Source organism: Marmota monax, unplaced genomic scaffold, assembly GCF_021218885.2.
Source record: "Marmota monax isolate L192 unplaced genomic scaffold, Marmota_monax_Labrador192_F-V1.1 WCK01_AAM20220418_F8-fsc00013, whole genome shotgun sequence".
Taxonomy (NCBI): domain Eukaryota; kingdom Metazoa; phylum Chordata; class Mammalia; order Rodentia; family Sciuridae; genus Marmota; species Marmota monax.
In genome coordinates this window covers 4,476,228-4,764,585 of record NW_026692202.1, presented here as the reverse complement: position 1 = coordinate 4,764,585, position 288,358 = coordinate 4,476,228, and the positions used below count along the sequence as shown (strand labels likewise).

At 39.0% G+C, this 288,358-nt stretch overlaps 2 protein-coding genes and 1 long non-coding RNA gene across 3 annotated transcripts in view; 1 reads left to right on the top strand and 2 right to left on the bottom strand.

Moving 5' to 3' along the window:
- The window catches only part of Popdc3 (popeye domain containing 3), a 21,830-nt gene extending 19,691 nt beyond the window's left edge, over positions 1-2,139 (bottom strand). The window contains exon 1 of the mRNA XM_046432306.2: positions 1,962-2,139. The gene's annotated coding sequence lies outside the window, so the exon portion shown is untranslated. The remainder of the gene's footprint in view (positions 1-1,961) is intronic.
- Positions 2,140-86,068: 83,929 nt separating this feature from the next.
- On the bottom strand, positions 86,069-205,086 carry Prep (prolyl endopeptidase). Its single transcript, XM_046430652.2, has 15 exons — positions 204,861-205,086; positions 199,831-199,905; positions 178,407-178,540; positions 177,148-177,278; positions 174,708-174,917; positions 164,344-164,465; positions 147,951-148,056; positions 133,913-134,104; positions 129,077-129,274; positions 123,890-123,993; positions 96,028-96,164; positions 93,686-93,780; positions 91,425-91,556; positions 89,596-89,752; positions 86,069-86,797 (listed from the first exon to the last, which is right to left on the bottom strand). The coding sequence occupies exons 1-15, from the start codon at positions 204,903-204,905 to the stop codon at positions 86,503-86,505; spliced, it is 2,133 nt and encodes a 710-aa protein (XP_046286608.1). The 5' UTR covers positions 204,906-205,086; the 3' UTR covers positions 86,069-86,502.
- LOC131423756 (uncharacterized) lies at positions 104,268-122,787 on the top strand. The gene is made up of 3 exons (XR_009225764.1): positions 104,268-104,517; positions 114,804-114,956; positions 120,462-122,787. It is a non-coding gene; the product is annotated as an uncharacterized LOC131423756 (long non-coding RNA).
- Positions 205,087-288,358: the final 83,272 nt, after the last annotated feature.

The following is a 288,358-nucleotide window of genomic DNA, read 5'->3' as shown; positions in this document are numbered from 1 at the left end:
TTTACTTGTTTAGAAGCACAGGGTGTACAATGATTCAGCTATTTTTTTTTTTTTAGTTGTAGATGGACACAATATCTTTATTTATTTTTATGTGGTGCTGAGGATGGAACCCAGTGCCTCACAAGTATAAGGCAGGTGCTTTACCACTGAGCTACAGCCCCAGCCCCTGATTGAGCTATTTTAAGAGACTTATCTATATGACTAAAGAAACTCAACTATCAAATATCTCCCATTTAAAAGGTACATTTTGAAGACAGATGATCTTAGCCTACATTTCAATTAATATTTGTGGTCCCAACTCTTGAAGACACAAACACAAAATTTTTCATAGTTTATCTAGATCTCTTAATTTTGCAAATATAGTAGCTGAGATCCAATTTTTGTTTATGTAGTTTTTGTTTTTCTGATGCCATAAAGAACAATATCAAATTTCTATACTATCATAAGACAGTTTTTTTTTCCCATGCAACAGTCCCTATCCTTAACACTAAAAGAAAAACAGCCACTAAACTTAGTGTGAATAGGCAGCCATAATATTTTAAGGCTGCCATAAAACTCAATTGCGGTTTGCAGCCTTTCAAATTTGAAATGATGGAAGAATCAGAGTGAAAATTCAGGAAGGAAGCTTAGTAATTTAAATTACGTTCAAAAGTGGTCTTCTAAAGATTAACATTAAACAGGGATGAGAGGTGGGAGGGAAAGGGAGAGAGAAGGGAAATTGCATGGAAATGGAAGGAGACCCTCAGGGTTATACAAAAGTACATACAAGAGGAAGTGAGGGGAAAGGGAAAAATAATACAAGGGGGAGAAATGAATGACAGTAGAGGGGGTAGAGAGAGAAGAGGGGAGGGGAGGGGAGGGGAGGGGAGGGGAGGGGAGGGGGGATAGTAGAGGATAGGAAAGGCAGCAGAACACAACAGACACTAGTATGGCAATATGTAAATCAATGGATGTGTAACTGATGTAAATCTGCAATCTGTATATGGGGTAAAAATGGGAGTTCATAACCCACTTGAATCAAAGTGTGAAATATGATATATCAAGAAATTTGTAATGTTTTGAACAACCAACAATAAAAAATTTTAAAAAAGTGGTCTTCTAAATATACTTCCCAAAAGATTAAATAAAATTTTAAATAACTGAGAAACAGTATTTTTCACTTTTTGCATATGTCTCCTGGCTAAATTAATTCTTTACCCTGACCCTCTTACTGTATTTTTATTCTGTGGCTTCAATCTTTCTAAAATGTAGACCCTCAAAACTATGCCTCTGTAACAGACTTTGGTGAAGAGGAAATTTAGTGGTTTACAAATTTCGTGGTTTTTTTTTTTTTTTCTTTCTTTCTTTTTGGCAGGGGGATCCTCAAGTATAGAGAACAAGTCAGAGCTATCTTGATGAGCAGTTTCTTCGTGCCAACTCTATTTGGAAACACTTGATCCCAGTCAGGGCCTTGGTTTACAGACAGGGGAAAGGAAACTCGGGTGGTGGCAAGACTTCCCCAAGGTGAAACCCCAGACCTTCAGGCCCCTCCGGGCAGCTTTTCTCCCTTGCAAATCTGCCCTTTTTCTTTGAACCCAAAGTGCCTGGGGGTAAAAGAGGGACCTGTGGGAGATTTAGAAGGAGTATTCTCCTGGAAGCCCTCAGGGCAAATGATTCGCCTTTCGGGCCGGCGCTGGCGGAAACCGCAGCAGCTAACCCCAGCCCCTGAGCAGCAGCGAGCCGCGCCACGGGGACCCCGGAGCTCTCAGGAGGCGCGAGTGGGCGGGCAGCGCTGGAACGCAGGAAGGCAAAGCACCTGAGCACCCAGTGGTAGGGGGCCTGGCAGCCCCCACCCCCGGGGCGGGGCCCAAGCCAACCCAAGCCGAGCCTCACTCGCAAAGTTGCAGAAGCGGTTGCGAGGTGCTAGGGTGCGGACAGCTCCGGAAGGCGGAGGCCGCGGCACCCCTGGGCTCCCTCCTTACCTGTCCTTCTCCGGCCCTGCGCGGAGCTCCGGCCTTGCACCAGCAGAAGTTTCCCAGCTGAGTGCGCAGGGCCAGCTGGTCCGTGGAAGCCCTCAGCGCTCGCCCCGCGTGGTCTACCCCGCCGCCGGGCGCAGAGTGACCGCAGCCCGCTTCGGAGCGGAGCGGTGGCGCGGGCGGGGGCCCGGCACGGGCGCGCGCTCCGGGTCGCAGCCGGGCGGGCGGGCGGGCGGGGGTGGCGGCCGCGCCTCGGCCGGACATCCCCAACTCCTCTCCGGAGCTGGCGGTGAGGCCCCTGGGGTGCAAAACTGCTGGGGATCCTCGTGACCCCTGAAGACCACAAAGTTTCCAAAGACGTCCTTCCCGAAGTGTAAATGAATCCAGAATTCGCTATTATACTACGCAGAGAGCAGTGGAGCTAAGTAGCAGAACCAAAAGCCACTGTGTCTGTCCTCTCACCCCCTACTCCACGCACTCCATAAGCAAAATGAAGAGAGAAACGATCAGAGGGGGAATGAGAATATATGGGTGTATAAGAGAGAAAGGTTTACCTCTTCATCCAAATCAATGAGCATGGTTATTCATGTTTCATAGGTTAAGAAAAATGATTAAAGGGCATAAACCAATGTATAAAGAAAAAAATTGAAAACACGACGAAGAGTTCAAATAATAACTGAATGCATGCAATTTAAAGCAATAATCAAGTACTTTTTTTCTTTCTAGGAAATTAGCAAAGTTTTGTTTTGCTTTTGCTTGGGTAACCAAACCACGTGGTGGTTGGTGAGATGTCAGTAAAACACAGCTTATCCAAGGATTTTTCTCCACTACTTCTTGCTCGCTTTCATCTTATATAACCATGTTGCTATTAGTAATTCCAGGAACAAATATTTATTGAGTAATCGGTGTCTCTTCTGAGTCCCAGATTAACCACAGAAGTAATGAATGACAAAATGTCCCTTTTATTGATACTAGAACTAAGGGTCAAAAAATCATATTCCTACATCTCATAAATGGCCAGAAACTACTGGATTCTCAGGCCTTAGCTCTTTGTCTTCATTTTAGGGATTTGTTCAAATGTTGGAAATTCAGTTTGAACTGGATCTAATCCATTATATATATATATATATATATATATATATATATATATATATACACACACACACACACACACACATACACACACACATACATATATACATACACAAGTGTGTGTGTGTGTGTGTGTGAGAAATATGGCTAGGGAAGGGAGAAGGCTCTCAGTTTTGACATCATATGTACTCTGGGTTTAGATCTGACCTCTTATTTAATGTTCTATATTTAAAATTTTTAAGGATTATATTCAGGATTATTATAAACTTAAAAACTCAAAAGCAACAAAGACATGCTATGTGATGGATTCTGGGGTGGCCCCCATGATCCTCTGCACTGATCTTTCGTTTGGAGCCCCTCCCTTTGAATGAGTTGGGACCTGTGACCTGCTTCTAAAAAATAAATATAGTAAAGGCAAAGAATGTCACTCCTGTGACTACAGTTCATTGTAAGACTCCCTCTTGCTGGCAAGATCCTCTAGAGACTGTCCTGTCCAGTTGATGAAGCTGCCATGCTGGAGACCTAAGAGTGGTAAGAAAGTGTGAGTGGCTTCTAGGAGCTGAAAAGCAGCTTCCAGCCAACAGCCAGCCAGCTAGAAGTCAGGCTTCTCTTTCCTAGCAACGCACAGAAGTGAATTTTAGCAACAGTCTAAGTGACCTTGGAAGGAGATTTTTCCAAAGTCAAGCATCAAGGTGAGAAATAAAAATAGACTACACCTTATTTGCAGCTTTGAGAAACCCTCAGCAGAGGACCCAGATAATTCATGTTTGGGCTCCTGATTCATCCCCAAATTGTGAAAGTGTACATAAATTACAATCTGTTTATTGGTAAGTGTGTTAAATATTGCTGCCTTGTTATGTGTTAAGATTTTTCTCTTTCTTACCCCTTCACATGTATTTTCCTGCCCTGATCAGATGCAGAGTCTTCACAGGACAAAAACTCTGATGGAATGGTGCACCCCAAAAGGTCTAGGGTTCCCAGGGACTTCCAGTTGTGTTTTTGCTTCAAAGATTGTGTGTCCAAGATCAATAGTCTTCAGGTCCTTCAGGTTCTTCTCTTGACTCCAACTGCTGTGGCTGGACAGCTATCTGGCTTCTCCTGTCTAGAAGCTGCTTTCAGCTCCTAGAGGCCACCCACACTTTCTTAGCATGCCTAGGTCCCTAGCACTTCAAACAGGATCCATGAAGTAGGCCACCATGACAGTGAACTCTGCTTACATAAAAAGTTGTTCAGCAATGTGTGGAATGTTTATGGTAAAGAACTAGGAGCAGGGGAAGTACTTAAATCAAATCTCAATCCGCTCGGTAAAGCTTTAACCTGAGCCTTCCAAAGTCTCCCCTTTTCCTGCCCCTTGACATCAACTTGCTCCTCCTTCAGTCTCAACCCCTTGCTAATTGTCCCTGTTTCCAGATCCTATCTAGTCTGGCTTGCTCTCCCTTGCTTCCTTCCTTTGATGCTTCTTTGATTTTTTTCTTTAATCCTTTAATAATTTTCTCTAGTTCTTTTCTCTATATCCTTCATTTTCTTTTTTTATTATTATGTATTTTTACTATACAAATAACATGTGTATATAGTATCATATACTAATATATATTGTATGGCATCAAACTGTATTTGTTAATTATCTTTTTGAACAATAACATAGCTTGGTACTCATTTCTCTCTTAACATATAAAATCATTCATTTAAATGATTGCATGATATTATTCTTTTATTATTATTATTATTATATTTGTATGTCACAATATATCCTTTCCCTTAACTATTTAGGTTGTTTCTGGAATTTTGAAATAACAAACCAATGCTGTGTGCATGACTTCTTATATACATATGTGATTTCCCTAAGGCATGTATCCAGAAGTAGAGCTCTGAGTTATATCCATTTTCATTTTACTACTACCAACAAACTGTTCTCTAAAGTGGCTATGGCAGTTTACAGGACTGCCAGCTGCATAGTAGCATTGCATTCATAAAATAACTGCTAGAACTGAATGGAATAGTAGATCCACATAGAATACCATTGAAATAAGGTGTGGCTGATTCACAAACTCTTAACAGTTCTGAGATTGGACAGCTAGTTTCACCATTGTGCTTATGACTAAGTGGGATGGGCCATTGTTGAATTTTCAGATTACTAGAGCCTGGAGGCTGATCAGTTTTAATTTTCATTAGTTCTCTTTAGGTCTTAATATTAACCATACTTCTAAGACTATAATTACGATGATAAGAGGATTCAGATGTATAGTATCATTTCTTTTTTTCTTTTTAAGGAAAGGGTAAAGAAATTTATCTGGATCTTTAAAGGTGCCAGATTGAACTGGACCTGGAGGAAGTGTCAAGCATCTCCTCTCTGGGTTTGCTTTTATTCCATGAAATGAAGTGAAGTAAGCTCTTAGCAGTATTTGGCACATAAGCTATTTCACAACTAATTGTCATTAGTCGTACCCACATATATCTGAGTTTTGTAAGGGAAAATATGTATAGTAAATATATGATCTTTGATATTGAAAGTGATATTTATCTCATTTTTACACCTTTTTTCCTTTTTTATATGAATTATATTGTGTGTATAATTAGAAAAAAAATCAATTAAAAAGGCAAAGAACTCTTTAGCAAGAGCCAAAAGCACAAGAAAGGATTTTGAGCCAAGTGCTATGGTGCAAGTGTTTAATCCCAATGGCTTGGGAGGCTGAGGCTGGAGGATCACAAGTTCAAAGCTAGCCTCAGCTTCTTAGCAAGGCCCTAAGCAAATTAGCAACACCCTGTCTCAAAATAGAAAAAATAAATTAAAAGGGGTTGGGTTGTGGCTCAGTGGTTTAGCCCCGCTGGGTTCAATCCCTGTACACCATTCATCCCCAAAAAAGAATCTTGACTTTATTGTGGACCAGGTGATAATTATCCCCTTTTACAGACCTATTTAAGTATCGGAGGAGGGCTGCTCATAGGTCCACTGGAAGATGACACAGCCACAAGCAACACTGGACAACCTTTCCTCTAATCGTACCAACCCACCAATTGGGAGTGACTAAGTACCTCTGTGTACCTCCTCCAGGCCTAGACATTTTTCCCATAATTGTTATCATCCCCCCCTCCTCTCTTTCAGTGATGTCTTTGGAGTCTGAGAAACTGATATGAAAAGCATTTTCCTTTGGGGCTTCCTGGTCATCAGAAGTGTCCATTAAACAGACATTTTCCTGTGAATTGTATCTCTAGGTCTCATGTACTCATTAGTAAATATGAGGAAAAGAGTCCTGTCTGTTCTCGTTTAGAAAGGCATTCCAGGAGTCAGCTGATGGTGCCCAATCTCTCTCACTTTACTACAGTTATTAGCAATGCCTGGGGGTGGATTCCTAGAATCATAATATAGAAAGGCACATATCAGGAGGCCACTCACCCAGCCAACCCCATCTTCCAGAAGGGCTGTAACCAAGCAGCAATAAGCCAGGGCTGATTCTCCTTCATTTTCCTGCATGAGTTATTTATGGCCCTAAAACCCAGCAGAGTCAGTAATGCCCTTTCTGTCCCTCTCTAAATCTTTCCACTCTTCAACTGAATCCCTCTTGGGACTTCTTTCAAACTGGTTCCTTAATCTTCTCTGGATTGTCTCCAATGTCTTTGTATTCAATTGAAGTTGAGGAGCTCTAAACTCAGAGTTCTCTCTAATACTAAGCAGTCTTGAACAGAATATAAGACAATTTGTGTCCCTCAACGCCATCTAAGAGTGACTCCAGGGAAAGGGAACATGTAGTACAGGGAAACAAGGGGCTTTCATGTCCAAGAGAATTGAGATCGAAATTCTGCTTTGTAGTTCAGCCGCTGGTGACCACTGGCAAGTCATTAGCTTTGCCTGGTCTCGGTCCTTCACAGATGAAATGAACAATAACACTTCTTTAAGTCATTATAATGAGTAAATAAGATGGCATATATAAAGTCCTTGGTTTATGTTGTATATATTTTTCACATAAAAGTTCCTTATATACAAGGCAATTGCTTCATAAAGTATTCAGTAGAAGAAATATTAATTTTCAAAGCTGAGAAAAAAATGTCACCTCTGGATTTGCTAAAAAACAGAACTGTCCTGTAGTCTAGCAAATTTTCAAGAGTTTTTTTTAAAACTGTCTTTAATTTTTGCCTTAAATGCTCAGTTTAGAGCCTAACTCTATGATCAGAACCAAAATTCATAGATAAGACTTGACTATAGTTTTGCATCCCAGAAGTTTATAAAACATTCCTAAAACCCCTTTAAAAAAACTCAGTGCTCTTTGAACTATTGCCCAAAGATAAATGATTTAACATATATATTACTCAAAGAGAGATGACTTGATTTAGAAGTATCTCCTGCAGTTCCTGGAATGCCCTGCAATATAGAAAATACAAAGATAAAACAAAAACTCATACATGAGCAGTGTTTGAAGAAGTCAATACTAAGAGATAAAAGGTCCATACACAGATTTTAAAAACAAAATAGAAAGTGTTGCAAATAAACAAATTGCCTGAGATCTAATAACAAACAAATGAAGAAACACAAAATCTTAGGATGCCTATCAAAGTAAGTTACAGCTAACAACTGCTTATAGTGGGGTCAGGCACTCTTCTAAGCAAGCTCCATGTATTAAGGTGCTTAATCTTCCTATGTATTTATAAGCAGATATTGTTTCCATTCCCAATTTCTAGATAAGGAAGCTTCAGTGAGGAGAGATTATTTTCGCAATGTTTAACAACCTATGTGGCAGAGCTGGATTTCAACTCCAGGGGCTCCAACAGGCTTGCACCTTTTAAGGCTGTACCATATTGCTGCTCTAGCATGTTGCTGGTTGGGAAATTCTAGCAAATCGCTGTCTCTGGCCCTAACTTGGGAAGCAGTCTAACACAGTAATTGAATACACATATTTTGGTATCTAAATGACTCATTTTAATCCCAGCTTCACCACTTAATGAAGAATCAGGGAGGGGTGATGAGGTTATCTTGTCTGCATCTCAAACCCTGCCTGCTAAAGAAACTGAGATCTAAAGGATTCAGATGTTTAAAATAGAAATCATGTTCTGTACCCAAACACTGAGTTGTTTGCCACCTTCTGAGTCAGATTGCTGTCATCAAATCATCATGTATTCAGAAAGCATTCTGTACATCAGTTTTCTCCCATGTACAAAGTGTATATATATAAAATCTACTAAATACACATAAAAAAGTCAGTGTGAATTATGTAGAAAATTAGTGTATTAATACTTTGAGTTAGCACTAATATAAATAAGATAAATTCTCACTATTTTCTTCAATTCGGTGTGTCACCATTACCATCATCTAAAGCACATTCATTTAATATTTAAGAAGCTAGTAGGAAAAGCTACTATTTGTTGAGCACTTACTTTGTGTTAGGAGCTTTACTTAGACTATTCTCATTCAGTTTCTCTTTGAGGTTGTTGATGGGAAATTGAGGCACAGAACAGTTTCTGGCAACTATTTTCAGTTCCCACTGTGCCCTAAAGTGATGGAGACCATGTTCAAACTCTCTCACTCTAATTCCTAAGTATGCATATGTAGCCATATTCCTCTGCTGATTCCCAACGTATAAAGACCAGACTATGTTTATAGCTTCTGACCTGCCACATTGTAGCTTTGAAAGCCATTATCTATCTAATGTCCAGTTTATTACAAAATTTGCATAGTTGTCAATACCCCTGAGTCCTCTGCAACCCCAGATGAACCTCTTGTCTGGCAAATTCCATATTTTGATTCTCACTGAAAAATCTTCAAACTGAAAAAAAAAATCTTCAGACTGGAAAAACAAGAGTCTAATTTATGACTGTCTCAAAAAAAAAAAAAAACAACTATTATCCAGAAAGGAAGGAAAATCAAATGACACAGTTCTGCAAATGTGAACAAAAGATTAGCCCTGATTAACTCAACCTCTGGCTCTGAGTTATTTCACAGTAGCAAGGGCAAAATTGTTGGCTGTGTTAATCACATTTGGATGAAACATCAAGTTTTATAGAAATCATCTCCAGATTGTTGTTTTGTTTCTGGCACATTAATACAACTAATTCATCAGCAGAATGAGCAAGCCATCCTTACAATGGAGCCAGGCTTCCTTGGATCAAACAGTCACCACAAGCTGTTCTTCAGAATCTGGGAAAGGCTGTGTGAAGGCTGTGCTACGCAGGTTTTGCTTTTGAATTCACTTGGCCACTGACAAGTATGTGCATGTAAGAGACATTTAATACAACAGGAAACTGGGTTACATGACACTGATTCCTGGTATCTTTCAAATACAGTATGCTTTTTCTAAATTACCTAAACAACACACACACGCACACTCCGTTTGGGGCCATATGAATTCCTTTGTTGTGTTACCTACTTCTCTCTAACCAAAGTGATTGATAGAAAAAAACAAATGAACCAACCTGTATTGGAAATGGAACCAAAGCAACTGATCTTAGTTTGAGAGACTTTGACTTCCTTCCATCTCAGAGGCAAACACACAAGTGGACCAGATCTGGTTACTTTGTATAGACAACCAGCAGCAATTCTTCGTCAGCCCTGAGCTGCCAAAGGAGATTGGAGAGTAGAGAAGCTTAGAAAAGGATGGTAAGAGAAGGTATCCCTCCCTCCAATGTTTCAAGAAACTCCAGTTCCCTACTGAGTAAAGAAAACAGTTTGTCAATGTGTAGGTAACCACATTCCCTAGAAAATCTCTCTGACAGCTACGTAAATTGTATAAAGTATATCTGGTGCATGATTCTCCTCATGAATTGAGATTATTGACTCAAAGAGTAAATTGATCTTTGGGACTAAGTAGGTTGTGAGGTCCTTCCTGAATGCTATTATAATGTTTCTGAGCTACATGTATGTTATTGGCTCCTGTGGATTAGGATTGACTAATTTGTATGCTTGTGTTCTGCGAGGGTTGGAAGAACTTGTCCAGAGTCATAACAGGAGGATTTGAGAAGTGAAGCTGTCATAGTTGCAGAAAGAAAAGAAGTGGATGTAGGGATTTAAATATATCCAAATGTGAAACTGTCCCTTAGCCAGTCCTGAGTGTGTAACTCTTTAATGTATCCATCTTAAAAAAGTTTGTTTTAGTTGTAGTTGGACACAAAGCTTTATTTAATTAATTAATTTATTTTAATGTGGTGCTGAGGATTGCCTCACACATGCTAGGTGAGTGTTCTTCCACTGAGCCACAACCTTTAGAAAAACAAGTATTTGCTAGACGAAGAGAAATTATAAAAATTCCTCTAAACATCTAAAAAATAATATATGTAGGCCACCTCTTAATTGTGGCTTTTTAAAATCTGCTCATAATGGCCAGTTATTGAGTTCCATTGAGATTTATTCTAAAAACCTCTTTTGTTTTTTTTGATTTGTGCAGAAAAATCAATTTATATGATAAATTGGCATATTAAATACCAAGCTCAAATTTAACTGAAATAATTTCACACTCCCATGAAATATATTTAATTATATTTATTAGTATGATATAATTATTTTATTTATTTATTTTATTTTGTCTTGACTGTGGAAGAACAAAAAAGGCAGGAATAATAAGTGATCTCTCAAACTTCTCTTACCTTATCAAGAACAAAGACAGGTGAGAGGTTGAATTTTTAGTACTTCCATTTAATGTTTGAGCTATTTCAGAAAATAAATTGGGTAACAATACAGGAAGCAATTCTCACTCTTTTATGCCCTTTATTTATGATGTGCGCCCTCCATGTGTTCTCACCATGTTCCTCTTGAGCATTAACCAAAATGACTAAGTTAAGGTCAAAATATCCTCTGAGTGGCATGTCCCCGAAGAGATAACCATGGCATGAGTGGCAGCAAGCAATAGTTTTTCTTGTTCGCCCGTGACTCCAACCTCTTCATTCCATTCTGGGTAGTCACAGAAAGAAGAAATAGAAACAGCAGAAAGTGTCTCCATTTGCTTGTGATGGTGGACTGGGTGACAGAAGTGGCCTCCTCCTCCACTCAAAGAAGTTTCTTCAAATGATGACAATGCCCTGATTTCTCTCTGGGGGGAGGGGGATGGGGGGAGGATCAAACCTAATCACATATTCAATTTACAAGATTTTGACTTTCATCTCCTTTAAACTTCACCCTAAGCTGGTGAGGGAGGCGGGAACTGGCATAATGCAATATATAACCCTTCTGTTTATTGAGTATGAACCAGGGGCCAGGTTCTCTGCTGGATTATAAATACAAAGATAAATTCAGTGAAATTCCTGTTCTGAAGAGAGTGAAATGCATTCTAGTGGTTATGTAGCAGGGAGATTGAGACATGAAATTGCTGTTAGTGCTGGTATCTATTTTGGGAAGAAGCTAAGCTTGAAGAAATGGACTTAAAGATTCAGTCTTTGCAAGAAAATGAGAGATTTTGACATTCTTCATACCATTAAAATTCTTTGCTATATGTTTTAGCAATTAGTATAAATAATTTTCCTTCATATTCACTTTATTATAAAAAGTATTTGAAGTGTCTTCAAGGATGAAACTATCAAGTTTTATCAAACTAAGTCTTTCCCTTAAAACAGATAAGGAAGTATTCAAATGATTTAAGTTGTATCAGTTTATATTGGCAATGCTGAATTCACTTTTTAATGTTTGTTTGTTTTATACTAGGGATTGAACCTAGGCCACATCCCTAGCCCACTTTTTAATTTTTTAAGTTAACTATTAAGTAATAAATCAAAAGGACATTTATAAAATATAATCATCCCTGGTAACTTAAGAAATATTCTGATATGAAAAATTTCAAACAAACACAGAAAGGAAGAGAATGATACAATGAAGCTGTGTACCTGCACACAGCTCCATCAATTACAGTCAGTCCTGTAATTATGAATTATAATTTCCTATGAATTTATCTCTGACTTAACAAAACTGACTTAAAGGAAATAGAATACCTGATTTCCCCAGATAAATTGCATTAATGATTTGAAATCTTCTTACATTGCGTGTATATTACTAATTCTATTCCTGGACTTGTACACTAGGTAAAATTTTGCACCTGTGCTCTTGGAACATGTACAGGATATGTTAAGTACACAACACATGAGAAATATACACTAAAAAGAGAGAACTGCTATATTTTAAAGTTCCATTCAAAGTCCTCAAAAATACTGCCAAAAAATCTGAATTATTGCAAAAGATACCACATACTCACCAAAAGGGCACATGGAGTATCTGTAGCAATGTTGTTGTTGTTTTTCCTGCCAAAACTGAAAATAAGGACAAACATCTGTCACTGGTGAAATACTATGCACTAATGAAAACAAACTACCACCACGTGCAACTATATGGATTCTCATACATAAACAATTTTTTGTTTGTTGTCTTCGGTATGAGGGATTGAACACAGGGGTGCTCTTCCACTGAGCTACATCCCCAGCCCTATTTTATATTTTATTCTGAGACAGGGTCTCACGTGCACACTTTATATATACTTCAATAAAATTTTACAGTACAAAAAAATATTCCAGGGTTGTGGCTCAGTGGTAGAGCACTTGCCTATCATGTAAAAATAAATAAAATAAAGGCATTGTGTTCATCTACAACTAAAAATAATTTTAAAAAATACCAAATGAAATAAAGTCATAAAAATATTTAATAAAGAAAGATATGTACAAGAGACAGCTCTTGATTTTTAAATAAAGGACGGTGCTAACAAAAGCATTAACATATTAAATTATAGCTGTTTAATTAATTTTCCAGAAAGCTTGGGGGTCTTTCTTGAGAAATGAGAATAAATAGACTTATTCTTCTAAGTATAGGAAAACACTACTTTTCCCTAAAAGATACCACAGGCTTATGAAGTACCCTGTTCTCTTAGGGCATCAGAAGTCTGACCCATGTATTAATCTTATTCTCTGACAGTTATTCTCATAACTGTCCACTCTGAGTATGTTTCTTCATCTATAGAAAAGGAATCCAAATACTCCTTGATTTATGACAAGATCACATCCCAATAAACCCATCATAGCTGAAAAAACATTTAATATACCTGACCTATAGAAAATCATAGCTTAGCAACACAGTAAAGTAGAGAATATCAGTTGCTGACCCTCGTAGTCATGAGGCTGGTTGGAAGCTGCCTCTACCTGGCATCTTGAGAGAATATCACAAGGCACATTGTTAACCTAGGCAAAGATTAAGATTTAAAATTCCAAGTATGGTTTCTAATAAATGCTGACTGCTTTTGAATCATTGTATAGTTACATGATCATTAAGACAAACCACTGCAAGCAGAGAACCATTTGTATATATGAACCAACTTGTCTGGCACTTGATGAGTGATCTTTTATTTCTATTATTACTAATGTTATTAGAATATGTCAAAAAGCAAGTTTAGTTCTAGGTTGTTTTAATTTGTGCAATGACAGTTATCTGAGTACCGCTATTTTCTTGGGAACTCTGAATCATTCCTCTGTCTACCAGAAAAATGTAAGTGGCTTCCATTTCCTACCCTTTCTCTCTCTGTAACATGTTCTTTGTTCCTACTAAAACATCATCATCTTACTAAGAAATGCTGTGGTCTATTTCATTCTAGATCTATGGTTTGTCTTGTACTAGAGAAAATCCCAAGTTGTCTATAGAGGTATTCCAACTCTGCATACTCATGAAGACTTGTCAGAAGATTCTTGAACTCTTTATGAGAAGAATTTTGGTTCTTCCTTTATAAAAAAAAAGTATTTTTAGTCATCAATAGATCTTTTTTAAAAATATTTATTTTTTAGTTATAGTTGTATCTTTATTTTATTTATATGTGGTTGGTCGAACCCAGGGCCTCGCATGTGCTAGGCGAGCACTCTACCGCTGAGCCACAACCGCAGCCATATCAGTGTATCTTTTATTTATTTATATGCAGTGCTAAAGATTGAACCCAGGGCCTCACACATCCCAAGGCAAACGCTCTACCACTGAGCCGCAACCCTAGCTCCATGGTTCTTCCTTTTTAATTTATCCCCTTACTTTAAACATAGATTATCCATTCTTCTGCTGTTTGTCAGGATTCCTACATTTTTCATTTTAACCTCATTTTCTGCATCGTAGGTTTCCAGTCTGAGATGGAGATAAATCATGCTGTCCCAACATGTTTGTAGTGTATTAATCATCCAGTTCTCCTCAATGGGCTTTTCATATGGTTGCCTGTTTTACATCTGTTCATTCCTTTCTCCTACAAAATCCACAGCCCACTCCTATTTTCTATTTCTTTTAAAATTGGATGCAAAATAGTGTATTCCGCCCCCCCCATGACATTTCCATTGGTTGAAGACTTATTAGAAACTATTTGGATTAAGGAGATGCTGTCATTTCTATTTACATTATTTCTCTGTTTTTTCTGGGTATTCATGCTTTCACCATCCTCTTATGGAAAACAGTGCCTGCGATGATCTGAACTGATTCTTTCAAGCCTTCCTTCTCAGAGAGTAGGCTGACCTCAACTTTTTTCAGGGCAGTGATTACCTCTTTTCATTTATCACCTAATCCACAGATAAACTGAGTGATTCCTTTGTTAAGGTAGGATGTAGAGAGGAATTTATTTGCAAAGCAAATAGAAAACAGTGAACATAACTTTTATACTCTTAAGACAGGCTGGTGGGAGAAACTTATTCTTCAAAAATATTATCTTTCCTGATGACTCAGTTACTCCTGAGGTGATGTAGTTTTTACCTTAAAATTAGAGTCAAGATAGAAAATGTTATTAATGCTTCCTATAGAAAATCTGCCAGTGTAATGCCAGTTATTTCATGGCATCATTGCTATAACCTAATATTCCCTCTGTGTTTGGATTATGTTAATTGACAGTGACTTTACCTGTGTTTTTGAAAAGACAGAATAGAGATTCCTGATTCCCCCCGATTCAGACAAACATCAAAAGGTTCTTATTAGTTTATTTTAAGACCACAGTTTCTGCTGTCATGTAAGTAGATGGTTGAAATTAAATACATTTGCAAGTACTTCCAACTTGTGCATCTGCAATTCGGATGGTTGTGAGCCTTGGGCAGCTCAGTTGTGCTTCTCTTTCCCCTCTCTCATTTCCAGCTTTTCTCTTAAATATCAGTCATCTTCAAGATTCCATCCTTAGGCCTCACAGTCATAACCTGAATAGTTCCAAAGCAAGGCTGTATAAATATATACAAGATTTTAAAAATAAATGGAAAAATGAAGTGAAGGGGATGAAGACAGAAAAGTTTAATCCACAAAAGACAGAGGTTAAACAGCTACAGAATGGCCAGCAAATCTGTCCTGAACTTTCTAGTGGCAAAAAAAAGGGGAAATAGTTGTGATTTTTCTCCGTCTGGTCTTTCTACTTTGGTCTTAAAGTTTCTCTGTCAGGAGAGGCTGTAAGTCAAGATAGCTGTGAATTTGAGGGGAAGTTAGGTACTAGTTCTCTCATTACAAACTCTCCTTGTGCCCAGATCATCACTACCACCTATACCCCTTGACTCTTACATCTCCTTCTCTACCATGGGCTTCTCTTCTAAGTCTCCTTTTGTTTATAGCCAACTTGTGATTAGCTCTGGAAGATGTTTCCCCTTAGAACTCACTGCCTGAGGACAGGTGAGTCTCTGAAGCCACTGATTCCTTGCCCTGCCTCATCCCTGGCTCGGGAATCAAACCCCAGGCCTTGTGCCTGCCAGGCAAGGGCTCTTCCACTGAGCCACACCTCTAGCCCACACAGACATGCTTTTAATCTGAGACTCAATGAACCATGTGCTTAATTATGTTTCTATCACAAATTTAAGGTAGTTGCTGCCTTGACATGCATTTATAGGTCTGGCATTAAATTGTCACATTTGTCCTTGTTAAAACTTTCCTTCCATATGTGAGTGGTTGTTTATAATCAGAGCCCCTTGTTCCTCATCCCACAGACTCCAAAACCAATATACCACACAGCTGCTGACCATGATGAACCTACTGGTTAGCACCAGAGTCAAGCAAACAATCCCCCCGACCTGGCACGAGTTTTCCTTAAATCAGCCAATCCATGAGGCCTGTGGGCCTTACTAAAAGAATAGTCCCATGGTTCTCTCCAGCTCCTGATGCCTCCTGGATTTTCCTCTGCTACTTGTCAGCAACCCTAAGCTCTCTGACTCTGTAAGTAACACTTTTGTTTCATGCAATTTAGTTTTATCTCCTCACAGCATCTCATTTGATCAATACACTGGAACCTAACTTTCCCCTCAAGTTCACAGCTATCTTAATAAATGGCCATTCTTGACAGAATAAATGTTAAGTCCAAATAAGAAAGACCAGACCAAGAAAAATTACAACCATTTCCCTCTGTTTTACCACAGGGAAGTTCAGGACAGACTTGGTCGTCCTTCTGTAGCTGTTGTTGTGTAAGGTCTGTCTTCTGTGGATCAAACTATCCTGTCTTAATCTCCTTCACTTTATTTTTTTCATCTATTTATACAGCCTTCAGAACTATTCAGGGTATGAATATAAGTAACATGATGTGATGTATGTCTCTCACTCTCTTTCCCTCCCTCTCTCCTCTCTCCTCTCTCCCTCCTCTCTGTCCCCTCTCTCTCCTCTCTGTCCCCCCCCTCTTTCTTTCTCTCTCTCTCTTACACACAAACACACACACACACACACACACATGTATATACCTGCTGAATATTTCCTCCTTGATGGTCCACTTTGAATTCATGGTTGTTATAGTTTAGATATGAGTTATCCTTCAAAAAGCTCGTGTGTGAGACAAAACAAGAAAGTTTAAAGGTGAAATGATTGGGTTATGAGAGCCTTAACCTAATCAACGCATTAAGCCATTTGAATGAATTAACTGAGTGGTAAGGGTTGTAGGCAAATAGGGTGCTGCTGGAGGAGGTAAATCATGGAGGCATGTCTTTGGGGTATATATTTTGTCCCTGGTGAATGGAGCTCTCCCTGCTTCCTAGTGACCAAAACCTCAAACTATTTTCCTCTTCCACACCTTTACACTGGGTTGTTCTGCTTCATCTTGGGCCCAGAGCAACAGGGCCATCTGTGAATTGAGACTTCTGAAACCTTGAGCTGCAAATAAACTTTTCCTCCTCTAAAACTGTTATTGTCAGGTCTTCTGGTCCCTTAGTGGAAAAGCTGACTTAAACAATTATATACTTTGAACTCATCCTATTTGAAATTTACTTTCTTCCTAAATTCTCTGCCATGAACTAATCTGACCAGTCTCACAGATTAGCAGTGATTGTAAACTTCAACTCTTTCCCTTCTTCGACCTCACAACTAATTAGTCACTAAGTACTCCCAATTTGTAGTGGGCCTTCCCCTCCAGCTCCACCGTCACTGTTCCAGCTGGACTGCAATGATCGCTTGCCACTCCAGCTTATTCTGTGTTCTGTGTTCCAGAGCAACCTTCCTAAAATGCATACTTGACCTTGTTAAAGATGTTGCACTGTTTTCCCAAAATACTTTGAACAAGGCTTTTCATGATTAGAATGGTGAGATTTTTTTCTCTCAAGGGACGTTTGTCCCACTTTATAGGGGTCACCACTCGTGGGTCATGTTATGGTTTGTATGTGAGGTGTCCTCCAAAAGCTCACGTGTGAGACAATGCAAAAAAGTATGAAGGTAAATTTATTGGGTTATAGCCATAACTCAGTGATTTAATCCCCTGATAGGGATTAACTGATTGGTAACTGAAGTGGTAACTGAAGGGTGTGGCTGGAGGAGGTGGGAATTAGGGTGTGGCTTTGGGTATATATTTGTATCTGGCCAGGGGAGTCTACCTGCTTTCTGATCACCATGTGAGCTGCTTCTCTCTGCCACAGTGTTCTGCCTAAACTTGAGCACTAAGGAATGGAGCCTGTTGTCTATGGATTGAGACCTTGAAACCATGAGACCTCAAATAAACCTTTAATCTTCTACAACTGTGCTGGTTGGGTCTTTTAGTCACAGTGATGAAATAGCTGACTTAAACAGGTCACTACATGTCACAGGTTGAATCCTGAAGAAACGGGCTTTGAGATGGAATGGAGCAAGAGTTTCATCAGCATATGCTCTTGAGATTACCACCTGTAGAACAGAAGGGAAGAAAATAGAGGCTGAGGGAGAAGCTATGACTCAGTACACTGTAGTTGGCTTGCATGAAAATTGGTAAATGCTTTAAATCAGGGTTCCCTCCCCACCCACTCCCAGGGAGCCCCCTTGCCAACTTACCCTTGGCTGCAGTGCATCTCAGTCAAGACCTTAGCTGAACCCACAGAGAGTTCAGTCACTGGGGAAGCCTTTAGGAGTTGTCCTGAGATTGAAGTGAAGGATCAGGCAACCACACCCCTGTGTCCTCAGTCACTGGATGTAGACTTCCCATTGAAGAAGGTTTGACCTTGGACAGGACAACTGTCTTCAGCTGCAGGATTCCAAAGAGGCTGGACAGCTGAAGGGTTTGTGCAGGCACCACCCCAGCAGCTGGGGGTGATGGGTCTTAGAATGGACTTGCCTGAGTTCCACATGGCCTCCCCATTTGCAGCTCTTTGAGTAGCACTGACCCCATTAAGTTGGAAGCAGGGTTGTAATTTGAGACTGGCCTTTGTCTCTAATAGACTTGTAGATAAGAGATAAGGGAGACTTTTGGCAAAGTAAATGGAGTCCATGGTTTTCTCTATCCCTAAGACTAAGGACTGGAAAATGAAGGGTTATCATTATCTTTTACTAAGCTACACATTCCAAAGTCCTTCAGCTTCAAACCAGAGCCATTGTTGCTTGCTTGGCCAGGGGAAATGGCAATCTGGAGACATCAGTTGTCATTACAGTGTGTGGTGGTGTTATTGGCATCTAATGTATAGAGGCCAGGAATACTGCTAAACATCCTCCAATGCATGGGATGGCCCCATAACAAAGGATGGTCCAGCCCCAAATGTCAACATTGCTGAGATTGGTTAAACCTTGCTCTGTGGCAATAACCACTTAAGAGTACTTTATTCCATATGGCCGTGGGAAAACAATGAAATAAATTCACCTCTTTAGGTCCTCAGAAGGCTGGAGTCCCTCCCACTGCCCATCTTTCACTACTAACTGAATTCTTATTGCTTTTTACTTCAACCAGGTCAGGTAATCAATTGCAGATTTCTCCCTATTTCCTATAATCATTCTTGTATCAGGTTGCTTTTGTAAGAAAAATAAGCCAACCCACCTTGATTTAAACAGTAATTTATATAAAACATACTTGGTGCCTCACATAAATACCAGAAGATTGAATTCTGCTTTCCCCACCGAAATTAGGTAGCCCTGATTGGATCAGGGATATGCAAAATTACAGCAGAAAGTTGGTCAAGTGAGGACACTGCTGCTGGTACTGCACACAGGATTTTACAGTTTGGGTACTGGACAGCACACTCTATCATGGCACTGCCACTGCGGCTCCATAGCACTGGGTGCTGCCGATGGAACAATTCCTGCTACCCCTACTCCTCCCTATTCCTTGATTTAGTCTGTATCTATTTGATCAAGCCTAGATTGCTAACAGCAATTGATGCTGTGAGAATGAGTCTGGAAATCTTGGCTTGGGTGTTGAAAGGTGGACTTTACCTCTGACCACAACTCATAAAGTAGAGAATTCCTAAGACTCATGAAAATGTTTTGATGGCTGGGGAGCAAATTATGATAACTTTCAGGTGAAGATGTTAATTCCTTCTGTCATTTGCATATAGTTCATGCCATTTTATTGCGCACAGTTCTAAGAACAAAACTTCTATGTATATAGCACTCTATATTTCTAGTGTTTAGTGTTATCTCGGGTTAATTAATAGATTTCTGATGATCACAACTACTATTATACACACAAACACACACACACACAAGCCCTCCAAACTCAACCTTGAAACCCCTTCAGATAATCACTATATTTATTTCCTTAAGATAAAGATAGATGTATGTCTCCCAAAGAGCTTACCTTTCTTGTTCTAATTAATTTCCACATGTGTTAGTAGTGCTGAAACAAAGAATGCTAGAAGCATTCGTAATGAAATAAAGCTAGACAGCATGGCTTTTCATTTGTGTCCTTGATTAATTATGTTCTCGTCTCCTCTTTTATGGAAAATAAATATACATGAAAAGCTATATCAATGCAGAAAAACAATAGACCCTTTTTGAATGTTCTTAGGGCTATTGTGACATTTTTCTACTTATTGTCTCTTGATGAATTTTTTCCATTCACCTTTTCTGACACCATCAAAGATGAAAAGCTATGTGCCTCACAGATGAGCTGATACCCCGACAAGGCTTTGCAAGAATTTTGGGTAGCCTATCTCATGAAATATTATCTGGAAGCCTTGAATTGCCAGTGTGGGAGGGTAGTTATTTTTCTTTGGAAGTTAATGAGGTATCCTAAAGGAGGTAGCCAGAGGCAGGCCAGTTTTGACTTTCCTGTGAAGAATGGAGGCAGCCAACTTACCTATCATTGTTGGAGATATTTTTTGAGTTGTGTTGGTAAGAACCCAATTATTTAGTCCACTTTCTGTTGCTTTGACAGAAAAGTTTAGTTCATAGCCTTGGAGACTTAAGAACTCAGTATCAACATCTGCTTGGTTCTGTTGAAGGCCTCTGGCTATACCACAATATGGTGGATGGCACGTTGAGTGTGTGTTCAAGGGAGAGGTCACATGGTGATCACCAGACAGGTTCAGGGGCCAGAATTGCTGTTCTCATGACAATCCTGTATCACAGGAGCTAAATGGCTGTGAGACTGGCATTAATCTCTTTCAAGGGTGATTCCCAATTAACCTAATTGCATCCTACTAGGCCCTGCCTCTTAGAGTTTCCACCACTGCCCAATACTGGCATAAGGACGGTAGGAGACACATTCAACTCCTATCCAAACCATAGCACCAATCTTAGAAGTTCAGCTTTCCAAACATGTATTTTTAAAAAATCATTTCTAAGCTATCTTTGCATACTGCCATCTATCATCACTTTAATTTTATGGATGAAAAACTGAAATGCAGGAAAAGCAGACCACAAGACTCAGAATTAAAAATCAAATACTTAAATATGAATGATTAAATAAAACCCAGTGTTTCTTCATTTATAAAGACTGGTGCAGGCAGAAAGAGAATCTTTACCAGTCAGGCTAGAAATCACAACTAACTCTTCCTCCTTAAGAAGTAACCCTCCTGCTTTAGCCTCCCAAGTAGCTGGGACTTCAGACACATGGCACTGTGCCCAGCTACATCTAGTTTCTTGAATCATCAGAATGACAGACTTCTTTTGAAATTAACTTTACATTTTAAAATAGTTTTATATATATAGAAGATTCACAAAGGTTGTAAAGAGTTTCTACATACTCTATGCTTAACTTACTAAAACATTGGCAGTAGGAGAAATTATGTTTGTCATAATTAATGAGCCAATATTGATATTAACTGAAGTCCATATGTTTTACTCAGATTTCCTTAATTTTTAGTTCATGTTCTTTTTCTGCTCCAGAATCCTATTGGAATACCATATTACCTTTAAGTTACCATGTTATAGGCTTCTATTGCTTATGACCATTTCTTAAACTTGCCTTGACAGTTTTAAGGCATACTAGCTGGGTATTTTGTAGAATGTCCTCCTCCCATTGGAGTTTTAAAAATTTATTATATTAATAATATATGTGGGACTGGGGATGTGGCTCAAGCAGTAGCGCGCTCGCCTGGCATGTGTGCGGCCCAGGTTCGATCCTCAGCACCACATACAAACAAAGATGTTGTGTCCGCCGAAAACTAAAAAAAAATAAATAAATATTAAAAAAATATTCTCTCTCTTAAAAAATATGTAATATATGTAAAATTAATATACTAATGAGATTCTATGCCGTTTCCATACATATAAGTGTGCATTAATCTAACCTCCTTCTGTCCATGCTCCCTTCCCCTGACCAATCTCTAGTCACTATCCTACCTTCAGGTGGACTTCTTGAGCATCCACATATGAGAACATGTGGTACTTGTCTTTCTGTGTCTGACTTATTTAACACAATGATCTCCAGTTCCATCCATTTTGCTGCTAATAACAGGAATCAATTCTTTTTAAAAAAATTTTTATGTAGTTGTAGATGGCAAAATGCCTTTATTTTATTTGTTTATTATTATTTTTATGTGGTGCTGAGGATAAAATGCAGTGTCTCATGCATGCTAGGCAAGCACTCTACCACTGAGCTACAGCCCCAGCCCAGGAGTCAATTCTTTATGGCTGCATTAATATGCTATTGTGTCTATGTACCTCATTTTGTGGAGTGGGTACTGGTGATTGAATCAAGAGGATTTCTATTTCTATCACTGAGCATGTCCTCATCTCTTTTGACTTTTCAATTTTGAGGCAATCTTGCTAAGTTACACAGGCTGGCCTTGAACTTGTGATCCTCCTGACTGAGCCTCTCAAGTTGCTGAGATTATAGGTAGCCACCATTGCACCCTGCTTATATCACATTTTCTTTGTCTACTGAACTGTTGATGGGCACCAAGGCTGATTCCATATCTTAGCTATTGTAAATAGTGTGAAGAAACATGTAGGTATCTCTTTGATATGCTCATTGCATGTCCTTTGGATATATATCCAGAAGTGGGATAACTGGATCACATGGTAGATCTGCTTTTAGTTCTTTGAAGAACATCTCTACTCTTCTCCATAAAGACTGTAGTAATTACCTTCCCACCAAGAGTGTATAAATTCCTTTTTCTCCATGTCATTGCCAGCAGTTGTTTTTGTTTTTATAAAACCCATTCTAACTTGTATCTTGTTATGGGTTTTGTTTTGTTTTTTGGTACCAGGGATTGAACCCAGGAATGCTTAATCACTGAGCCACATCCCTAGCCCTTTTTAATTTTTTTTATTTTGAAATAGTGCCTCACTAAGTTGCCAAGGCTGCCCTTGAACTTGTGATTCTCTTGCCTCTGGGAATACAGGTGTGTGCCACCATGCCCAGCTCTCATTGTGGTTTTGATTTGTATTTCCCTGGTGATGAATATGATATTTTCATATATATTATTCAAATATATACTTCATATATTTGATTATTTGTATTTATTTTAACTGGATTAAAAAAACTCTTTAAAAGTTTTCTCTTTTTTATATATTCTAGATATTAGCCCCCTGTCAGATGAATAGTTGGCAAATATTTCCTGTAGGTTCTCTTTTCACTGATTGTTTCTTTTGCCGTGCAAAAATATTTTAGTTTGATGTCATCCCATTTACTTTTGCTTCCCATGTGTTGGGGTGCTTGCTGTCCAGAAAATCATTGCCTATACCAATGTCTTGAAGTGTTTCCCCTATGTTTTATTCTGGTAGTTTTAGATCTTGCACTTAAGTCTTTGATCCATCTTGATTTGCTTTGTACAGGGTGAGAAAGTGGTTGAGTTTCAGACTTCTGAACTGAAGACCAAAATATCCAGTTTCCCCAGCACCTTTTACTAACGAGGCTATTCTTTATCCAGTATATGTTTTTGGTGCCTCCGTAAAGAATCACTTGGCTGTTAGATATGTGGGCTTATTTTAGGATTTCTATTCTGTTCCATCAGTCTGTGTCTGTTTTGATGCCAATGCCATGTTGCTTGGGTTACTATGTCTTGAAATTAGGTGTTGTAATGCCCCCAGCTCTACTCTTTTTTTATCTTTTATAAAATTTCCGTATAAATTTTAGGATTTCCTTTTCTAGTCCTGTGGAGAATGTCCTTGGTATTTTGATGTGGATTGCATTGAATTTATAGATTGCTTTGGGTGGTATGGATGTTTTAACAACATGCTTCTGGTACAAGAATGTGAGAGGTCTTTACATCTTCATGTGTCTTTAGTTTCTTTCATCAATGTTTTGTCATTTTTATTGTAAAGGTCTTTCACTTCCTTGGTTAAGCTTGTTCCTGGGTATTTTATCTTTTTTGTAGTTGTTGGGAACCAGCTTGCTTTCATGATTTCTTAGTAAATTTGTTATTGGTGTATGGAAAAGCTATCATTTTTATCTTGATTTTTGTATTCTGTTTTACTGAATTCATTTATCAGTTTAATAGTCTTTTGGAGAACCCCATAGGTTTTTCTATAGAGAATCATATCAAAGGCAAATAAGGACAACTTGACTTATTCCTTCCTAATTATATATCTTTTTTTTCTTTCTCTTGCTTAATTGCTCTGGCAAATTTTATCAAATGCTTTTTCTGCATCTATTGAGATGTTCATATGAATTTTATCCTTCATTTTGTTGATTATAACATTTATCTTTGCATCCCTAGAATGAAACTGACCTGTTCAGTGAACGACCTTTTTGATGTGCTGTAGAATCTGATTTGCTAGTATTTTGTTGAGAATTTTTGCATCTAGTAAACATAGTTCTTTTTTTGTTGGTGTAGTCATGTTAGGTTTTAGTAACAGAAATGTTGGCCTCATAGAATGAGTTTGGAAGGGTTCCTTCCTTAATCTTTGGGACTGAGAAAAATTAGCATTAGTTCTTAAAAAAAAATGGGTAAAACTCAGTAAGGAAGACATCAGATCTGATTCAATCTCATTACTTGAAATTAGTCTATCTAGTTTAGTGTTTCTTTTATGTCCTCATGGGCTTTGGGTAGGTCATATGTATTCTGAAATTTTCCCATTTATTTTAGTTTTTCCAATTTGTTAGTATATAATTTTTAAAAACAATCCCTAATAATCCTTTGCATTCTCTGTTATTAGTTATATTTTTTTTTCCTTTTTCACCTGACTATATTTGAACATTACCTTTTCTTTTTGGTTAGTCTAGCTAAAGTTTTATCAATTGCATTGATCATTTCAAAAAACCAACCCTTTCATTGATCTTCTGTATCTTGTCTATTTCATTTCTGCTTTGGTCTTTGTTATTACTTCCCTCCTTTTAATTTCAGGGTAGGTTCTTTGTTTTTTAAATCCTTGTGATGTATAGTTAAGTTGTTTATTTGAAATCTGGGATTTTTGTTTTTATGTAGGCACTTACTGCCATAGACTTCCTTGTTAGTACTGCTTTTATTGTATCCCACAAGTTTTGGTATTTATTTCCATTTTCATTTGTTTCAAGGAATTTTTAAATCCACCCTCACCCCCTTTTGGGTGATCATTCAGTAGTGGATTGAATCTTCATGTATTTGTATAATTTCTAAAAATTTCTTTTGCTAACTTCTAGCTTTATTCCATTGTGATAAGAAAAGATACACAGTATGATTTTAATTTTTAAAAATTTGTTAAATTGTTTTGTAGTCCAATATATGGTCTATTCTAGGGAAAGTTCCTTGCACTGAAGTACATTCCTCAGCTTTGGGATGGAGTATTCTGTAAATATCTGTTGAGTCCATTTGATTTAGAATGCTAGCATTTCCTTTTTCTAATATTGATGATTTGTCCATCAATGAAAGTAGGGTGTTGAAATCTTCTACTATTATCGTATTAGAATCTACCTCTCTCCCTTTAGGTCTATTATTGTTTGTTTAATAAAATTGGGTGTTTCAACATTAGGGTTATACGGATTTACTATCATATCTTTTTGAATTGATCCCTTGTTACACAGTGACCTTCTTTTTTCCTTAGTTTTTTTCTTAAAGTCTGTTTTGCCAGGTAAGCATAGTTTTTGCTCACGTTAGATTTCCATTTGCTTGCAATATCATTTTTCATCCTTGTTAGTCTATTTGTGTATTTGTTGGTAAGTTTCTTGTACTCAGAATATTGTTACATTTTGTTTTTATATCCATTCAGCCAATCTGTGTCTTTAAAAAAAAAAAAAAGAGAGAATTTTTCAATGTTTATTTTTTAGTTTTCAGTGGATACATCTTTATTTTATTTTTATGTGGTGCTGAGGATTGAACCCAGAGCCCCATGCATGCCAGGTGAGCGAGTTACCGCTTGAGCCACATCCCCAGCCCAATCTGTGTCTTTTAATTGGAGAATTTAGTCCATTTGCACTTAAAGTTATTATTGATAGGTGAACATTTAGCACCTATCATTTTGATTTTCTTCAACTTTTAAATGTTCTTTGTCCTTCATTTATTTTGTGGTTTGATGGTTTACTGGATTGATAACGTTTGGTTCTTTTCTCTTTTGTGTGTCTACTATTATTGTTGGATTTATATTTTCACGAAGGTAGTTGGGTTTCTTTCACTTCTGGATATAGGACTCTTTGAAGCATCTGGTCTGGTGGTTATGACTTCCTTGTTTTTGCTTGTCTTGGAAGGACTTTATTACTCATTTCCAAAGGATATCCTTGCTGGTTATAGTATTCTTGGTTGGAAGTTTGAACTCAGAATATCATTGCACTTCCTCCTGGTTTGTAGGAGAGTTTCTGCTGAGAAATCTGCTGTGAGTCTTACAGGGATACCCTTAAATATGACTTGGTGCTTTTCTCTTGCAGATTTTAGAGTTTTCTCTGTCTTGTAGTTTTGCCAGTTTGACTATAATATGCTATAGTGAATATCTTTTCTAATCATGTGTATTTGGGGTCTTATAAACCTCCTGTACATTAAAATCTATATCTTTCCCAAGATTAGGAAGTTTTCTGATCTTATTGAGTAGGTTTTCTGGGCCCTTAAGTTTTTTTTTTTTTAACTTTTATTTATTTATTTCTATGTGGTGCTGAGGACTGAACCCAGTGCCTCACACATGCGAGGAAAGCACTCTACCACTGAGCCACAGTCCCAAAGTTTTTTCTCCTTACCTTCAGGTATCAAAAAATGTAGATATATGTATGGGCTGGGGTTATGGCTCAGTGGTAGAGCACTTGCCTTGAATGTGTGAGGCACTGGGTTCAATTCTCAATACTGCATATAAATAAAAAAATAAAGGTCTATCAACAATTTAAATAAATAAATAAGATTTTTTAAAAATGTAGATATTTGTTCAGTGCTGTCCTAAATGTCTTAAATAGTCTTTCTTTTTCATCTGACTGGTATATTGTAAGAGACCTGTTCTTCAGGTTCACATATTCATTCTTCTGCTGGATCAAGTCTGTTATTGATGAACGTTCTGATTCCCAGGAGGGGGAGAAGTGATTTCCCATCATGATTCCCCAGCAGGCGAGGGGAATGAAGGACTTCTTAGTATCAAGCAGAAAACTTCAAAAATGATGCCTAAGGAGTGATAACCAACTTTGAGAGTTCATGGTGCTTATAGCTATTCATGCTCAGTGGGAGTTAGGGTTCTTATTCTGGTGCATTCAATATTAAACACCTCATTATTGACTAAGATTTTTAATTTTTAGAACACATGAAGTTCTATTGGTTATGAAGATCTGATTTTCTCCTTATCTAAGACTCAGAGCAAAGAATTAATCTATTGCACTGTAATATTGAAGCAAGGACTTAACTGTGTCTTTCAAGTATTAAATAAGATATGTGGATTTTTGAGATCTATAAAATGAGGCCAATCCTCAGGAAACATGAAACACAAAGAAAATCCACAGAAATTTTCCTTTTAGAGGAAAATGAAAAAAATATTAGGACCTTATTCAACTACTAGCAATGTGAGTTCTAGTAATGCAAAAGTAAATGTTTAAAGATAAAAAAGGATATGTGGAGTCAACATAAAAAATATGTGCACTGTTTCCCTCTATACAGCAATAAACATTCTTTTAACATTCTTTTGCTGTATCACTACTTAAGAAGATATTTTCCCACATGCACATATAATAATTTTTGCAAGATTTCCTATATTACATTCAGAAATTTTTAGCACATACGAATTCAAGAATGCAGCCAATTTTTGAAGAAAAAAAGGCTTTTACCACAAAGTAAAAGAATTATTAACAGAATTATGAAAGTAGAGGATGTTGAAGAATTTGATTAGACAGTATTTGTAAGTATCCACTTTTTCTTTTTTGACAGTGTAGATTTTACCCTTAAGATTTTCATAATTAAGGCAAATAAGAAAAATTGAATAAGAACTTGAAGTGTTATAGTACTTAGACTGCAAAAATAAACCAACTCTCAGAGGTGTTTGTGGAAAATGATTTTCAAAGCACTGGGCAGAGGTCTTATTTAATTTCTGATCAGTATTCCCTTTACCTCTTATAACTCAAGGTTAAAAGGCATTGATGTCATTAACCTAATGGAATGTCTGACTATATTTCTGAATTCAATATTATATCTTGAAATAATTTAAGAAAAAATCTGCACTGGAAGTTTAAAATTATCTCAAACTGTTCATGGGCTGGTTTGATGGAGGGGAGAAAGCAGGATGAGAGTGGAAGGGAGAGTGGGCATGATCAATGTGTAATTCATGCATATGCATGTAGGAAAGTATCACAGTAAAACACACTTATTTGTACAATTAGAAGTGTTAATAAAAAGTATTGTTCACAAGGCTGGACCTGCAAAGTCCTGATGATTGATTTGTAGACCTATCTCAAAGAAGGGAAGGGAACTATTTTTATGTGCCAGTGACTGTTTGAGGAATTTTACATAAATAGTCTTGTCAAATTTTCTCCACCACGGACCCTAATCATTATTATTTGCATAGTGCAGAAATGGTTCAGAAAGGTAGTTTGGTCAAGGTTTCATGGCTGATTCATAGAAGACTTGGGAATGAAGCCTAGTTCCTGTCTCTTATTCTTTCAAGATCCTCCCTCCCCCCTTTGGCTTTCTGCAATGTCACTTTGAGTCCATGGGGGTATTTAAAACAAATCCTTCTTGGACTTTGTCAGGTTTCCTGAGTCTGTGGATTAAGATCTTTAATGTCTGGGAAACTCTGATTTTATTTCTTCCGGTATTACTCTGCTTCTTTCTTCTCTCTTTCTGTGACTCAAAATGAATGTAAACTTCTGTACTGTATCTTCTGCCTAATACCTTCACTTTTAAATTTTCTTCTCTTGTTTCTCTGACTTCACTGTAGACTATTTTAAAAAGCACTATTTTTTATTTTACTAATTCTCTTTAGCTATTTATCTGTTTTCTCAATTTCAATTGTTTTTTTAGCTCTGCATTTATCTAATTTCTCTGCAATCTTATTATCTCTTTAAGTTTTAATTTCTTAAGTTTCCAAGGTTGCCCTTTATCATTATGAACATGATTGTATTAGTTTTTATCTAATAATTCTAATGTTTGTGGCTCATGTTATCTTACTTCTTTATGTACCATATTTTGGGGAGGGGTGCTGGGCATTTTATTTGAAAAATAAATTACAGAAATAGTTTAAACTAGAATGATGTTTTTTCTTTCCTGAAGTATTTCCTTCTGCAAACACCCAAGGATGATAATAGTACACGGTCAATGTTTGATATTTGATTAGAGGTGAGTATCCTCTCTTTCATTGTGTCACCCTTCAGAGGCCCAGCCCTGGACCTTGGGAGGGAGTGTGCAGCTTCTAATCTCTGGTTGGTACTAGACTTTAATTTTAACATGCCTTCCTACCACCTCCCTGTTCCTACAAGATCACCTTGTAGCTACTCTTTCCAGATTGGCCAGAATCCCCAGGATAAAAGAGCTTCTCTCTTCAAAATTTTGGCCTGGTAAATCCTTCTTATCATTTATTTCTATAATGCTTTTAAGATTAAAAAAATTTAATACAGATTTTGTAGGGGATGTCAGTGAAAGAATTGGCCCAAGTGACCTCCTCTGCTCTTTTCAGCTGGAGGTGGCCTTCAGCTCTTCTCATGATGCCTCTTGCTACCTAGATTCCCACAGGCAAACTGTCCTTTACTGAAAAAGTTTAGATACAGAGAAAACTGAACCCTGATTACCACAATGAGAAGCAAGAGCTAACTAAATGCCTGGCAGGCTTCAGTTGTCCTGTGATGTTCATTTTGCTTTTGGTGGGCTCTCCAACTCTCATGCACACAACAGTTCAAAAAGCTTGTAGCCAATTCATTTTCCTGGTTGGCTTGGTGGTGGGATGCAGGAGGGGAGGAAGAGATAGATTGTGTGTAACTGAGTCTGGCTTATATTATTTTCATTTATTTGGAGAATCCATGATCAAGACCTGACCAGACCATATGCTAAGAATCACGTAGGCTATGTTGAGGGAATAAACCACCTTTGCTCTTCCCTCTGCTTGGTGTGTTCTCACCAGATCTTCACATGCTTTGTGCCTTACTGTGGCACAAAGGTCTCTCCTCTGGGCCCTTTCCTGACCAGCCTATCTGGTATGGCCTCTGTTCTGTCCTCTGACCCTGCATTATTTTCCCTCATTTACAACATTATGCATTTTTTTAAACTTTAATTTTCCCCCTCCTCTTGCACTAAAACAAGAACCTGATGGGAGCCAACAATCTCTCAGCTTCGCTTGCCACGTTCTGACTTCCTCCGTACTCAGTTAAGATGTTCTGCCTTGTTTTCTGTAAAATATAACACTTGATTTGGTAGCACAATCTACTTTTCAAATTTTATTTTTATAAAAAGAAATTCAAGATGACTATTTTAGTTCATGTTTTTATACTAATTTCTTGGCTGAGAATTCTTTGTGCCTAAGTGTGTTTTAAGCATTATGCTTATTTCACAAACTTACTGGTGGCATAAAAAGTGAATAAAAAATATCAGCAATTGTACTATTCTAACTATTTTTTTTTTATTTTTATCTGCCATGATCCAGTTCTTATCTATTTGGATAAATGTTTTTAAGTCAGTTACAGAGGTTTGCTGAATAAATTAACAAATATAGATATTAAATATAGTTTCTCAGAATAAGGATTTGGGTGCTTTTGTCTTCATTTTTTGTTTTATGTTTTAAATATTTAAACCTTTAAATTTTTAACTGATAGTGAAAAATGGAGTATTTTATCAAAAATTCAGTGTCTCTGAGGAAGTTGAAAATACTATTCCAACTTGCAAAGAGCAGAAGGGCAAGGAATAAAAAAACACAAGGGTGGTATCAAGATGATTTCTTATTCACCACATTCAATGAAGCATGACAAATTCATGAATATAAAAGAAAACTTATTTGGTAAGACAAATAAAGAATGACTTTTACAAAAAGCAATAAGCAATGTATCTCCCATTGCAGGTAATGTAATACTACAATGTTACAGTTAGTAACATGATACTGGTCCTTGTAATCATACCATGTTCAGTGTCTATTCAATTATTTAAGCTTTTAAATGTTATTTTAACCAAAATTACAGTCAATACAACCATTTGAATATTTTCATAGTGATGACACTGGATGCATCTAATCAAAATCTGGCAGCTGTTTAAAAGTAGGAAATTCTCAATTTACTACATTGTACTGCATGATAAAAACAACTGGTCCAGAGAATGTATTTGAAATATACGCCCAGTGGAAAACACTTAAAACAGAAAGAAGTTAATTACTTTTTCATGCAAAATTAGATGAATCTCAAACCATTAATCTGAACAAAAGAAGGCAGCCACATTCTGTGTGTTTGTATGATCCTCATATATAAAATTAGGATCTAGAACAGGCAAAAATAACCTAAAGTGGCAGAAAGCAGATTTTTGTTTGCCAGGGGAAAGGTGGACTACATGTAAAAATATATGAGGAATCTCTTTAGCATGACAGAAATGATTCATATTTATAAATGGTTATGGTGATGATCACATGGATATATGGTTATCAAACTCAAGCTTTATGCTTAAAATGGGTACATTTTACTGTATGTAAATTATACCTTAAAGTTGATTGGAAAAAGATAGGCAATATATCTTTCCCAAATTGTTATTACTGTTTTTCGCCAAAACTATTCCAAATCATATGAAACATGATTGTTACATTATCTGTTAAAATATAGTGCTGTATTAACATTCCCAATAGCAAGTTATTAGCCATATTTTCTTAAACTTTTTGGCATTTAATAAATATCTTTAGGATCTTCCTGATAGGATCCTCCATGCTTAAACATACATTCCCAGCAGACTTTGAACAAAATTGCTTATTGGTTTATTCTCTTTGATTGTTCATAGATATGATAGTTTTAATCATTTTAATATAAATATCTAGTTTAAAAAGTACATTGAAGGAGTAGGGCAGATTGAAGAATGCCAATTTCCTTATTACTTTTTAGGATAGTTATTGCAAATAATAATTTATTGAACATTTTTGTTATTATTGATTTTTTTTTAATGACAGCAGAATGCATTACAATTCTTATTACACATATACAGCACCGTTTTTCATATTTCTGGTTGTATATAAAGTATGTTGACACCAATTTGTGTCTTCATCCATGTACTTTGGTAATGATGTCTATCACATTTCACCATCCTTGCTAACCCCCTACCCCCTTTCCCTCCCACCCCTCTGCCCTATCTAAAGTTCATCTATTCCTCCCATGCTCTCCCTCCCTACCCCATTATGAGTCAACCGCCTTATATCAGAGAAAACATTAGCATTTGTTTTTTGGGGATTGGTTAACTTAGCATTATCTTCACCAACGCCATCCATTTACCTGCAAATACCATGATTTTATTCTCTTTTATTGCTGAGTAAAATTCCATTGTGTATATGCCACATTTTTTTACCCATTCATCTACTGAAGGGCATCTAGGTTGGCTCCATAGTTTAGCTATTGTGAATTGTGCTGCTATAACCATTGATGTGGCTGTGTCCCTGTAGTATGCTGATTTTAAGTCCTTTGGGTATAGACCAAGGAGAGGGATAGCTGGGTCAAATGGTGGTTCCATTCCCAGATTTCCAAGGAATCTCCATACTGCTTTCCATAATGGCTATACCAATTTGCAGTCCCACCAGCTATGTATGAGTGTGCCTTTTCCCCCACATCCTTGCCAACACTTGTTGTTTGTCTTCATAATAGCTGCTATTCTGATTGGAGTGAGATGATATCTTAGAGTAGTTTTGATTTGCATCTCTCTAATTGCTAGAGATGATGAACATTTTTTCATATATTTGTTGATTGATTGTATATCCTCTTCTGAGAAGTGTCTGTTCAGGTCCTTGGCCCATTTATTGATTGGGTTATTTTTTTTTCTTTTTGTTTTTTGGTGCTTAGCTTTTTGAGTTCTTTATATACCCTAGATATTAGTGCTCTATCTGATGTGTGAGGGGTAAAAATTTGCTCCCAGGATGTATTTATGTGTATTATTATTTTTAATTGTTATTTTTCTTATATTTAGGAATTAGTTTTATATTAGCAAAATAGAGAAAAAAAAAAGAGATAGAAAATCCCAGTGGGGCTGGAGGTGTGGCCTAAAGGAAGAGCATTTTCCTAGCATGTGTGAGGCCTGGATTTCAATTCCCAGCACAAAATAAAACCCCACTCGAAATTACTTACATTGTGAACCTCACAGTAAACAGTACAGAATAAAACAAAGAAGTCTTGGAATCAGTCTGTGCTAGCAGCTTCTGTGCAGCTTGTTACAAAGTCCTCACTTTTTGTGCACTCAGACTGAGAAAGTCACTAATTTTCTTCATTAATTCTGCTGATGCTGGTTCTCTTATAATAGCCATCCTGCAGCTCAGTTTGCTAGAATTGGTTTATAGACTCTGGGTCTCTATTGATAACCCTTACTGACTTTGTAAAATTCAGATCCTCATTATGGCAAAAGTCCAAAGAGCTTCAAGAAACAAAATATTTTGGTACAAATATGTGATTCTGTAAACAATGGATGGAGAAGGGGTTTCTCTGCAATGAGAGGCCATGCTGCCCAAATCAACAATGTTCTTGAGAAGCCCTTTTGTGTGTGTGTGTGTGTGTGTGTGTGTGCGCGCGCGTGCATTTTCCAATAGGCCACAGCTAGCTCCCTATTCTAGTACCTTTAGTACTCTCAGAAATTAAGGATAATGCCTGCACCAACGAGAAAACACTAAATCTCATACTGATCTGTGTTATTATGGGAATCTCTTATTGCAAAATTGAATTCCTGCATAAGAAATTGTTCCATGCAATAAGATGTAATCTTTTAAATCTTCTACCATTGGTTTCTTAAGTCCGGAGAATTTTTAGAATTGTGAATGTGTTAGTGAAAATAACTTTGTGAAACCCAGAGAGCCAGCTTTTTATTCACATTCATTAAAACTAAATCCTTATTTCCTAGAAAAGCCAAGCAAATGATGACATTCCCTACTGTAACTCATCAGTTCGTTAATAATTTTCATTGAGTGTCCACCCACAGTCTGCAGAAGCCTGTTTTGCATACTCTGGAGGATTAGGAGAGGAAATAACGGAGGAGGTTTATACCCCACCCCTGAGGCACATAAATTTTAATTAGGATTAAATGAGAAACAGAAGAATATGGTGTGTGTCTATCCGTTCACACATATATACACATATCTACTGCTGCCTATTTTAGTCAGACATAGATTAACAAGGGATGGTGGGTGTGTTTAGGGAACAGAGGAATACCTGGATTAGAAAATAAAACAGGAAAAGGAGAAAGACTCTTCTTCCCACCACAGAAACCAGTGCGCAGGCGTTCTCTCTCTACCTGCTTCAATTAGGAGGAGTATCTACTTATCTTGCTTGTGATATTATCAGTCACTGATAGATATAAAATAACAAGCTCATTTTATAAGAGGTAGCAAAATGATGATATTCTAGATCTATCAAATTTTTCTGCTTCAACCATTTGTTTAGCTATGAATTCCCTAAGTTCCCTAGAACCCGAAGCCTGAGGGAAAGTTGCACACAGGTTTTATAGGGAGACACAACCCAAGAGCAGCTGGAGTGAATCTGAAGGGAAGTGATGTGGGAAGGAGGAAAAGCAAAGGCAGGAGTGCATGTTACTGAGCTGGCATCCCCTTGCAAAAATACACAGCTGCCTTCTTGGTCACATAGGACATCTTCCTGGGTGCCAGGAGGAGATCCTACACTTTGGAAGTGTCCATAGGGGAGGAAGGAGGCAAATTTATCTTGATGATTTCCCATATATTGTCTTTCACTGGTGAAATTTCACCTTAGGAGCTGTTATCTCCTTTAAACTTCTGGAGTTACAGACTGCCCTGGGCAGCAGCTGGAGAAGCCAGATCCCTGCATTAATGGTTTAGCTCTTCATCTGGGCCCAGAAATAATGGGAGGAACCAGAGCTGTGGTGCCCACCTCCTCAGGTTGGAGCTGGGCATCAGATAACCATGTGCCAGACCCAGGCCCAGCCTGACCTCTGGGGAGGCAAGACAGGTGGCAATGTTAGGAGAGCAGGAACAGTGGCAGTGGAATATCCAGTAGCAATTGGCCAAGGAAGAGATGGGGTATGCAAACATGAGGACATCTTATATGCTTTGAAGTACACATCAAATAAGGAACATAAGATTAATGCTTGACTTTTTTTCTCTTCTAAATCCATGCCCCCCTTCCCAACCCCACAATAGTGAGTTGGTTCAGTAGATCTCCAAGGTTGATCAATTGGGATGTTTTATTTCATAGGGGGAGGGGTGGCCATAACATTACAAATCTGTGAATTTAAAAATATGTAATTGATTTTAATCCACTGACATATTTCACATCATGAAATACACTTTTTGTAAATGTCTAATTTTTCCTTTGTTGGCCAGTGGGAGCCATGGCAAGTTGTTTCCTGACTCCTGATGTGTCCCCCAAAGTCTTGGAGAACTTCCATGCTTCCGGGCATGTTTACTGCCCCACACCTGGAACCAATGCTTCTGCAGGGAGCCATGGTTCATTTTGGTGGGGAATGGTATCCAGAGCCATAGTCTGAAGTGTGAAGTAGCAGGATACAGAAGGTAAATCCAAGTGGGGAAAGAAAAATCTTGTTAAATGGAAAGTTTCAAAAAGAAAAAGAAAAAAATTAAGTTCTCAACAGGAAAACAATTGACAAGTGCATGAGGAAAAATCACATGCAAAACAAGGGGACAGAAAAGAGTTTCTTTGGAATGGCAACGTATTTTGTGTGGAAAAACAGAAAGGGCACATGGAAGAGTCCTGTGATGAGGGGTAGAGAAATTGAGTCTGGAGATGAACATAATTGTCAGTATGTGTTGTGTTGCAAGCTGTGCTAATATGTTTGTGTGGGTAATTAAGAATGCTTGAATTCAGGTGAGAAGCACCAATTGGGAATATAATTTGGTCACTTCCAAATGAGATGTTGACCTTGAAACAACTTTTGGGTTTAGCTTGGCAGAGCAAAGACTGCAATTCTCTGCATAGATGGTAGAAACTTAGGCAGTGGCAGTTAGGGCATGAGGGCACACCTGGAAGGTAGCTGCTGCAGATAGCCACGAGAATCCCTCGAGTCCCCAGAGCTGCCTCGGTAGTTTCATCTACAGCTCATCTCTTGATTTCTAGCCTTGATTCCCATAGTGACCACTCATTAGGAACTCTCTTCCTCTTTTCAAGTTTCTGACTTAGCTCCTTCTTCTTGGACAAGGATTCCCACTTAGTAGTGGGAGCTACCTTTTGGAAACTGAGGTCACACCTGGTGGATCCTCAGAGTGCAGACTTGTGGGCAGTGTTTTAGGACTGAATGACTTTAGAATAGGACCTCCCCAGGCAAGTTTAAAATGAGACCCTGTAAACAGTATCACATTACTGAAGGATAAATCTAAGCATCGGTAATGAAGACAGTCCAGATACCATGCCTTAAGTAAAAGTTTCTTCCGGTTATAAAGAGTAGCAGAGTGAGCATTTCAGGTCAATGGGACAGCTTTGATCACAGGAGGACGTGGGTCCATTCCAGGCCTCAGCTCTGCCATCCTCTGGCCAGCATGTGTATTGGATTCCTCTAGGAATCTTGTTAAAATGCAGATTGCTTTAGTATGTCTGGGGTGGGACCTGGGATTCTGATTTTTAAAGAGTTCCCAGGAGATGTGGTACTGCTGTTTCCTGATCACACTGGAGTAGTGAAACCCTAGGGTATTCTGTACACTGTCAAGGCTAAGACTGCCACAAGGGCTCTAACCTTCAGGAATGGGGAAAGCTGAGAGTCCCTTTGGTGTCTTAAATCTCAGGCTGGAGGTGGCACGTTATCACTTCTTACATTCTTTGGGTAAAAACTTCTATGGCTACACTAGTGTGATCTTGCTGGATAGCAGTGTATACAGCTATGGTTCTATCACTATCAAAGAGTGAAGAGCAGATGTTGGCAGACAAATGGCAGTCCCTGCCACAATGGTCTAAGACCCCCTCCCAGAGAGACCTCTGGTGGTCACCCAATCAGTTGAGGTACACTCAGAAGCGTCCAGGAGGTTTTCCAGAACAGGGCTCTACAGCATTCTTTCCTTCAGCACATACTTGAAAAATTCCGCTCCCAGAATTTCCTGAGTGCAGAGGTGGCCTATCTGGGAGAGAGAGTGTGAGCAGACTTTCTTTTCACTTCCATGACTTTGGAAGTGAACAAGATGACCAGATTATGTCTCTTCAAGATCTACTTGTTTAATGCTGCCTATTTCAGTGAGAATAAATTGATGCTTCAAACCCAGTTTTATGTTATTCTGACAATGACAGGCTGGATCTGCTATGCTGCAGCTTTTTCTCTCTGAAAAGTGAGATAGGATAATAATCGAGTCTAGGCAGTTGGCAAGATGCACAGGCAGCCTGAGAGTTGAATCATAATCATAGTACATTTACAATAAAGCCCCGGTTTATTTCACAGACAAATGGCAACATTAGATGGTGAAATAGCACAAGGATATTGAATGAACAGCTTATATTGTTCATAAGTGGTATTTGCTCTTCTATTTTTATTTACGTGATCGAAAGTGTCTGGTTTATTTACTGAAGGAAATTTTCATTTCCTGATATTCTTAATAATCAAGCAAATAGAATTAACTAAAAATGGAACAATATAATTTGCTTTAGTCAAAAGGCTAGAAGGGAAAGGAATAATCAAGTAAGCACTCATGGCTGCTTTAATATGTCCTTCATAAAAAAAAAAATGAAGGCAGAAATACTAGAATGTTCTCTGAAAAAAATTAAATATGTGTATTCTCCCCTCAAAATACAGGACTAGAGGACAATGAGCTGCTAGTTGGATTTTCTTCCTGGCATGGCATTTTTTTGTACTGCCTTTCATTGAAATGAAAAATTTCAGTGTAAGACAAAAAAACTGGAATATAACTTGAAATCAGATAAAATCTATGTCCTTCTATTAGCTCCCAACAGTTGTTTCCAATTATTGTGACCAGATTTTCTCATTTGTGCTTTTTAGAGAAATAACATTTGCATTTTAGGAAGACAGTTGAGAATCACTTTATATAAATGCTCCAGACGGTAGCAGCAGTGTGGAAAAGTAGGAAAAGTTCTCCTTGGATTCAGTCAAAAGATGTAGACTTAATCCTTGCTACTGTGTTTTTTAGTAATCATGGTAAAAATAGCCAGGGTGAAGATGGTAAGGACAATAGCCTGTGTTTACGGCAGATTTACTGATTTCCAGAGCTTTCCATGTATTAGCTCACTGAACCCTTATAAAAACTTTGCAGCAATATTTTATTTATTTATTTTTTAATAGAACCCAGGTCTCTGCATATGTTAGCCAAGCACTCTACCGTTGGGCTAACCTACCAGCCCACAGTCTTCATTTTATAGTTGAGGAACAATGATCTATAAAGATGCTAAATGATTCTGCCAAGGTCACCCAGCTAACGCAGCAGACATTGCTCACAGGGTGTTTCTTCTTGATGTATCACCAATGGGTATTTCCTAGCCCCCCTCAGATGAGGATGGCAGCTGGAAGGTGAGAGTGTGCCATTTCTAGATGAAAGTTTTAAGAAGTGCTTTCCTTGTTCTTTCAGTTTCTGCCGGCTGAGTACAGACTGTGACGATCCCTGGGAGATCTTGGGGCCACAGGTGCAAGGAACCTGGGTCTCTGAGTCTTCCTTGGAATATCACATAGATGAAAAATGACCTTTAACTCTGAACTGAGTCTTCCTTGGAATATCACATAGATGAAAAATGACCTTTAACTCTGAACCATTACACCTTTGAGGGGCTACTTATTGCTAAGGTGTAGTCCCACTGCAGAGGACTGAATCTGGATTTGAAACCAGACAGTTTGGCTGCATAGTTCATTTGGAGTAAATCACTTCTTCATCTGAAAAATGGAAAGGGCTGATGGTGTAGTCCCATGATAGAGCACAGGTTTGGTATGTACAAGACCCCGAGTTCAATCCCCAACCCTAGTAAAAACGAATGATCATTACAACTTCTGTGTCTCCAGGCTTCTAAACCCATGTTCCTGAGGTCTATAGGAAGCTAAATTCTGTGTAGTTCCTGATTCCATTTAGGACAGAGTAAGAAGTATCTTGTCAAGGTGTTAGCCTGTGGTTTTGGTAAATATTCTACCCAGGATCAAAGCTTGTCATGGCAAGTGCCAGAATACTCTCTTGGGGAGTCTTAGTCATCAGCTGGGGGGCTTTCCAGGCTCCTGAATGATTGCCATTCATGGTCCTGATGAGATGTCTTCTGGTCCAGGGTATGCCCAGCACATCCTGTCTCTGTGATGTGAGAGAGTCCTATCCCCTCAACTCCAGTTCCTTCCACCATGAGAGATTCTGCCAACCTACCTAACCATCTGCCCTGCCTGCATTAAAAGAGTTGTTGTAAGACAGGGTTTTGGTGTATGAAAGTGTGTTGCAAAAAATATGGTATAAAACTATATAGTAACATTTTTAAAATGTTTGCTCTCATATAGAAGGGGGATTTTATTTTGTTCAAATAAATATTGAAGAAATGATCCAGATGATTTTTAAATACCCTGTGAACAATGTCTGCTAGGTTAGCTGGGTGACCTTGGCAGAGTCATTTAGCATCTTTGTAGCTCCTTGTTCCTCAACTATAAAATGAAGACTATGGGCTGGTAGTTTAGCTCAGTGGTAGAGTGTTTACCTAACATACACAAAGACCTGGGTTCTATTAAAAATAAAGAAATGATCCAGTGAATACTTTTTAGAAATTAGATTTTGCAGATAAAATTCAAATATTCTATGTTCCAAGAGAACTTTAGAAGAAATTGGAGTGAAAAATGAAGGTGGTGTTGGAGTATGAAAGTAATTACCAAAGATCACAACTGAGAAGTGTTAATAGCTGTAAATAACACATTCACTAGCAATTTTTAATGGCACAGGCTGCTGGTTCCTTTGCGGATTCTTTTATGCTGAATTATGGCACTGAAATAAACTGTTAATTACAAAATGCTGAGAGGAAGCCTTCTCAATGGTGACCTATAACTCTTATTTGCTCCTCTTTGGCAGTTGTTGCCCCAAAGCATCATAAGTGCTGTCTCTAGGGTTGAAAATGTTTCTATAATACTAATTTTAATTCACGAGGAGAGGGCTCTTGTCCAGATCCACTTATCCTGGTCGATTTTAAGGAATCGGGTTTCAGCTTCCAGGCAAAGCAAATTCAGAATAAATTACGATAGAAACATCAGGATAAAGAGAAGACTCATTTGCTTGAAGTACTTTTATCTGCTTGAGTCGGCACCCATTGCAATGCGCACACACAGAGTCGCCCCCTTATCTGCAAGGGATGCATTCCAGGCCCCCAGTGGATGCCTGAAATCAGAGTCCAAGCCTCAAATGTACCATAGCTTTTCCTATACATACCTATGATAGTTTAATTTGAAATTAGACATAGTAAGAGAGTAAAGCAAAAAATAATAGAACAATTGTAACAATATACTACAATAAGTTATTCGAAAGTGGTCTTTCTTTCAAAAATTAATTGTACTGTACTGTACCCATCCTTGTGAAAATGTGAGATGACACATGTCTATGTGATGTGAGGTAATGGGAATGACAGAGACATGGTGACAGATTATTATTGACCTTTTCCATCGATCCTGGGAAGTAGTTCTAAATAGCATGATGAAATCTTCTATCCCAACCAGGAATTGAATCATCTCTTTGTTCAGTATATCCACACTGTATATGCAACCTGCCCGCTAGTCACTAGCCATCTCAGTTATTAGAACTACTGTCATGGTATTGTGGTTTGCATTCAAATAACCCTCAGAACATTGGGCAGTTGAAAACTTAAGAGTCATTTAATTCTACAATTTTTTATTTAATATTTTCAGACCACTGTTGATGGCCCCAAACTGAAACCACAGAACATGAAACCAGGGATTGAGATGAGTTTACTGTGTATGCTTATACCTTAAAGTTTTTTATTTTGGAATAATTTCATATTTATAGAAAATTGCAAATATAGTACAAAGTTTCTGTATCAACTCCCCTGAATGTTAGCATCTTATGCAACCACAAATATATATATATATATATATATATATATATATATATATATATATATATATATAATATAATATAAAATTTTGGTCAAAACTAAGAAATTACACTGGGATATATCAACTGCTGATTTCATTGAGATTACACTGGTGTTTCCTACTACTGTACTTCTGTGTTCCAAGGTCCTAGCCAGGATGCCACATTGTGTGGAATTGTGGTATCTCCACACTCTTCTTTGGTCTGACATTTCTCAGTCTGTGTTTGTTTGTTTGTTTTTTTTGGTACTCTTCTCATCACATCAGATTGAAGGGTATGTACAGTGACTCATCATGGTGATGTTAACCTTGATCACCTGGCCAAGGTACTGTTTGCTAGGTTGCTGCTACTTTGTCCCGGCTCCCCTTGCTGTTCATCCTTTGGAAGCAGGTTACTACATCAGATAGAAGGGTGGTTTAGACTACACCCACTTGGGGGTGAAGTATCTACATGTTATTGGGAGGTCTTTGTGAGGAGGATTTGTCTCTTCTCATAAATTTATTCAGTTGTTTCTCAGTGAGGACCCAGGAATATTCATGTTGTACTTTGGGTTATAATCCAGTGCTACGTTATTTATTTCATTACTCAGATCATTCCAGTTTTGTCCTGTGGAAGTTCTTTCAGGCTTGTTCCTGTGTTCCTTCCATATGCCCCATCTTTTAAACTTTCACTTAGTTTTTGAATACTTCTTTTCTGGCCTGAAAGGCTTTCCTTGTACTTTTGCTGCCTTACAGTCATTTATTATATAAGCTCTGGTTCCTTTTATCAAAGAATTGTGCTATATATTTAATAATATTCTAGAAGCTTTAATGGTGCTCTTTGTAGAGAATTTTGGCACAAGTGAATCTTCTTTGGGCCCAGACAGAGTATTAAATGACACTAGTATCAAATGGCCCTAAAAGGGGCTTCAGGGCATGGATCCAGAGGGTTTGATGGTGTGAGGTGTCAGGAAACCCCTCTCAGAATTTCAGCATTGATGCAGAGGAATGCAAATCTTTTTGCCCAGTCTCCCAACAGGAACTGGATACCTGAGTCCAATAAATCTAAGTCAAATAGCTTTTATTGTTATCTGTGATTGCTAGTTTTCCAGGATTAATTTTAATGCCTCTAGTGTCAACAGCTTCAGTTAGAATCTTTTCTCAGTTATAGATCACTGTTGGAAGTTGTGTGTGTGGATTTTATAGACAAAGAATAAGCTGGAGATGTCCTGTGGAGATTAGGTATCAGAGAAAGTTTGAGTCATAGTGAATAGCCTGTTAGCTGCAGAGAGATAAGGAAAGTTGCTCACTGATATTATGAAGTAGATGACTTTGGTCAGAATGTTCCTTAAATAACAAAGTTTACTGTATTTGTAGCAGGATAACATGTTAATTTATTATGTTTTATTCATACTGTTGCACAAGATTCAAATAATAAAGGATTAATTTGTAGCCATTCTTCCTTTATCTCCGTGCTTTGTTACACACACACACACACACACACGTGCCTTTTACCCCTATATATTGGGTATTATTTTTGCTCTTGAACACTGGATTCCTAGCCTATAGAGGTCATTAACAGTTACTGGGGACTAGGGACCAAATTTTGAGGAACTAGTATGTAAACTAATTCTCTGAAAAGGAAGGGGAGGCTGTATCCTTCAAGTAAGGAAGGGGCTGTGATGAAATTCCTAGAAATGACATCCTGGTTTGGGGGTTCTGTTTAGATAGGGTTGTCTGAACTTTGGTAGAAGGGTGGGATAGGAGGCATAAGGCATCCATATTTCAGGTTGTGGACACCATTGCAGACTGCCTGGGCCATAGGAAAAGAGGCCATATTGAAATAGCAGCCGTAGGCTGGAAACTTCTTGTGGGATGCTTTCATAATAATAGGGAGGAGAAAACCTTGAAAATAATGATAGTATGCATCAGACTTGAATGATGGATGTGGACCAAAATTGCTTTGAGTAGAAAAGCGGGGGAAAATGACAGCATCTGAACTATAGCAATGACTTTCATGACTCACAGGACTCAGTTATAATTATGGCAATGACTTATTACAATGAAAGGATACCAAGCACAATTGCAAAGAGAACAGCACATGAGGTAAAGTCCAAGGAGGCCAGGCACAGCTTCCACACGTTCTTTCAGTGGAGTCACAAGATGTGCTTAATTCCCCCAGGAATGAGTTATAACAACACATGAGTAATGTTGCAAACATTGGAGACTCGGTGTCCTGGTTTTTATTTGGGGTCAATCACAGAGGCACCCTCTGCCTGGCATATATCCAAAATTCCTGACTCCTGTAAGGAAGACATGTGTTCATCATAAAACATGTGGTGCAAGTAGTTTAGAAACAGTCATTCTTATCAGTTAATGTTGGTAAACCTCACAAAATCTGAGTCCCCTGATGCTAACCAAGGGATAGACTTCAAAATAGGCCCTCTGAAAGAGAACATCAGACTTACTGTGTAAACCCCTTTTGCACAGTATGGTTTTTGGGTTTAGATGGGGCAGTTAATAAAAGAACCTTGGCACTAGTCTCCCCATCAGAATGTAAGGAACACCACTGTGGTTTTGACTGGCCCTTTATTTCTATCATACCTGCAGCGTTTTTAATTTATGGAGGTGACTGAGTGACAACACAGGTTAATAACACTGAAAGAAGAATTAATTACTTACAGCTCCCAAGGGAAGGGGGACATGACATGTCAAAGAGCCACATGAAGAAGCACCAAGTTATGTCATGAGGCAGAAGAAGTAAAAGGAAAGTCCAGCCAGGGCCTTCATTGTGCTTTCCATAGGAAAAGCAAGATAGGGCATGGGAAACTGCCTAGGGTTAGCTAGTCCGAAATAATGTTGGCATATCTGGGCCATATGAGTGGCTTCTGTTATCTGGTGTGTTGTTTGGTCCTTGGTTGATTTAGGGCAAGGAAAATATTGGCTTTGTGTGTTTGAGTCTGATTAAGGAAGTGGTTGAGAATAGGAACTTGGGGCTGGAGGGTTCATATATGAAAGACATATCTGTAGATGTGTTGTTTATTATTCCTAGGAGTTAACCGGCTCTGGGAGGAGAAGTCACTTCCCAAACCAGTAAGGCCACAAAACGTCAAAACATAAAATAGAAGACACTTACCTATCCTTAATCCAAGTTCTTATTGCACAACCCTCATGTAGCCATTTACAGTTAGCCCCTGAATCTCCATTGATCAATTTCCACAAATAGACAAATCTACTCATGACCAAGAGCATTTTTTGTACAATTAATGACAACTTGGACTTGTCAGAAGCTCATAGAGAAAACAGTTTATGAATACTCAAAGAAATGCTTTTAGGAACATTTGAAAAGATGATTAGAAAGGGGGATATTAGGATATTAACTAGGTAGAAAGATCTGTTTTATAAGAATAAATAAGTGATATATGAATACTGGTTAGCTATTTGGTTTAACCAGAGTATAGAGTGAAAGAAATCCAGTTAAGACAAGGAGGAAGGGGTATTTGTCATTGATAATTCTTAAATGTGTGGATTGAGAAGCAACTGGAAGTTATCTTTTAGTTGAAAGATGAAGAATTCGTGGGAGGGAAAGGGAGAGAGAAGGGAAATTGCATGGTAATGGAAGGAGACCCTCAGGGTTATACAGTGGAGGGGGTAGAGAGAGAGGAGGGGAGGGGAGGGGAGAGGTGGGGAGGGGGGAGGGTGGAGGATGGGAAAGGCAGCGGAGCACAACAGACACTAGTATGGCAATATGTAAATCAATGGATGTGTAACTGATGTGATTCTGCAATCTGTGTATGGGGTGAAGGTGGGAGTTCATAACCCACTTGAATCAAAGTGTGGAATATGATATGTCAAGAAATTTGTAATGTTTTGAACAACCCACAATAAAAAATTAAAAAAAAAAAAGAAAGATGAAGAATTCAAGCAAGGGAACAAGAATGATTAAAGTAGCCAAGGTGTAGTTTGCAGGTTGAAAGATCAACAAAGAGCCTTGGAGGGAATTAAGCTAGGAGCGAATAGAGGCTAAACTTAAAGAACAAAAAAAAGGAAGACAAATTCTCTAGTCTTGGCAGTGTGAATATTAGACGGCAAAAAGGTGGAATTAGCTCAAGTGTCCATCAACAGATGGATAATCAAAATGCAGAATGTTCATAAAATAGAATATTGTTCAACCATAAAAAGTAAAATTCTTACATATAAAACATGGATAAACCTTGAGGACCACTATACAAATGAAATAACTCAGACATGAAAAGACAAATGTCTGATGCCACTTATTTGAAGTATCTAGAAAAATCAAATTCATAAAGACAAAAAAATAGTGATTATCAGGGACTGGTGGGGAGGAGTGAGTCGGAGTTATTTTTTATGAGTACAGAGTTTCCATGTGGGATAGTTAAAAAGTTCTGGAAATGGAGGGGATGGTTACACAACCTTGTGAAAGTACTTAATACCCCTAAATTATTCACTAAAAGTGGTTTAAATGTAAATTTGAGGAGATAGACACACATACATACTCAATTTTTAAAAATTATTGCTATACATATGTAAGAGAAGCATGAATGGCAGTGACTTTGAGGTAAGCATGGAGAACAAGATGGTGGTGGTAATATGATTTGTAAAGTTGTCAAGGTCATAGGCTCTATAGACCTTACCTTTCTCTAGTGTGTCACTGATGCTTCCATTATGCTAGTTGAGAACTGTGTGACTATATGGTTTGGATCCAGGGAATATAAGAGATATGACAAGAAATGCATCTTTGTTAATACTTTTAAAAAAAAAAAAAAGCACTATATGACAATTGGTTAGGAAACTGACCTGTGTGTGTGTGTGTGTATGCATATATGGGTGTAACATACATTATTTAAGATAGTAATGAAACCATGGTGGTATAATGCTAAGAATGTAAATCAAGGACCACAATTTTTATGCAAAAAGTGCACGATTAGGCATCCATATCTCTGGGTTCTAGTTTTATCTCTGTGTTAATTGTTTGACCTTGGATGAATCACTTTCCCTATCTCCATTTGTTTTCTTAATTTATCTCTACTTTAATCTAAAAGTTTAATCTAAAATAAAGTTTATTTCTATTTTTAGTAGTTATCTTTAAAATGCATGCTTATTAATGTTGTCTAAAATTAACCTGTGTCTCTTTCTACCTTTGGTGCTGGCATTGTTGACAGTCAGACCAGTGGCCAACCTTCATCCCTTGACATAGAGTTGGCTTCTCACCAAGGTGTTTGAAAATGCCAGATGCTCACATGGCCAGCTGTCTTCCTTCCAGACATACACATGTGACAATCCTCTCCCATAGGCTTAAGAAAGAAGTTCATTGGGCAGAAAACATTTTCCTGTCTAGAAAGATGAAATATGTGAGGGGGCCATGAAGCTCTTTTTTTTTTTTTCTTTTCCCTAATGGTTAGTTTTATGTATCAACTCATTATGGGGTGCCCAGATTAAACAATATTACTGGTATGTTTATGAGGGTGCTTCTGAATGATATCTGCCTTTGAATTGGTAAATGGCCTTCTCCAATGTGGGTGGGAATTGAATCCATTTACCATTGAATCAACTGAGGGCCTGATTAGGACAAAAACCAGAGGAAGGAAGACTTCCCCACTTTTTGGCTAATTGCTGGAGTTGGAATATCAATTTTCTCCTACCTGAGGTACTCCTGGCCCTCAGCTTTCAGATTTTGGATTGGATTATACATGATAAATTCTCCTGGTTCTCTTGATATAGAATCCAGTTCATTGTAACTTTGGACTTGGATCACACCATCTGCCTTCCTTGGGCTTCAGCTTGCAGAGCCTTTATGGGACTGCTCAGTCAACACAACTCACAAGCCAGTCTCTCTCTCTCTCTCTCTCTCTCTCTCTCTCTCTCTCTCTCTCTCTCTCTCTCACACACACACACACACACACACACACACACACACACACACACACACACACATATATATATATATATGTAAAATATCTCCATATTCTATTCATTCTTTCTAAGTAACCTTGAAGAGTACACTCATCTGTGCTATCCTTGTTCAGTCAGATACTACTAGTTCTGCTGAGCCATCTTACAACCAGCAAGGGACAAGTCGAAAAGACCAAGTTAATACCATGAAGATTTCAAATGTAAATTTGGAAAGAGCTTGATCTGTGGAATCATCCCTGAACTACTTGACAAAACCTGGAACTGTCTACCTTGGAACTTATTATATTAATCCCCATTATTATTTAAGCCATATTTGCTTGGATATTTTGCTTTTTGTAGCCAAAAGTATTTTAGATTTTATAATTCACTTCCCCCAAAAATACAGCTTTATAAAATAGAATTGAAAGACAATATACCCTATTAAATCTAGTAATCTGCTCCTGTGTGCTTACACGCTGCCCCTCTCCTGTTTCAGTTGGTGAATTGTCCATGCGTAGATTTGCATAGATTCTATCCTCTTCCCCTTAGGATAGCACTTTCTTTCCTCATTGCTAGTTTCCCCCTCTTTGGGATTATTCCCATCAATGTACAAATGCAGGGTAATATTTCCCATCCAAAATAGAACAAACAACAAAACCCCCTTGACTCCATCTTCCAGTTACAGTCATCACCCACTTTCTTGCATGCCATTATACCAAAGCTTTTCTGTACTCTTCTATATTTCACCTTCTCCACCAACCCTCCTCCTATCCTCTTGACCCCCATGTATTCAGAATTATCTGTTATTCTTCAGGTATATTAAAGACACTGATGACTTCCATGTTACCAATCTAGTAGCCAATTCTCATTCCACATAACCTATCAGGAGCCTTTGACCCAACTGTTTACTCGCACACTGAAACATTTTATTCACTTAAGATTCCCTTTACCCTTCTTTTATGGCTTCATGCATGCTGGGGCTCTTCCTCAGTCTCCTTTGCAGGTTCTTTTCAATTTCATAACCACTATATGTTGGAGTGCCACAGGGTTCAGGCTTCAGAACTCTTCGACTCTCTCCATTCCCTGTGTGGTTTTTTTAAAATCTATTTCTATGATGATGAATCTGAAATATCTCCACCCAAAGCAACAGTTTATCCAAGTGTCTAACAGACAGTTAGGTTTGGTTGTCTAGTGGGCATCTCAATTTTAACATTCTCTGAAAGTGTAGTTTTTATTTTCCTCTTAAAACTACTTGCATTCCTTTTTATTCTCAATAAATTGCAACTCCATTTTACATGCTCTGGCCAAAAATCTTGCAGTCATCCTTGATGCATTTTTAATCAACAATGCTTCTTCTACTTCTGCTATCCTCGTCCAAACCACTATCAACTCCCACATTATTTCAACAGATTTTAAACCAATTGAAGATTTAATTTGGCTTTGAAATTGTTCACAAAAGTATTCCTTTTTTGGGCAAGGATTATTCCGTTGGTAGAAGTTATTTGATGCCACAAATCAATAATCAACTGAATGTAAGATCTCTTTCCTAGCATCACAGTAAGGATTATTGATTACTTCTCTTCCTATCACCTTTGTAAATATTGGCAATAAAAGCTAGACCTACTCGTTTTTCCTGAAAGTTTGCTTCTAATTCTTAATAATGCTTCACCAGGACAGGACTGTGACTTCCCATTTTAATTTGCACTTATACAGGGCTACGAAGGGTGCTGTTGAAGGCCGTCTTGGTTCAACCTTGATACCTTCCAGCTTTAATAAACCGGAGGGAATTTGAAATTGCAGGAACAGCAGGCAGTCATAACTTGACCCTTGCTTGGCCTCTCACAGAGCCGAATACTGTGGCATGCATTAAATATTCAGCAACCTATTCCCAGTTTAAAACAAACGGAGGTGATCTTTTCAGGCTGTCTAGTGGGTCTGCACTGCAACTGAAGAATGACTTTCCTGCTTCATTAAACATTTAGGCTACTTCTTGGCTTGGTGCAGCTGCCCGTCATCGTGACAGCAAACAGTGAGCAGCATAGACTCCCTTTTTAGTGCAGGAAAACTTCTTTCTGATTTTTATTGATGATCTTTGGCAAAGGTGACAGGAGGGGGATGGAAGTGTCAGGAAGATAAACTATTAATTCACCTAAAATCAGCACATATTCTCAAGAAACAAATGTTAGAACATTCAAATATGTGGGATGCTGGACAAGAGCACTAGGACTTCTCATTTTGGAGTACATTCTTTCTTGCTCTGTACTCTTGATGAGAGCATGAGGGATTTCTAAGGGTTTAACTAAAACCATTCATATACAGTACTAATATTAATGATAAACTAAAGACACTAAAAATTTAAACTCTTTTTCTTCCTTTTCATTTGGAGTTATTTGGCCCTTCTAAATTTTCAACATCATTATTTAAACATTTTGTTATTTTGTCAGATAGTCTTAATTGGTCTATGTATGATATCGGTTGTCAACTTCATGTTTTTGTAACATGTGTTCAAATGTCTTCAAGACCAGAGTCCACTGGGGACTCAACCCATGCTCAACTGAGCTAGTTAAATGACACTGAAAATATGAACTGCTGGATGTTTGTGAAGTGCTTTGAAATTGAGCTCACATTTTTTTTCCAAACAGGAATTTTTGTCACTATTAAAAATACAAACAGATTTTTTGGACTCATGATTCCTAACAGATTTTTAAGAAACTACCACTTTTACCACAAAGCTTCATGAGTTTTCTAAGTTCAAACTTAATGCTTCTTCACCATTTTTGCTTTTCTAACAATGAAAAACTGGTCTGCCATTTTTTTGGCCATGGAACACATTTGGTCATGGGTAAGATTCATGCTATGGAAGTTAGGCAGTTTTTCCCTGAGCAGTCTCAATAATTAGTTTGAATTTTTTAAATGCAACTTTATCATTCTGCAGATGAGCAAGGATTACTTTAAACACACAGTTCTTGAGGCGATCAGTGCAAATTTGGTTTCTTGGGTCCTTATGACCAGTGTTGCTCGGATATTTCTTACATTGAACATTGTAGGTGCTTTCACATAATACCAGTCTTCAGTAAGGTGATTGTTCTTGCCAACTACCATGGTGCTGCTCAAAGAGCCAACAAGCAGTTTTTTGAAGATTTGTTTTCTTTTTAAAAATTTAACAGATACATCAAAACATAAAAATTGTACACATAGGGTCCCACGTGATATTTTGATACATGTATGCATTGTGTAATGCTTAAATCAAGTTAAACATACATAATTTCCTCAAATATTTATCACTTTTTCATGGTGAAAAGATTTAAAATACTTTCTTATAGCTTTTAGAGATGTATAGCACACAGTCACTCCTATAGCCACACTACTCTGTGATAGAAGAGCAGCTTACTGCCCACTGACCAACATTTTCCCATCCTCCCCTTCCCTACATTACCAGCCTCTGATAACCATCATTCTGCTCTCAACTTCTATGAAATCAAAATGTTTAGCTTTTGCCTATGAGTGAACTCATGTGGTGCTTCTCTTTCTATATGTGACTTATTTCACTTAGCATTTCCAATTTCATCCATGTTGTGCAAGTGTCAGGATTTCATTCTTTTTTATGATTGGGTAGTATTCCATTATGTATGTGCACCACATTTTTTTTATAATCCCTTTATCAGCTGAAGGACACTTAAGTTATTTCCATTTCTTGGTTAGTGTGAGTAGTGCTTCAATAAACATGGGAGTGCAGCTATCTCTTCAACATACTGATTCCAGTTCCTTTAGCTATAGGCCTAGGACTAGGTCACATGGTAGTTCTGTGTTTTACTTTGAGAAACGTCTATACTGTTTTCCCTAATGATTGTATAATTCACATTCCCACCAACAATGCACAAGGGTTCTTCTACAGCACTTGTTACTTTCAGTTTGTTTGATAATAGCCATTCTTACTGGAGAGGTGTACTATCTCACTGGGATTTCAATTTGCATTTCCCTGATTAGGGATGTTGAATATTTTTTCATTTTTACATATACTTTTTGCCATTAGTATGTCTCTTCAGAAATGTCTATTTAGGTCTATTGCTTGGTTTTTAAATTGGCTTTTTCTTTTTTTGGTTATTGAATTTTTGAAGTTCCTTATATATTCTAGATTTCAACCCCTTGTTAAATGAATAGTTTGCAGATATTTTCTCCTATTGTGTAGGATGTCTCTTCACTCTGATAATTGTTACCTGTATTGAAGCTTTTTAATTTCGTGCAATGCCATTTATCAAGTTTTGCTCATTTCTTGTGCTTTTCAGGTCCCGTTCAAAAAAACTCCTTGCCCATTCCAATATCCTGAAGCATTTCCTCTGTTTTCTTCTAGTAGTTTTCTTGTTTTGAGGCTGACATTTAACTATTTGATCCATTCCAAGTTGATTTTTGTAACTGGTAAGAGATAAGGGTGTAGTCTCTCTTGTCAATAGAGACCTAATTTTCCAGCAATATTTATTGAAAAGACTATTCTTTCCAGTGCATGTCATTGGTACCTTTGTTGGACATCAGTTTGCTATAAATGTGAGAGTTTACTTCAGAACTTTCTATTTGTACCATTGGGTTTATTTTTATTTTTTAATGCTTTAGTTGTACACAATACCTTTATTTTGTTTATTTTTATGTGGTGGTGAGGATCGAACCCAGGGCCTCACACATGCCAGGCAAACGCTCTATCGCTGAGCCACAACCCCAGACCTGTACGATTGGTTTATGTGTCTGTTTTATGCTAATACCATGCTGTTTTGATTGCTACAGCTTTGTAGCAAAAAGATGATCACTTTGCATCTTTTTGCTCAAGAAGGCTTTGATTATTTGAGTTTTCTGTCTAATACATACTTTAGGATTTTTTTTCTTTTAATTCTATGAGAAAATATCACTGGTATTTTGATAGAAATTGCATTTAATCTGGGCAGTATGGACATTTTAACAATACTGATGCTTACTATCAATGAACATGGGATGTGTTTCCATATTTTTGTCTTTTCCAATTGCTTTCATCAGTGTTTTATTGTTTTCACTGCAGATCTTTCACCTCTTTTTAAATTTATTCCTAGGTATTTCATCCTTTTGGAGCTATTGTAAATGAGACCATTTCCTTGATTTCTTCCTCAGAAAATTCACTATTGGTATACAGTAATGCAACTTATTTTGGCATGTTGATTTTTGTATCCTGCAATTTTCCAGAATTTGTTTATTCTAATATATATATTATATATAACATACATAATACATATATATTAGAATATACAACATATATAATACATATATATTAGAATATACACACACATAATTTTTTTGCAAAGTCTTTGGGTTCTTTTTGCAGATCATATTATCTACAAATAGTGACAATTTGACTATTTTCTCTTGCCTGATGGCTGGGGCTCTGATCTTATTTCTTCATCTTATTTCAGGTTTGGTTCTTATTTTTCTATCTTTGAGATGTAGTGGTAGGTGGTTCGTTTGAAATCTTTCTTTTTTTGTGGTGGTGGTGGTGGTGGTTGTTGGAATACTCTATTGAATGTCTTTTAAATAAATAGAGGGGTTCCGGGTGCACTCACTCACTCTCTTGCCTTCCAGCGTGGAAGAGGACCCTTGAGGTCACAGAGCAGTCCCACCCTCGACCTGAGAAACTCATGTCCATGTGTTGTGTGATTTGTTCGCTGTTTTCTTAGTTTAATGTTGCAGCCAGCTTTTTTGAACCCAGCTCATCTGGCTAGCACAGGCATTTGGCGAGATCTCAATGTAGTTTTGACTCTATCTCCCTATTTACTAAGATTGTTAAACATGTTTTCGTATGTCTGGTGGCCATTTGAATTTATTCTTTTGAGAAATGTCCCTTACGATCTTTTGCCCTTTTACTGAGTGGGTTTTTAAGTATGTTTTTAGTGTTATGAAATCTTTCTGTTTTTATGATGTGGACATTGCTTGCTCTAAACTTTCCCTTTAGTTCTGCTGTTGTTGTAACCTACATATTTTGATATGTTTTGTCTCCATTTTCATTTGTTTTGAGAAACTTTTAAATTTCCTTCTTGTTCTTCCTGATCCATTGATTGTTCAATTGTTAATTGCTTAATTTCTATGTATTTGTTTAGCTTTTCAATATTATTGATTTTTAGTTGTATTCCATTATGGTTAGAAAAGATACTCAATATGATTTTCAGATTTTAAAAATTGCTTGAGACTTGTTTTTATAGTCTGTCTTATGATCTGTCCTGGAGAATGTTCCACGTGTTGATGAGAAGAATGTGCATTCTGCAGCTGCTGGATGGAATGTTCTGTACATATCTTTTAGTTCTGTTTGGTCTAGAGGGTAGTTTGACTGTTTTTGTTGATTTTTCTCTCTGGATGATCTGTCCATTGCTGAAGGTAAGGATATTAAAGTCCACAATTGTCATTATGTCTATTAATACTTGCATTATATATTTGAGTGTGCCAATATTTGGTGCACATATATTTAGAAATATTTCATCTTTTTGAATTGACCTTTAATTATGTAATGACCTTCCTTGTCTCTCTTGCTGCTTTTGATTTGAAGTTTTTAAATCTGATCTTAGTATGACTATTCCTGCTTTCTTTTGGATACTGTTTGCATGGAATATCTTAGTTCATTGTTTCACTTTCAGTTTATGCATGTCCTTAGAGTTGCAATGAGTTTCTTGTGAGCAATGTATAGTTGGGTCTTATCTTTTTATTCAGTCATTCTGTGTTTCTTTTTTAAAAATTTTTTTTAATATTTATTTTTTTAGCTATAGTTGAAGACAATATAGCTAAAAAATAAATAGACACAATACCTTTATTTTTATGTGGTGCTGAGGATTGAACTCAGGGCCTTGCACATGGCTAGGCAAGCGCTCTACCACTGAGCTACCATGCCAGCCCCACTCTGTGTTTCTTAATTGGAGAATTTAATTTATTTAGATTTAGGTAGTAATAGGTAAGTAATGTCTTACTATAACTATTTTGTAACTTTTTTTCTAATTTTATAGTCCTTCATTTCTTACTCCCTTGCTTAGGATCTTCCTTGTGTCTATTAGTATTGATTTCTTGCTTGGTATTTTTGGTATTTCTAATTATAGATTTTTGCTTTGTAGTAAGTGTGAGGCTTCTAAAAAACATGTTTTGATTTTTAACTAAACTATTTTTGAAACATGATTTTGGATAACATGATTGTAAAAATAAGAAAAAAGAAACAAAAATACACTAATTAAACTCTAACTTGTATTCCATTCCTCCTCACATTCTGAATTTTTGGCCCCTTTTGACTCTATTTTTTGCCTATCAACATATTAATTATTTTAATTACTTCAGGTTTTAGTTCATGCTAAAGATATGAATGATTTATGTGCCATGTTGACAAGATTAGTACATTCTAAACTTGTCTAAAAACTTACAAGTAATTATGCAATCTTCTGATGTTTTCTTCTTACTATTTAATATTGTTGTAGGGACACATGAGGCAAGGCACCAAAGATAGAAGGAAAAAGTTTTATTTGGCTTCAGCCAGGTTCAGTGGGCACAGCTTTTGCTGAAATCAATCAATCCCCTGAACCCTTAGTTCAGGTAGTTTCAGAATTTTATGTCCACTGTGTAAGAAGAGAGGCTCAGAAGTTCCCAGTCTGCAGAAGTTCACATAAAGTAGCTTTTTACTTTCACTGTTCTGGGTAAGTTAACCCTTTAAGGACAACACCTGAGAAGGGGAGAGCTGCTTCTTCCCCTTTTTTCCTCCCCCTGCCAGCTGTTACCATGGAGCCCAATTGGCAATTTCTCTTATCTTAAAAATGTAGACATCTCTGTGAAGGCCCAGTTCAAGGCCAGAGACATTATTTACACATTTCTACAAACTACTATACTGGATACGTGTTTGTGAAAAACTAGTAAAGGGGTGTCCAGCACCTGGAGTGCTGATTTCTTCCTGGTCAGTGGCCAAGTAAAACAGGGCAACACGAGAAATAGAAGTTTATCTACATTGAACTCTTTTGTAAAGACTCTTTTGCTGACAGTCCTAAAATCAGTCATGGTGAAGATTTCTGGAGAAGCCCAGTTAAGACTTTTCTGTGGAGAAAGGGGTACCACTAAAATATCTCTTTCATTTTGAAGAACCCTGTAGGTACTTCTTACAGAACAAATTTAGTGGAGGCATATTCTCTCAGCTTTTATTTAGGCATGACTTTATCATTTTTATAGTTCAGCTTTTTTGAGTACACTATTATTGATTGGTCATTTTTTTCCTTCAGTATGGTGAAAATCTCATACCTCTTTCCTCTGGCCTGTAAGATTTCTGCTGTCAGGCATATTGGGGTAGTGTGTGTGTGTGTGTGTGTGTGTGTGTGTGTGTGTGTTTTGATACTTTCGGAATCTTTATTTCTCAGCTCTTGAGAGTTGAGTATAATGTCCCATGGTAAACTTGGTTGAGTTAAAACAACAACAAAAATGACTGACTTTGACCTTCCTATACCTGGCTATTTTTATTCTCTCTGTTAGAAAAGCTTTCTACTATTATCTTTTTAGATAAGATTTCTATTTCCATTTCCAAGTTCTTAATGAACCCCCAAATAACCTAAATATTTGCTATTTTAATGCTCTTCTAAAGTTCTCATGGTTTTTCTTCATTTCTCTTCATTCTTTTAACTTTTTCCTTCTCTTTTTCCAAATAGCCTAACTTGGAGCTCTTTTGTTTTTTCCACCTCAGTGCTGGAGATTGAACTCAGGGCCTCCTGTATGCTATAAATGCTCTTCCACTGAACTACATTCCCCAGCCCCTTAATTCTTTCTTCTGTTCGATTTATCCTGTTTTATTGCATTTTTAATTTTGCTTGGTGTATTTTTAGGCCCAGGGTTTCTGTTTGACTTTTTAAAAGTGCTTCTATCTGTTAAAATATTAAATTGTTTGTTTTCTTAAAGTGTGTCAACTTTCCTTAAATTAGCTATTTTGAGTTCTCCAAGACCTCACTCATACTAGTTACTGTCTGCTCCTTTTCTGGCACTTTATTTTTTATTGTATGCAAGATTTATCTTGGTAGTAACTATATATACATCAACAACAAAATATTTTGAAGTTGAGAGTTCTCCAAATGTTGTCTTTTTCAAGATTGTTTAGTTATTCTGTTCTTGCATATGCATAAAAATTTTAGGATCCACTTGTCAATTTCTGTAAAAAAACAGGAAAAACCAATATTTTGATAGAAATTTTTAAATCTGTAGATTAATTTGGCAAATATTGACATCTTAACAATATTAAGTTTTCCAATCTGTCTTCATATATACTTAGATTTTCCTTAATTTGCTGACAATTCATTTCCAGACTACATGTTTTGCACTTACATGTTAAGTTTATTCCTAAATATTTTTTGATACTAAGTAAAATTTGATCTTAATTTTATTTTTGGATTTTATATTCTAGTTTGTTTGAAAAAAAGATTTTTTTCTCTACTGACCATGTGTTCTGAAAACCCGCTGAACTTGATTATCAGTTCATAAAGTCATTTTATGGATTCTTTGGATTCTGTATATACAAGGTCATATCATCCATGAATAGAGATAGGTCTCCTTATTTCACTTCTATCTGGCTGATTTAATTTATTTTTCATGGTCAAGTGTCTTAAACAGGATTTTCTTTACCATATTAAGTAGAAGTGGTGAAGTTTTTCCTGATTTTAGTGATTGTGATTTTTTTTTTATTAGAGCCTCATTTTTATACATAGTATTTGGGCTCCTTTTGACATAATTATACATAAAGGAGTTTCATTTCAATCCTCATTTCTTCACCCCTTTTTTCCTCTCCTCCCTCCCCCTTTACTCCCTCCTCTACATCTATTCTACTGATCTTCCTGTCACTCATTTACTTTGATTGGTACTTTCTACATATACATAAAAAAGATACTGCCTTTAGTACATTTATATATGTGTATAACATAATTCTGTTAGATTCATTCCATATTTCTTTCCCTTTCTTCCTCCCTCCCTCTCATTCTACTTCTACTCCACATATCTTCCCTATATCTTTTCTTATTAATTAATTATTTTAATTAGGTATATATGGCAGCAGAATGCATTTTGATTCATTGTATTACAGCACAACTTTTCATTTCTCTGATTTTACACGATGTTGTATTGCACCATATGTGCAGTCATGCATGTACCTAGGGTAATACTGTCCTTCTAATTCCACCATCTTTCCTGCCCCCATATCCCCCCTCCCCTTTGCCCAAAGTTTCTCCATTCGGTCTTTGGTTTTTTTGGGATTGGCTTACTTCGCTTAGCATGATATTTTCCAACTCCGTCATCCATTTACCTGTAAATGCCATAATTTTAGTCTCTTTTAATGTTGAGTAATATTCGTGTGTGTGTGTGTGTATCACAGTTTCTTTATCCATTCATCTATTGAAGGGCATCTAGGTTGGTTCCACAGTTTAGCTGTTGTGAATTGAGCTGTTATAAACTTTGATGTGGCTGTGTTACTATAGTATGCAAATTTTAAGTCCTTAGAGTGTATAGACCAAGGAGTGGGATAGCTGGGTAAAATGGTGTTTCCGTTCCAAGTTTTCTAAGGAAATTCCATACTGCTTTCCAGAGGGTTGCATCAATGGGACCCACCAGCAATGTATGACTGTGCTCTCCCCGTCAACATTTTCACCAACACTTATTGTTGTTTGTGTTCTTGATAACTGTTATTCTTACTGGCATAAGATGAAATATTAGTTTTGATTTGCATTTCTCTAATTACTAGAGATGTTGAACATTTTTTCATATATTTATTGATTGATTGTATATCATCTTCTGAGAAGTGTCTGTTCAGCTCCTTAGTCCATTTATTGATTGGGTTGTTTGGCTTTTTTGGTGTTAAGTTTTTTGAATTCTTCATATATCCTGGAGATTAGTGCTGTATCTGATGTGCGTGTGGCAAAACTTTGCTCCCAAAATGGATGCTGTCTTCACCTCTTTGATTGTTTTTTTGTTTTTGTTTTTGTTTTGCTAAGAAGAAGCTTTTTAGTTTGAATCCATCCCATTTATTGATTCTAGATTTTATTTCTTGTACTTTAGGAGTCTTGTTAAGGAGGTCAGGGCCTAATCCAACATGAAGATTTGGGCCTACTTTTTCCTTTATTAGGTGCAGGGTTTCTGGTCTAATTCCTAAGTCCTTGATCCACTGAATTGAGTTTTGTGCATGGTGAGAGATAGGGGTTTATTTTCATTTTGTTGCATACGGATTCCCAGTTCTCCTAGCACTGTTTGTTGAAGAGGCTGTTTTTTTTCCAATGTATGTTTTTGGCACCTTTGTCTAGTATGAGATAACTGTATTTATGCGAGTTTGTCTTTGTGTCTTCTATTCTGTACCATTGATCTACATGTCTACTTTGGTGCCAATACCTTGTCATTTTTGTTATTAGAGCTTTGTAGTATAGTTTAAGGTCTGATATTGTGATGCCTCCTGCTTCACTCTTTTTGCTAAGGATTGCTTGGCTATTCTGGGTCTCTTATTTTTCCAAATGATTTAATGATTGCTTTTTCTATATCTATAAGGAATGACATTGGGATTTTAATTGGAATCACATTGAATCTGTATAGTGCTTTGGGTAGTATGGCCATTTTGACAATATTAATTTTGTCTATCCAAGAGCATGGGAGATCTTTCCATCTTCTAAGGTCTCTTCAGTTTCTTTCTTTAGTGTTCTGTAGTTTTCATTGAAGAAATATTTCACCTCTTTTGTTGATTCCCAATTATTTTATTTATTTAAATTTTTATATTTATTTCTTTGTAGTTGTACACAATAACTTTATTTTATTTATTTATTTATTTTTATGTGGTGCTGAGGATCGAACCCAAGGCCTTGCATGTGCGAGGCAAGTGCTCTACTGTTGAGCCATAACCCTAGCCCCTTATTTAAATTTTTTTTGGAGGCTATTGTAAATAGGGTAGTTTTATATGGTTTATTTGGTTCTTGTGGTTCAGAGGATTTGTCTTTCAGGGGACTCATCACTGATGTGTAGAAATGCATTTGATTTGTGGGTGTTGATTTTATATCCTGCTACTTTGCTGAATTCATTATTCTAGACATTTTTCTGGTGGAGTTTTTGGATCCTCTAAGTATTGAATCATGTTGTCAGCAAATAATGATATTTTGAGTTCTTCTTTTCCTATTCGTATCCCTTTGATTTCTTTTGTCTAATTGCTCTGGCTAGAGTTCCATGGACTATATTGAATAGAAGTGATGAAATAGGGCATCCATGCCTTGTCCCCATTTTTTGAGGGAATGCTTCCAATTTTTCTCCATTTACAATGATGTTGGCCTTTGGTTTAGCATAGATAGCGTTTATGATGTTGAGGTATGTTCCGACTATCCCTAATTTTAGTGTTTTGAACATGAAAGGGTCTGTATTTTGTTAAATGCTTTATTTGCATCAATTGATAGTCACGTGATTCTTAATCTCTAAGGCTATTGATGTGATGAATTATATTTATTGATTTCCGTATGTTGAACCAACCTTGCATCCCTGGAAAGAACCCAACTTGATCATGGTGCACTATTTTTTATATGTTTTTGTATGTGATTTGCCAGGATTTTTTTTTTTTTTTGAGAATTTTACATCAATGTTCATCAGGGATATTGGTCTAAATTTTTCTTTCTTTAATGTGTCTCTGCCTGGTTTTGGTATCAGAATGATACTAGCTTCTTAGAATGAGTATGGAAGAGTTCCCTCTTTTTCTATTTCGAGGAATAATTTGAGGAAAATTGGTATTAATTCTTCTTTGTAAGTCTTGTAGAACTCAGCTGTGAATCTATCTGGTTCTAGGCTTTTCTTCGTTGGTTGGCTTTTGATGGCGTCTTCTATTTCCTTGCTTGATATTGATCTGTTTAAATTGTATTTGTCCTCTTGACTCAGTTTGGGTTGATCATATGCCTCTAGAAATTTGTTGGTGTCTTCAAGGTTTTCTATTTTACTGGAGTATAAATTTTCAAAATAGTTTCTAAATGTCTTTTGTGGGCTGGGGATGTGGCTCAAGCGGTAGCGCGCTCGCCTGGCATGCGTGCGGCCCAGGTTCGATCCTCAGCACCACATACAAACAAAGATGTTGTGTCCGCCGAGAACTAAAAAATAAATATTTAAAAAAAAAAAAAATAAATGTCTTTTGTATTTCAATAGTGTCTGTCATGATATTTCCTTTTTCATCATGAATTTTAGTAATTTGAGTTTTCTCTCTCCTTTACATTAGGGTGGCAAAGGGTTTGTTTTATTTACTTTTTCAAGTAAATTTTGTCAATTTTTTGATTGTTTCTTTTGTTTCAATTTCATTGATTTCTTTCCTGATTTTAATTATTTCCTGTCTTCTACTACTTTTGGTGTTGGTTTGTTCTTTTTTTCCTAGGGCTTTGAGATATAGTGTCAGGTCATTTGTTTATTGACTTTTTCTTCTTTTAATGAATGAGCTTAATGAAGTGAACTTTCCTCTTAGCACTGCCTTCATAGAGTTCCATAGATATTGATAAATTGTATCAGAGTTCTCATTTACTCTAATAATTTTTTAAAATCCCCTCCCTGATGTCTTCTGTTACCCATGAATCATTCAATAGCAAATTGTTTAGTCTCTAGGTGTTGGAGTAACTTCTATTTTTAATTTTATCATTGATTTCTAATTTCATTCCATTATGGTCAGATAGAATGCAGGGTAGTATCTCTATTTTTTTGTATTTGCTAAAACTTGCTTTATGGCATAACATATGGTCTATTTTGGAGAAGGATCCATGTGCTGCTGAGAAGAAAGTGTATTTGCTCATTAATGGATGGAATATTCTATATATGCCTGTAAAGTCCAAATTATTGATTGTATTATAGAGTTCTTTGTTTAGTTTTTGTAGTGAGAGAGGTGTATTAAAGTCACATAGTATTATTGTGTTGTGGTTTATTTGGTTCTTGTGGTTGAAAGGGTTTGTGTGATATATATAGATGCCCCATTGTTATATGTTGTTGATGTATAAATCCCTTCAGCAGTATGAAATGTCCTTCTTTATCCTTTTTCACTAGCTTTTCTTTGAAGTCCACTTGATATGATATGAGAATAGAAATCCCTGCTTGTTTACATGGTCCATGTGGGTGGTACGTTGTTTTTTCCCCATGCTTTTACCTTTCTGTGGATGTCTTTTTCTGTGAGATGAGTCTCTTGAAGGTGGCATATTGTTGGGTCTTTTTATTTTTTAATCCAGTCTATTATTCTGTCTTTTAATTGAGTTTAGGCCATTCACATTCAGGGTTATTATTGAAATATGATTTGTATTCCCAGACATTTTGGTTTATTTTGGGTTTTTAACTTGGTTTCTCCTTTGATTGGCCTGTCCTTGGTGTAGTTCCTCCCTTTGCTTATTTTCATTTTTGTTTTTCATTTGCTCCTCCTGGAATATTGTACTGAGAATGCTCTGTAGTACAGGCTTTCTCACTGTAAATTCTTTTTATTTTTATTTATTTATTTTTTTGAGAGAGAGAGAATTTTTTTTAATATTTATTTTTTAGTTTTCAGTGGACACAACATCTTTGTTTGTATGTGGTGCTGAGGATCGAACCTGGACCGCACGCATGCCAGGCAAGAACGCTATCGCTTGAGACACATTCCCAGCCTAAATTCTTTTAATTTTTGTTTATCATGAAAGGTTTTTATTTTGTCATCAAATATGAGGCTTAATTTTGCTGGATATAAGATTCTTGGTTGGCATCCATTTTCTTTCAGAGCGTGGTGTATGTTGTTCCATGATCCCCTGGCTTTGAGAGTCTTGGTTGAAAAATCTTCTGAGATCCAAATTGGTCTCCCCTTATACATGATCTGATTCCTCTCTTTCAGCCTTTAGAATTCTACCTTATTCTGTATGCTAGGAATTTTCATTATAATGTGCCTTGGTGTAGATCTGTTATAGTTTTGTATAGTTGGTGTCCTGTAAGCCTCTTATATTTTATTTTCAAATTCATTCGTCATGTTTGGGAAATTTTCTGATATTATTTCTTTGAAGAGATTGTGCATTCCTTTGGCTTGAATCTCTGTCCCTTCCTCTATCCCAGTAAATCTTAGACTTGGTCTTTTGATGCTATCCCATTATTCTTGGATGTTCTGTTCATGGTTTTTTACCATCTTCACTGTGTTGTCAACATTATTTTCAAGATGTATATTTTGTCTTCAGTATCTGATGTTCTGTCTTTCAAGTGGTGTCTGATGGTGATGCTTTATTTCATTTATTGTTTCCTTCATTTCAAGGATTTCTGATGTTTTTTTTTTTTTTTTTAATTCCAGAATCTCTTTCTTGAAGTAATCTTTTGCTACCTGTGCTTGCTCCCTTATCTCTTTGTTGGTGTCATCAATGGTTGCCTGCATTTGTTCTCTTATCTCTTTGTTGAACTAATAAATTTTTGCCTGTATTTGCTCAGTTAGGTCATTCTTTAATTTGTAGATTATTTTAATTATGTACATTCTGAACTCCTTCTCTGACATTTCATCCACTGTGCTGTCCATGGAGTCTGTTATTGTAGTATTTTGGTTTGTTTGGGGCACTTTCTTCCCTTGTTTTTTCATGTTGTCTAGATGTCTTCCTTTTTTGCAATGTGGATCTGAGGTATTACAGTTTCTAGCCTATAATCTTGTAGTATCCATGCAGAATACCTGTACCTCACCTTGGTATTGGGCTTCCTGTCCCTGGCTGGGGTCTCAAGATGGATGCTATTGCAACTAAAGGTGGTGGTGGAAATAGCAGAGGTAACTCAAAATAGCACTGGGGGTATTCATAGAGGGATATAATCACTTTCATAGAAGGGACTGAACGGATGGGCTGCCCGTTTGGAGATGCAGCTGTCTCTAGGCCCTATCTGTTGTCCCAAGGTGGAGGCTACTGCATGGGGAGGGTTATGGCAATAGCTGCAGTGTCCCAAGTTGGAGGTAGGATCGGCCTGGGCTCCATTGTGGGTCTGCTGTTTGATGGGGTGGTCCTGTGCCTAACCTGGCCTAACCTCATACGTGGGTCGGCAGGGGTGGTCCTGATCCAGGGCCTGGGATCTGGCGTGGGTCTTCCCTATATCTTTGATATCTGATTCCCTCCCCCAATGCCTTCTTTCCCTTCTTTTGCTCTAATTTCCACATATGAGAGAAAACCTTTGGTCCTTGATATTTCTGAGTCTGGCTTATTTCACTTAGCATGATCTTCATTTTCATCCATTTACCAATAAATGCTATTATTTCATTCCTATTTATGACTGAATAAAACTCCATTTGTGTGTATATCACCTTTTTCTTGATCCATTTATCCATTGACAGACAGCTGGGTTCTATAATTTGGCTATTGTGGCACTTTAAACAAAGTTTTTTTTTTGTTTGTTTGTTTTGTTTTTTTTTTTTGAGAGAGAGAAAGAATTTTTTAATATTTATTTTTTAGTTTTTGGCGGACACAGCATCTTTATGTGGTGCTGAGGATCGAACCCAGCACCCCGTGCTTGGCAGGCAAGCGTGTTACCGCTTGAGCCACATCCCCAGCCCTATTGTGGCACTTTATTTAGATTACTAAATGAGTTCATGGTTTCCTGAAAGTTCTTGATATTTGGTGTGTGATTTCAATCTTCTTAATCTGACATTGTTTGTACTTGTCTTTCCAGAAAATCTAAGTAATCTGCTTATTTTCTCTGAGCCTGTAGACACTTCTACTATTTTCGCACTAGATGATACCCTTGGTCCTGGTTTGCCAGGAGTTCATTGTTGGTGTGTTGTCATTGTTTCTGCACTAGAGGGTGATCCAAGTCCAGCTTTGTCCCAAATCTGCAATATATGCAGCCTAAACCAGGAAAGTGCCTAAGAGTGTGGTCTATTTCCCCCAATTTGCTCTCTGTGGTTAGTGTAGGACTCAATGCCTTCTTTACAATCACCAGCCTGTGATCAGGCACTAAGAGGTTCTGCACAGTTCTGGGCAGGGTCACTGGGTAGGATCAATCTCAGACTTCTGTGCCACTTGTGTCTAACAATACCATAACACTGTGTCACATCCTGAGCCCCCAAACCACCTGACCCCAACACAGGGCAAGGACCAAGGCCCATATTGCTATGGACTGCCTACTGCTGAGGTGTGCTTGTGGCTCAAGACTGCTGCAATTAACCAGGGGACGCTGGCCAGAAGAAAAGTTCAATAGACCCAAGCCTTATGTCTTCACCTGTCACTGGGGTGATTCCAGAGACTTCATCTGTCTGGTATTAGGTTCTACCAGTCTGGCACCAAGTTCCAAGGCAAAGTCCTGTGCTACCTCAGTAAACCCTGTCTTACTTTCAGTAAATGGAGTCTTGCTTCATGCTATGGTGTCTGAGGTTGGGACAGTGTTGGTAAGGGCAGTCTCTTGGTCACTAGGCTGACACTAAGCTTGGTTGCACCTGAGTCTCACAGCTATAAGGACCTGCACATTCTACAAGGCAGGTTCCAGGGCCACTCCAGGATGGAAATGATATAGAGCAAAACTCCAGTCCATCCTACCAGTGTATAGGTCTCTGCCTGATTCCAGGGAAAGTCTAGAGGCTCTATGAGGTTTGGCCTGGGTACAGTGACCTTTGATATCTGCCTGGTGCTGAGCCTTACCATGGTGGGCTCAGCACTGAGCTCCAAGGCAAAGTCCAGTGCTAGTTTTCATGCTCCCCACTAGGTTGATACTTAACTCCCCGTTCTGCCATTCAAGTTTGGAGAAGGATAGTGGTGGCAGTTAACAACCTGGCCAACTGGAGTACCATGACTTCGTCCAAGGTATCAGCCTTGGGGTAATGGTCATGCTGCACTTACCAGCCTTGGGGTTTATTGTGGCAGGGCTGGTACTAGATTTCAAACTTAAGGCCTGGTCCTACTTCTTTATCCTTTTCACAAGTGGGAAGTGTTTCTTTCCACATTGTGGAAAGAAAATTGGAGAGGAGTGACACTGGCAGCTCTGTCCTTCCTGCCTTCTTTAGTGTATCTATTCTTTGTAAATCACTAAAACCAGGCTTTATGCTGGTTCTTCAGTATCATTTGGTAATGAAATTTTAAAGATGCATCTGATCTCAGAGATTGTCTAATACAGTTTCTATGTTTTGAAGATCTACTGAGGTCTAGACAGGTGGCATGAACTGCCTGAGTATTGTTTCACATCTTTCTCAATGTTCTCAATTAATTTTCTATCCCATGAGATAAGATTTTCCTATTTGTCCCCAGACTTTTGGCCTTTACGCTGTTCTACTTTGTTCCACTTAACATAATCTTTTCCAGGACATGTCTTTCTGAGTTTGTACACATCTTCCTCCCCTTCCTTGGTGTTTCTCCAGCATCAATATTTATGTGGGGCATGTTTTGACCTTTGACACTCAGATCTTGTCATATTCTTCCCTAAAAACATTTTTATTGAACTGAGAAATAATCATGTTTAAACAATGCCTTACTTCCTCTGATGACAGAGTCAAGAAATGTTTCTGGAGTACTTGTCCTCTTATCATCGGGCTTTTATCCATATGATCTTCATAACCTGTTGGGGTGAGCCTTGTAGAATTAGCACACAGAAAGTGAGCATCAAGAAGTTGCTTAGTTTAAGTTTTGTTCTGCTTCCTTCCACTAACATCCAATTCTGACATTTATATTTTATCTTTTCAACTTTTTGTTCTATAGATTTTTCAGAAGTATTTTTTCTATTCAAAGGGTATGGCAAGACTCATTACTTATCCTACCTCCCATGTGTCCATCTTCAATAAAAATCCCATTTTCCACCTTCCTTTATAGTTTGTTAACCCTTGCATCAGAGTTATCGGGCCTCACTGGCAAGTCAGAACATCAATTTATTCATTTGCATAGAGACATAAAATACACAGAATTGGCACCCCCTTTCCTGGACGGGCCTGGCTAAATCTTATATATCTAGCCCTTTTTTTCTAGACTTTTTCTAGACTCACTTTTTTTTCTAGACTTTAGACAGAATGACAGTTTCCTAAGCATGTTACTCCTTGCTGTCAGATTATGGTACAATGAAGTGAAGTATAGCATTCTTTGGCCACAGCCCAGGCCTAGAGTTGTACCCTGCTCTCTCTGATAGGGCTTTGCCAGCACCCAGCACATGATGTGAAATAAGAGACCCTTAAGTGTTTATTTAAATTGGTCTGTTTTAATTTCCAAGTTCCTAGTAACATTTATCCAATGAATGTTCGGGTTGCTTATTCTCAATTTTGTTTGATTTCTCTCACTACATTTGTTAGCTTCCATCCCAGGGGAACTTTCTAGCTCTGGATTCTTCCTCATCAACCTTCCATGACTTATTCCAAGTTTATCCAATATATAAACTTCTGGCTTCAATATTTAGTAATGTGAGTGATTTCCAGTTCTTAATAATCTCCCTATTTGCTTTTACATTTAACCATTACTAGCTCTCCTCATTTTTGCTTCTTTTCTTTCACTGTTCTCTATAGACCCCACTCTTCTAACTGGATGAAAATCCTGGGGGTAAAAAGTGTGGTCTCGAGTTTCAGGGTATAATAGCAGCTTTATCTCCCACTTATCTGGTTTCCAAAGCCAGAGTCCACTCATAATCAGCAACTTGGAACACCACATGGAACAGCAGCAGATTTCTATGCTGGCCATTGTATTCTATTCCTGGCTCCCATCTCCATCCAGCTTCTAATACCACTTGGCAGTGGTACCATTTAATTTGAGGGTCTTGTTGTACTTCAACCTCCTCCACTTGATCAGAAGCCAATGGACATGAGCGTGATGGTTTGTGTCAAGGAGTTTTCTTAGTAACCATTAGGAGAACTCAAGTCCCATGGATTATCCTTCTACTGGATGTTTAATAGTTGTTGGGGCTTTTTCCAGACATGACTCAGTGACCTTGATGTGACAAGCGCCTCCTTTGAATCCTGTTAGAGTTTCTGTAGCATTTTGTACTTGCCATATTTTCCATTGCTTACAGCTAATTATGTTGCTCACCTCCCTTCTCTGTCCCTCATTGGATTGTTCTTTCCTGGAATGCAGGACTTACTCATCTCTACATTGCTCACAAGGCATGAATAAAATGCCTGGATAAGGAATTTCACAAAGTCCTCAGTAGAACCATGGTTGAGAGTGAGGAGATTCTTTGAGGAGTGGCAAACAACCACTAGGGCAGCAAAAGGCCTTTCTGTAACTCAGAGGTTTGAAAATGTGTTCTGAAGTTCTGACAGCATGGTGTCCATTATTTTCTGAAATAGTATCAAAAGGAAAGGGGCTGGATCCAGTTGTCTTAGGGTATAGACGTGACATAAAGGCAGTAGTTGTGAAAAGTAAAGAGCCACTTGCTTATCCTCAACTACCTTTTTCTATCTCAATTTCCCTCAAGTTCTTAGCGGAAATTATTCCTCTTAGAGGAACTTTTCTAATGAGGAGAGGAATAGTGTGAGATGGACAGAAACTGTCATAGGGAGAAATGTGACATTCTGGAGAATATGCACATTTTTTGAAAAATGTTAAAATACAGATTTGCATTTTCTGACTAGAATTGTTTGGCTTGGGGGAGGACTAGGATTGCCACAGTAGGAATATAAACAGAAAGATCAATGTTCTGTCTTGGACTTCAAGAGTTGGACTTCTGTATCTTCAGAAAATCATGAGCTTTTAAAGCCAAGCTCCATGGATAGAGAATTTCTTTAGTACTTTCCAAGAGCTATTCTGGTGGATAAAATCTTAATAAACTTGATGGTTTGAGAGAAATCAGTGAATGACTTAGGGTGGGTAGAATGTCTGAAAGAGAAGAGAAAAAAGAGGCGAAGCAGGTGATGAGATATATATCCTGGCAACTCCTCTTTGGGATGATGGCCAGAGAGAGGAGTCAGGGTGCAGATGCTATCACCAGTGGGCAGATGGAGAGCCTGTTGAACCTCAGCTATCACCAGTACAGGGCACAGACCAGACTATGACTCTGCAGCACAGGGCTAGCCCATAGGAGGAGGATGTAGAATAAGATCAGCTAAAGAGGAAGGCCATCTCTGGTCAGGGACGTCGTTTACTCCCTTAACCCACATATTGTGTAATAACTTTTTAAGATAAATAGCATTTTTATTTCATAGTTGAAGAGGCTGGGGCTCCTGAAGTTTAGAATGATTTGTCCAAGTTCATCTAGGAGTTAAAATCGGTGCAAATTCAGTGTTCAACTTCAGATCAACCCTGTAACTGAACATCAGTTTCTGTGTTCCTTTAAGGTTTTATGTGTTTTTTTTCCCCCTGGTTTCTACTTTTTCATGTCTCATTTAATTTCAGAATATGCCTGTAATTCTTCCAAGGTACACACATGAAACAAATAAAATGTAGTGGTTTGACCCTATGATGTAATAACTCAATCTTTTTACTAAAGACATTGGGATAATCCCAAATGTAAAATTCCACACAGTATAAGCCCTGATAAGTTCTTTCAACTGATTTTATGAATAATTAATTTGGAGTTTGTTGGGTTTACATTTTAGCCTCCAAACTCACAAGATAATAAACAGAATATTTCAAATTCATCATACTTTGTTTGTTTTTAATTTCTTACTTGTGTGTGGTCAGAGTATAAGATAAAGATCTTCTCCCTAAACCTTTATCTTACTGGTTAATTAAGACTTTTTTTTTGTCGTTATCTATGAGAAAATTCATTTCTTTCCTTTTTGGGAAGTGGGGTGAGTACCAGGGATCTAATTTGGAGGTGCTTAACCACTGAGCCACATTCCCAGCACTTTTTATTTTAAAACACAGTCTCACTAAGTTGCTGAGGCTGTCTTTGAACTTGTGATCCTTCCACCTCAGCTCCCCCAAGTTGCTGGGATTGCAGGCATGTGCCACTGCACCTGACAAAACTTCATTACTTAATCAATATTTTTTGTCATATTTTAAGTCCCCTAATTTTTTTTCTTGAAAGTTAAAATATGATGCATTTGTAGATTTCCAGTTTTCCTTCCAAATGTAAGGAGTTTGGAAATCACCATTCTGTCCTAACAACGTTTAAAAGCTGAGCAGACTGAAAAATCAAGACTTCTTAGATATGTGAGAGAAGGGCAGACCCTGGGCAAACTGCTGACTCCAAGATGGGAGTGACAGACAGGTAAATACAGGGAGTCCTGGAACCAGTGCTGGGGCAGGAAAATCTGAACATTATGATAAGTTGCTGGAGGTTCAGTGCTGACAACTGACAGTTAAAAACATCTGGAGGACCTGGTCACAGGGTGTCCCTACAATATTGTGAGATTTATCTCCAGGAGCTTGTCCAGGTTCTCATGGTTAAGTCTCAGAGAAATCCCCTTGCACTTTGGCAGAGGTAGAGGACAAGGAACCATATGAAATTTTTTAGAGCTCTCTGTTCTTAACCCCTACTACTTTTTAAATTTGCGTGTGTATATTTTTTGTTAGGTGTATGGCATTTTTTACTTAATAAACTCATTATGAGTTGAAAAGATTTTGAGATACAACTGTACTGTATGTAAGTCAAGGGAGCATCTATATAATGGATATGCTAAGAAAGGAGAGGAAATGGAATCATAAAACTATAAAAGGCATAAAATGTTTGGAAGATAAAAATTGGAACAAGGCAACGAGTAACAAGAAAACTAAGATATGGTAGATACTAATCTAATGATATCAATAATCACTTTGAATAACAATGGTCTAAATATACCACCAATGTGAATCTGCAATATGTATATAGGGTAAAAATGGGAGGTCATAATCCGCTTGAATCAAGTGTATGAAATATGATATGTCAAGAACTTTAAAATGTTTTGAACAACTAATAATAAAAAAAAGAAAAAAAAAAGGAAAATAAAATGGACCAGAGTAGCTGAAAATGACTCTCCAACTTGCAAGAAAAAAAAAAAAAAAAAACAGCAGAAGATATGGAACCCAGTCAACAGACATTTAACGAACATTTATGAGGGTTGGTGCAAATGTGGGCCAAAATATCTTACATATAAATATTTAAAAATTATAAATAAAACTAACAAATTGTTGAATAAAAAATAAATAAATAAATATACCAATGAAAAGACATGTGGTCAGAGTGGATCAAAAAAGAAGAGCCAACTTGTTGTCTACAAGTAACCACTTTAAATGTGTATTAGAAGTAAATGGATGAATGATTGGGGGTGTAGCTCAGTGGTAGTGCTTTGCCTGGCATGTACAATGCCCTGGGATTAACCTCCAGCACCAAATAAGTATGTACCATGCTAAGAAAAAGAAAGCAAGGGTAGCTATGTTAACTTCAGATATAGCAGACTTTAAAGCAAGAGAAGTTATCAAGGATAAACAAAAGCATTACATAGTGATAAAGGAGTCAGTTCCCCAAGAACACATAATCCTTAATGTATATGCCCTCAACATATACAAACTATGTGAGGCAAACACTAATAGAACTATATGTAGAAATAGATGAGTCCACATTGTTGGAGATTTCACCCCTTTACTGGAAATGAACAGAGCCAGCTGGAAGAAAATCAGTAAGAACATCGTTGAACTTAACACCTTAAGTCAGCTGTGTATAATTGACTTCCCCAGAGTACTTCATGCAACCAGAGCAGAATGCACGTTCCTGTCAAGCTCACATGGAACAGATCACCTTCCAGGCCATGAAAGACACCTTCACAAAAGAACAGAAGTCATACAGTGTCTGCTTTCAGGCCACATCAAAATTGAACCAGAAATCAGTAACAGAAAAATAATGGTAAAATCCCCAAATACATGGAGATTAAATAACACAGGAGTCAAAGAATTCTCTAGAAAAAAATATTTTGAACTAAATGAAAATACAACACTTCAAACTATGGGATGTGTGAAATTAGTGCTTAGAGGGAAATTGTAATAGGAGTCCTTGTGGGTTATATGGTAGTCCTAGGCTTTTAGTTTTTGAGGAATATCCACAATACATGTAATAACTTATGTTCCCATCAAACAATATGTAAGAGTTTCCTTTCTCCACACCCTTGCCTGCATTTTAAAAAAAAACATATTTTTTTAATGATAGCCATTCTAACTAGAGTTAGGTGATATCTCATGTGGTTGATTTGCCTTTTCCCGATTAGTAAGAATGAGTATTATTTTCATATACTTTTTGGTCATTTGTATGTCTTCTTTTTAGAAGTATCTATTTAGATCTATAACCCATTTTTTATTGTTATTTGGTACTGGGGATTGAACTGAGGGGTACTTTCCCACTGAGCCACTTTCCCACCCAGCCCTTTTTATTTTTATTTTTTTATATTGAAACAGGATCTCACTAAGTTGCTTAGGTCCTCACTAAGTTTCTGAGGCTGCCTTCAAACTTGTGATCCTCCTGCCTAGCCTCCTGAGTTTCAGGGTTTTGTGTCCATGCCTGGCTTGGATTACTATTATATTGTGTGTATTCAGCTGTTTGAGTTCCTCATATATTCTGGATATGAATCCCATGTTGGATGAGTAGCTTGTAAATATTTTGTCCCATTCTGTAGGTTGTCTCTTAACTCTGTTGATGATCTCTTCCGTACAGTATTCATCGTACCTATGCAAGTGGGATAACTTTGATTTTTTTGGTGTGTCCTCATTATGGTTTGGATATGAGATATCTCCCCCAAACTTCTGTCAATGTAGGAACATTCAAAAGTGTGATGATTAGATTATGAGAGCTCTAACCTATCCATCCCAGTTTGAATGAACTGACTGGGTGGTAACTGCAGGCTGATGGAGCATGACTGTAGGAGGTGGGTGACTGGGGGTAGGATGCCCTGAAAAGGTAGCCCCTTTCTTGACCCTCCCCCCACTTCCTGACCCCCACCATGAGCTGAGCAGCTTTGCTCTGCTGGGCCCAGAGCAATGGAGTCTGCTGTCTATGGGCTGAAACCTCTGATACAGTGAGCCCCAAATAAACTTTTCCTCCTCCAAGTTGCTCTTATTGGGTATTTTGGTCACAGTGACATGAAAGCTGACTAGAATAGTCTGCTATAATTTCTTTAATCAGAGTTTTATAATTCTTTCATTTTAGACATCTTTCACTTTCTTGTTTAAGCTTATTCCTAAATATTTATTTTTAGTAGTTATTGTGAATGGGATTGCTTTCTTTTTTAGCAAGTTCATTATTGGTATATAAAATGCTACTTTTTGGTATGTCTATTTTTGTATCCAGCAACATGAATTTTATTATCAGCTCTAACAGCTTTTTGATGTAGTATTTAGGTTTTTCTATGTATAAAATCCTATCATCTGCAAACATGGGTAATTTAACTTCTTCCTTTCCAATTTGGCTGTCGAAAGTTTTTCTCTTGCCTAATTATTCTTACTAAGACTTCCACTACTATATTAAATGAGGGTGGTAAACGTGAACATCCTTGTCTTGCTCCAGATCTAAGAAGAAATGTCTTTAGTTTTTCCCCAATAAATGATATTTGCTGTGGGTTTTTCATATATTCCTTTAGTATTGTGAAAAAAAAGTCACTTCTATGCCTGATTTGAGAGTTTTTGTCACGGAGATGTTGACACTCATCAAAAGCCTTTTCTGCATCTATTGAGATGATCATATGGTTTTGGTCCTTTCTTCTGTTGATGTGTTTTATCATATGTATTGATTTGCATATGCTGAACCATCCTTGCACCTCTGGGGTGGATCCCACTTGATCTTGGTGTACGATCTTTCTGAAGTACTGCTGAAATTGGTTTGATGGTTCCCCCATGCTCCCCACCCCATGGTACTGGATATTGAACCCATGGCTTCAAGCTTGCTAGGAAAGAGCGCTACCCCTGAGCTACATCCTCAGCCCTTTATATTTTATTTTGAGATGGGTTCTCATTATGTTGCCCAGCTGCCCTCAAACTTGCAATTCTCTTGCCTTGGCCTCTGAAGTAGCTGGGATTATAGGTGTTTGTGGTATTTTACTGAGAATTTTTACATCTGTGTCAAAATGTTTGTAGTTGTCTTTTTGTTGTTGTTGTATCTTTGTTTGGTTTTTGATATCAGAGTAATGCTGGCCTGGCCTTATAAAAAGGAGTTTGGCAGAATTCCTTCCATTTGAATTTTTTAGAATAGTTTAAAAGAATTGGAATTCTTTCCTTAAATGTTTTGTAGAATTCAGCAGGAAAGCCTGGACTTTTTTTTTTTAAGATGGAAGTCTTTTAATTACTACTTCAATCTCATCACTCATCACTCGTTATTTGTCTGTTAGATAATCTAATCTATGTCTTCTTGATTCGATTTTGGTAGGTTGTATGTGTTCAGAGATTTATCCGTTTCTTCCAGGTTTCCCAGTTTTTTTTTTTTTAAGCATATAATTGTTCCTAGTATTTCCTTATGATTCTTCGTATTTCTATGGTATCAGTTGTAATGTCTCTTTTTTCATCTTTGCTTTTATTTGGATCTTCCCTTTTCTTAGTTTAGCTAAAGGTTTGGCAATTTTGTTTATCCTTTGAAACACTATCTCTTTTGTTTAGTTGGTCTTTTGTATTTTCTTCGGTTTCAATTGTATTTGTGCTGTGATCTTTATTGTGTCTTTTTAATTTGGGGTTTGGCTTAGTCGTCCTTTCCTCAGTTATTGGGGTACATTATTTAGGTGTTTAAGATCTTTCTATTTGATATATGGACATATTACTATAAACTGTCCTCTTTACTGCTTTTGCATAGATTTTGATATGTTGTCATTATAATTTGTCTAGAAATTTTTTTTTAAATTTCTCTTTAATTTTTTCAATTACCTATTATTTAGGAGCATGTTACTACATTTCTATGTATGTCTACTTTCCATTTGTCCTCTTGTTGGTGACTTCTAGTATTTTTGTTTGCTGTTTGTTTAAGTACTAGGGATTTAACCAAGGGGCACTCTACCACTGAGCTATATTCTCTGCCATTTTTTCTTTTATTCCTTTTTTTTTTTTTTTTTTTTTTTACTTTTGAGACAGGATGTTGCCCAGGCTGGCCTTAAACTTGTGATCCTCCTGCTTTAGCCTACCAAGTTATGGGATTGCAAGTGTGTGCCACCATGCCTGGTTGAATTGCAATTTTATTCTGCTATAGTCTGAGAAGATATATGATATGATTTCAATTTTTAAAAACTTACTGAGACTGGATTTGTGGCCTAATGTATGATCTATCCTAGAGAATGTTCCATCTGCTGATAAGAATATGCTTTCTATATCTTTTAGGTGAAATGCTTTGTAATGTTTCTTACATCCATTTTTTCTCTGCAACATGGTTCAATTCAGATGTTTATTTGTTTTGTCTGGATGATATGTTAATTGAGCAAAGTTGGGTGTTAGAGTCCCCAACTCTTATTGTATTGAATTCTACTCTCCATTTAGAACAAATAATATTTGTTGTATATATTTCAGTGGTTCCATGTTATGTTCATACATATTTAAAACTGTTGTATCACCTTGTGAAGTTGATCCTCATATCAATACAATGACTTTTTTGTCTATTTTTACAGTTTTTGATTAAAAGTCTGTTTTTCTATTTGGAGATATTCAGTTTTGGTTTCCATTTGTGTGATAAATCTTTTTCTAGCTCTTCACTTTGTCCATATATATTTTTCTTAATGATGTGAATATTTTGTAGGCAGCATATAGTTTGGTCATCTTTTTTAATCCATTAGTCCAGTCTCTTTTAATTGGTAAATTTAATCTATTTATACTCCAGGTTATTATTGGTGGGTAAGGAGTACCTCTTGTTATTTTGTTTTCTGCTTGTTTTGTATACTTTTCATTCCTTTACAGTGCTTATCTATTTATTATTTTTAAAATATTATTATTATTTTCAAAATAATAATGTTCATCATTGAAACATACAAAAATAAACAAATAACTAGACATACAAAAATAAACAAAAACATAACCTTCTTACACACAGATAATATAATTGCTGATAATGTATTTGGTACAGTTTGTTATTTTTTTTCTTTATCTTTTTTTTTTTTTAAGACTTGGTATTTTCTTTCATGCAAGGTTTAATTCTGTATGTGCTTTTCTAGTGAGCTTTGTGTTTGTGTGTTTACATCCTTTTGTTTCTGGTGTATAACATCCTAAAGTATTTCTTATAGGGTTGGTAGGGTGCTGATGAATTCCCTCAGCTAATGCTTATCTAGTAAAGACTTTATTTCTGCTTTTTTTCTGAGGGATACTTTTGCTGGATATACTGTTCTTGTATTGTGGTGTGTTTGTTTTTTTCCCCAAAACTTTGATTATATTGTTTCCCTGTCTTCTGGTCTATAGTGTTTCTGCTGAGAAAGCTGCTGTAAGTCTAATGAACATTCCCTTATGTATTCATTGTTTAGAATTATTTGTCTTATATTTTTGACAAAGTCTTTTCTGATAGAATGAGCTCAAAGGACCCCAACTATATTCAATCTGGATGCCCATATCTCGTTAAAGATTTTGTCTTTTATTGCAGGAAATAATTTTTCAATGACCTTTCTCTTCTGGAATTCCCACAATGTGAATGTTTGTTCATTTAATGGTATCCATAAACCTTGTAAGCAATTCAAAAGACATGTTTAGAAATTTTATCTTCTGCTTGATATACTGTTCTTGTCTGGAGGTTTTTTTTTTTTTTTTCCCTGTTGTAGAAGTTCTCTATCATATATATATATATATATATATATATATATATATATATATATATATATATATATATATATTATTTCATTGATTGAGGTTTTTAACTCCAAGATTTCTGATTGTGTCTTTTTTTAAAATGATTTCTTTCTCTTTGGTGAATTTCTCCTTTATATCCTGAATTGTTTTTCATTGTATTGTCTGTCTGTATTCTCTTGCATCTCCCTGTAAGCACTTCATAGATTTCCTTCAAATCTGGATCTATTTCTGGAGAATTATTGTTTTCCTTTGGAGAGATCATGCTTCTTTTGTTCCTTTGTTGATTCTGGTATAGTGTTCATCTCTTCTAATTTTAGAGCTTTTGTAAGAAAAGGTTTTGTTTCATTTAGATGGGATATAGAGTGTCATTTAAATAGGGTCTTTAACTTTGGTTATAGATACGCCCCAAATGGTAGTCTCTGTGACTTGTTCAGCTTTGATTGATGTCAGTAGTGTCCGAGGGCCTCAGTAGTCTAGACTGCAACAGTTTATGACAAGAGTTGAAAATAACTTCACAGTATATGTCAGCTTCCAAAAGTGTGTGTTGTCAGGCTGCACAGAGTTGAACTCTGATGCAGTGGGGCTTAGTGGTCAGGATATGGAGAGGGCTGTACCTCCAGGCAAGCACAGGTGACACCAAGGGTTGTGTGTCAGCAGCCATGGTCCTTAAGTCATATGATATGAAGTATTCCTTCCTTAGGACTCTAAAGATGTCCAGCAGCCACTGTTCTTGTGCCACAGGACAGAATGGAACCTTCCCCAGTCCCATGGAATGAGCACAGGTAACGCTGGGATTTATGACCACAGAAACCATGGACTTAAAGTTGTGGGCCTTAAAGGGATCTCATCTCCCCTAGGTTCTTACGGTAATTGTGAGTGGTGTTGGGGTTTGTAGCACTGGTAGCAGCTTTCCTTGAGCTGTAAGACCCAGATGGTGTATTCTCCAGGTCCTAAGGGATAAATGCAAGTGATGCCAGGGTTTCTGGGACCAGCAGCTGGGTTCCAAGTCTATGGGCTGTGAAGGAGGCATTCTCCAAGCTCCCCAGGACATGTGTTGTTAATGTTTGGTCTTGTGGCACTAGTATCCATGTTACTGGAGGTATAGAATGTGGAAGAAACCTTTTCTATTTCTCACAGGTTAAATATGGATAGTGGCAGCAAATAGTTTGGCATTTGTGGTCCTGAAACTGCAGAATATAAATGAGAATGTCCCTAGTTCAGGCAGGGTATGCTCAGATGGGGCTGAGCCTTGGGGCTTTGGTAGCCATGGTCTTAGAGCTACAAGATATTTATGGGAACTTCCTTCCAAGCTTCCCAGAGGACAAGCTTGGATAATGACAAGCCCTTTTGTGTGGGTAGCTGCAGTCCCAAAGCTATGGGTTGGGGAGAGGATCTTCCTTGCTTTCTGCTGGGTGAACACAGGTGGTTCTGGGGGTTGGGGTACAAATGGCTGTATTTCTGGGGTTATATGGTATATTTGGGAGCTTCTCTGGATTCTGAGGGATACATACGTGCAGCTGATTCCAGACTTTTGGCATCAACATCCCTGGTCTCGAGGCTATGGGTTGGGGAGAAGACCCACCCTCATTCCCATGGGATGAGTGGAAGTGGTGCCCAGAGCTGGGGCCTCCAGGAGTGTTTCTAGAGCTGCAGGATGCAGTTGGGACTTTCCTAGATCCTGATGAACAATCTCCCCTGAAGCCAAGACTCTGCACCAGCAGCTGCAATCTCAAGGCTGTGGGCTGGGGAAGAGACTGTTTAGTTCCTCTAGGGCAAGGGTGGGTGGGACTCTGGCTTGTGGCTATGGCAGCTGCTGGTCCTGAAGCTGCAGGACACAGACAGGGCTGTTTTATGCCCTGTGAAGCATGCACAAGCCTAAGGCTATGGGGGGCACTAAGTGGCTTACCACTGGCCTCTAAAATAATATGGTATCTGGCAGTGGCTGTTGTAGTAGCTTAGGTTCTGGGGCTTGATGGAGGCCCAATGCAAGTTCCTTTCTTGGAGCAGGCAGTCACTCTTAGACCAGCCAGTTCCCCAAACCAGATTTAAAGGGCTTGAGAACTGTGGGATTCTCCAGCAATTAGGATTACCAGTTTTCTGCTATGATTGAGGGTGTTGGCACTTTGCTTGCTTACCTGTTCCCAGCAGTGTGGAGTCATCTGCACCCCATGTCCCATTCTTGCCAGGAAGCTGAGGGCAAAGTTGTAAATTCTTCTATTCAGCAATTTTCCTGAGGACAACCTGATTACTGGATACCATAGCACACACCTGTAATCCCAATGGCTCTGGCAGCTGAGGCGGGAGGATTGTAGATTTGAGACCAGCCTTAGCAACTTAGAGACTGCTAAATTGCTTAGGGCCTATCTCAAAACAAGAAAATAAAATAAAGGGATGGAGATGTAGCTCAGTACTCAGTGGTAGAGTGCCCCTGGGTTAAATCCCTAGTACAACAACAACAACAAAAAGCACTGTACACCAACTATAGCCCAATCAACCTTAAGAGGTATTGGGTAATGATTAGGGATAATCATTCAGAGTCCCCTGTAATGTCTGTGTATTCATTTAATATTAGCATTTTGGTATACATTATAGGTCCTTGTTATGGTTTCAATATTGGGTGTCCCCAAAGCTCATGTGTGAGACAATGCAAGAAAATTTAGAGGTGAAATGATTGGGTTATGAGAGGCTGAACCTGGTCAGTGCCTTGATCCCTTCATAGGGATTAACTGAGTGTTAACTGTAGGCAAGTAGGGTGTGGCTGGAGGAGGTGGGTCAGTGGGAGCATGATTTTTAGGATACGTATTTTGTGAGTTCAGCTTAATCTCTACTTCCTGGTTTCACATTCCCCTCTGCTTTCCTCTGCACATGCTTCAGCCATGATGTTCTGCCTCTGGCCCTGAGGAATGGAGTCAACCATCTATGGACTGAGACCCCTGAAACTGAGTCCCTGAATAAACTTTTCCTCCTCTAATTGTTCTCGACAAATCTTTTGGTCACAATGGCAAAAAATGCTAACTAAAATTGTTACCGCTGTTGACCGGTGACGAGTCCTTGCGCACGCTGAGGCAAGGTCAGAGTAGAAATTAGAAGTTTATTAAAGGACAGCAGAAAAGACTTCTCCAGGAGGAAGAAGGGGACCCAAGAGGTGGAATCCGTGGAAGTGCGGTTGTCTCTCCATTTTATAGTTTCTTTCAGTGATGGAATGTGGGTGGGACACAGGTGGGCCAAAGAAGTAGTCTGAGCAGGAAGGACTTCATTAACACTTCTTTGGGATGGACTTTGGCCTAGGGCCTTTTCAGGACTTCATTAACATTCCATGAGTTGTCCTGCGTTTCCTGGAATCATTCTCAGCATAGCCTCCATTTTAGATTTCACTTGGTATTAGACCCGATTTATCTAACTACACTGACTACCTAACTTTAAATCTGGCTTCAAAATTGTCCTCTTCCCCTCCACTTCAAATTGGCAGCTCCTTAAAAACTAAACATACCCTCATCGATGATCCAGCAATTGCATTCTTTGGTATTTACTCCAAGCAGTTGAAAACTTGTATCCTCATAAAAACCTGCACATGGATGTTTATACTAGTTTTAGCTATAACTGCCCCAAAGTTGGAAGCAACCAAGATGTCCTATAAGTGAAATAGATAAACTTTAATATACCTGGACAATGGAATATTATTCAGCACTAAAAAGAAATGAGTCATTAAGCCATGAAAAACAGGGAGGAAATTTAAATGCAATATTACTAAGTCAAACCAATCTGAAAAGACTATATTCTATAATTCCAACTATGTAACATTCTGGAAAAAGGAAAAAAATGGAGACAATTAAAAGATCAGCAGTTGCCAGGTTTGGTAGGGGAAGGATGAATAGGTGGAACATAGAGGATTTTTAAGGCAGTAATCGTAGTCTATATGATACTCTAACAGGTACATGTCAGTAGATGCCCATAGAATGTACAGCATCAAGTGGGAACCCTAATGTTAACTATGGACTTTGGATAATAATGTGTTAATCAATTATGTGCACTAGCCCTGAGCTGCACCACCAGTCCTTTCTTATCATTAATAAAACTTTAGTGTAATGCAATTTTAAATAAGATACATTTATAATCACAGCAGGAGTACAACATCATTATAGAAACTTGGAAGAAAAAAGTTCTTATAGCTTCCCTTAAGAACCAACACCATTTTGGTATTTTAGATCAGTGATTCCTCAAGTTGTCCACACCAGAATCATCCACGAAGCTTGTTAAAATAAAAGAATAGACACTGGCTTTCTTCCGTTGTCTCAGAATCTCTGGGAAGTATCCCATGGATTTATAATTTAAACAAGGACTCCAGGTGGTTCTGCTTTGTAGCAGCCAGGACATTAATTTGCTAGCTACCAGGGGGATCATTTTACCACCCATTCATCCTGGGAGTGGGTGGTGGTGGTTGGGGGGATGGTGGGAGGCAATCCAAGCTTTGCTGCAGAGATATTCTCTGTGTAAAGGCAGTAGGAAGCCCCTGAAGGCTCAGAATAGGAGTGGGCCTCATTTTATTTGCTTTTTCAAGCTTTAGAGTTAATGAGCAGAGAGAATTTTTTTTTGAGGGGTGGGGTGGGTACCAAGGATTGAACTCGGGGGCACTTGGCTACTGAGCCACATGCTCAGCCAAATTTTGTATTTTATTTAGAGACAGGATATCACTGAGAGAAATGCACCTCACTTTTTGCTGAGGCTCGCTTTGAACTCGCAATTCTCCTGCTTTAGCCTCGCATGCCTCTGGGATTACAGGTCTGCACCACTGTGCCCCGGCTTAGCAGAGAGTTTGAGGGGAACAAGATTTGGAGTCGGGAAGACAAATTATAAAGCACTAGGAGGAGAAAAGATACATTTAAGGCATATTTAGAATTTAGAATTGGTAGAACTTGGTGATGACTGGATTTATGAAGGGAAAATCAAGATCTCATCTAGCTTAGCAGGTAGGATAGATGGTAAGGACTACTCATTGAGAGGGACACACAGGCACTTTATTTACATACATCTTTTATTATAATTTGTCTCAAGTACTTTCACCCCAAAGTGGTGTTTGTGCATCTTAACTTAGGTAAAATATAACGATCTTTAAATTATGAGGTAATAATCAAGAGGAAAAAGTAGCCAGTTTACAATGGAGGAGCCTGGCAGAGCCCATCTTAACCAAATGATCCAAGTTGATCTCACCAGGAATAAGACATATCAGCACCTTGCGCCCCCTGATGTGAGGTACTGGGAAGGGAACAACCTGACATCTAGAGGTGTTCTTGCCCAAAATGCATAGCCTCAGTTGAGTTATGAGAAGACATCAAACTCTAAATGATATTCTACAAAATAAATGACCAGTCTTCTTCATGTATCATGGTCATTAGAAGATAAGACTGAGGCACTATGTCATAGATGGAAGAAATTATGAAACCATGGTAATTATGGCAATTCAGGCCTTTGGGGTTGAAAAAGGATAGTGAGAGAACAGAATTTAAGGTGTGGAAATTAGTTAATAGTGTCATATCAGTGGTAGTTTCTGGGTTTGAGAATTATACAATGCTTAAGGTTGTGGGTGATGTCAACATTAGGGAAATCTGGATGAAGCGCATATGGACACTCTGCACTTTTAAAGCAAGTTTTCTTAATCACAAAGTTCAAATTATAAGTAACATTCATTTCACAACAATTTAAAAATATTAGTAAAAGATATATATATATATATATATATATATATATATATATATATTTTTTTTTTTTTTTACTAAAGATATGCAGCTTCTCAGACAAAATGCAGGTGCTTAAAACAATGTATAGGTACCTTGGCCAATGTGTATGGGAATTAGTTCTGGTTCTGTGTGCCTAACCATTTTGTTAATCCATCAGTTAAGAGTGGTTCAAGCTGCAAAATCTTTCTCCGTTACTTCTATCCGAGCTCTTAGCTGGGGTTCTTGAGATTGTGGGATCACTGAGGGTAGAACCCCTGAGTGACAGGTAAGGCCACACAAAAGCACTCATGGGCTGAGACACCAAGAGCAGGAGTAACAGGTAGGCAAACTTTCTTGCAATATCTACCCTCTAATGTCCATTTTGGAATCATACCTTCATTATACCTCCCTCCCTACTCTGAGTACTCTCTCCCTTAGTGAGTAAACCTTAAACCCACTTTACCCAAGGGCCATCATCCTTCACAGCTCTTCATTTGGGAATAGCAAAATCAGTTCCAACCTGTAGTTGTTAGCAAATGATGAAGCCCCTCCCAGTTATCTTCATCTCAAGACACTGCATTTAGCAACTCTTGGATAAATTAGGGAGTTTTATACTCTGAGGTAGACCTGAGTAGTGACAGAGCTAGGGGGGGTCCCACATGTTCTAGTTCTGCACTTCTGGGAGAGTTGCAGGGCTGGGATCCTGTGGAAAATTGCCAATTACTGCTCTAATAATACCCAAATGTCATGGGAGAAGTAACAAGGCCTTACTTGTGTGAACTTCCATCATTTTCTCTGGAATTTAGGGTTATGTTTGATGCTGACCTTGTTTTCTGGTTAACCTCAGTTTGACTATGTTCTCAGAGTGGCTAGAAGCTCTTTTCTTTGATATTTGCCAAAGCCTTCAGTGGAACTAGAAGACAGCATATTTTCATTGTCAACTATATAGGACTCACTTTCCAAGTCATATGTTTATAATTCCTAGGGTTATTTGGCATGATGACTTCCACAAATGGCCACCAGGAGATTTTCTCTTGCTTAGTACGTGTAATAAAAGAAGAGCCTTCTTTGTCATTTACCATTGTTAATGGAGCCTGCTAGCCCTCGCCTCTCCTGCCCCTCTGGGTTGCAGGATCCAGTTGACAGGAAGCCCTGCATTCCTTAGCATATTAAAGCCAGAGAGGTGGGTGCAGGACAGGAATCAGCAGGTCTGACTTGATCTAAGGAATGAATTTGGTCGAGGGGGAGGGTCAGCTTCCCCTGAGATGTGAACTCCTGCATAAATTCTGCAGCTTAAAATAGTCTTGTCCTCTGACCCAAGCTGATATGCAAGCTTTTATCTCCTTTGCCCTGTCACCTGCCTCTTCCACTCCATCACACTTCTGCAGGTGGCTATTCCTGGGTGGCACTCATCCAGGGACTTATTGCTCCTTTCTCTCTTACTACAAGAGTTTATTACGACAAACTTATTGAAATATAATTTACATACCATAAAATTCACCTCCCTTAAAGGATAAAATTCATTGACTTTTTGAGAGTAAATATACCAAGTTGTACAACCATCACCTTAATGTAGTTTTCAAATATTTTCACTATGGGAGGAAGATTCTTTGTATGCTTAGTGAATCTCCAGTTTCATTCCCAACACCACCTACCCAATAATCTACAATTTGTCCTCATAGAAGTTTCTGGACATTTCACCTAAAATAGAATCATACTTTACATGGTCATTTGTGTCTGGCTTCTTTCACCTGGCTAGTTCCCACCTCAGGCTCTGCCTGATGTTCCTGGCCCCCATCCTGTACCCCACACCTTTGCCCACTATCTTGTCATTTTTGTTTAGGTCTTTGTTTACATGTTGCTTCCTGGAGGAGGCCTGACTTCTTTGGCTAAAATAGCATACTTTCTCATGGACTATTCGCTTGTCCTGGTTTGTTTCTTCATAGCTCTTGATTTCTAAAATTCTGTTTTCTGTTTATTTTATAGTGGACTAAGTGGAAAAATGTGTGTTGTTTTTGGGCTGCTATAACAAAATACCATAAACTGGGTAGCTTATAAATAAAAAATTTATTTATGAGAATTCTGGAGGCTAGGAAGTCCAAGATCAAGGCACTGACAGATTTGGTTCATAGATGACAACTTTCTTGCTGTGCCTTCACATGGTATGAGGGATGAGGTGGTCTCTCTGACTTCTTTTATAGGAGCAGAGCCCTCATGGCCTGATCATCTCCTAAAGACTCCACTTCCTATTAGGATTTCAATATAGAGATTTTAGAGGTAAACAAACATCTAGACCATAACAGTCTCAGGGTCCAACTGCCAGGGTTACTGTCCTTCTTGTCCACTTCATCTGGGTAACACTGGGCCTTTGCCAAATGGATTCAGGTTAGTATATGATTGCTAAAGTTGCGTGAGGACACGCACACGGTGCACAGAACAGAGTGGCAAAGGGTAAATGCTCAGTAAAAACATTTATCACCTGTTTCCTCCCCTGGAAAGTCACTTATGAGGGCAGGACTTTCTTTGTACCTCCAGTCCCTGGAGGATGAAAGGATGCAGAGTGTACCTAAATACTCCTCATCCATCAGCCTTAGTCCTCTTTCCACTGGCCTGACCACACTTAACCCTCTGACTTTTACCCCTTCCTGTCCCCTCATAGCTACCCAGCCTGTCCTTAACCACCTTTGAGTCTTTGCAAGTCTTTCTGGGCATTAGCTGTGTGGCCTGCCATGGGGGAGCTGCTAAGGCTGTTGACCATGGACAGATTGGTGACAGGCTTCCTTAGCTGAAATTTAACCTTTTCTAACTAGTAGCACCATCTGTGCATAGTTGCCTAAGTTCCGTAGGAGTATTAAGAAACATGATTAATTAGAGTTTTATAATATTCCAAGTATGGATACATTTAACAGCACAAATATGACTATCCCAAGGTAACAAATGCTCTGTGGCATTCAGCTAGGCCCATTGACAGGGCTGTTAGACCACGTGTGCAAGGGTAGAACTCCCCCCGCCCCCCAACACCGCAGACCAATGTAAGACAGAGTTCTGGAAAAGAGTCCAATCTCAAATCTTACTTCCAATGTTTAAAGCTTAAAAGACACCTTTTAGTTTATGGGAGGAGTTACTGAGTTAAAATTGAGATTGAAAAATTAGGCTGGAAAAGAGATCTTGTAATTGGAAGCAATCGTATGCTAGGCACTCATCAACACATTACTTTCTTTATTCTACTTCATTGCCAGTTACCAAATGAAAGAGTTGGGATTTGAGCCCAGGCCTGACTCTGAAGCTCAGACCTTCCACACCAAACTTCTACTTTCTACTTGTAAGTAGGAGAACTCAGTGGGAAAGGATTGTTGGATCCTGCACAAGCTAGAAAATGCTCCCCAGCATGTCAGCTGGTAGCTGCACCTCAAGTGACTCACCCAGTTCAGGAAAGGGCTGCCTTGGGCAAGAGTATTTTATTGCTTTTTTTCTGCTGCACTAGAGGTTTCTTTGTAGTTGGCTAGTGCGAGCATCTCTCTGATAGACTGTTGTCAGTCTCTACATGCTCTGCACTAGAGGCATAGCTTTTCTCCTGAGGTTATAATGAATCAGATGTTCAATGACAGCTGCTTTATGCATATACTCAAACAGTAACAGCATGATTCTAGAAGAGAGAAACCAGCATGATTCTAGAAGAGAGAAACCAAGTTATGGTTACCTTTCAGTTACACTTGGTATGGAGTAATAGGTAGATTTTTTGACCATGACTTGAAAAGTAGAGCACTTAAATTATGTTTGTATGAGATTTGGAAGATAGGACTTACTTGCAATTTTATATACAGTTAAGATACTTCATGTAAAATAATTACTTTCATCATATCTGATAAAGCAAGACAAACTGTTTTCTTATAAATTAGATCAGCATTTCACAAACTGACACTCAAAGTAACATTATTATTTTGGGGTGGGGAGTACCGGGGATTAAACTCGGGGACACTAAACTACTGAGCCCCCAGCTCTATTTTATTTTATTTTAGAGATAGGGTCTGAGTCGCATAGTGCCTTGCTATTGCTAAGGCTGGCTTTGAATTTGCGATCTTCCTGCCTCAGCCTCCCAAGCTGTTGGGATCATAGGTATGCACCACAGTGCCTGGCAAAGTAACATTATTTGATGTAATTTTTTGTTTTAATATCACAAGTGAAAGTTTGAGGGATGGCATATCCTCACCTTAAAAGATTCTTGGGGAGTGGGATGAACCCAAACTGTTTCTTCTTAATTTTGCATGTTTGTTTTTAAATAATGACTATTTTAATTTTCAAGAAGAGGTTTATGGAGGTGAAACAGCTTGGGAAAGGCTAAAAATTCTGACTGTAAATTTGGTTGAGTTCATCTTTGGATAATTTACACAGGGGGCCTCTTAGTTTCATATCTGAGGCATTCTGATTTCCAGGAACATTCTGTAACCAAATCAATATGTGGTCAGATAGGTGAGTAATTTGAATTTTCCACCTCACAGATTTTTAAAAGGAGGCAGCCAAATCAAAAGAGTCCCAGATCAGTATCATCACCCTGATCTGAGTGCTAATGTTTAAGACAGTGAGCTGCCTCTAACAGCTTCACTAGAGACTGGGGAGTGGGAATGGACAAGCTCAACTTCTTTTCAGTGCTTACATTCTATGATTCAAGGGTTTGGAAACTAATGAGTTGCACAAAGATGAAATGCTTTATCCCCATGGTCAACTGCATTTCAAGTGATGCCCTTCAATGCAAAGGAACCAAAAATAAAGCCTCCTATTCTTAAATAGCATTTATTAGTATTGCAATGAAGTCTTTCATGAGAAGAGTTCTCACATTTATTTAAGGAATATATAGGTTACGGTTATAGAAGCAAAGTTCACTGAGTTATGTATGAGGATGCCTGGCTATGACCCTTAATTCAGCAATCTAGTATTCACACGTTTGCTGACATTGAGCTATTTATCCAAACATGCCTTTTAAAATTCTTTTTAAAATATGTGCCTGGATAGGGTGGGAAAAGAAACACCAAGGGCTTGCTAAAAAGGAGAAGCCTAAAAAAGATAAAATTCCCACAGTAGTTCTGTTCAACTGTAGTCTGTGTGCAGGAACAGTGCCCATGTGGGGAGCGTTGTGCCCAGTGGTTTCTCGGTTGGAACGGTGTGAAAGCCCTTGAGGTTTTCTGTGGCTGTCGGAGGAGCAGGAAATCCCGTTTACTGAATCCAGTCAATGTTCAGGCATCGTGCTATGAACGCAAACATATCTGAGACTTCTTCTATCACTTTGGCTGTGGGCTTCCCCGCCCCGTGGCCAGCCTTGGTGTCCACGTGGATGAGCAGGGGGTTACTCTGCTTCCGGCTGCGGCCCACCACATACTGTAGGGTGGCAATGAACTTCAGGGAGTGGAGCGGGACCACCCGGTCATCGTGGTCAGCAGTGAGGAGAAGCATGGACGGGTACTGGACGCCATCCGCCTCGGGCAGCCTCACGTTGTGCAGTGGGGAGTATCTGAAAGGCAAAGGCACTTGTGTGAGATTTTGTCACAAGCAGAGTTCATCAAGAGGATGATCAGGAAAGACCAGTGTGGCACAGGGATCTGTGTGGTATACCAGCCATTAGTTTGGTATGTCCCCCAAAAGCTCGTGTGTCAAAGACTTGGTTGCCAATGCAGCAATGTCCAGAGAGACTTTGGGGGAGTGATTAGATCACAAGGGCTCTGACTTTCTCACTGGATTAATGCATTTGATGAGTTAATAACTTGAATGGGGCTACTGGGAGGAGATGGAAACAGTAGGATGGAGGAGCGTGGCTGAAGGAAGTAGGTCCTTCGGTACAATGTCTTGTCCCTGACCCCTTCCTCTTTGCTTCTCTGCTGCCACAAGCTGAGCCGCTATCCTCTGCCTCACCCTGCTACCATGATGTTTCTATCCTGGAGTCAGCCAACTATGGACTTAAACCTTGGAAACCATGAGCCAAAATAAACCTGTCCTTCTGTATTTGCTGGGTATTTTGGTCACAATGACAGAAAGCTAATATACCAGTTTAACTTTACTAGCAAGGAGGATTTCTGTTGCCTAATATGTGAGTGGCATGGCAGTTTGCTTGCTCATCATTTAGGCCATGACCAGGAAGGGCTACTGAAAACAGGAGCTATGTCATGTATGTAGCTTTAACTTTGAAATATTATGTAAGAAAGAAACTCGCAGGGCTGTTGAAATAAGCCAAACTATATGCACACTCGGTGTTTAGAGCTGTATCTTTTGGTATTCTTTAGACTTTTTCACTGCTACGTAGTTGGACTAATGACTTGTTTTTTTGAAACTACAGAGTGTGACTATTTAGCTATTAATCTTTTGTTGAACTTCAAAGCCAGTGTACAGTGGCTTTCTTTCTCTTATCCCTATAAAGCCTTTATTTCAGGCTTAGCTTTGCAACCTCAGGAAGAGCATGTGTCTTTCTTGTCTACAAACCAAGGAAGCCCAGGTGAGCTCCTGAGCCTCTTGCTGGCTCTCACAGTTCAGCAGAAAAGAAACTGCCTTTGGCCAATGGAGAGAAATTTAGTGGAAGAGGAACCCTTTGAAATACGAGAAAAGTTTCCAAGGTAAGTTAACAAAGACAGTTTCAAGAATAAAAACAGTAAATTAGACAGTGATTGATAATGATTAAGGCTCAAGAAATATCTGTACATTTTATCCAATGTTATATTTTTCAATGTATTCAGTATTAATGATTTTAATCAACTGTTTCAGCAGAGTTTTATTTTGAAGTGTAGTAAAAAGAGTATAAAATTTTCTTAGCTCACCAAGTCAAAGCTAAAACACGGGGAGTTTGTTTTCCCAATACCTAACATGGGGGATCTGCTTCCCAACCAAACCCCTCCTCCACATAAGGGTTTATTCTATGGGGAACAAATGTGGAAAACTCAGTGCCTATTAAAAATACTCCCCACTTTGAGATTCACAGACAACATCACAGATGTGGTAAGTTTTGAAACTACAGAGTGGTTTCAAAATTTTCAGGAGATGGTCTGTAGAAAGAACAGCCTGTTTATTAGGCTTTATTTACCCTAGACATTCCCAGACTCAGAGGTCCAGCTCTTTTGGGAGAAAACACCTTTTAATATTCTAGATGGGGCTCCAAGGGATGCACTCCAGAGTTCCCATATGGTCCTTTCTAGCTAATTTAGCTGTAGGTAAATGAGATCTAAGCTCATTTAGTAACAGAAGGTAAAAGGAAAATAAAGCCCTGCGAGATCAGAGTTAGTAAATTGAAATCTGAGGTAGGAATATCACAGAAGAAAAAATGCAAACTTTTTTCAAATGAGTTTACACAGGATTTATTTCCCTGGGTGCATGTTGCCATTTGAGTATTTTAAAGTAACAGCTTTCACAGTGAACTTTTTTTCCCCCTTAGAGAACAGAATGCAATAGTTTCAAAGTACTCAATTAAAAAATTCAGTCATTTTAATTATGAGAGTCATAAAAAACAAATTAAAAATGACCAAGTTATTTTGAGAATGTTGGGATGGGAAAACAGGCCTCTTGTGCCAGTCCAAGGACTGTTCCTAAAGGATGCTGATAAATAATCCCCAAATTCTGTTATTTTCTCATTGTTACCACCAAAGTGGTTGAGGGCTATGAATGAGGTAAGTTGTACAATATTAGAGTAATGAAACTTGTAGTTTCAAATATGTAGTTACACTGAGCACAAAGGGAGTTTAATTATGTTTGCATGTGTTCTTTTATGTCCTTATTTCTTGATTTAGAAAAGGAAATTCCACATACTGATACAATGTATGATACCTTTTTGTATTAGTTTCTGATTACTGCAGTAACAAATTATTATCCACCAACTTAGCAGCTTAAAACAGACTTCTGATCTCACAATTCTGTGAGTTGGCTCAGTTGGATTCTCTGGGTCTCTTAAGGACATTAGTGGGCTCTTAATGGCAAACTGGAAAAAAAAATTTACTTTCAGGCTCAGTTTGTTGGCAGAATTGTCCTATGCAGTTGTAGAACTAAAGTTACCTTTACGTGATGGCTGTTGTTCTATCTGCAAAGTACCTATACAATAGTTTTTAACTGAATAACCAAGGACAGGAATCCTGGAGGGCCATCTTTGCAATATTGCCTATCACACCTTTAAAGTTTGTTTTTGTTAAAGACCATATTAAAACAAGGTGGAAGGTATTCCCACCTCTTCTGTTCTTGTAGTAAAATTATATGCAAATAAAACACACCAAGGAGACAAAGCATCAGATACTTAAGATATCAAATCATTAATAGCATATGTCAATCAAAACATACTTAACGAGCCATTCAAAGTGTTGTTTGCTGTCTGAGCACCCATAGTCGGTGGTCCAGGCATGACCGATGGTATATTTATGGAACTTCAGCATGTCCATTACTCCAACTTGGGCAATAACACAACCAAAGAGGTCAGGACGCTGATTTGCACAAGCAGCTGAAAACCAAGAAAGAAACATCTAAATATACAAAGCAACACTAACACGATTTGTCCCCCAAAGTTAATCTCAATGAGGTGGGGGTGTTACCAGAAAAGATTCAGGACTTTATGAGGAACCTATGTCCCCTTCTCTCCACCCATGTGCGTTCATAGCTGGTGGGGGTAGTTAAGATCTTAGGACTAGCTTGAGGCAAAACAGGGTCTGAAACACAGCTTAAGGCTCTAACCAATGTTGGCTCATCATCTCCTGTTTTTCAAACTTTAAAACAATATTAAACAGATATATATTGAATATTTACCATGTGGGGCACTAGGCCTGTACCTGTTTCAGTGAATAAATCTAGTGGGGAAGATCAAGAAGTGAATGAGCCACTACAATTGAAGTACAGCAATCACTACTGCTGGGAAAGTGTGGTATGAGGGGACCTAACTCAGTGTGAGGCAGTCAGGGAGGGGTAACATCAAAGCTGGCAAGACTAGGAATAAGTTAAGGAATTTGGATTTCTCCTGTGTCTGGCAATAAAACAGTTCCCACACACCTTTTGATTTCAACACTGAATTCCCACCCCTCCCCTTAGAAACCCCGATGCCCTTGGTTTATCCTCTGCCTCTAGGATGAAAGCCCCATGAAGGTAGAGATGCTCTACATAGGCCCAGTATCTGAAAAAATGCCTGGCACTTCTCAGTGTCCAATAAATATTTGATGAAGAACCAAATGATTGTCAATATCCCTTCCAAATTAAAACAAATTATTTTGGACCTTCATGGGAATTTGTCTTTGGAAGATTGGTATAAAACCCAGAGCCTCGTACGTGCTAGGCAAGTGCTCTACCACTGAGCTACATCCCAGCCTGGAAATGATTTTTTTTTTTTTTTTAAATGACAGCATCTTGCAAAGACATGGACAAATGAATGCTCTGTCCCCTGACCACCCCCTCCCCAAAGTGGACTTGTCACATATATTTAAGTGTCGATGTGCTCTTCTACACACGTATGACACTTCACATCCTAAATGCCAAGGGGTGCAGGGCACAGTCCAGGCCTACCGCATACATTCATGACAGTATTGAATGCTACTAAGGAAAAAAATAAAATCAGAAAAAGCTGCATACAGGTAGTGCCACATAGAAGAGCAGAACTCAGAATCACAGTACTAGGTTTAACCCCAGCTTTCAGTTGTGTGACACCGATGAGCTTTTCAACCACTCAGTGCCTCCCTGGACAATAACTGTGCATATCAAGGGCTTGGACATAGGTACTCAACAAGTGGGAGCCGCTCCTAAGAATGACTAGAATTAACTATTTCATTCCTATAAGGCTATGGCTCTATTCTAAATACCCCATCTTCTTTCATGGCCTCTCTCAGCAGCCAACAGCATAATAATGTTCAAGGAGGATACATCTTACAAGTTCTGAGCAGCACAATCAGGCTCATCAGCTCTGTGCTGGCTGAACCCTTGATCCCACAGTGGGGGAAGGCCTCAGAGGAGGGCACGGGGTCTCGTTTCCTGCTGTCATGAGTATGTCTCTTATTTATTAGGTGCCCCAATACAAATGGTTTTGCTTTCTTTGTACCAGTATAAATCAGGCAATCTTTTCACAGGCAATTCTATCTGGAGACCCCATATGGGTCACTTGGTAGGTACAAAGAGTAAAATTCAGTTCTTACCCACTAAGAGGCCTCCATTTGAACCTCCGTTAATGGTCAGCCTTTTGGGAGACGTGTAGCCTTCCTTGATCAGATACTCGGCAGCACACTGAAAGTCATCAAAGCAGTTTTGTTTGTTGGCCAGGATACCACCTATGATGTGCCAAAGTGAAAGGTAGTTAATTAACAAAACACACACAAAAATCGGTTTAACTTAAATGGAGTTCAAATAACAAAACGGCACAGTTTCAACTATGGATCAATCTAAACAATGGTGGCTAAAACAACATTTAAATAAATGCCTCAATTGAAGTTTTATGTGCTGTGGAAATCTACAATGAATACCCCTGGACTTGCAGGCCCAAATTCACACATATGGTGAATTTGGATTTTATTAAAACCCTTAGAACTTAAAAGGCAAGTGCCCCAAAGAGGATAGATCTGTTTTGTGAGAGAAGCATGGCATCAGAAAGAATCTCTATTTTGGAGAAGCTGAAGGTAAAATGAAACAAGGCCTCTATTATGGAGCTCAGCCCCCCAAGTTCCACCCAGCTCCCTGCAGGAGTCTGTAGTGGGTACATGATCCGATTTTGCCCTGGGTTACTAATTTACAGTAACAGTAGGAATTGGGTGGTGACGTGGTGCTTCAGCAAAGCACAGGGGGGCTTCTCCATTCATGGATGAAATAAGACCTCAAGGTTTTACTGTCTATAAGCCATTCCAATGTATTAAACAAACAAACAAAAACCCCAGAGAAACAGCTATGGGGTCTTGGAATATCTACAAGTAAAGGCCAAAGGCATGTCCTCAAAGGAACAGATGTCTGAAATAACTGCCTCTGAAATGAACAAAGAGCAGGCACAGATCTAATTAGATCTGAAATGAACCACTTTTGCAGAAATTCAATTAAAGATGAAGCAGTGCTATTGAAGAAATGTTTTCATATCAAAACAAAAGTTATTAAAATCTTAAGAAATTATCAGTGAATTTGAACAGCTAGGATTACTTAGTTTCCAGGAAAAATGTCACTTGGGGATCATGGCTATACATTTAAGACCACTAAATTTTAAACTCAAGGAACAGAGGGAATTTACATTTATCAATGTTCTATATATGAGGCTGTAACTGGAAAAGGTCCATTTCTGGTCCTTTTACTGTGTCATCTTTGAGAAAGCTTATGAATCAATCTATTTTTAGTCTTAGTCAAGTTCCAACTTGTCTGACTCCTATGACTTTGGAAAATCAGTTGGTTCAAGTTAATAAACAGGGGAAAAAGTCAGCCAGGACCCAGGCATCTTCCTTATCAGATGGCGGTGGCCCCTGATGACCAGAGGGGCTTAAAAGAGAAAACCTTAGTTTTTTCAGGATTTCACGTCTAGGAACTGGTGGCCCCCTTCGTCCCAGTAGGCCTTGTTATAAATGACAGCTGATAATGAGAGCGGGGAACTAGGAAGCTGGCAGAAGTGGAAGTCCTGACCCATACCATCCTCAAGGACATAGGACCAAGGCAAGTGAAAAATGCCCTCATCAGACACTGGTTGGTCTATGAATTCAATTCTATCTACAGAAAAGCCAGGTCAGGGTGGTGGGATGTTCCACATACAAAGAAATGGAAGAGAAAGGGTTTTAAAAGAGGTGATTATTTAGAAAAAAAGGAAACTGTGACCCTCTGAGGTATGAAGCTGAGTACTAGCCAGTCAACTCAAATATGTGCTTCAGGAGGAACAGTGACTATATTCTTGTGTCTAAAACCCACACTTGATAGTCATAGCAGCAATGTGAGGAGGCCAGAATCTCCCAGTAGTGTTGGGAACAAGGGGATACCACACTGGGAGGAGAGCTGTAGACCGCTCTCTTAGGAGCAAATGACCTGCTTTGAAGTCTGTTTTGAGACAGATGAATAATACTGAATTTTTACAAGCAAGGCTGCCAGGAAAAATACCAAAAAGCTTCAAGAGTCACTTTTGATGCTGATAATTAAAAATGCACCTTGTACATTGCTCAAAAATCTCAAGTTTTGATTATGGTCTTATGGGGAATACTTCTGAAAAATACGTGCTTTGTTATCAGACTACAAAAGAAAGTAAAATGTGAACAGAATGGGTTATTTTTAAAGGGGGGCAGTGCCTGCAATGTGTTTGAAAATTATTATTTTTCATTTGTCTCAACCAAAAAAATGCTTTTCTGCTCCTCACCCCCTCAGCCCATTTAAATGAGAAGGTCAGCACATCCTGAGCCTGGACTGTGCCAGACCTGAGATTGTTTCAGAGAAAACAGCCCACCTTTATGCCATGTCTCTCCATATTCACCGCCACCCCTGATGTTGGCCACAGCAAGAACGCCACCCATGTGCCTCACGAAAATGAGCCTGGATACACTGAGGAACAGAGAAGACAGTTAACCTCCCAGCAACTATCTGCTAAGCACTGCTGAGCTCTCTTCATCACAAAAAATCAAATGTATCCCTGAAAACACTATATGCATAGTAGAATCTAAATACCAGCCCAATTTTTATATTACTTGATTACAATAAAGTATTAATGTTTACCTGCAAAGCTCAGATGTTTACCTGAACATTCATTATATTTCACTTTTCTTACTAATAAATACTTCACTATGCAGACAGCAAAAATCAGAGGCCCTCATTTTACACGGAATTTATCTTTGCAACAAGGCCAGCTCAGGCAAGAATAGTTGGGGGCTTGCGGGTGCAACCGACAATGGCCCCCGCTCTCATTTTTTTCTTTTCCTTAACGCTTTCCATGTTTTCCAGTTCTAAAGAACTTTGGATGTTAAACTAGTCAATAAAGGGAATAAGAGAGGATAACAAGCTCACAGACTGGAAAATAAGAACAGTTCTCAGGGCTAGAGAATACTTTGTAGAAATAAAAGTTACACAAAGCTTCTAAGTTCTTCAGAAAATTTGGATTTTGTTTCTTCCCTTTTCACTGTGAAAAGGCTGAGTGATGTTTCTTTTACTATTAGTTAATTTTGCCTTGAACTGTTTGAGAATTTTATAATTCTCAGTAATGGGAAAAAGGAGGGCTTCTGCAAACCTAAAGCTCTAGGTGGCTTTAGTGTTAATTTCCTCGATGTTGATGATGAAGAGGAAAGATAACTAAAATTGGATATGGTTGGCCTGATGACATCTACCCCAATCTGCCAAATTCATTTTCAGTCACTTGGTCTTCTACACTTCATGCATCTCTAATGGGCTCTTTTTGAAATTACTATTACATTCACATGGTTCTGGGTGAAATGGTCTGGGACTCAACTTGATTTTCAGCACAGAGATTTTAAGTACAAATGAACAAAGGTCAGTGCTTCTAGCTACAGTAGATCCATTCAGTGATCGGTGTGGTCTAGATCCCTATTGGGACCACAGGAATGGGGCTTGGGATGCGAGTTTCTCATTATTCACTGGCATGTGTTCACTGCCCTTACGCTCAAGCATCACTGACTTAAAGGTGAAGCCTATAATTTTATCACAGAATAAATATGGCATGTGGTTTTACCACATAGATATGGAGTACTAATGAGATCGCAAATCTCTGCCTGGGAAGTCCATCTGGGGGCTGCTGTCACCCAGGGTTCACGCCGTGCCTGGGACATGGCGCTGTCAGAATGAATTAATAGTATCGGTAATAACATTCTCCTAGTGTCCCTTTAGTTCAGGGACACAAATCTATCATTTTATACAAAAACCTCCATTAGCTCCTAACAAACTCTTTAGCCAGATGTTCAAAAAAGTCCACAATTTGGTTATAAACCACTTGAGGAGGGCAGGGACCATGTTTTATATTTCATTCTATAATAATGAGTGGCTTTCTTGCACTCTACTCTGGGATAGCTTGTTGAACCCATTCCAAATTTATGTTCAGTCTATGAATCTCTTCTCAAATAAAAAAGATCCTGGGTGAATCTGTGAATCAGATTTTATGTGATGCTCTATTTAGAAGTTGGTTTAAAGCTGGTGTTGCTTGTAGAAAACTTTTTATTAAAAACACTCAAAGCAAATTCCATACTAAGGAATGGGATATTAAAACCAAGTTTGCAAAAATACTGACAGTGGTTTACATAAATAATGGCAATATGTAAACAAACATAAGTTATCTGGGAAATAATCACAAACAATAAGCACATAACAGTTTAAAATGAATAACAGATTTTTCAGAAAATATTTATGGCTGAATGTTAAGACATTGTATTTTAAGTCTCTGCTGGTTTAAAAAAAAAAAAACATCTAAAACATGCCCACTGAAGAGAATTCTGGGGTAAAGGCTGATTTGGTAATAAACGACAGTGAAGATAGGTGCTTCCTTTTTTCAAGACCTCAATTGATACTAATCTTTTGTAGACAGGCTAAAGCCTCTAAATCTAGTGCTCAACTTTACACTGAGAACATTTTTTTTTTTTTTAAAAACAAGATTAGCTTGTCATCACATTTCCTGTAATTCCTGAGCAAAAATTCAAATAGTTATCAAATGCATTCCTTCCTTGTAAGAAAACAATCAAGAAATATGTAATTGAGTATATTAGAGATGATTTAGTAGACCAGTCTCTGGTTCCTTTCCACTATGTAAAGATCAAACACATGTCAAGTTCAAGAGTGTCCCATACTTACCTGTAGTTGGGTGTAATAGATATGTTGAAGCCACCGTAGCCATATAAGAAAGCAGGATGAGAGCCGTCTAATTTTATGCCTTTTTTATGCACAATGAACATTGGAATCTTTGTACCATCCTTGCTAGGGTAGAAAATCTAGAATAAAAGAAAGCAGAATACTTACATTTAGCATCTCTTAGTAAATACTTGCATACTTTTAAATGGGAAAAAGAGGTGGTACTCTCCTCATGTACAGAAGCACAGTGAAAATCTAGCACCATTAGAGGGCTATTTGATAGTGAGGCATCTTTCAATTTTATGGGGATAGTTTAAAGAGCATGGGTCTGAAAATAGGGAGACTGGATTTGAATTCTTATTCCATAGCTATCTAGTTAGACACAAGTCATTGATCCTCCCTCAGCCTCAGTTCTTCATCCCCAAAATGAGGCCATCAGGTCCACCTCTTAGGGCCTTCACAGGGCACGTGAGAGAATAGGCATTCAATTCTCTGCTCAGTATCCTTCTTGGCATTGGAAAAGTTAAGATTCTGCCATCTTTTTAAGCAACTTAATCTAGGGAGACTTCTTGAAAACAAATTTCACATTTGGCTTCCTCCCCTAAAAAGTGAAGACACTTAATACATCTTCATTTTTCTATGCTTGACTACTAAACAAATGTTAGCAACGAGAAGACATTAACTTAAGCTGGTGAAGAACACCATAGAAATCCTATTATTCCTGGGTAAACAAAGATATTTTCTCCAGTATTGACAGTGAAGGCTCCTCAAACCTTCCCGAATCTGGGCCACCTTGGGCAAGTTCAGTCAACATCTCCATATTCATTACTTTTGAATAAAGGATTAAGAGAAAAAGGATAAGGAAGGGAACATTAAATGGTATTCAAGCGATAAGCCATAGAATAAATGATAAGCCACGAAAAGCCGATAATGGCTTCTTCCAGACAGAAAAGCTGCAAATCGTTTTCCCTTCAGGCAAACATGGCGTCTTTACCCTGACACTTGGAAAGTGCCTTAGCTCAGAAACTTCTTGCTGACCTCCCCTGTGAGCCTTCACGCTTTCTATGACCTGGAGCTAAACTGAATCTACAGCTTTTGATGGCAGCAGTTCTGCGGCAGAAAGTAGCCACAAAATCCTTGGAGATAATCGGGAGGGGAAGCACCATGGATTTGGGGGAGGGGGTGTAGGACTGTGATAAGTGCTCCAAGGCTGGTCATCCTCTGCATCCTGTCAGTGAATAGTATGACTAAAAAGCATCTGTTTCTGACTTTGGAGAGAAAGGTAAAAAAAGTAAATGTGGCAGTTTAGGAATCACGGTGCCTGCTCTGCAGAGTAGACAGTTTTGTTTGAAGTTATTTCGTGTTGGCAGCCACTGATGGAGCTGTGTGAATGGGTTCAAGTAAATGCAGAATAAGAGGAACCATCCTGAAGTGGCTGGCTGGGCTAATGAGCTGGAACACAAGGCCTTCACCTCTGAGATGGGAAGAAAGGAGGGCTCTTTAGCCACAGAGGCACAGCATCAAAGCAAATGAATCATGTCTCATAGGATGCCAACATAACTGAATCATCTGCTCAAATCGGTGTTCCTTCTAGCCACCTGCCAACTGCCCATCTCTCTGCAAGTCCCTGCCCAGCTCTCCCTCCCAGGCTGGCCTCCCCTGTGCCCCCTGCTTTCACCCAGCTACACTGACGCATCTCATCTCTGCCGATTCTAAGACCCTGCGCCTGTTCTCAAAGTGTTCTGTCTCTTGCTGCTTCATGATAATTCCACTCCTTCTCTCATACCACTTTTCCTGTGACCTCTTGTAAGATTTCCAAAGCCTGCAAACTGGCCTGCCATTCTCTCATCTGGCTGTAGGACCAACACATCCTTTCAGAATACCATCAAAAGTCCAAAGCCCCATATGCCTGTAGGTGCAGAAATAAATCCACACTTTAGGTTGGTGTGATTCTGATGTTAAGATAACAGTATTCTGAACTGTCCAAAAGTGAAAGGGCATTGTAAAGATGATTTTACTGTGGGCAAGAAAATGCCTTACAAAAAGGCTGTTGCAGTCTTAAAATATACATACCACTTACATGTGTATATACATTTTATCTAATCCCTTTCTATGCATTCAAACATAGCAGCCATTCTATGCCATTTCCATATATGGAATGGCAATGGACCCTAAACTAACCCTAAACCTGACTCTTCAATAAAAGAGCAAACTGAATCCTGAGTCTATGGATAACTATGGAAGGAATCCCTGTGAGCATTTTGGAAACAGTCATTAAAAACAGTCCAGGAATTCGCCATTAAGTATTGTTCACCTCTTTGTTCTTGAAGCCATTTTGTTAGATTAGAAGGGGAAACTAGCAAATTCCTTGCTTCTATTTGCTTCCCTCAAACCTCACCAAAAAGCTCCACCTCAAAGTCTGCACCAGTGTTTTATCAGACTTATTGCCTAAGTATCTATGAAGAACCTGTTAGAAATACTGTTTCCCAGGCATCATCCCCAGAAGAAGGAGAAAACCTATAGATTTAGCATGTTTCCTGTATGCTCTGTGGCAGGGAAATGGGCTCACCCAAACTGGCCACAGCATTTGCTTTTATCATTTTCTCTATACTCACAAGTTAATGTAAACTAAAACCAGATATTTCCCCACCATTTTTGATAACTTCAATATGGGACTCTTTTAACCCAGTTCTCCTGTGATTTCCCTTAGGGACTTTTATGATGAGGATGATGCTGTCCAACACCCTGACCAGACACTCAAATGTTGCAAGATCAAGACCTTCACTTAACTCCATTCTACCCCATTTCATTTAAATGTTTGTCATGTCTATTATGCACCAGGCACGCGGCTAAGCCCTGGAGAGGCAAAGAGAAACAGGACCTGCAGAGCCCCCTCATAGCATACACCCATCACCTTGGCTCTCAGAGCTGGCAACTGATCTGCAAGGACCTCCCACTCTGACCAACTTACTCGTTCACTGCCCTCCTTTCCTTTTCCTCCTAGGGTATCTGCTCTTATTATTTTTTTAAAACTCTTTTCATGACAATCAGTACTTTCTGTTCTCTGGCTGTCAGCTTCTCTCGTGCTTTCTGGCTCAGCTCAGGAAATCTTGTCAGCCCTGTAAATGTCACTCATGCCTGAAGTCCTCTAATCCTAATCCTAACCCACTGCATTTGTTCTCCTCTTCTGGGTATCTAAACACTTGGGAGATCCCAACCCACTTCATCACAAATTAGTAATACCTAAGATGGGCTCTGGAATTATGCCTTCTTTTTTCCTCTCCTTAAATGAATTTTTCATATCTTTCCCTTCCCATGTCTTCCTTAATGTCTCCCTACCCACCCACAATCAACTCCAGAGTACCTGTTTCCTACTTCCTTCCACACCTAACACCACCCATTTGCATTCCCTTCAGTTTGTATGTGGCCTGTCTCCAAAGAGGCCATTCCCCTGGAGCTCTTAAAACACCCTCTTCAGTCCAGGAATTCGCCATTAAGTGTTGTTCACCGCTTTGTTCTTGAAGCCATTTTGTTAGATTAGAAGGGGAAACTAGCAAATTCCTTGCTTCTACTTGCTTCCCTCAAACCTCACCAAAAAGCTCCACCTCAAAGTCTGCACCAGTGTTTTATCAGACTTATTGCCTAAGTATCTATGAAGAACCTGTTAGAAATACCTCTACAACCCAGAGAAAAGAAGGATCGCCCAGTCTTGATTCCATTCCTTACCGCCTCCAACACTACCATGCTCCTTCAGTTACCACTGTTTTTGTATTTTCTCTTTCCCTGGCATACAGACTCACATTTCTCCTAATCTATATAAGAAAAAGAAGCTTTTGCATCACCTTGTCTGCTCCTCAAGCTGAATTTCCATCTCCCTCTTCCTTCCTGACCAAACCTATCCAGAGTAACCCATGCCACGGCTCACCACTTTCCTACCTTGTGTGCTCCTCTATCTCAGCCACCACTGCTCTTTCAAGGGTCATGCGACAGTGTTTTGGTCTTTTCCCTTGCACGTCCATCTCTACCTCTACTGAGGGGTGTATGTCCTTCCCAGCTTTTTCATAAGCCTATAGAGAAACACCTATTTATACATGTTCACAAACACATAGGTTATTTATATAGTGATAAAAAGAACCAGGCTAATAATGGGCTACAACTTACCTGCCCTCCGACTCCTCACTAAGCAAGATTACCATGGAATTATGTTTTAAACCACCCAGATTTACCTCATTTAAAAAGTGAATGGGCAGGTGGTGTGTGCTGTAAGGGTCCCGCGAAACGTCGGAGAGAGAGACCACCAAGTGACCACTCATGCAATTGGCAGAAGGGGATTTATTGAACCAGCATGCTGGGGCTCCGTGCCCACTCAAGAAGGGAAAGCAGCCCAGAGCCCCGAGCAGGGGCTGAGCACTGCTTAAGTACACTTTTTGGGGAGGGCGGAGGGCTTTGTATACATCAGAACAAATCATCATGAGGCGCGGGAAAATTGAACAACAACTCCTAAACATGATTAGTTCATTCATTGGCGGGAACAGGTCAGGCTGGAGTGATAGGTCATTTCTAAACGGGGTACACATTTAAACTGATTGGTTTTAGGGCCTAAAGGACTACGTGACCAGTTACACAGAGTCCTGAATTATTAAACAACCAAACAGCCAGGGGAAATGTTTACTGGGCGGTTCTAAGCATTGTCTTAACAGCTACAGAAATTTCAGGTTTTCCAGGTAGCATAGAAACCTAACAATACCTCCTTTACATTTTAACTCAGACCTTGCAGCTTAGAAACTTTTACAACACCCGGTCTTTTACCCTTTAACTTTTACGCTTTAACTTCAATTTCTTTTACCCTTACAGTGCCTGTGATCCCAACAGCTTGGGAAGCTGACGTAGGAACTTTGCAAGTTCAAAGCCAGCTTGAGCAACTTAGTGAGGCCCTAATCAACTTTCTGAGACCTTGTCTCAAAAAGAAAAAAAAAGGTTTAGGGTTTAGGGATGTGACTCAATGGTTAAGTGCTCCTGGGTTCAATCCCCAGTACCAAAAGGAAAAAAAAAAAAAAAGTGGCTGTACACACATTTATAATTTGCTCACTGATGCAATCAAAAGTCATCATGCCACTCATCTATGTATATCATATGATAGCCATTCACTCTTAGTGAACAGTTACCAGAGCTTAAATGTTGGTTTTCCATTCTCTGATGGCTTATTGTTACCAAAATATTCAGGTTCAAGTTAAAAAACAAAAATGTTTCCATTTCTCATACTTGTAACCAATGAGAGAGCTGCCAATATATACCCATTCTTCCTTTAAAATTTATTCTTAAAATATTCAAAAAATTTTAAATGGGCACTTAACAATTGCACATATTTATTAATTACAATGTGACATTTCAATACATGTGTACAATGTGTAGACATCAGCAAAATGTGGATCTGCTGAGCTGCTTGTCTTCTTGTCTGCTTCTGCAGCATCCAGGGGAAGGCCAGGATGGGCTATCTAGTCCCTAAGAAGACCAGCACCACTGTCATCACACCAGGATGAACTTGGAAGATGAAGGGGCTCTGGTTAAGCTGGTGAAAACCATGAGGACCAATTATAGTGACCTATATCATGAGAGCTACTCTCACTGGGCAGAGGCAACATCCTGGGTTCAAAACCTGTGACTCGCAATGCCAGGCTGGAAAAGGCAAGGGCCATAGAGCTTGTCACTTAACTCAGTTAAATATATACTGTTAAGTTTTCTGTACTTAAAAATTCTTCAACAAAACAATACAAATGAAAAACAAAAAAATTTTAAGTTTTTGTTATAACTCATAGCAGTGTGGCAATGTTATTCCACATTTAAATTGGAGAACACTAGGCACAAGGCTATAAGGAAGCACAGCCTCAGTGAAACTCATGCTGTTTCTTGACAGAGGACAGAAAATGGTATTTTCTAAGCAGTTACAAGACTGAGTCACCCAGGAAAGAAAGCTGGTGTCAATTCTTTCTCAGCTTTGAGGAAATAAGGTGATAATCCCAAATCCTGAGACTTTAAAATATTTTAGATACAAGAACAGGTTGTCACTCTAGGACTTCATCCAAGCCAGTTAACAACTCTTATTTTTCAAATGACAAAATAAAATCCAAGAAGATAAATACTACTAAGGCACCGGGCGTGGTGGCGCACACCTGAAATCCCAGCAGCTCAGGAGGCTAAGGCAGGAGGATCTTGAGTTCAAAGCCAGCCTCAGTGACAGCGAGGCGCTAAGCATCTGAGACCCTGTCTCTAAATAAAATACAAAATAGGGCTGGGGATGTGGCTCAATGATTGAGTGCCCCTGAGTTCAATCCCCAGTAGCAAAACAAACAAACAAACAAACAAACAAAAACAACCACTAAGGTAACACTCCTGGCTTATGGCGAATTATTACCAATGTCTCTCAGGTTCCTGGTCCTGAGTTTTTCCCCTAATGTATCACAAAGTAATTTATTTCAATCTATTATTACTTCAATCTATTATTGTGTCTTTAAAAAAATATATTTTTTTGTAGTTGTAGATGGTCAGATGCCTTTATTTTGTTTGTTTATTTTTATGTAGTGCTGAGGATTGAATCCAGTGCCTCATGCATGCTAGGCAAGCGCTCTGCCGCTAAACTATACAAGGTGTAACTATTCAAAATTCTGTAAACGTTACAACATCTGGCATGGATTTAACACATTTGATTTTTTTCCGCTCAATAAAAGGACCACGTGTCAAGGAATCCAAGGGACAAATACATTCCATTAGAGGTATCATGTCTTATTTATAAGCTTTTCTACTTTCATTATGCTCTTTAAAAGGGAATCATTTAAACATTTCAAAGCTGTATTCCAGATATAGGGATTGGTATTACTATTTTAGCAAAATCAGTCTTCTTGGAAAGATGATCCTTTACAGAGTCAGCACTGCCATCTTGAAGATGAATTATTAAAACAAGAAAAATCCCATTATATCTTGCCATGCCATTCTTACAAAAAATTTCAATAGTTTTTCTTAAAAGACTTAACAGGTGCAACTCTCTCCACAAATAAAACAAACAAACAAATGCTTCAGAACATCATAAAGAAAGCTAACTTTCTTGGCAATTGCCATGTTCCACTCTGCCTGCCCCCACCACATGCCCCACTCCCCCATGTGCATATTGAGACTTAATTCCCAAATTCAAATGTTGATGATATTTGGATCTGAGGCCTCAGGAAGGAACCGAAATTAGATAAGGTCATTAGGGTAGGGCCTGCATGATGGGACTAGTGGTTTTAAAGGAGAGGAAGAGAGACCTGAGCTAACCATGCTTGTCCTCTCTCGCCATCTGAAGCTTTGCCGTGTTCTGATGCAGCACGAAGGCCTCAGCAGACATGGTGCCATGCTCTTGGGCCTTGCAGTCTCCAGAACTGAGCTAAATAAACCACTATTTCTTTTCAATCTTTCTAAACATTAGTGACCAGTATAATAAACCACTGTTCCTCATTAATTAGCCAATCTCAGGTAATTTGTTGTAGCATCAGAAAACAGATTAAGATGGTAATCAAATTTAAAATAGATTCTAACTTTGCATGTTTAAAACCACGTTCTGATGAATATTTGATAAGGGCTCACACATCCTTGAGCTGAATTCTTTAAATTAAAAGGACTACTAAAGAAAAGAAAGTTTACGTTTATGTAAAGCCCATAGTCTAACAGTTCAGAAATAACCCATCTCTACTGCCAAGCATGGCTTTCCAGAGGCATCTACAAATATAAGGGGGTTTACCTCAGGAAGAGTGTTTGGGCACAAGATGGCCATCACTGAATACATGCTAGCTGTCTTAACATGTGACTGGCTTCAAAGAAATGCAATAAAAACATCTTCCCTTAAAGGAAAAAGAAGAGCAAGTAAACAAGGAATCAAGAGAACATTACTGTTCTTTGAAGTGAATGACAGTAGTTATGGAAAGACCAACTATCTCCCCTGAAATATTACTCCTTGACATGAATATATTTAGCAATAAAACCAATTTCTCTAAAACAAATATGTGCAGCATTTAAGTTCCCCCAATCTTCAAGGATACATCCGATCTAGTTCTGATTTGGTGATCTCTGAAGCAACACTAGGACTCCCGTTATCACATGTATTAGGAGGTGCTCCTATATGAAAGAAGGAGGTAACTGCAGAGGGCAAGCCCTTTGGAGAGAAGAATGTCTGGCACCAGCAACTCCTGCCTAATTTTAGAGCCTGACAGGTTTAAGGAGAATGTTCATAAAAGGGTGTTGAATTCCCTCTTTTATCAGAGTTGACAGAGGCCACTTGTGTGGCCTGTACTAAGTGTGGCCAATAAATCTGACAAGGAGCAGAACAGCCCAGAGATTCCACAGTCAAGACAAGGAGGGAATAAGACATTCCATTACCCAAAGAAGTGAGTGGAAGGCAACCTCTGTGCCTCAATTACTTTGCAAAAACAAGTCTGTGAAGAACTTTCTGGGACTTAGGAAAAGGTACTGCATGTTTCTGTGCTGTGCTAAGGTTAAAAACAGTAGCCTGGCATAAGAAGATCGTAATCCTGTCTATCTTCCAGGCATTTAATTTTGGAAGAGTGGGGAGGAGTTTAACAGTCACCTTTAGGCAGAAAATATAACAGGGGAGTCTAATGTAGATTGCTTTAGCTTTTCAAATGATGGCTGGACATTTGTGCAACACTGGAGATTCGGAGGGCACCTCAATAACCAGTTAGCCCATTTAAAAATCTATTTTCATTCTTGAGCGCCAGCAATGTGCTAAGTGCTGAACTGACGGTCTCTGTAGAAACTCATCAGCCCTCTCAAGCACTGCCATCTCTTTTTTGGAATAAACTTGTTTCTGTTTCAAACTGGGGAGTAAGCTGTGGAATAGAAAGGGGGAAGTTGTGAACATAAAGAGAGGAGCAGTGATGGAGGCAAATGGACTTTAATAGGCTGTTGAATTTTAGAGGTGGGCAGGTGTTTTTAGGTAGAAAGCCACGCAAGACTAAAATGAATACATTTGGCTCAACTGTAGAAGAGAAAAGTTGGTATCAGTTCCACTGTTCTATTCTGTGGTCTGCCGCAGTCTGGCTGGGCACAAAATAACCGAGCCACCAAAAAGCCTTGTAGATTCAAACAGCAACTCTTTATTCCTGAACTCTCACTGACACTCTACACCACTCTACACGCACATTCTGGGAAAAATACACTCCCTCCACCGGGCTCTGCGTTCTCTCAGAACCCCGAGAGAACTCCATGGGAACTCAAGGAGCGGGCGCCTGAGGCAGCAGGATACACCCTATTCCCAGCAGGATCCACCCTAAACCTGGAGCCACCCTAATCCCTGAGCAGGGTCACCTTTCAACCAAAAATGCTATGCGTCATTCCTACTTGGCTATGGCTCTCAGCAGTGGTCAATGAAAACACACTATCAGAGGGCACTGCCCAGAAGCCCAGAAGCCCAGAAGCCCAGAAGCAGTGGCTTCTGTTCGGGTACAAGCAGAAATGGCCTTGTTATGAGCCTCACTGCAATGTCTAACAGCAGCATGATAAATCCACTGTTGGGGAGTCATGAGCTCTGCACTGATTGTGATTGATCAATATCTGCTGAATAAATCAATGAAGCAGAACTACATAGTAAACGTTCTTTGTGACTCCCAAATATTGACATCAGCTTGTCCCAGCTCCAGAGGCTCGAAGCCATCCTGGCTGCCTCTTCCCTATTTTATCCCTGTCAACATGGCGGCCTTGCCTGCTAACATGACTCCTGCTGCCAGTCTTTGGGCACCTGTTACTAGATTAACCCCTTGAAATTAACTCCTTTTAATCTAGGCCATTCTCCTACTGAAAATATATGGTGCCTCTCATTCTCATTCTCTAAAAGATGAAGAGTTTTAGGTGAAGATACTCTCTGCCTTTGGCCTTGATGAATCCTCCCCTGCTTCAACTGTCATCTCTAGTGAAACTGCCACTTCATGGATCCAGAGCCCCCATGTCACATGCCTTTACACACTAAATCATAACTTAAAAGAAAAATCAGTTCTTATTCCCTTGTTTGATGCCCTCCTTCACTCAATGTAGGCACTCCCAAAGCCACATCTCAGCAAGTTTACCCTCTGCTTGCCTATTTTGAGTAATGAGAAAGAAACTTAAAATACCATAAATGGCTATTCATTTTATTTTGGAGCCTGTTAAAGAATGATTCCTTACCTGAAAATGTTAAAATAACCAAAACCACAAGAAACAGAAGTGAGTAAAGGTCCTAGAGAAAGAACCCAGGGATAGACATTCCTATGCAAGCTAATTATTAACTTAAGTTCCCATAGGTTTAAAAACAAATGTTAAGATGCCTGCCAGTTTCTATATTTTTCACAATAGAATTTTCCTTATTTCCTACTTTAGTCAAAATACATGTTATTTATTCTGCTTGATTTATTTAGAATACTTATCTAGTTCTTACCAAGCAAATTTCCTAAGGACTTTAGAAATATCTTCTCCTTTTCATCCACATAGGTGGTCTACACTATGGATACTCTCTTCTTTTAGCCAACACCATTCTGATACAGAGAAATAACTAACTTGAGCTGGATGTGGTGGCACATGCCTACAAACCCAGAGACTCAAGAGGCTGGGGCATGAGGATCACAGTTCAAGGCCAGCCTTAGGAATTTAGCAAGACCCTGTCTCAAAAGAGGACTGGGGATGTAGCTCAATGACATAGTGCCCCTGGGATCAACCCCAGTGGCAACAAGCAAACAACAAAGAAAACTAACTAGTCCAAGTCATGCATCTTGTAAATGATGACATCAACATTTGAACATAGGTCTCTAGTTCCAGGCTCCATGCTCTCAGTCACCATGAACAAGAGGTCCGCAAATCCTCCATGGGGCCCCTGCAGAACCCTCTAGGGCACTGCTATTGTGCTCTCAAGTGTCTCTCTTCCAGGGCTGTGCAACTATTTGCCTCTATATCTAGCACAGTACCAGAAGAAAGTATGCACTTAGAAAACACAGTTGATACATGCAGAAGTGAATGCTCAAGCTGGACCCTATATTTTAATCAAACAATATAAGAAAAATATTTAAATGGCATTTCATTATACATCCATATAAATAGAGCAGCCTAGAGAGTCTGGATTCAAAATGCTTGTAATCTGAAAAAGTAATGAAATAAAAATTAACCCTGGTTGAGGCCCTTCAGAGATTGTCTAAGCTTTTTAAGGTCACAAATTTCCAAGTTATTACTAATAAAAAATATTTAACATCTGACACTTTCCTTATGTGTAGCTGTTAATTAATAGTAATTTAGCAATGCCGGGGCAGGAGAGCTTTATGGCTCTCCAGCTGTTTAGTTATGGTAATTTACTGCATGAGATTGCACCTGCATAATAAAAACCCTGACAAGGATACTTGAAATCCATTTCAAATCCTCATTAACTCAAAACTATAGCAGACCACTTATTTTATTGCATTAGAAAAATAAAATGATCGCCATGCTGAAAAGACAAACTCTGGCCAGAATGTTCATTAATGGAACAGAAGAGAACTATGCAGCTCTAAAAATTTGTGGCTGGTAGTTATTCACTCCTTAAATGGGTTGAGCTATTAGAGAGAGACAGATGTTAATAAGGAGAAAGCAGAGCTGGGTCTGTGCTGTCAAGCAGTTTCATGCGAGTGTATGGGTGTGTGTGTGTGGGGGATTAGACAGGACAGCACAAAGCCAAGTGTGGCTCTGAACTGAGGAAAGCACTGAAAGAAGTCCTAGAACTAGAGACCTGGCATAATGTCCAATTACTATTTTGCTTTTTCTTGTTTAACTATTCAAGGGGAAAAATGACATGAGGTGAGACACTCAGGAGCACATGTATATGAGATTTTTACTGCAGAAAACGAGTGACTGGAATACTGAAAAGGTGAATCTGGCAGTAAAAATCTCTGGCACAGAGACGTTTACTCCTGTTTCTGTGGGACAAACCTAAAAATACTGCTATTATACTCTGATCTGAGTCTCTCAGACCAAAATAAATCCTCCACATGAGTAAGAGGCAACAAGCAGCCCATCACAGATGGTTTCCAGTTACTTAAGGAACAATCATTAGGAAGCCCAGGAGCACTTCACTGCCCCCCCTCCCCAGCCCCACACCCGCTGGGAAACGTGAGGCCAGAAGTGGCCACAAGCTGGTGAAGGCAGGTGCAAAGAGGTGGCCAATTAGAAGAGTCTAACTCCAGGTGGAGAGGCAGCATCACAAACAGCCACTGGGAAGCAATTCACCGGGGGCAGAAAAAAGAAGGGAGAAAAGGCAGGCAAATCACAAAGTCTGGATACCTGCTGTGAAGGTACAAGATCAAATTCTTTTTGATTTACATTCTAAACTCGGCTGTGTGAAATGCTGTTTTGTATTTGTGCAGTAGAATAACAGCTGCAGAAATCTAGTGCAATTATATCCTTTTACCCTAAGCCCTATCATGATAAAAAGATCTTGTGTTTTGCTTTGAAGTGTTTTGAAACACAGGAAAATATACTTTTAATCACATGTGTTTTTTATTGTCAGCAATAGTTAGGAGAAATGAAAGCTGAAGATGAATAATTGAACCAGGTTCATGGAAGAACACCGTATGCTGTACTGATGATAGATGGTATTTGGAATGTGGACAGGGAAGATCGGGCAATGACAGAACATCAGGGTATGTGCAGAGAAGCTAATGGAGCTAGCACACTGAGTACAAAACCCCACCATTTAATGAATTCCATGTAACATTACTATCACCGAGGAATTGATAAACAAGGGAGACCCCTCAATCCATTAGAAGCAGCTGGGCTCTTGGGCCCCACCCACATAGCCTCTTCAATTCATAGCTACCTGATGACACTCACTGGCTTCACTCAGTCAAATGCTCTCAGCTAATCCCAACACTGACCTGCTCATCCCCCCACCCCCTTCTCCTCCATGCCATTCCCCTCAAACCTGGGTTCCAGGATAAAAGTTTGTCTGGCTCCTCTTTATCGCCTGGTACCTTAAATGTTAGTATCCCTTGAGACTTTGATCTTCTCTTCTTTCCATACACACTGCTGGGGTTTTCAGATATGCCCATGGGTTCACTGACCACCATGACTACCTTTATGACTGTCTCTGGCTCCTGACCCTCATTCTCTGAGCACTGGGCAGGGAGATGGCCCCACGTATATCCTACCTGGGCCCTTTTAAGTCTTGCCCCATTTGGGTGGCAGACCAGGCCTGTAGGGTCTGAACCTGGCTCTCTTTCGAGGCTGCTCTCCTGCCATGGCTTCTTGCTTCCGTGGGGTGCTGGTGACCTCTGCTGTTGTGTGGGCTGTTCTCCCCCTGGAGCCCCTCCCCTGGCTACCCGGAACTTTTTTTCCAGGAAGCCTCCTTCCAGAGCAGTCTTAGATAGATGGTCCACATTCTAAGCTCCCACAGGCCCTCCCACTATAATACAGTGCCTCCATAAAACGGCTGCAAATGTTTTGTTACATTCCCGTTTTCCCCAGTAAACACTATCCTTATATTCCCAGTACGGCCAACACTGTCAGATACAAAGCATAGGGCTTAAAAAAAGTTTGGGAAATAATTATTTTTATTTGCTTAAGCAATCCTTTCGCCAAGCCATTCTAAACCCTCACTTCAAAATGACTTCTCACCTGACAATTTTCATTTTATTAAATTAGGACTGAACAGCATCACTATCACTGTCCTTAGCTTCTCTCCATGGGGGTGACTAACAAAGCGAGGAAGGACATTTTATAAGAAACACAAAAATGGTAGTAAATGTTCATTTTTCTGACACTATCTGTATTGAGTGGACAAGACCAATTACCCTACAAGAGGGAGACAGTCAAACACAGAAATATTACAGAAAGGAAATGTTCAATTTTTATAGGTTTCTGGCAACAATAAGATTATTTCAGAGTCCACTATCTATCATGACCTCTCTCTTTCATGCTCCAAGCATTTATATGTATCTTCCCTGTCCTCTGAGGATAGTTCAATGGGCAAAACCACATTCTAGTGGCGAGACAGATAAACACAAGAACAAATGACAATGTACTGTCAGCTGGTGAGAAGCGCCATGGAGAAATGAAGCTGGGACAGGGAGGAGGCGGTAGGAAAGGGCTGCTGTATGCAGGGTGGAGCGTGCCCGTCTCTGATCCATGCACTAGAGCAAGTGAAGGAGTGGCTGAGAGTCGGGTGGACTCCCAAGTAGAGAGGGCTGGAACAGGGAGGGCATGTGGGCAAAACCAGGGGACCAGTATGGCTGCAGCTGAATGATGGAGACTGAGTGGCAGGAGATTTAGACAGGGAGAGAGCAGGGGCCAGACTGTGGGGTCTTGGGGGCATTATTCAAGGTCAAACCAGCAGACAAACATAATGGTAGGGGACATGCTGTTTATTAAGAGGCCACACTATCCTAGGAAACAATGGCCCATAGTCACTTCCTTTGTACCGCTGAGCTCAGAACTGGCTGCCCTGCCCACTAACATTAGCCCCCACCAGGAAGTTAGCTTGCTAATGTATCAAGACTGACATAAACTTTTACCCAAACTGACACTATCACAACTATCAATACTGTGGGATAGTGCATTTATAGGAGCCACAATCTACCAATGTCACCCCAAGGAAGAAGTCCTTTCATTGATGAATGAGCACTGTATTAAAGTGCTTCTTCTTCACCTCCAACATCTGCCCCTGTCCCTCACAGACTATAAGCATTCAAATAAGTGTGGGAACCCTGGATCCAAATGGGTGCACAGAGGAGTGATGCATGCCTGAAAGCCCGAGGGGAAGCCGGCCTGTAAGGGCCACACAGATTAGCCTGGGGTTATCAGTAGCTCAACCTGGGCTGGACAGAAGCTCTGACTGGCCGTTCTATATGCTCTTTATTAAGTAAAGTAGAAAAATAAATGTTACTTAATGAAAAACAGTGTGCTCAGGATGCAAACTCTCCCATGGTTTTGAGTCTTCCAGAGAAAATAATAAGGCCCCTGGAGGAGAAGAAAGAAAAGGACTATTCACTAGTTTTTTTTTTTTTTTTTAGAGCTGTTTGCATTTTGTAAAGAAAATGCTCGGAAAAACGCAAGCTTAAATTAATGGAATGGATGTCTCTTGACAGGATTTTAGGTGCTGTGGTAAAAGGTAAAAGGGGACTGTGTAGAGATGACACCCAGATTCTACCAACGCCTGTCCTGCCTTCTCTGGGAAGGGCAGTTGGCAGGGCTTGTCCTGGGTGCTCCGTTCCTCTCCTTCCTGCACAGAGGACTGGCCACACACTCCCTTCCCACTTCCAAGGTAGTCTGCCCTCAGAACACGTGTTGGATGTTACATGCCTAGGATGGGGGCTGTTACTTCTAGACAGAAGGAATGAGGGCCACCATAGTAGGTTAAATACGCTCTCTGTGAGCCACAGGAATAGGTGATGCTTGGGTAGGAAGGTCCCTTCCTGCAGTGAAGGGACATGGAGAAGAGCCTAGGCTGATGTGTGACAGGATGCCAAAATGAGGGACTAAACTGCTCTGGCTTTGGAGCTGGGGATGAAGCTTAGTGGTACAGCGCTTGCCTAACACTTGCCTAAGGCCCTGCGTTCACTCCCCAGCACTGCAAATTAAAAAGAAAAGAAAAGCTCAGGCTAACTCTTCAAGATTCTGGAGTTGCTTGTTAACCTCAATGATCTAGCTTATCCTGGCTGACAGAAAAGAACAACCCGGTAGGAATCTAATTGTTAAGAAAGAGAAAATTCCAATGCTCAATATTTGAGTATTCCCACTCCTAAACTGAGCACATAACAAAGAACATAAAGATTTCAAAACTATGTTTTAAGTTTTAGTTGAAATTCAAAAAGGGTCTGAAAAAATGTAGATGAGAATTCAGGGCCTATGAAGTCTCAGGAGGGAAAGGATGGGGCTGCTAGTAGATGATCCCCAACTCCAGAGCCCACAGGCACCGGCACAGTGTGTTTTCTCTTCCTTTTTGGAAGAATGGAGAAAATGCCCCTCCTCTGTGAAAGGCAATCCTCCATTGGAGCTCTGGATCCCCCTCACCTCCTTGAGGTCAGCTCCTGTAGTGGGTCCCTGCTTAATGGGACCAATCCTCAACACCAAAACAATGTGATTTTTCCCACTTAGTAAGACATGCCACAGACCTCATGCAGCCCTCTTGCCCCATGCAAAAAGACTTCCCAAGACTGTCTGCACACATGGTCCCCATTTCTCCCATTTTTATGCCTCTTCCCTGAGGCCACAAATGTTATACAAAACTGTATTGTAGAGTAAGTTTTTATAAAATAAAGAAAATTTATTTTTTGGATTGATAAGTTTTCTTAGCACAGCTATACCAGTTAGTCTACAGGAAAAAAAAAATGACAAATGGAAAAGTAATCTGGAGAAGGAAGAGAATGGGGAGAGTGGGAAGCTGATATAAACCACAGCTGTTAAAAGTCAGAGATACTCAAACCACTCAAGAATCCTTTACTTAAAAAAAAATAATAATTTTAGCTTGTGACATAGCAGCACTAATATGAGATTGTTTCTTAGTAGGAAATGAATGCATAAAAGCAAAGCAAATCCTCCCCACCCATCAATCACACCCACTCATAAGGAACCAATGCTATGGGTGCCATGTACATTTTCTCCTGTCTTTCTCAGTTTAACCTGTCCAGTCACCGGTCGGCCCCACTGCTTGCTAAAAATGCTCTTGTTAAGATCAACAATGAATCTTCCCTGTCAAATCCAGGAACTCTTTCCCTTCTTCATTTGACCTCATTTGAGCACTGGGCACTGTATGCCACTCTTGTAGATGTGGGGCTCCTCAGGGCTCAGTTCTGAGCCTTCTCCACTCTTTACATTCTCCCCCACCTTGAGATTGTGTCCCCATCCCTGAATTTTAATAACATATTGAAGTTGAAGATTCTCACACTTATAACACAGATCTCTCCTGCAAGCATAAGACTCAAATATCTAACTCTATACCTGACTTCACCATTAGTTTAAAAGGTACCAAAAAATTAGCATGCTCAAAACATTTTCCCTCTTGAACCCTCCCTACCCAACCCATTACCAACTCATTCATAAATGGTACCAGTTGCTTTAATTTGAAATCTCAGGGTCATCCTTGATATGTCCTTTTCTCTCACCCTTCCAGCATGAAATCCCTTAGCATGTCCATGCCAGGGATGGTCCAACTTCCAGGTACATTCAAACCCACTTCCCCCATGTCCTCAATTTCTACTTTAGTCCAGCCTACCTTATCTCTTTTCCTGGTTCCCTCCCATGGGTAATCTGTTCTCCACAACATGGAAGAGGATAATTTCTTAAGTCAGAACCATGTACTTTTCAGTGCAAAAACCCTGCAGTGACTCCCACCACATTTGGAATAAATCTGAAATCTTGAACATGGCCATGTGCCCTACCTTCCCTATGCCCACTGTCCATTCCTCCTCCCTCACTGGGTCCCAGTCTTCTCTCAGGTCCTTTCTGAGGCTCATTGCTTTGTTCTTGGGGTCTTTGCCTTAATATTCTGGGATTCCCATCCCATTTCACATGATTAGTTCCCTTTGGGCCTCTAGACTTCCATTTAAGTGAAAACTTAGGGTGATTTCATGACCCCTCTGTTTATAGTGGCCCCTAGCTATTCTTTGCTGAGGTCCTTCTACCAACCTGCAATGTAGATGCTTATTTTCTGCTTGTTTTATTCCTCACAGGGGCAAAAACCACAGCCTTTAGGTCACTGCTATATTTTACTGTTTAGCACAATGCTTGGCCCATAGTAAATTTTTAATGAACACACACTGATGGGATGAATGAAAGTGGTTCTTCCCCATCCCAGCTCCACGTTAATGCTGACAGAGAATTGCGTATGGGAGGTGAGCCTCTGGTGGCTGTAAATGGACTGGAATAAGGTAAAACCAGACAGGTGAGCAGAGGCAGCTCCAGCAATGCCCCAGAACACTCTTTTGTCCCTTCCATCTCTGAGACTTTCAAGCTTTAGAGTCAAAATTGGCACGTTCAACAATGAGAATCTGCAGATTCTCAAACAACATACTCTATGGGATTTAGGTTATTTATACTTTCCCCCAATTTCTTCCCAATACTTAAATTAGCTAAATGCACATTTCATTTTGGAGTTGAACTTGATAGATCCTATGCACAAGATAAAAAAAACTTGAAGGTCCACACGCAGGCAGCATGTGCATGATGATTTCTCACACCCTAATTTTCTGTCTGAAGTCCAATTATAGAATCACCTCCAACCTGAACTGGGACCAAAGAAGATATTCTGTTTAAAAACATGCTTTTATACATATTCATACTTATGTCTACTCATATTCACCCACGTGTATACAAATGTACACAGCTAAAGGAGGGAGGACACAGAACATCATCTATTACTTAACTTAGCAGAACTGATAGATGATCTTAAGTGCTCCAGAATTAATATGGGCTGCATTTAAATTCAGACTGAGTAGACAATTTACAGTTCTTGATTTTGAGACATTAACCAGGGTTAAGTGAGACAGTTTTTCTAGGTCTTAATAAAGCCATGATGTTTTATATACATTTTTACGTGAAGACTCAGAACTAATTACCTCAGGGTACTCAACTGTTGAACTATGACAGTCTGGTGAGGGAAGCCAGCCCAGCCCTGCAGGACAGCTTTCCTCCAGCTTACCTCTGAAGAAATGAGATGTGCACAGAGCACACAGGCCAGGCCCTGACATCCATTTTATTTTGTCTAGTGACAGCTGGAGACATCCTCTGCTGTCTTTCTGTTTTAGACTGACTTCCCGAGGCAGAAACAAGAAGAAAAGCTTCTACAGAGAAATAGTGAGGTGCTTGAACACTGAAAAATGTGTTGAATTTGGAAAATGGAGTCAAGGAAAAGGAATAGACCCAGGATGAATCGTGGAGGAAAAAGATATGAAACAGAGGTGAGACAGATTGGTGGGCAGGGTCTCAGCTGGGAGGGCGTGAGGCTTCTCAGGGAGGTGGCACCCAGACCGGGCCACAGAGGTACCTAGGGGAGCTCCCACCTGACACAGATAATGACTAGGAACCCACACGAATCCTGTGCAGTACCTCCTTCTGCCTTCCACGTCATCACGTTTATAACCATGGCGACATTTCTGGTCTACCCTGTAAATTTAGTCAGCACTGAGTGTGAACAGAGAAAGTCCACTTCCTAAGTACAGGTAAGGTACACTTAATCCAAATCAAAAGATGATACTTGTGGAAATGGAAAACTTTTTCTCTCTTCTTCACAGTCCAATGACAGGCCAATAATGCTTTTTCCTCCAGGGAGATAATGGAATATCCACAGTGCTGGATCTATTTTTATTCACCGCATCATCTTTCCACCATCAATGTAACTCCAGGGAAGGCACAGGAGGGGACGGGAGGGGAGATGAAGGGTTGAGAGAAACTGTAGCAGGTAGAGAGTCCACACGGAGCTGCTCTTTTCTCTTTTTGCCATAAAAGACAAGAATATAGAACAGGAAAGCAAAAACAGTTCTGCAGCTGGCTGCTCAAAATGTGCCCCTGGGTCTTAGCAATGGTACTGATAGAAAAGCAGGAAGAGATTACCCTCAGCTTTCTCCTGCTCAGCCTTCTGAATGCAGAGAAAATTTAAAGCACCGTAAGATTCCTATTTCCAAATGTCCTCCTAATTCTACAATTTCTTTATCTAAATTCACCTATTTAGAAGACAGAAAACATGAATAGACCCTGGGAATATAAGCAGACCTGCAAGAAAGAGCCATGGCAAGTTACTTTCTTTGGATACAGAAGTTGCTGCCCAGACTCACTGCACAAGAAGTAGAGGTCTGAGGCTAGTTTCCAAAATAAAGCTATGAATATTTCTGAATATGAGTACCAGTAGGGATGCGCAGACAAGAACAGAGACATAAACACTTAAGTTTTATTTCATTTAAAATATATTATATTTTTTTGTGTGGAGGGGTACCAGGGATTGAACTCAGAGGCACTCGACTACTGAGCCACATCTCCAGTCCTATTTTGTATTTTATTTAGAGACAGAGTCTCACTAAGTTGCTTAATGCCTCATTTTTGCTGAGGCTGTCTTCAAACTCACAATCCTCCTGCCTCAGTCTCCCGAGTTGCTGGGATTACAGGTAGGCGCCAGTGTGCCTGGCTTAAAATATATTTTAAATGGGGGTTCAAGCTGCCACATGGTGGCCAACATTTCAGACATTAAATAAAGCTCCATAAATATAAAAGTGTGTGTGTGTGTGTGAGAGAGAGAGAGAGAGAGACCAATAAACAAATGGGTGAGGCAGTGAAATCTCCATTAATATGTAACAAGGAGACTGGAAGTGAACATTAAAATACATCATAAACTATTTATCACTTAAAATTATTTATGAGTCATTAAATAAATAATATTTATAAATCATAAACATATGAATTTGTGGGCTCTGTCTCCCCTTTTTATACAGGCAGTATTTCTATTATTCAATAGGTTCCATAAGGGAACCTATCCAGTCCTCACCAGATACTTGAAACATTCTTTTAGAGATAAGGAAGCTTAGGAAATTAAAGGCCATTAGTCTAATTTGTTTCTTGCAGAGGTAAAACAAAAACAAGAAATAAATCCTGAGCTATAAAGAGAATAAACAACTTTTATTGATAACAGAATGTAAAGGATTAGCACAGGTCTGGAATTCAGAATTCTAGCCTTGGATGCCAATTAATGGTGTAACTTTTGTCAAGGCCTTGGCACTCAGTTTCAGTTTCCTCCTCTGTAAAAGCTGAGGATCGACTCACTTAGACAAGCTCTGATATGTGTGTGATTAGAAAGTATATTTATTCGTCCATTTTATGTTACTGTAATAAAATACTGGGGGCAGGCTAACTTTTATCAAGTGAAAAGGCTTATTTAGTTTTGGCCTCTGCTGAGGGCCTGTGGTGGATGACTTCACAGTGGCAAGTGAATGTGGAGGAGGAGGGCATATCTTCAAATTGGAAGCCAGAGACAGATCCAGGGGTCCAGCTCACTCTTAGAACAACTTACTCTCAGGAGCTCTTAGGTGAGTCACCTTAGATCCTCGATCCCTTCCAAGGGCAGCTTATTCAATGACCTAAGGACATCCCACTGGGCCCCATCTCTTAAAAGTCCACCCTCAATACCACTTTTCTAGGGACAAAGTTCCTAAGACAAGAACCTTTGGGGACACATTCAAACCACATCCAAACCAAAGGAGCATGTAACTTTGACCTGAGGCCTAAACCACATCAGTGGTATGCCATACTACTTAGGGAAAAGCAGAGGAGGCAGCTTTGAAAACAGGGACCTGATCACCTCCCTGTGGGCTGACTCACACCATGCTTCCTTTCCAAACAGCAGGCCTCTCAATGGACCGTGTCCACAGCCTTCAAAGGAATGGTACAGAAAGGCAGCTGAGAGTGGTGATCCCAGCTATGACTCTGGTGCAGAATCAGTCACCTGGAGCTTACCCCACTTCCACACGGTGCCAGATAACCTGTCAGTTAATCGTAAAGCTCAAATATTTCCTTATATCACACTTCATGTTATGGAAGCAATATTAAACTTATTTCTTCATGCGAGAAGCGTCTCCTCATAAGATGCTTCTGTCTTTATAGTGGGTGATTTCTGCTGTTGGATTATAATATCTGAAAAGTCAAGTTTTTCCAAGCCTGATCCTGGGAGTTAGTTACCTGGCCACCAGGTGGCGTTGGGCCCCTTGGTCTCAGGGCCCACACCTAAAAGTCTGTTGACTGCCAGCCTGTTTTGCATGGTGGGGAGGACTGCTACTTGTCCCTATTATCCATTCCTATGTTTCTTGAATAATCAAGCCCTAATTTTTAGCTGGACACATTTTTCCCCCTGGGAGTAAAGTTGCAGCTTAAACCTCTGTGCAATTAGGTCTTAAGTAGGTTTTCACCAATTAACACATGAGCCTATATAATGCACACCACCTTCTAGCAAACATCCTTAGAAACCAGCCGGCGTGTACCCATTCTCATTTCTTCCCTACTGCCACCTCTCTGCTGGTTGGAAAGTGAATGTAACATGGCTGAAACTCCAGCAGCCACCTGGGACCATGTGGTGACATTGGGACGGAAGCCATCCACATAAGAAACAGCAAGAGAGGATGTAGGATTCCTCCCTCTTTGAACACCTCGTTGGCCCAGGACTGCCCCCCAGCCATTCTCTTATGCAAGAGGGAAATAAACTATCTCCTTCACGGATGTTTTGATGTTATTTTTCCAGTAGCTTACAGCTGAACCTACACTGAAAAATACAGCTCAAGATTCAAATTCATTTATAGAATCAGAAAGTTATTAAAACGACAACAGATAAATGCCATTAGTAAACATATAATGCCACTAGTTCAATTCTATTAAGAAGTGAGCTCCTACTGTGTGTGTGTGTGTGTGTGTGTGTGTGTGTGTTTCTGGGGACTGAACCCAGGGCCCCATGCATGCCAAGTAAGCACTCTACCAACTGAGGTATATCCCCAGCCCTCCTACTTTGTTTATATAGGATAATGAAATATCATTCTGTTCCAAGATGGTTTTCCAGCAAACAGTTTGAGCTAGTTGTTAGCTATGGCTACCCTGAAATTCATCCACCTAGAGATCAGCAAAGCTCAGCAACAGTAACTTTTATGAATCTCAAAAAAATCTCATCACTCTTAGAACCAAATTTAAACCTAGGTAAGTGGTTTTATTACTCACATCAGCAAACTTAGCAATATCTGTGATTTCTGAATACCTAGAATTTTGTATGTGGGTGAACAAATCTACAAAGAGTACAACTGTCACCTATGATATGGAGTTTATGTATAGCCTGATCTCAGAGTTAAGGCCTCGAGTATGACAGACAACATTACTCACAAGCTATAAACCAAGGTGGCCTTCTGGAACTGAATCTAAGCCATTCATTTTAAGTCAACACCTAGTTGACTCACTAATATCTCAGCAAGGCAAGCCTGCAAAGCAGAACTGCGGTGACACTGGGCCATGTGTGGTACCATGTCCCACATTCCCCACAGGAGCCGACTGATGGGGCTTCTTCTCCTGGTGCCTTCCCTAAGCAGTAAGTAACCAGGCACAGGTTGAGCTGCTTTCCTGGTCCCCATCTCAATACAGAACACATTCATAATTCAAATAAGATCTTTTCCTGGTCAGAAAAACTCAGAGGAAGAGCACAGGACTGAGGAAGCCGTGGATATTCATCCACCTTGTCGCAGGGAAGCCCCATAGAAGGCTCAGGAAATCTCCCTAGGGTTCTCACTGCAGGGATTTTACACAACTACCCAAACAGGGTGGCTCCACTCTCAAGGTTTCTCTGTGGTTTTTACATAGTATGGGTTAAATATTCTCAGGTTTCTGCAAGGTCATGTTTTTTAGCTGGAGAAGAGAATTTAGGTATAGTGGTATGAAATCTGCGGCAGCTACAGAATTGGGTCACATTTCTCTATTATAAGGTAACAAGAAACAAATACTCTTACCATCTTTTAGAGTCAAATTATTCCAATACTACTGACATGCAGAAAAGGAGGAAAGGGACATAAACATGTGTAGTCTGAATGTGAACACTGTGCCTTCAAACTGGAAGGCTGCATCACACTGAAAATTCTAAAGCAGGGCAGGAATCTGATTGTGCAAGGATATGTCACCATGAAAGACAATGTAAAAAGTCACACCAATACTTAGGCAATGAATTGTCAAGAACAAATGATTCCATTGCAGACAATTTCCTAATCACTTATAAGCACAGTGACTCCTCAAAAGCTTCTTTTATAAAGTGCTCCCCCATTCACTTTCCCCTGCTATGTTCTGAAGATTTCTGACCAATACCCAATGGCATGAACACAATTCTACAGAAATAAATTGTCATTAGTTCAATAATCAGCTCACCAAGGATGTGGGTAAGTCAATACTCCATGTGCCATGAGCTCAGAGCAGAGGTTAGTATTAAAACACTAATTAATGTTCTGAAGATATGTTCTGAAAATCCTGTATGCTGGCAACCACAAATTAGTTATCACCAAGGTTAGGAAATTGGAGACACACACAAAAATCCAAATCTAAATTTAAAGAAAAATATTACTGTTGCTTTGACCTCAAGGCTCAAGGTATGCTGTTAAACCCAAAAGATTCATCTAATGGAACACTTCTATTCAGCAAACCATCTTAAGGATGGTCTTGATGCACCATAATAGGTAATGCTCCGAAGAGGAACACTCCTAAGTGTAACAGAAGAAGAATACAGGTAATGAAGTCTATGTTAGGTACATATCATCCTTACTGTTTTCTGTTTGTGATTTAAGTTTGCTTCCCTCCATAAAATATGGTTACTAAGATTCTCCTAATTCATTCTTTTACAAAAAGTGGAAACTGCTGTGAATAGAGTTTGCTCATAGTATACTCAGTTAACTGTTTTTTTTCAGGTCTGTGAATTTTGCCTTTTAGTTGGAGAGGAGAAAATGTCCTCCAGATGGCTGGCTGAAGGACAGGGAGAATCTCAGAAGCCAGAAAGTGCATCTTGCTACACTATGTTCCTTTGTTTTGCCACGTTCAACCACAGTGCATTATTTCATCTATTTCATCCCCAAATCATACAAGGCAAAGGCCACCTCATCACACAGAGCACTGAGGGTGTGTGTCTTCTTGAACTTATGAAATTATGGAATTCCACTGCAACCCAAAGGCAGAGGCAGTCTCTGCATGAGGGTGGGGTAACTGCTCATGAGTCTCAGGGGAACTGGGAATCCTGAAGGCAGCCAACCTTCTCAGCCCTGCCCAACTTCCACCCAATAGGAAGGAGTCCTCCTTGACTCTGGTAGGATGTCCCCACACTCCACAGTGCTGAGGAAACCCACACTCTTCCCTTGACCATGGTGACAACCTCAGGTGGGCTATCTTTTCAGATCTGCATGTTTCACCTCTCCAGTCTGTCAGTTTCCCAGGGGCACCACCAGTATCTGGCAGGTCTCTGAATTCCAACAGTCCCTGACATTGTATCTGTTATAAACACTGTATTTACTGATCCATTGCAAATTTGATAAACCTGTCTGAAAGACAATTCTTTAAATTTTTTTAAAGTTTGTTCTTTTTAGATATACATGACAGGAGAGTGTACTTTGACATATTATACATACATGGAGTATTATAATTAGGATCTCGTTCTTGTGGTTGTACGTAATGGAATTTCATTGATGGTGTATAACATCAATGAAATTATAAACATAGGAAAGTTATGAAATTCAATTCTTACATGTACCTCTAATGGTAAGAGAAACAGTTTTTTTTTTTTTAGAACTGTTTTTCAAAATTTTACTTCTGATACAGATCAATTTCTACCCATACATATAATTAGGAATGTATAAAGGATATATAGACAGAAGTTTTACTCTATGTCTATCAGAAAAATATGACACCAGATCCTTCACCTTTCCAGTTAAAATGTGTAGTGTCTTAAGGAAATACAGACCCCACAAGGAACTGGCCCCCATGGCTTATTTACCCACATTTCTAGAACCTTTCCATTCTTCTCCCCTTAGCTTATTTATTTTTACTAGTTACACCTCCAGGTAGGCAGTACTATTAAAAAATGTGCATGGTCATTATCCTCATTAATTAATGTCCGCCAACGATGCAGGCTAATCTGTACTGCAGCGTTTGCTCAAAATGATAAAATACCTCACAGAAGGGAAAGAGAAATGCCATTGTCCCAGGGATATTCTTTTTAAATAAAAAATGGAATAAATATAAACCTCAGAGTCAAGTGGAATAAAAAATGACAATATCCTAAAAATAAATGAAAACAAAAATAGACTCTTTTCCCCCAAATCCTGTGGTTTCTACTCCATGCCTGCAGGATGTTTTCTGTCCACTTACAAATCCCTCTCTAGAGCCCCAGTCACCCTCTCTGAGAAGTGAGAGTTATGTTCCTGTTTGAGAAGTGGACTCCATGGCACCTGTCAAGGAATCCAGGTGAACTCCAAAGGCAGTTGTATACTCGGGCACAGACAGTTTGTTGGAAAGTGGGGAAGAGAACAGTGGGTTTTGGATGGAGCTGAGGAAGCTACATAGCAGAGACAGAGAGGAGAAGGGGGTTTCTCTAGAGTAATTCTGCCCAAATCTAGGGCAGCCAAGAATGTTCTTGAGAGCAGAAGAGGGGACACGTACAGGGTGCTCCCAGGTTGTCCTTGGCAGTAATTGATAGGAGAGGTACATCTATTCTCAATGGGGGCACACAGGCAAGGACTAGAATAAGGCCCTGACCAGGCCAAATTTAAGAGCTGATAGGAAAGATTTGTACACATGGAGAAAAGGGACAACAGTAAGGAATGACACCCTAAAAGGGAACAGATTCGTAAAGTGTAAGTAACCTGATGAGCCATGGTTCACCAGACACAGGCTGCAGGCCCTACAAGAAATCTTCCGGGCAATGGCTCACCTTGAAAATGAAACTAGTCAGAAGTAAGCAAAATTGATACAGAAAACTGTTAAGTCTGCTATTTCTTATTTCTGTTGAGAGAAACAGACGGTATTCAGTGTGCCAGACCCTTACTATGCACTATCTCATACTAATCACAAAGGAATCCTGAAAACTAGGTAAATAGCTCTATTTCACTGTTGGAAAAAAAACCGTGGCACAAGGTTACATGAAGACGACAGGGCAGACCTCGGGCTTGCCAGGCGGGGCTTCTTCACCAAAGCCCAGTGCTTCTGATATTCAACACTATTTACACACAAAATTATTCTTAAAGGCCAAACATACTAAATATTTTAGGCTTCATCTAAACTGCAACACTGTAATCTGTGTTGCAGTCACTGTGTAAAATGCAGAAGCAGCCACGGACAGCATGGTGGAAGCTACAGCTGCTCTCCAACAAAAACAGGCGGCCAGTTTGCCAACTCTCAACATGGAACAGGGGAAGGCACACCACAATCCCGATCCAAATCCAACACTCGACCTGTTTTTGTCAAAGCTTTGCTTATGACCTAGATCTAATCCATCAACTGAACTATTTCTAGACAACTGAAGGATAATTTGCCAAATGACAATGTTCTGGTTTCATGAAAGGATCTTTGGAAGTGTCCAAGATGCTAATCCAAGATCTGTTCCAATCTTCCTTCACAAGCAACATTCTGATTCCTAATCTGTGGTCTGCATGGTCCAGCCCCAAAGGATAAACATGGGGAGCACTACTGGTGACCTCTCACTGCTAAGGAACAGAGATGTTCTTTGTCATCAACCATACAGTGACTCAGTTTCTGGGAGACTCAGTACCCTTGGGGCACTGAAAAAAAAACAAAGAAGAGATTCTTCACTTGAAAAGATGTTGAGAGAAGGAGCTTGTGGTAACACGACAACTAACTAGTTAATTTAACCACTTAAATTTGTTACTGAGTGCCTACTCTATTTCTGCCAAGCAGAAATCTGTAGGAACTTCAGACTGAAAATACTGACTCGCAGCACCTGAGTGAACACTTTCCACGGAGCAAATCTCTGAAAGACCTGAGTGAGAACATTAACCATTTTCAAGTAAGTAGACAGACACAGACAAACGGTGTTGCTTTGATAGCTACTGCAATAAGAGCCCCGAGACAAAGAACTTGGCTTCTTGTCAAGAATAGCAGCCACAAGAGCAAAACCCATAAGCTCTGAGAGGGCAGGGACTATGCCAGGCTCACTGCTGAGTTTTCAGCATCTGGCTCAATGCCCAGAAACAGCAGGGGCTCCAAAGATATTTGTTGTCTATATTACTATAGATTGCCTCTGTGGCTTCTGACAAAGTAGAGTGTGAACAGCCCAGCCCCCAAGTCACATCTCCCAACTCTCACAGTAATAAGATCAGAATCTCCATACCTGGATTGTCTGGTAATCAGAAGCATCGATTCCTTTCACAGTCACCTCTCGGAAAACTCTGGGCTCCAGTTCCTCTTTGGTAAGATCACAGTGATAAATGATACCTGAAAGGAGAAGTCCTAGATTAGTCCACAAGACTCACCAACAGAGGCAAGGGCAATGAGGGCCACAAAGCACAACTGTGTGTCAGGCAAGGCAAGACAGGAGAAGACTCAGGGTCCCAGTCAATCACTACTGAAACAGAAGGGTCACTGTCCCAGAAAGGGCTGACAACAGAGACTGGCACAAGGGGTGTCCTGTGAGAGTTCACCCTCCTCCTTACCCTTGAATGCCACCCCTCCTTCTATAACACTACCCTGAGCACACACCACAGAAGATTCTAATGCACTTTGAAAAACAAGAAAGGGTAAAACACCCAACTGTGGAAATTTAACAAATTTTCTCCAAGCAGGTCACTTAAAAGTGCAAGACAAAAAAAAACCCCAGAAACTTCACCTGGGGCCTTCTGCCCAAAAGGCAATTGACAGAAAACTCCAATGACTTGCCTAAGGTTAACAGCCAGTCAGGTGTCTCTTGAAGCGTACCCTGAGGCTCCTGCTACTTGCCACTTACTTATCCTGGGACACACATACCGATAGCAGAGGGGGCCAAAGGTGATCATAGTCACTTTGGAACTGCTTTTTCAATTTTGATGATCTCAGTAGCAACACAAAGTGATTAATATACACCAAAAATTTCAGCTTATTTAACCACTAATTAAAATTGCATTTCCTGAATTTAATGCTACTCTCTAACATTTAAGAACGAAATCAAAGAAACAATAAGTAAGACTAGTCATTAATGTCTGCAAACAATGGCACTGCGGTGGTTTAGGAAACAGAATTAGAGTGGCTGGTGTGAAAACAGTACTTTCCCACATAATGCTTTAAACATATGCTGTCAAGCATATGAAAAATTGATTTTGTGATCCCAGTACTTGCTGGAAAACTGAAAGCCAAACGGTACTCCCCCGGGGCACATTTAAATTGACTGATCATGCATTAAAATGGCGACATACTCTTTCTTCCAACTCCTCTGTGTATATACTTCACTAACAGCTAAGAAACAATACTTTGCCCCCCACGGGCAAGGAGTAATATATTTATTTATATTCATTAACAGCATGACAGCTAGTCTATATCAATGTATTTCAATTCTCCTGCTTATAAACTATTTCAAGGTTACTAAAATTAGATGTCTGGTTAACATTGGCAGTAAGAAGACATATAACATGACTAAAGTATTGACTTTCTTAGTTTAAGTCATATTTGGATTATGTCATTTGCAGGAAAATGGATGGAGCTTGGGAACATTATGTTAAGTGGAATTAGCCAAACTCACAAAGTCAAGGATATGTTTTCTCTCATATGTGGAAGCTAGAGAGGAAAAAAGGAAAAGAAAGGTGGTGGTAAAGGGAAATTGAGGGAAGATCAGTACAGTAGAGGAAAGAGACTGAGGGCAAGAGGATAAGGAAAGGGGAAACATTGGGGAATGATATTGGCTAGATTGTATTGTTATACAGTGTGCATATACAAATATGCAACAACAAATCCCACTATTACGTACAATTATAATGCACCAATAAAAATATTTGGATATTCGTTAGAATACAGCTTTATATGTAATGTACCTCCAAGCACACTCTGTCCCGCATGCCGATTAACTACATACACTGAACACTGTTCTTGACTGTATAAATGTAATCTGGAGAGCAAAAGGCTCTCTTCAGACACACTTTAATTTTCAAGAGCTTTTTGATCAGTACCTAGGACCCATCGCAAACACAAAAAGCACCTAAATCCTTGAAAGAAAGTCTCCAAACAAACAAAAAGAAGACAGAGTGCAGCCCACGCATGTGCCATTTGAGAACCTGATTCAGCTGCGACTTTCCACAAACTGTAGTTCAGAAAATGAACTTAGGAGCCAGAATTGTCAGCTCACTGACCTCACCCAAGTCACCCAAGTACTAGAATGCAAATCCTTAATGCAGGATAAGGAATAGGAGATGGCACTCTTCATGCTTGTTTATCTAGAAAGGTTAAGATGTCAACTCCAACAGCTGCAGGAAGTAAACAAATAACAAGGGCTGGTCATTATTCAAAGAAAGGGTGTCAAATACTGTTTCTATTCTGTGCAAGGGTACACAATGGGTCCTGGAGGGAAACTGGGTTAAACCTGAAGGAACCAGTCCTTAATACATTTTACTAAAGCTTTATATGTATCAATCCACCTGGGTTAGCCCAGGCTAGCCCACTGCACATTCACACCATAACTGAAGCACTGTGACCTGCTGATGCTGGTATCCTATCTGATTTGGCTCTATGGGGGAAAGAACAAGGAAGATGGAGTTTGAAGGAAACATTGTAGAATCATGAAGAACAGAACCAGTTAGATGCTCTCTGGGCAACAAATGTCAAGGTTTAAGGCCGAAAGAGAAAATTGGATTATGGAATTTCCTTAGGGCCAGAAGTCGTCTCTGGACTTGAGATGATTCCAGATGAAAACAGCACTTCAACAAGGCCATTCTGGCAGTGGGCAGAGAGGCAGGTAGACCAGCCGGCATGTCCCTAGTATAATCTGAAATAATGGAAGGAGGGAGGCACTCTAGGGGAAGTGCACAAGAACCAGGGGGGTCTTGAAAGCTGCTATGTGGAGGGAAGGCAAGGGAGGTCTGTAGACACCAGTTTATCTGATTATAGTTTGGGTTTAATGCAATTAAAAGAAAATCAAGACCCCTAAAAAGTTCCTGTCTTTCCCAAACAGCCTGTGAAGGCTTTTTAGATTTCATCCCTGCCTCCCAGAGCCATGCCTGTGGCACTCCTGTCCTGGATTATTAAAAGAGGCACATCTCTCTGGAGCTAACCTTGGGCAACCCCCAAGGTTCCCCAAGCACAGAATTAATCAGTTCAAATGCTAAGAGGTTTGAGGTACAGAGAATCAGTGCATCATGCTACAAATTGCCCTGGCTGCCTGTTTTCTCCCAAGTGTGACTTAAGGTGCAAAAGTCACAAATGGCCTTGGCTCAGGATGCATCTTCTCCATGTACCTCCATGGGAAACAAGATTAGCTGGCATGCACCTGCCAGATGTACCTCATATTCACAGCGGGAAACTGGGGCTATACTTATTTGTGACCCTGAGGCTTTACTTATAATTCGTGTCTCTGCTGTTGACTGTAGTGAACGGCTAATCTTCAGAGGCTAGCTCCTGGCAGCTTTTGAGTAGATGTGTGTGCATGACGTGTACATACACACACTGACAATTCTTCCTTTTCTGAGATAGATTTGAATTATCTGACTTTTTTTCCTTTTCACCTTAGAAGGTCTGAGTCTGAAAGCCCTGTTCTCTGGTTTTCGATAACAAGTTGCATTTAAGAAGAAAAAGAGAGAAAGACGAAGAGACAAAGGAGACAAAACAAGCATTGCAATAACAAATTAAGGTTTGTTCAGAAGATGCCTGGTGCTACAGAACCAGGAACACACTTCTCCTTCCAAACTTCACAGCCATAGTCATGGGTAATATTTCTTTGCTTGCACAGAACCAATCATTTTATACTAGGACAATGAGCCCTTTCTTCCCCTAGGTTATGATGAGCTTGTCCCTGAAATAAATGGCCAGATGGGGTCACTGAAGGAGTTTTATAGGCCTCTGGGGATGCTGGCTTTCATTAACAGCAGGTGAGTCACCCCCTCTCCCCTGGCCTGTGCTCTTCTTTGCTCTTTATTCATTTAAACCATTCAAGATATGAGATTTTTCCAAAGTAAAATTTTGGGAACCAATATGAGTTTGAGGAGATAAATGTGGCCCCTGCAGCAGTAGGGTGAGTGAGTTAATCTGGAGAAAATGGATTCTTCTATCTGCTCACTGGCTGCTGCTGCCCTCCAGGCTCCAGGGAGAAAAGGGAAGAGAGGGTGGGGGACACAGACTGACAGGGAGTTCCGACTCCAGGCCTTGGGCATGGTTTCCACATTCCTGGGACTCTTTTCCCAGGCCCCCCCCCCACCCCATCTTCTGAAAGGTGTTTGGGAAGAAAGCAAAGCCTGCCAGGTCTATTCTCAGACCTACTTACAGAACATCATTCTCTTGGTTTTAATAACCCTGACAGCAACCTGTCACCACGATAAGATTTCTTATCCATTGCCAGCTCTGTGACTCAGAGGCTCAAAGGAAAAGTGGATGAGGCATTACTGTGATCTGGCCAAATCCCAGAGGAGGACGGAGCTACTTGCACCTGCCGAACTCTCTCCTGCAACTTCCTAATTCTCTAATGAACCAACGACTGCAACAAAATCGGGTGGGACAAAAAGTGCTGAAGGAGCTCGACAAATGAATAAGGAAAGTGCAGACATTTTTCAGCCAGACTGCTTTTAAGACAGGCTCTGCCTGGTCAGTTGCAAATTGCCAACTAAGCCAGACTCCTGGGGACAAATCACAGAATGTGTACAGCTGTGACTGTATACCAACAGTACAGTGGAGTAGTAGAGGAAAAAAAACAAAACAAAGCAGAATGAACGTGGCCAACTTTTTAAAAACTTGAAAAAGAAAATTCTTTTAGCCAGGTGTGGTGGTGCAGACCTGTAATTCCAGCTATTCAGGAGGCTGAGGTAGAGGATCATGAGTTGGAGGCCAGCCTAGGCAACTTATTGAGACCTTGTCTCAAAATAAAAAATCTTACAAGTATACTTCCTTTCCCACTAGAACCAAAATAACACACTTTTTTTTTTCATACGGTTAAGACTAGAAGCATATTTTAAATCAGTTTACCAACTGCCAGATTTATTAATGTTGGGGGGCTACAGGTATTATGTTTTATTTTTGTTACCTCACTCTGTGTCCTTGTGGACTGTATAGACCAAAAGGCTGAACTGAGGGTGATATGTGTTGGCACCAATTTTTAATCAACTTAGAACAATAGTTGTTCCCGTCCCCAGAAGAACAGACTCAGAATACAAGATCTACGAGGGTGCACTTTTAGGTGTTCACATTTTCCTTTGTTCTGAGCATCTATTTTTACTCTTTTATTCCCATTAAGCAATCTGGGCTACAAAACAGCCTGTGTGATTTGCAATAACAGCATTGTATTTCCATTTACCAAAAGAAATCCCTTGTCTGATTTTTTTCAAGTGACTAGCAGTGAAGAGACCCTCACCTGGAGATAAGAAGGAAGTGAACTGGTAGAAGATCTCAGTGTCCTTTTTCTGTCCGCTGTACCCCACGATGCTGCCGACCTCGAGCGGGAAGGTCTTGAGGAGAGCACCGGTGGTCAGGTCGTGCAGCTGCAGAATGTTCTTCACATCGTGGAGGTAGCACAGGACCAGGAAGTTGGACCTGACACAAGCTACCCATTCTGAAAAGACACAGAGGGAGGAGAAAAATCCAATGACTTGAAAATAAGTGAAAGATTTATTAATTAATTGAACAGCACAGTTCTAGAGCTCTCCATGGTGCTACTAAAGCAAAGATACATGCAAGAGTCATTTTATAATTGATTTTAATCATTCATCTAGTTTCAGCCAATTTCTCTAATAAGTGATTATAACGGATATGTTCAGAGGAAACAAAACATCCTCCACCTGGGGTCGGGGCCTGCGATGACAAACAACCCTGCTGCTATGGTTTGCATAAATGTCCCCCAAAGCTCACAGTGGAAGGTCTGGTCCCCAGTCTGTAGTGCTGTTAGGAGGTGGTGGAATTTGAGGTGGGGCCTAATGATAGGGACTCAGGTCTTTGGGGTGTGCCCTTGAAGGGGATACTGCACTGCCTCTCCTTCTCTCTTTTTGCTTCCTGACTACCATGATGTGAGCAACCTTCTCTCCATGAGCTCACACCATGATTGTGCTATTTCATCACAGGCCAGAAGCAATAGGGTCAAGTGGCCACGGACTGAAACCTACTAAACTATTAGCCAAAACAAACGTTTCATCCTTATAAGCTGATTCTTTCAGGTATTATGTCATAGCAATGGAAAGCTGACTAGCATACCTGCCTACATATTTTGTATCCAACATCAAGCTGTGGGGTGAGGTAGAAAGAACAAAAATAGAATTGTGAGTCATGTTTGAAAGGGTTGATGATTTGACAAGAATGTATGAAGTCCTTGGTTTATATCAGATACCCAGACATTCTGCAAGGTCCCAGAGCGATAAGTAGGAAGATGAGGTCATTTCTATCCTTGAGATACAGTCCTAAAAATACAAGTAGTAAAATGTAGACCAAAAGTAAGTGGTTTATTGAGGGCCCCAAATAAGTAAATCCTTAAGCAGGGTTGAAGTCTATCTTAAGTACAGGCGTAGAGACATGGAGGTGGGGTGTCAGAGGGGTTAACAGGGAAAGGATACCTTTCTAGGGGACAAGGTGATGGAAATGCATGAGACTCAAGGAAAGAAGGGCAGAGTGGAGAGAGAGGAAAGAATGATGAATGAATGAATGAGCAGCTGGGAGGCTAGAAGGGAGGAAGACTAGTAAGCTGTTCAGTTCCGTGGTGGGTGGTGATGCTGGTGGAGGTATGATGGGGCATGTGGATGGCAGGTAGAGGGGAGTTCAGTCAGCTGTTACTGAGGAGCCACTGAACAGAATGGCAACATAAGTAAAGACAATTTCATAAAGGATGTGTCTTTTAATTTTATTTATTATTTACTTTTTGTGACTTGATCTCCCTATGTTGCCTGGGCTAGTCTTTTTTTTTTTTTTAAAAAAAAAAACAGTACTGGAGATTGAATCCAGGGGTATTCTACCACTGAGTTATACCCCCAGTCCTTTTTATGTTCAGACAAGGCCTCACTTAAGTTGCTGAGGCTAGCTTCAAACTTGTGATCCTCCTGCCTCTGCCTCTTGAGTTGCTGAGATCATAGTTGTGTACTATGATGCCCCTCTCCAAGGATGTAAGTATCTGACAGTTGAATGCAGAATGGACGTCTACAGAAGGATGGAGAGGAGTATGAACACTATTACAACAAGCCAGTCAGAACTCTGGGGATAAAGCCTTCACAGGGAAGTACAGAATTGAAAGGCACTAACTTCCCAAGAAAAATCACCAGGCCTTGCTGACTGCAGGGATGGGAGAGTGGGGTACAGAAATGACTTCTCCTCAACTCCCAGGATGGCAGTGGGCATTGACAGTGCTCAGTGGACAGTGCTCCTGGGACGGAAGAGGTCAGTGAGGGGATGAGAAAAGGGGAAAATAGAAGTGCAGGCACAGAGATCAGCCTGGGGTAGGACAGGCCATCCAGAGGGAAGGATGCTGTCACCTGGAAGTAGGCTAGGGCTGCAGGGAGCAGTTCAAACATGTTGAAAAGCCTTTCTCGGGTTTCATGGTGGGCTTCTTGACACTGTTTGCTTTCACAACCCAAGAAACCAGTAATTCACACTTATAATGTTATCATTTACCCACATGAACATTCCCCAGAGGGAACTCTCAGCTCACCAGGGCTCCTAATCTGGGGTTGCTTGAAGAACCAAGGCAAACTTTTCCTCAAGTGAGGATATAAAGCAGTCTCACAACCCAAGGCGATTTGCTCATTCTCTAACAGGGCTTTCTTTTTAAGAGCACCTGAATCAAGCAATACATTTCATAAGTCTTAATGTTATTTTTTTTAAATATTTTTTTTGGACTTTTATGTATTTGTACATGCTGTTGAGAATCGAACTCAGCGCCTCCCACATGCTAGGCAAGCGCTCTACCACTAAGCTACAACCCCAGCCCCACAAGGCTTAATGTTTTAAAGAGAGAAAAGTATGGGAAAAAACTGAAGTAAATTACAGCTGTCAAAGAAGAGTCAATCTGTGTTAACTATGAGTACATCAGAATTACAAAGCAGACAGTGAATAAGAAAAGGACAAGGAGATTTGTAGACTGTCATTAATAAAAGCTCTGACTTTATGGCTGTACTTTATGACTCATCTCTAGTTTTTATTCTCGGTAGGGCATTCTGTGCTAATGATATATAGCAAATTCAACTGTGCTTCTCTTTTGAGTTGATGAGTTCTAGTGAATATTGAAGATTTCCCCTTTCCGGTCTAAAGAACTTATAACCTTTCAGAGGAAGGTTAAAAAAAAAAATCACCCCTCCCAACTCCAACAATTAATTTGCATTTCACTAGATCAACCAATGAGAGAGGATGCCACCTTAAGGCAGTTAAAAATCCCCGTTTAAGCTTTAGGTGGCAGAAATTCAGATGCCTTAGGAAATATTTACAACATCCAAGATGGCTTGCGCTATAAGAATCACTATTTCAACCTGATTTGCACCTACAAAACACCAGGGTACTTACATGGAGACTTATATCACCCTAGTCTATCTGACCCCACCAACGCAAGTGTCAATGCACCTGGAGCCGAGTGCAGTCTGGCTCTCAGCGAGCTCTGGCTATGGGCTGGCTGTGGCTACCCTTATGGGAATAGTCCTGCCTCAATGTGGAAAAAGCCACGGGCCTCTCAGAGTGAGTGACTTATTCCAGGACTCATGGGACCCTAATCCAAATACAAAAATGGGTCAGAGTGTAAAGAGGGTTTTCAGAAGACAGATGAGATGATTTGCTAAGAGCGAGCACTTGCCACGCGTCTCCCTTCCCACTGGGGAAAGAGTGGCAGGGTTACTCCCTTCTACTGACCTCAGCCTGAGAGAGAGAAAGTACTGGCGCCTCACTGAAACCAGCGAAATGATGGGGACATGAACTGGAAATCTAGAAGGCAGAAGAGCTGGCTAACAATAAGAAGAGCCTGGGATGGTCTGCAGCCTTGGGGTTGCACATGGGGACTTTGTAGAAACAAGCAGGCAACGGTTATTTTGGGTCCTCTCTAATAAAACTGGCTGCAGGGGTGTGAGATCTCAGTGCAAGAGGGTGGCAGGGTATGGTCAGATACCCAGGGCTGAGGAGAAGCTCAGGCAAACTAATGCTTCCTCCAGAACCAAGAGAATTGTGGAAACAAGGCCCCAGCAGTAAGTGCCCACAGGAAAGGTAACCCTGAGAGTCAGCTGTAATCACCTGCAGTTCACTCCAAGCAATGGCAGAACTAAATACCTGCCAGGCACAGAGAACACATCACCGTCAGCCAGTTAGAAAGAGTCCCTTTTGAGTCCAGGACATGAACCTAGACCTGCCTGACTCCAACACTCTACTTTTGTTCAGGAAAGCCAAACGGCAGGACTACTTGTTCTGACACAGAGTGTTATGCAGGCCGGGTATGTGTTTTCCCAATTACAGAACATACACCTTTGCATTTCAGAATGGTCCTCGTATTCTCATTCGGTCCATCAGTAGAAGTTCACATGCAACAAATAAGCCGTGTTGGCCTAAGAATACTTAACTCCCCTTTGTATTTTTTTTTTTTTTTAAAAAGCTCCCAAGTTAGTCAATCTTCTAACCAAATTAAGCTTTCATGCAATAAATAATTTATAGAACAGCATATCATTTTGGAAAAATCAGAGAAAATGAATAAAAGGGGATTGAAAGGCACTGTGGGACACAACTAATATAGAAGGGAGGTTCTCAAGAGGTTAATGTGGTTCAGTACACAAAACAGTAACTACAATGGTTTTCAATTAAATCTGACAATAGTCTATTTTCTAATAAGAGGGCTGTAAACCTATCTGCAGATCAACAACAGGTATAATGCAAACAGCAGAAGATTATTCAAAAGCTTAAAGCCCAGGGTTGTGAACCTAAACAGTTCAAGAAATTAAATGTTGGTGATTATCATCAGACAATAAGAAAACAAAGAAAACTGCTATTTAAAAAAAGTAACACTTTTAATAGTCTGAATTCATACCTTTATGATTTTTACTCTGCATTTCCACATGATCTCATAGTAAGCTACCAAGGTGTCACACAGCAAGGACTTGGATGTACTATTCAGATAATTTATTCCTGATTAGAGGTCAAAGGTTCTTTACCTTGTAACCAGTCACCAGAGAATGAGATGCACCAACCTGTTAGTGTTCTCACCAAAAACAAAGCATGAATTTCAAGTGGCTTGTGATCTTACCCAAGACATCTTTCTCGTGCTCGGGAACAAGCACTTTCCACTTAGACTCGTCAGGATCCGTGAAGTCAATGTTGATCAGGCGATAGTTGGGAGAATGGCGATTCGTCTTGAATGTGAATACTGTCCCCTCGTTAGTGACATAGTCATATTCTCCTTCAAAGTTGTCGATTAGTTTCACCCACTTCAGGATTCCTGGTGAAGAACAAAACACTCCCATAACCATCCCAATGTCAAACAATGATGTAGGTTTGTATATGGAGGGGGGATGTTTTCTATCTTCAGAACACGAGGCAGATATGATATCTGGAAGTTCTAAGGCACGAGAAAGAGGAAAGGGGCCCCTGAATAGGCTAGCGGTGAGGGGAGAGAAAGAACCTCCCCTACCCCAATCCACTGGGAAAGCATCAATTTCAAAATGTATCTGACATAAACGATCAGAGAATATCTCAAAAATTTTATAAACAAGAAAGTTCTTTGACTTTAAACTACTGAAAGGCCAAGATAGATTTGAGGTATCTCTAATCACCTTTCAATTTCACAGTGAAATTGCTACTTTAACTTGGATAGTTCAATTATATTCCTTGTGTTTTTCTTGAGTACTTTACATTCATGATCTCATTCATGTCCACAGCATATCTTTATATAATATGCTGTTTAATAAAACTTGTTAGGGAAAATACAATTTTACCATAGAGAGTTCTGTGTCACACATGTTACAGTTAAGACCCCAGCTTTTGGGCTGGGACTTTAGCTCACTAGTAGAGCACTTAGCTAGGACTCATAAGGGCCTACATTCAAATCCCCAGAATCACTAAACAACCCAGTCCTCTCAATATTTAGCTGTGTGTCTTTGAGCCATCTTTTTATCCCCTACTAAGACTCATTTCTTTTCAACTGTCAACTAGAAATACTAATGGAATGTGAAAATTATAACCATGACTACTAGTATCTACCCATAGTAAAATGCAACTTATTTCTAAGTGATTGGAACTGAGACTAAGAAAGACCAGTAGTTTAAAAAAAAACACCAAAATAACACCCCCCCCCCAAAATAAAACACTATAGCTTTTCTATATTCTAGCAATAAGCAATTAGAAAATGGGGGTGAGTGTACCTCATTTACAACAGAAGCAAATATAAAACACCTAGGAATGCATTTAACACGAAATGTTAAGTTTATATAAAAAAAAATCTCTAAATTTTTTCTAAGAAAACTTAAAAATTAAAAAAAAAAGAACCCTTATAACTAGAAATGTATACCATATTCCTAAATGGAAAGACCCAACATTTCAAAGGTGCAGATAGTTTCAGAGGAAATGTATAAATTTAAATTCTAATCAAAATCCAGATGAGATTTATAGGGAATCTGACAACATCATTCTAAATTTCTTCTGGAAGAACATATAGAAGGAAAATTATTACATTTTTGTTCATAAAAGGAGGAAACTCTTACACCCTGATATTCCAACCAAGTCCTTCACATCCAGTAGGAAACCATCCTCCTGACTTTGAGAATTTCTCACTTTTCTTTGTACCTTTTCTGCCTTCATTTGCATCCATAAACACCACAGCTGAGCTTTGCCTCATTTTTGAACTTTATATAGAATGAAATCATAATTCATATTCTTTAGCATCTGACTTCTTTCACTTGACATTATGTTTATGAGATTATTCATCTTTTGGTTATTGCTATTAACTGCTGGCTAAATCTTACTGGGCTTAAAAAGCACTTGGTATTAATTCAGTCTTTTTAAATTTATTGAGAAAAGCTGGGTGACCTAATTTTTTAAAAAATTGTTTTTTAAGTGTTCTGTGTACAACTGCAAAGAAGGTTTGTTCTGTGATAACTGGGTATGATTTGCTAAATATGCCTCTTGGGTCATTTGTTAATTATAGTGTTCAAATCTTCCAAGTATTTACTGATTTCTTTTTGGCCATTTGTTCTATCATAGCTTATTTTAAAAAAACGCCCCTCTGCAATGATCAAGAATGTGAACAACAATAAATACAGGCAAGGTTGTGGTGAGAAAGTAAACTTGTACATTTTTGGTGGGACTGTAGACTAGTACAACCACTCTGGAAAGCAGTTTGGATTCCTCAGAATACTAGGGACAGAACCTCCATATGAACCAGTTATCCCACTCCTTGGTATTTTCCCCAAAGATCTAAAATTGGTATACTCCAGCAATACAGCCACCTCAATGTCTATAGCAGGACAATTCACAATAGCTGAATTATGGAATCAACCGAGATGCCCATTAATAGATGAATGGATTAAGAAATTGTGATATTGTATGTGTGTGTATACATACATACAATGGAGTTTTACTCATTCATTAAAAAAAAAAAAAGAATGAAATTACGGCATTTGCTGGTAAATGGATGGAAATGGAAAACATCATGCTAAGTGAAATTAGCCAAACTTAGAAACTCAAAGGTTGAAATGTTTTCTGTCATATGCAGAAGCTAGAGTAAAATAAAGGAAAGGGGGAGGGAAGGATAGGATATATAGAGAAACAATCAAATATAAATTAAGAGATGAACAAAAGGAAATCAAATAGAGTACAGGAAGGAGAATGGAAAAGGGGAGGGAGAATGGAGGGGAAAGTGGGAAATCATGAATTGAAATCGGTTTCCTTGCAGGTATGAGTTTGTCAGGATGAACCCAAATATATAACTATAAATTTCTAAAAAAAAAAAAGACAGAAAATGCCCTTCTGTAACTGTGGGTTTGTCTTCTTCTAACTGTGTCTATTCATCTCTGCCCCCTACATTTTGAAATTATGCTGCTAGATATACACAGAAATATTATACTTAAATAAAACTGAATTGAACCTTTTATGATTATCAAGTTTTATCTCTACTTAGATATGTGTGCTTTGATATTAAGATAACTACATCACTCTCGTGGTACTACCTGAGACCAATTATTATTCACTTTCTCTTTTGCTTTGTTAAATGCTCAAACATTTTTTTGGGGGGTGGGGTGCTTTTCTAGTTGTCCTCTGCAGACTGGTTGGTCCCAATGTTTAGTTTATCATGTCTGAAAGGAGTTTGTTCTTATTCATGACTAATAACACGTTTTTCCATCCTTGGTGGGCTACATTCTAGGTACTTTTTAATATTTACATTCTATTTCACTAAATCTCTCTTTAGCTGTGTTTAATCTCCTCTTCTGTTCAGTCTTCTTGATATCTTGTTTCTTGTTATGATTCCAAGCTTGCTTCTTGTTTATTTTACAGCAGTATTATACTGTTTATTTTTAAAAAGTATATTTAACATATTTATTTTATACTGAGAATTTGATAATTCCAGTCTGGTGCTCCTGGTGGTTCTATTTCTTGGGGTGAATGTCTTTGTCTGATTTAGGCTTTTAAATATGAACTGCTGATTTCCCTTGAAACTCTTATCTGTGGGAATTCGTAGAGGCCTGGGCTGAAGTGGCACTCTTCCAGAGAAGATCTGTATTTGCCTTGGCTTGCCTCTTGGAATACAGCCAACCCGGGAGCACGTTAAATTTAATTCTTGGCTTGAAGACTTCTGGACCTCACAGGCACCATCAGTTTGACTAACTTGCACACAACTGCTCTCATGGTTTAGGAGGAAAATTCACATTTCGTCTTCCCTCATCTGTCCTCAGGGCCAAGGTGATGACAGGCAAGTTTCCTTACTATACCCTGCACACTCCTGCCCTGACACTGCAGGTTTATTTATCAACCACCTTTAGGCTGAGGGCACCTCTCATTAGAATCTCAACCATGGAAGAAACATGGGCCGAATTTCCCATCCAGCTGGCCCCAGCAGAACCACTGGGACAATCCACCTTCCATCCTAAATTCCCTGCTTTCATTCTGGTTTTGGTCTCTATGGTTTCCTTTATTTTGTGCGAAAGTAGCAATGTATTTGGAAACATACTTTATAGACATTTTACATCATTTCAACTATTTCCATTGGGAGATTATTCAGAATATTGAATCTGCCCAATTACAGAAACAGTTTTTAAATCAATTTTCATAAACGGCTAAACTTTGCATGTGAGTTACAATTGTATTTTTTTCAAACTACTAACCTCAAAAGACTACTCAGCAGGTGATCCACTCAAAGGGAAATTAAATCTTAGTTCACACACAACAAGGCTTTAACAATAAACTCCATACCTTAAAAGAACAATAACATAAGTAAAACAGGATCAAGCCATGCAAAGTTTTAAGATAATCAGAAAGGCTCATTTGTTTATAATAAGGATGATGAAACATAATTTTATCAACCATGACATTTGTAAACACAAAATCTTAGTCCAGTGAAATGTCAGATTCCTGAAATATTTTCCTGACAATAAAGCATTTCTTGATGTGAAACCCATATTTCACTTACTAACCATCTAATGGTTTCTGCCTAAAATGGTCTTGCAGCAGAGGCAAAATCAGGTAGAAATTTCATTCAGGACTGCTGAATACACAGATGCCTCTGAAGATGTGGCACAGGTATTTAAGTAATCAAGTTCCAATGAACACCAAGACTTCACTCTGGTCATTTTCTGTTACCAAATTCTGAAGCAGTAACTCAATTATAAATTCATACTGTGAGTCAAAAGCTCATTCAGAATAAGCAAGCCATAAAATCTGATATACAGTCCAAAATGTAGGCCCTCACGGGGCAGGAAGTTTTTTTTAAAAGCTCATGAAATCCTTTTGCTCTTTGAAATACCGCCTCTGGGTTTTGATAAAGAAATAATTGATGAGAAAAGGTATTTCAATGGGACAATGAGACTCATTCATTTTTGCTACACACAAGGGAGAACCATGTTGATTTAAATGGAAAACAGAAAAATTGCTTTGAAAAAAAAACCAGTCATGGCTTAGCTTTGTAACCCTTTCCCTTTTTGCCCATTTTCTCTGAAGTTGTTTTGTCTGTAAGTATCACTATTCACTCTGAAGCCAAAAGAATTAAATTTCTGAACCTCTCCACATTAAAGTTAAACTTGCTTTTTATAAAGCTGCTTCTTGGTGGGGACCAATTTGTTTACTGAGTGATTAGCTTAAAACAAATCCTCTTAGGCTTTTCCTAGAGCAAAGACATATTTTCATTCCTTTCTTTGAAAATCATCAAGGAGATTAACTGCTTTTCATAGAAAATGATGAAGTTCTCTTAATAATAGTACTTTAGTGCTTTTTATATTTTATAACAACTATATAGGCTTCACACATCACAATAACAAGAAACTCAAGGTGTGTGGAGACCGAGGGGCAAGAGGCTGCTGTCCTCTGGCCTGAAGGTCCTCCTTTGTCCTGCTCTGACACACAGTAATGATTAGAACCCAGGCTGGGGCCCACACTGGCCTGGATCCGAATCTTTAAATGGTACTGGGAAAGCTAGTTGGGCTCACAGCTTGGTTTCCTGGGGAGAGTAACCCGTGCTCCTCACAGTTTGCGGAGACTGAATGGATTATCAACACACATAGCTCAGAACCTGGCACACAGGGAATGTTCCATGCAAATAGGTACCATTATTCCAGATAACCACAGTATTCTTCAAGTGACAGAAGTAAATGGAATGTGATGGTTCTGAAGAGAAGGATTTACTGAGAGTAAACTTAAAATCTAATCTAGAAAAAGTCTTTATAATTTAAAAAATAAGTACTAATGTCACTGGGTATGGTGTTGCGTGCCTGTAATCCCAGTGGCTCAAGAGACTGAGGCACTAGGCAACTCAGTGAGACCCTGTCTCTAAATTAAGTAAAAAAAAAAAAAAAAAAAAGGTGTGTGTGGGGGTGCTGGGGATGTGGCTCAGTGGCCTAGTGCCCCTGAGTTCAATCCCAGTACCTGCCCCACAAAAGCATTAATGTTATCATTAGTATTTTTCTCTTTTATATCAAATTTCATATTTTACTTCTTATTTTCATGCAGTCTTTTGGTATTCTAATTCTTTTTTTTTTTCCTGCATCTGCATCCCCACTCAGGAAGCCATGACATTTTCTACCAGCTCTCTGACTTCTCACGGGAGTCCTCCTCCTCTATTGGCCTGGCTTTTAACATTCAGATGACATGTTAAGCTTAGAACAGCTCATTTGCTTACAACTTCTTGAAGGTGTATCTCCTGTTTCCCACTCTACTCCCAAAGGATGCCCACCCCACGGGACATGAACTACAGGGTCAATATCATCTCCACTACTTAAAAACAGGAGCTCAGCCCTCCTGTATTAGCCAGTGATGACAAATATTGAATTTTCTTTTATGGTTACATGCTACCATGTAGTGTAGACGAATTTGTGCAGGAGAGAGTTAATTTTCTTTATTGACATGAAAGGATTAAAATAAAGCCATGGAAAGTACCAATCAATATGAAGTGATCAAACATGCAGCAAAAAAGGAAAAATCAGAGAGACAGGTGAGTGAAAGTCTAGATGCAGTACAGGGTGTACTTATAGAAACCAGGCAGCAGCAGCAACCCCCTTCCTTCCAAAGTCACTTCATTAATGCTGTGATGGGAGCAGAGACCACTTCAGGCCTGTTGAAGAAGTGTGTCGAGTTAATAGCAAGAAGGACCTCAGATTTATTCAGTTCTCTTCACCTAACAATTGCCTCTTACGGATTCTATTCAAAACCTGGGTCATAATTTCAAATCGATTCAACACAGGGACAAATGGCCAGCTTCTATTTTGCTGCTGATTATCCTATAAAGTAGGAAATAAAGTAACTGAATAAAGTAACTGCAAAAAAAAAAAAAAAAAAAAAAAATGAAAGAAAGAAAGAGAAAAGGAAAACTACAAGAAAGAAAACAGAGAGGGAGTTTAGAGATGTCCTGGCTCTGAGCCTGGGGCTGCAGATGGAGTCACAGCACCTCTGACAATCCCCAGAATCCACCACTGACAAGTTCCATGCTACTGTCCAGAGGGCAGGAGCCCTGGAAGGACAACCATGGCTGCCATCACCTCCGGTGCCCAACAGGAGGGCATCCAAACACGTCTGCTCCCTAACAACATAAAACACAGTTCCAGATCTTAGAGTAATCTTGCCTATAGTTGTCTATAATTAAAGACAACAAAAGGAACCAATTTTAAATTTTAAAAGAATTAGTAGTATCTTCCACTTTTCTAATACAAATACTTAGAAACTTATGCCTAATTTGAATATATTCATATACTTATAAATATATTTATATTTTAAAGTATAAGTTCACTTAAATTTTCATGTAAACTTTTAAATGTTCATATATTTGGGAGATAAGAGATAGCTCTGAGGCCTGATATTTAAATGTAAGGTAGAAAATATGTGGAAATTAATTCTAAATTTAGTTTAAGTATATGAAGCAACTTTACATATTCAAAATAGGATTATTTATAGCAACCTCAGGAAACAAAGTATGTGTGTTTTTTTTCCAAAATAAATGATTTAATTTAGAAAAGCAGAGAAAAATATAACTAAAAAAAATCAAGACAGATATAATTTTCTTGCAAGGTTGGGGATGATTACTTTCCACTCATCTGCAGGCATCAATCATATTAAGAATCAGAAGAGTCAAGATTCAGCTGACTTTTTTTTTTTCTGAATAATAATAATAATAGCCTGGTATCCTTAGTTATACCTTGATACTTCTTCACTTTTGATTTTAAACAAACAACAGAAAAATAAAAAGCAGAAAATCTGCTCATACAAAACATAGGACCGAAACACAGTCTGCAACACACCATTCTCTCAGGGTTTAGAAAGGACCAAAAAAAATGCTCACAAGTAAATTAATTAACAGGTATAAAGGAGGATGGCTCATAAAGCAGCCATCTGGATACAAGGATCACTAAGGGACAAGCTGGTGTACACCTACCACTAGGCACTGGGGTCTCCACAGAGAACAAGACAGATTTGGTCCCTGGGCCCATGAGGTGCACAGATCTGCACACCAAATGATTTTGTGCACAGTGGGGGAGAGGAAAGGGCAACACATAGAGAAAAGTGTCTACCAAAAGCACAAGGGCACCTGGGAACCTCAGAGGCAGACACCTTGCATCCCAAAGCAGAATGAGGCCACTGCAAACAAGCTTCTATGTTAGCCAGTGGAGAAGAAGGGAATGTTCTTTGTAGAGCGCCTGCTGTCAACTGTTTCGAAGAGTTAAAAACATACATAAACCTCTAAGCCCCAGATAATAAGCTTAATATCACTTCTCCAGAGCGGTGCACATGAGGTGGGCCATGGGAAGCACCTCTTCAGACCAGGCAAGGAAAAGGAGCAACTGCAGCTACTAACTATGCAACCAATGTCTTCAGATTATCCTGAGGTAAAGCACTGCAAATGTGAACGGCAGAAGTAAAGTTCTCCCAAAAGAGGCACAGGACAACAGGAAACCTGCCCTCTTCATAAGGCAGCTAGTAGGATGGACAGCATGGGAGAGAACAGCAATTCAAACTTATATGACAAAATGATTCTAGTTTTATGAGATCCCAAGATTTGATGGATCCCTATAATAATGGAGCTTTGCTCTCTCTGTGCCTTTTCTATGACATTAAATTGCTCCTGGACACTTATTTTGTGCTTCTCCTTTCAAAAGGCATCTGGGTAGAAGGTTTTCTTGAGACACAAAGGTACAAACATATTAGGAAAGAGCCACCTATGCAGTTTTGTGGCGTATTAATAAAGAATTAATCTAGATGAAAAATGCTGATAATTTTCCCTGCCTTTAAGGGAAAAAAGATTAAAGTCAGAGCAGAAAGACTCTAGGATTATCAAAAATGGTGCAGATTCAGTAATAAACAGCAGAGGTTTCATGACATGGGGTTTAATTTTCATTCATCAGCTGCTCTTAACTAACTCATCCGACATTTGGGTTCATGAATTTAAGTTCAAGGCTAATTACCCTTTGCCTTCATTTAAAAAGGATAATAAAAATGGGGAGCAAGTAAGGAAATAGCAAGAGGGAGGTGGACACTCTCACAGCAGGGCACGAACCCCTGAGCTGTCAATTTTCAACCTGTATAGTGAGACACCCTCCCACATGGTCTCCACTGGAGGAGCACGTATTTGTTTCTCTCTGATTAAAGGACTCTTCTAATTATGAATCTGGTTTTGCAAGTTAATACCAAAGCCTGTATTTAGAGTAGTTTTGTCTTTTTTTTTAAAGAGCAGTTTTGATAACTGAAATTAAAAAAAAAAAAAATTAAAGGATGTCCTCAATTTCCTTTTCTTTGTAATCTAAAACAAAAGTGTGATGCTTCCAAATATTCCCCTTTCAGATAAGGGAAAAAAAAGAAAAAGGAATAAAGAAATACTTGAGAACCTGCTGTGGGCCAGGAAGTCTGCTGAGCCCTTCTCTATGCATTTCCAGCATTTTTCACAATTCTCTGTGAGGCAGACACTCTTCTCCTATTTGCATACATGGGCATCTTAAGAGAGGGGAAAACAACCTTCCAGGGTCACCAGTTATTGAGTGGTGGAACAGATTTAAATTCAAATATAACCTAAAGCTTAGTAGTAATTATTGTCCCAAGATACCCAACTATAATTGACAGGAACTATTTGAATAATTTTAATTATCACTGTATATCTGCAATGTCTTCTTTTAGACCCCCTTTTAGAGATTAAATTTACTTAATCTCTTCAATAATTAAAAACATACAGTACAGTTAGTACTCTATATCTGCAGGTTCTGCATCCTCTGGCTCAACCAGCCAGATTGAAAATATTTGGAAAAAAAAATTGCAACTGTATCGAACATGTACAGACATTTTTCTTGTCGTTATTTCCTAAACAGTATAGCATAGCAACTAATGTAACAGCACTGTATTAGCTATTATGAGTAATCTGGAGATGATGTGAAAAATACAGAAGAATATGTGTAGGGCTTATGCAAACACTATACCATTTAATATAAGGGACTTGAGCATCTGCCAAGGGTCCTGGAACCAACCCCCATGGATGCCAAGGGACAACAGTACTTGTTTCTTTAAACAGTCATAATAATCACATTACCAACCCACAATGAACCAGTGATCAATTAACAAGAACTCTCTTAATCTTGTCCTGTGCAATTAATTTCTGAACCCAAGGGCAAAACTGACCCCCACTGGGTCAATCCTTACAACTGCCCAGAGTTTCCAGAATCCCAGGACTGCCATTCAAAAGAATGAGGTTTGTTATCCACACATTCAATGCTAGTAAAGCAATAATTTAAAAGAGATGACAAGCCCCACACTGTACCTGGAACCTGGCAGCTATTACTGGAGAAGGCTCTTGATTAACCCATTAGTGTCCAGCAGAACAGCTTCAAATCCACCTCTCCCATTATCCACTCCCAATTTTGCTTTCTTATCCTCAAGACATGACCTACTTTCCCAAATGCCTCAGTGAACTTATAACACTGTCAGTTTAGTGACCTTGGGAAAAAGTGAAACCAGGATAGTATCATAAAATGTGTTGACTCTTACTTTCCAGGTGGTTTTCCATGAGCTCACTGGGATGGTCTTTTTGCTATCAACATGGCCAGGCTGATGTCTCCAGTTAATCAAACAGTAACCTAAGTGTTGCTGTGAAGGCATTCTGTAGATGTGATTAAAATCCACAATCAGTTGATTTTAAGCAAGGGAAATTATCCCTCTGGACCTGCCAATCAGTGAAAAAGCCTCAAGACAGATCTGAGGCTTCCCTAGAGAAGAGGAAATTCCACCTCTGGACAATAGTACCAGACTGTCCATCCTTCTGAAGGCTGGCCCTACAGATCTCAGAATTGCCTAACTGTTCTCCACAATCACATAAGCCAATTCCTCATAATAAATCTCTTAATATACACCAACTACTGGTTCTGCTTCTCTGATACATTCACTCATAAAGCACCTCAGAATAACTTTAGTAAAAAATGTGTCGGTCCTATGTGACTCCAAGAGAGAGAGTCCCAAGAAAATTTGTGTTTACACACAGTTATAGCAGATAGATTTATTTCATATCATGACATAATAATCTTAAAGTTTCTCTGGAAGACTTAAGAAAAAAAGAGAACAATTTGGAAAACAATTATACTAACATTTATCAGTGGTAGCCCTGTGTCAGTCTCTTCATTTAAGCTGCACAAAAGCCTCCCTAGGAAGCAAAGAAGTCAACTGTCAGTAATTCAAGAAAGACCATGCTGGAAGACAGGTTAGGATCTGGCTTACTCTGTAAATAGGCTCTGACAATCTGAATGCATCTAAGCTGTGATATTATGATATATATCATATATCTAAAATCTATATATAGATATATTATATGTAAAATATGTATATATGAATGTGTGCATGTATGTGTGTGCATGTGTATGAGAGAGAGAAAAAGAAAGATTTATTTTGTCCATGGTTTTTGGCTCGTAACTCCCATAGCCCTTGTAATATCTAAATGACTAGAACAGTAAGGTTAAATTATTGGGCCTTTTGTCCCTGGTTTCTGAAGCAGCATCAGAGTGATAAAGGTCAAAATCTTTTGTTATAATGTTGGGGCATTTAGGTCTCAGAAACCAGTCTGTGTATGTCTCTGTCTCTTTCTTTCTCTCTCTCACCTTCTCCTACCCTCCTTTCCCCTGTTCCCTTTTCTCTCCAAGGCAGGTCACAGGGATGAGATTTTCTTTTCACCAAGGTGGACCATAATAAAAACTAAAAACACATTCTTATCTTCCCCTACTTTCCTGCCTTTGTGCTAGCCACAAAGAAATTCTCTGACAGTTAACCACAGGCGCCCTGTTTCAGTCCTGCTCAAACCCTCAAGGAAGGAATGTTGCACAAAGAGGCCAAGAAGAATCTGAACAGACAGGCCTCGCTGTGTTTCCCCACTGGTATCATTACATCACACCCCTTTTACCCAATCACATTTGTGCATGGTTGTCCATTCGTCAACCATGCTTATGCAAGCCCCCAAAGGGCTTCGAGACAGCTGAACAGGTGGAGGCTTGCAGAAAGGTGAACAAAAACGGGCCAGGAGGTTAACACAGTCCAACTCCATGTCCCAGAAGTTCCCACACTGGGACCCTTTCAGATCTCACTCTCTATATTTCTTCACCTGGCTGCTTGTCTCCTTTAAAATAAACTAGCAAATTTAAGTCTAGTGTTTTTCTCCATTCTGTGAGCTACTCTTGCAAATTAACTGAACACAATAAGTGGGAACCCCAACTGGTAGCCACTAAGTCAGAAATCCAGAGTCTGGACTTGTGACTGGGTCCTAAGTGGGGGTAAACTCATGGGACTGATTGTTCAACCTGCAGGATCTGATGCTATCTCTGGGAAGATGGGGTCACAACTGAATTGAATTGAAGGACACCCAGCAGGTAACCACTGCAGATGGAATGCTTGCTTGTTGGTGGGGAGAAATCCACCCCCTACATTTTGAGGTCACAGAAGTGATCTTTGTTGTGAGCACACAGTAAGAGACATAATTTGTTCTTTCTTTTTGTGTCTTCACATAGCCACTTAGGGTTTCTCAGATGCTTCTCCTTTGTGTTCTCACATTCCTTCATGGCTACACTGTCTAGAATCTTGTTTTTGAGGGCCTAGTGCACCTCCACACCATGTTCCTTTTGGAATCCCAATCTCTTGTCTATTGTATTCTCTTCTCTAATTCCTAGCATTTTCTGATAAAATGAGAGAGGGGTAAAAAAAGGGAAAGATAAGGACATTGGGAAGGAAACAAAAAAAGTTTCTTTGAGTTTAGGCAGTATTCACCTGTTTCATTCAAAGTACACTGCTAGCTCTTTTTAAAGTGCATTAAGCAATAATAGTTTAATATACGAGTACATGTATGGAATTTTGTCCCTATTTGAAGCAAGTTAAGCAATTTGTATTTTTAATTTGTTACCTTGCATCTTTTAATAACATAAGCCTACTTAATAATTTAAAGACATAATGCAGTTATAAATAGAAAATGAAAACAGTGCTCTCTTGAGGAAGAACACTATAATTGGAATTTTTAATAAACTGGAGAAAGGTTAGGTCCTTTCTACCATCTCAGAATCACATAGGAACTGTGTGCAGAACAGCAACACTACTTCATTCACATTCAATCCTAAGAGGTTTGCTCAGTTCTATATAGACATAGTGGTGAGGAATGTCAGAGAATGTGAACACTGACATGGTTGTTATAGTTTTCTTGAGACCAAAATGGGTGTACCTATTTTTATTTTTAACTGAAGACAATAACACAGCTTTATCAAATGGAGATATATATTTAACACCAGAAAAAAAAGGTTGCTAACTTCATCCAGGTTTTTGTGTGAATGGTGCTCTGTAGTATCTAAGAATGCCAGCATGTGGATCGGCTCAGAAGTTTAAAAATGACAGGATGCCCAATCAGAAGTAAATATTTTCATATAATCATGTAATGCAGGTTTAGATATTAAAGAGGGTAAATAAATTATTACAGAAATGCACTCAATATTGTCATTTTGAAAATCTAATTCAAGCATCTCTACAATATATTTATTTTTCATTAACCAGAACATGGTATAATTAGTTCAGTGCCCTTATCCAGATGTCAGCCTGTCTGACAGAGATTCAGGGTCTATCTGAGGCATAGTAAATTATGCTATTGCAAAGCTTTCACACTTGATGACAGTGTTGGTATGATAGATGTTGGAAGATAACATTAAAAATGAACCATCTTCAGAATGGCTGGTTCTATGCTTCCCATTCCAACATATAAGTCTTCAGGAAGCAAAATCAGGCTGTTACTGTGCATGTAGCTCCAGACTGAGGAGCTGTCTGTTAATCTGGCAAATCTTTCTTTTCTAATAACCCCTCACCTGTGATGGTTTGCACCATTACATCTAGATAGTTATAAGACTTTACAAACCAATGGGCAGCTTCTCCCTAACACTTTCCATCTGGATATTTTCACACTCAAGTGCACAAAACATGGTTAACCTCACTCTACAAAGAAAATGCTTCGTCCCATTTTTCTTCATTTTATAAGAATAAAATCATATGAACTGAGATGATATGGTAGAATGGAAGAAGATTTCTTAGAAAATCAAAATAATTGCTTTTTCATGGAGCTTCCTGGAATAATTATCTGTGTCTGAAAAATAACATACCGGTGATGCCATTGGATTCCTGCTGCAGGTCACAGTACCAGAGTCGGTTCACTGGATCACATCCCTCCCTTATTGATAACAAGACATAGCGCCCGTCATCAGATAACTACAAAGGAGACAAAAACAGTGCAGAGGCCTGATCAGAACAGACTTTTTGTGAGAAGATTGTTAAGTGTTAAATAAAAAAATAAGGTTAACTTCAAATGCAATGTCTTTACCCCAAACTTAAGATCTAATTAAAAAAAAAAAATCTTAATAAGAAAAAAACAGTACATCAATTTCAATTTATTTCACTCTTAAAGAAAACATACTGAGTTACTTAAGTAAAAAATATCAATAGGTGCAACTGAATGTTATGACTCCCATGTGATTTTTTTTTAATTTCAATTCTTCCATCTATTCTTTAACTGAAAATATGTGCAATATGTCTTTGGAACATTGGCATTCTTGACTTTTAAGTTTGTTTATAGGTTACATATTTTAAAAGTCATTGTCCTAAATGAGTAAGAATGAGAGAAGTGGGTGTAGATACAAGAAGTCCACTGGTCACATGAGCAAGTTTCCACTGAATAACTTGTTATGCACATCTTTAGTCACCTCTACCACAAGATCTGAGATGAAAGGTCTGTGCTTCTGAGGATTTCCCTTTTGAGTATGAAATCAGCAGAATCTTGGGTAGTGAAAAAATCTTGATTAAAAATCCATTGCAACAAACAATATATTATTGAGTTGTCAAAGTGTACAAAAGTGGTATCAAACTATTAAAAAATCCTTTTGCAACTAATTTTTTTTCATTAAACTTTTACAATTAGTCCATGTTGGTATACGTAATTCTAATTCATTCTTTCTAACTCCTGCACACTATTAAACCCTGATTCCTCTTCCAGCCATAATATATTTAGATTGTTTCCATTTTTGTACTATTACAAACAATTCTTCAGAAAAAATTTTAAGCTTTATCTGTGATCTAAAGTGCATCCCAGGACATAGAAACAGAAGTAACATTGCTCAGAGTAGGATATACACATATTCAAATATTATTAGATGTTGCCAAATTATTCTCCAAAGTGGTTGTACCAATTTATGGTGTTACATGGCAGTAGTTTAAGACTATACACTACTATATACTATACTATACAGACTTTATACTACTACGTATAAGACTATTCCATACCCTTATTATGATGTTATTTTGTTAGACATTATTCAAGATATTTCTGTGATGATGTTTTTAAGATGAGATTATATTTAAACGAGTGAACTTGGAGTAAAGCACCTTTTACTCCAAAGTGTGGGTGGGCCTCATTCAATCAAGTGAAGGTTTTACAAGAACTAATCCTTCCCTGAGAAAGAGGGGAGGAAAATCAGCCAGCAGACTGCTTTTAGACTCAATTGAAACCCTTCCCTAAGTCTCCATCCTGTAGATTTAGGACTTGTCATACTTCCAATCACAGAAATGGATTCCTTAAAATCTTGTCTACAAACACACTCGCACACATACCCTGTTGGTTCTTCTTCTCTGGAGAACCTTAATACAATACCAAGTGTTATTCATCTTTCATTTCTTTCATTCAATAGCTATTTATTAGGCATCTATTATGTGCAAGACATGCTTCTAGATATTAAAGATACAACAGGGAACAACTTTGAAAAAAATGCTACACCTAATAAAGGAGAAAAACATATAAATATGGAAATAGCAATGTGTTACTCAGCTTTTTGTTGCTGTAACAAGTAACTAGAAGGAAAGGTTTATGTCAGCTCTTGGCTTCAGAGGTTTCTGTCTACAGTTAGCTGGCTTCAAAGCAGAAACATCATGGCAGAAAGGTACGGTAGAGGAAAGTCACTAAGCTCACAGCACAAGGAAGCTAAAAGAGGGTGTGGGAAAGCGTCAGGGACAAGGTATAGTCCCTATGACATACCTGATAGTGACCTACTTCCTTTAGCCATGTCCCACCTACTTACAGCTTCCCCTACCCCCAACCCCAACATCCATTCCAATTGCTAATCCATCAAATGGATTAATGTATTGATGAATTTAGACCTCTCATGTTCCAACCATTTCCTAAAAGCTACACTTCTGGACATTGCTACTTTGGAGACCAGGCCATTAACAAATGAGCTTTTGGGTGACATTCCTCCAGATCCAACCCATACTATGCAGTGATAAATGCCATGGAGAACACTAACAGGTTTTAGTAAGGAGGATAAGATGTGTGGGGAAGGACTGCAGTGTTAAATACAGCAGTCAAGGCACGCCCATTAAGAAGGTATCTTTCCACTGTTTTCTGACATGTACTGTTTCAGATGAGAAATCATGTCATTTCTTATTTTTGTTTCCCGTATGTAATGTGTGTTTCCTATTCTCACTGCTTTTAACATTTTCTCGTTATATTTGGTTTTCTGCAAATTGATTATAATGAACTTTGCTTAACAGCCTGTTTGTGATTTGTTGGGCTCCTTAGATCTGTGGGTTTGAACAGTTCATCAAATTTGTAACAGTTTTGGCCATGTATTTCTGATGTACATTCTTTTGTCCCCTCATGCCTACCTGGTATTGTCCTACAGGTCAATGAGCTGGTATCTTATTTTAGTTTTTCTCTTTGTGATTTTAGTTTCAAGTGTCCTGTTTTCAAATTTACTGATGTTTTCTTTTATAGTATCTAACTACTATTGAACTTATGCCGAAATTCTTTCATTTCAGAATTTATTATCTCTAGACAAATGCGACTCATATTTGTTTTTTCTATTTCTTTGCTTTATATTAAAATTTTCTAAAAATTTATAGCTCTCAGGTTGTGTTCTTAGCTTGAGTTATGAAATATCATTCAATTAAAATTATTTTTATAATAACTTTTTTAAAGTCCCTGTATGTTAATTCTGTCATTTTTGGATCTATTTCTACTAGCTAATTTTTCTCATGGTTATTAGTCATATTTTTCTACTTCCTTATACATAGAGTTGGATTCTGGACATTTTGAATGTTGTCTGAATATTTTTCTTTCTAATATGATTTAAAACATTTGAGACAATTAGTTTCTTAATACATCAGCTGGATCCATTCAAGGTTTGCTTTCAAGCTTTGCTGAGTAAGGTGTATAAACCTACTGCTAAGATATGGCCTCTCTAGGGTCTCTGTTGAAAATGCTGTGTGTTCACAGATCTTTCCACTCTGATCAGAATGTGAACATCTCCCAGCCTTGTCAAACCTTTGGTAGTTGTCACTTTATAGCTCTCAAGTTGTGTTCTTAGCTTGAGTTATGGAATCTCACTGAACGCATGTATCACTTCATAGCCAAACACACAAAGGGATTTAAAGGCCAATTTTGAGACTCTTAATGGATAGTTCCGGCCTTTGGCACTCTGCCCTGAAAATTCCAGTGGCTTCAGTCTATTTGGATCCTAATTCAGTGAGACTGTAATCTCAGAGTTCCTCATCCTTGTGCTAGGGTCCAAAAAAATACTCTCAGGCAGAAAGCTGGGGCAATTACAGGACTCTCCTCTCATGGGTCAGGTCTGGGTGACAAATGACCAATATCTGAAAACAGTTGCTTGTTTACTTCATACAGTTTTCTAGCTATAAATGGCAGGAGGGCTAGTCAGTACCAGTTACCCCATGGTGGTTGTCATTGTGGACATTTTGAATGTTGTCTGAATAATTCATTTCATAAAAATCTACCATTTATGTCAATAAAATATTAACAAAAACAAAATCCTAGGAACTAACCAGACTGGCTCTTGCAATTTAATTTTTAAAATACAATCTAAGAATCTGTATTTTTAATTCATTAACTATTTTGCTGATATAATGACTTCCATACTCTTAATTTTGAGTATCCCATTCAACATGCTTTTCTCCTTTTTTCTTTATTTTATCAGTGTGACTTTCTCTCATTTTATTTTTGGTGCTGGGGGTTGAACTCAGTTGTATTTCTAAGCACACACTCAACCACTGAGCTACCCCTTTCCCTGTATCAGTATAAATTTCTTTATGAATGTTTTTCCTTCTTTGATTGGTTTATAAGTTATACATTCTGTTTTTCCTTAAGCTTTAATTTTATATGCTTTAACTTTAGCTTAAAGAAAAATAGAATGTAAAAGCGTTAGCTTTATAAATAGCTAATAAGCTATGTTCAGAATTTTAATCCTACCTTTTTAGGCCATCCAGTATTAAGAATATCATCAGCAATCTCTCAATTATAATTTTATTAAACAAAATCGAAAGCAGCCTCATTAACAATACTTCAAGCTTTTGTTCTCTTGTCCTTTAAATAAAGACAGAATCTGTAGAGCTTAGTGCTTAAAGTCATGCTACATCAATTGTAAATGATGGCTAATTCAGCTGCATCAATTCAGTCAAGAAAAAGACAGAACAGTAAAAATCACTGCAAGTACCACACCAAATCTTCCATGGCAGCTGTCTCCAGCACATCTAATGAGCTCTTAGCATTTCTGGCTGGACTCAATAGTTGTAGCAGTTTATATTTAATCTAAGGCAGGAAGTTCCAAAGCACACTGCTGTTAGAATGCTAACCAACTCAGTCTTCTTCCCTATAATTCTCTTCATTACAATTCAGAGATATTCTATAGGCACTAAAATTTGCTAAACTGGAAACACCTTACAGTGCTCAAGGTCTCATATCGCAAAATCATTTCCAAGTCATTTGCTCCAAAATATACAGATTAGAAATACACTTTTTCCCACTAAAATTTAATCAATTGTAACACTTTCCTAATGACAGCCTCACAAGACTATTTCAAGGTCATTTAAAAGATGATTTTTGGGAATATTTGGGAGAAGGTAAAAATCTTGTTGAGGAAGACTTTTGAATATGAACAGAATAAAGTGATTTTCCTGAATCATAAAGGAAAAACAAAACAGCAGGAAAATCAAGGGCCCATTGGGCCTTCAAAAATAACACAAATTCCACTTTGCAAAATGTTATTTTTGAAAGCAATATGACAGCAACTAGAATAACTGTTCTCTGGAAGCTATTAATCTGATTTACGAACACTGACGTTTTGCAATTAACATTAGCTTGACCAATTACAAAATATATAATATTAATGCTTTTCACACTTTTCTTCGGCTTTATGTTTGTATCATTTTAAGCCAATTTTTAAAATCACTTCATTTCATAAAAATCTACCATTTATGTAAATAAAACATTAACAAAAATAAAATCCTAGGAACTAACAAAAATGAAAAATTGACATTTGCTGTTATTAAATTGATAACTTGCATTTCTAATATTACCAGCAGGGAGGAAAGCTAAAACTCTTTACCATTCTTATTATTGTCAATTTTTAATATACACATTAGTTTGACAGTTTAATTCTATGAAGTCATTTGGATTATATTTTGAGTATTGACCAATATTTAGAAAATGTTAATGAAGGAAGAAAGTACTACTATCTATATTGATAAAAGTATTTGTACAAAGGACAAAAAATCTAGTTCTACAAAGAGTGTGGTATTCTACAGATAGGTAAATACCATTGGTAATTCACTGGTACTTAGTTTTTTCATTCTCCATAACCAGACAAACATCTGAAGGAGAGAGGAAAAGAACAAGGACAAAGGCCACCCTCTTTACTCCTGCCGTAGTGACTGTCTGAAGGCCTATTTTCCCCAGTTTAGGGAGAGCCCTCTCCCTAGTCTTAGGAAATACCTCATTTGTCCCTCTTTCCTTGGCTCCTCTTCCCTGGCAGATTTCCCTGAAACTTAACTTCTGATCGGAGCAGCATTTGGGTCTGAGTGAAAGGGGAAAGCCCCTTATCAGCTCACTTTGGCTAACGCTACTTGGATATACCACTAGTAATTGTAAAATGGATCCTCTGGGTGGTCCAGCCCAGTTCATCAAAGGTAACTACCAGACAGAGGTTCAAGGACAAAAACCTCCTGATAACAAAGTATATTCCTTTGTGCAGAGTGAAGGGACATGGCCACTGTCACCAAAGGCAGCTGGTTTAAATAGGAAAATCTAGGTCCCAGCTAACTTTCCATCTCTTCTGTGACACCAAACACAACCAGCCACTATTGAGGGGAGCCAGGGCCGAGACTGTTTATTCAATCAGCATTTACTGAGGTCCACCTGGTGTCTTCTGCTGACCTAGGCTGGAATACACAGATCAATAGGACAGGGATTTCACGAGCTCAGGATAAGGTAGAAGACAGACAAAGAATGATCCATATTGTTGGACGTTAATAGCAAGAAGCATAAAGTATGACGGAGTGTTGGAAAAGAGCATATAACAGGGAGGGGGTTGGGAAGAAGTGCGAGATCTGGGAAGGCTACTGGTAAGGATGGTCCTTTACTGCCTCCTGAAGGAGAGACAGAATTCTCCTAAAAGAAGTTGCTTGAGATTTTCCATTCTTACCACTGCTATGCTAGTATAGGAATCCAGTACAGAGAGCTGTCTAATATACATTTGAGCTATACACACTCATTCTCAGGTGTATATCTCTGTGACAGTCATCAGCATACATACTAGATGCAGGGTAAGCCACCCTCTCGGACTGACACGTTCATCCCTTGCTGGGTGCTGGAGCAGACAGCTCTCAGCTGAGAATCTGTAGAGGATTCCTCCTCACGTTGAAGCGCATGACCTCCCCCTAGAACATTACATTCTTTGGGGTTCATCAAACATACAAGGAATGGTTAATTCAGGAGACCCAGATGACTGTCCTCCCTGGGGTCAGCAGAAGGCTGAAGGGTTTACCTAGATTAGCTCCCTGAAAAACTGGCAAGGCCTCAGTAATGAGTGTGTTGCAGCTCACCTTCTCCCTCTGGGCCTTCACTCCCTACCAAGGCAGAGACTTTGAAAGTACTCACACTAAACTTACAGTGCACAACCTTTGACCTCTACATCTGCCTCCCAGGAAACCTGACCTGTAACAGTATGCCAGATATCAACGACATCCGGTAAATACTCAGTGTGTGGAACAGCAAAGCCATGGCCACTGTAGTTCCACTCAGTCGTCTGGGCAGGCCCAAGCAGAACACGTCTCCCTGCCTGAGTGCTGAATCAGGATTCCACAGATGGAGAACCAAGATACTGATTTTTACTGCTAATAAGGTAGACATAAAAGAATGTGGCTTAGGGCTATGAATCAGCTGAGCTGTGAACTCCAATCCCTCATGTCTAGCTGTGGAAAAACTCATCAAAAAATATTGCTCTGCAGGGAGGTCAGAGGAATGGGAAAGAAGCATTCCCTCCACCCTCTGTGGCTTCTCCCCTTGGCATATTTCATACTAACCTGAGAAACCTTCAGAAGTGTTGACTTCTGTTTTTGAAGAGGCCACCCAATGGTTACTGGCAGACTTATGTACATTTACCAAAAAACAGGGCACTGCATTTTACACTTTTATAAAAGAAGCCACATTAATTCATTAACTTTTAATTGTGCATACTGTAGTATTAGGCTACACTGAGACAGTGATATTTACCAAGAAAATCTTTGATAAATAACAAACATTAGAGTATGCATTTTCTATTTTATTCTGTTAGGTTCACACACGCTGGTCTAACACACACACTATTCAGGCAACTTAGCATAACCATAAATATAACTCCTCCAAAACCCATAAAGTGAAAACCCACAGAATTTAGAGAAAATAAACAGCAGCCAGGAGAATCTAGTTCCAAATAAATGGTCTTACAGTTAATGTCTTCAGTTAATGGCTCATGTAAGTGTGATTTATTTGGATCAGCCCTGGTCAAACTACTCCATTTTTACAGGAGTTCGTCAGATCTACCTCAGGTCATTTGATTGACATGTGTGAATCTACAGAAAAAAAAAGTGTGGAACAGATATTACTATATCAATAATAGAAATTTCCCTGAAAAAATGGGATCTTTATTTTTAAAAATAAACCTGTTATTATTTTGATTACCAGCAAAATAAAGCTTTAAAAGCTGATGAAAGCTCAGTCAGTACTATTTCATGATACAATAGCTGGGTTTTTCCAATGATCCAAGTGAGCGAGGCTTCCTTCCTGCTAAGGGAGATCCAGAGAAAAGTGTTTAACATTTTCCTCTCTAATCGCTTAACTATCTATAAAATTATATGCCTTTCAAGACGACAGGAAACAAACTAATATTTATGTATACAAAGAAATGTAGCCTTTTATCAAACATATTATTTTCAAAGAAAAACTCAAAAAACTATTTTATGCTGGAGCTGCTCAACTCAAGTCATGTGGTCTTGGGTTAATAACTAAATCTTCATGGACATGAAATTTCTTTGATATGTATAATTTTTCCACTTAGAAGATGAAGAAAGTTTTTCTATGATTTGAATCTACATGCACTTCTTCAGGCTGAGGAAAGTGTCTTCTTTTCGATGTTACAATAAAAGAATTAATTGCGTATTCATAAGGTATACTAAAAAGTGGTGACACTTGAAATTGTCCCGGATACTAACAAAAGAAGTGAAAGTGAATTTTAATAGCTTTGAGAGTTCATCATGTTCCTCTCAGAGCAGAAAACTTCATCAAATTTGTTTTACTGACTCCTTTGGATTCCTTTCACAATAGTTGTGAATCATAACAACATTCCTTTAATATTAATTATGTTTCCAACACTTAATTTTTGGGAAAACTTTTAAATGTCAAACTAACCACCTACAATGATGGCCTTTCATAAACAGGACTCATTTATGGATTTATAATAAAAAAGAGTGTCAGTAAGAGAAGCACAGCAGAATCCACAGGCACATGCGAGTATGCGTTAAACTAACATTTCTAACAGGAAGGCAGTCATTAGATCGCATTAGCCAGCTTTCCCAGTACAGTATGGCACTGCAGCAATGGGGAAAAAAGAAATCAATCCAAGCAACACATGAGGTGCTGCTTTACACGCAACAAAGAGAGGAGGAAATTCTATGAAAAGAAAACACATTCAAATTAAAATAAATAATGTAAATCTTGACACCATCTAGCCACTTTCTACTCTCTCTGGTGGTTCTCTGGCAGAGAAGCATAGTTATTTAATAATCTTCTGTTTTCTTTTTTTCTCTTACTGAGCAATAACATAGGTCAGGTGAGAAAAGTGATTAATCACTAAATCCAACATTACTACATGTTGAGCATCTCCAAAAATCTGAAATCCAAAATGTTCTAATATTTGAAACTTTTTGAGCACTGATATGTCACCACAATAGGAAAATTCCACACCTGACCCCATGTAACAGTTCATAGTCAAAAATGCAGATGCACGAACAATGTTGTATAAAATTACCATCAGAGCTGGGTGCGATGGTGCATGCTTGTGATCCTAGCGGCTCAGCAGGCTGAGACAGGAGGATCCTGAGTTCAAAGCCAGCCTCAGCAACAGCAAGGCGCTAAGCAAATCAGTGAGACCCTGTCTCTAAATAAAATACAAAATAGGGCTGGGGATGTGGTTCAGTGCCCCTGAGTTCAATCCCTGGTATCAAAAAACAAAAACAAAAGCAAACAAAAAATTACCATCAGGTTATGTATGTAAATTGTATATAAAACATAAATGAATTTTTGCTTAGACTTGGATTCTATCTTCAAGGTGTCTTATTAGGTATATGCAAATATTACAAAATCAGGAAAAATCAGAAATCCAAAACCTCTTCTGGTCCCAAGTATTCTGGATAAGGAATATTCAACCTATACTATAAAAACATCTCTCCTGTCAAGAGCTGTTTTATGCCTAGAGAGCAGCATTATCCTTCCTGCTTTAGCCCCATGTAGGTCTGCAGTTTGGCATCCGGCTTTTCTGCCTCCTGACCAGGCTGTAGAGATTATCCCATGTTCTAATCAGCATGGTGGATGTTACCACAGAAGGCAGTGCTAAGGACAGGAAGACAGTGGTGGACACTAGACAAGGGATTACTAGGTACTGGGGGAAATAAATGCATGAACTGTGCCAACTAGGAAGAAGACTGCTGAACCATTTCAGCTCCAAGTCAAAAATACTCAAGAAGTGAGGGGCGGAGAAGGATGTCCTTAGGAACATCCCTGGCCTTTCCTGTGGATGTCCTGTAAGGTGAGATCTTGATGGTACTCATGAGCATGACCTTGAACAGGGAGAGAAAGGCGGTGAACATTACCAAGGGCCAGCTGTGAGTCAAGCATCAGGCGATGCACTTTCCATGTTAATGTGTGTGTAATATGTGTATTATATACATATAATTATGCATATGGTTTTTTTTAATTACTAAAGATGACAAGTGAACATATTAAATTGGTTCATGGTGATATATGACAAGTATTAAGATTTAGGATTACATTTGTTAAAACAAAAAACAACAACAACAAAAAATACTTTTTCACAAATTAGGTACAGTAGAAGCAGGTTCTCCATGTAGGGCTAGATCATCACACAGAGGCTTGGCGTTTTCTCCTTCCTCCTTTCTAAAGCGACCTCATGCACTTCCACAATCTTCATTCTAGAGCACCCTCTGCTGGGAACAGCGGCTCAATATGTTTGATATCTTTAGAACGCCTCACCATCAAACACCAAATGCTCACAATGGACCAAAATAGAGATTTTTAAATTTTATCCAACAGAATCTTCTAAAACATGACCACATCTATCCCTCCACAATCCTGCACTTCAACTAAAGCCTCATGGTCTATATCAAATAACTGACATTTCTGTCCATCAGAGCCAATGCCTGCTATCTGTTTTGTGCCAAACCCTGGGGGCACAAGGGAGCTTTAGTTCCTGAGCACAGTAGTCCAGCATGTTCAGGAAAGACTGAGGGCAGGAGGTGGCCCAAGGTCCTCACAAGCAGGTGAGGCAGGCAGTGGTAAACGCAGCCTCTCCTTGCAGGATGAAGTGACCCCACAGATGGGGCTTCCCTTGTGACAAGAGGCACCAGGAAAGAGCTGGCCTTAAGTTATCTTAAAAGATCCCTGCTAAAAAAGAAGACAGGGGGAGCAGCAGGGAGGTGTGAATCTCAAGGGAATACTGCCAGGAGCAGAAGCCTTGGGGAGGATGGGGTGGTGCAAACGGTCAGCCAGACAGTGCATGACCCAGACAGGGGAACAACAGCAGAGAGACTCCCAGAACTGAGGGCATCTCACTAAAAGAGTACCACTGGGGTAGCTGGCATGTGGGCACACGCATGACAGTAAGCAGCCAAGATAGACCCACAAACTATTGCAGATGAGCAAAGATCCCATCCCTTTCTCTATTTCCTCCCCTATGTGCCTTCTGGAGAAACTGAAATAGGATACTTGGGCTTGGGAAAGGGAAGCAGCATGCAAACCGGAGAGTGATATTTTGTTTTGAATCGCAATGGCACTTTGATAATTCTATCACTCAAAAGGGACCAGGCTGGGCGAGGTGTCACATGTCTGTAATCCCAGCAGCTTGGGAGGCTGAGGCAGGAGGATCATTGAGTTCAAAGCCAGCCTCAGCAATGGGCACTAAGTAACTCAGTGAGACCCTGTCTCTAAATAAAATACAAAGTAGGAATGGGGATGTGGCTCAGTGGTTGAGTGCCCCCGAGTTCAATCTCAGTACCCACCTCTCCACCCCCCGCCCCTCCCCAAAAAGTATCCGGAAGCTCTGGATTCTCCCAGAAGGAAGAAAATCTTTTGATGTGGGGGTAGATGTGCCCCCAAAGGCAGCATGTTGGAAAGCAACAATCGTTTCTGACAGAAAATCACTGAATTCTCCCTGCCCAAGGCAAGAAAGACCTGTCCTCTAAGGAAGGCAGAGAAGGCATCTGTGAGGGCAGGAAAATGAGTCATCACGGCACCCGCATGGAGATATGAAGGGAAGTTCTCAGTGAACTCAGATTGCGGCTGTCAGCCAGCCAGAAAGACTGACACACGTGCAGCTCCTGCCCTCTCCACAGCATCCCTCCACCCATACCCACAAACCCAGCTCTGCACGCTCCACTTCTCACACCCAGCAGCTATGTTCTCAGCCAGAAGCCCGCTTCAGGAATCTATGAGAAACTGTGACAAATCCTCCTTCCACACACTTTCAGAGCTGAAAAAGCCCTGGAGGAAACCAAGAAAAGAGACATGGACAGATGAAGGGACTCTCCTGAGGCCACACAGGTGGCACTAGAATAAAAACCGCCTGGTTTGTTTCAGTACCTCTCTAGCACTGTAACTGTGGCTCTTTGGTTCCATGGCAAATACTTTAGAAATAAAAGCAACAACTGCAGCACATGCCTTTGGGAGTGGTTATTATAAAGAAGACTACCACATTGCCCTAAGATCTGACGGATATGTTAGTGAGCTTTGTGTTGCTACGACCAAATACATGACAAGAACAACTTAGAGGAGGAAAAGTTTGTTTGGGGCTAACATGTTCAGATGTCTCAGTCCACAGATGGCTGATTCCATTGCTCTGGCCCAAGGTGAGGGAGCACATTAAGGACAAAAGCCCAGCAGAGGAAAGTTGCTTGTCTCATGGTGGGATCCAGAAGCAGAGCAGGGGAAGAGGGGGTTGCAGGAGGATGAACCCTTCCAAGGCAGGCCTTCAGTGACCCACCTCCTCCAGCCACACTTGACCTACCCACAGTTGCCACCCAGTTAGTCCCTTCAAACTAGAATGGACTGATGAGGTCACAGCTCTCACAGTCCAAACACTTTACCTCTGAACATTCCTGCATTAACACAGGAGCTTTTGGAGGACACCTCATATCCAAACCATAACAGCAGGTCACTAAATAAAGGCGAGGTTTGACTTCTAATGTGTATTCCAGCCATGGGTGCTTCTGGCCCACACGGTTCTATAACACACCAGCTGCTTGGACTCTCCTGATTTTAGCACAACACTTTGAAAGGCACAAGAAACATCCACTTTAGTACCTTTTTCATAATATGGATTTTTCTGGGTAAAAGATTTGCAACTGAACCATCAATTTAGGGTGGGCCTGAGACTTCTGAAGCCTTTATCCCTACAGAGCTATAGAACTCATGTTTTAATGACAGAGTGCTCCTCTATGTGACAAGATACTTCACTTTGATCAGAATGATCATACATGGCTAGACCAGGAAGCTTCAGTCACCTAGAATGCCAGATATGCCTCACCTGGAAACTGGTAGACTGACGTGGTCATAGCAAGACCCCCCAAATAGTTGGAATATGGCTTAAGGGGAGTCTACCCATACCCAATTATTAAGTGTTTTAGTCAGGGTTTTTATCACTGTGACTAAATACCCAACAAGAACAAAGTAGAGAAGGATGAGTTTATTTTGGCTCCTGGTTTCCATAGCCAACCTCAAAACTCTGAGCCTGAAGTGAGGTGGAACATCATGGCAGAAGGGCATGGTGGAGGAAGGAGCTCAGCACATGGCAACAAGGGAGCGGAAAGGGCTCTGCTCATTAATGACAAAATAAATGCCTCCAGGAACCTACTTCCTCTAGCTACATCCTACCTGCCTATAGTTACTATCCAGTTAATCCATCTCAGCATAATCCACTGATTACGTTAAAGCTCTCATAATTTAATCACTTCCCTGTGAACATTCTTGTATTGTCTCACACATGAGCTTTAGGGGGCACCTCATATTGAGCTCATTAGTTTTCTTATAGACTTCTTCCACATAATTCACTAATTAGGGCCTTGATCCAAGTTAAAATTCCTTGGACTCAGTCTGTATGTCCATTTATTTATTTCATTTATTACTTCTACACAGAACAGATGCATCCTTCACTTACTAGTACTCTTTAAATAATCATTACTATTTTTGTGTGACCTCTTTGCTTCTGTCCAGCGAGGCAAGGTGCATGGTGGTTAAAGATACAGACACTTTGGAATCTAATATATCCAGCAATGAACTTGCAAGGTAATGCCTTAGTTTGTATTTTATCTTGTCTATGCATGGAACAATCACTTCCTTCCCAATGTTGTGATCGAAATTATATCAGACACGTTACATTGTGTATACATCTATTAAATGAACAGCAGAAGGATCATCTGAATTATTTAAATCTGCTTTTCTTTTTATCATCTGGCTACCAGAATTGAATATTTGTACCTTAAATGCCTATATGACACGTCTCCTATTTGTAAGCACTAGCTGCTCAAAGTAGCCTTGCAATAAGACTAGGGAAGCAACCCAAGTGTCCCAGGATGAAGGGAAAAACAACACATGGTATACCATGGAATACTATTCAGCCAAAGAAAAGGGGGAAGGAAATTCTGACATGTGCTACACATGCATGAACCTTGAGGACATGATGCTAAGTGAAGTAAGCCAGTTATAAAAGGATATGGAAGTGTCTAGAATAGTCCAACGCAAAGAGACAGAAGGTAGAACGGTGGCTGATAGGTAGTCGGGCGTGAAGGAAAGGGGAGTAATTTTTGTATGATGGGTACAGAGAATATTTTGTTGACAGATGATGGTGATGACCACATAGCAGTGAGAATTTTTCTAATGCCACTACATTGGACACTTTGAAATGACACATTTTAGTTATGTATTTTTACTATAATTGAAAAAAAAGTCATGTAAAAGTAGCTGCTTCCATCAAGTGCTAGTAAGATGACTCAAGTAGCTAGAGGGGTATACGGTATGCTGTATTTGCTTTCTTTTAGATTTATGTGCTATAATATATTGATATTCTGGCACTTATTTTCAATACTCACATTACTCTATCAACCAAAGTTCTGCTGCAATGAAATTATTAGCTTTGAAGCTTAAAAATTTTACTTGAGTTTGATTTTATTTTTATCTCTTTGATTTTATGAAGAATCCAGAGGCAATAAAATTTGATTATTAAAATGAGCTATTTTAAGTTTTCCTCATTAACACCACTCTCAAAAAAGGTAAAAATACAGGACTTCATATTTTAATTTTTTTAGTGGCACACTTATCTCCCTAATTGCATTTTCACTCAAAGGTAAAAATGTGTATTACTTTTATAAATAAACATCTATGATCTGCATTAAGCAGAAAGCTTAAGTCCTTAAATTGAGGAGAAGCTGGAGGAAGGACAAAACTTAGTAGAAACAATCTACTAGATCCTCGATATCAGGAAAGCCACTAAAAGCAAATAGGTATGAACAGTGACATTAGTGTCTACAGCCAGGAAAGTTGGTGAGGAGACAGATAGAAGAAAAAGCACACACAAAAAAGAAGTGCATTTGAAGAAAATAAAATATAAGTCCTACAAATTCATTTTTAACATATTCCAGTAAAATCTGGAAAACCCTTTCTTGAAGATCCAGATGGTAAATATTTTCCTCCCTGTGGATCACAGGCCTTCTATGGCAAATTCCCAAGTCTGATGAGTGTGGGTGGATGGGCTCCAATAAAACTTTCTTTACAAAAACAGACACCAGGCCAAATCTGGCCTGAGGGCAATAGTTTACTGACCCTTGGTCTAGAAAAAACAAAATAAATAAAGAAAAGGACAACTGGATATGTAGTGTATTAACACACATGGGTAGAATATCACCAATTCTCATTCTGCCTCTCAATGAATCAAAACCATTTAAACCCCAGAAATAAAAAGGTTAAATGTCTCTTTCCTAGCAAAGTTCTAATTGTCTTTCAGAGAAGAGGTAAGTGCATCCATGAGCCAAAAAGTTTATATTGGATCACTCATTCCTACTAAGAATGAGAAAATAAGTCCCCCCACCCATATTAAGACACTTGGAAATTTTCTCTTTAACAACAAATATTTCTTAGTACCCAGACATAAACTAGCAAGAGCTAGATTCTTCCTCTTAGCACCCCAAGTTTCTTCATGGCTGACTCTCAAGATTACAGGATACAACCTGGGACAGTAAGTTCAGGACACATCACTTCATTGGAGGTTGGTTACTGGCAAGACTCCTAAGGAATGCATGAACATTTACAGATGGGAAAGTGTCTACAAGATGCTAATTCTAATGTATAAACAAAATGCATGGAAAGAGCACAGTTGTGTAAAAAAGGAAGACACCTCTCTGTCTCACACATGCACATTCTCACTTGTGTGTGTGTAAAGAAAAATTTTAGGTTACTTTGCTCACCCTGAATAGAATTCTGAGTTTTGAACTGCTCATGTTTTACTTTACATTATTGTCTTTTATATTTGTGTGTGTACTACTTTTAGTATTCAGATTTTTACACTGAGATTGCTGTTAAAAGGTTTATCACCTTTGTCATTAAGAATCAAATTGAATATCAATATTTTTTTAAAAGAATATTGACTCAGGGCTGGACTTATGGCTCAGTGGTAGAGCACTTGCCTAGCACGTGTGAGGCCGTGGGTTCAATCCTCGGTACCACATATAAATAGATAAAATAAAGGTCCATTGACAATTAAAAAAATACTAAAAAATAAAAAAAGAATATTGACTCAAAGGACTTTTACTATCTATAAAGATCACTGCATAACAAGAATATACCACCCATGACACATGATTTTTGAAAGTAAAAATTTCATAGCTGTACACTACCTCAGCTCCTCCCATCCACTTAGGTTCCTCAGGAAACTCAGCACACAATATGTCTTCTGACTGATCAGTCCCCAGGACATGGTAGCAGAGCTTCTGGTGGAGATTGGTGGATGTCTCTGTGCCTGAGGAGTTAAAAATGTATACTGAAGTGCAGTTGGCAATTTTAAGAAAATCAGTTCCACCTATGTTATATAATGCTAGAAACATTTAAAATGTTAACTGTCTGGTTGCAGGATTGATGAACAAAAATCAACTGCTTTCAGACACTAGCAATGAACTAGAAGAGTTTGAAATTACAAACACAATACTACTTACATTAGTACCTAATCAAATGAAAGAAAGAAAGGTATATATCTAACAAAATATGTACAAGATCTGTATGAGGAACACTGCAAAACTTGATGAAAATAAAAGAGTAAATGGAGAAAGAGCCCAAGACTCAATAATGTCAAGATGTCATTATTCCTTCCAACTTGACATATAGATTCACTATGATCCCAATCAAAATCTCAGCAAGGTGTTTTGTGGATTTGGACAAACTCATTTTAAAGTTGATATGAACAGCAAAAAAGACTCAGAATAGCCAACACATTATTAAAGGTAAAGAACAAAGTTGGAGGACTGATACAAATTGACTTCAAGATGTGTAACTGATGTGAATCTGCAATCTGTGTATGGGGTGAAGGTGGGAGTTCATAACCCACTTGAATCAAAGTGTGGAATATGATATGTCAAGAAATTTGTAATGTTTTGAACAACCCACAATAAAAAATTAAAAAAAAAAAAAAAAAAAAAGACATGCTATTTAAAGCTACAGTCATCAAGACAATGTGATATCAGTAGAAAGAATAAATACACAGATCAATGGAACACAAATGAACTCCAGAAAAAGACCCACACAAAGGAACTAAGAAAATACAATGGAGCGAACAATCATTTCAACAAAGGCAGCTGAAATGGTGGGGCATCACATGTTGAGAGAGGGAGGTAGGTGTAGGAGAGGAAAAGAAAGAATCTAAACAGAGACTTTACACCTTTCACAAAAAATTAAATCACAGACATAAATGTAAAACACACTACACTACTACAATAAAACTCCCAAAAGAAAATAGGAGAAAATCTACATGAACATGGATTTGGTGATAACTTTTTAGATACAACAAAAGCATAATCCATGAGATAAATAATTGATAAACTAGAATTCATTAAAATTGAAAAGTTATGCTTGGCAAAGGATATTATCAAAAGAATGAAAAGACAAGTCACAGTCTGGGAAAAATGTTTGAAACACCTATCTGATATAGAACTATTGTTCAAAATACAGAAAGAACAAATACTCAAAAATAAGAAAATAAACAACCTGATCAAATACTGGGACAAAGACCTTAACAGACACTTCACCAAAGAAGATATACAGATGGCAAAGAAGCATATGAAAATATGCTCCACACAGTACATGATCAGGGAGATGCAAATTATATCAAAAGAACTATTACACACCTATGAGAACAGCCAAAATCCAGGACGTGGATAACACCAAATAGCGGCGAAGATATAAAGCCACAGGAACTCTCATTCTTGGCTGGTGGGAATGCAAAATGGTGCAGCCACTCTTTGGAAGAGTTTGAGAGGTTTCTTATAGAAGTACATGTACACTTACCACATGATGCAGCAATGGTGCTCCTTAATATTTAACCAAAGGAACAAATTGTATGTCTACACAAAAACTTATCCACAATTTTTACAGCAATTTTATGCATAACTGTCAAAACCTGGAATCTACTAAACTATCCTTGTGTAGGTAAATGAATACACTGTGGTACACGTAGAATAGGTGGACCAATAATTTAAAATATTTTTTAAATATTTTTTTAGTTGTAGGTAGAAACAATACCTTTATTTATTTATTTTTATGTGGTACAGAGGATCAAACCCACAGCCTCATGCATGCTAGGCAAGCACTCTACCACTGAGCCACGATTCCAGTCCCCAGAATCTTTTTATGGTAGTGAAAATACTCTGTATGATACTATAATGCTAAATACATGGCATTATGTCCAAACCCACAGAACACACAATAAGAGCACACCCTAATGTAAGCTAATGTATCATTATCACCATTTAGGTGATAATGCTGTGTCAATATAGATTCATCATTTATAACAAATGTACCACACTAATGGAGAATGCTAATAATGGGAAAGGCTATGCGTGTATATGGACAGGCAGTAGGTACAGGGGAAATCTGTTTCTTCCTCTAATTTTGCTATGAATTCAAGTTTATTAAAAAATAAATATCTAGTTGCACAATCACCTAAAAGTAGTGTTGCTGATTTTAGAGATAGATATAAGACTGAACTTTAGTTTTTCATTATGAAAACAACAAGTTATCAGAGCAATGAAAGAAAAAAGATATAATATAAAAAATATTTATGGCACTTTGGAGATATTCATAGTTTTCCAGGAACCCTGTTAAGAAGCACAACATGAATTGCTTAGCTTAATTCACAAGGCCCCATTATAGTCTCAGAGGCTACACAGACCCTCTCAATAAGAGGGCAGAAAAATTACAGCTGGGAGATGATGTTGGCTTTCTTAATTCAATCACATTTACTAATTATTATTATTTTTGCCACTTAAGGCTGAAGAGAAATAACAACTTTCATGCTTCTCAGAAGTTAACTTAATAACACTGTACTTTAATAAAACTCAGCCAATTGTGCTTTTCTTATTTTTTGTCTCCCAGAGCTTGGAAATAACCAACACTGTCTAACACTGGAGGACTCTTAACATAGGCAGCTAATTCAGTACAGGGCACAGATGTCTTTCTTTAGCCAACATTCTTGAACAAAAAGCCTACTCTTAGCTCTTCTTATAGTTCATTGGTGAGGTAAGGAAAAGGTCTTACAGTAGTAGTCTCATCAAAAGGCAGCAAAAGCTAAAAGTGGCCAAAGGAGAAGAAAAGCATTGTAACCTTATTCTCAATTCAACTGGATGGGAAAACAGAAAAGAAATCAAGCATATCTAAAGATGACAAAGATACAGCAAGTCACGATAAGGGAGTCACATATAGAAGAAAGCCCCAGAGCAGCATACTCTGTCCTGTCTTCCCAAGTTCTCCAGCAAGTCATTGAGCCCCTGTACCCAACCTCCTAAACTTTAATAGATTGTACAAATCAGCTGTACGACCATGAAGATAAGAAGAGACTGTAACATACCATGTGGAAATGTGGGTAGCATAACGTAGATGATGCTGATGGCTTATACCAGTAAGACCCAGGGATGTGTCCTGTCTGGGGAGATTAAGAGTGAAGGGGAAAGGGGCTGGGTTGTATCTCAGTGGTACAGTGCTAGCCTTACATGTTCAAGACACTGAGTTGGATCCTCAGCACCTTATAAAAATAAGCAAATAAAATAAAGGTATTCTGAAGGGGAAAGAAGGAATACAATAGGATCTTGGTGCAACCAAAGAAAACAATAAAAGTATGACCAGGAAGGAGGAAAGAGGAAACCAAAATACAATCAACAGGTCACTGTAACTGCTGACCAGAGAGATGAGATTACTGCAGCATCGGGTTTTACAATTAACTGAGCGTCATCCAATAGAGTGGTGGTGTTAAAACATCCATCTTCTCCAGTAATCCCTGGCAGACATAACACAACCAAGAAGGACCCATATTAGGGGCATGATGGCCCCAATTTCTGAACCTATTTCCTCACCCTTTGAAAAGGGATGGCCTGACAGAAGTTACTTCCAGGAAGATGGCGGCGAGGGGAGTGCATTACCCCCGTGTGCTGCTTCACTGTGTGGGAGTATGACAAGTCAGGACGGCTAAAGGATATCTTGTTAGGAATTTCCAGCAATAGTGGGGTGCGCCGGAACCTGGAGGAAGGATTTCCATCGCACAAGGATCGGCTACGGGGACTCAAACGCGAGAGGTTTGTCGCACGGAGGGTAAAACTGCTTATTCAGCAAATCGCCCCGCGGCTAGAGTCTGCAAGGCGCGCTGGGATAGAGACGCAGGGTTACAGTGCTGCAGTTTCTGCCAGCCGCGCAAGCATCGCACTCAGGGCTGAATTCTGGGTTCGAGACGGGGGAAGGAAGCGGTCCATCTCGGTTCTCCACACCGGTCAGACCACAGAGGAGGCCAGCAGCCACCATGTTGGTAAACTGACGTCACCACACCTGTTTTTGACTGACCGCAGCTCATTCAGCCATAGAACAGGTAATTTCAGGCTGCAATTCGCCTGCGGCTTGCAGACAGATTGCTAGGGTTCAGCGCCTGGGTGCTTCTTAAAATCTGATCTTATCGGAGTGAACACCGAGCGCGGGGCAGCCGAGTTCCGGCTCCCGGAACCGTCCCGGAACCACCCTGGCTCAGGGCTGCGGAGGCTGCTTCTTGGACCCTGCTACTATCAGAGCAAACACCAAGCACTAAGAAGCCGAATTCCGGCTCCCGGAACTGAGCCCGCGGGGACTGCTTCTTGGAGCTTACACTTATAGGAGCTTACACCGAGCACGGAGCGGCCAAGTTCCGGCTCCCGGAACCGTCCCGGCTCAGGGCTGCGGAGCCCGCGGAGGCTGCTTCTTGGACCCTGCTACTATCAGAGCATACACCAAGCACTAAGAAGCCGAATTCCGGCTCCCGGAACTGAGCCCGCGGGGGCTGCTTCTTGGAGCTTACACTTATAGGAGCTTACACCGAGCACGGAGCGGCCGAGTTCCGGCTCCTGGAACTTCCCTGGACCGGGGCTAAGAGCCCGCGGAAACTGCGTCTCGGTCCGGGTCCTGCTGAGGGCCGGTCAGGACTCACCCGTTGCTTGGGTTGCCCGGCAAGGGGAACGAAATGCTGCCATTCGCATAGGATACCAACATGGCAGAGATCTGATGTCAGCAGAAAGCGGTGGAGGAGAGATCTTCATCAATACCAGCGGTGACATAAGCAGTTGGTCTCCTGGTAAGGGGGGTGAGGCTCAGTCACCCGAGTCTCCTCAATTTGTCCTCGAGCCAGAGGGAAGGAGCCGGGCCGCCGCCAGCCCCCGGAGCAGGCCCAGCGGCTCGCCAGCGTGGTGACCGCGTGACCCCAATTGGAGAGGGGGCGGAGCGGAGCCGCGACCCACACCCGCCAGGTGGGCAGACCCACGACCCAGTAGTACATGGGCATGGTAGGAGGGGCAGGGCAGAGCCGCCCTTCGCGCTTGCAAGGTAAACAGACCTGTGACAGCCTGGAGGGTCAGGCCCAGTGGCCTGCCAGTGTAGTACACACGTCACCCCAACTCGAGTAGGGGCAGAGCAGATCCTTCTCCCACGCCCGGATCAGGCCCTGCCGGTGTGGTGGTCACGTAACCCCAATTGGAGTGGGGGCGGAGCGGAACCGCCACCCGTGCCCACAGGGTGAGCAGACCAGTGATCAACCTGCAGATCAGGCCCAGGGGTCCACAGGCGTGGTAGGAGGGGCAGGGCAGATCCACCGCCCGCGCCTTCAAGGTAGGCAGACCTACAACAGACCGGCGGATCAGGCCCAGGAGCCTGCCGGCGTGGTACAAACACCACCCTAATTGGAGTAGTGACAGAGCAGAGTCACCTCCCTTGCCAGGAACAGGCCCAGCGTCCTGCAGGCGGGGTAGTCACGACACCCCAATTGGAGTAGGGGCAGAGCAGAGCCTCCACCCGTGCCCGAAAGGTGGGCAGATCTGCGACCGACCAGCGGGACAGGCCCAGTGGCCTGCCGGTACGACAGACACGTCACCCCATTTGGAGTAGGGGCAGAGTAGAGCCGCCGCCCGCGCCTGCAGGGTAGGCAAACCTGCAACCAACCGGCGGATCAGGCCCGGTGGCCTGCCGGCGTGGTACACTCGTCACCCCAATTGGAGTAGGGGCAGAACAGAGCTGCCGCCAGCTCCCAGAACAGGCCCAGTGACCTGCCGGCGTGGTAGCCACGACACCCCAATTGGAATAAGGAGAGAGCAGAGCCGCCGCCCGCACCTGCAGGAAAGATACCCAAGCAGTATGAAAAGACAAGGAAAGAAAGGACCACAAGCAATGCAGGTCAACGCAACTTTAGAAGAGGTAACAGCTGCAGCAGATGGAATGTCAGATAAAGAATTCAGGATATACATGCTTCAGATGATCTGGAGTATCAAGGAAGACATTAAACAGCAAAATCACACAATGAAGGATCACTTCGACAACGAATTACGCAAACAAATCCAGGAAGCAAAGGATCAACTATACAGGGAGATAGAGGTTATAAAAAACAAGCAATCAGAAATCCTAGAAATGCAGGAAGCAATAAACCAACTTAAAAACTCAATGGAGAATACTACCAGCAGAGTAGAACACTTAGAAGATAGAACATCAGACAATGAAGACAAAGTATTTCAACTGGAAAAGAACATAGACAGCTCAGCAAGACTGTTAAGAAACCATGAGCAGAACATCCAAGAAATATGGGATAACATTGAGAGACCAAACTTAAGAGTCATTGGGATACAGGAAGGTACAGAGCTCCAAACCAAAGGAATGAGCAGTCTATTCAATGAAATAATACAAGAAAACTTCCCAGACTTGAAGAATGAGACAGAATCCCAAATCCTAGAAGCCTACAGAACGCCGAATGTGCAAAATCATAAGAGATCCACACCTAGACACATTATAATGAAGATGCCCAACATACAGAATAAGGAGAGAATTTTAAAAGCTACAAGAGAAAGGAAGCAGATTACATTTAGGGGTAAGCCAATCAGGATAACAGCTGATCTTTCAACACAGACTCTGAAAGCTAGAAGATCCTGGAATAACATATTTCAAACACTGAAAGATAATGGGTTCCAACCAAGAATTGTGTATCCAGCGAAATTAAGCTTCAGGATGGAGGATGAAATTAAAACCTTCCACGATAAACAAAAGTTTAAAGAATTCGCAGCTAGAAAACCATCTCTTCAAAACATCCTCGCCAAAGCATTACAGGAAGAGGAAATGGAAAATAACAATGAAAACCAACAGTGGGAGGTAGGACAGTAAAGGGGGGGGGGAAATAATCAAAGAGGAAAACAAACAATGTTTAGTAACAGAAATAAACAAATATGGCTGGAAGAACAACCCATATCTCAATAATAACCCTAAATGTTAATGGCTTAAACTCACCAATTAAGAGACACAGGCTAGTAGAATGGATCACAAAACAAGACCCAACAATATGCTGCCTACAGGAGACGCATTTGATAGGAAAAGACATACATAGGCTGAAGGTGAAAGGTTGGGAAAACATCATATCACTCATATGGACTTCGGAAACAAGCAGGCGTGTCCATACTCATATCAAATAAAATAGATTTCAAGCCAAAGTTAATCAAAAGAGATAAAGAGGGACACTACATACTGCTTAAGGGAACCATACACCAACAAGACATAACAATCATAAATATTTATGCCCCAAACAATGGTGCAGCTATGTTCGTCAAACAAACTCTTCTCAAGTTCAAGAGTCTAATAGACCACCACACCATAATCATGGGAGACTTCAACACACCTCTCTCGCCACTGGACAGATCTTCCAAACAAAAGTTGAATAAGGAAACTATAGAACTCAATAACACCATTAATAACCTAGACCCAATTGACATATATAGAGTATACCACCCAACATCAAGCAGTTACACTTTTTTCTCAGCAGCACATGGATCCTTCTCAAAAATAGATCATATATTATGTCACAGGGCAACTCTTAGACAATATAAAGGAGTAGAGATAATACCATGCATCTTATCTGATCATAATGGAATGAAACTGAAAATCAACGATAAAAGAAGGAAGGAAAAAGCATACATCAACTGGAGAATGAACAATAGGTTACTGAATGATCAATGGGTTATAGAAGACATCAAGGAGGAAATTAAAAAATTCTTAGAGATAAATGAAAACACAGACACAACATATCGGAATCTATGGGACACATTGAAAGCAGTTCTAAGAGGAAAATTCATTGCTTGGAGTTCATTCCTTAAAAAAAGAAAAAACCAACAGATAAATGATCTCATACTTCATCTCAAAATCCTAGAAAAAGAAGAGCAAAACAACAGCAAAAGAAGTAGAAGGCAAGAAATAATTAAAATCAGAGCTGAAATTAATGAAATCGAAACAAAAGAAACAATTGAAAAAATTGACAAAACTAAAAGTTGGTTCTTTGAAAAAATAAACAAAATCGACAGACCCTTAGCCATGCTAGCGAAGAGAAGAAGAGAGAGAACTCAAATTACTAGCAATAGTAACAAAAACAGCATGGTACTGGTACCAAAACAGGCGGGTGGACCAATGGTACAGAATAGAGGACACAGAAACCAATCCACAAAACTACAACTATCTTATATTTGATAAAGGGGCTAAAAGCATGCAATGGAGGAAGGATAGCATCTTCAACAAATGGTGCTGGGAAAACTGGAAATCCATATGCAACAAAATGAAACTGAATCCCTTTCTCTCGCCATGCACAAAAGTGAATTCAAAATGGATCAAGGAGCTTGATATCAAATCAGAGACGCGCCGTCTGATAGAAGAAAAAGTTGGCTACGATCTACAGTCGGTGGGGTCGGGCTCCAAATTCCTCAATAAGACACCCATAGCACAAAAGTTAATAACTAGAATCAACAAATGGGACTTACTCAAACTAAAAAGTTTTTTCTCAGCAAAAGGAACAATAAGAGAGGTAAATAGGGAGCCTACACCCTGGGAACAAATCTTTACTCCTCACACTTCAGATAGAGCCCTAATATCCAGAGTATACAAAGAACTCAAAAAATTAGACAATAAGAGAACAAACAACCCAATCAACAAATGGGCCAAGGACCTGAACAGACACTTCTCAGGGGAGGACATACAGTCAATCAACAAGTACATGAAAAAATGCTCACCATCTCTAGCTGTCAGAGAAATGCAAATCCAAACCACCCTAAGATACCATCTCACTCCAGTAAGATTGGCAGCCATTAGGAAGTCAAACAACAACAAGTGCTGGCGAGGATGTGGGGAAAAGGGTACACTTGTACATTGCTGGTGGGACTGCAGATTGGTGCAGCCAATTTGGAAAGCAGTATGGAGATTTCTTGGAAAGCTGGGAATGGAGCCACCATTTGACCCAGCTATTCCCCTTCTTGGTCTATTCCCTAAAGACCTAAAAAGAGCATGCTACAGGGACACTGCTACATCGATGTTCATAGCAGCACAGTTCACAATAGCAAGACTGTGGAACCAACCTAGATGCCCTTCAATAGACGAATGGATAAAAAAAATGTGGCATTTATACACAATGGAGTATTACTCTGCATTAAAAAATGACAAAATCATAGAATTTACAGGGAAATGGATGGCATTAGAGCAGATTATGCTAAGTGAAGCTAGCCAATCCCTAAAAAACAAATGCCAAATGTCTTCTTTGATATAAGGAAAGTAACTAATAACAGAGTAGGGACGAAGAACAGGAGAAGAAGATTAACATTTAATAGGGATGAGAGGTGGGAGGGAAAGGGAGAGAGAAGGGAAATTGCACGGTAATGGAAGGAGACCCTCAGGGTTATACAGTGGAGGGGGTAGAGAGAGAGGAGGGGAGGGGAGGGGAGAGGTGGGGAGGGGGGAGGGTGGAGGATGGGAAAGGCAGCGGAGCACAACAGACACTAGTATGGCAATTTGTAAATCAATGGATGTGTAACTGATGTGAATCTGCAATCTGTGTATGGGGTGAAGGTGGGAGTTCATAACCCACTTGAATCAAAGTGTGGAATATGATATGTCAAGAAATTTGTAATGTTTTGAACAACCCACAATAAAAAATTAAAAAAAAAAAAAAAGAAAAGGGATGGCCTTATGACACTCTGGCTAACAGAATGCAGAGAAATTAGAGTGACAAGTCTAGGCATCAAAAGGCTTGTGCCTTCCAGCTCTCCCTCTTGGAATCCACTCCTGAGTCACCAAGTGAACAAGCCTGGGCCAGTCTACTAGCAGATGAGACCACACAGATCCAAGCTGAGATAGCCCAGTAGTCCTAGGCCAGACCCCAGACATGTGAGAGCCAAGCCAAGATCAGACAACCGACTTGCAGCTGGCCACACACATGGCAGCTCTCAACTAAGCCCAGAACTGCCTGGTCAACCCAGGGATCAGAAGGAAAAAAAAAAAAAGGCTATTATTCTAAACTAAGAATAAGTTTTGATGTGGTCTGTTACATAGCAAAGCCAACTGACACAATGCCCTTTGAGAAAACCTGGCTTTAGCCTAAATACCCTCTAGGTAGAGTTTAGCTTCTTTTTCAGTCTTGGGAAGTCACACCTCCTTTTGGGGAAATATGTGCTTCACTGAAGTCTTTACATACCATCACTCTTTCCATCCTGTTGAGGGTATGAGTTGTAGAACATTCCCTTCCCATCGTGGGTCCAGGCCATACAGCTGAACTTGACTCTTTCAAGCACATCAGGAAGTTCTTTGGCACCATCGACTTTCATGAACTTGATCGTTACCCAGTCTGAGCCACTGGCACTCAGACCATAGGCAAAATATTCACCATCTTCACTGAAGGCATAACCTATGGGACACAGAACCAATCAGATGGTGAAATGGGACACAACTCCTAGCCTTGCGTGCTATCCTCCATGCTGACCGACAAAGCTGTTGGCCATTAACACAGAAGCAGAAAATGGCAGCAGAATAATCAGGAAGGCTAATAGTGAGCAACCCTAGGGTTCAACCCAGGTCTTACAGGAATCACCCTTATGACCCTGGACAAGGTCCCTAACCTCTCTAGGTCTTAGTTTCTTCACTGGTAAAAGGAAGCATAGGATTATATGCCCAGGAAGTTGCTTCCATTTTGAAATTTTTATAATTTGATAGGCAGTTCAGTTCAAAGCAGAGCTCATCTGAGACTTCTAGCATATTTTATTCATATGCTAAAGAGAATAAGGGGAAAAGAAAACTGCTTTTAGAGTAATGACTGAATTATGACACAAACCACATAATAGAATTAAATTGTAGCTATTAAGTCATTTTGGGGACAGACTCCAGACTATCTGAAATCCCTCTTTACAACCTCATTTTCAGAGCATTACTTGCACCCAAGGATTGTTGGCCACACTATCTGACATCATAGGCCCAGGTAAGTAGAGCTTCAGGGTTTGCAATAAATGCTCATTACATACACATTTCAAAAGTGACCAAAAAGCAACACAGTTGTGTCACGTCCAGTCTTTAGGACTCTGAAGACAGAATATTCTTACCATTGTGGAATGTTTCTGAACAAATATTTACATGTTTTATGTCATCTTTTACAATTATGAGGTATGTACAGCATTTGATACCACATCTACTATTAGAGACTCCAACTCCAGAGATTTCCTCTTAGGAAGTTTGCTAAATTTTACTGGGGATTGAAAACTGTAATAAGCTCAACTATTACCAGAGGTTTTCTACTCTTCTGCACAGAATTTTAATAGGAGATTAGTTTAAAATTTCATGAAACCTACTTATTAATACTTGTGAGTCCTATATAGCATCTACAATATATATGTAAATGCAAAATAAGAGTCTGAAAGGTAATGAGGGAGAAGAAAGATATTCGCCTTTCATTGTACAGAACAGAACACTGTAGTGTTTGGATTATTTCTACATAATTAGAAAATGTTCAGGAAAAATTTTTAAAACACATTTTGATTTAAAATACATGTCTAAAAAAAATCATATACTAAAAAAAAGGCTTGACATGTTTATTCATAGTGTCACTTCCCTATAATACCACTCTGAGAAAACTCATCAACTGAGGCCAGGTCTTGTTCCTAATTCACCTTCTCACCCATCAGGGCCTTGTATGTGGCAAATATTCCATAAAGAAGCCACTGGAATGCATCAACAGGACAAGAGGCAAGCCTCTGTTATAACAATGAAGTCCTTACTCATCATATATAGATTGTAAGATATATCTTGGTGGAAACTAAGCAATTCCTATACAAAGTACATTATGGCAACAGAACCAGTGTACTGAATTCATTAATACTACAGACTTAGATTTATGGAACATTTTTTTTTATCAAGGTGCTGGTGTCTTTCAATACTGATTCAATAAAGATCCATTTTTACATACTCAAGACTATTCTGGGGAAGGAACACAGCACTACGGAGCAACCCTGTCACTGTTCTCAATTCTAGAGAGCCAAACTTGTAACTCTGCTTTATCCACAGAACAGATGGAACTCTAAGGGAAATTCTGAGCCAACTTAGACACCTGTATTGTTAGAGGACAGGGCATCCAGCAATCCAATTTCTACAAGGCTGTTTGTACTTTTTTTTTTTTACTTTTAATTCTAACATACTGGAAGTTAACTAGGCTTTAAATCTCTGATTATTCTCCCCCAAGGAAACCGATTTGGTAATATTCTTTTCTGGTTTCCTTTTATAGTTGGAACATTCTTTATACAGCTTAAATTTCTTATAAAAGAGGATGTAAGTTTCTCTAATCACAGATAGGCCTGAGGGATGTTATAGGAAATAATATTGATACTTCAAGATCCCAGAAGCTAATTTGGGTCCAGTGGGAATTATTATTCTCCAGTTCTGCTACATGCCACCAGAGTGAGAAAGATGAATGTGACTATTCATGTGTTCTAAATATATTGTTCAAAAGTTAGCATTCCTAATATTGTGTGTGCATCTGCTCTACAATATGGTTCAGACCCTGCCTGGCATTTCAGAGGTGAAGGCACTGCACTAACTTCAGATCTGTGAGTAAAACTTAGGCCCTCCTGAAGGTCTGGTGTACCACTCACCTCGGAGAGCCACTGTGCCATCGTCAGACAGTATGTTGGGGTCAAGAAACACTCTGGCCTCACCCCCTAAAGAATCTTGCACGTATAATACTCGTTGGTTCTGCAAACCTGTATTATAAAAATAAAAATACCTAGGGACAGAGACGGTCTTTATTTAGTTTAACTCCATACAATAAAAATGCCCCAGCTAAACACATAAGCAAAAAAGTAAAACTTCAAACAAAATCCCAAACATAGAAAGGTACAACTTCAATTGGCCTTGACAGGGACATGAAGGCCCCAAGTGTGAAAAGGCCTACCAATTCCCTATACCTAGAACTTATGACTTGAACTGCATTCTGTATGCAAATAATTTATTGTAATTCTGCACATTAGCTATATAGAGACAAACACTGATTTGCTAAAATTAAAACTGATATTCAAAATAAAACGGTAACTTTTTCTTTTAATTGAAGAAGCAAGCAGATTTTCTAAAATAAAATTCTAGTTTGCTTCCCTGGCTAGCCTGCTAAGGTATGGGGCCAGTGCACTTGTTTGATAAAGGGCAAAACTGCGTATATTTCAGGCTTTGTGGGACATACATATTATGAAAGCAGCTGTGGCCAATATATAAATAAATGGGCATGGCTGTGTTCCAATTAGACTTTATCATAAAAACAGGTGGCAGGCAGGGTCTGGCATGCAGGCTCTACTTTAGAGATCTCTGTGCAAGTGGGGGAAGGGCCTAAGAAATCCTAAAGCAAATATGTAATGGTGGCTTCAAAGAGATTTAAAAAAAGAACAAGAGAATACATTTAAGTAGGTGTTAAAAGAGAGGAACAAGAGGGCTGAACTCACAGACTCCACTTCCTGACCCATTTCATCATTCTTGGAAAGATAAATGCAAATAATAAAATGTTCTCAAGTAGCAGTATAAGCCAAAGATAATTAATTTTAAAGGCAAACACATCTCTATTGCTGTTTATAAATCATCCTATCTTATCAACTACTAGCCACGGGACAACAATGATTTCCTATAATCTAGTTCTTTATAGGACATATCTCTTCTAAACTTTAAACTTCTTAACCATTACTTTACAAATTTGGATCAAACCTAAAAGAATAAAAATATATTATTCATATATTCAAGCACAGAAATTAATTCCCATTATAATCAAATTATTTGTATAAACTGATAAGCTGTTTAGAACTTGTATTTTAAAATTTAAGAAAGCATTCAACTGAAAAATAGAAAATGAAATGAAAGCAATCCCACATACCGCTTTCCTTTCTTGAAGTGGCAACTATACTTGGGATAGTCGTACAGTTCAGTCATTCTCTCTTTGTATAAACCTCTGATGGGACACTGCTCGAGAAAGGGCACAGTGATCTTGTTCTGGGCCTCCACGAAGGCCTGTGGAGAAACCAAAATGGACAAATCTGATAACATTTAAGATTTCCCATGTGGAACGTTATCCATTAATATGTACCAGCAAAATCATGTCTTTCGCTTAATAAAAACTCTTAAATGGAACTAACCCAACTAATGCTTACAGAGCAAATCTTAACTCATTTAAAACCACAAAAATCCTATAGAGAAGATTCTTTTATGAGGCCAACTTTACAGAAAAGAAAACTGAGGCTCCAAGTGTTCAAAAACTGCCTAACATTAAACAGGCAGGGAGTAGCAGAACTAGCTCCTCAACCTATGCTCTCCACAAACATACTCTGCTTGAAAGTGATCTGTTTACAGTGCCAAAGTTCTTGTTCAGCAGGTGCCGCTCCCAGAAGAAATCAAAGAGAAAATGAGATATCCAGACACTACTGCACTGATTTTGTTTTTGACTTACTATTTATTCACGACCTACCACCATATCAACTCCAGAGAACTTTGTTAAAATTTGCAACTAAAGAATATTTTTTAAGAAATGGAAATTGGCATTGAATAAGAATATGGACAATGGTTTATAAGAAGGGTAAGAGATGGTCTGAAGCATTCAGGAGATTTTGGCAGCAAAGGCAGGGAAAGGGGCTGTTTAAAAAAGATCAGTTGTATCCAAGCACACCCTATTTATAACTAAGCAGTTAGAATATTTATGGTACTATAAAAACTTGGCCACACAATAATTCATGTATGGCTGTTGGTAAGAAATAAGAATAACTGTGTCAGCTCTAAATTCAACAGAAAGTTTCATCAGACATCTATACATAAGTAAATCATTAGGGAAAAACTTCAGGAAACAATTAAGAATGTATTTATATGGCACAGATTTATTATTACCAGTCCACTTCTGGACACATTATCAAGCTTTCAGGGTCCATCTGAACTCTTTTAAGTGCTTTGGGTTCCCCTACCCAAACCACCAACCCTGAGCTGAAGAATCATTTTGTGCTGAGAAGCTATTCTAAATTTCATTAATGTTCACAATGCATTTGAAAAAAGAAAGAATGTAAAGCACGAATATAGTGATTAACAACAATTTTGCAAGAGGACCAATTCAAGAAAAATAAAATTGTTATGGGTTACAATTTTTATCACGCAGAAAATAAAATTTGTTGAGTTCTACAGAATATATTCTCACCTGTCTATTGTGAAGACTTGACAAACTGCCTTGGCCTATTTTCCTAAGGCCCTTGAACTAAAAAAGATTTTTAAGATATTTTTAAAGAACAGGGGGCAGAGGGACCAACAGAGACCCACTGTTACCTTGTGGATTACAATGCCTAAAATATTTACTATGTGGCCCTTATATAAAGAGTTTGCTGACCCCACTACATCTCACTAAAAAGAGTGTGAAGGAAGAAAATAGCTTTTGCTTTTAGTTACAAAACTGATGCATATCTGAGAAGCCACACAGTGGCAGTAGCAGTTTGAAGATCACGAAGTGTGTCCAAGAGCATGACCTCATTTTACGGTGGAAGGAAATATCATGCCTACTTCACAAACAGGGAGATGGAAGCATGTGGTGTAAAAGACCCTGGTCAAGGTCAAGCAGTGAGTTAGCAACATCTTTGAGGCTGGAATTGCTATATATCAGTCACAATAACAGAGACTGATGTTGAATGTGAGGATGAAGCAGATCCACTGGGAGAAGAAAGGGGCAGCCTGGGTCTCCTGTGATTTCCTCCTACTTGGGCTAGGCTAGGCTAGGCTGGGCTGGGCAGGGCAGGACAAGCAGATCAGGGAGCTGGGGAATCCATGTGGACTTAACTAAAACCTAGCATGCATGAAGAAACTAAGGATAGAAGGAACTTATCTTATCATAAAGGTCATATATGACAAACTCAAAGTTAACATCATAGTGAATGGAGAAAACCTGAAAGTATTTCCTTTAAAATATGGAACAAGATAAAAACGTCCACTCTCACCACTCCTATTCAATATAGTATTAGATATTCTAGACAGAGCAATTAGGCAAGAGAAGAAAATAAAAGGTCTAAAAACAGGAAAGAAAGAAGTCCAATCATCACTATTTGCAGATGATATGATCCTATACTTAGAAGATTCAAAAAGTTCCACCTGAAGACTGCTAGAGCTAAGAAAAAAACTCAGCAAAGTAGCCGGTTACAAAATCAACATACAAAAATCAATAGCTTCTTTATATACAAATAATGAACCTGCTCAGAAAGAAATCAGGGAAAATAATCCCATTCACAATAGCCTCAAAAAACAAACAAATAAAACCTAGGAATAAATCTAACCAAGAAGGTGAAAGACATCTACACTGAAAACCAAAGAACACTGAAGAAAGAAATTGGAAAACAAGAAAGATGGAAAGTTCTCCCATGTTCATAGATAGAAAGAATGAATATGGTTAAAATTGTTAAAATGGCCATATTACCAAAAGCAATATATAATTCAATCAATTCCCATCAAAATACCAATTACATGCTTCAAAAAATTAGAAAAAAAACGGTCCTAAAATTCATTTGGAAAAACAAAAGACCAGAATAGCCAAAGCAACTCAAAGCCAAAAAAGCAACAATGGAGGCATCACAAAACCCGGCTTCAAGTTATACTACAGAGCTATAGTAACAAAACCTTCATGGTACTAGCACAAAAACAGGCACATAGACCAATGGTACAGAATAGAAGACAATGGGACAAACCCGCATATCTACAGTTGGTGGATCCTAAACAAAGGCACCTAAAACATACATTGTAGAAAAGACAGCCTCTGTAACACATGGTGCTGGGAAAACTGGTTATCAATGTGTAGAAGAATGAGACTAGGCCCTTATCTTTCACCCTGCACAAAAGTCAACTCAAAATGGAGCAAAGACCTAGGACTTAAACCAGAAACTGCAACTTCTAGAAGAAAATGTTGGATCAACATTCAAACATAAAGGCAGGGGCTATTACTTCCTCAATAGGTTTCCAAAAGCTCAGAAAATAATACTGAGCTTCAATAGATGGGATAGCATATAATTAAAAATTTTATTCACAGCAAAGGAAAACAATTAAGAATGTGAAAAGAAAACCTACAGAATGGGAGGAAAATCTTTGCTAGCTACTCTTCTGACAGAAGATTATACAAAGAACTCAAAAACTCACCATCAAAAAGACAAAAAATCCAGTAAATGGGCAAATGAACTAAATATATGCTTCTCAAAAGAAATATAAATGGCCAATAAAAATATGAAAAAAAATGTTCAACACCTTTAGCAATTAGGGAAAAGCAAATCAAAACTATACCAATATTTCACCTCACTCCATTTAGAATGGCAGCCATGAAGAATACAAACAATAAATGCTAGAGAAGAGGTGGGGGATGGGGGAAAGGAACACACTGTTGGTGGGGCTGTAAATTATTATAACCACTGTGGAGATCGTCTGGAGGTTCCTCAAAAGACTAGGCATGGAACCACCATATGACTCAGCTCTATCACTCCTTGGTATTTATCCTAAAGAATTAAAGTCACCATACTACAGTGATACATGCATACCCATGTTTACAGCAGCACAATTCACAATAGCAAAATTGTGAAACCAGCCTTGGTATCTATCAATGGAGGAATGAATAAAGAAAATATGATACACACACACACACACACACACATACACAGTGGAGTTTTATCTGGTCATATAGAAGAATGAAATTATGTTATTTGTAGGAAAATAGATGGAATTTGAGAAAGTCAAGGGCCATATATTTTCTCTCATATGTAAAAGCTAGAGAAAAAAAAGGAAAAGAAAGATTGGGGGGTGTGCCTCATGAAAATCAAAAGGAGATTAGTAGAAGAAGAGGGGTGGGAAGAAAGGAGGACAGGCAAAGGAGAAATACTTGAAACAAAAATGATCAAATTATACTGTTATATCATGTGCATACATGAATATGGAATAATGAGTCCCACTTTTTTATGATTATAATGCACCAATAAAAAATTTTAAAAAGACCTTGGTGTGTAGTGCTGATCTTGGCATTGTGGAGGGAGGTTGGTGATGAATCCAAGGCAAGATCTTTGCCATGAGAGCTCGCATTCTACTGGGAGAGTAAACCCAAGCCATAGGATTGCAGAGGGTGGCTGATTCTGAGAATATACGCAGGGGAATCAGTGGGGCAACACTGCCACTCACAGCATCATGTGTAGCCCAGCGCTGGTCCCTCAACTGTCGGCTACCAGCCTGCTCATGATGAGATGAGTACAGATTCCAGGGTGAGTACTGAGAACCTTTGTAGCAATGTGACATTGTTGCAGCACTTTGTTATATTTTACAACCTCAATCCACAATGGTTTAGAAACTGACAAACCAATCTTTTGTGCAGATCTTGGCGGGCACTTACTTAAACAGGTGGGCAGACAAGCCCTTCTGTGGGTTCTAGAATTGAGGTCTGAGAACTAAGATTGAGTAGCAATGCAAGGTGGGACAGAGTGCCCCAGAAAGGTGAAACCACAGGTGTAGGGTCCCTGGCAGGGGGAGGAGGTTGGCAAGTATGAAAAGTGAGATCAGGGGCACGGAGGGAGGGAGACAGGAGGCGCTGGCTGAGGGTGGAGGATGCTGCACCTTATAGCCAGATAAGAAGCTTCCATCTTTGACAAAAGTGCAAAAAAGCCATGGCTAGTTAAGGAGACTTTTAGGAAAACCATGTTTATCTTTTTAAAAGATTAGCTTGCATTGGATGAAGAAGAGACTGGGGCTGGGGAACAAAAAGTGGAAACAGGAAGGCCAATTATGAGACTGGGACAGTCCAGGTGAGAGGCCAAGTAGAACAGTTGGCCTCTTGAAGGAGCAGGAACAACTATTGTAATAGGAATGGACACAGAAAATGTGCACAGTGCACATCAGTTTGCAGTTTTGATGTCTACTTTCTAGAAAGGCTTTCCAGAACGTTCTAAGTAGTCTGAACGCTAAGTAGGTTCCCACACTGAGACCCCACCAGGCTGATGGTCTTGACTGGTCTCACCTTTTCCTCTGGGGAATCTTGAGGACAACACTCTAATGCGAACTGCATTCAGGCTGCCCTTAGGCCTTGGCGGGTGCAAAGGTCATAGGATGCTCAGTTCATTTTCCTATTTTCTTTGGAAAGTTGTGTGCTTCAATGGTTTCTCTATTTTGCTTTGCTTTTTTGACATCACAGTATAATCACAAATACTATTACGGAATCCAGCTTAACTAAAAGCAGATCCACTGCCTTTTCTCATATAATATTTTCATAAAACACAATACCAGGCTTAATAATGCTATTACATAATTTTAAGATTAATACATCCAATTTTGTGGCCTCCCATCCACAAATGTTCATCTACTGCTTTAAGTAGAGTGGTACTTAAAGTCTGTACCCTTCCAAGTCAAGTATCTGGATACAAAACCAAAAAATGTTCAAATTCCTAAAAGTCTCAAGTTCTATCATGACACACATCTTCGTACTTGGAAAAATTTTTCTCATGAAGATGGTGGCACATTTTCTGTAAAGAGGCTTTGCTAAATTTAGAGTTTCAAAGAATGTCTAATATTTCTAACACTTTAATCAGGAAAATACCTTGTCATTTATGTATATATTAATTCTTGATCTGTGTAGCTTCTTGGTCTAAAAATTAGAACAAATTTGGGCAAAAGGGATAAGGATAAAAGAAATAAAAATACTGGAAGAATCACATGGTGATAAAGAAGCACAGTGAGGCAAATGCAGAATCTTTGGTCTTCAAGGAGTTTTATCATGCACAGTCACAAATCAGGATTTATTATAATAACTGACACATGAAAGTCCATTTATGATGCATGGAGCTGAGCTTCTAAAGGGGACTAACATTTTAGATTTTATAATTGAGACTAACTGGAACACATTTTCCAAGCAAAGAGTAACTACTCAAAACTAAGAAATCCTATTCATATCTCATTTGACTATTATAAGGCTTAAAAACCAAGCAAAATCAATACAGCTATTATGGATAACAGTATGGAAGTTCCTCAAAAAACTAAAAGTAGAACTACCATATGATCCAGCAATTCCACTACTGGGTATATATCCAAAAGGGATGAAATCACACAAAGAGAGATTTGCATGCCCATGTTTACTGCAGCACTAGTCACAACAGTCAAAATACAGAATCACTATATAATCTTCAGTGGGTGAATGGATACTTACACACTAGAATATTATTCAGTCATAAAAATACATGAAACCCTGTCATTAGCAGCAACATGGATAGAATTGGAGGTCGTTATGTTAAGTGAAACAAGTCAAGCACAGAAAGGCAAATATTTTTTCTCACTTGCTTGAAGAAATTGTGAAAGAAGAAAACTGAACAGTGGTCACTAGAGACAGGAAAAGGTAAATTGGAAAGGGAACAGAAAGAAGGTCAATAAAGGACACCAAAAACACAGAGTGAAGGAATCACAACTGGTTCTCCTTCAGTTCTTCCTATTTGGGGGCAAAACAATCTATGATATATTTCACAATGATTAGATGAGCACAAAATCCCCAGCACATAAAAATGACTAATGGTTAGAAGAGATGGAAATGCCTATTATCCCTGATTTGATGATCACATTGTATACAGGTATTGAATAGCCATAATATACCCTGTAAAGATGAACAAATTAAAAATAATTTAAAAAACCAGTTTTCAATTCTAGAAATCTGCTGTACAACATTGTGCACATAGTTAATACTGTATTGTGCACATAAAAATTTGTTACAAGGGTGGAAATCATGTTAAATGGGCCTATCACAATTTAAAGGGGCAGGAGAAGCAAGCTGCCTGGCAGAGGGTGGGTGAGTCTGGGAGTTGGAGATTCCTTTACTCCTCCTGCCTTTAAAAAGAATGTTTTCAAGTTGTCCCCACAAGCACTGCACTTTAACACACGAAATACTCAAGTCTGATGAGATAAGCCAGGCACAGAACAACAAATACCTCATGATTTCACTTACATGTGGAATCTAGAAGGGTTAAGATCACAGAAAAAGTAAAATGGTAGTAACCAGAGGTTGGGATGAAGTTACTGGGGAGATGCTGGTCCAAGGACACGGAATTTCAATTAGATGTAAGTTCAAGCCATCTACTGTACATTATGGTGACTACAGCTAATGACAATACACTGTACACCTGAAAACTGCTTAGAGTTGACTTTAAAGTGTTCTTGCCACAAAAATGATAAGCATGTGAGGCATAGTATATGGCAAATATCTTGATTTAGCCATTCCACAATGTATACATAGGGCAAAACAATGTGTTGCACACTGTATATAAACATAAGAATTTTTTTCTTATTAATTGAATACATATATGTAGACACACACATATATATATACACACTTAGGCAATACAGACGTAAGTAGGCTCACTTACAGATTGCTCCACATCTAAATACATACATTCTAATTGCCTTTCTAAGCAGAAGTATAAATAAAAAAAACAAGCTGGTGGTGTAGCTTGGTAGTAGAGCATTTGTCTTGTATGTGCTAGGTCCTGGGTTCAATACCTAGGAAGCCACCAAAATAGATAGATAGATAAACAAATAATACAGGTCATGAAAAAACATAAAACCATCCTATTCTTTTACAATTCTTACGTAAATGAATAAACATGATGCTCACAGTGACTCATTAACTAAATATTTATACAAAACAATGTGATATGCCACATGGTGATTAACAAGATGAATTACGGATAAAGATAAATGCTATGAGAGAGCAAGAGAACAGAGGCAGGGGAAACTACCTCCAGGAGGGTTGAGTTGGCAGGGGGTGGTGTGGTCCGCCTGGTCAAGGTGACCAGGAGGGACTTCTGTGGGGAGACCTGCTTTTCAAGTGTCAACCTCCCCTTTCCAACTACCAACAAAAACCAGGCATGGTATAATCTACACCCCGTGAACTTTGAGGAGTTTCTGCTACATGTATAGTTGGCACTCTGCACCCACACTAGATTTGACCAACTGTGAATTAAAAGTATTTTTGGGGGAAAATGGTTTCCTTACTAAACATGTATGAACTTTTTTTCCCTTGTCACTTTTCCTGAAACAATACAGTATAATAACTATGGATGCAGCACTGTATTATGTATATAATCAACCTAGAGACAATTTAAAGTATACAGGAGAATATATGTAGGTTATATGCAAATATTACACCATTTCATATGAGGGACTTGAGCATCCGGGGCTTTGGTATCCAGGAGTGGTCCTGGAATCAATCCCCTGCAGACACCCGGGGATGAGAATGATATACAGAGGACCTAGTTAAAGAATTAGGAGCTCTGGACAAAGTGGCTGGTGTCCCAGCAAAGCCTGGCAAGAATCCCAGCCTAGGTGACGGGCTGAGTGTCCAGGAGGCCAGGGGGCAGCACTCTTGAATCCCCCTCACTTCAGCAAAATTTAGAAGCAACTCTCCATGGGCAGGGATCCCCATATAGCAAGAAGTGGCAAAGCTCACCCAAAGCTGAGGACTAAGGCCCAAGAAGACAGGGGTTACCTAGAAGACTGGAAGTTGGTTGTGCCAAACAGAGAAAGAGATACTTCTGCTTTCCAGGAAACACATCTGTAAATTGAGACTACAGAAGATTGGGAAAAGGTGCTTTCCAAGGGTAATATGAGGAATCTCTACCCCCTCTCTTCCAAAAAAAAGTGTTTTCTTTTCCAGTACTCACTGAACATGAACAAAAACCTTAAACCCCAAGAAGAAAAGCTTGTTCAGGACACTTGTGACCTCACTGCCATGAACCTCAACTAAGTGAGGTGCCTTTCTCTTCCTGGCCCACAAACCCCCCACTCATTCCTGAGGAGAAACATCTAATTCAATTCATGAAAGCCCAGATCCTTTTGACTTGTCCTTTAAAGTGACAACCCCATCTCCTTTAGGACCACCTGCTCTCGGGTAAGGAGAACTCATAATAGGGAGCTGCTAAGCTACACAAGGTCAACAGGCCAGGTGGGGCCTTCTAGAAGGCCAGTGAGGGCTCTTTCTACATTCTCAGCCCATTCCCAACTTGTTCCCTTACTGGGGCTAGTTATTATCAACCATGGACAATGGAAACAGAGATGCTCATTTTAACCCCAGGATAAAGCTTTGTTTTCAATACTAGTCATTACCAGGAAATCCAAATCAAAGCTAAAATTTTAATCCCATTTATCTCAGAGACTCTACTGAGCAGAAACCTGGTAAGAAAAGTGGCTATTTGCACCTTAAATCCAAACCCAAACTTCAATTACATATGGATCATGAAGAAAGTAAACACATCCACATCCTTTCTTGAATGATCCTGTTATCAATGAGGAAGTCCAAAGGAAAATAAGAATACTTGGAAAATAGGAAAAACAATATACACTGAAGATCATGGAATGTGGCCAAAAGAAATCTATTTCTTTCTGATACTTTGGAGTCAGAGAGGGGTGTCTGATCTTTGCGGGCCAATCAGAGCACCTCAGCCCCAGATCCTGGGCTCCAAGATATCCTTGCAGGAAAAAGCTGCAGCTGTCCTTAGCATGACTTGCACACACACCAGAGGAGCCCACCTGTTCTAGTCCCACAGCAGTTACTTTGGGAATGCACAGGACCAGGCCTGAGAAACTGAGTGTGCTTGTCTAGATATGCCACCTACACAATGTACTCAAGGAGGAACATCTGGCCCAGGTGAGGTACTCAAATAAAAGGACTGGGTCCAGAAAATGAAAGTTATGTCTTCAAAGAATCTGAAGTTGACTTTCTTTCTCCATCAGATTTTATCATCTGCAACTGTGCACTCTCAGTAAGGATCCTGGGTTCCTGTAGCTGGCACCTCCATGACACAGATATTACAGATACCACTATTTTCTATGCTAACTCCCTTCTACATTCTTCAATATAAGTAAACTGTTTTTATTAGCAATGTTTCCCCCATCAATTTCCCTCTACGAGCAACAGTCAATAAAGTAGTTGTGAACCCTAGCAAAGCAATCATAAAGGGTTTTTTTCATGAGCAGAGCTGAACACTGGCAGATAGAAATTATCTCAAGAAAGATGGGGCTGTTAAGGACTGTGTGAAACCTAGAGATAAGACCCATCTTTCCTTATCACATAGGAGAAGTGGCTAAAAACAAAATGATTAAAGACGAGCAGAGGACCTAAGAGACAAAGAGACTGATTCCCAGAAATACCATGTGCACCCTGGTCCAGACTAGCATAAATGCATTCACCCTGGACTCCAATCCTGTGAGCTACGCAGCTCTTCTTCTTTTAGGAGCCAGACTGAGCTGGGTTTAAGGTGCTGCTCATCAACAGTCCTGGTTACAATAGCCCTCCCAGGGGCCATGAGTTTGCTGAGCAATGTGAGGCTGGATGACCAGGAGCAGGCTTGGAGGAGGAGGAACTCAGAGGAGTTTGACTGCAGATTATCTACCTGGAACTAGAATAAGTTATTTGCACTAAAGGGATTTACCATTAGATTAAAAAAAAAATGAAATTAAACATTCAAATCAAAAAGTGTTTGGAATAAAAAAAAGTTAATGAACTAGGAAAATTTAAAAAGTATAACTTTTATGTCATTGAACTGCTTCTTTAAAAGAAAGGTTTGTAGTTAGATGTACCAAAGGTCTGGCTAAACTAATCACAAAAAGGGGAAAAAAGTTATAGATACTCAGAAATTAGGAATGACAAAGAAATGTAACCACAGACAGGGAGAGTAAAATCATTTCAAGAGAATAACCCCTGCCAGTAAAGTTGAAAACTTCAAGATGGATAATTTTCTAAGGAACACAAATGACTCAAAGTGATCCAACAAGAAAATCTGAGCAGAGCAATAACCATGAATAAAGTGGGGAAAATAGCCTAAGGATTAATAAAAAGACTTATCCTGGATTGCTGTAAAAACAAGGCCTTTCAGTGGTTCCAGAAGTAGATAATTTCTATGCTATTTAATGATTGGTGCTAAGGCAACAGTGAACATTTATTAAGCACTTATTGTGTGCCTGTCGCTTTGAAGAATGGTTCAAAAACACTTAATTTTCACCACAACTATGTAAGGTGGTTTTCTCCAAATTATAGGCCAGAAAATTGAAGCTTCGAGAGGCTAAAAACATGGCCTCACATCCAGTAAAACTGTGGAGCTATAATTCAAACCTGTCTTTCTACTTCTAAAGAACTACCTCAAGGATGGGAATACAGATCTCTACTGAAATCAGATGCTCCAGAAGCAGAGCTTGGGCACCTGTGTTTTTAACAAGTGCCCCAGATGATTTTTTTGAGTGTGCACTTTTTCCCATTAGACATGACAGAATGGGACAGTAAAATGAATTTTAGGCAACTAAATATGAAAAAAATTAAATAAACAAAGTAGGTTCAAAGAAGTCATAATTATCTTATTTCTTTAGCTGTAAGCTGTTTTCCCAAAGATAAGTATGTCTGTCTTTTATCTATTTTTTTTTTTTTTTTTTTTACATTATTGGAGATGGAACCAAGGGCCTTGCACCTGCTATGCAAGTGCTCTCCCACTGAACTACACCACTAGCCCCTAGATACTGTATGTGATGTCAACATTCCTTACAGAAAAACCACATCACTGATACCAAAGCTGAGTAACTGCCTACAGGGAAAATATTAATGGCAAGTACTTCAAGCACTTTGAAGGCAGAATTAGACAGGCAGACAGGCAAGGGTAACAGAGGGATTGAAATATTAACGTCTTCACAGCTTTTCCTTCACCCTAATCAAGATAACCTGCCCCTGCTCCAACCTATTGCTTAGGTCATATGTCCCAATGCCGCAGTCTGGCTGGGCACAATCAGGAGCCACTTGTCAAAAGAAACTAACTTTATTTTAGAACCACACACGACAAACAAAATAGTCTCTCAGGAAAAACCCTCAGAGCCTCAACTGCCACCACCGGCTTTCCCCAAGCCTCTCTCTCCCACACCAGCTTCTCTCCACCTCCCACAATCCTCCTGCTCTTGAGGCCGATTGGCTGGGTCACATGGGCGGAGCCAAAAAAGTCCCCCAATGAGCAGCTCCGTGGTCTGAAAGGGCAGGGAAACAGTCCAATGAGCATCACCGCAGAGGAGCCAATCAGCTAGATGTTGCTGGGGCCGAGGAGCCAATCAGCTAGATGTTGCTGGGGCCGCTGTGAGCCAATCATCAGCCAGCAGCTGGAAGTTTGCTGGCAGCTGGAAGTTTGCTGGGGCCCCTTTGGCTGTGGCTCTCAACATCCCAGGGATTGTCCCTCCCTACAGGAAGTTATAAAAGTTGTTAATTAATGTACCCAGGGTCCCCTTCCTGCCTGGATCACTCCATTTGGCCCCCCTGTCTGTTTTCTTCTCACCTTTGGTCATCCCACCTGGGCCTAGTCATGCAGGAAGGGAGAGATAAGTAGGAAGAGAGCAGGAGAACAAAGAAAATCAACAATGTATAAAAGAGGCAGAATGCTCTTACTTTTTGGGATACCAGGATACTAGCTATGGCCTGCTTCTCCCTCCCAGGAGAAGTTAATGTTACCCCTTTATAAATAAATCGTACTTTATATGTTTGCCTTGGTGTGCTTCTCTAGTGTTATAAAACAACACGTGAGGAAGCAGAACTCGTTACTGGTAACCAGTAGTATCAATTTCATCCGTGGTTTAGGTCTGCTCTTCTACAATGGAGGTTTTCATAACAGTAAATGAATGGGGTTAGATTCCTAGCCTCGACTCAAGATGCAGCCCAGTTCCTCTGGGCACTAACCTCTGACTTGGCCATCTGCAACCTCTCGTCCTCCCAGGGTAGCAAGTAAATTCCACACTGGCACACACAACATCTGTATCTTACGATGGTGTATCCACATCATTTAACCTAATACTTGGCACAGGAAACAGAGGGTAAATTGATGACAGAAGGTTGAGGGGAGGAAGGGAAAAAGAGGGGATGGAGCAAATATAAAGAGAGGATGAGGCCACGCTCCCTCCCGTCAAAGTGAGACAGGCTGCTTTCCTGCCATTCCAGGAGCTTCTACAAAAACCTCCTCTGACTGATGCAGTGTGGAGGGACATGTACACATCCAGAGTTTGGCCAATCAAGACTTCCTCTCTGGGGATGTAGTCACTTGAAAAGGGGATTGAATCAGTGAAAATCATCAATGCATTAGCAGCACTGGATGAAGAGTGGGAATTCCTGCCCTAGGATCTAGTTGCTCAAGCCTGGCCTTCAGTCCATCCCTGCAACTGTCCTCATATCCTTGTCATAAGCCCCCTATTTCCATAACTTGGCCACAACTGGTCTCCACTGCTTGCATTGAAAACATGGTTAGAGAAAGCAAAAAGAAAGGAGGTAGAAAAAGAAAAGGGAAAATCAGTGCTTAGAAGAAAGGCATGACCTAGTATCAGCAACTTCCTCATACCTTTGACAATTATCCCAGCCAGAAATTAAAAGGAATTTGTACCCTAAGTACATATTTCAAGTGTGGACTTATGGGAAGTATGTCTATAGACTGTAATGAGGCTAAACATCCCCATGGGAAGTAATGAGACATTTGAGACATAAGAAGTCTTGAAGATTGAGATAATGTGTGGTAATATATTTGCTGAAAGCATTTCCTGTCTGCACTAAAGAAGAGATGACACACAGTAGCAAGTCTCAATCCAGGTCCTTACGTGAAATATTAATGAATGGGTGGAAGGGCGTTTCGCAGGCTAGCTTTATGGGTGGGATTCACAAGGTACTAATTAAACGAGATCCTATCAAATTGCTTTAAGGTGGTCTTTGCCTAGTTTAATCACTAGGCTCAGAACAATGAAACCACACTTAAAAGTCACAGCTCCATTCAAAAGTTAATGCCAAGAATGCATCTTTTTTTTTGTGAAAAACACAGAATTCAAAAGGAAAATTGGGCTGCGTTTCGTGGATGAAATAAAGAGATGAGGCTATGAAGTTCAATATTCCAACTAAACAACTAAGGGAGCAGAATCGGACCATCTGCATTCCAAAGGGTTTAAGCAACAGTGCCAAACAGCACCCTCTTCACTGGCATGTGAAGAGGACTTCTACAAACATTCTCACTTGGGTGTCATTACACCTTGCAGCTAAGTGAATATATATGATTTTATTCATAGACAAAGAAAATGAATCCCGATTCGGTAACTTCCAGGCCACAGAAGAAAACAGAAGACCAAAGTGTGTGTCTTCTGACTTCTGGTCCCAAATGACAGATATTCCATCTTCCACACAGAAGCACTGGACATCACAGGATAGAGGAACGATCCACAAAGAGGATATTCCCAGTCTGAAGTCTTCAAGGAACAAAGTTAACCAACGAGTTTTTTCATACCTGTGATTCCCAATATCCTTCAGCTCCAATATTCAGCCTTCACGGCTATCTTCTGTCTTCTTAGCCTTCATGGTACTGAAAGTTTCAGGAGTGAGCTTCTTGCTCACTTGTTCTTGGTCAGTCTGACAATGCTGTGGCCTGACTGGGACAGGCAACAACAGAGGAAACCCTGCTCACATGGGTCCGTACTATTATTTTTTCAGAGTTTGGCTGGGCACCCACTCTAGGGAAAGCACTAGATCCAGGTGAACCTGGGCCAGACTAAAACCGGAGATGAACACAAACTCCTGCTACAGCCCTCCCAGGGTTAAACTTAAAGAAAAAACACAAAAGCAAGCAAAAAACAAAAAACTGATTTCAGAGGAAGGGCGCCATGGAAGGAAGGTTAACCTCCCTAAACTCTGTTCTCCACTGATCTCTGTGACATTATAAAATATCTTCATTGAAATGCTAGGATGTTTCAATAGGTTGAGATGATCAGAAATCCTTTAAGATCTAGATCTTTCCTGCTAAAGAAACAGTGCTGGTACAAGGGAAGAGGAGAGGGAATTTCCAGGTTTTCTACCCTGTAAGACTGCTTCTAAGAATCCCTTCCCAGCAGATATAGGGCTGCCTCTAACTGCTCATGGGAAGGGAGAGCATATAATGTACTATAAGATCTAAAGTGTGTCTTCCTTTCATCCCCTCTGAAATAAATGGAAATTTTATCTTATTGTTTTAGAAAGAATGACTATATACAAAACTTTTGTTATTCCTGTTGTTTGTTCCTGTTAAGAGTTCTGTCAGGATCCACAAAGGAAATGTACTGTCATTATTCTCATTTTGTCCAGGGTAGTACTCAAGTGGGGAAAAATTAGTCTTCAGATATAAGCAGCTGATAGTCTACATTTGATTAACTAGTGTTCCCAAGCCCCAGGACCGTCTCAGTAAAATTTTGACTTGACAGTTAATTATAAGTAAGGTGGCTATACCTTGTAAGGTGTGAATGTCTCCTTTATCTATATATCTCCTTCAGTTACTCAGTAAACTCCTGGAATATTCAGTTAAGAGGATGAAGCCAAAATAACGTAGTGTAGAATAGGGAGACTAAGGTTATGACGACATGGCTTCTCTATCTGGACCATGGATCCTTTGTGATTGCAAAGCCAAGTCAGAGAAGGAAAAGGGAATCATTTAATCACTATCAGGAAGGGAGCAAAGGGATATGTAATGTGAACTGCCTGGTAGCACGTGGGTGAAGAGGCCAGGAAGAATAAATATTAATTCAATATTCCCCCAGTGATCTAAGATTCTGCCCAGATGATGAAAGCAATGGGAACAAACTCCAAAGACCACAGAGGCAATGCAGGGCAAGGGGAAGGACAGGTCCCTTGCCAGTATACGCAAGTCTGCCCAGCTCCCCCTGGACATGATACTGATTTTTGAAAGTCACAGGACTTGGCAACTGGGCCATCACTGATCTCAGAGAGAATGGTTTCATAAGTTCCTCAACCTGGAGTAGCATTATATCCTGAGAAACCCATAAGGATAAAATACAGTCAGTCAAAACCATGTTGTATACACTAACCTACTGAACAGCACTGTGTAGCAACACAACACACAGCGATTTACTTTTACTCCTGGTGGCTGGCTGGAGGCCAGGGCTTGCTGCTGCTGCCAGTATTACAGGGAAGGATCAATCATCCTGCACATTGCTAGCTCAGGAAAAGATCAACATTCAAAGTTCCAAGTATGACTTCCATTGAATGAGCACTGCCTTCTCACCAGTCAAGCCGAAAATTGTTAATAGAACCTCCTGAGTTGAGAACCTTTCTGTATATTGATGGGAGATGTTACAAAGAAGTGTAACAAAGGTAAAGGTGTTGCCACGGAGAGGCTTGTTAGCAGCAGAAAGGGAGAGAGGGAGATGGAGATGGCTCATGATAAAATAGGACCTGAACTGGGCATACACAAAGGGGCCAGGAGACCAACTGAGGAAGAAAAAAGTTGGGTAGGGCTCAGACAAAGTGTGGGGTTTGGAGTTTGTGGTTTTGTTTGCCATGAAAAGTAAGTACACATACCAGAGGGAAATCAGGAAGGTGAAGATTAGGAAGTTGACTAACTATATGCAGATGAATTTCAATGGAGGGACGAAGTGGGAGGGAATGAATCCTTCTTATTACTAGACTGTAGGGCTCAAGTTACCAAAACTTTGGGGTACACCAAAACTGCTGCAAACTTCTAGAAGCTGCAGAGGATAAGCTGGAAATGCCCATGGAATGGGAAGCATGGGCCTTTGAAGCCTGCCCATCTTGGCTTTGAATCACTGTAATGGCTGCAAACTGCCTCCCTCACATGTCATACTGAAAATTTCCATGGTTACCTGATGACCCATTCATACCACTGAGATTTCACTACGGTTTATACATTTCAAGAGCATAGCACACTTCAATGTCTAAAAAGGTTTGAAGCCTGAGTTTTGCCTTTATCTTACTTTTGATGTTTGGTTTGTATTTCCTACAGAGTCTCCTAGAATAGTTTTCACAAAGGTATTTTAAGTCGTAGTCATTTGGAGCACTGTGACCTTGCATCCTTCTCTCAGTGTTCTACCATAGCCACTTTTTCATGTTACTGAGCAATCTCGATAGCTCAATGAGTTAATAAATTCACACCATCTCATTAAGAAAATGTATTCTATTTGTGCAATCACTTCCCTCATGTTGGGAAATGATTATTTCGGGTTTTCACTATAACCAACGAAGCCACAAACTTGCCATTTTCCAGATCTCCCCAACAATTTCTCTATTTTTGTTTTGTTTCTTGTTTGTTTTCTTTAATGCTGGGAAACAAATCTACAGCCTTAGGCATGCAGGGCAAACGCTCTACCACTGACCTTCATCCGCAGCCCCAGATCTTCCCTTTTCTGATAGTGACATTACTACCGTCCCAGTAGTCTTGCTCTCCTTTTTATCCTCAGGTATTTGCTTTTTGTTATTCATATTTGCTTTTTGTTATTATCAAATGGATTCTTTTTTCATTATTGATGGTATGTACTATGGATTTTATGTTTACTTTGTACAGAGTTGCTTTATTGAACTAATTTTCATAAATTTTCAGTTATTTCCCTTAGGTTTTCCCGATGCATGAATATATAATCTGCAATTAATGATAATGTTGTTTTCTCTTCCACCATATTTTGATTCATGTTTTATTTCGTTGGTTAAAGCATGGCAGGACATATAACATTCTATCTTCGTGTAATCTTGTTCAAGCAGTTGAATCCCACTTTTAGCTTTGAATTTTAAGGTTTTTTTAATATCAATTAGTATAATTATAAAGCTTTATACAATTTTCTATTTATATTAATATTAAATTGCTCTTAAATTCCTGTGACAAAAACTGATGGTTTTTAATCTGCTCATTTTTATTTATATTTTTTACACATACTCTTACAAGAAAGAGTGCATATCTTCATTGTCCAATATGGTAGGCACTAGCCCCCTGTGGCTCCTGAGCACTGAAATATGGCTGAAATGATGCGATGTGTCAATTACATGGTGGAATCTAAAAAATCAGTTTTTTAAAAAAGATTGTAAAAACATCTTAATAATATTTTATACTGATTACATGTAGGAATAATTTGGAGGGCTGGGAATGTAGTTTGGTGGTACAGCACTTGCCTAGTACACACAAGGGCCTGGGGTCAAGTCCCAACATTGGCAAAAAAAGAGGAATGTTTTGGATATACTGTACAAAATAAAACTAATTTCATTCCTTACTTTTTATATGTGGCTACAATAAATTAAATTACATATGCATTATCTATCTGTTAGGCAGTACTGGTCTACTGTTTCCTCTTTAAAAACATTTCTGTTAAGTTTTCCTGTCAGAGTTGAATCTGCTTCATAGAATCAATCTAGTGGTATGTGATTTGCAATCTGGAATATCTGCTACAAAACAGGGTTATACGGGCACTGGCAGCTTGAAAGGATTCACCCAGATTCAACCCCCTCCTATCCCTGTTTTTAAAAAATATTCCAAGCTACCAGTTTGTCCCAAGATTCTTTTATAAAGAATAAAGCCTTACATGCCAGGCACTGTCAAAATTAGGTAACCTATACTAAATACACGATTGAATCAAAGATCTACTGATAGCATTTCAGATCTCAGTATAAAACAGCTACAAATGTTTCCCACTTCTGACAGGTTTTTATTAAAAAATGTAACAAGCAGCCTTTTCTTTGTTTTGGAGGTGATGTTAACATTCTCTTCACACCAAGGCATGGCCAATGCACCCTGTGGGTATGCTTATGACCACCAGCAGAAAATGTTCCTGCTGCTTTTTAGGTTCACTCCCTACCACCCCACAACAAAAAAAAGAAAAGAAAAGAAAAATACACCCTACTATCCTTTTGATCTGAGAACAAAATTTAACCCTTTCAACTCCAAATGACACACTAGCCCACATTAATAACAAGCCTGTTTAGAGGAGTAAGAGAGGTGTGTATTTAACAGGCAGTGAGATGGCATGGGCTGCCCACCCTGACACCTATGGCATGCTGTCACACAGGTTACTGTGGGTATGGGGGATGGTCCAGGGTCCGGGCATGAAGGCTCACAGAGTCCCATGGCAAGCATGGACATGAATAAAGTCCTACAGACTGCATCCCAAGCTATTACAGCCTCAAGTCTCCCTACTTTGAATTTAACACAAACTTGATAATCACCTGAGCTATCTAGGAACACACTAGATAAGTGACCATGGGCAACTCAATCACTTAGTACCTCAATTTCTGCATCCGTAAAATGGAAAAAATAAAAAGATCTACTCAAGAGTTAGAGAATTAAATGAGACGGGGTGCATAAAACTCTCGAGAAATTATCTGGCACACAGTAAGCATCCTATAAATGTATACCACAAAAATAATAGCATATACTTCAATGTCATTAGCTTCTATCAAGGGCTGACTGCAAGCTTGCTAATTGGAAGCTTGACATTAACGAGTTCACTGATGAGCAGCTTCATCCACTAATTGGAAGCTTGGCATTAGTAAGTAGCTTGTCATCCATGGGACCAGCCACTACCAACTAAGGAACAGCAAAGTGTGCATCTTCAATGAAGAACTAAGTCTGCTGTGGCTGAATTGATCAATCACTAAAAAAGGCTGGCAAACTCCAGGGTGTACCTCAGGCTTCAGGCAAAGATATCATCATGTCCTTGGGGACAGGTAAACCAGGGATACTTGGTAAGTTCATGTTCTTCCCTGGTGCTTTCTATCCATTACAGTTACACAACTGCCTGCAACTCTCCACTCCCAGCCTCAATCCCTTGGTCTCAGCTTAGTCCAATGCAGGTGGTCAAGGTCACCTGTAGGTGACAGTTGAGGCAACAACTCACACCTGTTTACCTCTACCCCTGGTCTTAACTGCAGAGCCAGAGTCTTCCCTACTCCCAAAGACACTCATCTGTTTCTCACCTTGGAATTTCTACCCATTCACCTAAAACCCAAGGCTTCTTTGAAGAAAAATGAAAACACAAATGTCAACCACTCTTACCCACAAGACCTCTGTCTTTCTTGAAGGAATTAGAAAAGGAAGAGAATGTATGGTTATAGAATAAAGTAACGACCATTAGAAAATCTGGAGATGGTAGTATGCTGACTTCAGGAATAAAGGATAAGGAAAGCTGTAAGGGCTTCCATAGAAAAGCAAGGAGAAGAGACTCCAGTTGCAAAGAACAGGTGAGGATGGTAGAAAGGAAAGCAGGCAAGCCAAGGTGGCATAGAAGAAAGAAGGGAGAGATAGCCATGGGCTTTACTCCAGTAAGAGCGACCTCCTCCTGCCTCCACTTTCTCCTCTGCCATATATCACCATGTCCCTGTCTGGCACCCCTCTCTCACACATGCCTTTCCTTGTCAAAGCAGGGAGGTCCTGATTCCATTAACCAGGCACACATCAGGAGGGGATGCTTTCTGGAAAATCCAAATGGCTTTGTGAATCTGAACCTGGGAATATGACCTCAGTTCTTTAGGAAACATTAGTATGTGTGATGGCAAAGGCCCACATGATGAGGAGGAGCTAAGGAACAGAGTTTTGGAGGCTGGTCTGGAAATTGCCCAGAGAGCTTTGACATTTTTCTTTTCACCTTCTTCTTCTTTTTTTTTAAATGGGAAATGTATTCTGGGACTGTAAACAAGTTCCAACTTCTGGAATGGTGAGTGCATCAGAAATAGTACACATGTTCTCATGCACTGAGTTAATATGTACTATGGTCATAAATAAGAGTCAAAGATCTTAAGGTGAATTTGAGAAACACCATTCCTCCTCGCAAGCAAGCTTAATTAACCACTTAAAGTATGTATAAATAATGAACTTCATTCAAAGACAGGAAAACTATCCAGAGGACATAGCAATTAGGGGCAGCTTTGTTAATGAAGTGAAACTTTAGATGATTCCTTGGAATAATATGTTTTTCTCCAAAAGAACAGAATGCACTGTTTTCATAACAAAAAAAAAAAAAAAAAAAGAGATAAATTTTCCCCTCCACCACATTACCTTTATAAAATATAAGACTGTTCTTATATTTTAATTCAGTTCTTGTTTGTTGTGTTAAAATCAAAAAGTAGCCTAAGCTCAGCATTCAGCTTGCAAAACAGCATTTGTTCAATATGTAAGACTTTCTCTCCTTTGGGGAAAAACAATGCATTAGGCAATTTTTTCTTCAGATCATCTTTCTTCAGTGAAAATCCATTTCCTTCCTTCCTTCCTAATCCTTTCATTTCAAATACTTGGTTCATTAGTGTCATGACAAACTAATAAGTTACTTGACTTTCCCCTGGGGACTATACATACTTTGGTCATTTTCCCCATGAATCATCTGACAAAAAGTGGTAGTACCACCAGGCACACACACCATCCTGTGGCAGAAAAAACAGGAGAGAGAGGCTAGAAAGACTGACAACTGCAGTCTAGGCTGACTACTAAGCCTGCGTATCTTTAATTATGAGCCGAAATTACCTTGGTTTGTTCGCTGTCTGGGTCTTCAAGCCAAGCATAAGGGTCACAAATTTTATGCCCATGATAATCCTGTACCTGCAAAAGACAATATGGAGCTGTTAGATAATTAGGGCCTAAACCCAATTAAAATTAGTATTTTCTCAATGTGATGGAGAAATAGGAAAGGGACAAAAAATACTAACTAATTGGCTCACTGGCAACATGTCTGTCCAAATTACCACATGAACCAAAATTGGCAGGTTCTCAAAGGTGTCAAGCCACTCTTTGTGAAAAGAACATTTTAGCTGCAGAGGGAAGAAAGATGAAAGGTCAGAATGGGAAACTGCTCTGTCTGAACAACACAAAACAAAGGCCTGCTGCTGTGCTAAAGAAACTCGAAAATGTGCAGTCAGGGGCAAAGCACAGGACACAATACTGTGGGCACATGAGGAGGGCACTCTGAGAAGGAGCCACCACACGTGCTTATTTTCCTGCTCCTGCTAAGCGTTGCCTATGATCAGAAAGTCTCCCTACAATACAGCGTATGGTCAATTTTGTTTTTAAGTCTCAAGTGCCAAAAAGCAAGTCACTAATACGTGGCAGAATGATTGTCACCGGCTAAAAAAAGGTGGTTTATGTGCAATGAAGACTTTTTAAACTGAAGCCCTTCTTCTTGTTATACACTATTACGAAATGCTTTTGTTCACTTACAGCAAGACATGAAAGCATAACCATTTAAACTATCCTGGTATATGAAGAAATAAAATTGCTTTGGGTAAGCTGGGCGTGGCAGTATGGCCTGTAAATCCTGGGACTCAGAAGGTTGAGGCAGGAGGATTACAACTTCAAGGCCATTTAGACAACCTGTCTCAAAATATAAAGGCCTGCAGATGTAGCTCCACAGTAGAGTGCCACTGGACTACATCCCCACTACCAAAGTGGGGTGAGGGGCTGCTTTGCATAAGTAGAGCCTGCCAGAGGGGAGCCATCCCATCTGGGAAGCTTCTGATAGCACAAATTCCAGGGCCTGGCCTCAGGGATTAGTTAAGGGAGCTGGAAGGAACAACTGGGTCAATTTGTCACCACTCTCCAGATCATGATGCCTAAAGAACTTATTCAAAAGGAAACCTCTCCCCCTCAAACTATCAAGATTAATCCAATCCACTGAAGCCACAATGACAAGTCTTTCCAATCAAGCCCGTAATCAATGCGAGTCTTCCAGTCAAGGCTTTCTGCACAAGGTTATTGGCAAGGTTACCTCTGTCTCGGATTGAGTTTTTAATATCTCTTGCTTTGTTTGAAAATATCAAAAGGTAAGGATCATTCCTTCTAGCAAAGTATCCTAGAAAAGGAACATCTGAATCCTATTTTTCACCCTGGTTAAAGTTCCAGCATAACCACTGCCAGGTGAGAACAACCTCCATGGCCTACAACACCAGGCTTTCTGCATCTCTCTCAACTGATGCAGGTGAGAGAACTCCCGAGGAAATGGATAGATGAAGCAGAACATGCTGGAACCATTTTCACTATACAACTGACTGTCAAGAGCAAGGAATATAAAACCTGACTAAAATCTCTCCTGATGGGTCTTCATAAAATTACCAATTTTCAATTTTACCTCTTTGGAGTTTAGCTGTCACCACTGAATGAAAGCTTTTCATCTCATCTGCAAGTCTTATATTTTACACACCTTGGTTATAAAACAGGCTTAAAATGACAATTCTCTTTTCCTTGGTAATATGAAATAAAAAAAAAAAATTGAAAGTTGTAAAGTATCTCCAACCCAGTATGCAAGATCTATGCCAGACCTGGGATTAAGATTAAGATTAGGTAGAGATCAGATACTAAAAAAATGTCCTAAGGCATACCCAGGAACTTAACTTTTTACAAAAAAAGGTAGAAAAGATTAACTAGAAATCATGTTAACTATATGACTAAGAGAAGGTACTGATTGCCAAATGCTAGACTCAAAGTAATAAATATTTACTGAATATCCACAACTCTGGAAGAGGGTTGTGGACATTCTTATTTCACAGATTATGAAATGCAATTCAGAGAGGTTAATAAGAGTGAAGTCCAACAGATTTACTGTTTATATTGGAGATTATGAGTTAAATTTGTGCCATAGATTTCACCCACATTACTTCATTTGATCCTCACTGTGAAGTCATTTGCCAGATGAGGAACCTGAAGCTGGAGAGAACTAAAGCAATTAACAAAGGTCTGAGGGTTAACAAGCAGTAGGACTGTAACCCACCCACAGCTAACTACAAAGCCTATGGATCTAAGATCCTGCTGTATCACTCAGCAAATGAGCAGGGCGTGGTGGGAAAAGGCAGGTGCACAGCTAGACTGAGAATCAGAATCCTGTGTATGGTATACCAAGCTGTCTACTGAATGGCATCTACTACTAAAGAAACAGCCGTATCTTCCCAGACCTGGCACTGTCATCTAAAGCAGACTGAGGTTGGTCATTGAAAAGACATTTTAACGAGGACAAGAAATTGATTTTCAGCGCGATCCCACAGTCAATTCCAGAAGCTGTGGCCCACACACCACCCTAGTTTTTTTTTTTTTTTCTTTTATAAGACCATACCCTACAATTGGGGAGGTCTCAGACACATTCCTTGAATGCAAGTCATATAATATATCTGGTTCTTCCATCTGATTGTAAGTTTGCAAACCATTCCTCACCTCCTCAAGAGGTTTTAAAACAGAGGCCTGAGAAGGCACTGTGTTAGGTAACCCTGTTCCATGTTTTATCTATACTGAACAACAGCTTGCCCACTGCTTTCAGGATAAAATACAGACACACTCAGCTGGAAGGACCCATCAAACCTGGTCCTGCTCCTCTTCCCAGCCTCATTCAAGCTTACCCATAAATGAATGGCCTGGTCACAATGGCCTTCCTAATACTACAAACAAATGCAATTCTACAACCAACCAGGCCTCCATAACTGTATCTTTATTTTAGTCTCAACTTCAGGAATGTCCTTCCTCCCTATCCAACTGGTTAACTCCCAATCTCAATTCACCTATTATTTCCTCCTCCTGATGGAAATCAGCTCCATTCTCTTCTGTGTTCTCCTTCCAGTACTCTTTCATCATGGTGTGAGCAAGACTGAATATCCTGACAGAAACACTGATGGAAAAAGGTCATAGAACTGCACAGGAAGTGTCATCGTTTCCAAATTTTTACCCAAGAAGGCAGAAATCCACCAAAAGCGTTCCATGCTCTAATCCATAGTTCAGCAGGAAACTGCTGAGCATGTGGATGAAAGATGCTCAAGTGAGAAAGAGAGCTATAGCCATCTCTAGTGCTGGTGAGAATCGAACCCATGTTCCAAATCAAATGCATAAGTCAATCCTAGGGCTTAGTGACTAGAACCCTGATTCAGGAAAAAGGCAGCCCATGCAGGGTGCCAGGGATAGTACACTAAGTGAGCAACAGAAGAGGATCTAGGCTGGACCCCAGCTGTGTTCCCTCGGCCACTAGACTTAGTTATCAAGAGTTCTTTGGTGAGAAGAAACTAGAGAATATTAAAATTCAGAGTATAACCTTCCAAGTTGTTTATAATCTTTTAAATGTTCTTATAAAATCCCTACTTAACCCTTTCAGAAACTGTTGAACACAGAAAAACCAACTATAGGATTTTGCTACACAGAATAGCGAAGAACTAAGCAAGACGCAACCACCCTAAAAAACAAAACAAACCTAAAATTGTATTACTGCAGAAGCAAGTAAGCCCTAAGGTCAGTCTTAATGGTCCATATATGTGGAAAAAAAAAGCCTGTAACAGGTATATCTGTCAAAAGTCACCTAGCTAGTGAGTGAAAAAAACAGAATTAGCAATCTGTCCTCTTTCCCATTCTAGCAGTATGGTTTTACTCCCGTATACAAAGGAAACAAACCTTTGGGACTCAGGGAAAGAACTTCTTGGGCTGTTAGGGTAAATTTCCTAAGTGAACAGCTGAACAGACTTAAGAGACATGGTTCCCAGCTGGCCAGTGGGAATGAGATACACTTGGAAGTCTTCACTTACAACAATATGTCCTTTAATGCCTTGACACCCTTTACCCCAATGTGAGATGTGCTTTAGAGTACAAAATTTCTGGCACAAATCAGGTCAAAGTAAACAGAACAAAAAAAAAATGAGAAGTGTATCATACAAAAATATTTTTCTAATTCTATTTTAAGTGATCTGAGAAATTTGGCTATCCGTACAAGAATCATGACCACAATGTCTGGATTCAATCCAGCTCTTAAAATGCCAAACTAATTTTACACCAGAATAGAGGTATCTGCTCAGAATTTCACTCCCTGGATCTCAATAATTACCTCGAATTCTTCTGCAGCTTAGGTAAATGACTAACTCCCGCTAGGCAAAACTTACTTTGAAAAAGGCCATCCCCCATGACCCCTCAACTCCCTGTCTTGTGTAAGAAAACCTACACCAGCTCTGGTGACAATAGCGGGTCCCTGCTTTTCTTTCCCTATTACTCTGTCTGGGTCTTTGCTCCCGCGGCAACCAACGCCCAGCACTCCGCTCAGGACTGGGCAGACTTAAAACAGAATGAATGAGCTTCAACTCCAAGGACTTCAAAATTCTAAGTTTTAAAAGTTTGCTTCTGTTTTTAAATCTTACATCATCTCACACGAACACACATGCACACACCGGCGTACACTTTCTCCTACCACCATATTTAAGAGGCTTCTCTAGTCAAAAAGCAATGACACCTTCTGTCTTCCTAGTCCCTTAAGGCGCCCCTTCCTAGCCGGGCGTCTGCCCTTGACCCCAATGATTTTAGGAAGCGGTGCTGACCACGGACTCTGCAGCCAGCAGACCGCCAGCAGACCATCAGCGACCGCCAGCCGGGCCCCCGCGCCCCCGGCCCGTTTCTTGCAAACAAAGGCCGAGGGGGAGGGGAGGGACGCAGGGGCTAGGGGCTGCAGAGAGAGGGGCTGCAGAGAGAGGAGCCGCAGGCGGCGGTCGGCCAGGCGGGCGGGCACCGGCGGTCCGGAGCCCGGTGGACTCGGCAGGGGTACTCACCACGGTCTCGTCGCGGTACACGTCGGGGTACTGGAAGGACAGCATGGCCGGGGACGGGCAGGAATACGTGGAGGGCGCGGATTCCAGGAGCGGACGCGAGAGGGCTGGGCTGGCCGCGGGGCGACTCTGGGGCGCGGGGCTGCGGCCGGGCGGTGGCGGCGGACGGACGGCTCTGGGACAGCGCGCTCTCGACCACACTGGCGGCGCGGTGCGAGGATGTGAGCCTAGCAGGAAGCAGCTGTCGGCGAGGCCGGGAGCCCCTCCCCGCCGGGCGGGCCTAAACGGCGGCAAGAGGGAGAGAACTCGCCGTGCGGGCGCCAGGTCTGGCGCACAGCTCCCTCTGCAGGAGCGCCGGCCGCGGCCGCGCCGCCCGGGCGCACGGAGGAGCACGCCGGGTACGCGCCGCGCCCGCGCCGGCCGCCCGCCCGCCGGGCCTCAGCGCCCCGCTCTGCCGCGGCCGCGCTCTGGAAGGAAACTCAGGTTTTGCCTATTGATGGATTGCCTCATCTTATCCAGCCGCCCTTTTACCGGGCCGGGGAGGGTTGGGGAAGGGAGACTTTCTTTGCCTCTGCTCCTGCAGTGGCCTAATTTCCATTGCCTGCGATTCTGGACTTGGAAGGAAGAAATAAAGATCGTGATAAGCGTGGAAGAAACTCATCTCCCTCCACCCCAGCACCCCTGGTGGACAACGGCTGGTTCCGCATGGAGATTTTGGAGGTTCTTTGAGTAGTTCTCAGGGCAATGGATGAGCCCCTATTTGAAATTTACTGATTGAGAAGGGACCAAGGTGGTGGGATTGCATATGATCTAGGATATTTTACTTATTCTGCTGGTTCCTTCCCTTGGTTCCTGTTTATACACGTTGAGCACCTACTGTTATCCTTGTGAGAGAAAAACAGTAAACACGATGCTTCACTCAAACCCTTGAAATTTTAATAGTTATATTTCTTCATCTTAGAGCTAGTGAAGGTGTGTATTTTGGTCTTGTTCTCTAGATCACCCAGAAAAGGCTTTTCAGCTCCAGTCATCCAAGCTGTTGTGTGTACACAGTGCGTTTTCTATCCCTGGTTTCTTACAAGTCCTGGAAAAGAGCTTGGGTGGGGCCAGAAAGTCCCTCATGTCCTGAATGTGAACATGTAACTATAGTACACTTGTGTCTTCTAATTCTTTTGTGGTATCATTTCAGTCCATGCCTCGCCCTTTAGTCAGCGTTTCTAGTCATGGTAGGGTGGGTAATGATCATTTTCTATATCTGTTCCTAGATTAATCTTTTAGGTCGTCCCAAAATTCTCAGTCCTGGGAGAACTCATGCTGTTGATGCTGAACAGTGAAAACACACACAGTGGCTGAGGACCCTGCAGTTCCTGGTCCCAGTCACCACCCCCACCGAGGAACTGTTTATTGGTGCCCCTTGCTGCCACTTGTGAGGGGGTTCTTTAAGAGCATCTCAGAGACACTTGATCCAGCAGATCCTCTAATAAGAAACAGTTAATGCTTATTGAATATTTTTTAAAGCACCAGGATGTTGTCCTATTTAAACTTTCTGATATGAAACCTAATATTATCCCAATTTGACTGTTATAGTCATTGGACTGACTTTTGTCCAGAGCTTCACAAATAGTAGAAGAGCCAGGATTCAACCCAGGTCTCACTGTGCCAGCACTCATTCTAAACCACTCTGATGGCCTCTCTCTTCAGAAACAAGTAGGTGTATTCTATATTTTACAAGGGCATCCACTAGGAGGGGAAACTTCCCTGGGATTTCAATTTAGAGGACTGAGGTAGAAAGTATGACAATTGTGGTACTCAAAGGACAAATTAAACCTCAGGTATCATCCTTTTCCCTTCCAGTCAGACATCCAGGTGCCTGATTCCTTTGGGCCCTGAAAGTTAAAGATGTGTGTGTGTGTGTGGCACAGATGCAGTGGACTAGAGCAACAAATTGCACCTGGGTGAGATGAAGTGGAAAGGAAGGTAAGAGAGCATACATTCCCCTCCCACTGGACACTTGATTGTGTTGTCTCCTTTAATCCTATAACAAAGCCCATTTTATAGGTAAGGAAAAAGAACCTATCAGGTGGAAAGCTTTTAGGTCATTGCACAGCTAAGACAGAATCAAGATTCAACTTCATCAATTGATTGCGAACTCAATTTTATCCATAGAAAAAAATGAAGAGAAAGGCAGTATTTGAGCTGTCTCAAAATTGGAGTACTATCTCCAGAATAAACACCAGAGTGCTCTGTCATTACAGCTTGTTTTTAAGGGAATTTTAGAATTAACACTGAAAATTCATGCTCTAACCTAGAGCAACCCATTCCTAGAACTCTAGGCCTGGAATAGGGTGGAGAGTGGGGTGGGGAGTGAGACACAGAAGGACTCTAGGGCAGCCTTCAGCCTCTCCTCTATGATGTGACCTCAAACTTTGTGCCCCATTCATTTATGCAGTCACCCCCTAAGAGGTAGGCTAGTGACTATGCCTGCTCCTTGGCTCTCAGTTCTCCTTGAGTTGCTTATCAAAACATTCCTCCTACCCACATGCAGTCTCTTCAGGAGAGGAATTCTGGGAAACACACAGGGATATTCGGTTGGGGGGGGGGGTGTGTGGAAGCTAAACTCCATCTCACGGTCTACTTGCCACACTGAAGACAGGGACTGACTGCATTCACCCAGAGGAAGAAGTGTCTTTATTCTTGAGAGACTGCACCTGCCCAGGGAAAGCATATATTTTTAATTCACACAAGGGTGCCATCTTATTGGCACACCCTTAGAGACTCAAGTTTGCATGATGACTGGACAATTCACCTTTTAATTTGACTCTGATTTCCAGGTAGCTAGCTAATCTATTGACTAGTAGAATGCAGTCATTTTGGACTACTTTCCCCCAAGATTTACTTTACTTTTCCTGTGTAACTTTTACTGAAAATGCTTATGTGTTCTTTTACAACTAATCTCTGCATAGCATCCCGAAGTGTGAAACAGTTCCTAGAAAGAGTAATGTCCTCTTTCTGGCTTTGATACTAACTGGTTTCCTGGCTTTGAATGAGTCTATTATATCCTCAGTACCTTAGTTCACATTTGAGACAAATGAATCAGGTGATTTCAAAGAATTCTAAGACTTTATTCTAAGTGAGAGCTACAGTGGAAATATAGGAACCTCAAAACCAACTCTGAATTAAAAATGAAATTGCCTGTGGGGAGTGCTATCCTTACCTTATGAAAAGACTGAAGTTAAGACTGGGCAGTGATCATCTACCTACTGAAAGGACTTTATAATTTCTTTGGTTTTCAAACTGTTCACAAGGGCAGACTTGGCTCTAAGGGCTATTGCTGGGCCTGTAGTCTATACTGAACTTGTAGATCTAACCTTTTTAGGAACTATTACTGTTCCCTTCTAATACCATTCTCTCAGTATAGACAGGGTTAAAGAGATACGTGAGGTGGCTGGAATTATAGCTGGGAAGTCCAGCTCTCCACCCTATTCTTCTCCTTCTCAGCTTAATGCCTGGCTGAATTAGGTTGTGAATGAGAGGATAAGGCTAAATTCAGCCCAGGCAAAAAAACAAAACAAAACAAAACAAAAAAACATGGGCAGAGAAGGCAGATCAAGAATGAATCTGGCTTGGCTCCATGGTGCATGCCTGTAATCTCAGGAGCTTGGGAGGCTGAGGTAGGAGGATTGCGAGTTCAAAGCCAACCTCAGCAAAAGTGAGGTGCTAAGCAACTCAGTGAGACCCTGTCTCTAAATGAAATACAAAATATGGCTGGGGATGTGGCTCAGTGGCCAAGTACCCCTGAATTCAATCCCTGGTTACCCCCCCCCCCAAAAAAAAAGAATGAATCTGACCAAAATAAGAGAAAGAAGGCAGTGGATTATGTGTGGATGGAATATCATATGGATATAAGGAAGGTCAGGGGAGTAGAAGAAGGACATGGAGAGGGAGAGAGGAGGGACAGGAAGGGGAGGAATATGGGGTGAATTCAATAAAATCATGTTATTTATATATATATAAATAACATTATATATATATATGTGTGTGTGTGTGTGTGTGTGTGTGTGTGTGTGTTAGGGTCTGTAAACAAGTCAAGATGGCGCCTGGCATTTTGCCAGAGGGAGTGGTTTGTGAAGTAACACCAGGAAGCCATTAAGTGTGGAGATTCCTTATTGGTTGACTGCTGTATCTAGTTTATGTTAATTAAGATAAGCTGTGTGTAATGTATATATACCCCTCCTGTCCTACAATAAACGGCTCCCACTCCTGCTGTATCAATGTACACAAGTTGTTCGTCACCCCCCCGGTTATTTTGCTGCAGCCGGACTGCGGTATATATATATATATATATATATATATATATATATACATACACACACCATAGGGAATCTCATCTTTATTTATATGTAGAAAGTACTAATCAAAAATGATAATTGACAGAGTAGAGGAAGAGGGAGAGGTGAGGGGAGAAAAAGCAGGGGAATGGGGATTGAAACCAAATTTCATGTGTGCACAATTCTGTCAAAATGAACCCAACTACTACGTAAAACTATAATGCTCTAATTTTAGGGAAAAAAAAATCTGGAGTATTTTCCCACTTAAGTTCATTGAACATATTTATATCCTTTCTAATGAAATTCTTTTTTTTTAAGAGAGAGAGAGAGAGAGAGATTTTAATATTTATTTTTTAGTTTTCAGTGGACACAACATCATTGTTTGTATGTGGTGCTGATGATTGAACCCGGGCCGCACGCATGCCAGGCAAGCACGCTACCGCTTGAGCCACATCCCCAGCCTCTAATGAAATTCTTAAGATGGGAATATTGGTGTATTAGGAGAGAGGAATCTTTTTTCATATGCTGTTATTAGGAGAAAATGCAGGTGTGGTCCTGCATATAAAATGAACTTGGTTTATTAAAATAGAGAAAGATAAAATCATCTATTCACCTGCTATTTTAAATTACGAACTGAAAACTCAAAATAATTCAGTAAATATAATAGGTGATAGAAGAATGTATCATTTTGAAACTACTGGCTATGAAGTTAAAGATGTAGGAGAATAGGACCACAGTAAGGGAGAAAAAATGAGATAAAGTACAATAGACAGAGCATCACAGATTTGCTAATATCAGGAAAGGTTAAAAAAATATACACACAAAGTACTATGAAGATAAATAATAAACACATGAAAATAGGCAGAAAATCAGCTAGACACACTTTATAATATCGTTTCCTTTTATGCTCTCAAGAAAGATTGCCCTGAAAACAAATGACCATCAGAATTGTCTATCACAAAGGGCCATCTTTAAAGGAAAGCATCTTGTTGCTTTTGGGAAACCTAACCCAGAGGATTTGTGATGATTAAATAACTGATGATTTAACTCAATCAAACACCATGAGCAGGATCTATATTGGTTTTTTGTCCATTAGCATTCAGCAATATATTCCCACTTCTTTGCTGTCCTCTATATTGCAAGGGGCAATATAATTGCAATCCTGTAAACAACCTTTCATAAACTCCCTTGTGAGCTTATTTCTGTCCAGGTCTACCAAAGGAAAAAAATAGAGATTAAAGGTGGAAGGAGGAGAGACACTTCTTTTCGCTTAAATTCTCATAATGGCAAGAAACAACTAAAATCTCATGCAATACCAGCACAGATGGGTCATCGGGGTGGTGGTGGTGGGATCTTGGGCCCCAGCAGCATCAGCAAATTCAGCAAAGGGACTGTGGACTCCCAGGCTCTTGCAGAAAATCAGTGAACGTGCAGGGTAAGGACTTTTAAGTAGTAGCAGCAATCAGGACAGCACAATGGAACTGATCATTGTTCACATGGATCCTGCATGATACTGCCTTTTCCTTCCCCAGCCTTAGGAATAATACTGGCTCTGACAGTTATGAATCTCCATCACTTTTTTGTTTGTTTGTTTTAAACTCTTCCAGGCCATCCCATTGTAGAACAAATTCCTTATACTAATGTCTCTGTTTGGAATATCTAGTATGGTTCTTTTTTCTGTCTAGACACTTTGTACCATGAATATGAGAAAGGAAAAATAACAGGCAACATATTTAGACTCTGATGGTTTTACATATTGGAAAAATGAAACAGAAAATAAATGCTAAGATATTAAATGTTTCAAGGGAAAAAAATGTGATCTCCCCACAATAGCAAGCTGCAAGAAAGTGTAAAAATGACAAGCTTGATTTGGAAAATATAAAATGTAACTTTCAGAAATGGAAACCTGTTAAAAGAAAAAAGTGGTGGATAATTTAAAAATCAAATTAGAAAGTTAAAGGGAGAATTCATGAAATAAAAGGTAGCTCTAAGATAACACCAAATTCAATACAAAGAGTTGGAAAATGTGAAAGAAAAGGAGAAATATGAAAGTAGAAACATCATTTGACATCTCTGAATTAAAAACAAAATTCCTTAATTATTCATGAAAAAAAACCCTGAGGAAAAGTAGGAATAGAATATTCTTACTCAATGATAACCAAAAAACCAAAAACAAACAAAATAGATAAAAAGAAGGGGGGGGGACCAAAAACCTATCACCAACATCATTTAAAATATGGAAACATTAGAAGTATCTTCCTTATGGTATCAAAAGAAGAATGAGCATGTCACCCTCACCACCTCTACTCCACATTGCACTAGAGGGTTAGAAAGAAGAAAAATAAACATTTTTATATAAATGTTTATTTACTTACAGAAAGGGAAAAAAAAACCCTGCCATTAATTATTCCAAATAATAAGAGAGTTATGCATTGTGGCTGGATATATGATCAGCATACAAAAGTCAAGTGTATTTTACTTTCAACAATTAGAAAAATTATAATTTTTAAAGAGACACCAGTTTAATGGAAAGAAAAAATGTATAAAGTATCAGAAAATAAAATTTAAAAACTTGGTAAGACCAGATTATAAAAAAATTAGATGACTTTCCTGAAAAACATTTAAAATAAAACCTAAATAAATGGAGAAATATCCCATGCTCATGGATTGCTATATCTAATATTGAAAAGATGTCAGTTGGCCACAAATTGAGTTATAGATACAATGTAATTACAGTTAAAATACCAGTATTTAAATTAATTTACAGAATATAGGATACAAAGTTTTAGTTATGAAAAAAATTTAAAAAGGAAAGAAAATTATAACATCTAACATAACTTGAGAATATAGACATCAAACTTCTAAAAATATTAGTATAGAAAGGACAATCCATCATGGTCTAGTTGATTTCTCCATGGCATACAAGATTGGTTTGATTAAAAAAAAGAAAATCACTTATTTGCCACTTTAAGATAGTAAAAGCAAAAAATCATGTAATTATTTAAATTTCTGTAGAAAATATTTAATAAAATTTAACACCACTTACTAATTACACAGAAAGATGGTATGGTTGTATAAATATATAATTTTTAAAATCTGAGTTTAAATTATTCGAATTTTAGGAAGCTGCTGGTTATAAAATGGATATATAAAAGCCATTAAATTGATAGGTATGATAAATGAAGCCATCGTCCTACTTCACCCTCCCAAATTGCTGGGATTGCACCTAGACTGCCTAAGTGTTCTTAAGGTAAGTTTATACACATGTGCACCACTATACACATACAAAAATGTGAGCATTTGCATAAGAATATCAAATTAGGAACCAAACACATATACATCAATTGAAGTAGAGATGGTGGTATATGCACACAATAGATTAAGCAATGCATACTATTATAAAATAATATCTTAATATTCACTTGACTTTACCAGAAGAATAAGAAACTAAAGTGAAACTGATGGGATTACTGAGTTTGCAATAGACATTTCTTCAAAACAGAAGATATTAGTTTTCAAGAGAGCTTTTTGAAGTTAAAGTGGCAATATTATGAAAAACGAACAGGCCTGCATTTTCCCTAATGTTTTGCAGGTGCAAAAGTTGAATAAATACTTAACTGGAGCTAAAATAGCTAAAATGTCATAGTCTGTATGGAATGTTTCTGTGTATGTGTGTGTGTGTGTGTGTGTGTGTGTGTGTGTGTGTGTTGTCTACATTTAAACCTTTGACAGCATTTATTGATTTCTTGCTTTTTGTCCACTCAACTGAAAGTTATGGTGGAAATAAATGGTTTTAAATTCATCTTGAATTTCTTGGCATAGCCCTGGTATTACAGACACAAGCCATTCCACACTGTTATACAGACTTGTTTTATTAACTTACCTCTCAGACAACAGGGAATCTTTTCACTAGATAGCCCACTAAACTGGTGCCAATTCAGAGTACCCTTTGGGAATTTGGGGGACCATAGGCTGGTCTCATTAGTCAATACATGTGGCAGAAGGGAGAAATGGTATCCTCCTCAGAAGCAATGCTTAAAGCTGCTCTATGTGACTAAGATCCAAGAACTCAGAACGGATTTGAAGCCTGAAAGAGCAAAAGGCAGATATGGAAGTCAGGTAATGAGCTCTAGAGTTTGGAGTCAGGGAAGTCAGTTTCTATAACTTGTGAACTGTAATACAGAAAAGGATGCAGAGAGGGACAGGAGGGACTTAGAGAAGGTCCTGAGTAATTGAGCACTGTTCACATTACTTACAGTGTTCACCATCAGCAATCACTTGTGGTTTATTTAAGGGACAAAAGCAAGAGAGCAGGGCAGGAGTAATCCTGCAGCATGTCAAAGCTCGGGGTGAAACACCAGAAAGCATGCTGACTGCAATGGAAGGAAATCCCCAATTCTATAAATATTGCCTGCCAATAGGGAAGCTACCTTGAGGCCTCCCTAAGCAGTCATCCAAAGCCTCAAGATGTCTTTCTGTATTTCTTTCTAAGACCTTACAGGTTACAGCACAGGGTTTCAGGGGTTTAGATGTTGGTGAGATATATAGGTGTCTTAGAGTTCTGGAGTTTCTTCTCTCAATACTTGCTGTCCACTGGCTTAAAGAACAGGGATCCTGGTTCTTTCAGGACACTTTTCATGGCTCAGACAGGGCAATGGATTTAAATAAGAACTTTCACAGTGAAAACAACTCACTTGTTCCTTTCTACCCCTCGTATGGGGACAAATCAAACAAATCATTCACAGCACATTCATTCTTTTAAAAGATAAAGCCTAATGAATTTGGTCCAGTAGTTGAAGGAGGAAGCAATGTCTTTACCTTCTCTCCACCTTAGAGCAGAGTGGGACATCCTCCCCTTTGAGTGGCTGGCAGAAGATGTGGGGTAAGGCTTCTCAAGGACCTCAGTACACAATCAAGTCCCCTATAAGCTGAGAAGAGGTGTACAGGGTAAAGATGAGTGTCAGGATTTCACCTGGATGGGAGGATCTGAGGCGCCAGTTGCAGACTCCTAGAAGAGCATCTGGGATGCAATTTGTTGTTGTCTTTTACTTCTATCTCCAGGGTCTGAAAAGGACCAGTTGCTTATAGGTCCATCTTCTTTGAAGTGGAGACTAATATCTAACTAGCATTTTTAAAACTTACTCATCAGGAACATGGGCTTGCTGATCATTTCTTTATCTTCTCAGAACAACCCTAATCTCTCAGGGAGCCCCTGCTCCTTATTCTACTGTATTCTCTGGCTGGGGATGTAGCCCAATGGCAGAGTGCATGCCTAGTGTGTGCAAGGCCTGGGTTTGATCCCTAGTGTGAAAAAGGAGAAGGAGGAGGAGGAGGAAGAGGAGGAGGAAGAGGAAGAGGAAGAGGAGGAGGAGGAGGAGGAGGAGGAGGAGGAGGAAGAGGAGGAGGAGGAGGAAGAGGAGGAGGAGGAGGAGGAGGAGGAGGAAAGTTTGGAAACTGGGATTACCGGTGCGTATGACACCCAGGACCCTCCAGCACGTTCTTCAAGTCTCTGAGTTGTGGTTTATGTTTGAACCTGCTAAACTCTCTTTAAGACCTGGCCATTTGGTGTCTCAAAGTTCACCGCACTGCCCTCTGCTGGCCTGACTCAGAGTTGGTAGCTGTTCTTGTGCTGAACTAGGATAGCTTCAATTAAGTACTAGACTCATAATGACAGATTCAGTTTGCATTAGTTGCTGAACCTATTGTCTTGCTCCCTTTCCTTGTCTAGTGAAATTTCCCATTTCTTAAGAACTTGGAAACTTTATGCTCTTAGGTTCTGCAAATGTTGCACAAAGCTCCTGGAAAGGGACACTGCCTTCTGAAGTCTACTTACCTGCTCATAGCTTAATCCCTGTAGTGACATGTTCTTCTAAGGCCCAGGATTGAGGTTTCCTCTGTTTTTGTAAGCCATGGACCATTTCTTGGTCCTGAAGTATGTTGACCACTATGCCACCTAGATCCTTAAAAGGGAGTTAGAAAAACTTTCCCTGGGGTGCCCAAGAAGTTTGCGATGAAACAAATTGCTTCCCACAGAATCACCCACCACTGCCTCATCCTGTGCCTGTAACACAAGACTGTTTGCCTGTCTACTCTAGAAAGAATGTATACATTTAAAAAAATTGTCTACTAATAAGGTCCTCTTTCATCACAATAAAGTATAAACACAGGTGTGAATTTGTCAGGTGACTAGAAGTTTGCATAACATTTAAAAACTGAAAAAGAATAGAGTTTTTTCCCCCTCTCTATCCCTCTTCACCATCTTAGGCAGCTCTACAGAATTCATTCTCTTAGAATGTTTGAAATTTTGTGTGTATTAGTATGTACCTTTCCATCATCTTGTCAACAGGCTTTCATAAATCTAAGAGTTCTTGATCAGATTTTTTAAACAATACACAGCAATCTTTAATCTTTTGAAAACATTAAGCATATTTATAATAAATTCACTTTTCTTGAATTCTCTTTGTTGTAATTTTAGAAAGCAACTTAAATCAAATGGGAATTTTCACTTTACAGTCATACACACGTAAGTGTATGGTTAAAAGTAGCTTTATAGGGCTGGGGATGTGGCTCAAGCGGTAGCACGCTCGCCTGGCATGCGTGCGGCCCAGGTTCGATCCTCAGCACCACATACAAACAAGGATGTTGTGTCCACTGAAAACTAAAAAAATAAATAAATATTTAAAAAAAAAAAAAAAAAGTAGCTTTATAAATAAACAGACATTTATTCAAATGAATTTACTTTCATTTATTTTTGAATGCTTAAACATCTTGTAAATATCATCCCCAACCTGCCAATCTTCATTCTCTTTCTTCTACTCCCACCACCTTCTCAAACCTTTCTGTCACCCTGTTATTTCTACCTTAAAAAAATAGAAATTTAAAGAGATATTCAGGTTTCAGTTATTTTAGAATAAATTTATATCAATGTCTGCTCTATGTAGCTGTGTTTGAATTATGAGCAGTACATCCTAGTACATAAGCATCTCCTTTGTCCTGCTAAGTAAGTAGTGTGATAAGAGCAAATATTGACATAAGTTGTTTTTTTCTTTCTTTTATCTTTCCAATTATTTTATCTTTTAGAAATATCATTATTTTAATATTTGCCAGGCTATTGTTTTGGAATATCTTATTTTTATGGAAAAATTTTGATCAAATACAAAAATATGGCATCATTATACAGCATTATATAATGCTAATGCTAACTTAGTCTGTTTTTTTTTTTTTTGTGTGTGTGTGTGGGGGGGTATACCAGGGATTGAACTCAGGGGCACTTGACCACTGAGCCACACCCTCAACCCTATTTTGTATTTTATTTAAAGACAAAGCTCAGATTTTTTAAATATATATTTTTAGTTGTCGATGGGCTTTTATTTTATTTACTTATATGTGGTACTGAGAATCAAACCCAGTACCTCACACATGCTAGGCAAATGCTCTACCACTGAGCCACAACCCCAGCCCTCTTGATCAGATTTTTATTTGCTGTCCTACAGGATTTGACATCCCACTAAAATCGCCTATCCTTCCAATTAGCATCCTAGCCTCAATTCTGAGCTTGAGCCAATGTTGCTCTGTTTGCCTAAAACATTTCTTTTGCATCTGTGCAGGTTTTCAGAGTGATCTGTTCCTTATATATCAATTTACATTGTTTCATTGACACTGACCTTTCTGGATTTATCCAAATCTCTTACTAAGAAACATTGTGCTTTTTATCATGCAGAAGTACACCTAGGAGACTGGACAAAAGAATCACTTGAAAGATAAAATGAAATATTGATTCAACCATCAAAATTTTGCCCAGTTTTTCCTTATATATCAAAATGTAAATATTTCTCAAGGAATAGTGAGAGGCGTCTATATTTCTTCAACCTATGTGATCCTCTGCTCAATCTCCTCTGGCTCTCAGCACAACAGATATGGACATGTAACATGTAAGTACGAAGAGTTAAATTAAATGATAGAATCACAAGAAATAAAAGAAATGCAATATGTCATCTTGTTCCCAAACATCATCTCTGAGTATTATGTTAGGATTTTGATGGGCACTTCAGGAACAAGTATTTTGTTTCATAAATATTTACTTCATGCCTTCCACATTCCTAATACCATGCTAAGAGCTGGAGACTTGATTAGAATGTGACAAACACAGTCTGTGCTCCTAGATTCAGGAGGGGAGAGTGACAGGCTACTCTAATTTAAAGCTATGAGTCCTATAGGACAAGATGCTGTAGGAGCAGAGCACATAGTCTTGAAGGGACAGAGAAAGGTTCCTGAAGGTAATAATATCTAAGCTGAAATCTGAAGAATGAATAAGAATTAACCAGGTACAAGTCTGAAGTGGGGTGGGATGGGCAGGTCAACAATGTTGAAGGGAGCATCTTCTGAGTGCTGAGGGATAGGGATGTGTTTGAGAGAATGTGAGAGTTCCTTACAGTTGGAGCACAGAGAGCAATGTGGAAGTGAGCAGAGGTGAAGCCGGAAAAGGAAACTGGCCAAATTGTGCAGATTTCCCTTATTCACAAGGAACTAGGAGAGTCAAACTCTGGATTTATAGTAAATAATATTTGTAGCAGATGATATATATTTATATATATATATATATATATATATAAATGATATATATTTATATATATAAACTCATATAAATATTATATATATATAATATTTATATCTGAGTCAGATGTTGTAATGGATGAGACAAAAATTAGGAATCATGTACAGTGGTGCATGCCTGTAATCCCAGCGGCTTGGGAGGCTGATGCAGGAGGATTGTGAGTTCAAAATCAGCCTCAGCAACTTAGTGAGGCCTCAACCAACTCAGCAAGACCTTGTCTCTAAATAAAATATAGAAGGGGCTGAGGATGTGGCTCAGTCATTAAGTGTCCCTGGGTTCAATTCCTGGTACCAAAAAAAAAAAAAAAATAGGAATTAGGTTTGGCTTTGCTGCTATAACATAGATCCTAAAAATTTACGAGAGAATAAAAAGTTCATTTCTTTCTCACTTTACAGGACTGAGCAGTTTCAGGTCAGCAGCAGAGGTGCCAAAGGGGGAAGGTGGGCTCTTTGCCTTGCAGCAACTTGGGTGACTGCAGTTGTGCTATCTTAAACACAGGGCTTCTAATGTCATCACTCCTGGAGACTGGGAGGGGATCAAAGGATTGTGAGTAGGTGGTTTTTATGGGCTAGGCTGAAAGTAGCACACACTGCTTCCTTTCACATTCCAGTACTCAGTCACATGGCTTCACCAAACTGCAAGGGAACCTGGGAAATGAAGCCCAGTTATTACTCAAGAAGGAGAGGAAGTGGATTTGGGGGAACAACTGGCAGTCTCTGTCTGGATTGTGAAAGGAAAAGCCAAAGACTGCAAATCTGAACCACTGCTCATAACTTTGCCTCTGAGCACTTTGTCTAGTTGCCTTTGACCATCTCTCGTAGTCCTTGCCATCTTTCAATTTCTAGTTCCCTCACACAAATGTATCCAGCTCCTCTTGGGTGATTTATGTCAGCCCTAGGCACCTAGATTTCCTCAACCTATGTGATCCTTTGCTCAATCTTCTCTGCCTCTCAGCACAATATCTGTTTGCTTACCTGGCTCAGCCTGTTCTAAGAAACGAGTCCAATTTTGATGGTCAGTTGGGATAACCAGATGCGCTGGTTGGTGAGTCAGTAGGTGGCACTCTGTGTCAGCAAGACAGCCATTGAAAAACAACGCAGGCTGAGTGAGCATGAGCACTCAGGCACGCTCAGGAGAACCCACAACATTGGACCTACTTCCTCAAGGCTGAACTTTCAAAAGGGCGGCCACACCCAGGCTGACCAGTGGATTGTTGAAAACAGGGATGTCAACATGCTCTGAACTGCCTGCCAACAACAACATTTCCTTTGTGTTGCTGCTTTCTTCATGTTGCACTCAGGAAGGGCAAAGAAGTTTGACCTGTCTGGGTTGGAGAACACTGTGAGCACTCTCCTTGGGGGTTTCTCTCCCTGAGTTACATACAGAAAGAGGCCTGCATGTTTTTAAATGAGAATTGAGGCGGCAACTTTCATAACCACTGATTAGCCCTGTTTACTATTAGGAAATCCTAGGATCCCCATCAAAGGCCTCATTGTTTGGCTCTGTGTCTCTTTCCCTTTGTGACCTTACTAAGGTAGCCTTTCCTTCAGCTCATCTCATTTCTCACAGTACTATTAAGGTGTAGAGGAAAGTGGTAAAAGAAAGATTTGGAGATAACTCTCCTCATTAAGAGCTTAAACTTTGTATTTAGCAGCCCTAAGGGGGAATGGGGAATCTGCTGATGAAGAACTTGTTTTTATCTATGTACATGTGTATCCCTTGGTTCTGTCTCTTTTTTGGGTCCAAATTCAAACATTTAAAACTCACATGCCTGTACTTATGATTCATGAGATCTCCGTGTCATGATAAACAAAACAGGTAGCTTCATGGACAAAGGAGGTAAGAATACCATGGCTTCTTATTGGTCTTCATTTATTATAAAAGTCTCCCAGACATAACAGGCAAGGAATTGATTTTCCCTATTTCCAATTCGTACAGTACTCTATATGAGAGATTAGTATTTTGAAGTCATCTAAAAACTTTGTATATTTATTATTGATCATCTGATCCTTAGCTGTATTTCAAATTAAGATGGCCATATGAACATAATAGTTCTTTCATTAGTTTTTATTTATTTATTTATTTTTTTATTGGTTGTTCAAAACATTATAAAGCTCTTGACATATCATATTTCATACATTAGATTCAAGTTGGTTATGAGTTCTTTCATTAGTAATGCCCAACTCTTCTTCAGTTAGTCTTTTTTAAAAAAGACCTTTCCCTAAAACATTTCTTTTAAGAAATGCTTTCTCATTCACATCTACTTGACTCACAGTGTTTCTTTATATTTTTCACTCATATCACAGACCTGGCTAGGCCTGTGGATCTGAGGAGAGGCCAGGTCATGCTGACAAAATGATGCCTAAATCTCAATGATTTAAATCAACAAAAGTGTGTTTCTCTTTTGTGCTCCATATCCAGGGTGGATTAGGAGGGGCTTCTGTGCACATCAACAAGGGCTTCATCCCAATATGGGTTCCATGATCACGGAGCTAAGATAGGGGAACACATACTGCCTTTGAAAGCTTCTGTCTGGAAGTGATATGGCACCTCTGTTCATATATTGCAGATCAAAGTCACATGATCAAAATTACCTACAAATTGATAAGAATTATAGATTAAAGGAACAAACACTGCCTTCCATTTGAATAAGTTTCACAATTTTAAAGTTCTCATACCTCAGAGGCACAGAAAGGGTAGGTTAATGCTTTCCTCATTGTATATATATAAAAAATCCAAAACTTAGAGATATTACTTTTTTTTTAAGAGTGAACAACTTTTCTTTAGCTTAGATTATCATAATTACCAGTTTTTTCTTTTTAACTTTCTACAACTTTTTAACATTGTAGATTGGTGCTCCATAGCCCCAGGTTCTGCACCTGCAGATTCATCCAACTGCAGATTAAAAATATTTACCCAAAATAATTTGCCACAACATTGGCTCATCTGACCAGTACATGTACATGTACTTAACATGTACAGATTGCCCATCAGTTCCTAAACAGTACAGTACCACAGCCATTTACATAGCATTTATTTAGTATGAGGCAGTATAAGTAATCTAGATATGATGAAATGATACATGAGGCTCCACCATCTACATGAATTTGAGAGTAAATGGGATATAGGAAAATAAGCAATGAATTCCACGGCCCAACCACATTCTAGTCTCACGTCTCTCACTCTTGGAGTGACCTTGGGAAAGTCACTTAGCCCTTCCAGTTTTGAAAAACAAAAACAAACAAACAAATAAACAATAACAAAACAAAAACCAAAGGGAGAAATGTGGACGGGGCCCTAAGGACTTTTTCAACTACAGAAGTTTGTGATTTGTGGGTGAGGTTTGTTATTTATGATTATTGCCAACAGGTGGCAGCAAAGTCCCAATTTTTAGTGAGTTGAAAGAGAAAGCTGTCTCTTGGATCAATCCTCAATTTCAGAGAACAGTTCATTTTGTTCTTTCTAAACATGAGGAGAAAACGAAACCTCCAAAATTAAAATTTCTATAATTTAAGGAATGTGTATAATTGGTGTTGTAAAATGAATTCAAAAGTAGGGCTTTGAAGATGAAATTTGTTTTCATTTTATTTTTAAAATAAAAAATAGTTTTTCATAAACAATTAAATTTAGTACTTCTAGTCATTTTGTGGCTAAAGGTCTTAGGCTATTAAAACTACCATGAAAAGGAACATTCAGAACCTGTCTTTTCTATCTTTACTTTTTAACTTAGATGAGGAAGTGTGGACAAAGAATCCAGAAGTTTCTCTTTTAGATCTCTTTCTTCCTCCCTCCCTCCCTTTTTTCCTTTCTCTCTCTCTCTCTCTCTCTCTCTCTCTCTCTTTTGTGGTGCTGAAGATTGAACCTTGGGCATGCTAGTAGGCCCTCTACTACTGAGCTACACTCCAGTCTTGGGAGTTTATTTTTAAATATTGGATAAGCTTGTAATTTTTTATATTAAAACAGGTTGGGCAAAGGTTTGTATACACAGCAAAATTATAATGTCATTACATTTCACACTTTGCTATATCTCCCAGTAAAATGAATCCCATAGAACTTTTGAAGAATGTAAAACCTTATTTGTGAATTAAAATTCTCTGGATTTTAACAGTGTGAAGTGAATGAACTGGTTTTGGAACTTTGAAATTTACTATCTGTAAGTCTTCTTCTAGAAACATTAATTTAAACATGTGCATGAATTTATTAAAGTGTCAAAACAAATATATTTATGCCATTTGATTCCATTGCATTTAATTTTGTTAACAAAGCAATGATTTGTGAAACTGGCAAATGCTATAGAAAAGACTCTTGTAGTTGCTGTGCTGCAGGAAGAGTCTGTTAAAAGAATTTATAATTTTAATAAAAGGGATATTAGATAGTATGCTTTCTATGAAAATTAAAGAGAAGGTATGCAAACTATTGCCCTTAATTCTTCTTGAATTATAGATTTGTGTATTCAGCTGCCTCCTTGACTTTTCTTCTTAGCCTTATTTAGTATAGACCAAAATAGTACTTAATGTGAACATGCAAATTTAAGTGATGAAGATAATCAGGTCCCTTGACCTGCAGATTTAATAGCATTATTTATTAGCAGTGTTGGAATTATAATTATTTTATAATTATATTTAAAGAACATGTTTGTTTAAATCAACCATCATCAGAAAGTAGCCAATAGGTAAAAGGAAAACTAAAAAGGAATAAAAGATGACATCTTGGTTAACTGGGTGTATATGATAAATTCAAAAATCTGAAAAAAACACTTAAGCTTTTATAGAAGTCCATTCTTCTTAGATATTCCTATTTTACAGCTGAAGAGATTTATTGGTAAAATGGTTGGCATGAAGCCTCAGATCCTTCAAACTGCATTTGCAATTTTGTACCTACTAATACTTCCATTATCCATGTGCTATATTTCACTTATTCTTCCAGACAGGGCATAACTCATTGTCTATAGCTGCCTTGTTCAATAAGGTACCTACTAGCCACATATAATATAAGATACAAAATAAATGCACATAACGTTTCGGTACTCAGTTGCACTAGCCACATTTCAAGTGCCTAGTAGCCACATCTGATGACCTGATTGGACAGCACAAGTAGAATTCATTTCCATCATTACTAAAAGTTCTACTAAACTGGACATCGTGGTGCATACCCATAATCCCAAGTTACTCGAGGGTCTAAGGTGGGAGGATCATGAGTTGGAGAACAGCCTAGATAATTTAGCATCTTAACAAAATTGTTCTACTGTATAATGCTTTTCTAGAATGTATAACACTAGAGCTGTGGGTCTGTAGGTGTCACCTTCTGTATACATAATGTCCAACTTCTATAACTCAAAAAAACATGAAATACACATTCGAAGGAAATTATATATTTGCTTTCAATTTGCTCTTCTCAACCAATGAATTTTCTTTGTGTAGCTAAGTTGATGCTGTTAATTATTATTTGAATAGTTGGAGTGTATCACAAGAAATAAAATATTGCGAAACTTTTGAAAGAAAATGTCTCTCAATGAAAGCCTTTTCTAAGATAATTTTCCCTCACTTAATATAGGAGAATTTTTTTCTTCCCTCCAGAAAAAGCTCACTATTCTCTTGTGTAACTAATAGAGTTTATAATCTAGATATTATCAGACAGTTTTGACATCAAATAGAAAAGGTGGACAGCAGCACAATAGGTTAATCTTTGACCCTGGGCATCCTGCCTGTGTTTAAGAAGCTCAGGTACAGTATATACAATCATAGTGGATCCGGAGGGACAACTGGTCATTGATCTGTGAGTGAAACTTTTTTATGTGACTAGTTCTTCAGGCTTTAGAACAGCCATGGTTAGGCAGACAACTGAAAATAACTAATTGTTCTTCAGGGACTGGAGTAGCAATAACCCATTTAAATTGAAAGACTTTCTCCCCAGTGTCAGTATCTGCATTATTTTGTGTTGGCATGATATTTTAGAATAACGTCTCAGAAAACTATTGTCTCCTTTTCACAGGCTAAAATAATATAGAGAGAGGCTCCCAGTAAGGATGAATCTTTGATGTATGGCAGGATAGTTCTTAAAGTTTGGATGTCATTCTTGGTGAACATTTCCAGATGGGATCTTTGGATCCAGTATTTGGGCTGGTGCATCATCTTTTCATGATGCCCAATAATGACTGGATTTATTTTTAATTTGTTTGAAATGTTAGATTAAATATAGGTTGGTTACCCCTTATGAAAAATGTTTGGGACCAGAAGTGTTTCAGATTTCAGATTTTTTTTTGATTTTGGAATATTTGCATGTACTTAATAAAATATCTTGGGGGTGGGACCCAAGTATAAACATGAAATTCATTTATATTTCATATAGGCTTCATACACACAGCTTGAAGGTTATCTTATAGCACATCTTAAAAAATTTTGTGCATGAAACAAAATTCATACACATTAAACCATCAAAGTATTGGTGTCATGTCAGCACTCAAAAAGTTTCAGATTTTGGAGTGTTTCAAAGTTCAGATTTTTGGAATAGGGATGCTAAACTTCTAATAAAAAATTATTCTAAATCATCACAACTTAGTCCTGAGAGTCCTGGATAGGGAGTCAAGAAGCCTGACTTTTCTCTAGAATGGATTCGCTTGGTTCTCGAGGCAAGGTATTAAAAGATCTAGTACCCTTGCCTACAAGGTAGACTCAATGAAGGCATCTTAGTGACATCAGAAAACCCCAGTCACTCAAGAAGTGAAGAGAAAGTAAAAAACATTCTTCCCCTGAAGTTGGTATCTACCACTCCAATGGTGTCTCTGAGGCTGAAAGGCACATCACATGCTTTCTATCTCTGGGATGTTCCTGGCTGTAAATTGAAAACTTGCTCAGACTTTGAGCCAGTGGAAGTCTAGATATACCTGCTCTGACATTCTAGGTCTAATGAGAAGCTTTAAAGCAAAGAGTCAAGAAATATAAGACTGGGGTTGTAGCTTGGTGGTAGAGCACTTGCCTAGCATATGTGAGGCACTGGGTTAAATAAAATAAATAAAATAAATAAAAATAAATAAAAAATGATAATTATTAAACAAAAGAAATATAAATAATTTTTAAAGTATTTATTCAGCCCTGCCTATATCTAGATGACTTTAAAATTGAAGTCAGTGAGTGGTATTAGGCAATTATATAAAATTTCTGGCTTTGAGTTTGAGTCTTCCTTAGGAATTAAACAATCAAAAACAAGGGCATACTGCAAGCAGAGAGGAAGGTCTTTTATGTGGGTTCTTCTGTTCAACTGGCATTTTGGGACAATGGCTCCTCCCAAGTTTTTTTTGGGGGGTGTGTGTGGTGTCAAGGGGCTGGGTTTGCCTTCTGGTTTTATCAGCTTCTTCCTAATTCATTCATAAAATAAAGGGTGTGGATGTGTAAATTTCCAAGTCCTCTTCCAGTCTTCAGATGTATCTCTTTTTTCATAAAAATTTATTGCGAGAGTATATTATGAAAGAATTTTTATGGTAACACTAATCCACAAAGGCTGTTGTATATTTCTCCAATAATCATAACTTTCAGGTTTAAAGAAATATTTAATCCTAACATTGGAATATTAGATCGAATACCTCTTATCCCTACTTCATCTTTTCTCGGGGGTGGGTACCAGGGATTAAACTCAGGAGCATTTGGCCACTGAGCCACATTCTCAGCCTTATTTTGTATTTTATTTAGAGACAGGGTCTCACTGAGTTGCTTAGCAGCTCACTTTTGCTGAGGCTGGCTTTGAACTCGCAATCCTCCTATCTTGGCTTCCCGAGCTGCTGGGATTACAGATGCGTACCACCCACCCACCCCTACTTCATTTACTTTTTAATATCAAACTTTGAATTTTAGAATAGTTTTGAATTTGCAGAAAAGTTGCAAAGATAGTACAGAATGCCCATATAATTTACAACCAATTTTCCTATTTTTTTTAATATTTATTTTTTAGTTTTCGGCGGACACAATAACTTTGTATGTGGTGCTGAGGATCGAACCTGGGCCGCACGCATGCCAGGCGAGCACGTTACCACTTGAGCCACATCCCCAGCCCCTACTATTTTATTTTTAATATGTTTTTTAGTTGTAGATGGACACAATGCCTTTGTTTTATTTATTTATTTTCATGTGGTGCTGAGGATCAAACCCAGTGCCTCACACTTGGTAAGCAAGCGCTCCACCACTGAGCTACAACTCTAGCCCCTCCCCTACTATTAACATCTCAAATTACTCTGGTACATTGGCCAATATCAATACATGGATGTTAACTAAAGTCCATATTGTGCTCATATTTCTTTAGGCTTTACCTAATATTTTTTTTCTGTTCCAGAAAGTATCCCATTCAGAATACTATATTGCATTTAGTTGTCATGTATCCTTAGGGTCCTCATGATTGTGACAGCTTCTTGGACTTGACGTTTTTGATGATCTTGACAATTTTGTGGAGTGTTGTTAAGGTATTTTGTAGAATGCCTTTCTACTGGGATTTATCTGACATTTCTCTCATGATTCAATAGGAGCCATGGGTATCAGGGAGAAAGACCACAGAGGTGAAGTGCCTTCCTCAGCACATCATCTGAAGAGCATACGCTATCAGCAAGATTTTTGTCATCACTGCTGTTAATCTTGAGCATCTGACTGAGATAGTGTTTGTCAGGTGTCTCCACTGTCAAGTTACTCCTTATTCCACCTTTCCTTTCTGAAATCATTGGATGAAAATCACTGCACGGACCACACTTAGGGTGGGGGAAGATTTAACTCATCTTCAAGTCACGATAAACTGAATTTTAGAGTCATATCTTCTCAATATTTAACCAGGGATTAGTCCCCCCCCGCCCACCTTTTTAGGAATAAGAAATTCCTAAAGTGTGAATGTTCACACCCAAACAAAATATTTTTAGACTTTTATTTTCACTTATTTCATAAAATTATAGGAGTAATTTGTTTATTATGGTAAAAAATTAAAAGAATACAGAAATATATAATGTAAATATTGAAGTTCTTCTGGGCTCTGCATAGAGTGGAATTTATTACATGATGTATTTTCACTATTTATCTGCCACTGTGCATAATAATTGCTTTTTTAAAAGATGATGAGAAAAGATTTTATCCACTAATCATGCCAAAAAGGAAGATGCTGAATCTGATATCCGAGTCTTTTCAAGCATATCCAACACACCACACTCAACAGTTTTGATGATGAAAGAATTTCTGTAGGATAAGTTTGATGAATTCAACAACTCTCCTAATATTCCCTTTTATATCATGATATAAGAAAATATACTCCTGACAACAATCACTCATTCCTGAAATAGGACTCAAATTTATTGTGGATTATTATATGATTAAATAAAGTTTGAAATATTGTGTCAGGAAATTCTAAAAGACAAAAAGTAATCTTTGAACTGGCGATGTAGCTCATTGGTAGAGTGCTTGCCTAGCATGTGCAAGTCTCTGGGTTTGATCCCCAGCACCAAGAAACAAACAAACAAACAAAAAAACCTTACAGGATTTATTTCCATTATTTGTCCTTCAAGATACATAAAAAATATTTTGTGAGTGTAGTCTTAGGTACATGCAGAATTTTGCATTATTTTTCACTTTATGTTACATAAATGTTTTTCTATGTCCACCCAGCATACCTTTCATTTCATGGTTGCCTAATATTTTTATAGTATTGATATTTCACTATTTGGTCAGCCTTTCCTGTTGAAAATTTAGATTCTTTCAAGTTTTAGATAATATGATGCTTCTCTGAGCACATCTCTTTATATTTAGAGATGCTTTCCAATAATATAATTTTCTACTTGAGTTATTTTCTTAAGATATATTTCCAAATGTTGCTTGGCATTTGATACGCATCGTTAAGTTGTTCTCCAAAAGAAATGCTGCCAAATGATGAAGCCTGGAATGGTAAATGGATAAGCCTTTTGTTCTGAAGCCCTGCCAACACTGTAATGATGAAATTCCATTAGTGCTAGGCAACAAAATGCAGATTTATTTCCTATTTTTCTGGTAAATGTTGGAGTCATTTGGAAATCTCTCTTTACTAACATAGGACACGTGACGTCAATCCATACATTATGCCGCTAGGGCCATGACTGTATTCATAGGGAGCAGAAACCCACTGCAGGCCACTAACTGCCATTTAGAGTGGTTCCATTGTCCTCCTACCTCTCACCTTTTTTTTTTTTTTTTCCTAATTAGATTCTGATCTGCTGAAACTAAAACAGGACCAACAGTCGAGAAAATACCATAGTAAGCTCCAAAGTCAAACCATCTCAAATGGAATTGGTTTTTCTACAGGGAAGTGGGCAGGATGGGGCTATGTTGCCTCCCTGGCATCTTTGCTTGAAGAGAAGAGTGAATGGTCCCCTTACAAGGGAGATTCCCCAGGGGCTCCCTCTCCCTCAGCAAGCACACCCACAGCCACTGGTGTTGATGATAAAGAGAACCAAACTAACCCAAAAGTAAAAACCACCCCATGATACATTGTGAGCAAAACAAATTGCTGAATAAAGTGTGAACACCATCTGTTCCGGTTGCTCAAGACATTCCATTGCTACAAAAATACAAAAAGTCTCTCTTTTCAGATGCAACTTCCAAAAAAACAGCTCCAAAGTGGGTTCCCTCCGTCCTGCCGTCTGGACTTTGACAATTACGTGAAATTAAGGACAAAGAAGGGGTTATCAATAATAATTTATCAATGGGAGTGTGTTCTCTGCTTTCCCGATGTGTCTTGAAGCCTTCAAATGGCACCATTGTCCTCTTAGATGGAGCTGGCCAGGCAATCCCCAGGAATCTTTGTAGCCTCCCTTGAAAAACATTTAAAACAAACAAGCTCCTTTCTCTTCCATAGACAGTACAAGCAATATTAATGGTTATCTACCTGTGATAAGCACAACAGTCTCATTTTACCTAACTTGAAAGGGTCATCTGTACTGTCCAGCCCAATTAACTTGTCTTACTCTCACACAAGAAAGGAAGGTTACTGAAAGGCCACATCTTGCTTTATATCTTGGCTTCTCTGATCAAAGGCCATCAAAGCATCAGGCCAATAAAGGCAGAGCCTGCTTTTTTAGGCCACTGGCATAGTACTACATATAGGAGGCTGTGGGGTTTTACTGAAAGACTCAGAAACCAAGATGGGATTTCATATGTATAGGGCCTTCCAGAGGTTGAGAGAGGCCCCAGGCCACTTCCCAATTTTACAACAGGGTTGTAAAAATTGTAGTATATTTTAAATATTTATGGCTAATAAATTAATGCTGTTAATACAAAAGCAGTTTAATATAATTGGGCTTTTCATAAAATAATTTACAGGATTTATTTAAAAAAATGCTTGATTCAGAGTACACGATTGATAGTATGCTGTAATGGGACAGAAGCTTCTATCTGAACAATGAGCATATTCTGCCAATTTTTTCTGTGTACTGTTTAAACTTCCTTTGAGGGAAATCACCAAAAGTATACATTTGAAACTCGGGGTGCGCCAGGGGCCTGAGTAAATTGCCAGTGGCTCCACTGGGACTCCTGTCTGCATACTTCAAGCAAATCACAAAACTCACAGCTTGTCGGCTCTGCAGAGCGATCCGTGCTACTGTCGATTGTCTTCTCGGTATCTCCTACAGTATTTGATTCTGTGTTATAGGATTCTAATGCTAACAGGAAATTAAAAAAAAAAACTCATTTATTTATTCTTCATTTCTTGCAAAGCTGGACTCAGAATCACTACAGATGCCTGGCGACATATACATGCCAGTACAGTTCTTGCTTCCTCCGATGATGCACTTTGATATTTATAAATTTGAATTTTAGAAGCAAAATTAAATGGGACTAGGGAAAAAGAATTTGGCAGAGCTGCCTGATGTCCCATATGGATGACCTTCTCTGGTAATTTTTTTTTATCTTTTTCTAAGTATCAGGGATTGAACCCAGGGCCTTCAGCACACTAGGCAAACGCTCCACCACTGAGCTGTGCGCCTAATTCTGTTATTAAAATCTCTCTGTCCAACGGCTCTCACACTCTACTTGAGCCCAGATTAAACACTATAGGGCATTCCTATAGCACGAATCTTGTCGAAATACATACCTGTTTTCCAGATTTAGATCTGACAAGCCTGGCATAGGTAAGCAGTGGTTGAAGTCTTTAAGTATCTAAATATTCTCTGGATAGTTTAAAATCACATGTTTCTACATTTATACTAAGAATAGAAATGAATAAGTGGATTGAAACTAAGACTAAGAATACATTCCAGACAGGAGACTTGCTAAACTTCAGAATGTTCTGCCAAGAATATTTATGGCGTTGTATCCGCTGATGGAGTGAGGATCCTAAAAACAACAGTTTTCCTTGATGTCAGTGATTTCAGCTTACTCTGGTGCAATAGAAGAATGAATGGAGAAAAATTATTAAGGTCACTTAAAGCTTTTAAAGCATGACAAGCAATGATTTAAAAAATCAGTTGGCTGGATGTGGTAGCATAGGCCTATAATCTTAGCTACTCAGTAAACTGAGGCAAGGGGATTACAAATTGGAGGCCAGTCTGGGCAATTTAGTAAATCAGTCTCTCAAAATAAAAATGGCTGGGAATGTAACTCAGTGGTAAAACACTTGCCTAGCATGTGTGAGGCTCTGGGTTCAAGATTGCAAAGTAAATGAATGAATAAATAAATAAATAAATAAATTTTCCTGAAATATAGCTAATTTATGTGCCCCCAGCCATGGGGTTGGGCAAGTTACTCCTTTCTCATGATCCCAATTTAGCTGGATAGACAGAGTCCTGACTTGAATTTTAAAAGCACATCCAAATATGTCTCTTTTTATTTTTTTAAAATTCGGTCAGAGTTTGAGTTCTGTTGTCTTGAGGCATTTTAAAAATGAACATCCAATATATAGAAAGGAAGGAAAGCCAACAAGAGATGACTCTGAGATTATGAGATCCCCCCACCCTGCCTTTGCCTGAAGTAAGAGATTGCAAATGGACACAGTGGTAGAAGATGAGCCTAGCAAATACTGCCTTGACCCTCTATCTTCTGGCCTTGACTCACTCCCATTTATAGGCAGAGTTACTATTCAAATCAAATAAATGCCCACACCAAAGTGTCTATGCCTGTATTTATGAACAAAGAGTCTTAACATTTACTTAACCAATGGATCTATTAAAAAAAAAAACTGCTTTGAGAATATCTTTTGGCACCATTATCTATACTGGTAGGTGGAATTATAGATCCACACAGAGGTCCAAGTCCTAATCTCTGAAATTTGTGAATATGTGATCTTACATGATAAATGTAGAATTAAGGTTGCAGATGCCTCCAAAATGGAATTGCAGACTTGCTAACAGCCAGATATTAGCCAATGAGACCCATGATTGAATTTCATTCACAGGATTGTAAAATTATACATTTGCATTATTTCAATCACACACTTTTGTGGTTGTTACTGTAACTATAGAAAAGAAAACTAATACATTTGCTTGACAATTCCACATGATATTCCTTTTACCATCTAAGTAATCAGTCTATTGGAAGAACAAATCCTGAGCCCTCATTATTTAGTGGCTTGTACTCATATACCCTTCATTCGTGGCAAAGACTATTTGTAATACTTCACTCTTTCACTTCAAAATAGAGACACCGATCAACATCACAGCTGGATATACTTATCTCTCCCAAGTCCCCAACACAAGCTGTCCTCAGGTTTCCCTAAATATGTGACTTTTTCTTTTGTCCAGAGCACGTAGTAGAAAACTTTCACATGCCTGACACATTTTATTGGGACTACTCAGGCTTGGCCTCCAATCCCTGTGAAGGAGCTATGGCTTTCATGATTCCCCTTTATTTCTAATTCAGAACTGGGGACACAAATGAGAAATGACTTTTCACAGAAATAGTCATTCTAATTTAAACAAAATATAAATAATGTACAACAAGTTCTCAACACCTGCATTCCAAGACATAAAGTATATGGTACATTAGGCCAGTTAAAAAGTTGATTAATTTTCTTATCCTATTAGATTTTTGGTGTTTGCATTTTAGGCTCATCAAACTCACTAATATTCAAGAGCAGGAACTAAAGTTCTCTCTGTGGAAAGGATAAACAAGTCATCCCTCAAATTATTCTTTAGTTTTTGTTTTTGTAAAATGACATTTTACAGAACCTTAATTATAAGTTTATAAGAACCATACTCTTTAGCAAAAGGAATTGGATGGGAGGAGGTGAATGTTTTCAGGGGCTGGGTTGTAGCTCAATGGTAGAGCCCTTGCTTACTGTGAGGCCCTGGGTTCAATCCCCAGGTCTGCTAAAGAAAAGAAGAGAGAATGCTTTTGAATTGTGATATAGTCATGGGAGATATGAGCTGGGAACAAGTTTTAATTTTAGTTGGTTTCTTTATTAGTTCAGTGCTATGATAGCTGAAGTTTATTGCTTGTCTAGATGAATTATTACATTCAATAATTTCACTTTACAGATGAAAAAAATGGAGTCAGAAAAGATGAAAGAAATTGCCTTACACAGTCAGTACTTAGTAAAGCCAAGATTTAAATCCAGCCTCTGGGATCCTACATCTCTAGTTTCTAACCATGAAACTTTAAAAAAAATTAAATTTTATCTTTTATGTGTTGGGGTTTGAACCTTACTCATGAAACTATATCATCTCTTAAAGGATGCTGTCTACCATGAATAGATGCTTATCATGCAATGCTCTTGTACGAGATTGCTTCAAGTAAGCAGATCCCTTCACATCAGGAATATTCCTAACTTTTTTCTCCACAAACCTAAGTCCTACTAAACACGCAGGGCTCAACTCAGTTTGTTTCCCTCCTAATGCTTCTGCAAGCAGGTGTGCAGGAGTCATGTGCACTTTCCTTTATATACAGGAAATAGCTGTATCCTTTGCAACAACTAGCACAGGGTTTTGCCCATAATAGGCAGTTGCTGGCTAATGGAAATTGCCCTGGTCCTTGTCTCAGAAGAACGGTGCTTGAATCTCTGCTTTTTAAACTATTGGCAGTGTGGACAAGCATTTAGTGACCTCATCTGAAAAGAAAAATAAGTAATGTTGGATGTGTTGGCATACCCCTGTAAGCTCCATGATTCAAGAGGCTAAGGCAGGAGGATCACAAGTCTGAGGCCAGTCTCAGCAACTTGGTGAGATCCTGTCTCAAAATGAAAATAAAAATAAAGTAAAAGACTGGGGAAAGAGCTCAGTGGTAAAGAGCCCCTGAGTTTAATCCCAAGTACCAAAAAAAAAAAAAAAAAGGTAAGACTCTTCTTACATATTTAAATATTTGTTATCAAGATAAAAATGTGCTATTGTTTGTAAAAGCACTTTGTAAGGTGAAGTACTACAAGGAACAATAGGATTAAGTTAAATCAGTTTTGTATTGCGTGTCTTGAGATTGTTGAACTGTGTCCAAATGTGTACATGAGCACATTTTCATGAGTGTATTATAGTGCCATTGAGGAAGGCCATGGAGGAGCAGGATTGTTTGCCCTAGTAAAGAGAAGGCTGAAGTGAGTTTTCAAAACAAACTCCAAGTGTTTGTCTGTTCAATAGACAATTGTGAGCAACAGCACGGAGTTGCTGGCCTTAAATTAGAGCAAAAAGGGATTTGGTCCAGACATAAGGAAATGCTTCACAAACATAAAGACTGTGAAACCTACTATTAAGGGAAATTGTGGAGACAAATAACAGCCACAAATAAGTTACTTGATGCTGCCAAATTGACCAAGGAGAAAAAGAAACATGTTTATTTTTCAAAATGTGGATGTTCTGAAGCAATTAAACATCTTCCTTCGCTAAATTCACATATTTTTGGTCTTGATGGCACTATAAAATTATAATTTTTTAAAGAGACTTAAAAAAATGAGAGAGGGCATCTCTTCTGTTGAAAAAAAAAGAGAGAAAAAAATGAAGAAGCTATAAAAATAGAAACTATTCAAGAATACATACTTGTAAACTACTATAAATATTTATATAAAGATAATAAACTCTCTAATAAATTGCCTTAATGAAATAAAAGTAATTCCATGTGTATCCCTTCCATCTTCCTCATAATGGCCACTATCCCCAGTGACAATTGTCCTGTCTTTATATTTGAGCCTCCACCTTTGTTATACTAAGATCTCATACCCCACTTAGCATAGCCAATGGTGGGTGTCTAGACGGCCCAGTCGTTATAAGAATCTGTGTGGATGTTACATAGAACAGCTAGTGCTATTACAGCCAGAATTTCAGTTGAGCTGTACTTTGTGTCTTTCAAAAGGATGAGACCATCTCTGTGATGACAGAATAGTGACAGCAAATGTAACCTGAGTCCAGTTAAAGGTCACTGACCAAGCTCCACACTCTACAATAAGCTTATCAGGGCCATCTCTTGAAATAATAGTCACTTCCAGGTCTCCTTCATCTTCTTCACTCTTTGCCTTCCTCCCTCCTCCCCAACAGAGCCCACCTTCACCTCCCCGGGTGCATCCTTCAGCAAGGTTCTCCCTTTTCTTGGGCTTTTCCTGTTGTCATCACAAAGCCCTCAATGTCCTCTAACAGAGTATCTTCATCTAACCTTGAGCCAAAGGCCATTCTTGCTTCAGGGGGAAAAAAAAAGGAAAAAAAGAAAATCACTTCCTTATAAAAGGAGAGGGTAAAGTTTTAACATAAATGACAAATTTATAGATTAAGCAATGCCATTTCATAATTTTCCTTAGAGAATCTGGATGTAAAAAAAAAAAAAGTTTTCATCACTCTGTGGCATCTTTCCTCGGGCAGCTTTCCTTTCAATTCCACAACTGAATTCTCCTAACATGTAGAAGTAGATTGTCTAACAAATTTGTCTATTGAATCTGCCAAAATGAATGCTGAAATAGACTTATGCCACCACTGTTCTGGGTCTTGTGACATTTCAGCCACTTATTATATTGAGCAGTTACGTACCAAGTTCCAAGATTAGCAGTATATAAAAAATAAAAATGATCGGTCTTTTTTCATTTTAGCAAATGTAACTGATCGATAGCCAAAGACCAGCTTATTTATGCAGAGAAATTATTGCCAAAATCTCAAAGTAAACATGATGCAGGACTGTTCGTAGATGGGTGTGTGCCTAATGTGTTCATTTACAGTTTACACCAAAGTTCACCTGCAGTGTCTTTCAGTTTCTTTGCAGAGTGGCTTCATTTTAAGCCACTAGGGGAACTTGCAGTGAGTGACTCTGGGGCCAGGGAGTATTCTGAGCACACTGAAGCTGGGTCCTTCATTATGACCTGCAAGTCCTGTATCATCTGTCCCTAGACTCTGCTTAGCTGCATCCCCCTAATAACTTTCCTCCTGCCTTGCTGTGCTCCAGTCACACCAGCTTTTCTGCTTCTTACATTGGCCAAGTTCCTGTTCAGTTTTCATCCATGATGCTCCCTCTGCCTGGCACTCCTATCTACATACTTTCATGGCTCCTTTCTTCACTTCATTTGGGTCTCTGTTCAGATCTTCCCTCCTCAGAGACCATATCCAGCCATCTCATCTATGAGAGATGACACCATCATCGCCTATCCTTGCTTTAATCTTCTTTATGGACCTTATATACATTGTTTATTTACAGTTATGTCCTAAAAAAAATCACATAATGTCTGGTATATGGTTGTTGCCCAATAAACATCACTAAACAGTGAGCAGATGGATGGCTAGTGCGGGGATTTGACAGATCCACAAATATTTTTTCCCATTTATTTTATTTGTTCTTTTTTGTTATACATGACAGTAGAATGTATTTTGACATATCATACATACATGGAGTCCAATTTCCCATTCTTGTGGCTGTACATGATGTGGAGTTACACTGGTTGTGTATTCATATATGAACATAGGAAAGTTATGTTCAGTTCATTCTACTGTCTTTCCTATTTCCATCCTCCATCCCTTCCCTTAATTCCTCTTTGTCTAATCCACTGAGTTTCTACTTACCCCCTTTATTGTGTGTTAGTATCCACATATCAGAGAGAACATTCAGCCTTTGGTTTTTTGGGATTGGCTAATTTCACTTAGCATGATTGTCTCTAGTTCTATCCATTTACTGGCATAGCCATAATTTCATTCATCTACATGGCTGAGAAATATTCCATTGTGAATGTACCACATTTTCTTTATCCATTCATCCGTTGAAAGTCACCTAGGTTGGTTCCATAGCTTTCCTGTTGTGAATTGAGCGACTATAAACATTGATGTGGTCGCATCACTATAATATGCTAATTTTAAGTCCTTTGGGTATAGACAGAGGAGTCAGGTAACTGGATCAAGTGGGGTTCCATTCCAAGTTTTCTAAGAAATCTCCATACTGCTTTCCAGAGTGGTTGCACCAATTTGCAGTCCCACCAGCAATGTGTGGGTATACCTTAAACCACATCCTTGCCAATATTTATTGTTACTTGTTTTCTTTACAATTGTCTTTCTGACTGGAGTGAGATAGATGGAATCTCAGTGTAGTTTTAATTTGCATTTCTCTAATTGCTAGAGATGTTGAACATTTTTTCATGTTTGTTGACTGCAGATCCACAAATATTATATTCTGATTACTACTGGAAGTCTCATCTTCTGTTCCTCAATGGTTTTTATTATTTGCACTTTCTTTAAATTCAAATCTCTCCACTTTCCCATTCATTCAGCATCATGTGCTCCCTACAATGCTGGGAAATCTCCTGTCATGAGACTTATCTAAGCAAGATGTTTCTCCCCCAACCACTATGGATGAAAAACTCAACAGATGTTTTGGTCAGCATCCATTAAAATATTGTAAAAAGGTTTCTTTACTAAAAGATTTCAAACAGAAACTGGAACCCCATATTTACAAGCATTTCACCTAAACAAGTTATAGATTTTGGAAATACCAGGTTCAAACTCAAACCTAGTTTCCTACTTTTTGCTAAGATCTTATGTGAGAAAATTTAAGATGGAATCTATCTGTGGCAATTTGATGGTCTCTTTTTGGAAACATCCCAAAGCTTGAGTAAGACAAATAATATTCCTTTAGGACATTCTACTGATATAATTCTTGAGAAAGAAGGCAGAGAACTAGCTAGCATTTATTAAGTGCCTACTTTATTCCATGCACAGACATGTGGATTTGTAAGTTCACTGACATCTACCACAGGTTCCTGTGCTATACGTTACTTGAGAAGGTAACCAGAATACTAGTAACCTTTGCACCTACCTCTTGTACTTGAGCATCCTACGAGCTATAAAAACACACGTGCTGGGCACAGTGGTACATTCCTTTAATCCTAGAGACTCAGGAGGCTGAGGCAGGAGGATAGAAAGTTCAAAGCCAGTCCCAGCAACTTAGTGACACCCTGTCTCAAAATAAAAATTTAAAGGGCTAAGGATGTGGCTCAAATGCCCCTGGGTTCAATTCCCAGTACCAAAATAAATAAAATAAAAAATAAATAAAAATACATGTTATTTCTTCAGTGACTATACACATTATAATCATGCGCCACACAACAATGTGTTGGTCAGTGCCAGATTGCTATATGATTATATTCTCATAAGATTATACTGAAGCTGAAAACTTCCTATTGCCTAGTAACCTTGCAGCACGTTTGTGGTGATTCTTTAGTAAACAAAACTCACTGTGCCGTGATCGAATAGAATTATAGGACACACAATTATATACCATATATAGTACTTGAGAATGATACTAAATGACTGTTATTGGTTTGAATATTTACCTTAGTATACTTTCTATTATTATTTCAGAGTGTACTCCTTCTTCTTGTAAAAAAAAAAGTTACTATAAAACATTGTTCTGTGTTAGGCAACAGTGTCACTGTGTTTCTCACATCTCTTGATTGTACCAAGAAGCCATGTGAAGAGAGTGTCCCAGCCCACCTGGCTCTGTGCTAGCAAACTCTATGATGTTCTCATAATGATGAAATTGCCTAACGATGTGTTTATCAGAACTTATCCAGTTGTTAAGATGCAGGAGGCTAAGAGGCTGTTAAGAATGGAGGCTACGGCTGGGGATGTGGCTCAAGTGGTAGCACGCTCACCTGGCATGTGTGGGGCGCTGGGTTCGATTCTCAGCACCACATAAAAATAAAAATAAAGATGTTGTGTCCACTGAAAACTAAAAAATAAATATTAAAAAATTCTCTCTCTCTTTCTCTTTAAAACAAACAAACAAACAAAAAGAATGGAGGCTAAGAGGCTGTAAAATATATCAGCTTAAATAAGTGATTTCTATTTCACGTAGCAGTCCAAGGGAGCTCTGGTAGGGCTGGGAAGGCATCACTGCTCTGTGAGGTTACTTGGGAGCTGCTTTTGGGAACTTCTTTCCCATGACTTCACCCAAGAATCAGGGCAGAACCACTCACTTCCTGGGAAGTCATCCAGGAACCAGGATTATGGGTTGTTTCTGCCATTGTCAACATATGTCCGATCTAGGTCCCAGGTAGCTAACTGTTGCCATTTCTAAGCCAGAAGGAAGAAGAAAAGAGGAAGTTCAGGCTAAACACCTTCATCTTTAAGGCAAAGATCCAGAGCTACAAATAACCATTCTTTTCTTATCTTGCATTGGTGAGAATTTAGTCACATGTCATTCCTGCAAAGGAGGCTGGGAAATATAGTCTATAGCTGGGTGGGGCCAGCCACCCAGCTAAACTTAGAGGGAATTCCATTACTAAGAAGAAAAGGAGAACAGTTCCTGGAGGATGGCTGGCAGTCTTTTGCCAAACCAGGTTATTAATTACTTGGATTCTGGACCTGAGGAATAAGCCTTCTGGGTGATAAAGTAGACATTTGCATGTTCTTGGCTGCCTAGAATCTTTTGAACAATTTTACTGAGTTTGCAAAACTTCTTACTCTGTAACTACTGGTTCTCCTGAGTAAAGGCATTAGATTGCTTTCCCAGGACCTCTTAGGAATCCACTTCCCAGTGGGGTTGGCCACAGAAGCATTGATCTGGGGACAGCATTGGTACTGGTTCTGGTGTTAGTTTTAGAAACCCTCACATCTGTATTCAGTTGGAATCCCTTGGTGTGGGTTGGGCAGTTTTTCTGGCTGTGTCATTGCTAACCCTAACTCTCTTGCCCTACCAAAGAATCTCTCCTAATATTCTTTACTGATTTGTTGTTGTTGTTGCTTGAATTCAAGTTGTTTTTAATTGTTGGAAGCTAAGGATGCTACTAACACAGCTGAAGATTACCTTATGTTAATTCTGTACTTTTGTCCCTTGGGATGGTATCAGATAATAGTGGGAATAAGAGGTGTTACACACTTTTAGCCATCAGTCATTGTATAGCGCTGTCACTGATACATACAATACATGGATCTGGGATACAAGATAAGGGAAGAGGAGAATAGTAGTTGCCCTACTACCTGTCACTCCCAGAACTCACTTGTGCTTTGCATCCTAGCTTTTCTGTCTGGACTAGACTAAAGGTCCTGGTTCCCAATGTAGGAGTGCTTTATACTGGGGACATGTGCTCCCACTACATCTGCTTCTCCCGAGTCATTTTGGACTCCTCTGGCCAATAGATTGTCAGGGAAAAAAAAAGATGTTACTACATTGGAAGAGGCAATTGACCTTGACTATCACTGGGAGATAGAGTTGCTGCTACCAAATGAGAGCAGGCAGGAGAATATCTGAAGTCCAGGAATTCCTGGGGACACTTCTTGATGCTTTCTATGCCTGCTGCTGGTTATGAATGAGCTATTGCAGTAAGAGTTGCTAACTGAGGAGTGGATTCCTCCATGTTAAAAGCCTGGGTGACATTAGGCAGGTAACTGAGCCTGGGTGACATTATCAGGCCGGTAACTGAGCCCACAAAAGTATGGATGAACATGAGAGTGAGTCTGGATGATGGAGAAGGAAACAGAATAGCAGTTGTAACCTTGATGCCAATTGAAGCGTTGGGGACTGTAGTTGATCTTGGTAACTCAGTATCCTCCTCTATTACATTTTTGTTTGCAAAATGGGTTGTTTTGTCTTACACCATCATGAAGAATTTGTGACAGTTTGGGATAAACTTAACGTGGGGCATGGATGGGTCTGAGCAGCGTAAGGGATAGACAACAGTTATATGAGGCTGGTGTCTGTCCACATCTCATGTTTTCTTGAGAATCAGCGAGACTTTGAACTAATGGTAGCCACAACTCTGCTTAAAGGCTTTCTGTGGCTAGAGCTCATGCTGTCCACACAGGCCAAAAGTGTTAAGGAATCCAGACCTTTAGGAAATATTCTTCAACCAATGGCCAGAAGGAGTATCTGTGCCCCAGCTTAGGTGCCCCAGATTTCTTGACCTTTGGTTGGGCTAACTCTGGGGTTAGGTCTACACAGCCTTTCAGAGTTCCTTGGTGGTTAAAGTACAGTTGTTCAGTTAGTAACTTGCTTAGTTACACAAACTCTGCTATCATCCAGGTCTCAGGACCCTGGAATTCTATGTTCAAATGGCCCTAAACGTGCTTTGGAGGCCAGGACAAGTACCTTCTCTCAGGCAGTTTCTCCAAAGCTGGACAGGAACCCAAGTGGGTTGACCTCTCAGCCCGAGTGGTGGCTGTTTGGGGGAGTTTTGGATGGAATGTCCACATGTGTGAAAGTAGGACCCCTCCCCGTATGGTAGCATTTGTCAGGAATAGAAGAAAAGGGATAGCAGGGTACAGGAAGAATGTCCTGGTACAAAATTCCAAGGAATCCTAAAATTCTAAATTGAACCAGGCTCCCAGGTCACTTTGAAGGCAAATTCGTAGAAGCAGTTTGTTAACTTGATTTATAATTTGAAAATTTAGACATTGGGATATAACCTTTTGTTTGTCGTCTTACCCCAAGGTCCAGAAATGTTAGGGACAGGCCTCGCAGGGAGTACATTATCAATGACTTCAAAGAGCAAAAAGAGGGCCATGTATAGGAACTCGCCTAAGAGTCATAGAGGAATTATTCGCAAAGGTTTTTCACTTATGCTTTCGTCACCCTTGATACCAATGGTCAAAGAGAAACACTAGAGACTTTGGGACATTACAACGCTGATGAAAGCAGACATTAAAGACCTTAAGGGGAGCATCGATTACTGCATCATCTTTTATTATCACTGCTTTACACTAATGTAGCTGGTAATTCAATCCACCACTGTTCTTGGCTCCAAAAAAGGGCAGCTCTTGCCATCAGCACATTCCCTCTGCTATAAATGGCCAAGACCATCCCCTGAAGAAAGAGTCATCCATTACTTTTCCACCTCTAGGTGAGACCCTCCTGATAATTTCACGTATGGAAAAGTGTAAGGCTTTGCCAGCAGCATTGGCTCACGTGTGACACTCATGCCTGACTTTGCTACAGAGAGGCATGAGGGTGTTATTTACAATGTTGAACCGTTGATGTGCACATTGCTTAGGAATTCCTGAAATTGGGTAGAAGAAAAAAACTATGTGTATCTCCTTAAGTACAAAGTGAATTGTGGAAAGCTAATGTTCTCCCTCCTTCCCCATCCCATGCCCTGCCTTTGGCTTTGGTGCAGTTCCCTACATATGATGGTGCGACCTGTGATTTTGTGACTTAATGATGATGTGAAAATTGTCTGCACTTTCAACTGTGCATTAAATGCATCCTGAGTTTTGTGAGGTGCATTAAAATGTATCTTGACTTTTCCTCATTTAAAACTAGAGATGAATTTATAGGGGAAGACCCTATCATGCCAGGACTGCAGAAAAAAAATACTATTGAGATATTCTTGACTAGATTAATACTGTGATTTTTTTTTTTCAAAATACCTGATAACAATCAAAAGATGTGCCCTTGGGTTCCCCTGCTCATAAGAGGAATAATTAATTAGATTTATTTAAGCAAAGATAACCCAGAAGAGGAAGTTTATGTGTTCATAACCAATTAAGAGAGCTTTCTTCCCAAATTTTGACTTGGTTTGAATTTCTTATGCTTTGGACCTTGCACTTAGAACACAAGTAGACGTTGGATGTGGTGGCCCACACGTGTTATCCCAGTGACTAAGGAGGCTGAGGCAGAAGGATCACAAGTTCCAGGCCAGCCTGTGTCAAAATAAAATAAAAGGGATTGGGATGTAGTTCAGTGGTTAGAGTGCTCTTGGGTTCAATCCCTAGTACAAAACAAAACAAAACAAACAAAAATACCATGTAGAAAATGTTTGTGTGTTTCTTATTCTCCTCTGCCTCTTCTAGAGGTAAAGCATTCTAACTCAGGATGTGGATATTGGTTAATTTTTCAATCAGTTATATCCCAGTAATGGTTCTTGTGTCAGAAGATCTCTACTTTTATCTCAGTCATTGTGGACAGTGAGTTAATCCAGGACTTTATCTTCAGAGATTAAGGCCGTAGTTTCCGAATAAGTTTTAAAAAATGATCTTGCTTAATTAAAGGGCTTCACTAGATAGTGTTCTTTCTCATCAGTGAGCCCGGGTGCTGCTGGCTGTGATTTCCTGTGTCAAACTCCCTCTCACTCCTCACGTTTGTGTGAGAACACTGGAGAGGCCCTGTCTCAGTACTGCCACCTGTGGCTCTTGTCTGCCTGCACTCAACCGGACAGAATGTTAAACAGAAGTCAGAATATACAACCTTAGTGGAAAAGGTTAGTGCTAGATTATATTTTTTCTTCATAATCTATATACTGGTTTTTTTTCTGGTACCAGAGATCAAACCCAGAGGCATTTTACCACTAAGCTACATTCTTTAATTTATTTTTTTATTTTGAGACAGGTTCTTATTATGTTCTTGAGGCTGACATCAAACTTTAGATCTTTCTGCCTTAGCTTCCCAAGTCACTGGGATTACAAGCATGTGCCACTGTACCTGGCCGTAATCTATACTTGATATTGTCTTTAAATATCCTATAGATTTCAGTCTTGGGCCAGGTTCAAAATCTATGCTTGATATTCTCTTTAAATATTCCATAGATTTCAGTCTTGGGCCAGGACCCAAATTCTTGCATTTAAGAGGCACAAAAGGCTTTAATAAATATTGGATGAAGTGAATTAAAGGAGATTGAAATAAGCCCCCATATTTCAAGAGACTGAGACCTCTTAGGGATTGTTTGGTTGTTAAAATCAGAAATCTAGATGACTAGCTCAGGCCAAAAAAGGAAATTTATTGGAAGGATACATGGATTTCTTTATAAGGGAATGTACAATGGGTTGGAAACTCACCAGAAATGAAGAAAAATGCTTTTTAGGGTTGTAAGTTCTTTAATTTTTTGGAAAAAAAAAACCCTGCTCTTTTCTTTTCTCTATCTCTCTCTCCCTCTCTTTCTCCTTTTTGGACTTCTCAATGTACATGAAAGAAAATAGCATTCCTAACCTAACCCCACATAAGCACCTCTTTCAAGAGCTTAGTATATGGCAACTGTAGCCATTCTGTTCTCAATGCATGGGCACTGGCTTTCTTTCAAGCACTTGACAGACATCATTGTCAAGCAGAATTCTTCCCCACTGAACTTGGTTGCTGCTTCATATTCTTTTAAATACAGAATTCCTGACAGCCATGCCAGTTTGAAGATGGCTCTCTCTGTTCCAAATCCTCTTTCAATGGACATTCCTTCAAACGGTTTAACGTAGCCATAGGATCTTCTGCTCCAAGCTCAATATCTCTAATTTTTTGAATCATGTGACAGGGGTATAAGCCTTCCCTATCTCCTGGTAACAATAGAATTGCATAAGAAATTCACTTAATTTACAAAAATTCAATAGTATCTTGGTTGCAACAATAACAACAAAAGTGAAGGAGGAGAAACTTTGTCCTCTTAGATTCTATAATTGAGGTAAAAAAATTGAACTGACAAAAGACATATTAAAAGGAGAAAACAGGCCAGGCATGGTGGCGCATGCCTGTAATCCTAATGGCTTGGGAGGCAGAGGCAGGAGGATCACAAAAGTTCAAAGCCAGTCTCAGCAATTTAGCGAGGTACTTAGCAACTCAATGAGATTCCTCTCTAAATAAAACACACACAAAAAATCAAAATAGTCCTGGGGATATGGTTTAGTGCCCCTGAGTTCAATTCCTGGTACCAAAAAAAAAAAATACATAATAAATTTTATTTGATGTTGATATTTTTAGGTGGCATGAGAGTTTTTGTACAAAAAAAGTAAAAACCCCCAAAGAAGCAGTTAGACTCAGGACTTACATACTGTTGTAACAATGGGCAATACATTTTATGGGAAAGTAAAAAGGTATGGGAAAAGGGTTTTAGGCTTCTAGGGGTAGTAATTTAAGGGAAAATGAGTAGGAAATGTATGGGGGAAACTAATGGAAAATAAAAGTTATTTCAGTAAGGATTATTTGTGCTGGTATTTTTTGGATGAGGTGTCTTCTCAAAGCTCCTTTTAATGCAGAAATATTAAGAGGTAAAAAATTAGATTACGAGAGCTGTAGCCTAATCAGTTCATCCTTGTTTAAGTGGACTCACTGGGTAGTAGCTAGGCAGGTGGGTCCCTAGGGATGTGCCCTAGAAAGGTTCATCTTCCCTTTTGTCCTTTCCCTGCTTCTCTCTTTCCGCTTCCTGGCCACCATGATGTGCTTCCTGAACTTGGGCTCAGAGCAATGGAGAAAGCCATTTATGGACTGAGACTTCTGGCCCTGTGAGTCCCAGATAGACTTTTTCTGTTCTAAGTTTTTCTTGTAGGGTATTTTGGTCACAGTGACGCTAACGCTGACTAAAACAGCACCTTTTTTTAAAAATGGGAAATATATATCCTGCTTTTAAGCAGAAAGGGGAAGGGCAGAAAGCCCTTCTTGCAGCTGCTGTTCTCAATTGCTTTCATCACAAAATACTGAATATGCAAACGTGGCATGTTTGGAGGTGGTGTTTTCTGATCCACTTTCATGCTCATCATTCCAACCAGATTTATAGTAAACCAGGGCAGGGAACCCATATACAGGGAAATGAAAGGAGTTAATGTCTACTGTTTGACCTAGACCCAGGTCCTGAAAATGTAAAATCAGGTTAAGGAATTTTCAAGGATATGCTTGTTCAGACATGATTTTTAGTGTGGTGACTTCAGAACTTGTGCCCCACTAAAATGAAATTCCACTCTGTTCTCTTCTGACAGAGGTCCTATCTGCCCTTCTCTTCCTTAGAGAATAGACTTGGGAGGTGGACACAGGGCTCACATGTGGTCTCAGCAGCAGAAGTTAGCGTGGTTATTCTCTCATTATCTCTAGATGCTATAGTTCTGCCTATGCAGCATATCAATACCCTAGCAATTACTGAAAACCAAAAGGCTTGACTTTCCTCAAACCTGCAACCCTAAAACCAGAAAGAAATGTACCCACTTATAACATGAATTAAAAAAAAATAAAAAATATACATATATATAACTTCTATTTAGCTCTTGTTGTTGTTGATCTGCATAAACTTACCCCATTGCATCACTGTGGTGTGACTTACTGTGATTTTTAAGATAATTCAAGCAAAAGGATATTGAATAGGGCTCAATACCAAGAAGCCACCTAGTAAATGTTTCTCTCTCTCGCCTCCACAGTGTTTTATTGTACACAGGTACAGCCTTTACCGGAACCACTGTTAATTTTACCTTATAGTTTCTGGTTCATACTTTAAGCCTACCCTTTGGTGAGGGTTCTATCATCCAATGTATTTGCTGTTCCTCCTAGGTCTGCATGCTTCCTTTGGACAACTGACTGTTTCACAGAGTTATCTTCCTTTTTCATGTGTCCAAATCTGGGTAAGATTAGGCACACCTGGAGAAAACCCCATCTTGATAGAGACAAACTTCTCTTATACTGTACCACACAGAGTGCCAAACACTTAAAAAACATTCTAAAGTGTTATTTAATGATCTTTAAAAAGTTACAAGTAGCAAGCTGAAACAACAGAACATAATCATTATAGCTGGGCATCTGTTATATCATGAAGATTTTCTATGTCAACTAATTCTCCAGTAACAGAAGAGAAAGAAAAGAACACGAGAATTACTGTTCTGTTGTTCATTCACTTTCTCTCAAATTTAAGGTAGATAAGAACCTGTTTTGCTATTTCATCTTTGACAGCTTTGAGCAGCTGGGCTCTCCTGAAGCCTTTACTAAGCCTGCACATGTAACAAAGCAGGAAAGCACAAAAATTCACAAAAGGGCAGGGGATGTGGCTTTGTGGTAGAGTACTTGCTAGCAGGTACCAGGTCCTGGTTTGATCTCCAGAACCACAAAATAAATAATATATAAAATAATTTAAAAAAGGAAAACAGACCTTTTCAGAAGATATTCCAACCCAAATGATTAAGGATCACACAAATTATATAAGACATGGAGTCTTTGGAGAGATTGGAGATATCCATGAGAAAGAATTGACCTGTATTATCTCAGGAAAGCTTCTGGTGCCCTGTGATACAAAATACAATGCACAGGGCAGGGCAGACAAGAAGAGAAAGAGAAGAACCTGATTCTTTAAAGAGGGGGAAAAGCTGTAAATAGAACTCAAGAATGAGCATTGGCTTCAAGTGTCTCCATTTAAATATGGATAATTTTTAAATGGAAAATAGATTTGGACGATTTAGCTCTGATATACCCTACCCCCCTTGCATTTTCTAAAGGTGAAGGTCCACATTTTAAAAAACCAGAGATTAATCAGGGAAAGCACACAAACACAGACACAAATATACATATAAGTTTATCAGGTGTATTTATGTATTATATGTATGTATACATATGAAAGATCAAGATTGAAATACATCCTGATGTTGTATAAGTTTACTGTAGTTAGGAAATATGGCTGGAAAACTAATAGTCTTAAATAATTGCATAACTGGAGTTTTGTGCTATTTGGAATATACACACACACGCACATGCACATTTATATATGTATGTGTATATATAATATGTAGACATTATACATACATAAAACTATAAAACACTGCCTAGAACTTTCAGGCCTGATCTCCAATGTGGGATTGTGCAGGGCATGAGGTATGAGTCCTTGTTTGGATACTTGTTGTTTTCCCTTGACTAAAATTTTTTGAGTTTCAATTTTTCATATTTGAAACTGGTAAAGGAGTAGAGAAATGACAATACATAATGCTTTGTACAGTCTAGGAAAATTATGCATTATTAGTGTGTATTTTGCTATTGACTTTCAGCTCTTAACCAAACACTTCCAAAAATCCTATCAAGATTCATGAATATTATCATCCTTTCAAATTATTTAGTAGACAAGAAAATAAGCATGAAGGAAAATTTTATTTCTTAAGCCAAGAATTCCTACCTGTGCTGTTTATGTTTACTCATTAATTTTTCAATAATTAGGAGAACAGGAATCATGGAAACTTCAATAAAAAGAACTCAATTTAGAAAAATTAATGCAGCCAGAAAACAAATTCCAATGTGCATTTTTGTTTTGGGGTGGGCTATCAGGGATTGAACTCAGGGGCACTGGGCCACTGAGCCACATCCCTAGCCATATTTTGTATTTTATTTAGAGACAGAGTTTCAGTGAGTTGCTTAGTGCCTAGCCTGGCTTTGAACTCTCGATCCTAGTGTTTCGCCTCCCCGACCACTGGGATTAGAGGCCTGTGCCACTGGGCCTGGCCCAAGTGCACTTTTATACCTTAGAAAAAGTGATTCTCTTTGTTAAGCTCTGTCAGGCTTACCCCTAGGGGTCACTATCCTAGGCAAATTATATTAATTATCAGCCCAAGTTGAAAGCTGGAAATAGAAATACCTCCAGGTATTTTGAAAAGAAAGAGATTTACTACAGAAGATGGTCTTTTAACACTACTGAAGAGCACCACTGAAATCATGGAGAGCTGAATGAACGGCCAGTGCTTACATAGTTTCCCCCACACTCACCCTTCTCCTCAACAGCTGTGCTTGGCAGAAGAAAACAAACGGAAAGAGTCAAAGCTATAGATCATCTCTACCAATGTCTGCAGCCAAAAAGACAGACGGTAAGAAATGCCTATGTCTTCTATACACAGGTGTGCAAGGTATGAGGCACTTGCTTGTGAATTGGGTTTGAATTCCTTAAGTTGATAGTGGTATTTTGTGTTCTGGGTAATCAGGCAAACATAAGTACTGGGTCACTTTCTTTATTTATGAACCTCTTTAACAAGAGACACCAAGGTTTGATGTAAACATTTTGCCTTGTCAGTATCATTTTAAGAATGATGAAAATAATTCTAAAAACCAAGATAAAACAAGAATATTCTTTGCCACTAAAGAGAGAAATGAAGCAATAACTACTTCACTGCCATTTATCCCTTATGTTCTAGAAATTTCCAAACCTGCAAAGTAGCTATTAAAGTGAGATTGAGGGACCTGGTTAGAAGAGGGTTATCCTGTCTTTGGACTGGAAAGTCCCCTGAACCTTGCTCTAGATGGTGGCTTCGGGGGCTGCCCAATGCAATGCAGCCTCATGGAAGTTGAAATTGAAAGTTGGTTCAGAAATCACGAAGTTAACAAAGTTCAGTCAATAGAATCTCAAAATATAATAAAAATTTCTGTACGTCTTTTATGTAGAAGTCTTGTTTGATTTAATATTAAGGTACATATCCTGATCATATTTCCTCACTGGTATTCACACCCCTAAAGCTTGACGTTCTTTTCCTTAGTTTTCCTCCTGCAAACCCAGGCAAATTATTAGATTTTTTTTTAAGTTGGCAGATGTCTTTTGGACTGCCACCCTATTGCGATATTCAGATAAGGACAAGCCGGGGCAGGGAGGGAAGCAGTGGGCCTGTGTAAATTTGCCTTCTGGCCCTGTTCTCCCTTCATGTGCTCTGAATGGCGATGGCAGCAGAGCTGGAGCTCAGCCACACGCTCCTGTACCGGGTGCGAGGGCATCCGTTGTGCTCAGCGTGGTTGGTTTCTGACGGTTTACAGCTGCTGGATCGGCACTTATTTCTTTTCAAAATGACTCAGATCCTTATGTTCTGTTGCTCTGGGGTAATACCTATGACAAATATCAGGATGTGATGGCTCTGGGCTGGAGAGAGTGGACGTGACAACTAGCACTTGCGAGGAGGTAGTTACAAGAGTGTCCCTCAATCTGGTGACTCAGTTGACCCAAATCCCAGATACTTATGTGTTTTATTCCTATAAGAACTCAACCTTGCCTCCAATGTAAAATAACAAGAGAGTTAATAAGAGTTGAATTTTATGACATAGATTTTGGTGTCTATAGGGTCTCTCCATTGGGACTATCAGGCATAGTCGACTTGACCAATTCTTAGAGGACACCATTATTAATTGCTCACATCTCTTGAAACTGATGACATGCCAGACACTTCCCTACAGGTTCATGTAGTGCAATGCTATGAGATGGGTGCTATTATCATTTTTATAACCCGTGTGTGATGGAAACTGATTCACAGAGGGCTTAAGTGACTTGTTCGAGCACACACAGCTGTGGTATTATCAGAATCTGGGTAGTTGGGATGAGAATTTTCCCCAGCAACTTGTATTTCTATTATCACTCTGTTCTCCTGGCCTCAAGCCATTAGATGTGAGAGTGAATTTAAAAGTTAGAGAGCAACCTATTCATTGCTGGGATAAGGAAAATGAAGCCAGAGAATGATTAAATGATTGTCCTGAGGATTTACATCTGGTTTGTGGCAAAACCAAGACTAGAGCCAATGTTGTTCTTTCTATTACCTCACACTTTGGCTTTTCTCTGCCCATTGTTCTTTATTGCTAATGAATCACCAAGTCTTGTTCACTTCCTTCTCTGCTTTTCTGATCTCTGTCCCTTCCTTCCTATCCCCCAAACCAGGCTTGGGTTAGCCTTTGCCTGGAAGATTGTGTCTGAGTGGCCTCAGGACTGCCTGTCTACTTTCTTTCAATTGGGAAGAAATCAGAAGCAAAGTAATTAGTAATTACAAAATCTACCTTTCAAAAAATATTGTGTCTCCTCCATTCAGTCATTTCCTGAATGTTGCCAAATTTCTTCTTTGTAATTGCTAATTGTTATTTTAAAAACATCCCCGAACATTATTAATTCTCAGCTCTCCCTTGCAATCAGAGGCAATTATTAAAACACGGTTTACATTAACCTGGAGTTTCTGTGCTGTGCTGTGTGAGTGCTTCTCCCTTCTGGCTGACTTCTCACTCCTGGCAAAAATGAATTAAGGAATTTTTAACTAGGCATGGTGGCACAGTCCTCTAACCCAGCTACTCAGGAGACAGAGGCAGGAAGATTGGAAATTTGAGGCCAGCGTGGACAACTTTTTGAGACCCTTTCTCAAAATAAAAAAATAAAAGGGCTGGAATTAGCTCAGTGGTAAAGCACCCCTGGGTTCAATCCCCAGTAAAAAAAAATTAAGAATTTTTTTTTTTTTTTTGCCAGGAATGAGGAATAAGGGTGAGCCATTCTCCTGTCTGATTTATCCCTCATCCCTCACAAAAATTTCTTAATTTATTTTTTCCCAACCTTAAGAAATCTTTAAAAAACATCAAATTCTTCATTGCAAAACACCCAGTACATGTAAATAATTGTGAAAGAAAAGAAATCAAAACTCAGATACTTATTCATTCAAACCAAGGTTAGTGCATCATCGTGTATTATTTTTCTCCTACGTATAGAATTTTCTTTTTTTATATATGAATTTGGGAAAACAGCTAATTTTTCTTTTTGGTAAAATGTGGCTAAAGAGAGGTAACTGTCTTAGAAGACCCAAAAAAACTCCCCCAGAAAACTTTTAGGACTCATTAATGAATTCAGCAAAGTAGCAGGATACAAAATTAAACCCATAAATAAATTGCATTCTTATATACCAATGATGAATCAAGTGAAAGAGAAATTAGGAAAATTATTCCATTTACAATAGCCTCAAAAACATATTTGGGAATCAATATAACAAAAGAGGTGAAAGATCTCTATAATGAAAACTACAGAACACTAAAGAAAGAAATTGAAAACATCTTAGAAGATGGACAGATCTCCATTTTTCTTGGATAGGTAGAGTTAATATTGTCAAAATGGCCATACTACCAAAAAGGCTATACAGATTTAATGCAATTTGTTTTAAAATTCCAATGATGTTCTTCATAGAAAAAAGTTAGTTATGAAATTCATTTGGAAAAATAAGAGGCCCAGAATAGCCAAAGCAATCCTTAGCAAGAAAAGTAAAGCAGGAGGCATCACAATACCAAACCTTAAACTCTACTACAGAGCTATAGCAACAACAACAGCATGATATTGGCACCAAAACAGACCTGAAGACTAATGGTACAGAATAGAAGACACAGAGATAAACTTAGATAAATAGAACTATCTCATACTAGACAAAGGTGACATAAACATACATTGGAGAAAAGATAGCTACTTCAATGAGTGGTGCTGGGAACACTGGAAATATATATGTAGCAGAATGTAATTAAATCCCTAGCTCTCACCCACAAAATACAACTCAAAGGGAATCAAGAATGTAGGCATTAGACCAGAGACCCTGAACCTACTGGGAGAAAATGCAGGCCCAACTCTTCATCATATCGGCCTGGGAATGAACTTCCTCAACAAGACTCCTATAGTGCAAGAAGTAAAATCAAGAATCAGTAAATGGGATGGTATCAAGCTAAAAGCTTCTTCACAGCAAAGGAAACAATAAAAAAATGTGAAGACAGACCCTGCAGAATGGGAGAAAATCCTTGCCACCTGCACTTCTGATAGAGCATTAATCTCCAGGATATTAGAAAGGACTCAAAAAACTTAACACCAATAATAAATAAATAAATAAATACCCCAATCAATAAACAGGAAAAGGAACTGAACAGATACTTCACAGAAGAAGGAATACAAATGGTCAACAAATATATGGAAAAAAATGTTCAAAAACTCTAGTAATTAAAGAAATGCAAATTAAAACTCCACTGAGATTTCATCTCACTCCAGTCAGAATGGCAATTATTAAGAATACAATCAACAATAAATGTTGGTGAGGATGTGGGGAAAAGGCACACTCATACATTGCTGATGGGACTGCCAATTGGTGCAACCACTCTGGAAAGCAGTATGGAGATTTTTCAGAACACTTGGAATGGAACCACCATTGACCCAGTTATCCCACTCCTTGGCAGATACCTAAGGGACTTAAAATCAACATATTACAGTGATGTACCACAGTAATGTTTATAGCATCTCATTCACAATAGCATAGCTATGCAACCAACTAGGTGACCTTTAACAGATGAATGGATGAAAATAATGTGGTATATACACACAATGGAATATTACTCAGTCATATATAAGAATCAAATTATGGCATTTGCCAGTAAATGGATGGATCTGGAGGCTATCACATTAAGTGAAATAAGCCAATCCCAAAAATATAAAGGAGGAATGTTCTTTCTGATATGTGGATGCTAACACACAATAAGAGACAAGGGAAGAATAGAAGTTCATTGGATTAGACAAAGGGGGATGAGGGAAGGGATGGGGGATGGGGAAAGATTGTAGAATGAATCGGACATAACTTTCCTATGTTTATATATGAATACATGTCCAGTGGAACTCTACATTATGTTCAACCACAAAAACTGGATCCCAATTAGAATAAATTATACCCTACATATGTATGTCAAAACACACTCTACTGTTCTACATATCTAAAAAGAACAAATAAAAAAAGAAAAAAGAGAGGTAACCCTCATAAGTTTCTTGGAAGGATTAAATGAGAATATATACAAATATATCTGGAACATAATAATTGCTCAATAAATGGTAGCTATAAGATGTTTTTGTTTATTCTTCAATTCTTCAATCTCCTGGAATTAGTTTAGATGCCAAATATGAAATAGGGGAAAGACTTGATTTCCCCCCTCAGTAGGTAAGCAATTGATTCACTTCTTCAAAATTAATCTTTTAATTTTGAGATAATTGTATAGACACATGCAGGTATAACAAATAATACAGAGGGATCCTTTTATCCCTTACTGATTTTCTCTAAGTGATCACATCTTGAAACACTATAGTACAATATCAACCAGAAAGGTACAGAACATTTGCTGGACAAAATAGACATATTGACCAATAGTACCTCATAGAAGACACTGAGAAAAGCATAGTAGTAGTACAAGTGGCTGAGGCAGGAGGATTGCAAGTTTGAGGGCAGTCTAGGCAACTTAGTGAGGTCCTCTCTCAAAATAAAACAAAATAAAATAAATAGGACTAGATATGTAGCTCATCAGTACAATACTTGTTTAGCCTCTGTAATGTTCTGGGTTCAATTCCCACTACTGAAAAAAAAAAAAAAAGAAAAAGAAAAAAATCCCTATGACTCTTATTAGCCCAAAGACAAATTAACTTCATATAAAATAAGGGCTGAGCAATTCCTTTTGAGGCTATCAACCCGGGGCCATGTGTGACTGTACAATATTGGTGAGATGATTGAAAGTAAAATCTTTATTAGAAAGTAAAATCTTTATTAGAAAAGAATATGGGAAAAGAAATTGGAGACACCATGGAGAACTTTGTGAGGGATTTTCCTCTAAAGGGAATACTGAAATATGATAATGATTAGACGGGACAATGGAATCAGAAGGATATTTTTGGTTTGTTTGGTACTGGGAATTGACCCCACAGGTACTTTATTTACTACAGAGCTACATCCCCAGCACCCCTCCCCCCATTTTTTTAACAGGGCCTCAGTACGTTGCACAGACTGGCCTCAAACTTGCTGAGACTAGCCTTGGACTTGGATTCTTCTGCTCAGCCTCCTGAGTCTCTGGGATATAAGCATGCACCACCACACCCAGCCAGAAGGAAAAATGGATGAAGCAGAAAAAAGAGATGCTAAAGTGACAGAGAACAGAGCCCAGTGCAAACGTGGAGAGGTGGGCAGTACATAGCAGTACATAGTGGACAACTTCACCCAGAGTAGCAGTGGAGAGGCAGAGAAGATGGCTCTGGAGGTAGGTGGATGAAAAGATACGATGATGGAAGTTTGACTTTTGACTGTACCTGTTTTAACAGGGAAAGAGGGAGCAAAGGTCATAGACAGATAGTGAGGACAGAGAATAAGATTGAAAGAGGGAGGGCAAAAAGGTGGGAAAAAGATGACATAGGTCAGTGAGCAAATGGACTAAGGACATGTAGTATCATTACTCTGCGGCTCTATAAGTACAAGACCACTTGAATCTTGGGATATGATTTAAAGTGAGACCAGTCATCAGAGTTAAGTGTTTTTCTCCAGCTTTATCCAGCTTTGGGAGCAAGCCTGTGCCACATTTGCACACCAGCATGAGTGAGTTGTTACACTGAACTATAACCAAGGTGTTTCAGCTATCTGTTGTGATATCACAAATCCCCAAATGTCACTTTTAGGCAACAATTTATTATTCTCCCAACTCTGTGATTTAACTCATTGGTTCTCCTGCTATACAAGATGTCAGGCAAGGCTGGAGTAAAAAGGTGGACTTGATTGAGATGACGTGTTTGCAATCATACATCACACATCTACCTCTGGAAGGCTGGCCTGGGAGAATGGGCTCAGCTGGGGGTGTTGGGGTGGCTGGCCCTCTCCATGTCTGTATGGTCTCAAGACTTCTTCCATACCACCTGAACTCTCTAGCAGTAGCTCAGAGCTCCAAAAGTGAAAAAGCAGAAGTTTCTAATACTTCTTGAGGCCAAGGCTTGGAACTGGCCTGCATCACTTCTGCCACATTCTGCTGGTTGGAAGTGGGAGAGGACTACAAGGTGTGCTACATCAGGGGCTGTTCTTGGAGATCAGCTACCAGAACCAACCCTCCTGCTGTCACTGATCACATCTCTCCACATGTAAAGAATATTCGTTCCTTCCCCAAGACCCCCAAACTGTTATCTCAGTACAGCATCAAGCATAGGCTTTGAAGTCCAGGATGTTGAAATCATGTGTAGAGAGGTAATGCATATGTTAATTAGCTGGATTAGCCATTACAAGATACACACACACACACACACACACATACACACACATTTCAAAGCACCATATTGTATATTATAAATATGTGTGAGACCATTTTTTTTAGGAAGCAATTATTAAAAATTTAAAAATAATAGAATGATATAGTTTTTATATCTACAAATAATAATAATTATTAATATAGCAGAGTTGTAGGTATTGGTAAAACAGTGCTTCTCATTCTCAGCTACACACTACCATAAATTTTAAGATCTTTTAAAAAATTTCCAGTGCCTAGGCATCTTCCCAAACCAATGAAATCAAAATTTTTGTGGTAGTTCTGAAAAATCCACTTTAAAAAAACTTGTCATGTGATTCTAGTAATCTATCTAGGGCTGTGGACTTATCATAGTTGGGTTATTTGTGAATTGTCTACTACAGTCTATGTCAAATGGAATCCTAAATCTTACGTTCCCTCACTTTGTCATTACCAAATTTTATGAGATACAAACTATTGTCTCTATTTCACAGATGACAAAACAGAGGCTTGGAAAGTTTAACAGAGCCAAACCGATAGCAAATATATAATTGCCAAGCTGGGAATCTAACCCAAGGGTGCTTTACCACTTAGCTACATCCTGAATGCTTTTTATTTTTTTTATTTTGAGACAGGGTCTTGCCAAGTTGCTTAGGATTTACTGAGTTGCTGGTGTTGGCCTTGAACTTGTGATCATTCATCCTCAGCTTCCCAAGTTGCTAGGAATACAGGCCTGCACCACTGAATGAACTGTAAAGCCTAAGTCTTAGCAACGAATTTGTTTTCCAAATAAATGTGTTGATTTGTGGAAACATAAAAGATACTTTAAGTCAGGCATGGTGGCACATGCCTGCAATCCCAGCAACTCTGGAGGCTGAGGCAAGAGGATCGCTGGAATTTAGCAATAGCCTGTTTTGAAATGAAAAGGGCTGGAGATGTTGCTCAGGGGTAGAGTGGCCCTGAGTTCAAACCTCAGTATGTGGAGACGGCTCGGGCTGATAATTTAAAGAGTTCTTAGAAACATGTTTAATTTCTGTTCTGTAACAAGTGATTATGTGTATTGATCATTTATTATTATTTATTTGCTTTATGACCAACTAAGGTAAAAAAATCTGCTTTAAGATCAGCTGATGTCACTTTCTTATTAGTTCAAGCTTTATGTGATCCAAATCCAATTAGGCAAAAGAGATTCCAGGGAATTCACACAGCCCAAGTACTGTTAAAGTTAATCTGAAATTTTTTTTTTCTTTTTACTTAGTACATACCTAATTTTATTCATTTAGAGTAACCTATGTGAAATATTTTTAGAAAGTAAGGTACTGGATAGAAATTTAGAACAGCAAAATAAAAACCATATTAGGTGTTGGTTATGAATTAAATTTAACTGCACAGTCAAATACTTGACTCACATGACAAATAGCTGAATGGATGAACAAAGGACGAATGTATTGGGGGTTTGGGAAATTAATATTCCTAACCATGGAAGACAGCATCAGGAAAGAAAAGCAGGACTTCACGCACGTAATTTCATTTAGTCATCACCATAACTCTATGACAGAGGTTTTACTGGCATTAACACTTATCATAGGAAGACATTGAAGCTTCAAGAAATTAAATAATACCCGAGTTTAAGGGGCTGGAATGATCATTATTCAAATTTAGAGCTGTTTGTTTTAAAGTATTTGTTCTGTCCACCACTCTAAACTACTGCAGTGCTGGGGACATTTTTTCTAGCACACATTTTGGAAAACCAACTTGAGCTAGCTTGGGCAGAAAGAAGGTTTTTATTAGAAGAATCACAGAATAAAGGGAAGGTCTGCAGAAGTCAGGGTTGTTCTGAGAACACTAGTAGTGGAAACCGAGAAGTAGAGGCACCCAGGCTAGGCCAAGGTCTTTGCTTCACTCCACTCTTTCTTTTCCAGAAGAGGGCTTTTCCCTCTGTTTGTTGGGGGTGTGGGTTAGGGGAGAAAGGTATGATGGTCACCAGGATCCCCCAGACGCAAATCCTTCTTCCTTCATGACTTCAGAGGCCCCCTATGCTTGTCTTTTCACTTAAAATCTCATTTGTAAGCTGATTTTAATGTGTATCACAATAAATCTCCCTGGACAAAGAAAAGCAAACTGTCCCTATGGTTTTGAAACACAGCATCCTAAGGAGGTGCCAGCTGGCCTGGGTGATGAATGGTCAGCCTGGTACCTATAAGAAGACAAGGGTGGAGGTCTAGCACATCCTCCCGGCCTTTATCCAGCTCTGCTCACAGCTCTGGCCAGTCACCATTTTGCTATCACTAACAGTTTCCAGAAGACACACATGTCATTTAAAAAATATGTATATGTGAGTGTGAACATATATATGTATACATGTGTACATGCTCACACACACGTATACTCACACACACATATAAATAAATCTTGTGTCAATACGCCATCAGGTTCTTAATGCTTTAAGGATGATACTGAAGACATTTTTGCTTGTTTTTCCTCTCGATCTGATTAAACCAGATATTAGTACTAGAAAAATGGATTCAACTAACATTATGACTGTGCAGTCTTTCACAGGCCTTTTAAGGCAGTGTAGTACAGCAGCGACCACAGTAATATTCCTCCTCCTCCTTTTCCTTCTTCCTTTTCCTCCTCCTCCTCCTCCTTCTTTCCCCTTCTCTCTCTCTCTCTCTCTCTCTCTCTCTCCCTCCCTCCCTCCTCTTCCTCTCTCTCTCTCCCTCCCTCTCTCTCTCTCTCTCTTTTTCTCCTTTTGTGGTACTAGGGACTGAACCCAGGGACACTTACCCACTGAGCCACATCTCCAACCCTTTTGATTTTGTTATCTTGAGACAAGCTCTTGCTAAGTTGCTCATGCTGGCCTTGAACTTGTGATCTTCCTTCCTCAACCTCCTGAGACACTGGGATTACAGGTGTGCACACTGTGCCTAGCTCTTCCCCTTCTTTGGCCAAGGATCTTCTTGTTTAAACAAATGTATCCAATTTCCTAACATATAAAAGAGATAAAACATGGCTTGAACTTTTTCCTAAGGGACTTCAAAATGGGGCCAGCACCATTGTTTTCCTCACGGCAGTGATACTTCTTTTGGGTAGACACAGAAGGGCTTCCTTAGGACAGAATTTCAACACCCAGGGAATGAAAGGATCCTGTACTAGAAGCCAGGACACTTGTGTTCAAGGTCTGGTTCTGTTAGTAATTAGTTGTGTAACCCTCAGCAAGACATTTAGCTTCTTTTCCCAGTGGTAAAATTAGGCTTTTCTCTCTAACTTCCAAGTGATTTTTAAGAGTAAATGATATAATAGATACAAAAGTGCTTTACACATGGTAAAAATTAGTATAAGCACATAAAATTATGCCTCACTGCATTTTGTGTTGTCAGTTTTCCATTGCCATGACAAAATACCTGAGAAAATCAATTCAGAGGAGGAAATATTTATTTTGGCCTATAGTTTTAGAAGTTTCAGTCCATGGTCAGCTGGGTTCATTGTTTCTGAAACTGTGATGAAGCATCATGGTAGAAGTGTGTAGTGTAGTAAAGCTTCTCACCTCATGGTAGCCGTGAAACAGAGAGGAAGGGCCAGGGACAAGATATAGTTTAGAAGAGCACACCCCCAAGGACCCAGTCCCTTCAATTAGCTTCCACTTCCTACAGTGTCCACCATTTTCCAGTAGTCCATTTGGCTATGAATCCATCAGTGGATTCATCTGCTATTCAAGTTAGAGCCTTCATGATCCAATTTCTCTCCCCACACGCCTCAGACCTCTCCTACATTGGGAACGGAGGCTTCAACATGAGAGCCTTTGAGGGACATTCCAGATGCAAACCATACCATATTTATATGTCAAAAATTATTTGTTGCTGCAAACGAACCTTATAATCTAGGAAATAAAAATAAAGTGAAGTGGCACCCCCTTTCTCCACAGAAAAGCCCTCTTAACCATGGCTGATTTTAGGACTGTCAGCAAAAGAGTCTCTGCAAAAGAGTTCAATGTAGATAAGCTTCCTATTTTCGTGTCGCCCTGTTTACTTGGCCACTGGCTGAGAAGATACCAGCACTCCAGGTGCTGGGCACCCCCAAACATATCCAGTATAGTACTTTGTAGAACTGTGCAAATAAGGCCTCTGGCCTTGAGCTGGGGCTTCACAGAGATATCTACATTTATAAGCTAAGTTACCAACTGGGCTCCATGGTAACAGCTGGCGGGGGGGAGGAAAGAAAGGGGAGAAGAAGCTCTCTCCTTCTCAGGTGTTGTCCTTGAAGAGTTAACATGCCCGGAACAGTGAAAGAAAAAGCTGCTTTTATGTGAACTTCTGCAGAATGTGAACTTCTGAGCCCTTCCCCTTACACACTGGGTATAAAACTCCGAAACTCCCTGAACTCAGAGTTCAGGGGATTAATTGATTACAGCAAAAGCTGTGCCCTCTGAACCTGGCTGCACCAAATAAAACTGTTTCCTCCTATCTTCGGTGCCTTGCCTTGTTTGTCCATACAACAAAAGAAAAAAGAATACTCTATTTAAAATTTTTTGTAAACCAGACTTGGTGGTGCACACTTTTAATACCCCATGCTTGTAACACCGAGGCAAGAAGATTAGGAAAAGAATTCTTTTTATGATTCTAGTATCATTGAGGTAGAATAAATATATTGACATGAAATATACATTTTTTTGGTGTATATATGTATAACAATGTCAACTTTACCTACTCTCTGATGTTGGCAAGGTGACCTGCCATGAGTTTGGTGCTTGGTCCTTAAGACAAGACTTTGGGAGAAAAAGGAAAAGAAGAAAACAAGTGTAGAAGATAAAGATAAAATTTAAGATCAGTATGATAATGGCCCATAACCTCTTGGGAAAAGATCACTTGAGTAAATTGGCATCACCATTGATCAAAGTTAGTAGTAACAAAATTACTCTAGAAACAGGGTGGAAACTCCATGAAACAAGGCGGAGCTGTAAAATATCAATCTATTTTTACCTGCTGTTAAGAAAGGAAATGAGTTAGCACTGCTCAAGTGTTGAATTTCCACTTACTAAACGCAGCAACGAGAATCACACTTTCAGGAGTTAACCGGCCAAGGGGATACATCTTCTCTTCAACAGTTTCATGTCATTGGTTCAAATGGCATAATATTTCTCATATAAAGAACTTCAGAAGAGTAAATCCATTAGGGAAAGGGGTGGAATTTATTGTCCTCCAAGGCTGAGCATTTAAACAGACCACAACTGTACTAGAACACAAAATGGCCTTGTGTTTGACGATCGTCAATTCCAGATTTGCAGCAGGCACTATGAGAAACACACAAACTGTGCTAGTATTTACCCCACCTCTGTTCACTCTAGGAACTGTGTACTTCTTTGTGTTTGTGTCTCACCAAACGCCAAGTAGGTCGTTCTCAGGAGATTAGAGGGAAAAGTCATGTTCTTCGGGTCAAACATTTCAATTTAATCATTATTTATTTTTCCAGTAAAAGCTGTACTTTCTTAATTTCTGCAATAGTGGAAAAAATAAAATCTACAAACTGACACATAATTTCTGTTGCTCACCTCAGAAACTTCCTGAAAACATCATTGACAAGTTATAGCATTTTCCTCAAATAAGCCCCAATTTTTTTTCTTCCTTCTACTCTGTACCCTAAAAAGAAAGTCCCTCTACCATTTCCACAAGTATCAATAGGTCAGGGGAAAGCTGTTTATTTTTCTCCTGAAGCACATTAATGCTACCCACCAATAACAGCAGCCTTTCAGCTTCAGAATACCCGACTGCAAGGAGCCAGCCACCACTCCCAGGGAGTCCCAACAATCTCTTTTCACCCCAGGCTACTCCCAGAATGGCTTTCTTCTTTTCTTTTAGGGCCTCTTTTCCCATTCACTGATATTCACCCCTAACCCCTAGTTTACTTCAGGAAGAATGGAAAGGGCTCAGGGGCACCTCAGAGTTGGGCTATGGGAAGTTAAAGGTGTAAGCTCCTAGAACAAGCACTGGATACTTGGAGTTAAGCCTCGTTACCTACCCCACCCCTCAGACCAGGATATATTTTTTCACAGTCTTCTTAACTGGGGAACTATTTTAAAAATAAATTTAAATATAGAAATTAAAATGAATTATTTTTCTCATGAATGTTCTAGACTATCTTGGTATTAGCTAGAAAACTTGGTGCTCATTGTCAGTGAGTCCTGGCTTTTACACAGGAGTTGACTTTTTATGTCTATGACACAACTGACTTAATTTGTTCAATCAGCTCTATGACCAGGAGTGCTAAGTTTAATCAAGGTGAGTCTCACATTGTGCGGGTTATGTGGGAAGCCAAGCAAAGCTAACCTGGAAATACCTTGGTCATTCCAGAAAAGTAAGTTCTAGTGTGGGTGGACCTGCAGTGCTTTCCAAAGCAGCTGGATCTTTGTGAATCCACTCTAGACTTACCCCAGCATCTCACAGTAGCTGTAACAACTCTTATGGCCTCTTTGTTTCCTCTCCTTCTCCTCTTCTTCTTATCATTATTTCTACTCCTCCTCCTCCTCCTCCTGCTTCCTTTTTCTTTCCCTTCCCCTCCTCCCTCCCCTCCTCCCTTCCCCACCCCCCATCTCTTCCTTTTCCTTCTTTTTCTGAACAATCTTAAAGTCTTTTCTCTACTCAGTTCCTGGGGTGATGTTTGTCATTAATTCCACTACCAACAGCAGTTCTTCATTAAAATTCTGAAAGGTAGTCAGAAAATTCAGAAACTATTTAAGCCAGAAAGTTGCTAGAATTCAGAGCAATTGAAGAGACATGATCTTTCGTAGGATACACAGCTATTTTTTTTTTTCCAAGTCAATGGAAAAGCCCAGATTTCTGAACTATGATGATCCACTGCTTTTTTCTATTGTACCAATTCAGTCTTCACCTAAGATAATTGTGGGTGTACAACTTTGTTTCTCCCACACTGGGGGTTGAACTAGGGGCACTTTACCACTGAACCGCATCCCAACCCCATTTTATTTTTTTATTTTGAGACAGAGTCTTCTATGTTGCTGAGACTCTCATTAAATTGCTGACACTGGCCTTGAACTTGTGATCCTCCTGTTTTAGCCTCCCCAGTTGCTGGGATTACAGGTGTGCATGGTAGTGGCAGGGTAGTGTGCATGGTAGTGCATCTGGATCTGGCTGTACAACTTTAGTCTTTCTCTATAAACATAGATTTCCCTCCCATCTTTCCTTCCCCACCTAGTGTAGGAACCATAACTCATTCATCTTTTCACACTGAGCATTTCACATAGTGCTTGACAAGCAGTTTGGTGCTGAACAACATTATGCATCACCTTGTTAACTGTTTCTCTAACCTGCTCATGAATATGAACCCTAACTTGATTACAATTCCTCAAAGGCCTAAACTATACATATTATTTTGAAGATGTTACAGTTCCTAGCAGAGTTTAGGACATGCAATTTTTTTTTTTTTAAATTAAGAGCAGAGAACAATGTCAGAGAATGACATCAATCCACTTTTCTAAATAGGTACTGTGGCTGAATAACCACATCCCAAATGTGCCCATGTCCTAATCCCTGAGACCTGTAATCATTGCCTGATATGACAAAAGGGACTTTGCAGATGTGATTGAGTTAAGAGTTTAGAGATGGGGAGATTTAAGGGTTTTGAGAGGGGGAGATTATCCTGGCTTATCCAGAAGGGCAGTGTGTCATTGTCCTGGTCTTTATAAGAGGGATGCAAGAGGAGTCAGATTAGAGGGAAAGGTCATGCAATCATGGAAGCAGAGATTAGAGTGATCTGCTTTGAAGGTGAGGGAAGGGGACATAAGCCAAGCACTATAGGTGGCCACCAGGATGAAGAAAGCAAGGAACCGGATTTCCCTCAGAGGAATGTCCTAGAAGATGCCCTGCTGACATCTTGCCATTAGCCTGGGGAAGTGGCTTTGGACCTCTGACCTCTAGAACTCTAAGGGAGTAAGTGTGTGTTGTTTTGAGTCACCAAGTTTATAACACTTTGTTATAGCAGAATTATAGGAGACTGACCCAGTGTCATGAAGGTACTTTCTACAAACTGAAAAAAAAAAGTAATATACAAACACATATATGACAAAAATGTTTAATGATGGAAAGGAAGGGACTTTGAAAAATTATCTGTCTGGTCATCTAACTTGGAGTACAGGAGAATTTGCGGGATAGATGGTGGATGTTTGTTCATCCTGTTTTTTTTTTTTTTTTTTTTGAAGGTTTCTAGGACAATGAGTCCATTTTATTTTTATTCATACTGTCAGGAGATAAAAATTATGCTTGGATTTTCATTCACTTAAAACACATATGATTGATTTTTTGTTTTTTGCCCAAAGTCAGGGGGTGGGGGCAGAGCTGTGTGGTTGGTAGACTGCCACTTCACCTGTAATCTTCCTGATACAGATTTGAATCTGGCGATACAAGTAGTTGCAATCAAGCAAAACAATCCAATAAACAGATGGTTTTGGAGACAAAATATCTAGTTTTCTTTAAGCCAAGTCACTTCTGCTGTGGTCTAGCCCTGACTTCAATTCCACTTTTTAATCCCCCTATTTGTGGGGTGTGTATGTCTGTGTGTTATTCGTCTGAACTATGCTTACCCTTTGCTTATGAAACATGTGAATTGGAAAGCTGTTCTCAAAAATGAGTTCCCTCCTGGAGAATTTCCCAAAGCTCAGCTTGCTTTAATTACTTAACCAAGAAGTTTTCAATGAACTGTTTTGAACCTGGCATTCGCAATACATTAGCCTTGTACTGAGCGATAGCTTTATGACAGGAAGCTTTGTTAACTGGACCACCCGGGGGATGCAGCATAAATAGAACATGGCTGCCTGTAGACTTAAGAATGTGGGCTCCTCTGGACATGTCACACCTGTGTTCCCTCAGCTGCCCCAGCTCCTGTGCATTTCCCATGTAATTCAAGGTGTTGAACTTAGTCCACTGAGCTTTGCATCAATAACCCCAATTATGGGTCCTTCTCAGGCCCTTAGGCCAGAAACCTCTTCCCATGTGGTCTGAAGATGCTGGAAGCCTAGGCAGACTGTGCATTCAGCAGACGCCTGAGATAATGATGCAACAACTTTAACATAGCTTGAGAATAAAGCCTTTAGGATTTTTCAAATAACCCATTTCAGTTTTCACTCAATTTACCATCTTCATAATCAAAAGTGAAATAAAAATATTATTTAAGTTAAAAGACCAGAACACTTTGAACACAATTTCTCTCTCTTTCTTTTTTTTATGAACATTTTATTCTCTTAATAACTTCTTTTGAGTATATAATCCTATTATCAATATTTGGATACTATTATATCACAACTTTTTTTCCTGTAATTTCTATCTATTTGGTTAATGTTTTAAATAAATTGATCGTCATAGTTTGCCTCACCACACTACATTCCTTCTTTTGGAAAGGGGTCATTTCTTTCTGCTTTTTTAAAAATCACGAGCCACCACACAGCTTGTAGATTCAAACAGCAACTCTTTATTCCCGAACTCACACCAGCCATCTACAATCACGTTCTGGGGAAATCCACGTTCTCTGCCCAAATCCACGTTCTCTGCCCAAATCCACCTCCACTGGGCTTCTATCTCCAAAATATACTGTCTGAATCCCGTGAGAACTCAAGGGGAACTCAGGCAGCAGGATATGCCCTATTCCCAGCAGGAATAATCTTAAACCTTAAACCTGGAACCTAAACTGGGAACGCCCTAAACACGATTATCTTAAAACCGGGAACACCCTAATCTGCCTTGGTCCTTGAGCAAGGTCACGTACATTCAATGTCACTGCAACATGGGGTACGCTGGCAAGGAAATTGTCATACCTACTTGGCTAATGGCTCCCAGCATCTCCCCCCTTCTGATTAATTAGACCATCACTAGCAGAAGGGAGGAGGATACAGAAATGCCACGACACCAAGCCAATTGACGGCTCCTTGGGAAAAATTGCATCACTGGTGACACCATCAGCAAAGATATGTCAGCACTACCACAATTAACATGGGGTGCGCTGGCAAGGAAAAATTGCATCACTAGTTAATCACTGTCGCAGATGTAAGAATGGCCAAGCTGGAGTTCTGGATATCAGCTGTTATGGATTTGAGTCAAATCATCTTCTTTTCGATCTGTAGAAACTGTTTTAGTTAATCTCTCTGGAATCCAAATGGGCTGCTGTTCTCCCTGTGGAAAAACACAAACAGACCCCCGACTCCAGACAATCACTGGGTCAGGAGTTTTACTCATATATTCATTTATTTAGTGGCATGGGGCATGGAACCCAGGGCCTTGTGCATGTTAGACAATTTCTATAGACCCCTAGCCCTTTTTATTTTTATTTTGAGACAGGATCTTGCTAAGTTGCTCAGGCTAGTCTGAGACTTATGATTCTCCTGTCTCAGCCTGCCAGTAGTTGGGATAACAGGTGAGTCCTACTCTGGATAAAACTTTTATTTTTAACTGACAAATAAAATATAGGGTACAATGCCCTATTTTGATTCATATATACATTGTGGAATGATCAAATCATGTTAATCAACATACCCACGAGGTCATATGCTAATCATTTCATGATAGTTATGTTATGATTTGAATTTGAAATGTCCAACAGCTCATGTGTTGAAGGTGTGGTTTCCAGGGCTGCAGTGTGCAGAGGTGGGGGGAAGTAGGTCATCACTGCCCTTGAAGGGAACATTTTTGTCCCCAGTCTCTTCTCTCTCTTACTTTTCTGCTTCCTGGCCACCATGAGGTAAGCAGCCTTGTTCCACCACACACTCTTTACCTTGACGTTCTGCCTCACCACAAACTCAGAAACAATGGAGCTAGCTGTCCGTGGACTGAAACCTCTGAAATCATGAACCAAAAGAAATCTTTCCTCCTTTAAGTTGATTTCCTCAGGTATTTTGTCACAGTGATGAAAGGTTTGACCATCACAGGTGAGAATATTTAAAATCCACTCAGTAAATTTGAAATGCATTATATATTATTAACTATAGTTGCTGTGATATGCAATAGCTCAACAGAACTTATTCCTCCTATGTATCTGTTCAAACTGTGTACTCTTTGAACAACGTTTCCCTTTCCCTGTCCATTCCCCACACTCAGCCCCTAGTAAACATCACCATTCCATCCTCTACTTCTATGGACTACCTCTTTTAGATTCCACATATAAGCCAGATCATGCTATATTTATCTTTCTGGGTCTGGCATAAGTTTAGAGCTTTGAGAATCATCCATTTTGTCGCAAATGACAGATTTTCCTTCTGAATAGTATTGTATTGTGTGTATATATCACATCTTTAAATCCACCCATTCATGGAGGGGCATTTTGGGTATTTATATATCTTGGCTATTGTGAATAATGTTGTAATGAATATGAAAGTGTAAACATTTCTTGTACATGAGTGATTTAAAATCCTTTTGATGTATACCAGAAGTGGAATAGCTAAATCATATGGTAACTGTAGCTTTATTTTTTTGGAGAAAATTTCATATTGTTTTCCAAAATAGCTGTGTTACTTTATATTCCCTTTTTTCACATCCTCATCAACACTTATTTTATTTTATTTTTTGGTATCAGGGATTGAACTCAGGGGCAATGGGCCACTGAGCCATATCCTAGCCCTATTTTGTATCTTATTAAGAGACAGGGTCTCACTGAGTTGCTTGGTGGCTTGCCTTTGATGAGGCTGGCTTTGAACTCATGATCCTCCTGCCTCAGTCTCCGGAGCCACTGGGATTATAGTTATGCACCACTGCTCCCAGCTTAGCTTGTATTTTTTTTTAAGAGAGAGAGAGAGAGAGAGAGAGAGAGAGGAGAGGAAGAATTTTTAATATTTATTTATTTTTAGTTTTCGGCAGACACAACATCTTTGTTTGTATGTGGTGCTGAGGATCGAACCCGGGCCGCACGCATGCCAGGCGAGCGCGCTACCGCTTGAGCCACATCCCCAGCCCCTTAGCTTGTATTTTTGATAATAGGCTTTCTAACAGGTGTGGATATCTCATTGTGATTTTAGTTTGCACTTCTTCAATTACTAGTAATAAACATTTTTTTTTCATATATCTGTTAGCCATTTTCATATCTTCTTTTAAGAAATTCCTGTTTTTTTTTTTTTTTTGGTCCATTTTTAAATCATCAGGTTATTTGCCTTTTCTTCCCCCCTATTGAGTTATTTGAATTTCTTATGTACTTTGGATATTGACTCTTTATCGAGTGGTGTGATTTGCAAATATTTTCTCCCAATCTTGGTTGTCTCTTCATTTTGTTGATTATTTCCTTTGCTGACCAGAAACATTTTAGCCATCCCATTTGTTTACTTTTTCTTTCATTGCCTGTACTTTGGGGATCATATCCAAGAAATCATTACCCAAACCAATGTGATAAAGCTTTCCCCCTATGTTTTCTTGAGTGATTTTAGAGCTTCAAGTCTTACATTTAATTCTTTAATCTATTTTGCCGCAGTCCGGCTGCAGCAAAATAATCGCGGGGTGAGGAACAACTTGTGTAGATTGATACAGCAGGAGTGGAAGCCTTTTATTGCAGGACAGGAGCAGTATTTATACATTCCACACAGCTTATCTAATTAGCATAAACTAGATACATTAGTCAACCAATAAGGAATCTCCACACTTAATGGCTCGCTTTTGTTACTTCTCAAACCACTCCCTCTGGCATTTTGCCAGGCACCATCCAGACTTGTTTATGAACTCTAACATTCCCCTGGCAATATGCCAGGTGTTATTTTGACTTGTTTACAGACTCTAACACTATTTTGAGTTGATTTTTGTTTGAGGGGTGAAAATGGATTCCCATTTCATTCTTCTTAGAGGGTAGCCTGTTTTCTCAACATCATTTATTGAAGTCACTGGTCTTTCCGCATTGTATATTCTTGGCATGTTTGTAAAAAAATAAGTCATCCAGGATTCATGGATTTATTCCTGGGCTTTCTATACCATTCCACTGGTTGATGTTTCTGTTTTTATACTATGGCTTTAGAGTATGTTTTGAAATCAGGTAGTGTGATATGCCAGCTTTGATCTTTTTATTCAAGATTGCTTTGGCTATGGGGAGTCTTTTGTGGTTTCTTATGACTTTTAGATTTTTTTTTCTGTGAAGGACATTGGAATTTTGATAGAAATTGCATTGAGTCTGTATCACTTCGAGTTTTACAAACATTTTAATAATATTAATTTTTATAACTCATGAACAGGAATATATTTTCATTTATTTGTGTCATTTTCATTTTATTTCATCAATGTTTGATGGTTTTCAGTATACAAATCCTTCTCCACCTTGATTAAACTTATTTCTAAGTATTTATTCTTTTGATGCTATTGCAAAGGAGATTATTAATTTCTTTTTCAGAAATCCATCTATAGAAATGCTAATGATTTTCTTATGCTGGTTTTATATCTTACTACATCCCTGAATCCATTTATCAGCTTTCTGTTGGGGTGTTAGAGTTTTCTCTCTATAAGATTGTCTTCAGCAGAGACAATTTCACTTCTTTTTCTGTTTGACAGTTATCACTTTTTTGTTTAAAATCCACTCCTTCCTCAATTTTGTAGTAAGATCATAAGGGTATAATGCATGACTTAAATATTAAATTTTATTCCTTTGGTGACAGTGATTGGCCTAAGGGTGATGATCTAAGATGCACTAATCGGAGTAAGTTTTGAATTTTCTCTGGGACAAAATATTTGTTCTTAGGTAGATTTAAATCTAGGAGTATGTATAATTAGGATCTGCTGTCAGTCATCTTGCAGCCACTCGTAACCTACGAATGGACCCAAAACTGAGAAAACAGAGAACTGAACTGGAGAATGACAAACTGGTTCTTGGTTATGTTGTATGAATCCTGAATCAAGTCTCACTTGGATTAGCTACATAAGCCAGTAAATTCCCCCTTTTTTGTTGTAATACTCTTGAGTTGGGTTTTTGTCACTTGCAAATGAAGGAATATTTATTATCATAATGACACTGAAAGTTCAGATATTGTTTAAATACAATGTTTTAATGACATTTATGAAAGTGGAGAACTTGAACTGACATTAAATCCTTAAATGTAAGCATCTTCTAGGACTTTCTCAGAAATCAGGGAGATGAGACTCTTGCTATTATCAGCATACTTAAAAATAAACAAAAAAATCTGTTTATTTGTTCTTGAATTTGTTTCTGAAATTTTTTCTTTATTTGTATGTAAATATTTAGTGGCTTCTATATGAAAATGGTTAAAATGATCCTGTTTAAGTGGGCAACATTTCTTTATGAGTTGTATTAGATATGAAAGTATTAGATGCATTCTTGTTATAAAATTGAAGTTAAAAGTAAAAAAATACAGCATATTTTTGTCTATGTGCATTTCTGGCAGAAATAAGATATAATATTTAGACAAATGGCTAGTTTTTAGAATAATATTACATGGAATTCTAATCTATATTCTGATTGTTTCCTACTGAATATTAGATTAGCTTTTACCAACAGATACTGCTGAAATTTTTTATATTTTCTTTTTTGATGGACACTGTATGGATGTTTATTTTATTTGTTCTTTTTAGATACACATGACAGTAGAGTGTATTTTGACATGGAGTATAACTTATTCTAATTAGGATCCCATTCTTGTGGTTGTACATGATGTGGAGTTTCACTGGTTGTGTATTCATATATGAACATAGGAAAGTTATGTCAGATTCATTCTACTATCTTTTCTATTTCCATCTCTCCTCCCTTCCCTTCAATCCCCTTTGTCTAATCTAATGAACTTCTATTCTTCCCACCCTCCAAAGTTTTTATGTTTTCCTTGGAAATTTTAAGTTTATCTTCATTTGAGAGTTTTATTTAGTCTCCCTTCCAAAGGTGTGTGACAGTGAACCCTTCAAGCAATCTATGGTATTATTGCAATTGTGTTTTTTTAAAGATATAATTTTTAGATTAAAAAATCCCATTAGAGGGAGATCCAAGATGGCAGGCCAGAGGGAGGCAGCATTCTGTGTCGCTTTGTGACCTGGGACTCAAGTAGTGAGAACACTGCTTTTCTGCGAGCGATATTCCTGCTCCCACATGGGAAATTGGTCACTGTGCCTGTTCGGGACTCCAGACCTCAGTGTCAGAGTTGGTCTCACAAATACTTGCCCATGCAGGACTACCGGGTACCCCAGTGGGATCATCAGCACCTGTGCAGAACTTTCAGCCACCCATCAGAGCAGAAATCATGGACACCTTTCCCACAGAAGAAATCCGACAGCTTCCCATGTGCAGGAGCTCTGGCAGCGACTCCCATGCTACCAAAGTGGGGCTCCCCTGGTGGCTGCCATCTTGAGACTCTGCAGCAGCAGATATAGTCTCCTGTGTGCAGTAACCTGCTTGCACCCAGGAACTTCATATAGCCACACACTGACAGCCGCACACTGCACACCACAGCTTGTCTAAAACTCATTGGCCAATGCCATTGCACAGCTCCACCCACCTGACCCGACACCCCATAGCTGAAAGCAAGTGACTCCATTGTGGGTGTTGCTCCGTGACCTGGGACTTTACCATCCTGAGGACGAAGATACCATCTAACCACAGATGGCTGCACCTATTGGATGAGAAGGGAAGCAGGAAAGATACTTATCTCCAACCAAAACAAGCCCTGTTTCTTCCTTGAAGATTTTTTTTTCCTCTCCCTCTCCATCCTCCTGCCCTCACATCCCCAACATATGTAAAACTAAGCATCTTGCATGAATTAGGATTTTGAGGTCTAGGACATCTGAATAGTATACTACAATTGTGTTGTACATTCTTTTTTCCCACCAATTTCTACTATTTTAACATTTTTATCTTTCTTAATATATATGTGTGCTTGTTTTATGTATTCTACTGTCTTCCCACTTACTTGTCTACCCCAAATCACTTCCTCTCCTTTCTCCTGCCACTAATCTTTAGATTTCACTTTCACACTTCCTAAAATATAATAACTCTATATCCTTACCTCCTACTTCCTCAGCATATCATCCTATTCCTCACCCCCAGTTCTTTGTCTACCATTAGAAACTGTAAATACTTTTACAAACCTACTGAGTATATGTAGATAATAATTGAAATCACCATTTCTGTACATTGTGACCAAACTGTAAACATCTTAATAGCAAACATTTGTTTTTAGGGTGTATATTGTTTATGTTGGTATCTGTTAACATTGTCCTTAACCTCAAAGGAGAGATATATTGGGTCCCTACAGGGGCACTATAAACCTATAGGGTCAAAACAGTAATGCCTCAGATCCACAGTGCTAGAAGAGAAGACACATAAGCAATATGAAAAGACAAGGGAAGAAAGTGTCTCAAACAAATCAAGATACCACATTATTAGAATCCATGGCCAGCACAGCCTAAAAATTTACAGAGAAGGAATTCAGGATGTACATAATTAAAGTGTTCTGTGAATTAAATGATGATATAAGGGAGCAAATACAGGCAACAAAAGGTCATTTTGACAAAGAGCTACATAAACAAATACAAAAAGCAAAAGATTACTTCAATAGGGAGATAGAGGTTTAGAAACAAACAAACAAAAATCCTTGAAATGAAAGAAACAATAAACCAAATTAAAAGTTCAATTGAAAGCATCACCAACAGATGAGACCACTTGGAAGACAGGACCTCAGACAATGAAGACAAAATATATAATCTTAAAAAAGAATGTAGACCACACAGTGAAAATGGTAAGAAATCATGGGCAAAACATTCAAGAAATATGGGATAGCATAAAAAGACCAAATTTAAGAGTTATTGGGATAGAGGAAGGCATAGAGTTCCAAACCAAAGGAATGAACAATCTATTCAATGAAATAATATCAGAAAAATTTCCAAACATGAAGAATCAATTGGAAAACCAAATTCAGGAGGCTTACAGGATGCCAAATGTACAAAGTAACAACAGATCCACACCAAGGCACATTATAATGAAAATGCCTAACATAACAGAATAAAAAAGCCACGAGAGAAAGGAGTCAGATTACATATAGGGGGAAACCAATTACATCATGTGCAGATTTTTCAACCCAGACCCCGAAACCTAGAAGACCCTGAAACAATATATATCAAGCTCTGAAAAAAAATGGATGCCAACCAAGAATCTTATATCCAGCAAAATTAAGCTTTAGATTTGATGATGAAATTAAAACCTTCCATGACAAACAAAAGTTAAAAGAATTTACAACTCAAAAGCCTGCACTACAGAACATCCTCAGCAAAATATTCCATAAAGAGGAATTGAAAACAACAATGAAAATCAGCAAAGGGAGGTATTACACTAAAGGAAAAACTAATCAAAAGAGAAACCAAGTCAAGTTAAATATAAAAAATAAACAAAAATGGCTGGGAATACAAATCATGTCTTAATAATAACCCTGAATGTTAATGGCCTTAAACTCACTAATCAAAAGACATACACTGGCATATTGGATAAAAAACAAAAAAGACCCAACAATATGCTACCTCAAGAGACTCATCTCATAGGAAAAGACATCCACAGACTGAAGGAGGAAGATTGGGAAAAATCATACCACTCACATGGACTATGGAAGCAAGCAGGGGTTTCCTTTGCCTTAGCAAATAAAGTAGACTTCAAGCCAAAGTTAATCAAAAGGGAAAAAGAAGGACATTTCATACTGCTTAAGGGAAACATTCATCAACAAGACATGACAATAATAAATTTATATGCCCTAAACAATGAAACATCTACATTCATCAAACAAACTCTTCTCAACTTCAAGAGTCAAACAGACCACAATACAATAATTCCTGGTGACTTTAACATACCTCTTTTGCCACTGGATAGATTGTCCAAACAAAAGCTAAACAAAGAAACTATAGAACTCAATAATACAATCAATAATTTAGACTTAACTGACATATATAGAATATTTCATCCTTAAATGAATGAATACAGTTTCTTCTCAGCAGCACATGGATCCTTCTCTAAAATAGGTCATATATTATGCCACAAAGCAACTTTTAGCAAATATAAAAAAGTAGAGATACTACCCTGCATTCTATCAGATCATAATGGAGTGAAATTAGAAGCAAAACTTACTCCAACACCTGGAGATTAAATAATATGCTACTGAATGAACAATGGATGGCAAGTGACATCAAGGAGGAAAACACAGATATAATGTATTGAAATCTCTGGGATACTATGAACACAGTACTAAGAGGAAAGTTAATTGCATGGAGTTCATTTCTTAAAAGAAGAAAAAGTCAACAAATAAATGACTTAACATTACATTTCAAAGCCCTAGAAAAAGAAGAACAAATCAACCCCCAAAGCAGTAGAAGACAGGAAATAATTAAAATCAGAGCTGAAATCAATGAAATTGAAACAAAAGAAACAATTGAAAAATTGACAAAACAAAAAGTTGGTTCTTTGAAAAAATAAATAAAATTGACAAACCCTTAGCCATGCTAATGAAGAGAAGGAAAGAGAAAACTCAAATTACTAACATACATGATGAAAAAGGAAATATCACAACAGACACTACAGAAATACAGAAGATAACTCGAAGTTATTTTGAAAATATATACTCCAAAAAAATAGAAACTACCAAAGGCATTGTGAAATTTCTAGAGCCATATGATTTGCCCAAATTGAATCAGAAAGATATACACAATTTAAACAGATCAATTTCAAGCGATGAAATAGAAGACACCATCAGAAGCCTACCAACCAAGAAAAGCCCAGGACTGGATGAATACAAAGCTGAATTCTACAAGACCTTTAAAGAAGAACTAATACCAATACTCTTCAGTTTATTTAAGGAAATAGAAAAAGAGGGAGCACTTCCAAACTCATTCTCTGAGGCCAATATCACCTTGATTCCAAAACCAGACAAAGACACATCAAATGATGGCGGAATGTGATAAACATCATTATACAAAGTACATGTATGAAGACATAAATTGGTGTGAATATACCTTATATATAACCAGAGATATGAAAAAATGTGCTCTATATGTGTAATATGAATTGTAATGCATTCTGCTGTCATATATATTAAAATCAATAAAAAGAAATAAAGAAAACTTCAGACAACTATCTCTCATGAACATAGATGCAAAAATTCTCAATAAAATTCTGGCAAATTGAATACAAAAACATATTAAAAGATAGTGCACCATGATCAAGTAGGGTTCATCCCAGGGATGCAAGGTTGGTTCAACATTAATAAATGTAATAAATCATATCAATAGACTTAAAGATAAGAATCATATAATCATCTCAATAGATGCAAAAAAAGCATACAACACCCCTTCAAGTTCAAAACACCAGAAAAACTAGGGATAACAGGAACATATCTCAATGTCATAAAAACTATCTATGCTAAGCCCCAGGCCAACATCATTCTAAATGGAGAAAAATTGAAAGCATTCCATCTAAAAACTGGAACAAGACAAGGATGCACTCTTTCACCACTTTTATTTAACATAGTTCTTGAAACACTGGCCAGAGCAATTAGCAGATGAAAGAAATTAAAGTGATACAGATAGGAAAAGAAGAACTCAAATTTGCACTATTTGCCAACAATATGATTCTATACCTAGAAGAACCAAAAAATTCCACCAGAAAACTTCTAAAACTAATAAATGAATTCAGCAAAGTAGCAGGATACAAAATCAACATCCATAAATCAAAGGCATTCCTGTATATCAGTGACAAATCCTCTGAAAGGAAAATAAGGAAAACTACCCCATTTATGATAGCCTCAAAAAATTTAAAATACTTGGGAATCAACCTAAAAAAAAGAGGTGAAATTCCTGTACAATGAAAACTACAGAACACTAAAGAAATAAATTAAAGAAGACCTTAGAAGATGGAAAGATCTACCTTGTTCTTGGATAGGCAGAATTAATATTGTCAACATGGCATACTACCAAAAGCATTATACAGATTTAATGCAATTCCAATCAAAATCCCAATGATATTCCTCAGAGAAATAGAAAAAGCTGTCATGAAATTCATCTGGAAAAATAAGAGACCCAGAATAGTTAAAGCAATCCTGAGCCACGAAAAGTGAAGCAGGTTTCATCACTATACTAGATGTTAAACTATACTACAGAGCAATAGTAACAAAAACAGCATAGTATTGGCACCAAAATAGACTGGTAGACCAATATTACAGAATAGAGGACACAGAGACTAACCCACATAATTAAGTTATCTTGTATTAGACAAAGTTGCCAAAAACATACATTGGAGAAAAGATAGCCTCTTTAACAAATGGTGCTGGGAAAACTGGAAATCCATATGCAACAAAATGAAATTAAACCCCTATCTCTCACCATGCACAAAACTCAACTCAAAGTGAATCAAGGTTCTAGGAATTGAACCAGAGACCCTGCACCTAATAGAAGAAAAAGTAGACCCAAATCTCCATCATACAAGATTAGGCTCCTACTTCTTTAATAAGACTCTTATAGTAAGAATTAAAATCAAGAATTAATAATTGAGATGGATTCAAACTAAAAAGCTTCTTCTTAGCAAAAGAAACAATCCGTGAGTTGAACAGAGAGCTTACAGCTTGGGAGCAAATTTTTAGCCCTCACACATCAGATAGAGCACTAATCACTAGGGTATACAAAGAACTCAAAAAGCTAAACACCAAAAAATCCAAATAACCCAATCAATAAATGGGCCAAGGAACTGAATAGACATTTCTCAGAAGAGGATATACAATCAATCAACAAATATATGAAAAAATGTTCAACATCTCTAGCAATTAGAGAAAGGCAAATCAAAACTACTCTAATATTTCATTTCACTCCAGTCAGAATGACAGCTATTAAGAATACAAACAATAATAAGTGTTGACGAGGATGTGGGGGGAAAGTCACACTCATACACTGCTGGTGGGACTGCAAATTGGTGCAGCCAATACAGAAAGCAGCATGGAGATACCTTGAAAAAACTGGGAATGGAACCACCATTTGATCCAGCTATCCCTCTCCTCCATCTATATCCAAAGGACTTAAAAACAGCATATTATAGTAACATAGCCACATCAATGTTTATAGAAGCACAATTCACAATAGCTAAACTGTGGAACCAACCTAGATGCCCTTCAGGGGATGAATGGATAAAGAAAATGTGGTATATATACACAATGGAATATTAACTCAGCAATAAAAGAGAATAAAATCATGGCATTTGCAGGTAAATGAATGGAGTTGGAGAATATAATGCGAAGTGAAGTTAGCCAATTCCAAAAACCAAATGCTGAATGTTTTCTCTGATATAAGGAGGCTGATTCACAGTGGGGTTGGGAGCGGGAGCATGGGAGGATTAGAGTAACTCTAGATAGGGCAAAAGGGAGGGAGAGGGAGGGAGGAGGCATGGGGGTAGAAAGATGGTGGAATGAGAAGGACATCAATATCCTAAGTACACGTATGAAGACACGAATGGTGTGACTCTACTTTGTGTACAACCAGAGATATGAAAAATTGTGCTCTATATTTGTAATATGAATTGTAATGCATTCTGCTGTTATATATAACAAATTAACATAAAAAAATAAAAATTAAAAAAAGGCAGTCTCAAAAAAATCCCATTAGATAAGGTAACTTTAAAATGAAATAAGAAGAAATAGCATACGTAAGCCTAATAAAGTGTTTCTAGACATTGAGATATATATATATATATATATATATATATATATATATATATATATATAGTTATTGACAAATTCTAAAATTTGAAATAGTTAATGTTGATGAGTAAATTGACTTATTTAAAATTTTATTCCCTGTATTCATCGCAAGCTTCTACATGCCTTTCTTTCCTCTCTTTTTCTTTGTTCCTCAGCTTCTTTGATACTTTTTATTTCTCTTTCATTTCACTAAATTATTAATTTGAACATATCAACCTACCATTTTCATATGTCATAAATAGTGGAATTTTTAGTAATTTTATATGGTTCAACTTGATGCTACTTAATTTTTTTTATTTTTTATTTTTTTATTTTTTGGTACCAGGGATTGAACTCAGGGTCACTTAACCACTGAGCCACATCCCCAGCACTATTTTGTATTTTATTTAGAGACAGGGTCTCACTGAGTTCCTTATTGCCTCACCATTGCTGAGGCTGCTTTGAACTCGTGATCCTTCTGCCTCAGCCTCCCAACCTGCTGGGATTACAGGCATGAGCCACCATGCCTGGGCCTCTAATGCTATTAATTTTTAAAGAAAATTTTTTAGTTTCTCATTTCAATTTTCAGGCTCTTCCTACCATAATATTTATAAATAAATTCTATTTTTAAAACAATACATTATTTTTTCTAAGACAGAAAAAAACAGTAACCAAAAAAGAGAAAAAATGCTTAAGTCCTAATCCTTAGTACATTAGAATGTGACCTGATTTGGCAATAGGGTCTTCTTGGAGGTAATCAAATTAAAATGAGGTAATTAGAGTGGGCTTCATCCTTTACAGCTGGTGTCCTTATGAAAGGGGAAGTTTGGACCCAAGACAAGCACAGAGGGAAGAAGACATGGAGGGATACAAAGAGAGAAGGTGGCTGTGTGACTGGAGTGAAGCATCTACAAGCCAAGAAATGCCAAGGATGGGGTGAACAGCACCAGAAGTCAAAAGAGGCAAAGGAGAAGTCCACTCAGAGAGCATGGTCCTGACATCCCTTGATTTCAGACTTCAAGTCCCCCCAGACTGTGAGTGAATAGCTTTCTGTGTCCTAGGCTATCCAGTTTTGGGTACACCTTGTGGAAGTCTTAGAAAATAAATACACCAGCTGTTGGCACATGGACTTTGCAATGGCTTACTAGCTCTCAAATAAAAGTTGGCAATTACTAAGTGTGCTCCTCGCTCACCCTGGCAGTGGGACTGAACCCAGGAGCACTCTCCTCCTGAGCTACATACTCAACCCTTTATAGTTTTTATTTTAAGACAGGGTCTTGCTAAGTTGGTTGGCCTTAAACTTGCCATCCTCCTGCCTTAGCCTCCTGAGTAGCTGGATAACAGGTATGTGCCACCACATCCTGTTGATTGCTATTATTAAGTAACACTTATCTCTATCTTCAGAAATCAAAGGACAAATAGATGGATAGGGAAGTCCCTCTTGCTCAGTCTACATGAGAAAATTTCTTTGCGATATTATTTGAAGAAATATGAAATAGAGTTCTAATGAGTATTTACTCTTTTTGGAAATTCTAGTCACAGTTACATGTGCCCTGTTTAAAAGACACTAATTTCATAATACCAATTTTAGCTTGATATATATTGAAATAATCTCAATGTGTAAGAAATATTTTAGTAGCAGAAGATCATTTTAAAGGTCTTTCACATCATAACAGACAGAACCTACTTTTATGGTTGCAGAAAAAATAGCTATTTGCTTTAGTAAACACTAAGAGAAATTACACTATAACTTTACTAATGATGAAAAACTCAGACAAATAAATGTCTGCAACTATTCAAATTCTGTGGGCCCAGTTCAAAATCCTCAGTAAAAAGCAACCATAGATGGGTTCAAAATAATATATACTGTGACATTGTAAATGGAAATTTGGCATATTTTTGAGACAAATATGACTGAATACAAGTGTGTACCTTTAGAATTACTGTTACTTTGGCTTTCATACTGACAACAATATGGTCATATAACTAAAATAGTTTTTATTCCTTCTCTCAATTTTTCCTTTAAAGCCTTCATGCTATTTTTTGTAGGGGGCTGGTACTGGGAATTGAACCCAGGGGTACTTAGCCACTGAGCCACATCTCTGGTCCTTTTTTAAATTTTTATTTAGAAATAGGGTCTTGCTGAGTTGCTTAGTGCCTCACTAAGTTGCTGAGGCTGGCTTTGAATTCACAGTCCTCCTGCCCCAGCCTCTCTAGCTGCTGGGATTATGCTATTTTTTATTGATGACAATGTTAACATTTTGGTATCTTTCCCAAGTATATTGCAAAAAATACATCAATAAAAACAAAGTTACCTAGGTGTGGTGGTCCATACTTAACCCTAGCTGCTTCAGAGGCTGAGGCAGGAGGACTAAAAGTTCAAGGTTAACCTGGGCAACTTTGAAAGACCCTGTCTCAAAATAAAAAGGGTAGAGTGCTTGCCTAGCCCAGCTAGGATGTTTTTTTTTTCTTTCAATACTGGGGATTGAATCCAGGGTCTTGTACTTGCTATGCAAATGCTCAACAACTAAGCCAGTCTGCATCAGGATTTTGTAAAAGTTGAAAGAAAGGGGACACAGAATGAAATGTCTTTTTAGTTCTAATGAAATACAGGTAAATATATATATATATATTTAGTTGTTGATGGACCTTTATTTATTTATTTATTTATATGCTGTGCTGAAAATTGAAACCAGTGCCTCATATGTGCTAGGCAACCACTCTATCACTGAGCTACAACTCCAGCCCAGAGGTATATTTTTTAAAAACATGAAAAAGTGGTACTACTATTTTTTGCATATTCTTCTATTTGATCTGACTATATTTTTATTTGAAGGAAAGTCCCAAAGTCCAAGTGTGGTCTAAGGGAATTAACCTTAAGGAAACTTGGACAGTATTAAAAGTCAAATTTAAAAAAAAAAAAAAACTGTCATCAGCTCAATCTTGGTTTGTAAGTAGGAAAAACTGTCAATTATTTAAAAAAATAGTTACAAAGAAATGAAGAAGTGATATTTTAGTCAGCATGTTTTGTTCTTGTGGAAATCATTGAGAAAAAAAAAAATCCCAGTGGAAAGTTATTTGAAAATGCACGGAAGACTAAGCTGTCATTAGGAAGGAATTAATTAAGAGTAAAGGAGACTGTAAAACGAACATGCATGCATAGACTCATTATCTTTGCATCTATCTTCTGTATTGTAAATCTTCATTGTTTCTTTAAACATCTCAGGCCACTTCTTCAGTCATTATCACTCCCTCTCATTGAGCCCTCCAATTCCCTCACTGTGCTCAGATAGTGAGAGGAGATTAAGCATGATGCATACCAGAAGGCATAGTAATTTGAAATGCCTTCCAAAATCAATTAGAAATCAGTTTGGGGTTATCAGTGGAGGTGGGAACATAATTGCAGGTAATTGAGAATTGAATGTGCACGTGTGCTGGGTGTACGCTTGTTTTTGTGCCTGTTGATATCCTTCTGTGAAATGAGGGCAAAGTCTGCACATTATGGGCTGCTTCTGCTTTATTTTATGGTGGGATATGCAACTGACAACACAGACTACAACAGAGGGGAGCTGATATTCTTCAATAAGGTGTAGACTTGCTAACTCAAGTGCAGCTCATAGTCTCTTGGGTGGTGGTGTGGCTCCCCTCCAGAACATGCTGATGAGTTGACCTCGTTATTTTTATCTACATGTCTCAACCTATAGTGGGCTTGAAATGTGTCAACCAAATGGAAATAGTGATTTTAATTCTTCCCCTACTCTTTTTGCTGGGGAAAAATATTGACCAAATTATGTTACATGGTGTGCATGCATGACTATGTAGCAAAGAATCCCACCATTATGTATAATTATAAGGCATCAATAAAACATGGAAAAAAACCTTATCACATTATAATAAAAAACTTCTCCCCTTTTTTCTCCCCTCCTCTTCCTTCTTCTCTTTCGATTTTTTTTTTTTGTAGACATATATGCATTACAACTCTCTTTGGATTAATAAGGTCCCATACTGGACCTTGCTTGACTTTTGCCTGAGGGAATCCCAACTTATTATAATATAAGAAGTATAAACTAGGCATGGTAGAGCACACCTGTGATCCCCAGTGACTCAGAAGGCTGAGGCAAGAGGATCACAAGTTTGAGGACAGCCTCAGTAATTTAGCCCAATCTTGTCTCAAAATAGAAAACAAAAAGAACTGAGGGTGTAGTTCAGTGGCAAAGCAACCCTGGATTCAATCCCTAGTTACTGCCTGCCCGCCTACCCTCCCACCCCCCAAAAAAAAAAAAGAATATGGAGGAGCATAAGTAGGCATCTTTTATTTCTGGGATGCAGGCCTTTTCAGAAACCATTTAAAAAGTTTTTTTGTTTTTATTTTTTTAATTTGATATTTGGCTCATACTTTTAAAAATTGTGTAGCTTTATCTAAGAAGTCTTGTAAGGTACTGAGTGGATCTGCCTCTGACATCCCTAACTCAGACGAATGGCCTCATTTTCACTGACTTTCACTTTGACATACATATTTTTGAAAGCTTTTCTCCTTCCTTCCTTTTTAAAATTGGATGTGTCAAACATGCCCTGACTGCTTTAGCATAGCCTATCTGTTTGAGGAAGGAGTGCTGGAAAATTCACATTTAAACAGCACTTCCAAGAGTTCTTAATGATGTGGTGCTGAAAGGCGGCTGGCCCAAGTCCAAGTCTGGGGTTTCACTGCTTGGGCAGGAAGGGCAATGTGGTCCTAAGGGGAAGGAAAAAAAAAACAACAACAACTATATTCTGTATATCCTGCAAAAGAAAAATGACAAATTTAAATGTAATATTTAAAATGATTCCTTCTTTATTTCAAAGCAAATGCATTTAGTAGCTGGTTAACTCCCAATGGTTAAAATTATTAGCTCGAGACATTTGCCTTAGTTTAGACAAAAACCTCTAAGTGGCCTACTTTCATTTTCGTCTGGTTGAACAGTTTGTGGTTATAATATTTGAAAGAGTCTTTTTTTTTCTTTAAATGATCGTGGTAAGGGAGTAAAAAAAAATTTAAATCAAATTTCAATTTTGAAAAAACTTCTTCTGGAGGACCACTGTCTTAATTGTTCTCATAAGAACACAGAGACTGATATCAATCATATAAATTCCTTTTTGTCTCCAAAGCAAAAGAAAGTTACATCAACTTCCCAGAGCCCAGGAGAAAAGAAAAAAAAAATGCAGGCAAGTTTTGCACGAGTCCTCAGATTAACTGCACATTTTGTTTGTCACAAATTGTAAAACACAGTCTTGCCTGTCTGTATGAGGTAGAAAGAGCAGGGAGTTAACCGCTCTCAAGGAAAATGGTGGTGATGTTGGGCCACATGCCATGTGACAAAGGGATTACTTAGAGATGATGTGTGTTCTCTCGTGATCCCTCAAACTCTTCTTGTACGATTAACGGCCTGGTTGGGAGGTGAAGGCTGGGACAGACAAATTATTATAGCAGCTTTTCTTCACAACTGAGTCATCTGTTAAATAAAATCTATGGGAAAAGCTGATGCCATAAAAGTAGTGAGATAGTATCACCAAGGCATTATCGCCCTTGCTCTCCTTGAACTCCAGAGACTTAATGATCTTCAAATAAGTCGTATTTAAACAGACCCTTTTTCAAACGAAATGAAGGACTGCAGAGTTTATTTAACATGAAGTAAGTGGTGTAGAAAAACTCTGCTTTCATGACTTCCTTTTGATAGCAGAATGTGCTGAGTAAGCCTTCGACTCCTGAAGATAACTTTTTTTTCCTTGTTCTATTTTCTGCCCTTTAATCTTTTAAATTCCCCCTCCCACCCTAAAATTCTTGGAACTGCCTTTAGAATTTTGAACATAGTCATCTTATTTATTTATTTAGGGCCAAAGAAAGCTGGTTAGTGGAAGTTAATCATCTCAGAAGCTGCTCAGGGACAGCATGTATATTATGTTGAGGTTTGAGGATGGTACCCTTATGCCATTCATTATTCCAGTACACAATGCAATGGGAGACTGCTTGTAACTTTCTATCCAAGAATCACTGCATAGAAAAGGAGCAGGCTGTCATCTGCTTCACAATGCACTGGCATTCTTTTATATCTCTGCTTGACTTTTCTAAAGCTCCCTGAAGCCTGAGATCACTCTGAGGAGTAACCACTACATATGATGGCTTTTTGTCTATGTGCAGATTCCTACATAATTGTATTTCCTTATTATTTCTTTCTTTTGGGGGTGGTGGTGGTGGTGGTGGTGGTTACAGACTCCTTTGAGAATCTGGTCAGAAAAACATATGAAAACACACACACACACACACGCACACACAGAGTTACATATCTTGTTAGGGAGTTTCATGTCTGTCCATTAGTCCTCACTGCACATACAGACTACACTTTGATGAATCCACCTAGTGTTTTTATAACTTTTCTAGGCTGCCTGTATTTTATTGGATTTTTTTTGTTTTTTGGCAAGGGAATGAAGAAACTTAAAAAGAAAAATTCATAAGAATGAGATTTCTTGAAATGGAGAAGTAATAAACAAACGAAGAAACAAAATTAAAAACCCAACAACCCCCAAGTTCCAATTTCTTTAGGAAAATCTGTCTCATAAATCAATTTTTCAGGTGTCTACATTTTACTCTTCATTGTTGTTCTGGTCCTTTGTTTCACTCTGTGGCCTCTACCTGCTCTTCTATCTTTCTACTCACTGACCCCAACACAGCACTTTCTTATCTTTTCTTAGATAAGAATGTCACCAGGGTGACAATATTGCTAACTGCATTCTCATTTAATTTGTGAAACCAAGTCTTTTTCTTCCCATGTATGCAATTTTCACAGGATATTGTCCCCCTTTTTTTGAAAAGAACTTCAAGAAGAATAAGTTCTGAACTCAAAAAAGATTTTCTTTCTCCTGCATGCTACAGATAGAGTACATTGACTCATTTCATATGCAGAAGATTGTTCTTGTTTGCATCAGTATCAGTTTGCATTTTAATTCTGTAAAAAGTTAAGACTAAGTGAGTTTCACACCCACTACCCCTTTAGCATCTTGTTCTCTGCTCCACATGCTACCATGAACAGCCTCTGTAAGATCTCCCAGGCTCCCATACTGTAGGAAGAGTCTTATTTAAACATTTTCCTTAGTGTGCAATTTTCCAGTCTTCCACTAGTTGGGGCTCTATACAAAGAAAAGAAAACTCAGGAGCTCCTAACAATTGTTTACTAACAAAACACTATGCCTGATGTCTCTAACCTATTTTCTGAGTCCCTGAAAATAAGCTTGTTAATTTCATTTTGGTTTCAATATTCCAATTATGAGACTGTATTATATTGTCAGATCAGCTGTGCTTGCTTTGCTTACCTCGACCAGGGAAATCTAAGCTTTTGGTACCCAGTTCATCCAAAGCATAGTTATTATAAAATATGTAATTATCAAGTGCATAAATGGAAAGAGCTGAGCACATGAGTGGTAAGACAATTTTATTTATACATTTTTTTTGTTTGTTTTTTAGCATAGGCAGTGACCATTTGTCTTGGAAACCTTCTTGCACAAAATCCTGCCCCAAATAAACACTTCATGAATGTTGTTTGATTGGAGTCTTTCTAGACTTTAGAATGTACTTTCTGCACCAGCCTAAGGATCAGAGTTTGGACAGTATTATCCCAATTCAGTTCTCTTTGGAAAACTATTGGAAAAATGTCTTGGTCCATATTAATGTTTTGTTCTCCCTCTCAGCTTAACTGACTCTTGTGTCAGGTTGAAAGATTACCTTGGATCCTCACAAATAATCAAGGTTTTCCAGTGGTTTGCTTACACTTGCTTTTTGTTTTGGGTTTGTTTATCCTGTCTCTCCCCACCTCCCCGGAGATCCTTTGACAAATCTGATAAACAATGCCTTTTTCTTGCTCAAGGCAGAAAGTCCAGTTGAATACAATGGGAGGCCAGACTTGGCTGAAATGCTGCTGCAGGTGCTCCCAGCATTGTGGTCATTTAAACCAGATGCTGGGGAGTTGAAGCACCTGCTTCCCTTCTCTGTGTTTGCTCCCCGGACTGCACTCCTGGGTTGGCAAGGCCAGGATCCAGGCTGAAGAGAATGGTGTGCCCACTGTAGCAGCCCTGTGGCAGATAAACGGATGGTACTGGAAACAGTTCCACAAAGTCTCCCTTCAAATCCTCAAACATGTATAGTATGTTTGCTCTTCTGCATCTCTCTTCCCTGATCTGACACCACTAAAAACACACATGCACCCACCCACACACACATACCACCTGACAACAGCGCCTACTTCAAGCAGCCTCTTGGAGACCATTCTGTTTTTCTCTGAGTTATATTATTTAGATAGAAAAGACTGGCCATGGACAAGAGTGATGATTTTTATGGTTCTGATAACAAGGAGACAGATGCCGAAAGCCTTGCATAGCCTCAGATTTTATGAACATTTCTATAGGTGTCATAAATCTTCGAACAATCTACAAAGAACATTAAATCTTCTGTCCCGGATGTTGAATGTTACATAAGAGATCAGGAAGAAATCGGTCCCGTGGGGAGATTACTATGCTATAATCTGCTAGTGAGGTTGGTTCTGGTATTTTTACTAAAATGACTCTAAGTTATATTACTTCAGTTCTAAATATTAGTAATACATTAACTGCAGCCATGTGTGTGTGTGTGTGTGTGTGTGTGTGTGTGTGTTAATTCAAACTCTATGAGTCAAGTTCTGTCCTGTTGTTAATATTTTTATTTTCACTTTCAATGTTTCTTTTGTCCAAATGCAGAGTTAATCCTTGGCATTTATACAGAAGGATATATTTTTTTCTCTGTGTCCTTGTACTCTCCCCCAGAGCCAACTGATTTGCCTTGGACTCAAAGCCCCAACCCTGTTCCTCACTGAAGGCATAAACATGTGACAGCCCTAGAGCCAGCCGGTACCTTAGCACTTCTCAAGGCCCTTAATTCCAACTCCACCCTTTTGGAGAAGTTGTCTCCTGTCTATGAGCTTCTACTTGTACCAGAGCGTGTGGAAGTCCTTTAAATCTGTTTTATGGTAGCTCTGTGATACATACCTATTTTCTTTTTCCTCCTTCCCTTTCTTCCTCCATTCTTTCTTTCCTTCCTTCCTTCTCTCCTCTGCCCCTTTGTCCTTCCTTCAGGGGTTTGGACCCAAAGCCTCATGCTTGCTAAGCACATGCTCTAACCACTGAACTACACCCTTAGCTGATGGAGTCTTCTTCTTCTTGCATGCTCAGAGCCTGCATATACTCAAAAGAATGATCATTGAAGTAACCAACAACCCGGGGTAGGTTTGTGGGCATGAGAGGCCAGCAGAGATGGCAGGGTGGGAGAAGAGTAACAAATCAGAAGAAGCTAGTGGAGTTAATGAAGATGAGAGATATGTGGTGTTAGGTGAAAATTCTTTGAAATTAACCAAAAGCTCACAATGTATTTTCAAAAAGTAAAAGAAAATAGTGGGGCTACCTGTCTTTCTCCCTTTAAAGCCTCATTAGTAGAGACACCAAGACATAGCAAAACTAGAGAAGATAGTTCTGGTAGTGAGAAAGGGAACTCTAGACTTTCTGACCTGCAGATGTGTTGTATAGTAGAGTTTGGAATCTACTTTGGGGTACATAATGGGGTGGAGGGGGTTGCTTCGAAGGAGACAAATATTTGAAGGGAGATTACAACCTAAGATAAACCATGCATCTTTTATTTAATATCATTGGAACTGTTTTCACTTATCTGCATGACTCTTTCTTTTGTGCCTCTTAATTTGTCCTTGAAGTTCTGTATCTAATCATTAGTTGAGCAACCAATAATTCTCCCTCAGTCCCCCACCCCTTTTTACAACCAACTTTAATCTTTGACTCAGTGAAAAACATGTTTCCCCTATCATAACTGGTTTAACAAAAATTCTCTTTCAAGTTTAGATTACTCAGATACAATGGCTTTCCTGCAGCTTCATGCTGGAGAAAGGAATTTACATTAGAAAAGAGAGATTTATGATAGCATTGAATTTCCATTTGAATATGGAGAGTTAATAACATGCATATGTTTTTTTATTATTATTATTTTAAGGTTTAAGCTATGCCATAGGCAAAAGAAAGCTGGAAACTGCGGGGCTGGCAGGGCTCAATGAATAATTTTATCTGGATTTCATTCACAAACAGCAGCTCACTCCTCGGGAAAGGACCTGTGCGTCTCCCCAGATCGGAACTGGAGTAAGTGCCAGGATTTCCTGATTTGTTTACATTTCTCAAAAAACTTTTTTCCCCCGGACCAGGACAGAATTAGACTTCCTTTTCCACTTTTGGCTCCTTCCAAGCTATTCTTGCTCAAGGTATTCTCTCCCCTTTCCCTGCATTCTTCTTTGTTGAAGTCTCAGCTGGGTTCTTTGTCTCACAAAAACACCAAGAGGCAATGAAAGATGTTGGCAGAGGAACAATGGTCGTAATGACAACAATAAGGCCACCGTGGCTGGATTTTCCTGGACACAACACAGTTTGATCGGACTTTACGTTTCAAATCTGCTGTCCTGTCTCTTCCGAATACTTGGAGACAATTCTGAGAGGCCCACGTGGGATACATCCAGTGGCCTTGCCAAAGTCCTTATGCTCTAGAAGGAGGAATTGAAGTCACCTCTTTTCACACAAACCCTACTGCAGAGACCTGCCACCCAGTAGGGAAGCTTCAATTAGATCCAAGCAGGGGACACAAATTCTTCCTCTTCAGGGGCCAGACTTCTGGGGACTAGCACCTCTATTCCACCCTATTATCCTCTCTGTCCTATTTTCACTTTCACCATCTTGACCATCTATCTATAATTGTTAACAAAACTTGTTTTGAAAATGTATTCTAAGCTCCTTTGTTTATAAGTGTTTTGCAATCTGAAGCTTAATTCTTTTTCTTAATAAGAGGAGTGCAGGTCATGGTCAATGTCCAACTTCATGTATGAAAGGCAACCAGATCTTATTGGGGGCCCACAAACAAGAATGCAGGGAAACACAGAAGTTTTTTGAGAGAGGGGGTAGGGTCTTTGACAGAGAGATGTACCTCTCTTGCTTATTGATACCCCATCCTCTCTGGTTTCTGAAGCTAAAGGCCTCTTGATTTTTTACCAGTCAAGTTATCTGTTTGTTTGTTTTGGATATCAAGGATTGAACCTGGGGGTGCTTAACTCCTGAGCCACATTCCCAGCTGTTTTTATATTTTATTTTGAGACAGGGTCTTGCAAAGTTTCTTGGGGCCAAGCCAAGTTGCTGAGGCTGGCTTTGAATTTGTGATTTTTCCTGCCTCAGCCCCCTGATCTGCTGGGATTACAGGCATGTGCCATCATGCCTGGTTTTATCTCTGTTTTTACACATGTCTGCCATCCTGGCCCTGTGGATAATTGAGAATTGCCTTAGAGTAGCCCGATGCTCCCTTTCCCTCACACCTTGGGTTCTCAGGACTGTCAGTATCACCTGTTCTTTCCGTTTTCTTGGAAAAGAAACCCAGCTCTAGGCAGAGTCAGATAGTTATCACTGGAGATAACAGTAGATATTGGCACCATAACATATAGTATATATGTATGTACCATAACAGTAGAAGACATATTAAAGTGAAGGAATGACACTCTGACTAGGGAATTTAAAGAATTCTTTTTTAAAAAGGTCCTTAAAGAAGTACATTTCTTCCAAGTGCTGTTGACATCAAATCATTTGGAGGGTGGTTTTAAATAAAAATTACAGAAGCCCAATTTTTTTGGACTAAGTTTTTGTGGTAGGTCCCCAACAGACCAGGCTAAAAACCAATGGAGTCACTCATGCTAAAGTTCCATGTAACCAAGCTGAAACTGTTTATCTGAACTTCTGAGAAATCAGAATTAGAGGGATAACAGCCAAATTTCCCAAACAGTCAGTTTCAATTGGCATAATGAAGTTTCCTCTGCCTTAATTCTCTCACAAAAAGTAACCCTCTATTAACCAGTTATTTTTCTATTTTTCCATCTCCTTTTCCTTGCCTTATAAGAAAAGTTACTTTGAAAGTTATTTTTTTTTTTTCTGTAGCTTTCTTCTGTCTA

Bases quoted from the DNA above. Each gene is read 5' to 3' on its own strand.
- Prep (XM_046430652.2), bottom strand. From the start codon at position 204,905: ATGCTGTCCTTCCAGTACCCCGACGTGTACCGCGACGAGACCGTG. The intron at 134,105-147,950 runs GTATGTTATTTT...GTTCTTCACCAG, and splicing joins GGAATCCAATGGCATCACCG to GAATCCTGAAGTGGGTGAAA. The intron at 96,165-123,889 runs GTATGGAGATTC...CTTTTATTCTAG, and splicing joins CTGATTACCAGACAATCCAG to ATTTTCTACCCTAGCAAGGA.